Consider the following 285,982-nt stretch of genomic DNA (forward strand, 5'->3'; position numbering starts at 1 on the left):
TTTTATTTATATCGAAGTGAGAACTACTTAATTAAGGTTAAAAGTTACCCTTTAATATGTTTTAAAAGGATCCCATGCCTTGACTAAAAAAGTAATGTATTTTGAGTAAAAAGCGACCGTTTTGGTAATAAAATTGTTGTTCACTTGGGGCACACACTACTAGTTATTGTGTTAATGTCTTTTTTTATTTATCAAATTGGATAACATCAAGTAGTATGAACAATTTACTAAATTTCTTTTATACAAACAACTCTTATAATTAGCTAGTTAAACTGTCTACTAATGTGATAAAATTTTAGCAATCATCTAACAATTATCAGTTATAAGATCGTATAATTATATGATAACTCCTTTAAATTACACCTTGACATGAAAATGTGTGTTCAAGTTTTCGATCAAAATAATATTTCTTATGTTTTGTAATTTTTGTTAAGTATTAAATATATACCCCACAAATCTCTTCAAAATTTGTATCATAAATTACTAGTTTGTTAAGTACTCTACATACACCACAAAACTCTTTTTATATAGGAGCAATGGTTTAATTAATACTAGCCTTATATTGCACGCGATGCTTGCGTTAATTTTAAAATAATGTCTTATTATCCCAACTAACCCAAACGATCACTATGAGCCTTTAAATAAATAAAATGATAAATTATCCTAATCGACACATAAGACAATTATAAGGCAAAAAATGAAAAAAAAAAAAATGAGATTGTCCTCCTTTTTTTGGGTATGTTTATGTTAATGTATGTTCTTTGAAATTGTGATTGCAATTGGAAGTTTAGTTAGAAAGAAACTTTGTAAGTTCTGACTTTTTAATTTGTTTGAAATTGGTTTACTTAGATTAGTTTAATTTTCAATCAAAAACTCTTTTTAAGCATTGGCTTATATAATAGATATATAATAGCTCACCCATTGGCTTATATATATATATATATATATATATATATATATATATATATATATATATCTTACTTGAATATTTAGGAAAAAAAAATTATATATCATTGAAAATTTAAGAAAATGCCATTGCAAACATAATAATATTCTGGAAATGCGCAAATATTGTTAATCTAATCATGACCTATTTAGTTATTAGCGTTTTAAATTTATTTTAGTTTTTTCCCTCTATCGTTTGGAGCTTCTCTTCTGAGTTATCAAAAATTTATTTGATCGTAGTATTGTGTAGTTATAAGCCCATAATCGAATCCGCGCAACCAGTATGATATATGGCACGAAATATTTTTTTTTCTTGACTGTGGCTGTGGGAACTGGATATGGTAACATCTTTTTGAGGGAAAAAAAAAGGAGTACAGTTTGCCAAATATAGGCAGCTCTTAAATTTAGCAAAGTCAAAAATACAAACACTATTTTATAATTTAGAAATAGAAGGAGGCAAAATTGGCATTTCAAAAGAGGACACCATTGTTCCCCCCTTCCCTTATATAATAGAGATAAACGACTCGCTTGGTTAATGATTATAAATGGTAGTAATTATAATGTATTTAATGTAAGTTTGTAAAGACATATTATGTCAATACCATGATAATGAAACTCTATTGCAAAACATGTGCTTTTTATATAGAATTTTCATTATCACCCAATACCTCCTTCTCAAGTGATCAAAGAGGTATATATATAGGATGCAAACAAGCAAATGAATTATTTTGGTCGTCATTTCGGATCAATCTCAGCTTGTATAATCTGGGTCGTGTCACTTTTTCTAGGTCTAGAGTCTAGGCCAATCACATGAGATTTCATTCACAAATTTACACTATAATATACTTCCTCCATACTATTTTAATTGCAATGTTTCCTTATTTAAAAGTTTTATATTAATTACACTATTTTCTTATTTGGTAATATCTGCTCTGAATCTCTATTTTTATTACACGCGTTTCACTTATATATTTTTCTATCTCTCCTCTTTGCATGACTTTCTTTCAAATTAATATTAGGGTATGTTCAAATGATAACGAAACGAATAAAGTATTATTATTATTATTAGTTTATTACAATAATTTATGTTCATAGTCAAACATTATTGTATTTTTATTTGTTACTCGGAACAACCTAAAGGGAAAATGACATATGAGTTGGGCCTTAATTAAGACTCGTGAACTTATATGCAAGCCATGCCCTTTCCCATCCCCACAGACTTATCAAATCGTAGTAATGAGTCTGGGTGAGATCAGAAGAGGCCCACGTATGGATCACAAGTTTCCCCCAGTCCGTAAACGACAATTGAATTCAACCAACTCTTCGGTTAATTTATATTTCCTGTGTTTCTTATTAAATTCGTTTTATCGACTGACTAACTTACACGCACATATTTGACAATCAAGATCTTTAATTATATATTATTAAAAATTACAGAAAAAAGTCTTCTGACCCGGAGAGAATAATGAGTATAATCAAATATCATTCTTTAAGAGCCGGGAAAGAAAGAGGAAATCGGAAAGAGATATCGGGTCGGAGGGATCAGTGCTGGGAAGCTGAAGATCCGCGCCAGCTCGAATGGTCTATAGGGAAGAAGGACGTAGCCAATGTGCAAACTATTGTTGTAGATGGTGCATGGAAGAAAAATGCTCGTTCTAACCAGTGTCAAGCGGCTATTGCATGGAAGAACCTAAACAATGATCCTAGAGAAGAATCAGCGACGAAGATTTTTGCGAACTCTGCTGTCCAAACGGAAGCTTATGCGGTTTTGAAAGCAATCTCGAACATGGAATGGAGAAGTGCGGATCTCATAATAAAATCAGATAATAGTGAAGTTATCATGGCTCTAAAAAGCAAGCTCGGCACAAATCAAAACATTGACAACATCATTCGGGACATTAGGAGAAAAGCTAATAGTTTCTTGTTTATTTCTTGCATTAAGGTAAGTAGAGAGGAGGTGAAATTAGCTCATAATCTTGCTATTTTGGCAAGAAAGAGCTAACCTCCTTTTCTATCCTTTATTTACCCTTTGTTAAAAAAAAAAATATGCCTTTTGTCAAGTGTTATATGTTCTTCCAAACCCAATTTCTTTCCATCACTCACTTTAAGGATCTGTTTTTCCCAATTTATTTTCAATTCAGTTCAGTTCAATTCAGTTTAGTTCAGCTCAACTCTAGACAATACTTTTACTCTCACATATGACATATCACTATTCATTTCAGTTCAATTCAGCTGTTTTATGCCAAAGAGAACATGCCCTAAGTCATATTCAACCTCTTCTAAGTTCTAATATCTATATATAAATATTAAACACAAATATCTAAATCCAAAATCTTAAAACTACAAATCAAATCATCACGAAAAATCAATTTGGCTTGCGGTTTGGTGTGACCCACATGAAACTACTCCACACGACACTCTAAAGAACACTAACTACTACAACACTTAAAATTGTTAATACTTCCTTCGTTTCATAATACTCGCTACACTTTTCATTATGGGAAGTTTCACATTACTTGCTACACTTCCTTTTTGGGCAATAAAATTTCTCTCTCTCTCTTCTCTCACATGGGTTCTTTTTCTTTTTAATCTCTACCTAGATCTCTCTTCTCTAAAAATTGTCTGGAAGTTCATGAATTGAGAAGTGCAACGAGTAATATGAAACGGATGAAGTACGTTGAATTGTTGATCAAATTCAAACCAACCCAATATATAAAATACTATAGATTCTATAATTACAACTTACCAGCATTTTCTTAACGGGCCATATGAAATGCACGTTTGGTAATACTTCAATTCATTATCTTATTTATCCATTAATAACAACGATGTTTTCGCCTAGTGGTTAAGATTGAATCATTGAGGTATTGTTAACAATAATAGGTCACAGATTTGAACCCTTTCCCTTCTTTGTACTTTGTATTCCTAAACAAATGAGGGCCCTACTTTCCAAAATGTGATACTTTCCGTCTTTCTCCGTCTTACAATATAGTTTATTTTTTATATTTTGGGTGTCCCAAAATATAGTTCTTATTTCTATATTTAAATCCATATTTTCCTGTAATTTGCTTCTTGAAATTAGTTTTTTGCTTGTTTTTATTCAACCCAAATGTTACCGTTAATGTCTTTTCACCAATTATTCTCCATTATCTCTCCTAAAATCATCTTTTCTCATATCACATTTATCTAAATAAATAAAAATATTTATTATCCCTCTTAAATTTTACTCACCTTCATCTTCGTGAAAAATAGAATAAAAAAACTATATTTTAGACCGGAGGTAGCAATAAACTACTAGCAGACATCAGATAATATAAAAGCATTACAGTTGACATTTTCTAGTCCCAACGAGCAAAGCAAAATTAGCCAATGATGAGTTTCCACGGCCACAATCACATGATGTTCTTCATCTTCGTATTCCTCGCCGTCGCTTTGTTATCGGCGCCGGCAAACTCCGGCGAAACCGTCGATTATCTCCCTGGATTTTCCGGCAAGCTCCCTTTCAATCTTCAAACTGGGTAAATTGTTTTTTTCACTTATATTTTTCTTAGTTTAAAGTTTATATTTTTGGTTAAAATAAGAGTGTACTGTAATTAATTTGTGAAATAGATACATAAAAGTTGGAGATTCAGAGATGTTCTACTACTTTGTAGAATCACAAGGAAATCCAAAGCAAGATCCTTTGCTTCTTTGGCTTACTGGAGGCCCTGGTTGCTCTTCTTGGAATAGTCTTGTTTATGAAATTGGTAATCTTTTTTCAACTACATTTTGTTTTCTCTCTCCTCTTTTTGGCCCAACTAAATTAATTATTATTAGTTTGAATCATTGCTTAACTTTTCTGGGTATTTTTTGCATTATTAGTAGATTTGGTAAGGTTGTTCTTATAATTTCTTGGGTAAATTGTTAGTATCTACTCCCTTAGTTTCTTTTTAATGGTTACAGTTTGAGTTTTTTTTAAGGAAAATGATATACGTAGCCCTAAGGGTTATGTATAAGGTGCTTAAAATGAAAATAAAATATTGAATCAAGCATTTATTACATCAATTGATGTGAAAATGTGTCTTGAATTCTTAAACTGTTTCCATTTAAAGAAATGTACTCCCTCCGTCCCATAATATAAGTCCTGATTCTATTTTTACGCGGGAATTAAGGTAAAGTGGAATCTTGTTTTATTTTGGATAAAAATATTCATTTTTATTGGGAAACACTTACATTATTATATCTTTGTAACAAAAAATAAAAATTGAACATTAATGTTGTATGGTTTAATGTGTAGAGGAGTTTAATAGGGTAGAAGATTCCAATTTGTCATTAATTATAGTGCATTGGAAGCTGAAATTATGAGGGCATTTTGAGAATAAAATTATTTTCATGAGGGTATTTTGGGCATAATTATTGATTGAAAATAGAAATAGGACTTATATTTTGGGACACCTTATAAGGAAACAAGACTTATATTATGGGACGGAGGGAGTATTTAATGCTTTAGGACTACATATAACATTACCTTTTTTTTAATTATGTGTGATTAATAGGTAATGAAAAATATAATCATGTCAGACTTTTTTTGATTCGTCTCCATATACATATGGAATATCAATTTTGTATAAATTTTACGAATGCAAATTTAGCGATATTAATGTTTAAACATTTACATCGGCAGATAGAAAAAAGGTAAAGTGTAATTATTAAAAGGAAACGAAGTTAGTAGTTAGTAGTAAATCTTCCTAGCTGAAAAACAAAACTTAGTTACTGGTTTATCAGAGGGGGCTTCGAATGAAGTCCAACCTGGAACTGGATTTGATGGGGCTGCTGTTTGTAGTAACCTTTTGCTTTAAGTAATATTATCCTTCTTTTCAAAAAAAAAAGTAAGTAGTAATGGTTGAAGTTTTTTTTTTTGCTAGCTCATTTGATTTGGAATTGATTGAAGATTTGTGTCCTAAATTCAACTCTTAATAATAAAAAGAGAATTAAATATGCCAGCTTGAGGAAAACGACCGAAATCGTAATGGAGCGGAAAAGGGAAGTCCACGTATGTTGCCTGTAGCGGGCCTGTCCTGCATGTTTTCCTCGAGGGGGGAAACTTCTCCTAATTATAGAGCTCATAAATTGCATTGTTTAATAGTTTTACTCCCTTCGCTTTTATTTATTTATTACATTTTAGTTTACACAAGAATTTATGAGATGTCATTTTTATTCTTTTTTAGTGTACTTTATGACCCCTTTAACATTAAATAGGGTGGGAAAAGGGAAAAAAATAGTACTTTTTGGTAGAAGAAGAGGGGAAAAAAATACTTCCTCCGTTTTTTTTAGATGTTACACTTTCTATTTTAGGAAATTTTAAATTAGATGTTACACTTTTATTTTGGGTAATAAGTTCTCTCTATCTCTCTCCTATCACATGTTCACATGGGGCCCTTTTGTTTTTCATTCTCTCTATCTCTCTCCACTCCAAAAATTACCTAGGAGTCCGTGATTTGAAAAGTGTAACATCTAATAAAAAACGGAGGAAGTATTACTTTTTGGTGGGCCAAGTTTCCTAATAAGGAAATGTAGTAAATAAAAAAAAACAACCATTTTTGGAAAATGTAGCAAATAAGGCTATGTTCAGTTCACCTTATTTTTGCTTATTTCAGATCTAATCAGATCAGATCAGAAAAAATAAATTCAGATCAGTTCAGATCATGCTTATATTTAAAAATTATTATTACCATTAAATATCTTTCATTACATATTAGTAAAAATTATAATAATTGAATATTAATAAAATACTCATTGAGACGAATCAAACAAGACCCTACATGATTATATTTTTTTTATATATTGAGAAAAATCTAAAAGATAAGATCTTGTAATCAGATCAGATCAGAAAAAATAAGTTCAGATCAGATCAGATAAGTTTAGATCAGAAAATTTCAGGTGAACATAGGCTAAATAAAAGCAGATGGAGTATTTATTAAAATTTACAAGTTTTTTCGACTTTCTTCTCCATTAACAAGAAGGTACCTTTTGCTATACATACTAATATGTTCTCCATTAACTAGCATTTTTTGCACGCTATGCGTGCGTGTCCTATTAATTTTTTTGTTTTTCACAATTAGTTATTCATCAGTGTTATAAAAAAATTGATTTGAAAATACATTTTAAATAATTGTTAACTTTTTACTATATTTTTCTTAAATCAATGTTTCATTGGTTTTATTAGTTATTTGTTCATCATTATTATTCAAATATATTATTGAGAGAAAGAACTATACATTAGGAGCAAGTCTATGCTCAAATAAAGTGGAAGAATGTATGTATCAGGTTCAATTATCGAAAAGAGTTTGATTTATATAATAGAGATAACCGAAGAATAATCAACATTTAGGTTTTAAAATATTATGAGTATAATTATTAATATGAAATTAAATTTTTATTTTTTTTCTAATTGTGTCAAAAAAAATTCCACACGTAGGTAATAAGAGGAAATCATTCTCCTTGATTTAATATTTAACTAGTTATTATTCCTGGGCTACGTCCCGGGTAAGAAAAATTTTATTTATTAATACTATAAATTAAGATGATAACACTAAATGTTATTTGGTCTAGTGGTTAAGAGTTTAGTATATGTTTTTGAGGTCTCGTGATCAAAACCTATACTATGCAATTTCTATTATTCTAAATTGTTGTGGATTACATGGAGTAAAACTCCCTTAGGGAGAGTGCCACATGGCACCGTTTTTTGTTTGCGCACGCCTTTTAATATATTAGTATAGATTGAAATTTCAAATTCAATTCCATTGTTAACTTGTTCAACATATATGGCAAGTTGGAAGAAGAAAAGATTTATATGACAATTTAATTTCATTAAGGGCATATTAGACTTTTTATAAGATGACACCATCTTCCTCCCCCTTCACTTATATAATAGAGATATGTTCTTAATAGAGTGAGAATATAGCCCAGTGTTACTCCGACACCTTCATTCACCTAAAAACGGGTTGTTGTGTCGTGGCGTGTCCGACACGACACTTTACTTGGATATTTCATTTTAAGCTAAAAACTTGATTTTTTTTCTACAAAATAGCTGAGTCGGACACTTGGACACCCGTATTCGAGTAGACACTCAATTCGTGTTTGAGTAACATAGCTATAGCCTATATGACTAATTTTTGTAATATATTAAAAGGTGTTACCGAACAAGGAAGTGTTGCAAATGCATGGTATGAGATTTGATCTCATGACCTCAAGTTTGTATACTAAAATCTTAACGACTTAACCACTAAACCAAGTAATGTTTGGTGTTATAATTTCAAAGTAAAATGCTATTAAATGAAAATTAGGATTACCCGGGGCAATATCCCGGACCTAAAAACTAGTAATAATATTTATTGTGCCCACACTTTTTTTTTTAATCTCATATTTAACTTGCTAAAATCTAGCCAAATGAAGTTGTTCTTCATAGTTCATGATGCCTTTTATGTCCCTACTTATATGTTTGATTATAGTCTTGGGGTAATTTCTAGTATTTGGTTGACTCAGGTTAAGTATAGCCAATGGTAAAGTAAAGTGGTTAAGACACTTGGATCATAGTAAAGTGGGATGAAACATTTTTAAGGAAACTATCCTTAAAAGAAAAATTGGAAAATGAAGCATAAATATAAGGATGGAAGGAGTAATGGAGTGTTATCAGCCGAATGGCGCTTCTTTCGACCATAATATAGCATTTGTTCTTTTCAATTGAATTCTCCTTATCAGCTGAATGGAGCATCTTTTGACCATAAACATGTTCTAAAATTATTGATTCTTGTTTGAACTTATCTTTGTTGTAATATATGAACTTAGTACGTATCCAATAAATGAACATAGTACGTAGCCATTGCAGAGCTTATCACACCTTACCTGAAAATAGACAACATAAGCCAAGGAAGCTTGGTGTAGGTGGTAGGATACCAACCTCTTATCTTGGAGGTCATGATGGATTCAATGTATGAATATTTATTCTCTGTGAGATAGTTAGGTTGGAACATTTCATGCTATGATGTTCAATGCATCATAGGTTACTTTGTGCATAGACCTTCACGCAGGACCTGCATTTATATGACTAAGTCGCTTATCACTAGACAATAGCTTATGCTGATTATCTTTGCTATTGCTCCAGATGATATAAGATATATATGACTTAATTTCTGAATGATGATTTAGAGAAATTTCCGCATGTTTGCTGTCATAATAGAAAGACTATGGAGATGATACATACTAAAGTAATCTAAGTTCACTTGGCTTATTTGAAATATGACAGGGCCACTACAATTTGACCTTGATGAATCATTGGAAGGCATTCTTCCCGTGTTGAGATCTTATGAATATTCGTGGACTAAGGTAAGGATGAAGGAAGGAAAAGAACAACAGAAAGTTAGAAAGTAAACGCTGAGCTCCCAAGTCTACGTTCCTTGTTCGTATGATAGGGTACTGAAATGGAATTGTGCTTAATATGCAGAGTGCTAGCATAATATTTCTGGACTCACCTGTTGGAACAGGCTTCTCCTATTCAACAACTCAAGAACGATGGGCGAGCTCAGACACAAAAGCAGCGAACGAAACTTATCACTTTTTGATGCAGGTGCACATCAAGAAATGTGATCATGATTTGCTTGTCAGGATAACCATAAATTATGATCGTACAATATACTTTTAACAAAATTTGTAATATGTCATGCATTTATGCCACTAAAGTGATGTTAATATTTAATTTTTTTCCCATATAAAAGAAAAAGAAATTGAAGAAATTTGATTTCTGAACTCCTGTTGCAGTGGGTGGCAGAAAATCCCCAATACCTTGAGGTTCCCTTCTATGTGGGTGGTGATGGATACTCTGGAATAATTGTTCCGCTGATCACAAATTTAGTAATAGAAGGTACTTTTCTCTTCGTATAATTTGTATTTGTCTCAATGTTCCTATCTCATATAATGTCGAGAATTTGATGATCTCTCATGAATTTTTTTTTCTGAACAGGTAATGAAGCCGGAGTGCAACCACACTTAAACCTAAAGGTCATATTACCTAGATTCATATGTATACTTAAATTCTCTTGAAAGCTTTATACATCACTAGGTACATGCTCTTATCTTTTTTGGTGATTGCAGGGATATTTAGTGGGAAGCCCAAATACAGATGATTTCATTGACTCAAATTCGAAAGTAGAGTTCGCTCATAGGATGGCCCTCATATCAGATAAAACTTATAATGTAATTGCCATAAAAATAAATGATTTTTTAGTTATGAAGTATAAAGGAAGCTACAACTAGCTATATGTTAGCTTGTTGCACTTCCGTTCCATGAGGCGTCGTTCTTTTCACCAGAAATATCCTTATCTGAACTTATTATTAGCCCTTGATCGAACTTTCTTCTTTAGGTGAAAAGAACAAAGCTAAAGTGGAAGTATTCGTTTACATTTATTGTCATAATTTTGTAATTAGTTTATGTGTTTCCTTGATCCTGCAGAATGCCAAGAACTATTGCAAAAAGAACTATGTAGATGTGGATCCAGATAACACACAATGTGTCCTTGCTCTTGATGATTATGAAAATGTTCGTAAAATTCCGTTTGCCAAGAATAAACTTTAGTGCTCATAAAATTCAAGGATGTAAAATTTAGTCTTTTCTCAGTGTGTCAGGGGCATATGGCCTAACCACATTCTAGAGCCAAAATGTACACTTGGTAGGCCACAAGATGATAGATGGACTAGAAGATCTCTTCAGGAGGATCCCAACGAATTCATTCTTTCAGTCCCTCAAGTTTCAAATCTTTGGTGCCGGGTATGCTCCTTGTGAATCTTGCTCTTTTGGACCTTTTCATTCTTTCAATCATTCAACAGTTCTCTTCTTGCAGAGTTTCAACTATGGTCTGTCTGACACTTGGGCAAACGATGAAGCAGTCCAGGATGCTTTGCACGTCCGCAAGGTATAATCATGTTTCTTTGATCTTTGACATGAAAGAAAATACTCACCGCGTTATAGATTAGTTTGAACACTTATAAGAGCACAAAGTTGGAAGAGAATTGGTGGGACCAAGCGAAAATATGAAGTGTTCGAACTTTTTCTAGACTAGATAAAAGCAAAAATGTTCAAACTAATGTGGTAAGGAGAGTCTATTGTAGAATGAGCTTCTCCTTTTTACTCACAACATTTGGTTTGTCTCAGGTTTCAAGGTTTGGTGTTGAATAGAAAAAATATATGACTAATCTTCCTAATGTTTCGTAAACGTTGCAAGTAGGGAACTGTAAACGAATGGAGCAGGTGCAACAAGACTATATCATACACAAAAGATCAACCAAGTGTTGTTCAAGTACATCAAAATCTCACTAACTATAACCTAAGGTTATTAGTATACAGGTAGATATATTCGAAGGTTTCCTTTTTTTTCTTTTGCTTGATTCACGTTATATAAATGAATTCTGCTTATATATTGTTTATTTTCTGTCTCAACTAGTGGTGACCGAGACATGGTTGTTACGTTTGTTGGAGTCGTGCAATGGATAAAATCCATCATAAATTCAGTTAATCTAACTCTTTCAGACAGATGGCGTCCGTGGTTTGTTGATGCTCAAGTTGGAGGGTAAATTATTTGAGTTCATTTTTTTTTCCTAGCTTTAGCATTGCTTCGTTCTTCAATGAACACATTAAGTACTTTTTCAATACTGAAATGGTGTAGGTATACAAGGAAATATGAGAAGAATTCAGCTTATTTTCTGACATATGCAACTGTGAAGGTAAATTACAAACTCATGACATGTTAATATATAAAGATAATATTGCTTTCATTAAGACTATGTTTGGTTGGAAGTAAATCTTCTTCCAGTCCTCTCTGTTTGGTTTGCTGAAGGGTGAAAATAGTTTCCTCGAGAGGTGTATTTTTTTCCATCCTCTCCTCCATTATCCGTCATCCAAACAACGAAACATGAAGTTCTAAGACTAATTTTACAGTTGAAACTAGTTATTAGGCCCGGGCTAGGCCCCAGGTAATTCATTTATTAATATAATACTTTATGAAAATAATGCTAAATACAACTTAGTCTAGTGGTTAGAACTTTAGTATATGTACTTGAGGTCTCGGGATCAAATCCTATACTATGCAATTTCTTAATTTTTTTATTGTACATGGATTACATGAACTAAAACTCCCTAGGGAGAGCGTCACGTGGCACAGTTTCTTGTTTTCGCACGCCTTTTAATATATTTGTATAGATATACTTTCCATAGAAAACAATTTTCAGTTCAAAATGTTGTCCTCCGAACCAAACGACGACATTATGTTTTTGCAAGTGTTAGATTACGTATATAGACGTGAAATTTCCCTACTCTGTAGCGATGACATTGTATATAAAGAGGATAAACGATTGTAATCTTTGAATATTTGATGGTTGTTCAGGGTGGAGGTCACACAGCTGCAGAATACTACCGTAGAGAATGCTATGAGATGTTCAGGAGATGGGTGTCACTTTATCCTCTATGATGCAGACCTTTTATTTGGTTTTGCAAGTTCATTTCTGTACTTCCACTTAAGCTGAACTATTATTATGATTTGTAGCTTTCTCTTCCCTTTTTTTGTTGTAAATTTTGTAAAAAAAAATATGAGGTGTGCAAGAAGTAAGTTGCAAATATGCAATCGAACTATTTACACCTTATAAATAGAGATTATTATTGGACAAAAATTATGTAATTACAATTGATTCATTCCCCATTCCTCATAGTCTCATACCTATAGAGCGTCGAACATTTTTGAGTTCTAAGAAACATAATCAAATACGTATTCTCTTGTTTAATTTTCCCTCAATTTGTTATCGTTAATTGGTCGTAATGAATTTCCCTAGTTTATTACCTTTCTTTCCTTCATCAAATAACAAATTTCATTTGTTTGGTGGAAACGGTTCCTTTTCTTGCCCTTTCAAAACTTGAACGGTTTAACCAGATTTTCAATAAAGATAATAAGTTTTGTTACCATTTTACTCATATATTTCATTCCATTCTATGACTTAGGCTATGTTTAGTTCACCTGAAATTTTCTGATCTGAACTTATCTGATCTGATTTGATCTGAACTGATCTGATAACAAGATCTTATCTTTTAGATTTTTCTCAATGTCATGTGGGGTCTTGTTTGATTCGTCTCAATGAGTACTTTATTAATATTCAATTATTATAATTTTTACTAATATGTAATGAAAGATTTAGTAATATTTAAATATAAGCATGATCTGAACTAATCTTATTTGAACTTATTTTTTCTGATCTGATCTGATTAGATCTGAAATAAGCAAAAATAAGGTAAACTGAACATAGCCTTATATGGTTAAACCTAACTTGCTCTAAGTGTAAATAAATTGTTAATAGAAACTGATGGTGGCCTAGTAGGTAAAAAAGGGAGCTATAAGTTTTAGGGACTAAGCTGGCTTTATTATGCTCTGTTCTTTTAGATTAGACTGGATTTGAATTTAATTGAATTAAACTAAATTTATAAGAATTGAACTAAATTTTAATCAATATATATAGTGTTTACAAAATAATAATTCTAATCATGTTAGTAATTCAAACTATATAGGAATTAATATAATATTCTAAAATTTTATATCTATTTTATGAAATTTATTTTGTCATAATAAGATTTTATATTCTGAAAAATAAATTAAAATTATAACAAATCAGATTTTTTTTCTAGAAATTCGTTTTTTTTATAATACCAAATTTTTACCCTTTTAAAAAAAATCGAAATCAGAACTTTTTTTTCAGCAAATCAGATTTTCCTCCAAAAACAAAAATAGAGAAAAAGAAAATTCTGAAAATATAACTTGAATAGGTTTTGAAAGAGGATTAGATTTTGCAATACTTATCTTTTAGTGAAAATCCTAAATCTATATACCTATATATATATATCCCAAATCACTCAAAACAATTCTCAGGTAATACATTTTCTTCATCTCTTCGGTAAATTCCAATTTCGAATATATGATCTTCACCATTGTTGTTTTCAAAGATTTCAACCAAAAAAAATATATTTCAAAATCCGACACCGCAACTGCGACGACTTGGCCGGAATACGGCGAGTCGGCGATTCTTCTTCTCTTTTCTTCTTTCTCTTTCTTCTTTCTCTTTCTTCTTCTTTCTTTCTTCTTTCTCTTTCTTCTTTCTCTTTCTTCTGGTTCGTCTGCTTGTTACTTTTGATTTTTTTTTTAAATACCTTTATCCTTTATACAGAACTTGTCTTGGATAGTTGTATACAAGTTTTGTGAATTGGTGACTTGACCGTGACATGCTTGTCAAAATTGCTTTATTTTTCTTTCATTTTCTTCTTATTGTTTTATTGTTTTATTGTTTTTGTCCTCTTCTTTATTTTATTTGGCAAAGAACCCAACAAATTTTTTCTTGATTTGAATATTTTGACTTTGGTTAATTATTTTTCTCAAGTGATTAATTTTAGGTAAATATTATTTTTTGCAGACAGAAATTTCGTAGATGGCGACTTTTAGTTGATATTGTTGTACTTGGGACGCGTTTGAGGTAATTTACAATGTCCATCAATACTTAGAATCCCGTTAGGAATTATATATACGATATGTAATTGATGTAACTATGTGATTATATCATTATATGTTAAGTTTGATATATATTATATGACATGAATAATAATAGTACTTGTATGACTAAAGTTGATTATTGTTATTAGTACTATTTCCCCTATATATATGTATTTACTAGTATGATTAATTCTATTGGATTTGTTAATGTAACTATTGTACCATCATACTAAAACTATACTAATATGGATAATGAAATTTAATGGGTACAACTAGTGAATTAATGATGTTATGAACAATTTTATAAGTTGACATTGTGACTTTATGAAGCTATAATGATGCACCTATTGGTACTATGAATTATGGACATTGATTATTATAATTTTAGAAAGTGATTGAGTTGGAAAAAATATTTATTGAACTAAATTTGTAGTGTTTAATGTGATATTTGATGTGCCATGTAATACTCCGTATTTTTGGGAGTTATTCTTTTATAAATAAGAAAATATAAAGAACAAAGCGAAAGTATTTTAATATTATTTAAAGAAAACGTAGAGTTTGGGTAAGCCTACAGTTATACTTTAACTATACAATTAATTTATATTATGATTGGTTTTGTTTTATTTTCGAAATAAATAAAATAAGAAATAGGAATTTGATTTGGAAACAAATCTTATTACACTTAGGTTGTTGATGCTATAAATAGGAGAGAATAGGGAAAAAAAATAAAAACCCAAAAAAACCCTTAACTTCATTAGTTGTTTCCTCCCTTCCTCCCTCAAAGATTTCTCTCTCCTCTCTTCTTCTCCCTCGTCACTATCATCCTCTCCTCCCCTCGGTTCGTCAGCCTTCGAGAAGATCGTGCTACTGTCGTCGAATTGAGGGTCGAGGTTGTGCGTTGGGTGTTGCGTGCGAGCGAGGGTGCGAGGCTGTGCAGTGATTGTGCGAGCGTCGAGACGAGCGAGAGGGTGAGCATTCGAGGGTTTGTGCAACACGATTGTGCGAAGTCTTCTGCGGGTCGAGTCAAGTGTGTGGGATGTGTGTGTGGGATGTGTGTGAGTCGAGGGGATGTGCGAGGCTCACGCTGTGAGACGCGAGTGTGTGCGAGCCAACGGCTTGTGCGACGCGAGTGCGGAGCGTCAACTGTGTGCGAGGCCAGGGGCTTGTGTGACGCTGATGTGCGAGACAACGGACGTGCGTTGTGTGCGAGTGTGCTGAGGAGCGTCTGTGCGATGCTTCGTGGGGCTGTGCTTGGTGTTGCAACTCGTGTTGCTGTCGAAAAAATATATTTTTATAGCCCAATTTACCCTTTCCTCTTTCCCCCACCACCAACCTTCTGCCATTTCACCTTCTCTTTTCCCCACCACCCCACCACCACGTACCTTCCCACTATCACCGTCGTCACACACCGTAGCCACCTCGCAGCGAATTTTTTTTAAATTGTAGAACGTCCCGGAAGGACGTTCAGTCCATGGGCTGATCGTCCTGGCCGGACGATCGCCCCATGGGCTGAACGTCCTGGCCGGACGATCGCCCCATGGGCTGAACGTCTTGCCGGGACGTTCTACAATTTAAAAAAATTTCGCTGCGAGGTGGTCGGCTGCGGTGTGCGACACTGCGACGTCACGCTGGGTGAGGGTGTGGTGGTACGTAAACAATGAAGGAGAGATAGAGAGAGAGGGGTAATTTCAGTGGAGGAGTGAGGTGCGTGGGTGGTGGTGGTGGAAGGCAGGAGGTGAGGGAGATGGTGGTGGTGGAAGGCGGAAGGTGGAGTGGATGGTGTTGATTTAAGAAAAAAATAAGGAAGGTTATAAATGGAATTTCATTGTTTTTTTTGGGCGATTTTAAGTAATTGTTGGGCGACGTATAGAAGTTCAGTAATATAAATTGCCTCTTTTCCTACTTAATTTGATTGTATAATGTGATTTTGTAATTCTGATGTAATATGATTAAGGTTGTAATTATAAGTAACTTATAAAATATGTAAAGGAAATAAGATTTATAATTATATTTGTAGTTCTTATGATAATTTTATTATTCAAATCTAATTTTTATAAGACTTATACATATTGGTTTTTGTTTTGTTATTACGAATAAGTTTAATATAAGCTAACTAATATCAGATTTGCAAACATATTATTGTTAGTTCCTAAAGACTTTAGTTTCAATAAAGTTTATGAAAAGGAAGTTCAAACAACAAGATTGGTTATTTTTATATTTCGTAAAACAAAGTTTTACATAGTTAGCATAGCTAATTTTTTATTTTAATAATATTAAGGACTTAGCACTGAAATATTTTATTATTCGACTATGTCCCAATTTCATAAGTGGGTCGTTTAAATAGTCAGCAAAGATTTTTTGTTACAAGGTATGTACGCATAGTAGTTCAGTTGGTTGTGTTAGTATCATGTTAGGTTATGAATTCTTTCACTGGAACCCAGAAAAATGATAGGGAACAATTCAATGATTATGATTGATGAGATTGTTTTGTAACATGAAATCGATTGAAAATCTGTATGTATTTCCTGGTTGTATGACTTGTGAATTAGATTGTATTATTATTGGAGTGTTTAATTCTATCGTATCACAAGCATGAAATGTATTGAATTGAAATCTGATGATTTAATGTTGTAGCAAGGAGGTCAAAAAACGTGTTGTTAGAGCCAGAAGTTCCTATTTTTAATGATGTTGTAAAAGAATTTTTTAAAAAATGGGTAGTAGTATGGGATTGGCGCATATAACTTATTTTTACGTGCATCAAATCATATGAATGATTTTATTTGTAATCTCTTTTCATGCCTTGCATTTGTTATCATATGAATTTTGTGTTGTTTGATTGATTAAATTTGTGAAAGGTTCTTGAAAACTTTGAAGTATGAATAGATTAGGAGGTGTACAAAAATAGATACATATATAATGGTTAGGAGCACTAAGTTAACTCCGAATTGGTATATAAGATGTCCTAAAATATTTAAAATAAGATTTTAATTCAGCACCTTTTTGAAACATCTTTTATACCAATTCGTAGTTAACTTAGTGCTCTTAACCATTATATATGTATCTATTTTTGTACATCCTCCTCATCTGATCTATTCATACTTCAAAGATTTCAAAACCTTTCACAAATTCAATCAATCAAACAACACAAAATTCATATGATTACAAATGCAAGACATGAAAAGTGATTACAAATAAAATCATTCATATGATTTGATGTACGTAAAAATAAGTTATATGCTCCTATCCCATCCTACTCATTTTTTAAAAAAAATATTTTAAAACATCATTGAAAATAGGAACTTTTGTCTCTAACAACAAGTTTTGTAACATCCTTGCTACAACATTAAATCATCAGATTTCAATCCAATACATTTCATTCTTGTGATACGATAGAATTACACACTCCAATAATAATGCAATCTAATTCACAAGTTATACAACCAGGAAATACATACAGATTTTCAATCGATTTCATGTTACCAAACAATCCCAACAATCATAATCATTGAATTGTTCCCAATCATTTTTCTAGGTTCCAATGAAAGAATGCATAACCTATCATGATACTAACATATCAAATTGAACTAGTACGTGTACGTACCTTGTGACGAAGAATCTTTGCTGACTATTTAAACACTTCACTTATGAAATTGAGACCTAATTGAATACAGTGCTATGTCCTTGATATTATTAAAAAAAATCGGCTATATTAACTATGTAAAACGTAGTGTTTCCAAATATATAAATAACCATTCTTGTTGTTTAAACTTCCTTTTCAAAAACTTTATTGAAACTAATATTTTAGGAACTAACAATAATAGGTTTGCAAAATATGATTTTAGTTAACTTATATTATTCTTATTCATAATAACAAAACTTAAACCAAGATGTACAAGTCTTATAAAATTAAGATCTGAATAATAAAATTATCATAAGAACTACCAATTTAATTATAAATTTGATTTCCTTTACTTATTTTATAAGTTACTTATAATTACAAACTTAATCAAATTACAACCTTAATCAAATTACATCAGAATTACAAAATCAGATTATACAATTAAATTAAGTAGGAAAAGAGACAATTCATATTATTATATTTTTATACCGAATAGACTCGTCGGCGACGGAATTCCGACAGCAACACGAGTCGCAACACCAAGCACAACCCCACGAGGCTTCGTACAGACGCTTGAGCCTCGACACACTCGCACACAACGCACGTCCGTTGTCTCACACAACAGCGTTGCACAAGCCCCGCACACGCTCGGCGCTCCACACTCGGGTCGCACAAGCCCCTGGCCTCGCACACGTTGGACGCTTCACACCCGCATCGCACAACCCCTCGATTCGCACACACACAACCCACACACTCAACTCGACCCGTCAAAGAATTCGCATAGTCGCGGCACAAACCCTCGAATGCTCACCCTCTCGCTTGACTCGACGCTCGCACAATCACTGCACAACCTCGCACCCTCGCTCACACATAACACCCAACGCACAATCTCGCACAACCCTCGATTTGACGAGCACGACCTTCTCGAAGGGCGATGAACTGAGGGGAGGGGAGGGGAGGAGGAGAATTGCGAAGGAGAAGAAGAAAGGAGAGGGAAATCTTTGAGGGAACAGGGGAGGAAACGACTTATGAAGTTAGGGTTCTTTGTGTTTTTTTTTTCTTCTTCTCTCCTATTTATAGCATGAGCAACCTAGGCCACGTGTAATAGGATTTGTTTCCAAATCAAATTTGTATTTCTTATTTTATTTATTTTGAAAATAAAACAAAACCAAATCATAATATAATTAGGTATAAAAAGTAGGTTGTATAGTTAAAAGGTGTACCTGTAGGCTTATCAAACTATATATTTTTTCTGTAAATAATATTAAAATACTTTCGCTTTATTCTTTATATTTTCTTATTTACAAAAGAATAACTCCCAAAAATACGGACTATTACATGCCAAAACTTTTAAAATCTACTACTCACGTAAATCAGAAAACATTATTGAGGGAATTATCCTGTGGACTTGGATCCTCCATAAGTTATGAACAATACTTAATTTTTATGCTGTATAACTCTTTAGTCTTCCTAATTCCTCCTAATACCATTGGTGCGCGTTACAGATACCCATTAGATTAGTGAGGGGTGTGCACACTAGGGAAGTTATGCAAAACGATATTGGCCATTACTTTTAATTTATTTGGGTGATGATCTATGTTGAAGTAGATGGTTACTGAGATTAGTCCTGACCTAATGACGTTCAATTTCCCTCAAATAATTAATCCTGTTGTCGTGCGAATTGTATAAACTTGAAGTGTTTAAATTGGTTAAGTATATTATATACTCGTCTGTATTATGTTATACTTGTCTGTACTATGTTATAAAAATTATTTTCAAAATAAAACTGTTATTATTTTACGGGATGGAGTTGTAATTACTTAGCTTTCGCTAATTTTTGTGTATTTGTTTTCTTTGTTCTTTTCCTATTTATATTGTGCAGGTTGGTGAACGGGACTACATTGCAGGGATGAGCGAACCTATAGTTTTTAAGTTCACCTAATTTAATAATATTACAATTTTGTTATTTGTGATTGTTTAGTTTTGAATTGGTTTATTTTGATAATTTGTATTATAAGTTAAATTTTATTTTAATAATTAGCCTTGCATTTGCGGCGGTAACATCCTAAGGTTTGGTCAAATATTTAAATGAAAGCCGAATGTTTTATAATGCTTTAAAACCAAAGTTTTGTGATGTTACAATTAGGGTCTGTTTTCTTCGGCATAAAACAGCTGAATTGAAATGAATAGTAATATGTGAGGATAAAAATATTGTCTAGAGTTGAACTGAACTGAAAATAAGCCGGGGAGAACAGACCATTAGACAATACAAAACATATCCTAAACAGATAAGAAATATTATCCTAAATATATTTTTTATCAGTCTAAATCTAAACTGAACTGAATTTGAATTAAAATTTTGAGAGAAACCAACTAAACATAAAAAATTAAATTCACATTTTTTTTTTTTTTGGTGAACCATACCCGGTTTCCGAAATCCATTTTGGATCCCGACTAATCCGGATTCGAGCCGGGTCAGGCCCCAATTGGGGGGAAAGCTCTCCCAACACACTCTGCTGCGTTCCCAGGGCTCGAACCAGAGACCTCTGGTTAAGCTAGAACAACTCTATTACCAATTCACATTCAGTTATAACAAAAGAGCACAGCCCAAGTCTCCTCTGAAATTATACTTCTAGACTTCTACTTAAACCAACTCCACCAAACAGAGCAACTTTCCTAAGATAAAGAAGAGAAAGAGAGAGACCAAAAAAAAAAAAAGAAGAGAGAGAATGAGGCCCGACGATGAGGCCGATATGGGTCGTCCGGGCTTAGTACCGGGCCTGATCGGCGGTCATCGGAAGAAGCAGAGTGGTGTTCGAGCCTGGCTAGTGATAGACTCAACGGGTCAGGCCCAAGTGGTGGAAGCAGGAAAACACTCCATCATGCGTCGGACGGGCCTACCGGGCCGAGACCTTCGGATACTTGACCCACTTCTTTCATACCCATCAACTGTTTTGGGTAGAGAAAGAGCAATCGTTATAAATTTGGAGCATATAAAGGCAATAATCACTGCCCAAGAAGTTCTTTTGCTCAATTCTAAAGATCCTTCTGTTACCCCTTTTGTTGAGGAACTTCAAAGAAGGTTGCTGCGTCTTCATCAAGCTACCAAGATCCAGGTTTTCTTTTTGGGTTTATTTTGTTTGTTTCAATTTTGAGTTTTGTAATCTAATTTTGAATATGGAATATAGGGTATTGTTTAGTGATACAAATTTATTTTAGTGTAACATAAAGAAAGAACTTCATCATTTTGAGGTATATAGTTATTCTACTGGCAGAATTTGAATAAAGAACATTTATTTGCTGTAAAGATTGAGATTTGAGAGTATATTATCTGGGTATATATTTGATAAGCTGTCATTGGAGTGGGTTGATGTATGCAGTGTGGTTTGTGAAGACTCAGCTATGTAGCATGGGTACTTCTTCTAGGTTACGTACACTCGATACAATACGTATCCTGTATGGGTACGCGTATCCTTTCCTAATATTCCAAACCTTGCTGTTTTCCGTCTCCGTACTCGAATCCACACTCGTACTGTATCCGTCTATGTGCAACCCATGCTGGGGTTATTGAAATATCGAATAATTTGATGGTAGATGATGAACAGCTTTATCTTGAGCATATGGCTAATCTTACTACTCTTTAAGCTAATTGATCAGCATAATTTCAAGTATGGTACAATGGATGTAGATTATAGCGATCGACTCTCTCTGACTTGTGTAGATTAGATGGATGAAAGGCGTGTTCTTTTGATGATGGATGATGAACAACTTTATTGTGAGTGTATGGCTGATTCTACTCCTTTTTGAGCTAATTGAGTAGCATAATTTCAACTATGGTAGAATGGATGTAGATTATAGAGATCGACACTCCCTGACTTGCGTAGATTAGATGAAAAGGCATGTTCTCCTTACCACTTTGATACCCCCCCTTACTTTTTGAGACTAGTTTGATTTTAGGTTTTGGTATACAGACCAAGGAATGCTATAATATGGAGGTGCAGCGCTGTTATTCTCCACACTTTAAGATGGTGTTGCTTAATATTAGCCATTGGGCTTGTGTTGAGACATGAGGATTTGATTTCAATTTTGCTACAAGTAGCAATCCTTGTGATGTGATTTGTCGAGAAAATTGATGGTAGTTGTGGTGGTAGACAAGTACACAGTTGCAATGGTGGAGATTCGAGCAGTGTGAGAATGAGATTCAATTACTTTCATCCAACGCCAACAGAAGGTTTAACTCTTTTCTACCGCTCCAACCAAACAAGATGAGAACCTAGAGGTTTAGATTTTGTTTTCCTAACTTATCCCTTGTTCCCTTCTTGTTTTTTTTCCTATCCTTCCCCCTTCACTCAAACCAAACACCATTTGTATGTCAAAAGTGGAAAAGAAAATCAATCAAACCCAACTAAATAGAGGAAGTAGAATAAATGAGAAAAATAGGGTTGGCAGTGCGTGTAAAATGGAAAAGAAACCAAGAGAACTATCTAGTAAAATTATTCAGGAGAAGAAAGCCGACATCAAATGACAACCACCATGAAGGTATGTTAAAAAGAAAAAGAAAATGCATAAGATATGAGGTTCAAAACTGCAACACAGTGCATATTGAGTAATGCTTGACCTAAAACAATGGTTCCAGATTTTCATGATATCATTAATCTTATAACATATGACTGGGTCTTGGACCTCTTTGCCTCCTTGAGCAGGACAACAGTGAAGCCCAATGCCAAGCAAAGCCCTAGATTGCAAGTATAAAGAACCCAAGAATGGTTTGGATTGAAATAAATTTCTTTATCGAACCAGTAAGTAGGGGGTGGCAACTGAAGAGGTCGCGAGACTGATCGCGATTGCTGAACAGAGACTGCCTTCTTCAATCTTCTTTCAAAAATTGTCTTAGATTCTATTTCTTTTAGCTTTTCCGGATGTTCTATGTGGATGCTTCACTGTGTTATTCTGTTCTGATTCCGTACTAACTAATAGTGTGTAAAATCTTTAATATGTGACTGCTGGCTGGTCCATTGTTTCCATGGAGTTAAAATTGGATGCTATATTTGCATCGAAAAGATAATAGATATATATACTTAGGTTTGTTGCCTATACAAGTTTACTTTGTTACACCTTCTAATTCATCCTCATGTAATGGTTATGAAGGATGCTGGAGGCGGAGCAGATAATACTGAATGGAGAGATCTATATGACCTCGAGGAGCCCCCTAGTACTGATGCCAGTCCAGATGATCCTTGTGGCTTCCCTCCACGTCAAGGGATGACTGATGAGAAGGGTGACTTGGAGGAAAAGGAGGATTTGAAGAAAAGAGATGGAGTGAAAGTTCTTCCATTCGAGTTTATTGCACTGGAGGCTTGCCTTGAAGCAGCTTGTAGCTCTTTAGACATTGAGGTATAGACAAGTATCCAATCTTAAAGGGTAATTAATTTGCTGATACCATTCTTCATTGACGCTTTTTTCGTTTTGGCTATGGTTTTTGGTTGCTTTTCTATCAGGCAAGCACTTTGGAGCAAGAAGCTCATCCAGCCTTGGATAAGCTAACTTCAAAAATCAGCACCCTGAACTTGGAACGAGTTCGACAAATCAAGAGTCGACTAGTGGCACTAACTGGACGTGTCCAGAAGGTACAGTGATTTTGTTTTGTGTGTATTATTGGCTTACTTCTGCTGTACATGTGTGTGACTTGGTGGTGATGCATTGGTTCACGATAGATTAAAGTGCTACCTCTCCATTACCGTCTATTTCTTTGTTGTGAAATTCCATTTCACTGATCATTTGACATAAAATGGAATGAGTTAGCCTTATTTAAACCTTGATCCTTTCTCTGTTTTCTACCCATACTTCATGCTAGTGAGGATTCTTCTTATTGCTGGATGTTTGTGAGATTGTGAATCCACAACCTTCTATTCCATGTTTATACTACAACTGCATAAAAAGAGAAGGTTGATAAAGTTCACTAGCAAGCCACTGCAAAGATCAGGTGTTTCTCCTGCGTGTGTATTTACTATCTTAGCAATGTTGAGGGGGATGAGCAGCCTTTCTTTATTAATCATGTACTTAGTTATTCTGGACTAGGCTTTTTATTTGATTTTAAAGAATTCATCTGCTTTGATATGTCAATCCGGAGGGTTAGAAGGTCAAATTGTGGCCAAGTTCTATGACTTTGTGTACTTGGTCATATTAATACTACACAATTCAAAATATAAATCTCTTTCAATCAACTACATGCAAAACAAAGTGGTTTTTCACTTTAGGCATTAATAGGCATAAATAGGAACTTGTCTGTCACAAATATATGTATTGTATGAGATATAACTATTCTTATAGTGAGAATTCCATATGTGAGAACTAAGCGCAGCCTTTGCATTAATGAGGGCTAAACTGGGTATACAAAGGGAGAATTGAGTTCACTTCCTTTGGACCTCCTATTATAAAGGACCTTTGCTATTACTGCTAGTGTAGCCTTGCTGATTGACTTGAGCACGGAGATCAGGGCTTATTTTGCTGGGTGAGCACGGAGAAACCGAGAAAGGCTAATAAGTTGAGGGGACTGGCGCTCCGGGAGATGCTAAAGTGACAATATTCCCTGGCTGCTTGTCGGTCTGATTGGTGGAATTTCATGAACAAATTTATGACTCAGAAATGAAATTCAAACTTCTTGCTCTTTGCCCCCCCCCCCTCCCCTTCCCTACAAACTCAGAAAATAGAAGAATTGATGGCACCAGCTGTGTCAGCCTTGGTATGCTAGTTTGTAATCGCATGCTGGGGGATCATTTTCTTGGTTGATCTCTCAAAAAGCAGGTGTAGATAATTTTTTCCCACAGTTGACTGTCATAGCACGTCATTTATATGTTTTGTGCTTTTCAAGCCTGTCTAATTTTCTGGGCCTCCATTTATGTGGTTTTTTGTGATAATGTTTTGCTTGGGACAATGTATTGGTTCAATGGATTACAGTTGTTGATATATAGAATATTGTATGAAAAAGAGAAATAAAGTTGTGGTTTTCTTTATGGCAATGAACAATTGAACATGCTTGATTCCCCAGGTGAGGGATGAACTGGAGCATCTGCTGGATGATGATGAGGATATGGCTGAAATGTATCTAACTGAGAAGCTAGCTGAGCAAAACTCTGATAATTCTTCCGTTTCTTCAGTTAATGATCATAATTACGTTGGTGATGGAGTCCAAGCTGAAATGGATGAAAGGTAAATGGATAAGGGGAGGCAAGGAAAGACAAATGTGGTCTTTTTCCTTTGTCTAGAGCTTCGATAGATCTCTTTCTGATAGTTTTACTTTAAGCTCCTAATTTTTCAGTTTGATGTTATACTAGGATGCGCGCTGAAATTTCAGAAGTTCATGGGGGTTCAGGGAGATATGAAAGTGATGCGGCTAATCCACAGGACCAATATTTTGGTGTGCCTGCTCAACTAGCTAGAAGTGCAACACGTACCAGCACTACACACAGTGCCATAAGCAAGCACCTGGATGTGGAGGAGCTTGAAATGCTTTTGGAGGCATATTTTGTTCAGATTGATGGAACACTTAATAAACTCACCACGGTGTGTGACATTTTGTTCAGAGCTTGACATGTTCTTAATTTTTGTCTCTTCTTGGTGCATTTTCAACTTGACTCTTTGCCTCCCTTCTGCAATTTTTTCTTTCATTACTCTTGCGCATTTTTAAGGAGATTGGAGGGCTTCCTTAGACTAGTCCTCTACTAGGATAAAACCCTTGGATTGTGGAGGGAAAAGAAGAGCAGCGAAGGCACAACTGTTCAAGAGCTTCCCAATCTTTAAGGTTGTGGAATACCTTGAGTCAAATTCCCACCCCAGGAACTCTACGACTGAACCACTTGATCCTTTTGATGTTAAGGTGATGTACTGAATTTGAAGTGTTAGGTACTAATGGTTATGAGGAAATTATGTTTAAAATGGGTGGTGGAGGGGAGTTGAAAGGAAATCAGTTGACCTTTTAGGTCAAGGACTATTTTTTTGAAGGGAGGTCAAGGACTATTTTGATATTGATTGTAAGTGACAAGTAATATTGCATTGATAATGTCAAGTCCCAAACAGTATGGAACAAAAAATGTTGGTTACTTGGACAGATAGTAAATATCGGACGGAGTAATATTCTTTTATGACCTTGATGCATATTATTTATCCACTCCTTAACATATCTTATTTTATAATTTTGGTAACTTCAAATGTTCATGCACTATTATTAGTAAGTTAGAATGGATATATAGCTTAAACTTCTGCAGAGGGCTATTTGTGTGTGCAAATTTATGAAGTTCCTCTTCATCCTTTTCGCGTATGCTCGAGTGTCTCCATGATTTTAAAGCAAGAGGATGCTTGCAAATGTTCCATGGCCTGATATGAGGTCTGAAGAAACATGTGGACGTTCTTTTTTTAATCATAGTTTGTTTCTGAAGAAACCTTCTTGCCTGATCGCACGTATCTGGATGGCTGTTCATATGTCTTTGGATCCTCCTCAATCCTTGTCATTATATTTTACTGTTCTGTTGGGCTAGTTTTGGTGTAAATTAACTAGGTTTCCCTATTTATGTCCTTAAGTCTACAGACCGACCCAGCTAAAGTTCTATAAAGATGAATTAACTTTTTGTGACTTTGTGAGGGGCCTTTAGATTTTGGGAAAGTGAGATCTATCTACAAATGTATTTTATTTCATGTTGGTGATATGCTAGTTATGATATTCATTCTTTTACCGCTCTTTTTTTTTCCCCTTTGGAAGTTGAGTTACCTATAAAATCTAGTTCTGTTTGAATGATCAACTGTAATTGATTGTAGTCAATCTGGAAAATCATGCATATTTCTGGTAGTAGTGTGTCTAATTACTTTTTTCCACGTGTTTTGAAGTTACGGGAGTACGTGGATGATACGGAGGATTACATTAATATAATGTTGGATGACAAACAGAATCATCTTTTGCAAATGGGGGTCATGCTCACAACAGCAACTCTAGTTGTGAGTGCATTTATTGTTGTTGCTGGTATTTTCGGGATGAATATTCACATTGAGCTCTTCGATGAGGACAAAGCTGGGGATCCAGAATTTCTCTGGACTGTTGGTGGTGGAGCTACAGGTTGCTTATTCCTTTATGTGATTGCTGTTGCTTGGTGCAAGCACAAGCGTTTGCTTGAGTGATTTTTTTTCTTTCACTATATGCTTTTAAATGCATCATGTATGTAAGTGGTGGTTGCAACTTGCAAGGATGCTTTGTTGTCATTGGCTCTGTATATGTTTGATAGAAGTACAAGAGTATAGTTTGCATAGATTCAATGGATCATGTAAATAAGTAGAATTAGCTGCTGCAAGATTGCAGATGGATTATAACACACATTCAGACCGTACATTCAGACCGGTATTCAATGGATACGGCTATAGACATGTACTTCCCTCTTCACTCTCGTGAAGAGTTCTTTCTTTTAAAGAGTTGTACATTTCGAAACATCTTCTAAGCTGATGCCATTCTATGGTTGGGAAGTTTATATTGGATTATGCAGCTATCTAGGATGGAGTCACATTCGTGGAACCAGCCTGCCGCCTTTGCAATGCAGTGATACAATGCCTTGAAACCTATCACCCATCCGACAATTCTGTTTTTTTTCCAAAGAAACATTGATTTTGCAAGTAAAGTTATTGTGCGGATCATGCTCTATGTACTAGCGTGTGCATCATCTAGACTTTACGCCAATGATAGAAGGACTTGTGTGAGAGAGTCTTTTTGGACATTTACAAGTCCTACTGAAGGTAGATATCATTTGCAAACATCTCCGTTATTTTAAAATAAGTATGACAGCACAAATGACATGATTGTCTCAAGTTACGTAGTGATGAACTTGCTTTTATTACTTATTGTTGTATAAAGAACCTTACCATTAAACTAGCTGACATCTAAAAAGACGGACACTGAACTTGCAATTACGCCTTAGTGGTGCATAAAATTAGCACATTACACAAGGCCCATGCGCACATAAGCTTGAATCTCATTTTCTCTATTATTTCTGATAGTAATAGAAAACAATCGTCTATAGCATCACATAAGTCCAATAAAAAAAGGAACAAAGAAAGAAAAAGAATAGTAGATATTTAATTGAAATGATATATAGGCCACAAAAATCACAACTTCATCCACAGGTGTTTGAAGCCCCACAGGAAAGGAAGCTGAGGCTCCATGCAAGTAGCACAGAAGAGAATAGATAATGGCTTTAGCAAGTTATTCTTGTAAACTTATGCTACCATCTAATGCCCAAGAACTCCATGATCAAGGAAAAGATAACACAGAGGAAAGCACGGCGAAATCCGTAGGCTCAAATATTACTGGGAGGAGAAGGCTTCTCATATCTTCTACTGCTGCTACTGCATTAGTTGCAGCAACAATTGAATCCAACGACAGCAAGACTGCACTTCTTCAAAGTAAATGACTATGTTTTATTTATAACTAGATACTTATTACTATACATTATGCATTAATCTTAGAACTTCTAATGTTGGTATAATCAGGGTATTTGAAGAAATCAGAGGAGAACAAAGTGAAGAATGACAAAGAGGTACATTTCATGCGCTTTTTTATTACAGTATGTTCAATGCTTCAATTCAATTAAAGTTAATCATGTATTATATTAGTAAACTGTTGTGTTTACAACAATAGTTTTGAGCTTGGATATGGAAAAACTCACTACTAGTGATCTTCAATTCCTAATGTTAGCTTTTGAGATTACCAAAAGCCTTTAATCCTTTATAAAAGTTTCTAATCAAATTGGGTAACTTGTAAATGTCATACTTCCTCCGTTTTCTTTTAGATGTTACACTTTTCAAATCACGGATTCCTAGGTAATTTTTGGAGAGGAGAGAGATAGAGAGAATGAAAAACAAAAAGGTCCCATGTGAACATGTGATAGGAGAGAGATAGAGAGAAGTTATTACCCAAAATAAAAGGGTAACATCTAACTTAAAACTTTCCAAAATAGAAAGTGTAACATCTAAACAAAACGGAGGAAGTAAATTAAAGATTGAGTGAACATAATTTGTCTCTTTTTGAGGATTTTTAATGATTTGAGTCATTTGTTTGTGGTTTATCAATGCAGAGATTAGATGGTTACTACAAGCGTAATTACAAAGACTACTTTGGATTTGCAGAGGGTTCGTTGAAAGCCAAGGATAAAGAACAGCTTTCTGAATCAGAGAGAGGTATACTTGATTGGCTTGAAAAGAACAAGTAGATCATCAATGTCATTTCTTATTTATTTTCTGTAGAACTTGTAAACTCAATAATTTTCTTTTGCTAATGTATTCGATTATGATTTTCGATATAGAGATTTGTTTGACAATTGTTTACTTGAGCTTAAATTTTCAATTATTTGATTGGTTAGAAAACTTAATTTTGTTAATTCCTACACTTTACACTTCACAAGTTACACATATAGTCATTTATGTTCGAAATGCGACCCTAAAAAGTCAAAACAAAACAAAACTTACACATTTAAGAAAAAAAAATTGGGAAAAAAAATTCCTATCTTTTACTAAATGATAGATACAAAAATTTCCCAAATTTGCTTTGCAAAAAAAAAATTACAGAATATTATTGAAATACTAATTCCAAAAAAAAGTTAAGAAAGTTTGCAGCTTTAGCATCATTACAGCGAAGTGCGAAACAGTAACTCAAGCTCCTACTGCAATAGCACCAATTTCAACTCTTTCACGATCTACCTTGAAACATTTCAACATAATTAATATCAGCTCATTTTTACCATGAAGCCAAATTAGTACTTCATGAGACAATAACAGGAAATATATCAAGTGACAGAAAGGAGAATTATGCTCTGAGTCTGACCATAAATCATTTTTATGGAAAAAGTTAGGCCCCATTAACTGAAATAAAATGAACAGAACTGAAAATAAGTCCGAAAGAACAAGGCCTTGATCCAACAAAAACAACGTAACCCAATAATTTGAGCTACGCAACTCGGAATTCTTAACTTTAAAGGTAGGCTACAGTTATGCAATACTCAAATGCTACACTTAATTTGAGCCATCCAGCCTGATTATCTTGACGGGTCTGACCCAGAATTAGCTCAGACAAAGTCACATATATCCACTAGCTACTTCAAGGCCAAGCTGTCGTTGCTGGCTAGCTAACATGACCAGCCTAAATGAAGAAGATGGTGACCTTTAAGAGCTCCACTGATTATGAACATGAGCTAGGTAAGAAACCACTCCCTATCCTGCTAATGTTTGCCTCATATTTTCGGAGTCTTAACTCAAATGAAGGAATTCTGGATCACACATGCGTTAAAAAACCGATTTGGCTCATATGAATATGCAATATGTTCACCCTTACCAAGGTTATAAACTCCGTCATGACTACTGAGAATCAGACCACATCATCAGTGTAGCCAGGAGTGCTATTGTAGCAGTTTCAACCCGCAGGCGATGTGGCCCAAGCCCTACTGCAGTAACACCAGCTTCTGTGATTATTTTCAACTCTTCCTCAGTGAAGTCTGTCGCAATAAGACATTAAGATGAGTTCATCTTACAAAAATTTTAAGTACTTTAAGTTCCATACACCCATCATAGCATGTTATTTTTTACCAGAATTTTCGAAATACAGAAACTGATCATTTAATTAGGTCTTACACTTCAGTTACTTGAGTATATATCCTCATTAAGCAAGACCTAACAACTGGCAGAGCTATTGCACCATGTTTTATATCCAAGTCCAATCTTCTCCACTCTTAGATGTTGTTTCCTATATCATTCATAACTTAAGGAACAGACAGTAAAAGAAATGAAAGTCTCTTACGATAAGCACGCTGGTGACCAAGTGGAAAAAGAGAATTAGAAGAAGGTAGTGTTCATCTCTCTCCTTGCTAAACAATAAATACGCCCGAACCCACGTCCAGAATCCCCACAGTACGAGCTGCATTTGTACAGTCAGTATCTTATCTTTACCCCTCTATGTAAAAAAAGGAATACTATGGACACCAAGAATGTGCTATTACCTTGATAATTTCCATGCACATAACCTGTCTTCATAGTTAACACTATCAGGTTGTTATCATAACTAGATCCCTTTCAGATTAAAGAAACTATCATCAAAACCAAAGAAAATGTTCTGACATATTATGGACATATCAATGTGGGGGTGGACCTCATACATTTTTCCATTAATTTTTTTTTAGAAAACTCCACAAGAAAGACTGAATGTATAAAAACTAGCAATTCTTTCTAGTACTAGATACAGAGAACATAAAAGTTAATTGTATCTTTCGTCAGAGCAACTGATCACAGTTGTATGTCAAGTATTAATATGAGAATATGACAACAAAATTTGGTGAAAGAGAAGACGCTTGGACTAACCCCCTTCTGGTCCAATTATAATCGAGCCTCTAGATTCTTTGGCCAATGATGTTAATGTATTAATCACAGGAGTAGCTTCTGCTGCAGCAACAAAGGATAATTTTGACTGTGCAACCTAAGGGAAATACATAGTACGTAAGTCTAATAGCTAAATGATATATATGTACAAGTATCAATTTTTTTAACACCTGCAAGCCTCAAGATAGCAGTTCTGCTGATCAACTAAAAGGTAATCCTAAGTTTTCCCAGGCACAACACTATGAGATGAAGCAAAACTGAAATTCAAAGAGATTTTTTATTGCTGATTGTATCCCTTTCTATACTGTAAGAGATTTTTCTATAGCACCACCTCGTCGCCATTTTAAAGAGGCAATGAAGAAAAGAAAACATAAAGAGTATAGACTAAGGTTCTATATCTTAAATGTGGTTAAAAGTTTCAAAGGTCACAATCCTAGCAAAAAAATATCATCAACAGTTTAAGCATTTGAATCTTGAATTGTCTACAAGTTTGAATTGTGACAGATTAAGACCAATGGCTACTACTTATTTTTTATTTTTAAGTTATTTTTAACAAAACCCTTCTCATCAGCAGAAAGGGCCCCCCCTCAAATTCAGGCACTATTGCCAATTTGCAATCTCTCATGCTTATAAACAGCTGTGCAGAGAATAAAGTAGTTGGGAATTTTCTCCATGTTTAAACGAGAGGCACTATATTGACAAATGAAATGGTATTAGCAAGTAGCAACTTACAAGAGGTAAGATGCTGCCGACTTCCATTGGAGGATTTAGAATCATTTCATGCAACCGTTGACCTGCAAAAACGTGTGCCTTAACTTAAGTATCAACCCAGGCTCATATCAAAAACTAATCTATGGGTCCAATATACTCCTTCCATCCCTTAGATTTATTCAATTACTTGTAGGGAACAATAATATTTTAAAAAAAAGTGAAATAACAATTGGCTGCATATTGAGAGAGAAGAAGTAAGAGAAAGTGTTGGGATGGAGAAGGAAAAGTTGTCGATGTGATGTAGAGATAATAGACAAATAATAATTACCAAGAAAGTAAAAGTGAAGAAAATCAGGGACGGAAACAATGACTATTAAACCACAAAGTTTCACTGGTTTTGATACCATAGAAACAATCATCAAATTCCATATTTCAGGATTAAGGTTTCACGTCGATATTGTTGTTCTTGTGTAGAACAAGTTCCATCACAAATCTCAGGATAACAGGTAGCTTACATTGTTTAGCCGCAGCTAAGATCACCCTTTGCAACCTGTCAACCCTATTATCTGATATTGAAGGAGAACGTGCTGTCAAAAGTGGGGTTACGCTACTGGCTCCCAGCTCCTACAGTGAAATAACAAGGAAGCAGAAGAAAAAATTATAATTCACCCACCAAAAACAATTAAATGAAAAAACAAGTCTCATCATTTGACAATTATATATCAGTATATCAGCAGGTAAATTCCTTACCTTTTTCCTTTTTGATTAACATTTAATAAACGTTTTTCATCAATACAATGGAGGAAAAAACAGCCCAGGAAGGAACAAAAAGCTGAAGATAAACTAAAGCATAAAAGGATCATAAATAACTGGCAGACTGTTCTCTGACTTCTCTTATTTTACCATCTGAGCCTTTCTACCCACCTAACTACTGTTGTGAATCCCTTTGGTTACAAACCAAATTAAGTTAGGAGCTAGAAAAAGGTGTGAGAACAAAGAATGTGCTAACTCAAATAGATCCATGACATACTGTGCACTTCTCAACAAGCCAGTCAGCCCTACCACCCTTTAGGGTACCTACAAAAACATATGACAAAGCATGTCATGACCACTAAAATTACATGTAGCACCCATTGAAGACCTTGGAAACTTACCAAAAGCTGCAAATACGTCCCATTGTGGTTCATGAGGATGTACTACTATTGTATCCTTGATTGCCACAAAATCAAGTCCGGTGCGATCAACCCTCTCTATCAAACCCTCTACCAAACCACCTTTACCGTTGAAGAGTTCTATCCTTGCAAGTGATTGATAATTCAAGCAGACAACATTTAGCTCATCAGATGCTCTTTCGTTAGGCATTGCTAGATTGCAACAGATTAAAGACCAGAATCACAATAGGAGAATTTACAAAACAGAGATCAGAATCACAGATATCTACAAGTTCCTACATGAAAGGATATACTGATAAAAGACAGCAATGAAGTTATGGAAGAAGTCTATAAAATGGACAGTTTTACTCTGGCCTATCAATCTAGTTCAATTCAATAATTCAGCACCTCAAACGGTTTAACCACTTTCAAACAAGCACGTTATCAAACAAAACCTCATACATATTTGTGCTTTACATCAGCGATCATGTCATACCATAAGCACAAAAGCATACCCAATGGACCCAGATTCTGGAATCCAAAGATTTTTGCACGGATATGTATACAATGAGGATATAAACTCTTATCAAAGTAAATATTTCACAGCCACACAGACTCTGCTAAATGTAGCTTTAAGATTATCATCTTTTCACCCTTTATTCTCTCAAGCATGATGTCGGCATATGATAAGAGGCATCATTTCAGCCAACCTCAGTTTCTCGCACCAAATGCAATATATAACATGTGAAAATACGCCTGATGAGAAGCGACACACACATTAACTTCTCTTTAAATTTTCACAAGGAAAAAAGTAACATACTTCAAGAGTCCAAGTCTCCAACTGGCAAGGAGAGCCGACTAACCACCAAAACAAGTATTATAGTTAACATTGGTGAAATTCCTAATTCTGTACGAATCTGAATGCAATATTGTTTAGAACTATAAAATGTTGTACATGAAAATCAGGTATCATATCATCTATCTTAGTTATATAAAATTTTTATATACAATTGTTATTTGATATAGAACATTTAGAATTATATGTACCTTGTACATGTTCTAAACAAAATTGTTCAGAACATTCCGGAATTAGGCACAGCTCGTCAACTTAGTATCTAGTTCACGATACCTTACTTGGGAGAAAGAAAACAGATAGTCAAATAAGACATTATAGCTTCTAGTAACACCAAATAACCCCTAAAAAAAAAACACCAAATAAAGCCAACAGTCAGCTATTATGGAAAATAAGAACACCCAAGCGGAAAATATATAATCAAGAAGACTCTAGATATAACTTTCTGCACTTCGATCTTTTATAAGTTAATACTCAGTACACAATTGTATCCATGGTTTTGTGACTAAGGCTTTGTTCTTCTTGCCTTATTTTCACTTATTTCAGGATACATAATTTCAGTTAACCTAGATTCCAGACTAATAAGTTTAGATAAGTTCTGATAAATTTGAGTTCGAAGCCAATGCTTATAAGCTTTTAGGGCCAATAAGTGATACCTGACTTGCATTCACAACTACTATAATAAATTCTAGTTAGTTCATGTAAGTTTACTTCGAGGCCAATATGTTTGTACAAGCTAAGTTCAAATAAGAAAAATATCATATGAAGAGAACGCACCCTAAATAGAATGAATGTCGGCTATTAGAAGAATTACCTATCTTTTACACTCAACCTGAGAACTTTTGTCATGTGCCAAAATTCATCTCCTTGTACACGAATTACACCACCCTGCAACATAGTGGAACAAACAAGGGCTGGTGTCAAAAGATGTTAAACCACTTTCAACCGTCTAAGTTCCCCTCAACAAAAGATAGCATAAACGCTATTGCAACATTGAAGAAGTGCCAAGGCCCAAAGAGCAGCAGTACCACATTGAAGCTGGATGATTCCTATCTCTCATAACCCTACGATTTTCTACAAAATTAAGCTGAATGGAACGCACCTTAAGATTGACAAGTTGCACTAATGTAGTAATGTGTAACATTAGAAGATAGATTTTGACAGAAAACTTTGTACCAAAGCATAAAAGCAAGGCAGGTAACACCTAGTCATTCATACATCACAGCAATTTCATATCACAATTGAGCATTTTGAAGCATAAAGCAGTACCAAATACGCCGAATGGCGAACGCAATCCCAATTTACCCAAAGCAAAATGTAATTCTCAAGTATTATAGGGTGATGCAAGAGACAAGCAACAAGCAGCGGAAATCCAAAAATTGAAGCTTCAATCAAACCACAAAAACTAACAAGTATTTCATCTAGTCAATCAGAAACACCAAAAACCCTAAAACTAAATTCAGGCGGAACAAACAATCCCTAAAACTGTTGTCACAAAAGATGCAAAATTTAAAGAATTTACATGAACTGAGAATAAGATAGCTCTAATAAATCAATCATGTATTATAATTGTGTTGAAAATTAAAACGCATTATAAACATAGACTCATAGTTAGCATAAAAATGGTATGAAAGAAGTAAAAGAGAGGAAGAGATTGCCTTGGAAGAAGGAAGGGTTTGGGAGAAGAAACGAGGGACACCACCGCGAGACTGATTGGAGTAATCGTTGGAAGCAGCGGAGAAAGCTCGAACTCCAAGTGCAACAATGGCGGGTTTTATCCATTGACGACTGAAGAAGGAGAAAGAAGGTGAGTTTAATACTTTGGCATGCTGCATATGCGACTGCATCATTCTCCTGTTCAAACTTGAAAATCACCAACAAATAATACTTTCTTCCTTGCTACGAAGTATCTCTATAATTCCTAAGCAGCATTCAGCATTCTCGACTAGCATTTTTTGCACGCGATGCGTGCTTGGATTTTTTTTAAAACAGAAACTCGATTTTTTTTGACGTATGCAAAAGTCAAAATTTGAACCTTAGCATACAAAGTATAATTATTTTTATTTATAAAATTTAATTGGTTTAGTCTCTGTCATTAAATCTCTCACCAGTCTTTTTTTTTACTTTTCAGGTCAAAATTCTATGAACAAAATAGAAATTTTATTGAATTATCTTCTGATTTCTAATATTATAATTTTTTAGTTGATTTTTGAATTAAGTACACTACTTCATATATTGTGAAGAAGTGGCACTTGAATTTCAAGTCAAATTTTTGTGAGTATGTATTAGTTGTAGTGTATTGGTGTAGTTTGTAAGTTAATCTTTTGGTTTTTGTAAAGTTTCATCATTGAGTGATTTGTTAATGCAAATTATACAATTCTTGATTTTAGTTGATTGTGAGTGATTGTTATATTTTATTTCCAGTATTTTTATTTGAATCTCCTTTGGTTTGTAAGTGGATTTGTAATTTAGAAAGGAAAATGGATAAAATAGTCTCTTCATTCGGGACACCATAGCTCCCCTTCCCTTATATATAGAGATATTTGTACTTTAATTTTGAATGATATTTTAAATAAACCTTTTTACCTGATAATTAATCGCTATAATATAATAGAAAGAGATAGGTCCAAATATATGTAAGAGTTTCATTATGTATAGGAAAACATATAAAAAGTAAATAATTTTTTTTTCCTCGTCTAACTTCTAAATTATAATTTCAGTACAAATAAACCTCAGTTTTTTTTCCTTGTCTAATATCTAAATTTTGTTTGCACAATTGATATTTAAAAATTTCCATCATTTCAAATTTGGTCCTTTTCTAAATTTTAACACTTTTAGCTTTAATTATATTTGAAATGAAATTTTGATTTTTTCATACACATTTGATATTAGAATTTTTTTTTAGAAAACAAAAATCGTTACTTTTTGCAAATTAATTTAGTTTTTTTTCTGAAAATGGATTTTTGCAAAAAATTGTTTGCAAAAAGTTTGATATAGTTTTCTTTTTCAAAATTTATTTTTGAACATGGATTTTTTGCAAAAGTTTTGGGCAAAAATTTAAATATTGGCATTTTTTTTTAGAAATAACTAAATTTGTTTTATATGGAAATGAATTAAATTTAAGTCTGATTGTATAAAAGCCCTTTTGAACTCATTGTTGTCATCTCCATTTTTTAACTACATAACAGTCAACTTTTTCTATTGTTTATTTAACTAATGTGAAATAATTTGGAAGTTGCAAATTATGCCGATGGATGAATGTGTGATATCACCGTCAAAATCTTATGTTTTTCTCAAATTTGGTTTATGGTAACTTTTGTGATTATTGTGAATGTTTTGAGAACAATGATTTGTATGTAAATTTTTGCAGTAAATGTTTTTTTATGTATTGATGTTCTAGATTATTAGTTTTACTTTGTATGTTAATTTTAAGTTTTAATAAAATTTTTATTTTTAATATTTGAATGATTTGCAACATGATTTTCTTAATTGTATGAGTGATTTGTAAAGTTTCTTCTTTTAAGTGATTTGTGAGTGATTTGTGAGTGAGTGTTGTAAATTGATTTTCGGTAGGTTTTTTTGAGTCTCGATTTTAATTTTGAGATTCCTTTTGTAATTTAGAAAGGGAAGGGGGGGGGGGCAAAATAGTCAGTTCAAAAGAGGACGCCATAGCTCCCCCCTTCCCTTATATAATAGAGATATTCTAGCAAATATGGAAATTCGTCCAAAAATAACACTTCTTCCTCAGGCTTCTTGGGAGAGTTTTTTTTACTTATTTTGAGACTGAAAGAGTATTAGAATTTGATTTCATTTTGAAATAGCTTGAAAGGCTATAATAAATTTGTTTTCAAGCATAAAAACCACTCAAATGATCTTTTGTGATCTTGAGATGGAAAGATGCATCCCACAAGTTTTTTTTCTTAACAAGTCCTAAGAATGGCCAAAAGTATGTTTATAGGCTTCAAATTCTCTTATTTTGTGGTCATTTTATGACACTATCAAGTTTCAATCGATGTTTTTTTGTCCAAGTCTTTCCCAAGAGATACCCTGTAATGACTATCAGGGAATATGGACCATCCACATTACCCTAAGGTGTCTGCTATGACATGTGTTGTTACGTACATCTTCCATTCAACCCAAAAATAGCTCAAAAGACCACAATATATATTCGTTCTAGAGTAATTGAGGTTAGCTCAAGTAGTCAGTTTTTCCATCTTCCATAACAAAGTTTAGGGTCATACCCCAAGCATTTGCTAATGCTTGGGATTTGAGGAGGGGAGGGGGTTGAGGCCTTGAGGGTATATGTCTTGCAATGGGTCTTTGAGTGGGGCTTTGTGCAAGGGCGCAATCCAAATGTTTTTTCTTCTTACCTATTAAAAAAATGTCTGTTCTAAAGCATGAAAATTATTTCAAAGAGCATGATCGATCCTGTGATGCATCTCAAGGAGTTTGTTTTCCATACCCTAGGAATGTCCAAAGTGTGAATAGCCTTTAAATTCTTGGGCTATTTCGGAGTTTTCGATGCATGCCCATGTGTTTTTCTAGGATTATCTGAGTGCTTTCAGTGACTTGTTTGATATATTTCTTGTTCAATTCTGAAATAGCTCCAAAGTCTAGGATATATGCACATTATAGTGCTTGGAGATGATGTAAATGGCCTTAATAACCCCAAAATAGATCCCACATGGTCTTTTTTCCAAGCCCAGGATATGGCGAAAAGCATGAGTGATAACTCATAAGCTTTAAATTTTGCTATTTTATGAATGTTTCAAGATTTTTCCAGGGTGTGTGGCAATCTTTTCGTCCGAGACTTTTCGAACGGACTTTGAGATGTCATGGGGTGACCCTCATATAGTTGGAAGGATTTCTTTAAAATGGCTTCTACAACTTGTTTAGTGTATATCTCTTTAATTCAACCCTTAAGTACATCTAAAAGCCACCATTTACCCGCTCTAAAGTCTAAGGCATAGAAATGATATCAAATGGCCTCTCATGACTCTCGAATGCATTCCAGATGGTCTGTTGAAAAATCTGAAAGCATAATTTGGTATTCAATTTTGCTATTTTTTGCCTATTTGTGGACACTTTTGTGTATTATGAACTTCCCCGTAGATCCCGAGATATCTTGGGACGACTTGTTGATTGTTAATTATGATTATTTATATTGCCTTAAAATGCCTTTTACGATTTGTTTGACTCTCAAAATAGTTTCAAGGGCAGCCATCATTGCCTGTTCTAAAGCATGAAAATGATATAAAATGGTTTCTTATGACTATGTATGATGCATGCAAGGGCGTTTGTTCCCTGAATTACACGAAATGTCCGAGAACTTAAATTAGTTTTTATATATTTTTCCGCCTTCAAAGTCCCCTAAGTTTTCTAATTCTTTTTAATGAATATATATACTTTCTCCATTTCGTTTTAAAAATGAATATTTCATATCTCACAAATAATACCTATTCGTTGCATTCAAAACGAAACAGGGAAAGTATTTTTGACGGATATAATTGCTACATTATCAGACATCAGTACGGCAGTACCCATCGGTTAAATTCGCATTAGCAAAGTATTGATGGCATAATATAAATTGAAATAACAAGTTGATTGATTATGTACATATAAATAGATTAATTAGCTACAAAATTATCAAATGGTTTTGAAGGAAACCTTATTGAATTGGGTGAACTTGGGCCATGCAGATGCAGGTGCCTGTTCACTCTTTCAGTGGGAGCATGCTTGCTGCAGGTGCTCTAGCACATGCATGACTGTAAGAATAATGAAAACTATTGTCATTAGAAAAAAAAAATTCAGAGGATTTTTGCACCCAATAATAATAAAAGAAATTATGGTTTGAGCTTTCCGATCCTGTGTTCCTTTCTATCATCCGCATCCTCTCTTATCCTGTGTTTCTTTCTATCATCCGAAAAGATGCTTTAAGTTGGTCCTATATTAGGGCTAGCCTAGTTTTTCTTTCCTTATCAAAAAAAAAATCAAATTATTTATGTTTCTTTTGATGTTGCTAAACTTTTGTCATGGGAGATGGGGACACATAAAAGAGAAGTGAACCAATTTTTTTTGTAAAAAAAAAAAGAAAAAAAAGGGATAAATTTTTTAGGTTGTGGACAGTGAAGAAAAAAAATCAGAAATGATGGGAGACATATCAGAAACAAGTAGTGAACCCATATCTGATATCTGTTACGTTGCTTGGTTGCTTCATGAAAAACTGCAGTAAATTGAAGTCTCCGTTTTGTGGTGTGATTGCTAAGACAAATCCTGTATTCCCCATACTTTTAAGCTTCTTATCTACCTATCTTGATGGAGTGCAATGAAGCACAACTATTTTCAATCCCTGCAACTTGTGTAGTTGTGTGTTGTTATTCATTCAATTCGTACATTTTTCTTGTGTACGTTCATGTCTAAGAAAATTACGTGTATATTGTAGAAAAGTCTTTTATTTGCTCTACTATTCGCACTAACTTCCACGATTCCACCTCCTAAGAGGGGCCTAGCCTGTTTCCGATATAGAGGGAAGCCAATTGGTGAAAATCAAATAGGGGTGTCAGTGGTAACAAAGTTAACTAGGTAAGGGTTGGTCTTAGGATTTGCGTACTGGATTGAGCCACGAAGGAAGTACAAATATCATTTACAGCACCTCAATCTTAACCACTAAGTTAAGATATCCTTGATTTATCACTAAGAGTTTTGAATTAGGGTTTAATGGTAAACTTACACTTTCAAGTTTTAAGCTAAAGTTAGTAACTTATCAACTTTCCAAAATCGAGTGTGTAATTATTAACTCTTACAGAAAAATTGGATTTATATATGGTTAGTTTACGTATATAATTGAAATACTCGAAGAAATATATTCTGCGATCATATAGTTGTAACAACTTTATTTGAAATAGGTACAAGTACATAGAAAATTGTTCTAACTTTTAATCGGAGAGAAACTAAAATATATGAGAGAAAAAGGATGACGAGTAGCATCGACTCCGACACCTATCTATATTATATAATATATCACTAAACTGATGCATGTCTTGTATTCTAATCTCTGGGCATTTAATTAATCAATTCCTATAAAAAGCAAAGTGTTTGTTTCCTTAATTTCAAAATTAGATTCTTCTTAGTTCAACAACATAGTCCTAAATCGATCACATGGAAGACTCCAATATTTAGAGAATTGAGATTAAAAAATGAAGGTACACACGTGGGTGGAGCTTTGGATGCTAAAAGCATTCTAAATTCAGAAGTCCCATGTCTTATTATCTTTTATATATACCACCTTCAAATGTGCTTTATCTGAAGAAGATTTGGCTAAGAATTTTCAAATCCATTAACAAATCAAAAGAGTACTGAAAGTGCACATTATTATGGCTAGTCATACCATCAATCCCTGTGCCAGTTTCAAAACAGACAAGCCTTAGCAGCTTAGCTTAGAGAGAAGCAAAGATTTTCATTAATTACTAAAAATTTACTACTCCTTAAATTATATTACCTATATAAATCTTAGCTTGAAAATAATATGTAATTGAAATATGAAATTCAGATAAATTAGATCTCAATATAAAGCATAAGTTGAGATCTATATTTATAAAAATGAGATTTATTCAAGTGAAAAATAATTACGAAACTATTAGTATAACTTTAGTTGTTGTCTGAATGATTTTTATACTTCTTCAGTTTTGAAATATATAAAAAGCTTCTTCAGAAAACTAAAGAGAGAAGCGTTTCATTTATTTCACGTCGGAGGAAGAATTAGTTATAACAAAATGGTTTTTTTCTTAATTATTGAGAGACTTGTAATCTTTTATAATACTATAATAATACTCATCATGTTGCATTGTAGTTTCTTTAGGAATACAAATGAAATTAGCATAATGTCCATCATGATTGATAATGATTGGGAAATATATTGTACATTGAATGTCTTATAGAGTCATTATACAAGGAACCTCAAAAATACTCTTATCATTATTTAGGATCGACATTTAGCAATTCTGGTGAATGATTCATCTTTTATATTTAATTTGGTTTCAAATAGGTTTCCGGTTTATGTCAAACAATAATATAATTACAAATATAAAAAATAAGATACAAAAGCTATTAAAATAGACCGTCTAATTTTAATATAAAAGTAAACCTAGTCACTAAATGGATTAAACTAGTCACCAAAAGAAATTAACCTAATTATTATTGAATTAATTCTGTTTTGAATATTGGATCTATCATTGTTTAATTTTAATTTAAAATAGGCGGCAAATAGTCCATATATTGAGATCGGACTTTAATTTATATCGATCAGTAAGATAAAATCAAAATATTATGAAGTTGGAAACTTGGAATGAGGTGATGATTTTTAAGAAAAAGGGGTTATACAGCTTCTTGTGAAGCATCCTTCCTAATTTACTCAGCCGAAATAAGAAAAGGCAAAAAAGAGGAGTGAGGGAGTGATGCCCTACACAATGTGACCTTCTTTTATCTTTATTTGGGAGGGAATATTGAATTATCAGTGAATCAAGATGAGCACTGTCCGGACAGTTGGAGACATGGGGTCTTGTCGTTTTCCAGTAATCAGTCCACCAATTATAAATATATCATTCATTTAGTCAAATTGTGCTGCTTGTAATACTACTATACTTCTAACACATGATCATTTTTGCCAAACACTCTAACTAGCTAGCTTCTAGTTTGTCTTCCTATTGATGAATACTCATAGATTCATAGTTTCATACACATCGGCAGGGTTGAGCATGTGTAATATAGGCGATTTTTTTAAATAAATAAAATACTTTTCTCTTTTGTGTGACAGTTTTTTGAGGGAAACATTTCATTTATTTTAAAAGAAAAGGATTACAATTCTTTATATTTATAATGTGTTACAAAGATTTTTACTATTAGGTCGAACTCCATTGTTTAAATATTGTTGATTCTATATATTATTAATGCGTGTTTACATATTTTCATTACACATGGTCTTTATAGTAATTGTCTCGTCCTAGTTGACAAAAAATAAAAAACTCTATAAGAAAAGGAAAAATTCGTGGATACCTAAATACAAATCCAATTCTTATTTTTCATGTCAATGTTGTAATTATAAATGTTGAGAGGATTTTTTTATCTAATATATATTTCACAATGTTATAAATAAATAAATGGTTTCATCTGTAAAATATATATGTATGGAAAATTATGGCGTTTCTTAATTTTTTTTCGTATTTATAGAATTAGGTCAATTTGACGGTTGATTGAATAGTCAAGATAGATCATCTTATTATTAATGTTTGTATATATGGATATTCAATGTTGTTGTACATGAAACAAAATTTATCTTTGATGAGGGAAAATTAGGTGAAACCATCTTGATTAAAGGGTGTCTAAATTTGTAATTTTAATTGGCTTGGAAAAAATGGCATAAATATATTCTGCCAAAATAGCTGAGATTTGCAACCAATGAAAATTAATAAGTGTAAGGTTCTTTTTAGGGGATCTAACTTAAGTGTAAGTTCAATATTACAATTTAACCAGCTATTGTACAATTTAATTTTCGTGTGCACCAAATAATATCCATGACAAATTCTAAATGTCACAGTAAGACTAAACATATTGGTTGTTTGGTTTACTTATAAGTTGATTTGTCAATAATAAAATCCCCATACAAAAAATATTGGGACATGATTAAGAAATGTACACTTCTTCATAATTCATCTTCAATAATACAAGAAGTTTAACGTATATCCAACTATTGATAGATATCGTTTATATCACTTCAATCTTAACCACTAAGTCAAGACATCCTTGATATGTATGTTTGGTACTCGTAATAAATCCCTTGGGGGACTTTGATAGAACATTGCATACATAGCAAGAGAGGTAAAATAAATACTTTCATGTGGTAAATGAGATTTTGGCATTGCCTTGGCATTAATTAGAAGTACTCTAACATAATAAGTTACATCTCTAATCACTATTCAACCTCAGTTGGAACAAATTCATTCCTAGGGTACATCAAGAATTTATTTCTACTTGTACTCCTCTTGAGGTCATTTCCCACTAAATTGACAGACAAAAATATTATCTAACAACAAGGAAATTAAATTAATAAAGTAAATAAAGAAAGGGAGAAAAGAAACCTAAGATCCCTTTGAGATCTGCTTCTTTTATCCCTTCCTTTTCTTGACAAGGTAACCATTTTCCTCCCTTTGATTCATTACTACTTTTGGAGCAATTTTCTTGATCATCAATTCATCATCAACTCGATTTAATTAGTACGATCATTCCCTTTACCCTTTTCCTTGTCGTCTACTTTTTATGACCACCTGTAAAAATAAATCATATTGTTATAAGAATTTTTCTTATAAAAACATATAACTTAAATTTATATTAGAAAATTAGACTTATATATATAACACTTGACAAAAGAAAATGGAGACGTATAATATATTTGGATATCATCGGAGATAAATTATTGACTCGTGTGACCAATAACATTTATCCTACCAGGATTATGCCTTTATAGGTATTCACTTATATATTATAACTAGAAATTCAATTGCATTGTGCAAGTAATTATACAGATTGATTTATAAGAAGAAAATCCCTTGTACATAAAAGCTTTGTGTTGCATGTACGAAAAGTTCATAAAATATTATTAATACCAGACTATATCAAATCAAATACTACATTTATATAGAAAGAAGAAATGTTTCAATTTAGATCACGTTAAGCTAGGCATGCCACATTGTTATAATTCCAATTAATAATTAATGATACACTTCTAATTTCTAATTGCAATTAACTATAAAATGAGAGACTTAACTGGTTATGTTGAAATTGCTTTGTTGAGTAAGTGGGCTGAAAAAAACCACACTGGTCCTCATGAAAATTAGTAGATCTATCCTGTAAAAAAAAAAATGGCAATGTACATTAATAATAACTTATAATCAATTAATTAAAGAAGAAAATATTAATTTATACTCCTTTCGTTTCATTTTAATCTACACACTTATATTTTTCACCCATGTCAATACAAAACTTTGAGGATATATATTTTAGTTTTGTATAAAAAATCATAAAAAGTAAATATTAATAAAATACATGTTACGATGAATCTAACAAGATTCTACATGACTATATTTTCATCCGCGCATAAATCACAACTGATGGTGAAAGTGAAATTTATGAATAGTGTAAAATATCAAAGTGTAACAATTAAAATGAAACGGAGAGAGTATATATACAACCAGTACAATTTTAATATAAATTTGTTTTTTCTAGTAAAATAATTTAAATTACCTGATGAAAATGAGTAGCAGAAAAACCTTGTGAAGAAACCTTATTCCCCCCAACTTTTTTCTGCAAAAAACATAAAAAATTATCTGTTAATATATAATCACAGAAAGATCAAACTATCATGCAAAATGTTGGTCCAAATTATTAACATATAATAATAAAAAAATTACCTTAGAGGTAAAAAATGAAGAACTAGCAGTATCATCAAGAGATAAATCCTCAGCCTTATAACATTGATATACTGGTGATGATGGTAATTTCATGCTTTGTTTTTTCCTTTTATCATAACAAAAAACCTCTTCTTCTTCATCATAATCAATATCATGATCAAAATGTGGTGGGCCTGAAGATGCATCAGAAACCATTGATAAATCTTCATCATTATTATCATCATCATCTTCTTCTTCTTCATCAAAAAATTTACCATTAAGTTTTTTACCTTGTTGATCTTGACCATGATGAAAAGCTGACATTTTTCTATTACCACCAACAGAAAATTTACTGTTAGAATGTTCTAAGTAAAGAGTCCAACCAGACTCACATCCACTGCTACACTCTGAAGAAGAAGCACCATTTAGAACTACATTGTTATTATTCATCATTATATATTTATTTGATTCTAAGAATGTATATATATGTTTGTAATGTATAATTTGTTCTTAGAAAAATAATGAAGTATGAAGGTTGAGAAAGCTCTTTTTTTTTTTCTTTCTTTTTTGGGTGAGTTATATAGGAGGTTGGAATGAAGGAGAAATGCCAGTTGGAATGAAGGAGAAGATATAGAAGAGATAAAAAGAGGAGAGAGAGAAAGAAGATTATATTGAGGTGAGGTGCACATGGGTAGACAGCCAGGCAGAATGAAGGGTCTTAACAAAAACGGGGTACACGTCCCTCTTTAATTTCTCCGTATTTGGACACCTAGCTAATGCTATCATATTCATAGGGCTGGCAATGATGCGGTCGAGTTTGAGTTTGAGCTAGCTCGACTTGACTTATTAGTATTTTGAGTTGAGGTTGAGTTAAGTTGAGTTGAGCTCACTCGACGAGTTTTGATCGAGTTTTGACTGAGCTTGGATCGAGTCGACTATTGATCAAGTTGAGCTTTGACCGAGTAGATTTTGGACAGTGTCTCATGTTAAAAGCAACGATAAGGTAGAAAAATGTTGAATTTAGGTATTAATAATTGGGTATTCGAACTTCTCACGATCGAGTTTTCAAGTCGAATATCGAGTTGCTCAAATCGAGTCACCAACATCTCAAGTCGAGCTCAGGTTTGATTCGAGTTCATTCGAGTCGATCTTTGACCGAGTTGATCTCGAATAGCTTATGAGTTATCTCGTCTCATTGGCTCATTGCCACCCCTACGATATTCATATGGACTAGGAGTCTATGAATTGCAGTTAATCATCAAGTGGTGAGTTTCTCCATCTCTTGTAGGCTTTTAGCGAAATTTAAGATTCAATTCCTACTCCAATGCATTTTGCTTGGGATTTAAGGGAAGGAGTCGAGTTTGGAAGTGGCTGGCTTGTAATAAGCCTCCAGGCGAGGCCTTATGTAAGGGATAACCAAAAGAATTTATTCTTACCTATTTTAAAAAAATCATATACAATCCGTCTCAAAATATATTGTCTGTTTCATTTTTGGCGCGTCAAACTTTAGAATATTTGACCACATATTCTCATTAATATATATATAAAAAAAACATATTCATGTATATCTTGTTAGATTTGCTAGCCTCAAGGTGTATTTTCATAATATCAACTTTTTATATTTTTTATTAATACGTAATTGAAGATATTAAAGCTTAAAGATACGTCTTGAAGACCGTATAATAAGGAACCAAACACTATATTATAAATCGGAGGGAGTATATGAATTATAAAGTAATTGTTTAGAGATTATAAAAAGAACCAAACACTATATTATGAATGATAGGAAGTATATGAATTATAGAGGTAGTAGTCTACACTCTACAGATCATAGTTTACCCTTCTCCCGTGACCAGTAATATCATATCTTTTTTTTTTCTTGGCTTGCAAATTTATGACTATTTTGGTCTGCCCATCATCTTGTGTTTTGTTTTTTAATTTGTTGTTGTGGGTATAAGTGTACGTGGTATCTATATAGGGGGGATAATCTAGGTTCCGTACATGTAATATAAGTATTTAGGAAAGTAATTGGCTACCTATTTCCAACTGATTAGGTTTAGTTGGTGTCTAATAATCCTTTATAATATGGCAAAATATATATAGGTGAGTTGGCTTTGTTGAGCCTCTAATTGACTCAAGTTTTGTACGGGTGGCTTTATATTTGCCATGGTTATTATGGGTTGGTATATGATTATATTATATTGGATACTTCTTCCGTTCTTTTTTTTTGATTTACATGAGCAATGAAAGCAGTATAAAGAAGGCGAGTGGATTTCGAATCTGTGACCTATTATTCACAGCACCTCGATCAATCTCAACCACTAGGACAAGACGTCATTAGTTCTTCCGTTTTTTTTAGTTGCAATATTTGTCTTTTTGGTGAATCTATTAATATAATTAAATGTTGCGATTGAAAAAAAAAATAGAGGTAATATGTTTTAATTAAAGTGACCAAAACTGGTGATCAAAGTTATCAGAAACTATTAGGCCATCGTTCATGAATATATACATGGTAGCTACTAGCTAGGGTAGAACGAAGTGACAACTTTTGGCAATAGAGTGCATAGTTTGCTTGACTTTACGCATAGGTGTGCCTTGGAACAGGTTTACTTGTGTTGGCTTGTCTCCTATTCATCTTTAAGCTCCATTATGGAGATAGTGATGAATTGCAATTTTGTTTTGATAGGCAAAAAGTTAACCATGGAAAGGACTTGTAATGTACTTACTACTTAGTATCTTAGTTAGTTACATGCTAGACTAGTGAATTCTTCTATTTCAAAGATGAAATACTTGATTGTTGTGAGCAGCAAAGAATATAAGAGAGTATTTTATATACTAGTGTGGCTAAACATTCACATATTCTCTTTCAATCCTCGTAACTCTATATAGGCTATAGCCATGCATTATTGTATTGATTTATGTTAATTTATGGGGTCATTCTTAGAAGACTTATTAGAGAATCAAAGGGATCAGTTACATACTTTCTAACTATTGTTGTTGACTATTATATAGTGCGTTAGTGTTACATGTATGGACCCTTCATCTTGCAAATAAAGAACATATTAAAAATTTCTTGACAATTTTCTTTGCTATCTAGCTTATGCTTGTAGGTTTTATTGAATATCAATCTAGCAAGTAAATCAAACAATAGTAGAACAACGAAAGCAATGAAAGACACAAGAGAACTTTTAACGTGGAAACCCAAGAACTTGGAGGAAAACCATGAATATGCATTAGGAATCGATGAATGTTCAAGAAAAGATTACAAAAGCTCTCCAGCCAAAATCTCTCTCTAGCCTTTTCTCTCTTGAATATGAGAGTAACAATGAATAATATACTTATAAACGCATTAGGTTAGCTATTTATACCCCAACTCGGAAAAACGTGTTTTCGCGTCGAAATTTACCACCGCCCGATCAGGCGCCAATTCACCAAACAAACCCCAGACGCGGGACGATCGATCGGACGGGAATCTCCCGGTCATAGTTTGCTACTACTCCGATCATGTGAACATGCCCAACGCCATCGGGCGCCCTACCTTGCCCCCTGTTGTACCCTCGTCTCGGGCCCGATCGGGCGGCACTTGCCCGACCCGGTCGAGTGAAGCCTTCAAAGAACATTTTGACGCATTTTCTTTCACGCAACCTCATCTCCGCACCTTATACACACCTTGATCCCCATATTGACTATATGCCCAACAATGCTCATGATCAATTCAAATTAAGATTTATGATAAAGATAAGTTACATTAGAAATGATCTTTTACAAAATTAATGAGGAAGGTTGTTAAGTGAAAAAGGAAATGTACACCAAAGAAGCTAATGAGTTTCTTAACCAAAATCCTAGAGAGGAGACAGGTTTAATTTCAATCCACTCTACTATAGAAATTTGAAAATAACACTTGTAGGTGATAGAATAATTAACTGCTAAGCTCTTACGATCGATCTTCATCTGAGTGGAGATATTTATATCATAATTTATTTCCTTTGAAATTAAATTAATTGATTAGCAAGAGCAAATTATAGTTAATTAATCGACCTATATATATGCAATTATTAATTGAAGTTGCAAAAAGAAATAGGAAGAACATAAACAAATGGAGGGAATATATCATAATTGCATCCAAGTATATTTCTAGTATAAATAAAAGTTAATTGATCGAATCATCGAAACCTGTTTACTTAATAATATGTGCGTGTGTAAAAATTAAAAAGGAATTGAAGAACATAAGGATTGAAATAGATGGAGTCCATCGAAATAATGGCTAACTATAGTCTTTCAAAAAGGATGTGTTGCTGACTTCACTGTAATTTGTTTGTGTTGGTTGTTTAATATACTTTTTTATTATTATTATGAGTGGTTATTTATGTTTGGTTTATGCTTTAATTTGCCGTTTACTCTCTTTTGGCTTGGAAGGCCCTTCCGAGAAGGTAAGCCGGCCTCTCCTATCCCTGGCTTCCCATTATTGGAGTTTGTATCTATGTATTTTGTTTCGGAATATATCACTTACAAACAGGGCCGTCTTGAAGATTTTGGGGTCCCGGTTCTAACATGAAAATTGGCCCCTAAATGTATAGAAAATAAAGATGAAAGGTTAGAGTTCTAAAGATGAAAAGTTGAAAATCTAAAGATAAATTATTGACAAATTTATTAAGCTAAGGGTGGAAAACAAGAGTAATTTCTTCAAATATGAAGTAAAATTTTCAAAATAATATATTTTGGGGCATTTATAATTTTGGAGGTCCTGTGCTGTTTGGCTCCTTGCACACCCTCGCTCATATACCCCTCTGCTTACAAAAAGAAAAAGTTTCCTACGCACCAAAAAGAAAAGAAAAGAAAAGAAAAAGTAATAACCTTCCAAGTGATTTCGTATAGTAGTATCATGTAATGCAGCTATATCGTTAGCAAATCTACCTTATTTCACGGTTTCACCGTTATGAGTTATCACATTGGTGTATCAGTTTTGAAGATGTAGCATAGCTACATTAGTTGAGCAATACTTTGCATATATGGAGTTGGAGCGGATCAACTGATAAGGTTCAAACCATATGAATGACAGTGATGGCTATGTTTCAGTAATACAAACAGTATATTACGTACAACTATATATGTACTGGCTTGAATAATCCAAAAACGAAACCATGCAACAAATTCTGAAAGATCAAGGTCACCCATAAAAAGCAGTACTACTAGTAAGATCTTAATATACGTGGTCCAGTATACATGCATTAGCAAAGTTATGTACAAGTATCAAAAGATACAATGCATTGGAGAGATCACTCCAAAGTTATATATATGTGGTCCAAAATGAATGAATTTTCTGAGCTTTAAAGCACATACTAGTGTATTGTTAATCAAATGACATAATATAGGAAGTGGTCCAAAAGATCTTAGTTACTATACTAATTAAAAAACGAGATTAAAAAAAGAGTATGAAGGTGGATCCTTTTTATATATATAATTCAAATAGGAAAAAAAAATGCAGATATGACTTGTGAAAAAGTAAAGAATTAGGTAGGTCCAGCAAGCGGGGTAAGATAATGTAAAAATGGAACAAACCTTTATCAATTAAGAAAGTGAACTTAAACGAGATGTTGAAAGATATTTAGAAAACAAATAGAGTATTTGAGTATATATAGTTGGGTTCCTATAACCTTTGAACAAATCATGTATTAGACTATAAAATAGCATAAAATATTAGGCAATATATTTAATTTCATACTTATGTTAATGATTATAATGCCTTATATAAAAGAATGGTACGTAACTTCTTATATAGTTTACTAAGCTTAAATGTCTTTTTATAACTTAATATTGTGTCTTAGTGATGAAATTGTAATATCCATTCTATATACTTCATCCGTTTTATAATACTCGCTAAACTTTTCATTGTGGAAAGTTTCACATTACTTGCCACACTTTTTTTTTGAACAATAAACTCTATTTAATTTCTTTCCTCTTGCATGAGTTCCTTTTCTTTTTATTCTCTACCTCTTTCTTCTCCAAAAAATTGCCTAGGAGTCCGTTAAATGAAAAGTGTAGTAACTAGTGAGTAATATGGAATGGAGGAAGTATATATAATATATATGCATGTGGGATTAATTTTCATATGAAAGATGTATCCACATTCCACACATATATGCATGATGATATATGCCGCAGCATTGATATTGCCTTCCAAATTTTTACTACTGAACCAAAATTTTAACTCACAAGCTAAAATCACGCACTCACACACACATGTGGGCACGTGTGCATATGCTGTTGCATGGGGGATTTCACCTCAGTAACACACATGTTTGCACGTGCGCACAGATTTCAACCCTAAAAATACCCTTCCCATGTTCATTAGTAGTCAGATTACTGTTACTGTATGTCTACTGAGTATGTACTTCCGATTTGTTGGTTTCTTCGTCCTTTCTCTAAGTTAATTTACATGGTGTAATTAATTAATTAATTTGACACAGTTAATTGTTGTCTGACATGCAAAACCAGTTGAGATTCATGGTCAAAGAATTTTAACTCCTTCAGTCAGCACATTATTTGGACATAATCCACATGATTTGCACCTTTTCACGACCACACTTTTTAGATGAAAGGCATGTCTTTTCCCAATATAAATATTATTGTAGGAGTTTGTATGTATAGATTAAATTGATTTAATATAAGATTCCAATTCTTGAAATGGTATATCAACTACCTTTTCAATATATGCATGAATAGGGTAAGGAGTAAGATTGATAGGCGTGTCGCGCACCTAACAAAAATAAATAACCTAACTAATCCTCCTAACTATGTAGTAGGGTAAGTCAGAGTCGATCCCACAGAGAGAAAGTTGTTCATGATTAGCCCTTAAATAATGGTAAGACTAAAGGAGATTAATAACAACGATCGTCGAAATAACAATACTAATCAATATATAAATAAAAAAACTCTACAGTTAAGTATCCCCACTAGCACGAAATAATACAAAATAATTTCTACCCCAAACTAATAAATTAAATATTCACAAGGAAAAGTACACCCTAGAAAGTACCATAACCTCTCCCGAGTATCTATGGCTTCTCTAATATGCATTCAAGCCTACTCCCGTGGAATCATGCAAATTAAAGACATTAAACACGACACTTTAACTTCCTAACAATCCATTCTACCTACTCCCGTGGAGAACTTCATGTCCTTAATTGAAATACTCAAATCCGTCAAAATCCAACTCCCGTTGTGATCAAGACAATGGAATCATAACAATACTAGTTATCCCTAATCTAGTATTGGAATATGCACAATCAATTAAGCAAGAACAATTAACAATTAATATGAGAATTTAAAGAAACAATCATGAATAATTAAATCATACTAGGGTTCAACTTAACCATAGATAAAAGAAACTACTCTATCATGAAATAAATAATGAAATCTAAATCTACCAAGAAAACATAATAAAGAAATCAACAAAAGAAACTAATAAAACTCATGAATTAATGAAAAATAGTAAAAACTAGGGTTTACACGAGAAACTAGAGAGAAAAAGAAGAGAGAAAACTAAAACCTAAAACCTAAAATAACGTGAGAGGGAGGAGGAGAGAGAAAGAATGAAAACCTATCTAAATAAATATTCAATAACCTAATATGACTTGGAAAGTAATTTACAAGATAAGGAAAATCTTAGATAAAATCATTAATAGGCGGATTAGTGATCCGCGCGTACGCGTGGCAGATTCCAGCAGAAACAGTGCAATCTTCCGAAAGGCATAACTTCTTGACTAGAAGTCTCCTCGGGGCGTGCCACCTATCGTTGGAAAGATCTTCAAGTCTAGTTTCCAAATATGGTGGAATTACTCGATTCTAATAAGCACATCAGAAGTTATGATCAGAAGAGTAGACGTGACTCTATTTCACATTTCTTCTAATGATTTTCCGCTTCGTTTTTGCTCAAACTCGTACTATGACATATCCATACGATCCTTATTCATTGTAGCTTCTTTCCAAGTGCTCCTAATCCTCAAGATTAGCTAATCATACTCCAAATAAGTCTTCAATGCCTGAAATTCATCAAAAACAAGAAAACATACCGAATAGGAATAGAAAAGCATAACTTAAGAATATAATGCAACAATGAACCTAAATATGAAACTAAATGCTCTAAAATGCAACCTAAATGCACCTAAAAACTATATATAAATATGACTTATCAAAGACTACCCTTTAATTACTTTGATCATATCAATATGAAATACTTATATGAGTATTATCCCAAAGCTAATTACGTGGCCTACTTAATTTAAATGGAGTTTATTAATACTCCCTCCGTTTCACAATATAAGGCACGTAAGATGTTCGAGGTCGAACTTTGACTATTAATTACTCTCAATTTATGTTGATAGAAAATTTTAAAAAATAATATTATTATAATTTTCAAGACGAATCCAATGGTATAAATTTTTATTTATCGTATTGAGAGATCTTTGTGATCAAATTTTTTTTTCGTAAAGCGTGAATGCCTTATATTTTGAAATAGAGAAAGTATATGCTTTTAATAAGAGCTTATATTGTTCACGTATAAATTCTACTCTATCTTAGCTTATTTGCTAAAATTAGTAAATTTTAGTTACTAATTCTCAATAGAAATAGAAAATCTATAAGACAAATAGGACAAATACTAGACCGGTGTAATCATATAGGCCGGTTTATCAAATATTTATGATGGAAAAACATATTAGTCCTCTAGTTTCCTGATCTTACCAACGAACAAGACTTTATCATTATTGTTGTGATCGTCATCCTTAAAATAAAAGACATTTCTAATTTACTATACGAAAAACTCAAAATTTGTTAGGTTTCAGATTTTCAGTTAATTTGAATTTGATCCAAATTACTTTAAACAGCAAAAAAAAATCTCTCTACCAATGATATATAATTCCCTATTTATCAAATTGAAAATTTGTGACCCAATATAAAATTAAAGCAGCTTGTTTACTATGTGATTCGAATTTCTGAATTAGTTAACATATATAATATCTATCATGAATATGATCGACCTATATTGGAGGCATAATCAAAAAAATCAAACCAGCATTGGGACCTCAGTTAGAGTTGGTGCTCACTTTGTTCTTTTTCCGGTCGTGTGAGATGAACAAATTGGAGGCATATTAACAGAAGAGTGGGTCCTCAACCGCATGAGACATGAGTCATGACATTAATTATGTCTACTCTAATTTGAAACTCTGGAGTCGATTACATAACTACCTACATGTGAACTTTCCTTGGATCACACATTTTTATGAAAGTTTACCTAGGATCCTTATAGTGTTGGGACATAATTACATTTACACTACTAGATAGATTATTCACTTTTAATAGATCATTAAAATATAGTAATTGTTAATATTGAATTTGGATTTCACTTTACATTAAATTCTATTAGTAGTGGGTAAACTATCCAATAAGTCAGCTAAGTTTTATAATAACGCTAGCATAGCTAGGAGCTCGTAACATAACAGGCTACTTATAGAGTCTCCTTATCATAATTTATGGTAAGACGAGGATAATAACTTATTGTCCTAAAAGGATAATTGATTATCGTAGAAGTGACTACTATAAGTTACAAAGTGATCCATTATCTATAAATGATCTCTTTAATTTAATAAGTGACTCATTTAGCTTACAAAGTGACCATATTTGATGCACAAAGTGATGTGGTCTTATTATTATTAGTTATAAAACTAAAATTTAATTAAGGGTCTGTTCTCTTCGGCATAAAACAATTGAACTGAAATGAACTGAACTGAAATGAATAGTGATATGTGAGAGTAAAAGTATTTTCAAGAGTTGAATTGAACTGAACTGAACTGAACTGATCTGAACTGAACTGAAAATAAGTTGGGGAGAACAGGTCCTAAAGGCATCATATATTTGTGAAAAATGCCAGTAACAGTCCTTGGATGTTTTTATAAGCAGGGAACTGATTGAAAGTTATGCATAGGAGGCAAGAAAAATGGGTGATGAAATAGTACTCCAAGGCCCAAGCAATAGCTGAAGAATTATCTCCAAGTCTAGATAAAAATTCCTTTCTCAAATATAATTAAGCCCAAAACTAGAGAGCTAATGTAAGCCTTGTCCAAAGCCCCAACCAGCAATGGGCTTAAGCCCACATTCAGATAGTACAATTCTAACTCTTACTAATCCAATTAAATACCTCTAACTCTAATGAGCTCCAAGTTATGCACAAACGCAAAAAAATCTGGCTAATGTTCCATGGCCCACTAATGCAATCCTAGTTTTTTTTTTTTTTTTTTATTTTTTATTTTTTTTTTTTTTAGTGAAATACAATCCAAGTTAATGTTGGAGATTTTCTTCGGAGAATTAGTAATGGAAAAGTTCAAAGTTCTTGGGATAGGCATCATTATTAATTAAGCCTTTTAGAAATGATAAGCACCCGTCAAAAGAAAGATCGATATATAAAAGGATTATGAGTATAAGGAGGTTGTTGTGAGCGATTATTTACAGCAACTTTATAAAGTCAACATTGTCTACAGAGGTAATTATATTTGCTATTTCTCAAGCTAAGCTTGTCTTAGTTACAAAGAAAGGAAACTTTCAATCTTAAGGTTGGGGATTCGATCCTTATTAGAGACATTTCGGAAGAGAGTTTTTCTTACCATCTCCCCAATCTCAAAAAGTCTGTCCGCGAACGCAGGCCGTGTTAACCTGTGAGAGGTGTCGGTCTGGCACGACCCTTCATCTTATCATGGGGTCCTTAGCGGGCCAAAAAAAAAAAAATTAGATTTGCTATTATCTTATGAAAGAAACAAAAAGAATATATTGTTAAATAAGTCAATAAAGTGTAGCAAATAATATGCAACTTTTTTAAAAAGGGAGATGTTTCAAATATAAAAGTGGAGAAATTAAAGGTGTTTGCATGTAAGTGAATCATGGTATGTAAAAAGAATATATTTGTATTTTTTTTTCTTACATTACTTTGTTATAACGAACGTAATAAAACTATGAAGAATTATAGAATAATTGATACAAAATTAACGTGGTTCACTAACAAAATACTAGCTACATCCACAGGGAGAGAAAAAACAATCCAGAATGGGCCTAAATCCGTAATCAAAATAGAAGCAGTTTACTAAACTGCATACATTGATATTTTCGAGGGTGTTGTCCCCATGCTCCCACCAAGCTAAGGCATTTCACCCTAGATCCGACTTGTTGACCGGACAGCCAAACCCATACTTGATTAATTCTAGCACTAGATAATCCAAGACATATTACATGCTTTTTCACAAGTATAAAACTATACTATATTAACATAATATATACACAAAATTTGATAAATGTGTCTACCTATTACATCTCTATCATTTCTCAACAAACATAGGCTACTATTTAATTTTTATTTACTTTGCATGGTATCCAACAACCTCTTGTGAATGGGCCATCTATTCTTGTCCTATCCATAACATGGTATGATCATAATTCAAAAGGACCATACACAAACACTTGCTCTAAAATTTGTGGTCATAAATCATTTAATAAATTTTCTCTCTTGGCCTACTTATACAAAAATCCATATTTATTTTACCTCTATTGATCTTCGATCTATCATAATTTTCTTCTACTTTTTACCATATTCCACTAAATTATGGTACGTAGTTAGATGATCTATGATATAGATTATGAGTGTTATATATATATATATATATATATATATATATTATATATATATATATATATAATATATATATATATATATATATATATATATATTATATATATATATATATATATATATATATATATATATATATATGCAACGCTCGGGGTTGTAATAAGCATTTACTATTAGTACGTTTAGGAATTTATGATAGGTATATGTGAAGATTTGTGTGCATATGTATATTATATGTCTTGTGAAGATGTCCTAACCTTAATCCTTTTATTCTTTTATGCATATAATTACTGGGTGTGAAGTGGGATTAGATATTATCAACTGATGGGTGATCCCAAGAGGATCACCTTTTTATTTGGTTTGTCTTTATGTACAAGTGATAGTTATTTTGTTAATTTGTTTTCTTTTGATCTAGGTTTCCTAGAGATAAAATTATATATAGGATGTAATTTTTGCTCAACCATTTTTGACAGAAAGTGAATACTAATTTCACAAAGAAATAGAAAGCTTGATTGTTGGATTGAAACTAGTAAATCAAACCAAAATCATTGGGTGTTGAGTTTCTTCGGTATATAACAATTAGATGCATCTAACAATTTTCACAAAAAATAGTGTTTGGGTGTTAACATTGTCTGTAAAATAAGATAAAAACAACAAAAGATACACTATTTTTTTAGACACAAACACTAATTTTGGCGAAACCACTATTTTATATTTTTGTATAAAAATTATTTTGTTAGATGTATATATATCTAACTGTTAAATCTACCAATTTTCCTTTTATATTGCTTTAAGAACTGCATATATCATTTCACATAGATTATAGAGCAATTATTTGGATGGTTTATTATCTATGAGCCAGGACACTTGTTAGTGAAAACATTGATTAGCTGTTTAATGTAGTATAAACTCAAAAAAACCGTATGTACTATAAGTATTGTTAGGAATAGCGACGGGCCGGACTTGGACCGGATTATGCATGATTCGATTCCGACCCTATAAGAAGGCGGATTTTAAATATGAGCCCGACTCCGACACCCGACTTAAAATCTGAACATCCGACTCCGACTTTGATCCGACTTAAAATTCGAACATCCGATTTCGAACCCGATCTGACTTATATTTTTGCCCATTTTTTATAATAGAATAGTCTTCTACAATACAATAATCTAATCATTACAATTTATTCTAATCATTATATGGAAATCTTATATAGTACACAAATAATCTAAATATTACTATTATAATTTATAATTAACAATCATTTCTTCAATGGAAAAATCCTATATAATACAATTGGTTGAAAGTCGAATACAAATTATACATATATAATACATCAACATAAATAAGAAAAAAGGATTGATTGACTCAAATACGGAGTCGGATTCGGATGTCGGATCATTTTATGAGATTCGACTCCGACCCTCCTTCGACTCGGAGTCGGATTACTTTTTTATCGGAGTCGACTAGGATTTTTTTCTTCGGATCGTAGCAGACTAGGGTCAGATCCGGACTGAGTTGTCATCCCTAAAGATTGTGCACTCTTAAATGCACGTTCTAAATTGCGATTTGTTACTGCTGGCAGATCGATTGCGTGCATGGGTGAGATGCAATTTAGATTTCTTGATCTTCCTGCTGTCAACAATTATGGTTATCTAGAAAAAACTGTCGGCCATGCCCACACTACCTCCTTATTATTCACTTCTCACAGTAATATTTTATGTGTTACTTCCCTCTGGCCTCCTCAAGACCATGAATTTCGGCAACTGCTCTTAAATACTCCATCTTCCTTGGAAATCAGAACTTATCAAAGTCTGACTAATTCATTACACATTAACATGCTATGATGCTATTATTGTTCAATTATTGTAGCTGTATAAATATACACTAGTCCATTACATTTTTGGTGCAACCTATACCCAAAACATTGATCTCTAATTTCAGTATAGGAATAAGAAAATGTTAGAAGATACCAAATTTTGCTTTCATGAAGCTACCTTCTTAGACCAAGGTGGCTCAAAAAGAACCTTAAGAGTGCCTGTGGTCCAAGAACTAGCGCGCCATGGCCTTGAAAACATACCAAAAATGTTTGTTAATGCGTCCTTAGACACCCTAGACTCTAACCAAATTCCTTGCTCACCGACGGATTTTCCGTCGGTGAGCATGGCTAAGCTACTAGCTGTGGAGGAGAGACAAAGTGAGCTAAGTAAGCTCGCGGCGGGGGCGAAAGAATGGGGAATGGTATTGGTTAGAGATCATGGTGTACCAATTTCTTTGTTGGGTGGTGTTCAGGAAGTGGTTAAAGGTTTTTTTGATATGTCATTTGAGGAGAAGAAAAAGAGTGTTGGAACATATGGTAGTATAGATAATATGGGTTATGGGAGGAATTTTATTAACCCAAAAAATCAGCCAATTGATTGGATTGATCGTTTAACTATGAAAGCATCACCTAGAGGATCAACTGATGGGCTCAATGTTTGGCCTCAAAATCCAACAAAATTCAGGTATGAAAAGCAATGTATTATATTGAACCTTACGCAAATAATCGTACTCTAAAGATTTAGGATTGAATCTCGTCTACATCACTGCACTTAATTGATAGAGTATAAATCTATTCCTGGGGCCTCAACCATCAGCTTAAGCTTTTGGTTGAGTTGGTCCTTTGACATGGTATCAAGAACCAGCGTGACAAAAAGGTCACAGGTTCGAATCTCATCCACCCCTCAAAGCCCAAAGGGCTCTTGCGTGAGGGGGTGTGATAGAGTATAAATCTAATCCTGAGGTCTCAACCATCAGCTTAAGCTTTTGGTTGAGTTGGTCTTTTGACATTAATTAGTCGCTCATTTACACCAAAAAAAAACATTGATCCGACCATCCAAACCCAATCTGAACGACTCAATTGCTATACATCTAAAAGCAAGCACTACTAATATAATTCAATTTACCATGTCATAATGCAGGGAAATGTTTGAAAGCTACGTTGAGGAGGCCAAAAAAGTTTGTGATGAGTTACTACAAGCACTTGCTGAAAGTTTATCATTAGATAAAAACTCATTTATCCAATATTTTGATCCCAACACAAGGGAAATTAATATCAGGGTAAACTATTATCCCCCTTGTCCAGAGCCTAATTTGACACTAAGTTTCAATCCACATACAGATGCTAGTGCCCTTTCTCTACTTGTCCAATTTGGCTCTTCTGGTACTCTCCAAGTTATGCACAACAATAAGTGGCTAACTGTTCCATGGCCGCGCGACGCGTTGTTGGTAAATGTGGGTGATTTGCTAGAAATAATGAGCCATGGAAGAGTTGAGAGTCCTTGGCATAGAGTTGTGGCACAAGCTGATGTAGAGAGGTACTCTGTGGCTACGTTCTTTAATCCACCCTCGTCGATAGAAATTGAGCCTGTTAAGGGTGATACTTTCAAAGGTAACGTGTATAAAAAGGTTGTTGTGACTATTTGAGACATGTTTATAAGATTAGTCCAACTACATCTAAAGAGGCTATCAAATTTGCCATGTATGAAACATCTACCAAGGATGTCTTGGCCTAGTGGTTAAGATTGAGGTACTGTGAACGATAGGTCACAGGTTCGAATCCCCCTCCCCTTCTTTAATTTGTACTTTGTACTGCCTTCGTGGCTCATATGGATCAAAAAAAAAAAAAAGTTGCCATGTATGATCGATCTGAAAACTAATTATGATTCAAATTAGTTTTTGGTGAAAATGTTGTATAAGGAAAATTATTGAATTCTCTTTAGTTTTTGCAGAGAGGACATATAATCAGGACTGTACCGTTACTGCTATCTTTATTTATGAACCTTTGAGAGTGAAAATAAAAAATTGTATCCTTGAAAACCTACAAAATAAGTGTAAGTTTCCTAGCTAGCTAGTAATCTAGCTAGTAATAAGTGTTGGTTTCCCAACTGCTATGCTTCCCTTGTGATTAGCAGAAATTCAACTTGATATTAGTGATGGTTTTTCATGCAAAAAAGAAATCACCAATATTTTATGCTTGCTTTCATGCAAAAAAGAAATCACCAATATTTTATAAGTGTTGATATCACAGTATTATTTATAACTTCAGTACTTACAAAAATAAAAGGATCATAAATTTTGTAAAGAGCTTGCATTACCATGATTTTGATCTAACTAATGCAATTAGTCAATGATATAACTCCTATTATGTTACTCGGACTTTTCAATTTACCTCAAGTGTCCAGGTGTAAAATTGTCGAATCAGAGCTTAAATACATCAGCTTCATATTTACAAAGATAAATCTGTTGGGCCCACGAGTCCACCAACAGCTTCATATTTACAAAGATAAATCTGTTGGGCCCAGGAGTCCACCACCATTAGTATAATATTGTCTGCTTTGGGCCTAACTCGCTCGAATTTGTTTTTAGGCTCCTTCCCAGAAAATCCCATACTAATGTAGTTGGTGAACTCTTCTAAACTAGGTGACTTCTTCTTATCTCTCTGATGTGGGACTTGGGAGGTATACCCAACAAAATCAAAGACATCTCTCGTATAAAATAGCCGATTATTCCGTTAAACAATGTACCTCAACACAGGTACATTGTTTCTTTTGATCTCCATCAGGCATCATTGGTACTTGATCATCATCGAGTATCAAATTTCTATAATTCTATAGTATCCTTTCGAGTTACATTTTAGTGCAAGACAATCCATCTAATTAGTCAATCTACACAAATAGATGTCTGATTTAACAGATGAAAAATAATTGTTGACGCCTCAAACAAAAGATACTAGAACTCTTCACTTACAATACGTCTAGACCTGGGTATGAGCCGGGCGGGCCTGTTCACGGGCTCGGCCCGCGGGCTTAGGAAAATGAGAGGTCGGGCTCGAGCCCGTAAGTGCCAGGCTAGGCCTGATACTTTCAGACTTTGTTCACGGCCCGGCCCAAGCACAGGCCCACAGGTCGGGATCGTGCCTCCTGCGGACCTAGCCCGTATTTTATGTTGTTTCTTTGAATTTTTGACAGTTTTATGCTAAAAAACAAAGGAAAGGGATGTTCAGCCTGCGAACCATCTAAGCGGGATCGTGCGGGTGCGGGCCTGAGATAAATTTTTTAACTGTGATAAGCCCACGTAACGAAAACAAGCCGTGCCAGCCCGTGTGCGGGTCCGGCCCATGCTCACCTCTAGCCCATGCCCACCTCTAAGTACGTCCCACTTCATGCAATCTCGTCCAAATAATTTCGGGTCCACCCACATAATTCACCTATATCAGTAGTCACTAAAAGTCTCATGTGTCGTGATCACGGCACCATAAAATAATCATATAATAAAATAAAAATCTTAAATGGTCTCATAAAGCATCTATGCACCATATATGGAATTTATTATCTTTACGACTTTACCATGACAATAATTGATATCCTAAACTTTCTGTTATTTCCACTTATCATACATACATCTCCACCAAAATATCATCAAGGAAAAAAAAATGGATGGAGCTACCCTGAACTCTTTCCATGAAGCTACCATATACAACCAAGATGGCTCAATACGAACCCTTAAGGTGCCCGTGGTCCAAGAATTGGCGCGTCACGGCTTCCGAGAGGTACCTAAAATGTTCCTTAGGCCACCCTTAGACACTTTAAACACGACGATCTCTTATTTATCAAAGGATTTCCCTTCTATAAGTATGGAAAAATTACGCGTTGATAAGGTGGAGGAAAGAAAGAAAGAGCTCCAGAAGTTGGCAAATGGTTTTAAAGAATGGGGCATGGTATTGGTTAGTGACCATGGTATACCTTATAATTTATTGTCCGGTGTTAAAGATGTGATCAAAGGTTTTTTTGGGCTATCTTTTGAGGAAAAGAAGAGGTGCGTTGGAACATATACTACTGTCGATAATATGGGTTACGGGCGAAATTTTATTAAGTCGGATGATAAGCCTCTTGATTGGATTGATCGTTTGACTATGAAGGTTTCTCCAAAAGAGTCAACTGATGGACTTAATGTGTGGCCTAAAAAACCTGCTAATTTTAGGTAAAGTTATACTATACCTCTGTCAAATTGCTATATTTTTGCTATGATTAATTCTTCAAATTCTGTTCGCTTGATAATCTTCTACAAGTAAATTAATTTGACATCTAAATTTTTGATTTGCTGATAAAAGTCATGTCCTCTTCATTCAATTTTTTTCTGAATTTATCAAATGTTATTTTATAAGTTAGATATATGGAATATTGTTAGTATGTTTATCAGAAACAAGGAGGATCTAGAAATCTTGCTAAGTGGAGGCATATAATGATTTCAAAAATTGTTAGTAAAAAAAGATCACATAAAAAATAAAAAGGGTACATACTAAAACCAAATACTAATACTAGGGCTTAGCCGCCTGGGGGTAACTTTTTTAGCTTATAATGTGATACTTTCTTTTCTCTTTTTTCAATATGAGACAATTTACATGTGCACAACATGGAATAACTCATATATACACAAGAAATAAAGGGTTTCGTGCAGCGTGATGGAAATGTCTATCTCAAGGTTTGTGCCTTTGTGCTAATGTTTAGCTAGGCACCTCCATACATTCATATATTACTTATAAAATTTCAGTATCAGTTGTAACACATGTCTATGGGGTTGTTTGGCAATTGGCTGTTGGTTTTTGGCTAATTTAGTTGGTTTGTTTGACTGGCTGGAAGCATTGGCGGTATGTATTGGCTTTGAAGCCAGCTGTTTGCAAAAGTGTCTGGCAAAATTAATTGTGACGATTGGCTGTTTATTTGGGTGTTTGCAAGCTAACAAGCCAAAAGCCAATCCAAAAAGTTGCTCCGGGCAGCTTTTTCATTTTGGCTTAAAAGCCAGTTTTTCAGCCAACCAAAAAGTCAATAACCAAATACTTTTTTTTGACTGTTTGACCAAATTGAAAAGCTAAAAGCCAATAAAAAAAAGTCATTTACCAACATGGCCTATAGGTGGAGTTTCATTGGGCATGATATATTTTTCTGGCAAAATTACACAAAACTATATTTCATTCAAGTATTTTTTAATTATAATTGCTTGTTTCCATGTGTATATGGATTTCATATATGTTTGTAAAAAGTGCCATAAAAATCTTGAGATGTTTTTATCAGGGAAGTTGTTGAAAGTTATGCAGAGGAGGTAAGAAAATTGGGTGATAACATACTTCAAGCAATAGCTGAATCATTATCGCTAGAGAAAAATGCCTTTGTCAGATATTTTGAGCCCAAAACGAGGGATATCAATGTAAGAATAAATTATTACCCACCTTGTCCAGAGCCCAAATCAACACTGGGCCTAAGCCCACATACAGATGGTACAGTCCTTACACTTTTGATCCAATTTGATACCTCTGGTGGGCTCCAAGTTAAGCACAAACACAAGAAATTATGGGTTAGTGTTCCATGGCCCACTGATGCAATACTAGTCAATGCTGGTGATTTTCTAGAGATAATGAGCAATGGAAGAGTTCAAAGTTCTTGGCATAGGGCTGTTACACAAGCTGATTTAGAGAGATACTCTATGGCTTTGTTCTTTAATCCACCATTATCGACGGAAATCGAGCCTATTGAGAGCGATAATTCAAGGGATTATGAGTATAAGAAGGTGATTGTGGGTGATTATTTACAACATCTTTATAAGGTAAGTCCAACATCTTCTAAAGTGGCAATCAAATATGCCATGATCTAATGTAATTGTATGTAAGAATTGAATTTGTAATACCATTCGCTAATTTAATTAACAAGATTAAGACTTGGGATATTGAGGATTTGAGCTATATATATATACACAATTAGTAGTTTTATAATACTAATATTATCAAAGTTTGAAATCGAAGTCAGCAAGTGGGTGTACCTTGGTACACGTACTAGTGTCCGACAAGTAATAGTAATAGTACCCAAGTTTGAGTAACATGTAAAAAAAGAAGCATATGTTTCATATTAAGAAAGATGAACCTGAGACAATTGTATGTATCATAAAAATAGCCAATTAGAAGTATGTCACTCAATCATCCATATCAACAACAGGTACATTTTCTCATTTTATCTCCTTCATTTGTACTTGCACCATCATTAAGTATCAAATTTCTATAGTATATAAGCATCACAGTTTAATTGTGTAGAACACTGAAAAAAAGTAGATACAATCCAATTTAAACAGATGGGAAGTATTTGTTAAGGCCCCAAGGAAGAGAATAGAATTCTTCACTTCTGGTGTCTGCATCATAAGACCTGAACTTTTTCCACCAATGCCTACCACTGTCTTTCCGCGTTGCACTATGACTACGGTGCAGAGTTATGTCCAAGAACAAAGCGATGAGACCTCCTACTGTTGCAGGAGAGGTGAAGATCACTTGTATCATGCTGTTGAACTGTTCAAAAAGCCCGAAATTTCGATTAGATCAGAGACAGAGAAACACAAGAGAATTAGTAGAAATCAGTATCAATAAGCAAAAATAAACAAATTAAAGGAAAGAAAATGTGTAAACATACTGCCATTGACTTAGTGTTGACAGGAGTGTGACCAGTAATCAGGAGGACTTCATTGAAATATTGTGGCACAGAAAGGCCAATGAAAAGAGAGAATCCTAATATGAATTTTGTTCTGAAACTGTTCAGGTTGCAGAACTGCAGAAATCCTAGCCCTGCTGAGACTGCATAAGAAATATAGTTTCCAGATTTTAGAAGAATATTTTTCCATGATGAGTATCAGTTTATATCGAAAAATATACAATTCGCAATGGTATAACATATCTCATCTTTATTCAGGAAAAAAACATAACAAATATACATACCAACATAAGCAAAAAGAATGCAGTACAGAGCTGCAAATATTGGTGGTGGTATTGAAGCTAGGATTGCCCCAAATTTTCCTGTTTGAAGAAAAATGTCATCACAGAATCATCATATTTGAAGTTGTGAGAAAGATTTGAAACTAAGTTAATGTAAAGACAAATGATAAAGCTTTATAACCCACCTAAAATTGAAAAGAAAAGCATGAAAATAGCTGCTATTTGTGTGACTCGGCGACTTCCTATCTGGTTGAGTCCAAGAAGTCCTGCATTTTCACTAAGAAATAGCCAAAACAACAGAAGTTAATCATTTAAAGAAGAGGTAGCAAAAAGAACAAAAATTTGTTCATGTATTATGTATATGGTAGTAGATTATATAGAAAAAATATTCAGTGTAACTATTACACTGATGCAGTCGGACCACATACTGCACCAAATATGCCATTCAAAAAGTGTCCAGCGCCCTAACACCAAAATGAAGCTTATTAGACTGATGGCAACAAATCATGAAAAGTGATACTCCCTCCATTGCATCTTTTCAAGTTGCCACATACTGCTTTCCGTAATCTTTTCCTATGTACATTCGTCTTTTTGGAAAGCGGTATGTTGCAACTATAATGGCCAATCTAGAGAAGATGAAATCGGATAAAACCTACCAGCCAGGCAATCCCACGGCTGACAACTGAAGGCGGCATTGGTGTGGCACTGCCATATCTTGCTGATGCTATAAATGTACCTGTAGACTACACAATTCAAGCCAGAAGCTAATTAAGATTGATTCAAAGGATTTTAAGTACTTAGTTTGTAAAGAGTGGAGTGGACTGTATATCATACAAACCTCGACCATAGATACAAAAGCAGCAGCCATTACTGCAAATCCATTTGCAGCATTCAGAGTTGGACGTCCCCATTGGAAGGGATAAGGAAATCGTATCCTACACCAGATGATTATTGACATAAGGTTTTTCGCCCGTTGGGTTCACAAAATAGTGAAACAGAATGCAGTAACTGAAAGTTTTTAACATTGGTCATGACTCATGAGCATCAAAAAATATCATTTTCCATGGTCTCTGACTTTAATATATGATCAGATTTTGTGAAAATTGAGCTTTGAAAGAGATACCTTACAACTATTTTGAAACAGAATTAGTAAATAAATAGATATACTATATGTTCTGCTATTGGTTATTAAGATTGAAGATGAAGAATGAAACCATCTTTGATATGAATAAGATGAGCACTCACCAAGAAGCAGCACCGATGAGACCAGAACGATCAGTTCGACAGTAAAACTGAGTTTGTGGGGAGCTATTTTTAAAAGCACCCCCTGCAGTCAGGACTGCAGCAAAAGCCCAAATAAGGCCAACTGTTGCTAATATTGCATATCGGCGAGCACAGGCTTGAAATGGCTTCAGCAAGCTAGCCAAATACTGCAACATACAGAGTTGATGTCACATCTTAGAGAATAATTAGTAATTACTTCCTCTATTTCCCTAAGATTACAATTGTTTTGACTGATGATATACAAAGATGGTATATTGGTTACTTACTTGGGAAATAAAGATCACAACAATGAGAGCTGGAAGTCCAATTTCAATGCATTTAGCCAACTAGCATATACAAATCAAAATTAGATCATCATAATGTCAATTGTGAGCTCTTGTATATTATTTGCTAAATGTTTTTCACAACATATCAAACTAATAGTTTTCATCCAACTTGATGATGCAAAAGTAATTACAGCAAAAATTACACATAATAAAGTTTTAGAAGAGATTTAGGTAGAACCTGAGGGAAACCTAGCTGGAATAGGCCAAGTCCAGTTAAAGTAACTAGAGGAATTGCAGCAAGTGGACTTAAGATCCTACAACAAGTAAGACTTCCAAATAAGAGACTGATTTCTGTAACTAGTCATCAGATTCAATGCATATCCGCGAGATTAGCACACTTTCTCACCTCATGACGATCCTCCACAAGCCCAAAACACCAATTACAACAGGAAATATTGATGAAAACATCAATGCTCCTTGGAGCGCTCTCATTGTAAGCACGAACCTCTACGTACAAACATATTGACTAGATATATCAGTTAAGAACAATAAACACTAATGCTTTTTTGTACAATAAGCACAAGAAACTAAATGAAACGAATATTTCGAAAGAATGCCAACCTGATGAGGATCAATGATCCTGCCAAAGTGATCAGAGTAGATAATTGAGATAGCAGGAATTATAAATACATAAGAACCTCCTATGACTACTGATGTCCTACATCCGACTAGAGTTTGCAAAAGTGTGTTTAATCCTGATACCATGAGTATAGTTTGTATCACTTGAGCCTTTTCTACCTGTCAAAAATTCGAGTTAGAGTTGTTAATGAAGTGAATAGAGAAGAAGAACATAACATAATTTAGATAGATGTGAAAGAAATGTACCGGTCCACCTCCCATTTTAGGAACAAGTATGCTTGCGATCATAACTGTAGTTCCAAGCATTACTAAAAAATGTTGAAACCCAAGTATGATGGCTTCATCTGCATTTTTGCAAATTAAGGCCAAGTTAGACTAAAGTATTTGGAAAAACAAAAAGGGTGCAAGTTCTAGCAGATTATATATGCTTTAACCTTGAATGAAGACAGAACTGGTAATGAATTGATATACTTAATTAGCTAAATAGCTTAGTAAAATCTGTAGACATAAATGCTATGGTCCAAAAAAGAGATTTATGTTGTATGCTAATATCTTTGTGAGTAAGTTTACGTAAGACTGTCCTACACTGTTAGTTGTGAGATTGAAATTCACTCATTTGTTCGGCAACAGTAGCTGTGGTGGTAGCTTTTTGCTGTGAGAGTAGTTGTTAGCTGTGTTGGTAGCTATTAGTGGTTGGTGTGTAGTTGTTAGCTGTTAGCTGTCCAAGTAGCGGTGTAAAATAACTAATTAAAAACTCAAAATAAAACTTTAACATACAATTTATACACCACTAAAAGCTACATAAAAGCTACAAATTGTAGCTTTTGACAAACACTACTAAAACACTACTTGAACCACTAAAAGCTACTTACACCACTACCTTGCCAAATACTCTTATTTTTTCTAATTAGTGTTTTGACCGAGTCAAGACACTAAAAGCGACTTAAAAAATTTGTGCCGAACCCGCCCTAATTCAACTCTAAAGTAGAAAATTCTCCTCCACGCCTTGTAATAAGTTGTTATGAGACCGTCTTATATGAGATTTTTCCTACCTTTTGTTGGGTTGTTTAAAGAAACAGACGCACTATAGTTTAAAGGTTCAAGTGAAGTTCTCTTGAAATCTCAATTATCACTTGAAATTTAAAATACCTTATTAAGTAATTTGTTCAAAGTAAGGAAAAAACTTTTAGCTTGGATTTTTTCTAAGTTGCAAAACCATTTTATACATCTTTAGTAATCCTAATTTCTCATAATTGTCACCTTTTCTTTTATGTTAAATTGACAAAAACAAAAAGGGTCAAAAACTCATATTATCTTCTCAAGAATTTACAACCCATTACAATGATATCCTACATAACAATATCAAGGAAAACTCAACAATCACATCAATAATGGAATCACATATAAAAAAAAAATTACAACACAACAAACAACATATACAATAAAATCAATGATCATGTATTAAACTAATATTGTAGGTAAAGGATAGTAGGGACTTTTACTAGTCTTAAGCATGTATTGTGAACACGATATATATTAAATGGTTAAACTAATCAGGTTAACACATTTATTCTCCACAAATATAACTTGAGAACAATATACACAACAAAGTAAGATGAACAAAGAAAGTGCTGGAAAAAAGGAAGAGAACAAACGCCAAGAAGGGTTGCTAGTGAGGCAAAAATCGACGGCGGGAAGCTGCTCTTTCACCGGAAATGGGCCTAAATCATCTCCTTTTGGTGCTGCCATTTTTGCTTTCTTGGTTTTCCTTAGTAAGCTTAGCTTGTTACACAAAAAAAGAGAGTAAAAGTATAGGATAATAGAGGAAGTTGATAAGAATATATGTACATTAACTAAGACTAATTAGTAAAGAAAACAGCCCTAAATAAAACAAGGAGCTAGTCTTTTTCTAAATATCATCATCACTTTTTTTGATAATTGTATATTAATAGAGGATTAGTAGGAAGTTTAGCTACTACTATAACAAATTAACAACTAACACATTGTATAATGTGAGTAATAAGATTGCAATATTTAAAGGAAAAGGACAGAGAGCAAAGTGAACAAGGTAGAAGCGTAAGGTACGACTAAATATCAGGCGTACGTTTGCATGCATGAGAGAAATTTTGAGTGTGAGTGTGACGTTTACGTTATAGTTTAGTTGGGAATTTGGTCGCCTTCTTCTTAGCTAATGTAACCGAAAAAGGTAAGAAAAATATAGAGAATGAGGGTAAATTGACTAAATATTAAACCTTAGTTTGCAAGATTAGGTAATAGTGGAAAGTTATATTGTAACTCTTTCTTCGTAGGTTTTGAATTTTCTTAGTGTAAATTGGAGAATGTCGGGAATCGGGATAGCGTAAACTAACACATTCACGAATGTTAAATTTAGAAACAATATGAAATGGGACCGGGTGACCCGAATGAGGAGGAGGAGAGATTCGGTCCACTTTATAAGTCCAAAGGCGGTTTTATACTAAAACTAATTGGTGATAGTAGGAGTAACTCATCTATCTGATAGAGTATAACAATTTCTCCTCTTTCTCTAATGTGGGATACTTATAAGTGGACTTTTAATGAGTTTCAGCAACGTATTAGACTATACCATCAAGTTTAATCCAACTTTTAAAATAAAAAGATTAACAATTTATATTTGGCGTGATTATATTGGATATATAAACGAGTGGTAGATATAATCCTTTTAGAATAAGGGTTTTAACCGGTTTTAAAAAAATGAATTGAGATAGTATAGTCATCCACTTAATAAGTGGTTTTAGTTAGAGTTAAATTTTCAAATAAACTATTTCATGTTTTCGAAATTTTGATTTTTGAGAAACATATCTTACCACTAGATTAAATACTACTTTATTTTCGTTAAGATTGATTTGAACTATTGTCAAATTTGCTTCTTTATTTGCAATGGCAAAAGTAATAGTAAGTTAAGTTAAATCTTTCCATATTGACAAGATGTAAATGTAATTCACACACAAGATCAATCAACTATTATCTTTTAAGAGTGCCTTTCTTTGTGAACTTTAAGAGTACATTTATGATATACTTCCTTTATTCATTTTATAATTGCAGTCACTTGACATACACATTTGTCAAATTCTACCATTAATATTTTTAATATTTTGTTATTAGAATTATAAAATATTAATTTTATTACAATATAAATTACATGCATATTAGCAAAAGGATAGTCAAAATTAGAGTATATATAATGTATAGTCAAAATATTGTAATTATTAAAGAATGGAGGATGTAAGTGGGTGCACCTACTAACCATTACTATATAATACACCTTTTTATTATTTGAACATGGTTTTTCTTCATTCTTTTTCGATTCCAACATATGAATTCTTACACTATTTATGCACTACCTTTTCACCAGTAAAAAATATTCATGTAAGATCTTGTTAGATACGTTCGAGATATACTTCTAAAATACCAAGTTTTTACAATATGTTGCAAGAAAGTAATTAAAGATCTTAATAATTAAATTTTACCTTAACAAGTGTAAAAAACTCATATCTATACTAATATATTAAAAGGCGTGCGTAAATCAGGATCAGTGCCACGCGGCGGTCTCCCTAGGGAGTTTTAGTTCATGTAATTCATGTACAATTAAAAAAATTAGAAATTGCATAATATAGGTTTTGATCCCGTGACCTTAAGTTTATGTACTAAAGTTTTAACCACTAGACCAAGTTGTATTTAGTAATGTTATATCAAAGTACAATATTAATAAATGAAATTTTTCTTACCCGAGACATAACCCGGGCCTAATAACTAGTGTTACAATTAAAAAAAGGAAGAAGTATAAGCAATATTCATCAGGCTTAAGTGCGTGGCCCACGAAAAATTAAAATTATTCACTGGAAAATACGCTCATTGCTTTTGTATATGGGCCGGGAGTAAAGTTACGGGTATCGCTGCCCCTACGGGCTACGGCTCTACCGGCCCATTAAGTCAACAAGCCCGTCACCCGACTCATAATGCAGCATTCTTCGTTGAGGCATAGTTGAGTAACTGGCTTATTTTAAGAGGTGTATTAGCTGATATTATTAGTACTTAGATTATACTGCTATATGCAGTTTTCAATCTAATTTATGATGTTAATACTATATAGAGCTTATATATTAGTTTCTCATTCTTTTTCCATTCTAAACAACTCATATGTTTCATCTATTATAACGAACGTGTTTTTTTTTCCGAAGAAAGTGAAAAACAATCGGTATAAAAATTAACGTGGTTCATTAACAATGTGTTAGTTGCGTCTACAGACATATGAAAACTAGATTTTTATATCTTGAGGAGAGAGTACAGATTATAAAATTAATTGGAGACAAAAGTTGATTGTAAGTTTTATATAGTACTTTTCTAATTACTCTAAACACACTCGGCCTAACACCAAATAATTCAAGACATATTTCAACATTAACTTAACAGGGTAACCATATTTGCAACTTGTAAATTATATATGACTTATTATATTCTAAAACTACTAGTATACATATGGAATTCAAGTACACTTGCAACATAAAACTTTAAAGTAATCTAAATCCAATAATATCCTAGAATGATAATGTCAAATTGTCAACCCCTTGGTTTGATCCCTGTTAATGGTAGGGTGGCAGCCACACCTTCACGTTTATGATTCAGTAAAACCTTCAAAATAAAAACACTAAAGAGGAAAAAGCAAAATTACAGAAATATATATACTTCCTCCGTTTTTTATTAGATGTTACACTTTTCAAATCACGGACTCCTAGGTGATTTTTGGAGAGGAGAGAGATAGAGAGAATGAAAAACAAAAGGGTCCCATGTGAACATGTGATAGGAGAGAGATAGAGAGAAGATATTACCTAAAATAAAAGTGTAACATCTAATTTAAAACTTCCTAAAATAGAAAGTGTAACATCTAAAAAAAACGGAGGAAGTATAAAAAAAAGAAGAGAAATGCATTCAAATATCTTATAGTAGATTAGTAAAACCGCGTAACAGAGATGAAGTCAAACTAAGCTTAGGGTCGTTTTATTAACAATATTAATACAAATCTTCTTCCCTTAAAAAAGTTTAAGAAACTAATTTTTCTTCCATATTTCTGTTATTCACGAAAGAAGATTAAAACAAAGGCAAAATAGCAACATTTGATACATAATGAGTAATTATCCTCCCCAAGGTCAACCCTCTTTCCAATTCAATCTTCTTTAATTTTGTTCTATATCTGTACTTCAAATCAATTAATTTGCCTCATTTGATCATAGTAGAAATTATGTACTTGTTTTTTTATAACTTCTTTGTTTTTGTTGTATGTGAATTACTTATGCTAAGTTGTGTTTTGGTGTTTATTTAGACGCCGCCAAGGAAGCGTACCCGCCACCGGGGTATCCTGCCGCGCAATACGGAGGATATCCTCCACCACAACAAGGTTATCCTCCACCACAACAAGGGTATCCTCCACCACAGCAAGGGTATCCTCCTCAATACTATCCTCCCCAACAATATCCACCTCAACCTCAATATGTGCAACCTCCTCCTAAGCACAAAAAGGAGAGCGGGAGTAGTGGACTCTTGCAAGGATGGTATTCCTTCATCTCAATCTCTATCTCTATATATGTGATTTAGGTCGTCTTAAAAAAATTGAGTTTCTTGTGCTAATTATAAAGCTGCCTTAAATATAAAAATGTTATGCATAGATTGTAAAATTATAAATGATGTATTCTATAATATATATATATATATATATATATATATATTATATATATAATATATATATAATATATATATATATTATATTATATATATATATATATAATATATATATAATATATTATTATATATATATATATATATATATATTATTAAAATATTTTTGATAAAATAAAGTTCGAGTTCGAACAATATGACTTAAACAAACATCTAAATTTTTAAGATTTTTGATTCTTTTTATAATCGAGGTCATGTGTTGTTGGTCGTTTTACACGCTTATTAGATGAAGACGGCACTAATGTGATCTGAATTTACTAATACATAGAGGTATATAGCTGGGTTCATTCAATGGTAAATCTTGAGTATTATCTATCTAAGATTTAAGTAAGCCTTAAGAGCATCTACAATGGAGAGGAGGTCATCTTCCTCTTATATTTTCTCTCTCCTTTTCTCCTCTTGACACCTCATTTTCTCTTTCCTCCACCTCATTTTCCACTAACTCATCATCTTCCTTTTAACATCTCCATATATTTTTCTACAACAAAGAGGATCCTCTTCTTCTTACTTTACACATACCCCACAAACTTAAACAACTATCAAGTGGACCCACTACATAAAAAAAAAAAAAAAGAAATTCAGCATTTCTTGTGAAAACGCAGCAAAACAAAGGGAAGGAGCTGCGTTTTGCATCTCAGTCATCATCCTCTTCGGCACAAGAGCCGAGGCTCCATTTCCTATACAAAAAGAGGATTTCCTTCAATCCTTTGCTAAGAGGATCCTCTTGCTTTAATGGAGAGGAACTCCTTTTTGAGGAGAGAGAGAGCTAAAAGGAGATGAAATCCTCTCCATTGTGGATGTTCTAAGCAGCATTTACACTTGTGTATTTATAGCCTAAACGTCAATGGTTTTGTACAATTGAATTCATATTAATCAACATGCTAAAAAATCAAATCATCAACAAAATAATCCAAAAACTTATTGCAGTTGAATTGTTGAAGTCAAAGATTTTAGTATTCAGTAAGAACTAGAAATTCGTCAGCTCGTGCACTATGGGCTAAGAAACTAATTTCACGGTAACTAGTGGGGGTTAAAAGGTTACTAGTTTTCGTAACATAACTTTACCATTCGCCTGTGTCTTTGAGTACAACATGCTAATTGTTGACTGAAGAAAAATTTAGGAAACCAGTGGGCTGTGACACACTACTAGCCCATGATGTGTGGGCCGCAGCAATCGACCTCTGGACTTGGATTCTATACTCCATACATGTTCAACTCCTATAATAGTATAATGAACAACAATATTAGGCTTGTATTTCTAAAAACTACTATTTGAGACTTGAGTATCATGTTAAAGTCATATGAACAATCTTTCTATAATACCAATGAAAAATTTGGACGTGATCACTTTTATAAGCTTGAGAAGATATGTTTTTTATTTATTGGTTGTTTTTCTTTTGGGTTTATGACTGGTCAAATTCTCCACTATTATTTGTCTAGCCTATTTGATAATTAACATAGTTTAACAATAATATCATCATGTAGGTTGGACACAAAAAGTGTGTCACTCGCAAATGAGATGAATGTTAAAATCTTACGAAAAACTCACATAAATTGTCCCACATTAAACATGATAAAGTAGAGTCATATCGCGCCCTAGGCGAAAGTCTCTACATTGTTGGTTTTGCTTCCTTTTTTTTTTACTTTTTTCAGCATATATCCCTGACAGTTTTTTTGTACCATATACCCTTTTGACTTTTGAAATTCACCATATACCCCTCACTTTTAAAAAAAAACATCCACTTACCCTTAATGACTAACGACAATAAACTCTGTTAGTCATTAACCTCTAATTCCCTTCTAACTTTAATCAACTAACTTGAATCTAACCCTAGTCCTAATACACTAACCCTAACACCCCCATCCCCTACCCCTACCCCTACCCCTGTCGGTTGTAGCCCTACCCCTTCCCCAAACACCCCTGCAGCCCCCTCCCCCTACCCCCACCTCGCACCCCCTCCCCCGCAGCCCGCTTCCCAGTCTCTTGCAGAGTCGCACAACCCTCCCAACCCATGTTTCTTTCCTTCGTCTTCCTCTTCGCGTTTGCGACCACCTACTGGTCTGATTGTGTTGGTGTGCGGCCGGTGGAGATGCGATGAAGGGACATAGGAGGGGGTGCGACAGGTGTGCGAAAACCACGGAGGATGCGATGATGGTGGTTGGCGGCAGACACGGAGAGGAAGACGAAGGAAGAAATGGGGGAGGGGGTTGCGGGTCTGAAAAGGGATGGGGAGGGGTTGCGGGTCTGGAAAAGGAGGAGTGTTGCGGGTCTGAAAGGGAGGGGGTTGGTGGGGCAGTGGGGGCTGGGGTGGTAGGGTAAGGGGTGGAGGAGAGGTGGTTAGGGTTAGGGTATCAGATTAGGAGATTAGGGTTAGGGTTTGGCTTATGTTTAGGTTAGTTAATTAAGGTTAGGAGGGATTAGGGATTAATGACTAAGCACTTTGCCTGCCGCAAACGAAGGCTAACCCGCCGGGCCTAAACACCTCCTCCAACAACCCCTGAGATCGAGGCATGCTTTTTCCGGCATAGCGCTTTGCTTTCGCTATCCGTCAGAAAGCCCTGCTGAAGAGCTTCATCCCCTAGCACGGAAGTCTAACACCATTAGTCAAAAGGGTAGTTTGATGTATTCTTTAAAAAGTGGAGGGTATATGGTGAATTTGAAAACTTGTGAGATATATGGTACAACAAAAAATTTGTTAGAAGTATATAGTGAAAAAAATGTTTTTTTTCCTAAGATGTTGACATTAGGTTGATGGTAACATAATCGTTCAAAATATTCGAGTTAAAGTACAATGCGTGAATGCTTTTCATTTGTCACTAACTTGATGTTCTTATTCATTTGCAGTTTGGCTGCTCTTTGCTGCTGCTGCCTTCTAGATGCGTGCATCGATATATGATACCATATTGATATTGATGGCCTTGAATGGTTTCACATTGTTACGATTTTGGATTGCAGAAATTCTTAAACTCTGAAAAGAAAAAGGGAATTGTGTTATTTTCATATATTCATATGTGTAGGAAAAGGCAGATTGTTGACCACTTCTTGTGAAAAATTTGGATCGTTGACTTGGACATTCCTTTTTTTATAGAAAGTACTCTTAGTGTTCGTGAAGTTTTTAGATGTCTTTTTCAATAAGAATTAGTCAATAAAACTTATGCTATGTTAGGAAAATTGCAATACTTTTCGAAAAATTAAAGAATTTGTCTGGTAAGAAATCACTTACTTTTAAATTAAAATTAGATAATGGTACGCCCAATATTAAAAAGAAAATCTGCAATACTACTTAAAAAATTGAAAGAGTTTGTCTCATAAGGGACCTGTTACCTTTAAATTAAAATTAGGCAATGGTAAGCCCAATATTAAAAAGAGAATTAGCCCAATAATAACTAGGTTAATTTCTTTCGGTAACTAGTTTAATCCATTTAGTGACTAGGTTTACTTTTATATTAAATTTAGATTGTCTCTTTTAATAATTTTTGTAAAGTGTTTATAAATTATAACACCAACTTTTGGCTTTTGGTTGATAAGCTTGTTTTTGGGCTAATAAAAAAGTTATTTACCAAACACTTTTTTTTGGCTGTTTTGATCACCAAAAAGCTAGTTACAAGCACCAGAAAAAGTCGTGTGTTTGTATTTCAAGTTCGTTTACATTATAATATAATGATTCGCTCACATGCCAATATTTAATTGTGTATGACAAGTAATATAAGTCACACATTATGGGTCTGTTTGTTATCATTTTCAGTTGCCTTTTAAAACTAAAAATAAAAATATGAAAACCAAACAAAAAAATTAGTTTTTTGTTGCAAGTTTTGAATAATATTGACGTGATCACTAAAACTCTAATTTATTCTTAGTTTATTATATCACTTATGTTATACTTCCTCCGTTTCAAAATATAATTGCACCATTTGGCATTTAGTCACTATTCATCAACCAACTTTGACAAACTTCTCTCACTATTATATAAGAAAAAAATAAGTCAAGTGAGATCTTGTTAAATTATTCTCAATTCAAAAAAAATTCAAATATTAACTTTTTATAATTTTTACTTAAACACAATTAGTGATATTAACTTTCAAAAAAGTATTTAGACAAACATAAAAAAAGCAAATGGTACAACTATTTTATAACGCATGAAGTACATAACTTTTACATTAGTTAAATCAAAAATTATAAACTGAAAGTAATGTCGAACGAGTCCATAATGTTCTTCACTTGGTTGAGTTGGTTCACTTTCTAACACCAACAATAAGATCATTGAATAAAGGGATAAAAGGCTTCTTTGAGGGTGTTAGGGAAAACCCAATTAACATCCTATTAGTTCAACCATCAACATCAAAGTTCATTTCTGTTTCATATTATTTGTTTTGCTAATAAAAAGATTGTTATCTTCCTCAAGCAATGGAGCGATTGTCCTTTCCCTCAAGAATCAATTCAACTTATCGGCAATATGTTTTGCGCGCTATTCAATGTGCATTCAACGTTTCGACCTATCCAACCTAATAACAGAGATCATCTTGGCCAATGGTCAATTCGATCATGTTATCTAGTAGTACCTTCTTTTTTGGTGCAATTCTCTACTTTTGAACTCCATTTGTTTTTTCGATAGCTACATTTTTTGAAATTGTTGTTTCTATTTAATTGTTATATCATTTAGACTTCTTTTATTTAAAATACTAGGTCTATTAAAAAGTTACAAGTAATATTTACACGATTTTTCACTTTTTTCACAAAAAAAACTGTTTTTTCTCCATTTTCTCCCTTATTTTAAATTTAATGGGGTAAAAAGTACTATCTAAAAAGATTGAATGATATTGCCTAAAAACGGACGGAGCTAGTATGTATGAACTATGACGGCAACGGTTGACGATAAATATCAAATCCAACTGGCTATATCAAATCCCATTTTTTTATTCTGAAAGGAACTTAACTGAACTGAAAATTAATCCTTTCAAGGACAATGGCGTAACGGATTTATTTTACAACATTTATTACTCTACTCCCCCAATCAAGTCGCTTTCTATCCTATCCTCCTAAAAACAAAATAGACAGACTGAAAAATTCCTTCCTGCTGTTTCCAACTGTATTTGTTTGGTACATCTCGTTGGAGTAGTCCGCTGTATTGATCTTGTCAAATACGTAAACATAGCTATTTAACACATAATATTTTCTAAACATACTAATATTTTTTATTATTTTATAACATATATATTATGAAAATATTGTCTTCCTAATATCGCTAATATGATGGATAATTTGAGAAGAGCAGCTTAATCACGGATCTACCACGACGACCCATGATAAAGTGTTATCGCAAAAAAAATCTCTTGAATCAACTTTAATTCAAAGAAATAAAGTTCCATACTATTACTACAACCGATACTATAATATTTTAGGAATATAACTTTTTACATAGATGAAGATTAAAGTACTCCATCCGTAACGAATTACTAGTAATAATTGAATATTTTTATTTCTCACTAATAATATCAAATGTTATTAATAGTTCAATTCGTTACGGAGGAAGTAATTGTTATCTTGGTAACTTTTACGATAAATCTATGACCCAAATATAATTTGGTAACTTTAACTATATATTACAACTTATAAGAGGTATAACGAACTAGTATAAAGAGAACGTATTGTGTCGGACTCGTCCGACCATAATCTTTGGTCGGACGACTTTCAGGTGGTTCCAAATTTTTTTCAGTTAGTCTTAATTTTTTTCCAGGTAGTCTTCATTTTTTTTCAGGTAGTCGTCATCATTTTTTTTCAGTTAGTCCATTATTCTTTCAGTTGGCCATTATTTCTTCAGTTGGTCCATTTTTTGTTTCAGTTGGTCCATTATTTGTTTCAGTTGGTATACATATTACGAAACAAAGTCCAACTGAAAGAAAACAAAGTCCAACTGAAAGAAAACAAAATCCAACTGAAAGAAAACAAAGTCCAACTGAAAAAAAACAAAGTCCAACTGAAAGAAAACAAAGACCAACTGAAAAGAAAACAAAACACTAATTCTACGACCTTTCAACCTCCTAAGAGCATCAGATTTCACCATTACCACTGTCGGTCTAACTCCATTTCACACGCCATTTACGAAGCTTCAACTTGCATTCTTTTCCTCTAAAAGGTAAATCAAATCAATCTCAAACTCAAACTTAAACTTTTCAGAGGATTCAAGCGCCAAAGAAACCAGTGAAGAGAAGGAAGAAGAGAACGAAAAGGAAGAAACTGCTGCTCCTCGCCGAAGAACCAGGCGTGAGAACTAGATAATTTGGTAATGAATGTGAAAAACATTGTGATCTTCGCAAGACTAAACTATACAGGAAGGGACAAACCGATGCTGGTTGCAAGAAGATATGGGTGCGTAAATGGTGTTTGTGGGATGCGACGGAGTTAGTGGTGGTTGAGTGAGAAGGAGGGAGGGGTAAAGGGAAAGAAGGGCGGCAAAGTCTGCATTCTCTTACTAAGGTCATTTGAGTATTGGGCTCAGCCCGTCTGACAGTAAGTATTGGTCAGACGGTCTGACCCAATACTTTCACAACTTATAAGAGATATAACTGTAACACCCCAAAAACTTTGGTTCTAAAACTTTATAAAACCTTCACTTTTCATTACAATATTTGACCAAATCTTTAGGGTGTTACCACCGCATCTATTGTTAAAAATAAATGCAAGGCTAATTATTAAGAAATAAAAATTTAACTTACAAACCAAAGTATCAAAATAAACCAACTAAGTTGTCTAATTTATACCAAATTAAAACTAAACAATCCCAAATGACAGTACTGTAGTGTTTATTAAACTAAGTGAACTTAAAAACTATAAATTCACTCATTCCTGCAACGTAGTCCCTTTCACCAACCTGCACAAAATAAATATGGAACAGAACAAAGAAAACAAAAACACAAAAATTAGCGAAAGCTAAGTAATTACAACTCCATCCCGTAAAATAATAATAATAATAGTTATATTTTAAAAATAATTTTTATAACATACATACTAGTATAAATTACCATGGTCCATGAGTCCATGCATGATGCTATTATTGCTTTGATTTTGAGCTTTTTAGACATTCTTCTCAAAATACAAGCGAAAATAAAACCATAAGAAAAACAGTTCTGCAAATATCCCAAATAACTAGAAGGGGTAGGATCCGCTGAAAACAGCTCTTAATCTGAAAACTGAAAACAAGGTAACTTTTAAGCCCTTTGGGGTAACTTTTAACACTTTTAGGATAACTTTTGTCAGTTTTAGGGTAACTTTATTATATTTGTAGTTCTATATATTTCAAGGGTAACTTTATTTATTATAAGAGTAACTATTATCACTTTTAGGGTAACTTTTACCATTTTTAGGACAACTTTTTAGATTTTAAGGGTAACTTATTTTAACTTTGATTATAGTTAAACCTATGAAGGATTCGAACCTACATCGTTGTGTCTTACACAATGTTTTGCCAATTGAGCTAATAGGTTGTATGAATTTCGCCAAATATATGTTAGTGAGAGGGGGTAACAAAGAGCTTTAATACAGCAACTAATAACAATTTTTGGAAACTAATAAAAACATAGTATGCTCACATAATGAACAAGATAAAAATAACAGAGAGAACACCAAAAGTAAAAAGTAGACAATACCACATGAAACGAAAGATTAGGAAAATTAAAATTATCAGTTTTACATCAGAGAAAGCAACAACATCCAAGTAATGTAACCATAAGATTTCATAAACACGCAATATAAAGTTACCCTAAAAGTGCATAAAGTTACTCTTGAAATATATATGAAATTACCCTAAAATTGCTAAAAGTTAGCCTAAAAACGGTAAAAATTATCCTAAAAGTGGTAATATTTAGTCTTATAATAAATAAAGTTATCCTTCAAATATATACAACTACCCTTAATATAATAAAGTTACCCCAAAACTGGCAAAAGTTATCCTAAAAGTGTTAAAAGTTACCCTAAAGGGGTTAAAAGTTACCCTTGTTTTCAGTTTTCAGCCTAAAGATAGTTTTCACGAGATCTCATTCCATAACTAGAATTCCAATGAATCATATTATGTTGGTATGCAGTATACTATCAATATCGTCCTAGCTACCAAACTTACTAAAATCCTTAATCACGAAGAAAATGTCTACTATATCAAAAAAAAAAAAAAAAAAATCGACGATTTGCACACCAAATATTACGAACACTAATTTATTATTAGAAGTACAATTTAAAACAAGATCAAACAGTGTGAAACCAACCATCAAAAGAACTCGATTCTGCAAATTAATACTAATTGTTTATGTCGAAGCTCTCCTCCTTTTTCCCTATTGGTTTGTAGATAATGCGCATACTTCCTTTTCTTAAATCCAGATGTACTTTCGAGCTAAGTGATGAAAGCACATGTGCTGCATATGGTCAACAGCTAGGTCATCCACTTCCAATTTTTTGTTTAAGAGCAAGTATAACTGTAAAGAAAAATACTCCCTCCGTACTACTACCTCCGTTCTTTTTTAGTTGCAACGTTTGACAAATTGCACTATTCATGTTCTCTTATTTGACTACATTTATTGATTTATATGTTAAACAAAATATAGTCATGTGGGTCTTGTTTGATTCGTTTCGATGTAAGCTTTCATAATATCAAAATTTTATAATTTTTACTTACATACAATTAGAGATAAAACGATTTGAAATTGTACATTGGCAAGCGTGAAAGTCAAAACGTTGCAACTAAATAAAAACAGAGGTAGTATATTAATTTACCCCCTTTCTTTGGGGATACATTTGTCGATACACTAATTTGAACTTTAATATCTCTAATTTTCGATAAGCAAAAATTACAAAAAGTTGATATTTGGATAATACACATTGAGACGAATCCAACAAGATCTCACATGACTATATTTTCCGTTAAATACAAATTACAAAAGATAGTCAAAGTCATGTATGTGAATAGTGTCAAAAGTCAAAAGGGGTAAATTAATAAAAGACGGAGAATACTTCGTAAAAATTCGTAACTGTTAAAGAAGAGTATTGATTTGCTATAGGTTTAGTACTGTACTTTGACACATGCAAAAGGGTTAGGGTTACCAATATTATAATACTACTTTTGCTTAACATTTTATCAGTTTCATTGTAATCAAGAGACGCCATTTAATAAATAAGGACACTGTGTACCAATCAACTCTTTTTTTTTTTTTTTGATCCTTTCTGATATTAGGTGCACCAATCAGCTCAGCTTTGACGAATCCTAACGTAAACAACTACTCCTCTATATGATGTTCAATAAATATTTAGGTCTACTTTTATATTAAAATTAGACCATTTTTTTAATAATTTTTGAAATATTAATAATTTAAATTTATAAAATTTACTATCATTTATTCATTTTTTTTCTTTAGGTTTAATTTAAATAATACTAATTTTTAAGTTTGGGCTACACCTGGGTAATTTTATCTTTCATTTATAATATTTAACAGTAAAATTAAATATCACGTGGTTTAGGTATGTTTAGTTCAACTTATTTTGTCTTATCTGATAAGATCTTATCTTATCTTATCTTATTTTTCTGAAATGAATGAAGATAAGTTAATAGAACATCTTATCTTATAAGATCTTATATAAGTTAAAATAAATTGAACATAACGGACCCTTAGTGGTTAAGACTTAGTATATATTCTTGTGATTATTGATCACGGGATTAAATCATATACAATGTATTTTGTACTGTTCTATTACATATGAAATACATATACTAAAAGACTCTGTGGGACATGGCATCATTCCTTTATTAGGAACACCTTTTAATATATCATTATAGATATTACTATATTAAATATATATCGTACAAACAATATAGTTTACAAGTAGGGGTGATTTGGGGACTCCACTTTCTAAGGGACAAGAATCAAACTCTTGTCAAAAAAATAAAAGGAGGGCGTCCGACCAATTAGATTAACCTTCATTCTTTATCGTATTCATCTATTAGTATCTTCATACATCAAGACGTACCTAAAATTTTATACAACTAATGCAAGGCTATTTTCTATTTATGCTCATTTGACGGTAGCCTTAGAGCACCCACAATGGCAAGCTACAACTACTTGTAGCTTTGTATGCCACATCAGCTTTTCAAACTACAACATTCCCAAGCTACAACCTCTTCCATTGGAAAACTACAACTACTTGTAGTTTTTGTAGGTCCCACATGTATTGAAAAGTAAAATATGAAAGAGAAAAATGAAAATGGGGCCCACAAGAAATTGACAAAGCAAGTAGCTTTGTGGAGCTACTTGGCTTCACAAAGCAACAAGCTAAATTTCTCTCCAATAATAAAGCTACTAGCTCTAACTTATGAAAAATTGCAAGTTAGGACCTCCAAGCAACCATTGGAGTTGCTCTAAGAAATAAGCTTAATTAGGTGTACATATATATTTATAAGTGAACTCAAATGTACAATATTATTTATTAACAAAATAAAAAGAATCGAAGTTATACTCCAAAGGGAAAAACTAAATTTAGCGACGACCTCAATTATTAGAGAGGCCTCATACTATACGGTAAAGATGTGATTCGGTTTTAAAACAAATGTAGAAGAGATAATAAATGCAAATATATAATTTATTTGCATTATGAAACATAAGATTATCATTATTATGAAACAACGGAGGAAGTATGTTAGAGTTCATTGATCATACACTTGGGTGTATCATATGCATGATATACCCAAGATTATTTCCGGTAATTTCGTTTATTTGAATGATTTTAAATGAAAAATGAAAAAAGTAAAAAAAAAAATTGGTGTGCCATATTATAAAATTGATACACATGTCATGTTACTACCAATGAGAAAATTATACTTGGAAAAAAAATAATACTTTATGGACAAGTGGGAACAAAAAAAAAAGGAGGAAGCAAAACGACAAGAAACCTGCTGACTCCATAATTTTCAAAGAAAGGTACCGCCACGTTAGAAACCCGGACATATTGCTCTTTAAATTACAGGATCCTAAACGTATTCGGTATTCCTGGTACCTTACGAAAAATACCCCATCTTGTGACAGAAACAATAACTCTGATACTTATTTCTTTTCTTCCTTGTTTTTCTTTTTATCATCCCATCTTTCACAAAATCAAAGAACAAGTAGAGGATAGTCTCAAAACATGAATCCCTACCCTCCTCCCCAAGGTTAGATCTTCTGCTTCTTTATCGTCCTGATAGAGTATAAAACTATTTTTAGGACTCCAACCATCAACTTAAGTTTTTGGTTGACGACCTTTTGAGATCGTCAACTTTTTGTTTTAGGTTTTTTTTTAACGATTTGTTAGTGTTCATCATCATCTTCAACGTAACGTTTGTACGTTTGTTATTCCGAGCTTTGTAAATGTTAATCTTGATTATGGTCTTTTTTGGTGTGTAATATATATATATAGGTTACCCTCCTCCAGATCAAGGTGGATATCCGCCACCACAATATGCTCCACAGTATGCGGCGCCTCCACAGTATGCACCTCAGTATGTGGCGGCTCCGCCGCCGCAACAGGAGCAGAAGAGCCAAATGGGTTGCTTACAAGGATGGTAACTCACTTCCTTCTTCTTTCTCTTTGGTTTTGGATATGTTTTGTCTTTGTTGCTATAGAAGTAATTAAGATGATCTCGGCTTGTCCATAAAAACTAGTTGATCCCTATGTTGTAAGTTTGTAACTTATTATTCAAATTTGAGTTTGAATAGCTATCCACCTATTGTAAGTGGGTTATGTTGTAACTTGTAAGGTTAGATAATGTCAACGTTAGTTGGTCGAGTATGAAATTAAATTAAAGTCGTTATATTTTGTCTTTCATGTTGATTATTAAGGGATTAAGACTGCGTTCTTTATTTTGTATTGTTAAAAAAGATTTGAGGAATTACCTTCTACAAAAACTTTTTTCAATAAACTATTTTTTAAAGAAAAAAAAATTCAAAAAACTACATTTTTCAACAAATTATTTTAAGAAACTAGCATATGATGGTTACTGTTAAGTTTGACCGTTTATTCTGCTATTGACTTATACGTGGTAGTCACATAATCTTCTCCAACCTTCATCCTACCATGTGTGACGACTGACGCCACTATCGAGACTTTTGTATATATCTATAGTTGGTTTGTAAATGCATCATCGGATAAATCTCTTCAATTCAAGCTTCAAATGGTGTTGAAAAAAGTTAGGTGATACCACAAGTAATAAGTCAATAATAATGGAATCCAACGGTCAAACTAAATGGATATCGTTATCTACCTATCTGGTAGTGTTTTGAGAGAGATTTGTTATAAAACATAAATTTTGAGAGAAAAAAAAAACAATCTTAAAGGTATGTAGTGCTTTGAAATTAAAAGTCTTAGAACTGATAAGTCTTAGAAATGAAGTATATAATAAGTTGATATAAGCACTATTATATGATTTCATTAGCTTGTACATAATGTTATAGTATCAGCCACTCAGGTCTCAAGGGTTTACAATTAGAGTAACGTTGTATATAAAATGATAGTATGGTCTTTTATTAGTTGTAGATTTGTATTGTAAACATTACATATATTGAATGTTAGGGTTAACCTAATCGATCAGGTACAGGTTAATACAATTATTTTGCCACGTATTTGTACATTTAGTGCCCTTATTTTAGGTAAACCACGTTCAATCTTATTACATAGCTTGTACATACTGTTGTAGTCCTAAACCCTTACTAATTAAGCACTATTAGGGTTAGATATAGAGGGGAAATTTTGTGTACTTGGAACACTTCAACTTGGTAAGTCAATTATGATTCTTCTTCCAATAAAAAATTCTTATTGACCTTTTTTTTTTTTTCTATAATCTGCAGTTTGGCTGCTCTTTGCTGTTGCTGCGTTTTGGATGCCTGCTGTGATATCTTCTGATTAATTTTTTTATAAATTTTGGATATTTTCCTTGGAAGAATTTACCATATTCATTGTTGTTTCGACTTCATTTTCTTTTTCCTTCAATATTTTTGTATGTGTGGGGGGCCTCAGCTTCTACAAGTGCCATCACTGAATGGAACTATCTGTGTTTTTACCAAACAGTATCAAGAGTGTTGTACGTTTCCCCTTGTGTTGAACGTAGTTTTTTTTTTTTTTTTTTGGCAAGCGACAAAAGGCTTTGTTTAGCATTACTAGCTATAAATAAACTGAAACTGATAAGTTAATTGAAACTGATAAGATGCTAGAACTGATTAGTTTAATTGTTTGCAAAATTAGTTGATTAAGGCTCTGTTTGGGGAAACATTTTAGTTATCTTAAATAATAAGGTGCTAACATATTTTAGGTGCTAAATTGATTAGTAGTGTTTGGGGAGCACCTAAAATATAATTTCAGGTGGCTAATATGACTTAAATGATAAGTTAAAAATTTTACCTTTTCAAAATCAGGTGATTGAAATTTTGGAAAATCCTTCCAAAATTTTGACAACTAATTTTGCTAAAATAATTTATCAATTTAATCAACTAATTTTGCCAAACAGTTAAACTAATGAGTTACCTTATCAGTTCTAGACCCTTATCAGTTTCAACTTTATCTTATCAGTTTCAGTTTATTTTCAACTAGTAATGTCAAACAGGGCCTAAGTTGATAAATTATTTTGACAAAATTAGTTGTCAAAATTTTGGAAAGATTTTCCAAAATTTCAGTCACAGGATTTTGAAAAGGTAAATTTTTTAACTTATCATTTAAGTCCATTTAGCCACCTAAAATTTAGGTGCTTCCCAAACACTACTAATTATTTTAGCACCTAAAATATGTTAACACCTTATCATTTAAGGTAGCTAAAATATTTCCCCAAATAGAATCAAATAGTCCTTTATTTCAGTTCACAAGAGTGACACTATTTGGCCAAACATGTGTGGAAACGGACATTTTAATAGATCCACTTGGTAACTCCTCAGTCCTCACGATTTCGTAGAAAACAAGTTTTGTCTATCGTTTTATGTCTAGAAATATACGAAATTCTTAATTTGAAATCAGATAATCAATGAAGCTTACAATGGAAAACTTGTGGGAGATGGACTCTTTAACATATATATGTACCTTAGTTTTAACTGAAATTCCAACTCTAGAAAATAAGCAATGATCAAAATGCATGCAATGATACATACACAAGTAGTTGCTTCATATGAAAAGATGGTAATCAACGACAATAATGGTAGATTGCAGATCTGGCAAAAGTTGACTTCACATGATAACAAGCTTAGTATGATACATATCAATATATCATACACGAAATGATTAGTATATATCAAACTTTTTTTGATCCGTTAATTTAAGTGGGTGAGTTACATCTTTAATAAAATAGGTTCGGTGGTTTGGCGATTTCCTTAAATAAATAGGTTCGGTAGTTGGCAATTTTCAATTCAAAAAATAATTCGAGTTTATTGACTGTACTAAATTAGATATATAGAACGCCGCCATATGAAAGATACCATAAAGATTAACAACTGATCGAGGTGGAGGTGGTAGCTTAATGGAGTATCACCCCAAATCACAACATATTGCCCATGGTTCGAATCTCATTCTAACAATATAATGTGTATTTACTTCTGGGTTGGTTAGTCTTGTATCCAGCCTCTGAATTAAAAAAATAAAAATAAAGATCAGCAACTACTTGCTTAGCCATGGTCTTCATATTTGTCCGACCGACCTAGTTTTTCTTTTGTCGTACGTTGGCGATTCGAGCAATATATTTTAAGTCTATGGACAAAAGGCTTTTGGCTCAACTATTTAATTCTTTCTTTATTCAGCGTATTAATTGACTCATATTACAACAAGAAATTCTTTTCGGCCAATCTACATGGGGATAATTTAGTTCAAAACAATGGTTATCTCAAGGAGATAGAAACTCAAAATTCTTCCACAATAAAATGAAAAAACGAACTATTAACACCTTTATCTACCGACTTAAAAATGACGACTTGGACCAGTGGGTCGATTCATAGGATCGAAAGGGATACACAACCTTTTGGTTAGCTCCTTCAAAGAACGATTTTCATCTTCGTCTTCCTCCTAAAGGCCAATGGATCTTTCCTTTATACAACCTATTATCTCCGCAACAAATGTCTCCAATCTTTTAGCCCCATTTACTGATGTGTAGACATCAAAGATGTCTTTTTTATCATGAACCCTCATAAAACTCCGGGGTCGAATGGGTTCGGACACAAGTGAGTTGAGCAACACATAATTGTTAGAACATAATAGGCTCCACAGACTTTTTTATGGCAAAAGAATTGCAACCAAAGGGACAGTTGGTTGTCTAGTCACAATCGTGACAATACGATTTTCTCACATGTTGCATATGAAATAATCTCATAATATGATTTTGCGATTGTGTCATATTGGACTGGACTGGACTCAAAAGATATTTGATCGCACTTGGACTCAATATCTCGAGTCCAAAAATATTAGACTGGATTTGAATTTGACAAAGTCCAATCCAATCCACTTAACCGTAACATCTTCAGTGACAGTATCTCACTCAAAACAAAAGCAACAAGAGATGAAATCCTAGTATACTATCCATATGACCATATCTACATTAACTGACCAAATTGAACTGATCAATAACATCTATGGTGATCTTTGAACATCAACATAGAAATTTTTTTGAACGTTCTCTTAACGATTCAAAAAGAAAAGTTTAAACTGAATTTTCTCTAACTGTGGACAACCACAAAACTCCAAGGGCATCTGATCATTCAGATACCAATGAGGATGCAATCAAAGTTGTGAACTTTTGCTTTAGTTGACCTAAAGGGTGTTATTTTTATGTGATAATATGCTAGTTGTTTTGACATTTATGCACTCCATGCTGTCATTTAAATCTGTCAAATTACAAAGCGAACTTCATTGCTATGCACAATGGAGATGATAACAAGCCAATGCAGAAATTATGCTCAATATAAAGTTTATTTTCATCAAGATACAGAGAGCATAATATTACTTTCTTCTTTCCAAGAAAAAAGGCGGTGGACGTTATTGCACACGTACAAACAATAGGCTGTGTACTACATTTTTCTCATGTTTAAAAGATAAAGTAAGCTTAGAAGATGGGTAAAGTACATATGTTACAATGTGCATATGATCAGATATATAAAGCCACAACACCGAATATTGAGATCCCGTGTTAGGCAAGTACGCCGGCACTAAAGTGAATCTATCTAGTCTAGTTTCTGTATTCCAAGAGCTTCATACGTTTCAAAAGAAACAACGATCATGCCACCAGTCCAAATTATGAGGATATAGATTCATATAGAGGAAGTCTACAATGAATTTGCGAGGAAGGAAAGGCAAACCAGTTCCAGAAGGGAATTGTGAAATTGATGATGAACCTTTGAACATAGAGGTAGTCAAAAGCTCGGTATTTCTCCTCAAGGGTGTGATCTTTAAGGAAATAACATCTTTTGAAACCTCACTCCTAGCAGTAGAAGGGCTTGGTATGATTGTTGGAGCAACAAGAGAGCTTGGAATTTCAACATCTAAAGAAATTGACTCCAAAGGATCCCACCTAAACTGATGAAGCAAGGGTACTGCATGTTAAGATGCTCAATTTCTTTCAATTGGGGCGCAGCACGTCCTTCGAAAGAAGGGATATCAATAGGCTCCAACTAGGGGGCAATATCGCTTGATAGGAAAGTGGGATGATTGATGATGGGAATTAATAGAACCACCTTCTGAATTCAATATTGGTCAACCACTTTAGAAACGTTTACTGAAGGTTGGCTAGTAGAGTCAAGAGGTGATAGCTTCTCAGAAGAAGGATCACTAGAGGTCTTAGGCTCTTTCAAACCAGAGGAACCTGAAATTAAACAGGTTAGTATTCCAGAGAATAAACTTCTTGCAAAAGAGAGTAAAAGGTGGTATCCATACCTGCTTTGACCCCTGAAAGTTTGATTTTAGGAAAGATTTGATATATGGTCTTAACATCATCATCATCAGAGGAGATCACCTATTGTTGTACCTCAGAAGATGATTCTAACTCGGGATGTTCCTATTGATATATCTCAAAGGTTTGGAAGCAGAAAGGCAACTGTATATGTGATCTCTCTTTTTGGTAGCCTTCTAAACAGGCTCCACTAGCTCATAGGGTTGAGTGTCCTTGAAGGCAGAGAGACAATTGTAATCTCTTTTCATTGCATCCCTCTTAAAAGGGTCAATTTCCTCCGTTGTTCCCCATGGTCTGAATGTCCTCCACAGTATAAACATTTTCATAAGAAACCCCTTGATCATAGCCAGCGTCATCTTCATCCTCTGAAGAGGTGTGAGGGGGGAACCCTTTTGTCTACACGATGGCCCAATAGAGTCTGCCATATTTAGAATCTACCTTCATCACGTCATGCACTCTTAGCTTCTTTCTGCCAGCTTTAGCTAAAAGGCAACAAAAGGCATAAGAAAGATTTAGTAATATTCATTTCCAATGACAACTCCTCCAACTCTATACATCAATAATTTGCAAAAAGAAGCAGTCATTGGTCTCCGTCGAAACAAGAAGTAGTTGATGGCAGAGTCCCAACAAGCCAATAAGGCAGTGGACATGGCTCCGTCAAATTAAAGGAAATGGTTTCATAAGAAGTCAATCTCAAGAAGGAAAATATCTTGTTCTTGGACCATTTGTCATGGAAGGTTTCATGCGCAAAAACCATGCTCTTGTGTCCACTCTTGAAATCGAACCTTTAATTGCTGGATAAAGGCCAGTGCAAATGATGGGTAGATTTTGAAGCAAATGAAAGCGTCCTGGGTTTATTATCTTCTAAAATAATGTGATCCAAGAACGGATAGCCAACCCTATTCTGATTCATTAGAATTAGAATATGTCCTGGTGTCAACATCTGTAATTCTCCGATTGAAGCAAGAAGCCATAGAGGTAACAATCTTCGTTTTTTCCTTTAGTTGTCTTGTTTGGCTTATCCTCATATGTGTTGTAAAATCTTTTCTTAAAGTTTGTGGTATGTATGTGAATATTTTACTTTAATTAAAAGATTAATTATTATTTACTCTATTTATTGCATTTCACCTGAATTTAATAGGCGTTGTAGTTTAATCATTAATTAAATTGCAATAAAGTACGTTAGCAAGATTTTATCTTTAAAATCGATATCCCTCAGAGACTAAGCTTTTCGTGGCATTCAGTATCAAACTATTGGATGTGCATTCAGTATGGGATGTACAAAGAAAAAAAGTTCAAAATCAAAAGCACATAAATTTAGATGATTTTCATATATTGGACATCCAAAAATCAAAAACTCAAAATCTGTATTGGTATCCAAAATCCAGAATTTTAAATCGAATATCCGCTCCAAAATGGATTTCAAATCAGAACATATTATGTGGGTGTGAAATTTAGTAAAGGTGTAGGAGTACTATACGACTCAGACAGGTTTCACTCACCAATAATTTTCTTTTTTTCTACATACACAATATAAACCTTTTAAATGAGCAAGAAAATAGCATTAGACATATATATTTTCAGACGAACCCAACTGTAAAATATAACTAGTATCTGGGACTGAGCGTTGCTAGCTCCGGATTGATACTGTTTTTCGAAGTTGATATGTATTTTTCTCCATTCTCATTAAAATATATTGAGGAAAACTCAACGTTTAAAAGGTACAAATATAATAATTAGATATTTAAAGCATGAATAAAAGTTGGTTGAGATGGTAAATTGTGCCAGGTATAATATCAAGAGATCACGGGTTCAAATCTTGTTACAAGCTAATTTTACTTTTGTTAATTGACAAAAAAAACTTATACACATTCAACAATTCTGGTGGAGTAACAGAGATGTCACGTGACGTATATACATCGTCATGCACGCTTTTTAATATATTTACTAGTATTTAGGACATGTTCTCTTCGGCATAAAATAGCTGAACTGAACTGAACTGAATTGAACTGAACTGATCTGAATTGAACTGAACTGAACTGAAATGAATAGTGATATGTGAGAGTAAAAGTATTGTCAAGAGCTGAACTGAACTGAACTGAACTGGTCTTAACTGAACTGATCTGAACTGAATTGAATTGAACTGAACTGAACTGAACTGAAAATAAGCTGGGGAGAACAGGCCCTTAGGCTCGGCTGTTGTCTCGGGTTGGTATTGTATTTCCGAACTTGATATGCATTTATTTGTATACCCACTAAATATATTAATGATAACTCAATATTTAAAAGGTACAAATATAATAATGTGAACACGTAAAACATGATTAAAAGTTGATTGAGATGATAATTGCATCAAGTATTATAGCAAGAGGTCACGGGTAAAAAAAACCCACGGTACAAAGAAAATGTGGCGTAAAATAACGACAAGAAACCTGGAAATTCCAAAACTTATTAAAAGAAACGTAGAGCCGCGTAGAGACCGTAGTTGTTGGTCTTTAAAATAGAGGGTGATCCTAAACCTTTTCCTGGTACTCGACGAAAAATATCCCATTTTGTGACAAATAGAAGACTACAACTCACAGTCCACAGACACAGACGTCAGAGCACAGCAACTCCCAATATTTCTCATCTTCGATTTTCTTCTTTTTTTACCAAAAAATATCTGATCATCTACAAAAACAGAGAACATTCAGCAACTAGCAGACTAAAATGAATACCTACCCACCTCCTCAAGGTTAGTTGTTTTTGTGTTTCTGTGATTTCTACTGCTGATTTGCTGCTTGATCATCATCTATATATTTTTTTATTTATCATCATCATCTTGTTCAACGTTTAAATTGAATGTTCATTTGGCATTTTTTGTTCTGATGTTTTATTTTGGGGATATGTAGCTTACCCTCCTCCAGATCAAGGTGGATACCCGCCACCTGGAGGGTACCCTCAACAAGGGTACCCTCCTCAGCAAGGGTACCCTCCTCAACAATATGCCCCTCAGTATGCTGCGCCTCCGCCACCTCAACAAGAGCAGAAGAAGGACGGTGGTTGCTTGCAAGGATGGTAACTCCCTTTATCTCTCTCTTTGGGTTTCGATCTGTTTTGTCTTTAATTGCGACACTAAAAAAAGTTGGATATTACAACATTAAGACGAATCCAATAAGATCCACTTGAGTATAGGTTTTGTTTGGGGAAGCATTTTCGGGTGATTTAAATGATAAGCTGCTACGATTTTAAGGTGTTTAGTAGTGTTTGGTAGAGGAATTTTATTAAAATTGAAGTCCAAAATTTAATTGAAATTGAGTTAGAGTAAAATATAGCGTCTGAGATCATGTGCTGAAATTTTTTAATTTTCTTTTATCTTTTTAAGCCTAAAAAGATATTTTTTTTAGGTTTAAAAAGATATATCAGCTAAATTCATAAATAATTTTACCAAACAAGTTATGCAATCAGCTAACTTATCAGTTTCAGCACCTTAACAGTTTCAGCTATTACCTAATCAGTTTCAGCCACCTTATCAATTTCAGCTTCATTTCAGCTAGTGTTGCCAAACATAACCTATATGTTTCCATACATATAAAACATAAAAGTAAGTTAGTTATATGAGTGATTGTGAATAGTGCAAAAATTAGAAGTGTTGGCAATTAAATAGGAGCAAAGGAAGTAAGTTAGATTGAGAATCCCCCTCAAAGAAAAAATGTTAGATGGAGTGTGAAAGTTGTGTTTTCCCTTTCATGATTCCTTAATCAATACTCCCTTCTAAGTTCTAATAAGACTGTTGATTGCATTTAAACACCCTTCTATTAAAAGTAACTGCTTTTCCATTTGAAATCCTGAGTATCCAAATGATACTGTCCAAATCTCAAGTTGAGTGCAAATTGTTTAGATCCTACACAAACACATGAGATTTGAGAGTATGATGAAACCACCCTAAAACAACATGGAGGTATCTCTATTATATAAGGTAATACATGGGTAGAGATGGAAATATCCAGCGGATGATCCGATCACCCGCTTCACCCGCACTATTAAACGGATGGAAACCCGGTTTAAACGGATGAGAGGCGGGTGACGGGTTAACGGGTGACGGATTCGGGTCGGGTTCGGGTATATATATATATATATGTATATATATATATATGTATATGTATATATATATATATGTATATATATATATATGTATATATATATATATATATATATATATATGTATATATATATAATGTATATATATATATGTATATATATATATATGTATATATATATATATGTATATATATATATATATATATATATATATGTATATACATAAATATAAAACTTATTTTCTTATGCAAATTGCTGTGGGTTTTATGTTGTTGGGCTACTGGATTTTTTTCTCCCTTCACCCGATAATCACCCGATCCATCCGTTTCACCCGCGGGTGATGGATGGATGGATTTGGGTGAACATTTATGCGGGTGATGGATGGATCGGGTGAAGCGGGTGAATGCGGGTGACGATCCACCCGCCCCGAACCCGATCCATTTCCATCTCTATACATGGGGACACCAAACAATAGAAAAAGGAATAAAAGAAAAAAAAAGTGAATAACTAACTGTTTCATTTGAACGAAAAAAGGGGGAAAAGTTAGACATTTAAACTGAACATCAGTTTATTGAGAAAACAAAAGACAATGTTTCAACCCAATTAATTTTATTTTCTATTTCATATGTTATCACACGTTATCGCACGCATTGCATGCAGGTAAAGCTAGTAACCATATAATGAAGGCATGAAAAGAACATGACTTGAAGCATAGTGTCCATCATGCTCTTAGATGTTGTTTTATGATGTACTTCTAATTTGAGCGTTACAAGTTGGGTTAGATTCACAGGTGCCATATTATCGATACACAATATACAATACACAAAATGTTGAATTGAGAATTAGTTTGACATCTATGCCATTTAACATACTTTTTCTGTAATCTGCAGTTTGGCTGCTCTTTGCTGTTGCTGCGTTTTGGAAGCCTGCTGTGATATCTTCTGATTATTATATAAATTTTGGACCTTCCCGTGAAAATGTTTATTATCATTGTTGTCTCTTCTTTTCTTAATTATGTTTGTGTGTGGATCCTCAGCTTCGTTCTCTATTTGTGTTTTTACTAAACAACAGTACAAGTATCCACAGTGGTGTGTGTTTTGCGATTCGCAACTTCAATCACATACTCTTTCCAGAAGTAATGGAAATTCTCAATTTCAACAAACTGGTTATACTTCCTCCGTTCACAGTACTTGCTACACTTCCTTTTTGGGCAATAAACTCTCTGTATTTCTCCTCTCACATGAGTCCCTCTTCTTTCTACTCTCTATCTTTTTCTTCTACAAAAATTGCCTAAAAGTCAGTGAATTGAGAAGCGTAGCGAGTAATATGAAACGGAAGAAATATAACCGAGTTTATGGAAGACTATGGTCTTTGTATCTCACTTTATCTGCCGTACCTTGGCCATCCAAGCAACATCTATATTTCTTTAGGTTCGTCTGTTGCTAGACTAGATTGCTTGAATTCCAATATATAAATGGGTACAGACACGTTACAGGTTCATGATACGGCGGTTAAGTAGATAGAAGACACAGGTATTGTAATTTGTAAACTGAATATTAATAAATTTTAGCGAATTAGTAAAAATAATTGAACATACATACTTGTATACCTGTACCAATTCGGATGCCAAAACGGAGTACCTATGCTTGATGTTTCATAGTAGTTGCTACATTGCTCTTCCCAGCCTACAAATTAAGAGATTTCATGTCTTAGTGTCTTACATACTAGATCACTAAATTCAAGTAGGCTTCAGAAGGTGCAGACTCTGGAGAACTACTCAGTTGACAGGTGATATCTCCACTGATATTAGGGATCTCAAGATTTTCCAGTGCAATCTTTATATCACCAATGTCAAACAACAGCATGAAGCACTGATGGAAAACAATAGCGTCCATCTGAACCAAAAAAAGTAGGAATTCGTTACTATAATTAGACATTGAAGTCCTTTGGCTGATTAGACAAAAGAAAACTGTTCTTGAATTCTCACTTCCCAGTCTCAGATTTATTCGCAGATGGGCAAATATTAATTGTTCTGAAGATAACCAAACACATAACTCGTTTGCGGGCTCCATAGCAAGAAATGATATATTCAGTTAAAGAGAGTCTTTCGTGTAAATTGCTTTGAATAGGTAAATCAATCATTTGTCTTTGTGGATCCGACATTAATCCTCTCATGCCTACTAATTGATGTACCTGAGACACATTACCTCTAATCCCGAAAAAGACATTATATGGACTGGATTATAAGGGAGAAGAAAAAGAAAAAAAAAAGTAATACAACCATTTATTGACTTCATTGTCATTTAAAGATGCCCTTCACATAAACAATGTAGATATGTGCACTACTAAATTTTGATGCATAAATAACTAGATCTATTTTCACCTCATTAGTAAAGTCAAGACACTTTTGTTGCCTAAGCTTCATCCCTTTAATTTTACTTCTTTTTCTTACAGAAAACTCTACAAGTAGTAAATTACATAATATTACGTCCCGAATCCTCATTATACAACTAGGTAGAAATAAGCACATTCAAAACTATTAAGGATGGCTTACTCCACTAATCAAAGTTTGTATTTGATCAAACTCCATTAAAGACACTTTAGAAAAAGGGTTTTTTCTTTCTCCCCCTCCCAAAAGGCCTTTCCGGTAAAGATGGACTATGTTTGACTTGTGCGAGGTTGCACTCTTGGTAGAGCATTTGTCCTTACCAACCAACAAAAAAAAAACACACTTAAAAATCAGAATTAGTTTCTACTCATTGTCATTTGGAGGCTATTTTAACCAGTGTATTTCGACACCTTCATTTACCTCAAAAACGGGGTGCCGTGTCCGACACGACACTTTACTTGGATATTTCATTATAAACTAAAAACTTGACTTTTTTCTACAAAATAGCCAAGTCAGACACTTGAGCACCCATATCCGAGTAAACACTCAATCCGTGTCTGAGTAACATAGATTTTAACACTGATAAATTGTGAATAACCAAGAAAATAACATTGGATCTACCTACTTCAAACATTGGAGGCAGATTTCCCTTTGAAGGAATTGGAGCCTTCGAGGCTAATTTTCGGCTATGTTGAAGTATATAATACAATTTCTTTTGAAACAACACAAATAATAGTAGTTTATATCTGAACAAACAAAATAGGAAAAAGAAGTATGTGAGTGGGGAGAAAAGCCAATAATAAAAGAAACAAAACAACAAGAATATGTGAATTCCATTAGTTTAAAGAAAGGTATAGCCGCGTAGAAACCGCGGTGGTTGCTCTTTAAATTACAGCATCCTATTCCTTGCAGTTCTTACTCCATCAAAACAACAAACAACAGAAGCAGCTACCAGCTTAGCAGATACAAAGATGAGTGCCTACCCTCCTCCCCAAGGTTATTCACTCTTCCATTTCCCGTTTGATTTCTCTCTTCAATTTATTTGTCGCGCTCTCATGAATTTCATTGTCATTAATATTATCGTTATCATTATCATTATCATTATCATTATCAGTATCAGTATGTATTATTCAGCTTTTCTGAGTGTAACTTATTATGGTCTTATATCTTTCTTTTGGGGATATTAAGGTTACCCGCCTCCAGATCAGGGCTACCCCAAAGAAGCATACCCGCCTCCAGATCAGGGTTACCCCAAAGAAGCATACCCGCCACCAGGAGGGTACCCTGCACAAGGATACCCACCACCTCCACAGGGAGGATACCCACAACAAGGGTACCCTCCTCCACAATATGCCCCTCAGTATGCCGCGCCACCGCCTCCTCAACAAGAGCAGAAGAAGCAAGTTGGTTTCATGGAAGGATGGTAACTTCCCTCCCTTTTGTTTTTCTCTTTGGACTGTTTTCTGATAGCATGAATAAAAAGACTCTGCTTTTGCAATGGCAGATCCATGAATTCTCTATTGGAACGCTAAATCTATGTAGTTCTTTGATAAAGGGAAACAAATGCTCAAAAGGGTCAAGTCATGAGAGAAAAGTGATAAAAGTTAATACATTCAATGTAAATTGGAGGTTCTAAAACAAAATATGAGGCTTGAATAATTTTAACCATCTTGTACCACCTTTACATCCAACATTATATGAGACGACATGGCCTCAATGTGCTTATTGATGAAAAGAACAGAGAGAAACAACTCAAAAACTAACTTATTTGAATCAGTAGTACTTCCTCTGTTTCGTTTTAAATGAAACAAAAGAATATTTTTTATCTCATAAATAATACCCCTTTGTTGCATTTAAAACGAAACAGAGGAAGTAGTATTTTTCGTTTGATGGCTCCTTCCTCACAACTTGATAAGATTTTTGATTGCTAAACACCTTATCTGCTTCACATTTCTCAAGAAGTGATAGTTTCTTATTTGATGTGCAGTTTGGCTGCTCTTTGCTGTTGCTGCGTTATGGATGCCTGCTTCGACTTTTAACATCAATAGCAGACTAGCAGTAGTCCAATACTGGTGTCTCCGATAACTTGATAGAAAAAGAAAGCGAGTGAGAGAGAGTTCTTGATTATATGGGAAATGTTTACTGCTTTTTGGGGTGCATTTGTGGGTTGTGATTTTACCAACAAGAGTATCAACTATCAAGTATCTAAAGAGCTACTATTTGACATTGCTACTTTTGCCTTGTGTTCGAACTTCAACATAGTATTTAGCAAATCTTGCAATTAACGTTTATCAGATGTCATAGACCATAAAGTAACATAGTATACTAAAATTAGATACGCAGATTCGCAAATTTATTCTGAATAAAACCAAACACATGTAGTTGTCACTACACAATGATACTACCTGTTGAAATTTTTCGAAAACATAGCTCAACTAGTGAAAACATATATACTTTCTTTTCATGATTTAAAAGGAAAGTTTAGACTGAAGCTACTCTAAAACTGTGGATAACCACAAGACTCCAACGGCATTTGCTCAACTCAGGTACGAATGAGGATGCTCAGTCAAACCTCCTCAGTATATGGACGATTGTAAACTCTTGCTGAGATTGGCCTAATGGGTGCTACTTTCATGTGATACTATCATATTTGTTTTCACATCCATGCGCTCAATGCTGTCATTCAGATTGGCAAATTACCAAGTGGTGTCTAATGCTATGCGCAATGGAGATGATAAGAAGCCAATAGAGAAAATATGCTCTGTACAAACTTTATTTCATTAGAATACAGCGGAATTACATTACAATCTTCTCAGAAAAAAAAAAGGCAGTGGACATTATACCAAATGTACAAATAATTTAGCATATAATCCTTATGTTAAAGAATGGAGTGATTTTAGAAGATGGGAAAAGTACCTGTTACAAAGTGCACATCCTATATATGCAACCACAGCACCGGATATTGAGATCCCAAGTTAGGAAAGTATGCAGGCACTAAAGTGATTCAATCTAATCCAGTTTTCTCCGTCCCCAAGAGCTTCATGAGTTCAATTCAGTACAAGTATGGAACTCAATCAACTGATATTTCAAATCAGGATCTGCTGCTCGGTTACATAGTAATTTACATTGAAAGAACTTGGTTCGTAGCCATCATGATCACAGAGAAATTATAGGTTTATTGAAGAGAGTAGTTGGAAAATATCCTCGAGCAACTGCTGAATTGCTGATGCATCAGAAAGCCCTCCAGATTATCATATGTCAGACAAGTATGTTCAAGATTAAGAGTTCATCCACTAAGCTTTTATAATCTGAAGTTCCGAGGAAGCAGTCCACATCTACTCTGCAATTGCAGAATTTCTCTACCGAAAGCTTGGTTGCCTGTCACCAGAAGCCCATTGAGAACACGGTTAAAGGTAAACTTCGTAGGAAGAAATCCTCTTTCCACCATCTCAACCAACAGCCTACCTGCAACGACCAAATCCTTGGATTTCTTCCTAACAAAAGTGGAACTTATCAAAATGTTGTATGTATCCTTATTGGGTAAGCACTCCCAAGACCCCATCAAATCAAACACATCCAAACCCTTCTCAATCTCCCCAACATCACAATAATACCTAATCAACAAATTACAAGTCTGAACATTTGGATGGCATTCATCATTCTTCATCAACCCAACCAACTCCATTGCCCTCTCCATCTCCCCAGCATGACACAACCCTCTAATCAACAAATTATAAGTCATCGCATTCGGAACATACCCCTTCCTACCCATCTCCTCAAACAAAACAACAGCATTCTCAACACTATCTTTCTTACACAAAACTTGTATCATAGCATTATAAGTAGCAACATTAGGAAGAACCCCTTCATCCACCATCTCATCAAACAACTTCCTAGCTCTAGAAACCTCCCCTAAAACACCAAACCCATGAACCAAAGTAGTATAAGTAACCACATCAATCTCACACCTCCTCTTCTTCATCTCCTTAAAAAACTCCCACGCCTCCTTCGTCTGCGCCGTCCGAAAATAGCCTTTCAAGATTATATTATAGCTACTCAATGTAGGATCAATACCCCTCTCAACCATCTCCTTAAACACCTCCAAAGCTCTAGGAATCCTCTTAATCAAACACCACCCATTTGCAATAATATTATAACTAACAACATCAAACCCAAATTTACCCTTAAACTCCTTAAACAAACCATAAGCTTTCTCAACCCTTTTAGATTTACATAATATATCAAGAAGGGTATTAAAGGAATTCAAATCTTGATGACAACCATGTTTATGCATAGACAAGAAAATATGAACAGCTTTATCAGGTTTACCAGAAAGAACATACCTTTCAATGATGATTGAGAAAGTTAATGGAGTGGGACCCAATTTACGAGAACGAAGGTGAGAGACTAGAGTCCATAGAGTAGTGAAATCGCGTAAACGAGCAGATATGTCAATGGCGTGATGAAAGGAGGAGAGAGAGTGAGAGTAATGGAGGTGGTTTTCGAGGATAGTGAAGAATTGAAGAGCTTTTGGGCCATGGTTCCAGAGGAGTTTTAGGGTTTGATTTACAAGGGATTCAGAGAAGATGAAATTTGGGGATGAAAGTAGGGTTTTTGAGAGGGTTTTTGGATTTTCTGTTGAGAGGATGAGGTTTGCTATGGATGTTGCAGTTGAGGAGAGAGAATCTGACGGCGGAGCAGCGGTGGTGGTGGTGGTGTGGGTGGTGGTGGAGATGGGTCTGAGGAGTTTACGGTGGAGTTGGAATCGGAGTTTTTGGAGGTGCATTTGACGATTGTTAGTCAACGAAATGGGTCGGTCAAAGTTGATTTTGGTTTTTTATGTGGTAATGTTATTCGTTTCGAATTGAGTTTTGGGTCCATATTGTGTTTCATTGCTTGTCCTACTATGCTAGGTTACTACTAAATCAATGATCAATATGGGTTGGCCGTAGGTTTACTTGTTGGGATTCGACTTTCGTTTCACAAATTCGGATCGAATTTGATTTCTCGAATCCGTTTTAAATTAAGACGAATCTAAGTTAGATTTAGACTTGTATTATTATAAGACGACGGAATAAAGGAAATAGGATTGCTAAATTGATTTTTGCGTGAAGTTTTGACTTTTTAGCTACTCAAAAAGTCAATTATTATTTATTAAACACTCTTAGGTCCTGATTTGTTTAACTTATTTAAGATCTGATAAGATAAGATAAATAAGATGTAATGTTCAACTTATTTTTACTCATCTCATAAAAGATAAAATAAGACAAAACAAAATAAGTTGAATCGAACAAACTCTTAAACTGTTTGACCACGTGAAAAATCTTAGAGCCAATGAAAAAGCCATCCGAAATCTATTTACCAAACACCCCTTCAAATCTATTTCGCATTTATAATTACAAGTTGAACTTAGTAATTTGTAAATTGCTTCCTCAAACAACAAATTTGATATTCAGAAGAGACATATGAGATTCCAAAATATTGAACATCACCACTAAAAACTTATGATATAGAAAAGTGAATTATTTTAAAGTTGAACTTACCAAACAACAACAAAAGAAGGGGGGGGGTTGCCTTTTTCTTCTCCACCATAACGAAACTCTCACATAAAGTACACCCAATAATAGCCACGAGTTCAATCATATAATTATAAGATGGTTGATTTAATAGTATAAAAAATGTTAACATATATGAAAAGTAGAGGAAAAGGAGAGAATATAGGTCAAGTCTTCAAGACACCAAAACCTATCATTTGGATATTGCATGGCATGACAAGTTGGCAAACAAGTACATAAACCCCACAATAAAGAAAGTTAAGTTAGACAAATATGGTGGATTTTGAAAAACTCAAACTATAATAAGAGTACGTCAATATGTTAAAAAAAAATATGATAACGAAATTAAAATTTAGTGAACAATTCTTAAAAGTTGAGGTTCATGTGCTGGAGTTATATTAGTCATGAGTATATTTTTTTTTTGGTGTCAAAATGATGTAAACGACATTCAATCTCAGATTTTAGGCGTCATCTCTTAATACTTTAACCAACTAAACTAGCTGACATCCATATAAGTTATGCACTTAATAGTTTATAATATTTGATGGACCAATATTTTACCGGAACCATTGACTACACAATAATTCCTTAATCCCTTACAACTTGTTCATAATATAATTTTAGAATGAACCACCCCATATTTGTATACAAAACTTACATTATCACAAACAGTTATCCGAAAAAAAACCTAAAAAAGGAAACACAAACGAGTAAGGTAACGTATAACCGCGTTGACAGTAAAGGCGGCCAAAAAAACAAGATTAAAAATCAACTAGGATTTGGATTTATTAACCAATAATAATACCTCATACCTTCACTCGTATAAACAACCCTTTCTTTCTCTCAAAACCTCCCAAACTTTTCCTGCAATTTTTTCATATCTCTAATTTTCTCTCTCTATATTTCGCTTACAAAATTGTTTGAAAAACCCTAAAGAAGAAAACAGAATGAGTTACTACAATCAACAACAACCACCAGTCGGTGTTCCTCCACCTCAAGGTAAATAAATTTAACATCTTTTGTTACTGTGTTGTAAAGAAATTGTCACTGTAAATTTTTAGAGTGATTGATTGATTGATTGATGTAAAATCTGTGTAAAAATATTAGGTTATCCACCAGAAGGGTACCCAAAAGATGCATATCCACCAGCAGGGTACCCTGCGCAAGGGTACCCACAAGGTGGGTACCCACCACCAGGTGCATACCCACAACAGGGAGGGTACCCTCCTCCGCAATATGCGCCACAATATGCTCAACCTCCTCCTCAGCAACAACAACAGAGTGTTGGTTTTATGGAAGGATGGTAATTTTCTCTCTCTTCTTTCTTTTTTTTTTGATTTTTTTTTTTTTTGAGATTAGATCTGGAATGATCTGGGTGGTTGAACTCGGACGATTTGACTCGGATGAGATGGAAAGTTTTGGTCTTTTTTTTTGTAATGTGTGGAATGACGGAATTGCCCTTTTGTTGGGATTAGTGGGTGGGTGTTTTGGGGGAGTTGGTTGGGATTATTAGTGGCAGACTGGCATCTTGCTTAATCCAAATTATATGGGATCACTTTGATAAAAGTCTTATTTTTGTACACTTTATATTAAAAGATTCCACCTTTTTTTTGAATGGAATGATGATTGAGTTTATTTGAATTGTTTTGTTAATGGGTATAATCTTACATCAGTGAAAATTGTAATGTTGGTGTAGATTTTGATTGGGATGGATTGAGAATGATAGATAAGTATAGGGTCATTCAATGAGTTGATATCTTGCCAATGGATCATATGTTTATGTAATAGTCTTGGGAAGTTTGGATTATGAGAGAAGTTCTATGCTTTTGTGAGTTCCAGCTATTTTGTATACTTCATCATGATTATGGACACTTCTTTTTGGGCTAAATTGATGAACTTTTGTTATAAAATAGCTGCGTCGAACACTTAGAGATGTATCTGTATATGACACAAGTACCTGGAATTTGAGTAACACAGGCTGTTCTCATGGTAGTGTCTAAGAAAGAAGCTATTCTGTTTGTAGATACTGTTTTTGAGTTTAGGACAAGTAAGATGACGTGTCGTTAACTTTTATTCTCTTGCTGTCAGTCTGTTTTAGTTAGCCAGAAATGGAATGGATTTTGCTAATAATTGATGTGCGGTAGTTTTGACAGTGTAGTTAATCTATGCTTATTGTTGCTGATTTCAAGCAACAGATGTATAGGTGTCTTGTATCTAAATATCATCTGTTGTTTCGAGTTAGTAGTCCTAAGTCGTAAGTTATTCTGTTAATCAAGTGAATAGATGGTTGATATGTAGTCTAACTTAAAGTCATGGCCTGGAATCCTAGATTCTACTCTTTTGGTGATAAGTCTTAGTATTGGCTGTTCCAAAAATGCTTTGCTCCATAGTTCATACTCTGTATGTATTGATACACAATTCATGTATCTAGTTCTGAGAGCCCCTTTGTCTAGCTCAGGGAAAAAAAACGCGCTCGCGGTCGCGTTCGCGGGAACGGTCGCGTTGTCGCGGGAACGGCTTGTAACGGCGAAATAGAACGTTTCGCGGCCGTCGCAGCGTGAATTTTTTAAAAAAATTCACATTAATATGTTTTAACCTTATTTGAATTTTTTTAGTTTAGGAAGCATTATTACAACATAATATAATCAAATCTAATAGAATATCATGTTTCCTCAACTATATAATTAAATCATAAAAAAAATTTGGCCAATGTTTGAAAAAACGGATGTAACGGGGATAAAATCGTTCTAACGCGGCGAGTTCGCGTTACGGAACGGACAACGCGGCGAGAAGTACGTGAATTTTATTATGGCGTTCCGTAACGGGATTTCGCGGAACGGCAAATCCAAAATCCGTTACAGAACGGCCGTTCTGTAACGGAACGGGAGAGTTTTAATTCCCTGGTCTAGCTAGGTTTGAGACCTTTTTTATCTTTTAATTCGAAGTGTCCAAGTTATACCCCTTATGGTATAATTTTTGTGTGTCTAAATACCGAACCAATGTACTCTATTGCTTATTAGGTTGACGTAGTAGAACATGGGATATGGAATATTATGGAGCTATTCACTAGACAAAAGTACTAGAAGTTGCACCTTTTCATAGATCTACTTTTCACAAATTGGAAGAACTTGCTAACCTAGGCTCCCTAGGTATGTAAATACTTCTTGTAGGAAGTTAAACTTTTCTTGATAAAGCAACCAACCTTTTGGTGCTTTCTGGAATATGTACCAACATGGGAAAACAATTTCGTAGGAAGTGTTACTTCTTATAATTAATCAGATTACCACTTAATGTGGTGGGTGTGTTGGGATGATTCTACACGTGGTTTTCTATACCGTTTAGATCAAACTGTATCTACTAGAGTAGGTGCTATGTGTTCATACTTGTAGCTTTTCTTTTGGTTTCAATACTTGGGGGCATTCAGATCTCGTCTTAAATTTTTATTGGGCATAGTGCATTCAAAGATGCAGGATATCGGGGAGCAATTGTGTGCATGTTCCGACTTCTGCCATTTCATTTTTTTAAGTCTCGTCATTAAGTCCTACAGTCTTTCAACGTTGTCATGAGTTAAGAAGAGGATCAACTGATTATAAGATAAACTAAGTACCTGTGTTACTGACAACCTTTTTTAATTGGTAATTGTATTATCCACAAAGTTATTCTTAATTTGTTTAACATCTTTTAATAAACATCTGTTGACCAAGACTTCCTTTTGTGGTTTGGGTGAAGGACGACTGACTGGTTCAATGGTCAAATTTATTGGTATATAGTACAATATGCTATCCTTGGTCGATGCTTCAGTTCCGTTATGTTTTCGAGATGATGGGTCTTTCTTACCCTTATCCTAGGAACCAAGTTGTCTGCCCAAGATATTATTGTTTTTATCTGGTCACATTATTTCTTCAGCAGATTCTTTCTTTGTAGGAAAATGCCATTTTCATACTACATCACCAAAGAAATATCTTGGAATGTGTATCAGAATAATACTCCCGCTAAAGGGTTGGGAAGATGGGGGAAAATCTGAAGGGGACATTTTGCTAGTTGCTCGCATTTGCAGTTTAAATTTTGTTATAAAACCTAGGTGAATGTTACATTAGGAGACCATCATCGCCAGGAAACACCTAATGCATGAGATACAAGTTCTTTTTTCTTTTACACAGTTCTTTGTTTTGTCGACTTGACGAGTGTTACATGCTCTTACCCTTTCAATTTTTATTGGTTTGCAGTTTGGCTGCTCTTTGTTGTTGCTGCCTGTTGGATGCCTGCTTTTGATCGATATGATACAGCATGCCCCCTCGAAGATCTGATTTCAATGAGCTAAAGATCATCGTCGTGATTATTGATTGGATACACATAATATTCATGTGGAATTGGAAGTTTGTTTCGTATCATAATCATATGTAGTTAATTGACTCAATCCCCTCCCTGAACCAGTCTCAAATTCTTATATCTTAAATTGTTTTTTCGTAAATAATTTGAATCTTTCAACTCAAAAAAGTTGGTTTGCTTTGATTGTTTGTGTGGTTTTCCTTGAGAAATGGTGTATCGTACAGCAAAGATTACCAATTAAAACAACATCAGTAACGTGTGGCTCTTATTTTAGCCTTGCATTTTGCATCACATTTTTTTTTTCAATGTACATGATGGAAGTTTACAGTAATTTGTGCTGCAATTCTGTGGCACATGGTTGGTGTTTGAAAGCCCAGATTTAGTGCCGTTAAATGGGAAAATAACACGGACACAAGTGAGTGGAGCGACACATAATTGTTATTTGTTAGAACAGAATAGGCTCCACAGACTTTTTTTTATGGCAAAAGAATTGCAACCAAAGGGACAGTTGGCTGTCAAGTCACAATCGTGATAATACGATTTTCTCACATGCTGCATATGAAATAATCTCATAATATGATTTTGCGATTGTGTCATTGGGATGTTAGATTTTTCTATTTTTGAATGGTAGATTACTAGGTTAATCTAGCATTTCTCTTCCATTTATATTTTCTTTCTTTTTACCATTTTCACATTTCCCTTACTTTTACATTGCTTTGTAACTTAGTTGAATGATCAAGGAGATCTTAAAGGCTAAAAATCAGAGCTTTAATTGTAGAAGTAATAATTAATTGAGCTTGATCTAATTTATCACCATGATTAGAGATCAATTTAGCTTGTCCTAAACAACACGATGATTTGAAATAGTAACATACTCCCTCCGTCCTCTATTAGTTTACCCCTTTCTTTGGGGCACATTCGCCGAGATACTAATTTGAACCTTAATATCTCTAATTTTCGATAAGCAAAAATTACAAAAAGTTGATATTTGGATAATACACATTGAGACGAATCCAACAAGATCTCACATGACTATATTTTTCCTTATATACAAATTACAAGAGATAGTCAAAGTCATGTATGTGAATAGTGTCAAAAGTCAAAAGGGGTAAACTAATAAAAGACGGAGGGAGTATAACATAAATATTTTGTACAACTTTGGAGAGATCGTGAACTTTTATAGATACTTCAAAAATTTGGAGTCCTTTTACGATATTTATTATTTGATATTATAGTGATAAATAGTAGTTTTACTAGTTTATTACATACATATCAGTACATGAAACTGTAACTAATTTTTTTTCGGAGGTAATCATTTTATTTTTGTCAGAATTGAGGAGAAACACGTTATTGAAATATTACATTTTACTATTCAACTAGTCCAACTTCATTACTATTTACCGCCCGTATTTACTTAATATCGCCCGTATTTTTTTCAACATTTTCCTAAACTAACCCTTAATATACTCACACTCTCTCTCTCTCTCTCTCCTCCTCTCACTCTCTCTCTCACTTTCTCTCACCTCACCACAACCACCACCACACCGACGACCTTCACCAACACCGGAACCACCGCCAATTTTTTTTTTTGGTTTCCTACACAGAGGAAACGAAATTATGTTTCATTTCCTCCTGTTTCGTTTCCTTCATGGTTCATTTCGTTTCCTCTATGTAGGAAACAAAAAAAAAAATTGGCGGTGGTGTTTTCGATGTGGTGGTGGTTCCAGCGTGGTGGTGGCTTCGGTGGTGGTGGTTGTACATGGTGGTGGTTTTGGTGTGGTGGTGATTTCGGGGGTGGTGATTCAGGTGGCTTTCGTTTCAGTGGTGGTGGTTCTGGTGTGGTGGTGGTTGAAGTGAGGTGAAAGAAGTGAGAATGAGAGTGAGAGGAGGAGAGGGGGGGTTGTTTAGGAAAATTTTGAAAAAAATACGGGCGATTTTCAGTAAATACGAACGGTAAATAGCGGTAGGGCTTAGAAAGTTAGATGGTGCCTAACCCACTAGTAAGAAATTTCGGCTTTTAAAATTTTGTTCTTGTTGGTACCAAAACCAAACACTAATATCAATCCCTTCTCCTTTCACGGGTATGGTGAGAAGGCAAGTAATTACTTACTCTTAAAGAGCACTTATAGGCCGGGTTTGATCTTATGATCCAATTACGACCATATGTGCATAGAATAACATATCCTTAAGCTATTTGTTTGAACTCAATAGATGAAGCCAAATGCTAACGGGTGTCCTTGGGATACTGGATTTATTTCTGGCCCCACCTCTTTCTCGTACTCCAAAAGGGAGAGAAAGAGGGCAAGGGGCTGTTAATAAACTTGTTCCTTCTATTCCCTCTCAGGGAGTCAAGGGAGAAGCTAGGGGGGTCATACTTCGCGAATCCCAACATATCCCTGGTTGGGATCGGTAGGCCCACTATTTCACTTTCGCTTAGGCTCGAGCCAAGTCAATTGGGGGACCCTATCGCCCCCCCCCCCCCCCCTAAAAAAAAAGAAACAAACAAACTGTACTTGAAAGTTTCCCTTCATACGGCTCGAATCATTCTAAGATACCCCGAGAGGGCATCCTTTCCTTCTTTGTTGGGTTGGTTCACGCGCGCGCAAACGAGCACCGGCCGCAACAGCAGGAAACTATGACCAATAGAGTCAGACACTTAACTATTCTGCACACAAAAGGAATGAATGTGCATCTGATTGAGGCTTTCTTTCTCCCACCTTACTAATAAGGGGGGCGCAGGACGTTCACAAAGGGCCGCTTATCCAGATAAGTTCGTTATGAAAACCTTTACTCAAAAGCAAAGAAGTAGCTTCTTCATAGAAAGACAAAGTTAGATACTAACTTTCATTATTTAAAAAGATAAAGAAGACATATATCTTAATTATGTGATCATTGAACCTTGTTGTAGCTCAATATCTTCCCTTTACTAGGTGGCAGATCTCAAAGAAGACAAGACCACAATTTAGTGAAATTACTAATTATCGCACATAGGAATACGAAATCCAAGCGTTTATTTATAATTCCTTTCTCCTTTTAATCAACATATTTTAAAAATAAAAGTATTTGATAATATATTAATGCAAACATGAAATAATTTTTTTAATAAATATTATATGTTTTGGATGAGAATATACTCGAGAATATCCTTTAAAATTTTAAATGCGAAAACTACAAAATTTACTACATCAATATTTACTACATCAATATATTGACACCTTATTACTAGTGTGTCACTTATAATCTGAACTCATCATTTATAACATCTAATGATCTAAATACATATAAAGTTAAAAAAAAAAAACTGAGATTTTTATCTGAAGTTAAAAGTAAGGTCCCATTTCAGGTGAAGGAACCATCCTAGAAACAACAAAGAAATTTCAGATTCTGGCTTTATTTTGCTCCTTAAAACGACAAACTTTGATCTTATTCATGTTAGGTCGTTACTATAAACTATAAACTTTGTTATTTCTCTTGCTTTCCAACCAACATTATTTGCATACTACCATATCACGTCCTTCTTTTCTTCTCCATTTAAACTAAGAAATACTACAAAATTATCTGCATTATATTATAAGTTGAATTGGAGTATACTTAAGAGAAAAATGAGCACGTTATTTTGGGTGATTGATGGAGTGTATCACTTCGTTTCCACCCTTTGGAGACTCCAAGAAATGAGGTTTTCTATCATTCTTGAGCAAACTACCTCTTTTATTATTCGTGTCATTTTTTCAGCTACTTCTTGTGTTATGCTTCTCAGAAGAAGAATGAGATGAATGTAACAACTAACAATAATGAATAATACTCCTACTATATATATATATATGTTTCTATACTTGATATTCATCATGTTGGAGTTGTTCAATTTGATTCTATATGTAAGAATTTCTTAGCTAAAGACTAAAGTCAGTTGATGATGTTGTAGTTCGAACTAAGTAAGAGTATGACAACCCTAAGGTTTGATGAAAATATTTTGTTTCTTGTTTCTGCATTGTTGGTGAATCCTTGTGAAATTATATTGTTTATCTCGAACGATATGTAATGAAGTTATGAAGATGATCTCTCATATAATTCTGTTTTTTAACACATGAAAAGTTTATACCAAACAAAGTCTGATCTAAGAGTAGTGTGCTTGAATAGAGGTAATGAACTAAGAAATAATGGGAGGTAAAGATACGTATAAGGAATTAAGATAATATAAGTATAATAGAAGACATTGCCGATTCATCTCCAAGATGTACAAACTTCGTACATCAAGTGATATTTTTGTAAAATAGAAGCCTATATCAAGTCGTATGGGTGAAATAATTAAGTCGTGATTTCTTTTTTAAATTTTTTTAACTAAGAAAAAATCACTGACTCAATATTTAACCTCTACGACTTGATATTAGTTAGCATCTATTTTACAAAAATACACTTGATGTACGAAGTTCGTACATCACGGAAATAAACCGGGGCTCCCTTAGCTTGTATAATATAGTATACGGAACAGTAGTATATATTGGTGGATGGTAGACTGAGTTGGTACTTGGTAGGGAAAGAGGAATGAAAGCAACACTAGCCACTAGCTATGTGAAGCATGTCCAGGGTGTTGATGGGACTTGGGAGGTGTACTGTGGGCTTCTATATGTATTTAAGGCTTTGAATGTGATAATTGATAAATACTACGTATATATGGATGTTCTGAACTTCTATAGTCATTATCATGCACAATTTTATTTAATTGATTGGTCTGTCATCATTTATAAGGGTCATTTTACATGCTAGAAATTGAGAACCACTAGCTAGTACCATTATTAAGTGCTTCAAGATAGCATGTATTAGAGGTACTATGCAGGTATATACGTGTATTCACACGATGTGCAAATGTGCAATGAACTTTGTATTGAACTATAAAGCCTCTTATTAGTGATTTAATATCTCATATTGGATTATTGATATTCATAAATGTTTATTGGAAACTCTATGTGATGACCTCTTGTTTTTGAAATTTCTATACGGTAAAAACAAAAAATCCGTGGCATCATCAATAAGTGATAGGTCCAAAATAATCGATTATTAGTGTCCTTAACCAAAGTGTTCTCGAGAGTGAAATGGCTTGGTCAAAAGAATGAAATGCATTACCAACTACATAAAATGTTGTATAAACAAGTACTTTCTCTGTCTCAAAAATGTTGCTACATCTGCTTTTTTACAATTTGCGAGATGCAATTTCAACCATCAATATCTTGAGTTACATATATAAAAAAATATAAAAATTATATATTTGGAAGTAACAAATTTGGACAAATCAAATAAGATCCAACATGACTATGTTTTTTCTTATGTATATCAACTAAAAGACAGTCAAAGTTACAAAGTGAATAGTGGCAATGGTCAAAATGTAGCAATATTTTTGGAACAGAGGGAGTATTTCACTTACACATCTCAAGGCTAGTGATTTAACTGATAATTACACGGTATGAATTGACAAACTAGTCAAAGAATTGTTGTGAAGTATTACTACTTTACGGTCTATCGATGTAATTGTAATGGACTATTAATTGGATTTTGTACAATATTCTGGATTCCTAATTATTGAATTTTGTCCACCTTGTGAGCTAAATAAGCCCAACTTAGAAGCACAATTTGCAATATGGGCCTCAGTCATAAGTAGCCCAATTATGTTTATGGTCTTATCAATAGCCCATTTATGTATATGCCAAAAATTCCCTCCCAATCCCCGAACAGTAAAAGTAGCAAGAGGTTGCTTTGTTTGCCTGCATTGTTGAGACTTGAGACACACATGAAAGGTAATGACTATTAGGAATGAAAAATCAGATGACCCCTTTTAGATCCTTAAATCATGGGAGTGTTTAATGAAATACAAAAGCTGCAAGTTACTTATCCCTTAAGAGAACTATTAAGAATGCTAATAACTCCATTGCATCGTCCATCCCATTAAAATTATGAATTTATGTACGAATTTCTGGCTAAAGTATAATAAATATTACGAATATTAAAGTGCAACAAGTAAATAAAAACCTTTTAGATGGAAATTTTTTACTTATTATCGAATTTGAACTATTGATTCACCTGCATCAAAATAATATTCCAATTGATGAGCTAAGTAAACATATTATCATTACTAAAATGGCTAATGGCTGACTATAATAGATTGACTCTAGATCTTAGTGATAAACAATGTATATGAAACTTGGAACTGAGGTAATTTGTTAAGAGATGATAGATTGTGTTATTTAATAATGACTTCTAAATGTTGAGAACATCGTGTATATGTGTCGCATCATACTTACGATGCATGTTGCTCAAGACGATATGAGTAGAGGGCTAAAGCTTAGAGGCACCTTTAAAGTTTTTGAATATCAACTAATTCATGGTGTGTTCTCTTCACATGAAAAACCGAACTTATCTGAACTGAACTTAGGCTCTGTTGTTTTGAACTGAATTAATTAAAATTCAATTTAGTTCACTTCAAACAAATTTAGTTTCGTCTTTAGTTCAATTAGTTAGTTTCCTCTCACTATTTTCATTCATTTCATTTCAGTTCAATTTAGACAAGTTCATATTAGTTCAGTTCAGTTCAGTCAAAGAACATAGCCTTAATAAACTTGATTGACCATTATTGAAACTTATTTTTAAGTGCTGTATTACACCTGATCAAACCTGATTTAAACTTATTTTAAGATGAAGAGAACATACCCTTTAGGCTTTAGGAGTTGTGATAGGCGCATATCCAATATGGGCCAACAGTGTCCATACCGTGGCAAAGTTGTAAATACATGTTTTTTTTTTTTTTTACTTGTGACAAAAAAAAAAAAGTGAGCATTATTAAGATCCAATTCATATACAACAAGATCTAAAACATATAGAACTAGATCTGATTCATAACATATAAGATTTGGTGCATATACTACATAATCAAAGTTCATCTGCTCTGATTATATATTGTACAAGATATGATTTATATTGTAATCGATATAATTCATATTATAGGTGATATGAATTGTATGACACATGATCTAGAAAATAAGCCTATATACAAATTGAATTACATACAAGTTTACATACATACATGCATGATCTGATTCACATTGTAGTTGATTTGATTATATTCAAAACTAACAACATTCATATAATAGGTGATTTGAGTTCTCTCATACATGACCAGAGATGTTTAAATTGCCATTAAATCAACTTCAACATTTGGTCCACTTTACTCTTTTTGTCTTTTTCTGTCAAATTACTTGCATACCCCAATATGGACACTGTTGCCCCATACCGAATATACGCACATACTTTCTCTTTAGTGGGTGGAGTACTTTAGGGTGGTATAATACTTGGATCAATTTGAGTAGACGTGCTAGACAAATTAACCCCAATCCTTGCTTTGTGCTTCATCAACGTCCTATCATTTTCACGCAACTTTTGACCAATCTTGTGAACTAGTAAAACTAGTCATCTAAATCTAAGTAGAGTGATGAACAGATATGAACACCAAGAAAAAAGGATCTGTCAAGCAACAACAAAGAAGCAAAAAAAAAAGTCATGAAACAAAAAAAGACAATCAATTCATCATAATCTCATACCACCTTAATATCCAAGAAAAATAAAAGCAGACAACAGTGAGTCACCCACGCACAAAAATCAAGAGGAAAAAAAAAAGAGAATCCAAAAAAGTAAATTCATACACAACTTGTTATTTTCTTTATCTTTTCAACACACTCACACTGTCTTACTTCCACTCTCTCGCCGGAAAAAAACCAGAAGAGAGAGAAAATATACAAACTAGAGAGAGAAAATGACGTCATTCTCAATTGCGGAAAATCGCCGCCGAAATGAACCGACATCATCACACCAATACTACTACTCAAATACGCCGTCGTTTTTCTCATCTTCATCATCATCTCCATCTCTCTTAAAAGGTTGTTGTTGTTGTCTTTTCCTTCTTTTCTCTCTCCTCGCACTTCTCACTCTAGCAGTAATCTTAGTCATCGTACTCGCCGTAAAACCTAAAAAACCACAGTACGATCTTCAACAAGTAGCCGTACAATATGTCGGAATATCACCGACATCAGGTGGAACTCCCGGTGGTGTGTCGTTATCTTTGTCGGTGCGTTTTCTTTTTACTGCGGTAAATCCGAACAAAGTTGGGATAAAATATGGTGAATCGAGATTTACTGTGATGTATAGAGGAATACCGTTGGGGAGAGGGACAGTGCCTGGGTTTTATCAACCGGCGCATAGTGTGAGAACAGTTGAAACAATTGTTTCGGTTGATAAGGTTAATTTGATGCAAGCAGATGCGTCGGATTTGGTAAAAGATGCGTCGATGTATGATAAAGTTGAACTTAGGGTTTTGGGTGATGTTAGTGCTAAAATTCGAATTATTAGTTTTGACTCACCAGGTGTTCAGGTTTCTGTTGATTGTGAGATTGTGATTAGTCCTAAAAAACAGTCTTTGACTTATAAACAATGTGGGTTTGATGGATTACGTGTGTGAAAAGTGAAATCTGATGTAGTGAAGTGAATTCTTTTTGGAGATGTAATTGATGGAATTGATGATGATGAAGAAGAAGATGGAGGTTTGATATATGACACGTTTTTTTTATTTGAGTAAGATTTATTATATAGTGTATTTATGGGGGTAGTAAGTAGTTGTAGTTACTATAAATATATATTTGGAGAAAGTAGTGATGTTAATCTGCAAATTTTGCTGACTTTTTTAAAAAAATTGTTAGTTGGTTAATTGTAAATGGGTTTCCCTTAATTTGGGTTACTCCTGATGATCAAGTGTATGATGGTTAAAGGAAAGAAATTTTGAGCTTACATTGGGTTTGTTTCGAATTCAATGATCAATTCAATCTGTTTTCAGCATTCTGATTTATGTGTTGTTGTCTAGTTATGTTTCTTCTTGTTTATATATGAAATTTTGGCTGGTTATGTTTGTGTGGACGGTTATTGGGTTATGCAACATTACATGGATACAAGATAGCTAGGTTTTCATTCGATGTTCTCCAGATAGATTTTTTTAAGTATCTATTCGAAAATGCAGCGTATAAGCATCATGGCAGTGTCCACATCTGGTATATGGCAAAGTCATGGAGTTTGTGTGTGTAGTATTGGTTGGAGGATATGACAATTTGTATGTAGCTGGATCTACTTATTATTGTGTGAGTTGATTCATGGCAATAAGGCCTTTTTGATTATGTATTCAAACAAACATCTTGATGTTTCTTTAATGTCAAGGGTATGTTTCTTTGCCTTTTTTGTTATGTAATATCTGGGTAATTCAGTGGAGCATGTCATTTTTGAGGCAAAAGTTCTGGGGACTATGAATATGGAGAATCCTGAAGAACTTTTCAGATTGGAGCTTGGAAGTGGTCACGATCTTCATGGAGGGGGAAGCAGATTATTGTAAACCTAACGATGCTAACATGGTGGACTACCGTGTTTCTCTTCCTTTTCCGAGCTTTTGATTCTTTTCCAGTTACATGCTGCACATGATTCAGGTTTGGAAAAATTAATCTGCTTTCTTACTCTTTTTGGCTTATTGACAAGCTAGTCGTATCTTTAATAAAGGATGATCACTTCCGATGTTTTCGTAGACGATAGTGCTAAAGATTGCGATTAACCTGATAGTTTAATCGCAAGCCCATTGGCATATGTTACACAATGTGATAGAACTGATAAAAACGTTCGCATATTATGTGAAATTAGTCAAGAAGAATACAAATAGCATTTATCATAAGGGCAAGTTGCATGCAGATATTCATTGCTCTGAGGTTTACTAGTTACTACATTGGGCTCTGGTCTCTGGAGCAGAAAATTGTGAACTATATGGTAGCTTCGAACATATGTGCAACATAATTGCTTAGATGATGTTTAGCTAAAGATCTTGTCCTATATGATATTTTCTAAGTTTAAAAGGAAAACATTTATGTAGATTGTAGATACTCTAGGTTTTTTCGCTTGCAGTAGTACTAGTCATATTTTTGTATTAGAAAATCATATCTTGTTGAGGTTTCGTGTGTAATTGTCCATTGATCAATGTTCTTGTGTCACATAGAGAGTTAAGCATAGCTTTTAATCTTTGTATGTTATCCTTGTAACTTCTGGTCTAAGAATTTAGAATATCAAATTCTTGCGTTGTTTGATAAGGATGTGAGCATATGGCTATCACTGAATTTCCGTGCTTGTTTTCCAGGATTCATCTAAACCCTTAAAAAGGAAAGGCAGAGCTGTATTCTTATGAAGTCCTCTTGCTTATAAGTAAGTTTTTGTTTTTAATAATAGTCTTCCCATTCTTTATTTCATTTGCAGCTGCTGAACATATTTCTTCATTGCGTCTGAGTTTTAGATCCACTATGAAGATTGAGTTTGCCTTCACCTCTTCTGTCTCGGGTGAGCAATGTTATTAATATCGCGATTGAAATCTTAAAATTTTACAATTTTACGATTTCAAAATATGGTAGACGATTCGATTGACGATTCTATACATTTCTGCTGACTAGCAAAATCCTCGCAAATCCAAATCATGCTAAATTGTTAGTTATTGCCAATATAGTGGGTGAACAACTATAATTTTAGACATATACTATTTTTGTCCAATTTTAGATATATATTGTTAGTTATTGCCAATATAGTGGGCAAATAATAGAAATATACTATTTTTTTTTTCCAATTTTCAGGTCTTTTAACTTATAATTTTAGCATATTCAATGAAGATTAAGTGCAATATCTTGATTATACGTGTTTGTAGAATCTTATGATTCTATGATTCGATTTTACGATTCGATTCTAAAGGTCGTTTCCGATTCAAACTAGAATCTCGATTATAACAACTTTGGGGGTGAGCTATAATTCTAATTACATGCTAATACATTTACGTCTGGATTTAACAGCATGTAATCGAATAACGTTGCACTTTATAGGGTATTTTTTCGTGTGTTTTATTCTTTCAGTAAGTAAACATGTATGCATATTTTCTGCATAAATGAAGATCTTGAAAAGAAAAGTTAAGAACTATCTGATTGACATATTTGTATTTAACTGAAATCCTCTTCAGCCTGCTGCCGACAGTTCTAGCTTCATGGACTATAACTTGTCTATGCTTTGCTGATTGGAATGCATCCAGATCACCAGATGCTAGTTGAAACCCTTAAATATAAAGCCTTTCAAAGATTGCAGCCTGTGTTTGAACCATTGTTTATAAAATGTTTTCTTGTCAATTAAATGATTGTATGTCCATGAAGGTAGTTCAAGACCGAGGATGGATTGACTAATTAATGTGTCTTGCAACTGGTGCTGAAGGGGCATTTAAAAACCTAATCTCAGTATCTCTCTAATTTAAAGCGAGAATGATACCACAAGACCAAAGGACCATTTCTGAACGTTTTCTGCAGATCATGACCACAAGTACAAATATGTCTTCTTGCTCTTCTATAGTTAGTGCTCCTTGAAAAATGAGTTTAAGGACCTAAAACCAACAAGGACAAGTGGAAAGAATGCCCATTTTAATTCAATTTAGATCTCCTCAATCATAGAAGAGACTTGAAAATTGAAATACTAGTTCTGTTAGTTAAATGACATTTCAAGCAGTAATGCTGATTTGTAGAAAGGATGATGATAATAGATGGGCATAACCATCTGTTTGTCTGCATCTTGCTGTCCTCGCTATTATATTTAGATTACTTCAGAATAAAAATGCTGCAATGTATTTGGTTTTCTTTATTGATTGGTCAGCTGGATATCTAGGACAAGTTACATCTGGATGTGCTTTTTAGGGGATAGAATGGTTTTTGTGGGACATATACTACAGGAAAATGCATGCAGCCCAGATGGGTGAGTCTTTTGTGGGATTCAGGTTGAGTGGTCAGACTTGGGTGAGGATTTTCAATGCTGATAATATTTCTTGTTCCAGAAAATCTTTTTGCTCTCATCATTCATCTGTTACCAACACTTCGAGGTCTGCTTTTAGTAAGCATGAGTCGTGTTCTAGCTGTGAGCCTCATTTTGATTTTCATTTGAACTTTTCTCATCTTTTTTCTTTTGGTTTGTATCAAACGCATGCAATTCAGTCTCCAGCTCTTTTTTCAGAAACAATGTTGAAAGCATCAAAAGGAAGAATCTGATGAAGCAGCAGCAGATGCTTATGCTTGTGAGCTGCTTGAGAATGGAAGCAAACAAAGTGACTGAGCAATTTAATGCAGGCCTCAGTTTTGTGATATAAGAATAGGTAATTTTATCTTACCTAATCACTGTTCACTATGTGCTTGAGCATAATTATCTCTAAATGTGCATGTCGAAGAATGCTATGAAGCTGGTCAATTAGACTTGTAGATGTGTTTCTCTATTGCCAAAGCTTCTCCTATTGATTTGGCTGTCTAGATAGTGGTCATTCTGGACTATAAAATTGTCAACTTTTGTCCCATGATGTTGCTCTCGTGGTGTGACCTATGAAGGGAATAGATTTGAATCCCTTTGTTTGATGGATCATCTAAGCTGACATATGATGTGAAATGCTTGACATGCTCGAGCCTCAATTTGGAGGTATAGCTATATAGGAGGGTCGTTTGGGATAAATGGCTATATAGGAGGGTGTCCGTTGTCTTTTTGCTGCATATTAGCACGCACATGAACTTACGACTTATTTGAGCTTGTATATAATTTATACCATCACATCTGAAATCTCGACTAACATTGAGTTTTGAGGTATGACCTTCAGATATGATTTTTTATTTGAGAATTTTACTTTATTATTGTCTTACAAAATCTATTTATGTTTGTTCCCTGTAGTTTCATCCTCCTAAAATTTTAGTTAGTTCATCTACTTATCATTCCACCTACTAGGCGACCATCAATAGATTACGCATAGTTCAGGTTACTTGTTACTGTCAACTCTACAAGAATCGCAAAATAACATACTCCTATGCTTGTCTACAATTGGTACGAGGTAGATTGCCGTGAGCGCAGGCTGCTGGGAAACCTTAGCAGCAAGGAGCAAAGCCACTTCTTAACCGCCTGTCAAGTGATGAGGAGGTTTGCAGCTGCTCTGCAGTGTGACCATATCATCGTCATCAGAACTTCCAAGCTGCTCATGGAGTGGAAGATTTTGAAAATAATTTGTAAATTCTTTCAAAGTTAAGCAAATGATCATGGAGTGGAAGATGTAATTATCATGTTTCTTATATCTGTTTATTTGGGTTGTATATGATTAGAGTTTAGCTTGAGTATGATTTATGAGTACGTTTTTTTTTTTAGTAGAATTAGCTTGCACCTATTAGGCTATTACATCAACAACAATTTGGTATCGTTTATACCAAGTAGTTGAATAGCTGGCTCCTGTGATTTAGCCAAAGTTTGATAAGATAAATTTTAAACAAGTGGCTACTCAAGTTAAATTTAGAGAAGCTAACGGCCAACAAGGACACCCTTACAACTGCAATTCAATGACGTTGAATTCCTCATTTTCCTCTGAAGCAAGAAATATGCAGCTTAGCAACGCATACATTATAACTCTCTATTCACTTTAGTGTATCTACATCATCAAACATTGACTGTGCACCTGTAGGACCTTTTTTTTTTTTCCCTTCAGTGTTATCCATCCTACAACGGATAGAAAAGACACGAATTGACGTATGCTTTAAAAGAAAAAGAAAAAAGAAACCAAGAGAAAGAACTATCTACAGTAAATAATCCTGCAGTTTAATTTACACAGGTAGGTGTATTATTATTTCTTGAAAATGGACAAAAACTGCTTTCAAGTATAACCAAAAGCATTAGCCTGAATGATTGAATTTTTTGTATCTGACTTCTTTTACTGTAGTCTGTGTTCTCTTCTGATCTTCTTCTCCTTCATTATCTGAGCTGCAAGTATAAGAAGCTCTACCATCTCAATGCCTGCCGCAGAAACTGAATCTATTTTCTCATTATAGGAGTCGCCGTGATTAGAATTTTCCTCAAAGATATTATCACTAGAAGATGCCACATCTCCTTCCCCAGACCAGCTAAGAGGCAATGCAGCACTGAGAGCAGTCTTCACCATTTCCGCTTCCCTGATGATTTCATCCAGCACTTTTGTTGTGCTAGAAGAAGCGCCTTTAGATGAACGTGTATGTTTGACCTAAGAATTTTCGTTTTTACAAATATAAGAACCAAGCTTTTATCTCATAGTAAATATTATATGTAAATAATTGACTGATCAAGGAGAATGGTGAAGTAGTAACTTGTACATACAAAGAAGCATGGTTTTGCAAAATTGAAATGTGTTGCAAAAAATAACAGTAAAACTAGTACGAAATTTTTGCAAGAATCACCTGTATGAGAGAGACTCGAAGTTTACGAATATCGTACGTCAGCCGTTCCAAGTTTTGCATGCTTTCCTTAAGGGTTGCAATCTCAATCCGCAGCCTGCACGCTAAATTAACAGTTCCAACTAAGTAACTAAAGCATTAAGGATTGAGGCCTGAGGCTGTAAGGAATTCAATGGAAAACATAATCTTGCTAATACGAACTAATTCTGAAAATATAGTCATAGACCTTGCATCGTTCATGCTGTGATTACAGCCTCTGTTTAAAGATCCCGCAGATTCCAATTTAGGGTGAGCCAGAGCAGGAGGATTTCCTTCACTACCAAGCCAGTGTTTCAAAGAAGTTTTCTTCAAAAGATTTTTAAACCTCCCATCTCTCCCAAGAGCAACGATTCTTTTCTCACCAGGACTAGGAATAAGGTTTCCTTCTTCAGAAGTTTTCCTGCAAGTTTTAATCAAAAGCAGTTAACAGATGCAATTATAATAAATAAAACTATTATTAGAAACCACAGATTTCAGGAAAGGCATCAAGTTTTCTTATATGAGCAGTCAATACTCACCCTACCCCCAAAAAACATGCTAGGTAACGACAATATGCTTCACGTGCATGCATATCAGCATATGAGGTTATAATATAAAGAAATTCTTCCAATAGAAGGCAGCATATACAATTATTAATTACACTCCTAAGAAATTATACATATATAATCGGACAACATATACATGTAGCATTCCTAATTTCCCTTGGTATGGGGAGGGGAATGGGTGTTGCAACTTGAAACAGTTAAAACCTATTCAAAACGGTCACATATATTTCATTTTTCACAGCATTCCTAAAATGTCTGAGCTATTTCGATCAAGCAAAAAGAAAGGAAAAATGAAAAGTTCTTTTTTTGCAGAAAGGGGATTGGGGAGTCACGAAGCTGGTCCGAGGAACACATACTCTAATAAAAGTTGATATTGCCTTTTCACCTCTGCCAGTTCCAAGAGAGCATTCACCTTCTCCTGAGTGGCCTGAAAACATGACATCGTTAATGACAGCATCACACAATCTACTAGTAGTATTAGGAGAATTTAGCTCAAGGAAGTGATTCCCCAACCGTGACAATTTTCCAGGTGTGACAGGTAAACAGAATGATTTTCCAACTTTTAATATAACTTGGAAACAGGACAGAGATGAATTTGGCAGCTTTGCACTAAAAGCAGCCCCTTTGCTGTACCAGTTCCCAATGGGAAAAACAGTGTTGTGGTTAAATGAGAGCGAACCTACACATCTCATATTCAAACAACCCTCTGCCCTCCTCTCAACTAAGTAAAGAAATTTTTCCTCAAGTCTATTTCAGATCTGCAACGCTAATTCTTATTTTTCATTTTCTTCAGCCCATACTTCTTCTAGCTAGTCTATCCTTGGCACTCTTATTTCATGTTGCTCAGAATTGTCGTTTCTTCCAGATTTTTCTCATAAATGATATTGTTTTTTTCTATGTGACACGTCATAATATTAGTTGATAGTGGGGCGTAACCGCGTAAGTCATTGACGACGCATAAATGAAGTTACAATAACGTATAAGTGGGGTTACTGATAAGCATTAGTCAGGTTATGGAGGTTAACAGTCACTACTAAAGCTTTAGTGTATAACGTGTCACACAGAAGATCAGCTGTTTGTTTTATATATAGACATGTTACTCACAAATACCAACAATTGGAAATCAAAGGAATCCAGTGTTAAATTTTGTTTTTGTTGCTTCCATCTGACTATTAAGTTTTGGCTTTCTTCTTGCAACTCCTTTTTGCCTTTAATATATAAAATCATCAGATTTAGAAGAGAGAAAAGATAAATTACTAGTTGTAGCGTCCTTTGAAGGTCATCCGAAGTTTCCTGCAGAGCGGCTTGGACATTTTTCTCAAAAAGATGCCTTTCTTCTTGCTGCGAAAGAAGCAATAAAGCTGAAACCTGAGATCAAGATTACGTCAACTAACACGCAATCATTCAAAAACTTCAAACTGACAAATGACAAGCAAATAAATAATTATTACTTTCTCCTGCAACGCCTGTGACAGAGCTTCAGCGGAATCCAACATCCGAGAAACATTTGGTACTGTAGAATCAGTTACCTACAGATTACAGAAAAATGCCCCACAAGAATCACACAGGATAACTTCCAAAAAACAAAAGAATCCAATGTCATGTTCACAGCAAACGCCGCATTCTCATGCAAAACTTCTATAAAGAGTTCAGCCAGATAAATCATTCTAGCAGATGCTTAACTAAGACACTACCATTCACCACCAGTTTTTTGTAAGTTGTAAAATCTGGAGGTTTCATGTAGAAACCATCACAAGATTCAACTACTATCAAAAGTCTTTAACTATATGGCCAAATAATAATGTGGTTTCGCCAAGGACTATAGACTTAAGTATATATACCCCAAAATGCTATTATGTTGGGAATTCATGATAAAATCAAGCATTGTTTGGTGTTGTTATCAAATATTTTCCCCAAAATTGTACCCCTATTATGTTGGGATTTGCCTGTAAGTTGGGACTTTTCTGTTTGATAAGCATTATCTACAATGTTCTTAACATGAAGTCTTCAGCACTGACATGTCAAACAGTCCTTTTAATCTTCCGATTTCAGTTACCGGTTTCACTAGGATTATGTCTACTATGATATAGAATACAAATCCAACCATCCCTCTAATTTAATCAGTGGGGAGAGCAGAGACATAAGTACAACATTAACCATTTTCTGAAAAAAGTTCCTGCACAAAGATTAGGCAACAGACCTCAGAATGGACGTCTTTAGGCAACATCGCAACCTTTTCCTGAATGTTGCTGACAACTGATTCTAAATAGGACTTTTCATCCTCAAGCAATTTCGTGATGTAGGTCTTCTGTTGGGAATGGCATTCGCGTATTGACGATATTTCTTCAATAACACGTCTGCCCGACAGAATCTGATTTGAGAACATGATTAACTTATAAATAATGCAATAACTAGAAATAACTAAGATTCGAACTTTGAAGATGGATAAATAATCTTACCCTTTTGTGCTCCAAATCAGCAACCCTACTCTTTAAGTGCTTTTCAATTTCCCACCCCTGCAAGCCATACGATGAAGTGAAAATAAATAATCATCACAATATTAAGGAAAAGACAAAGATGTCCATTCACTCTTCAATTACATCTGCAAGTGCCACAACTTATTATAAAAGGTATCTCATTTTGTGAAACACTACCTATTAATTTTTCATTTTTTAAAAATTATACCTAATAATTGATTTTTCTAAAACAACTACCTATAAGTTTTTCCTTGAGTGGCAATACCAACAGTTGCCATTAACAGGGCCCACACCCCCCCATGCAATTTCGCTGCTTATGCTCTCATATCCTTCATCTTCATAATTCATAGCATCGAATCAAAGACCAAGAGTGTTCGAATTGTGCGTTTGGCAATAAAAATTTCCATCTCTCTTCAAAAATTAACAAAATTTAATGCTAGGGATTATGTTTTTCGAAAATTTTGCAAATTAGGGTTTTTAATATTGGAGAATTGGGCGTAATTATGCATGGAGGTAATGAATTGGGGATAATTCATAATTGTTCATCAACTTGGTGAAATTTTTGGAATTTAGAGTCGAAATATTGCATACCAAGGTTTTAAAAATTGAAATTAGGGGATACTTCTTAATCTAGGGTCCACTGATAGAAGCTGTTAACGGTTTATGTCAATTGGTAGTGCCAATAAAATTGATAGTATAGTTGTTTTTTACAAAAAAAAATTAGGTAGTTGTTTTGAAAAAGCGGAAACTAATAGGCATCTGTTCACAAAATTAAAAAGTGAAAACTAATAGGCATCTGTTCACAAAATCAAAAAGTGAAAACTAATAGGTAGTAGTTCAAAAAATAATTTTGTGGCACTTGCATGCTCTCCTTAATAGGCTTTATAAAAAAGAAGGATAAGATAAACTTCATTTATAAGAATGGAAAAACCACCTGTTAGACAGTAATTGAACTAACAAGGTTCAAACTTGAGTAAAATTGTGATCTCACCATTTGCATCTTATTTTGAAGATCACTTCTTAAGGACTCCACCTCTTCTTGCAAAGCAGCCTGTCTGATGATGAATTAATAAATACGAGCATGTAATGTATATAGGCACAACATAAAGCGATAATTTTATTCGAAATAAGTAGATATACATAAAGAGCATAACATTGAATCTGAGCTCAACATAACATAAGCAAATACAAAAAATTATTTATTTCATTGCAGCTGCAAAATAAAGGAGGTCAATGGTCAATGACTTGTCACACAATTTAATTCGCATGCTTCGTAGTCAAATACGCCTTACATCTAAACTTTATTATGAAAGAAGAATATGAAGAAAGATTTTGAATTGCCAGTTCAAAGCAGGCATTCATTTATAACCATCACAATCTATTCAGAAAATTTGGAGTTAGGCATGAGGTGATGAGGGATCAGGTTCATATTCAAACAATTTCAGGTAGAGGCCTTCTGGAAAACGGAAAACAATTTCAAGTCATTATATGCCACAATCAATCTTGTATTCTACATATTTTGGGAGCCTTCCATCGTTTATTCCTCCTTTTGTTTAAGGATGGACATCTTATGCCATAGGTAATTTTACACGAGTTGTCATATGAAATTCAGCTTCAAGATTTCTTTCAGCAGAGCTTCAACTGAGCTAATCATAAAACAATAAGAATAATGTACAAGCAAAATTAGAACTCACCACATAGTTAGCAGTGGAAGCTTCATTTTGAACATTGAAGCTCCATGATTCTGGGATATCATTATAAAGGCATGCAAATTTCTCATCCCAAGAAACATTCTCACACTGATCATCACCCCCACTCTCCTCATCCCCGTCACCTCTACAAGCTTGCTGCCGAATCTTGTAGAACTTATTAATGATCTGTCAGACAAGTATTAGAATTGTTAATGGAAACCAGCTAATTAGAGCCTTTTAATCCATACTTGCATATGGATCACGGCTAATTATTAAAGCAGATCAAAGACAATTGCCTTTCTGAAATTTTCGATCTCCTGATCTTGTTTAACTAGCTTCATTTTCAAACTCAATAGTTGCTCTTGTATTTCAGCGGATCCTACAGCAAGTTCTTGTAACCTGCTTCAAAGATTCCTTAAGTAAGTATCATGATGCCGATCATTATAAAGCACATCATGCAACAAATCATAAGCAACTACCTGTGACTTACCTCAAGGCAATGGAAAAACTGATTTCAAAGTAGGAGCACCAAATTTCTGTAGGCTTTCATGAGAGCCACAGATATGTGCTTATACTGTATAACCACTCGAAAAGCCCATACCGTATAGGCGTATAGGGTTGTTAACCTCGTATAAAATGAGGGCTGGGGTTGAAAAGACCATTATGCCTTCATATCACTTACAACTTACATATCTCCCAAACCAAAAGCCCTCAGAATGTGGAAGCATGCATATCTCATCAATAAACAATTAAAGGTCAAGGCATGAAAAAGAAAAAAAGAAGCACCCAAGGACGGAAAACCAAGATATGATGGGTTGATCAACTGAGTCTCCATCAGGCTCACAAAGAGTACATCTCCTGGCAAGGCTGAACTTCCTGCAAGAAGTAGCTACCAAAGCTCATTTTGAATGCTTATCATACATCACATGTATATCGACATTTTGCAAGACCCAACTCTAGAATCTTCAACAGCATGGATATATATAAGAACACAGCCTCAGTGCATTCAGATGGCAATACATCAGCTTGTACCACCAATTCACCAATGAGTCTTTGGCCAACTCCGTGAAGGAAGAGAGAGAGAGAGAGACAAAAGTAACTTAAAACATTACAGCGCCAACATTCGTTATATGTGAATTTAACACCCATGATCTTCACTTATATCTTTAGACTACACAATTACTTATTTCTTTGCTACATTGAAGTGTAAGGTTCTCAATTAAGTTTAATAGGAAAACAAAGGCAATCAACAGCAAAAGAAAAGATACGAGATAGGGGGACCGCAAGTCCACCATAACTTAAGGCAGGAGAAAGAAAGATTTCCCATCTTGCAATAGTCCCCATGAGCACGAGCCCAAACCAGAGCTAAATACACCACTAGCTCACATCAAGTAACAAACGAAGACTCGCAAACACAGAGAATCCTGTAATTCGTCTTCAATTCTCCAACCAAAGCACCCACAAAGGCCAAAAAAGCAACCTACCACAAAATACTATGCACCTTTCACCTTCAAAACTTCATATACTGGATTTGTTGATGAATCCAAACAACCCTCTTCAAACCTGTAGCACAACATAAGTTCCTCCAGTATGGCAACACCAATATCAACATTACCCCACCACCTCTAAAGAAGCCCAACAAGGGAAGCATAGGGAGAGGATTGAATGTAATCTATCTTATCGTATGATAACAAAGAGGTTGTTTCCATTACAAGATCTGAAATATGGCAACTGTTTGCTACTTGACTGTATACAAGGTATGTGTTGAAGACGTATATCATGAAGTGAATAGACGAAGTGAAGTTGACAATGAACATTGAGCATGTGCGAAGATGGTTGAGTGATGCAATGATGTGTAGTAGCGCACACCAAGAAAGGCTGCAGCTTGGCAGCACGGAAGCACAGCAGTCGCTAAGCTATGTTAGTTCATAGCACACAGCAGTAGCAGCAAACAGAGCAACCCCCCCCCCCCCACAGGCCAGACCCCGCGCCTGTAGGATCAGCCACATTGCATTTGTTGCCTGCTGCCCACCCATTCTGCGCCCGCGGGATTTGCCGCCCAAAGGTGCTTTTGCGGTTTTCCTTCTTCTTCCCGGCTTTTCCTAGGTTTACTCGGTTTATGTTTGTGCCCTAGTATAAATATGCTTTAGACCGTTTTATTTATTGTATGACATAAGTGAGACTTATATTCATAGATTGAGAGAGAATTCATCTAGAGAGACTTCTAAAGAGAGATTAGAGAGACCACAGAGATTGAATTGTCTTCTTGTATCATCATCTCAAATTCCAAGTCCTAGTGTAATGTTTGTTGTTTTTTTCCCTGTTTGAAGGGTTTCCACGTAAATCTTGTGTGTTCTTTGTTGTTTGATTTCTTCATTTCTTGTCTATTGATTTCCGTGAATTATACTTCGATCGCTGAATTTGTTAGTTCTTATTCGTAAACTCTCTACAGTTTAGCGAGACATTTTAACTTGTAATCAAAAGCCAAAGAATACAAAACCTATCAACTCCATCGGAAGTGAAGATCAATTTTTCAGAGCAAATTCGTTACAAACGATATCAAACGATATCAAAGCAGATGGTACAACTAAGCGCAAAGAAACCATTGAGCTCATGAACTTTCATATTAAATCACAAAACCAAAGTCACATCTCTTCAAACTTGAGGAACTAGTATATCAAATGGGAACACATTAACATGTACCTTTTCTCAGCATCATTCATTTTCTGGGACATGAAATCTTCATTTTCTTTGGCCTTCTCAGCCTGCAAACATCGAGATGACATTGGATACAAATACAACTATAATACACAATCATAATAAATGATGTCTGAGAAAAAAGTACAGCAAGAAAAAGACAATGACCTCCAGTATAGCATGATCACGGTCAGTAAAAGCATTAGTAATAACCCCACGCAAATATTCAAGCTGCTTAGTTATTTCTGTGTTCTGCAAAATGGTGAAAGTAGATTGGAGGAGTCAGACGTTACAATTCATGTCCTAAAAGTCCGACACTAATAAGGGATACACATTTCCTTCTCCATCAAATTAAAGCTTAAATTAAGCGAATGACGAGACTTCAGGCTTCATTAATTCACAATTAAAAAGAAAATTTAAAAATATATTTCATTTGACGTCAGTTGTGCATCAAAAACCACCGCTGAGGGAAACCAAAGAGAGTCAGGACAAATAGTTACATGAACATCATGGTATAATGTATATGCATTACCTTGAAGCCAATTAGGTAAAATTGAGGTAGAAAACATGAAAAACTACTACAAACAAATACAATAACATAGTATTCTTCGATATCCTATAATAGCATGCAAACAATTTTAAAACAAAAGATGACAGCTCTCTGAGTGTAGAGAGCAGTCCTACTTCATGCTCCATTAATAAGTAAAAAAAGTCATCCTAATTGCCTAGCTTCCAGAACAAGAAGCTCATAGCTTCTGCAACAGACAAGATGATGCAGCATGACCTTTTTGTAAATGAGACAAGAACAGAGCATACGAATTACAGTTCCAAGTCATCTCAAGTAGAAGCTAGATTTTTAGTTCATCCATAAAGGTAATTCTGTTGGTGCGTCTAAGCTCACCTATCATAGAAGTGAACTAGAAACTAAGCCAGGTACGTAAAGCATGTCAATGTACTGCAAAGAAAGAACGAGAGAGGGGAGGGGGAATAGACCTTTGTAACCTCCGATTTGTGGAGTTGGTCCATATATGTCTGAAAATAAATAAGAGAACCGTCAGGCACAAACGAGTAAATGACAATGAAAAATCCTTAATGGAATACAAAAGAAAAACCTCACTTTAATTCTCTTGGCCTCAGAAAGCTCGTCCTTGATATTTGAATTCTCTTTGATACAATCAGCCAACTTCTTCTTCAAGTTCTCAACCTCCTGTTCCAAGCCAGCAGTCCTGATAGACCAATAAAAGTGCAATCTTGTAATATTCCTCAACAATTCAATCTCCCATTCCAGCTGACAGCACATTATTCAGATAATAACAAAGCAGTCTCCGTTGATTCATATACTGCTTACCTTCGACAATACATTTGATTGGCGAAGGCAATGTAACTCGGACCCGCTTGCTGCATGCATAATTGCTCAATGTCTTTGTGTAGCTCATCTCGCTCTACCAAAAAAAATTTACAAGTTTCATATGTTGATGATCTAACAGAAGATTGAGATGACAAAAGAAAAACAGAATGTCAAACACTGCTCAGGAGAAAAAATTTCGAATGACACTCCCTTCTCAGGGATATTCAATATATGAAGTATAATGGAACAACGTGAAATTGGTACTTACAAAAAATTTACAACATAATTAGGTACCAATCCTCAACGAAATGTTAGGTAGCAAGCAGCTAGCAACCACAAAGTTCAAAATTTTCATAAACGTACACCTAACGCTCCCCTCCCGGCCCCCCTTATCTCTCACCAAAAAGTTTTTTAAGAAAAACAGGTCCTGCACAAAGACATGGTTGCAACACATTGTTCAAAATCTACTTCTATATAAGTTGATTTTCCTTTTTGAATCATCTTACATATTCCTGGCCAACCACAAGTTTAGAAAAAGGAGAGCAAGAAGGTGGGTAGTGCAAGTGGTGTTGCAACCATAACGGTTCGAATACTTGTAACTAGGTACAAGGGTACTAGGTTACTAGCTACAAAAGTCATCAAACCGGACAACATTCGTCATTGAGGAGAGAGAGTATTGCTTTTGGGAAACGGAAAAGACAGCCCGTTCCAACTAACACTGCAAGTCTGGAATGGTTTCAGTAAATTCCAGCAGATATAACAACAAAAAGTCAGCTGATCAGAAACAACACGAGGCGCAGGTCAAAGAGGTTAAGACTCGAGAGCTAGACCACAATTCCATCTCAATATATTCATCCAACAAAACATTCATAGTTAGATCAATTGATCATGAAACTTAACAGCCATAATCTACTAGAACACGAGTAGTCTGATTGTTAAACACACAACAAATGAACATAGCGCCTAAATATGATATAGAACAATAATAAAAGAATCAAACACAATAACATATGACATGAAATTTTAGGACATTCTAGTCCTAAAAATCAGTAGTATAAATAATGTCTGGCTCTGGCGTAGTATAATGAGTAACATACCGTGCTCTAGCTCCTGAATTCGGGCATATAACGACTCCTTGTCACTCGAACTTTCATCCATATCTGAAATTACATATATTGATGTTTCACTAAGACAAAAAAACAACAACCCAATATAACATCATAGCAACAATTACAAACGTATTCAGAAATGACATACTATTAAATTTGTTGCCAAAATAAAAGTATTTCCTCCGTTTCATATTACTCGCTACACTTCTCAATTCACAGACCCCTAGATAATTTTTGGGGAAAAAAAAGATAGAGTAAAAAGATAAAGAGACCCATGTGAGAAGAAAGAGATAGATAGTGTTTATTGCCAGAAGGAAGTATAGCAAGTAATGTCAAACTTCCCATAATGGTAAGTGTAATGAGTATTATGAAACGGAGGAAGTATGAAACTTCCATGGCCAAAACAACACAAGAAACTCTAATTGGCTAATTGCTAAAACGAAAATCAAACAACAAGAAATCAAACAGTTGATACCGAGAAAATAAGAGGAATTTCAGTAAATTAAGAGAAAACCAACCTGAAATAGTGAAAACCCTAACAGCAGAATTGGAAGGGAAATTGCGAAATTGAAATGGAGAAAAAGCTTCAAAACCACCTTTTTCTCTCTCTAGAAACTAAATTAACATTAACCCAGACCAGTAGTTAGTTGGCAACTTAGCAATGGAGGGAAAACAACGAAGATGATGAGAGCACGTCAAAGAATAAACAATAATTATGATTAAATTTGGTTGTAAATTGGGAGTATTACTTGATTAAATTAGTTTCTACTTTGTAGGAGAGGGATTGACTGGGTTCGACTGGTTTACTATACGATCTGACGTGCGTTTTCTTTATGTTTTTTTAGTAGGAAAGACAATGGGTGCGAATAACAACTACTGTTAGGTTAGTAGACTGCCGGAAACATCAGGTTGGGTACAAAACTAAATAATATAAAAGTAAATTTTCTAATATATTATTGGAATCAGGATTCGAATCCTGAGCAATACCTTGAAATTCGATGTGGTACTCCACTAAGCTACCATAGCTACTTGTTTTTCTTTATATTTAATTTCTAGAAATTGCCTTCCCTTATAATAAAAGTTTTAAGATTTTTTTTTTCTGCTTATAGGTTTTTCTAGCTAACTCAACTTTAAGCTAAAACTCCCACAATGGTTAGCCAATATATACTTATTGTTTGACTATGTCTCACTTGAAATAAGATAGTTTTTTTTATAGAGAATAATATAGAAATTGTTTACCAAGATTTTCACATGGGTCCATAGCTTTTGCTCAAGCAGATTGGCTTAGTTAAGTTAGATTGGCTAGCAAATGAAATTTCAACTACTCACTCCAATGGTTGGGCTAATTGCTTCACTTTTTTTTATTTTGCTAGCAAGTCCCTAACGCTCACCATTGGAGTTAGAAAATAAAAAACAGAATATTACTATCTAAAGGAGAAATTTGATAACAATATATTGTAGTTATCAATCAATTATAGGTAGGAATGAAAATAAAACATGTCTTTATGACTTGAAAAATAATATTACAAACTTTGTCGTGTTGAATCAACTATTTGAAAGATTGATCCATTGTATGATACGAGTTTATGCAACGGAATACTGCTATTTGTCTTAAATATATAGACACTTATAAAATTATATAAGAGTGATTTATTTAATACAAAAGTTACCCTTTAGACCTGAGTAACCTTTTGTCCGAAATAATAAGTCACTTTTACTTATATACAAGTGACTCATTTAAGGTAAACAATTATTCTTTATTTAAAAATGACTTATTTCGACTTAAAAGAGACCCATTTTGCGAAAAGTGAATGACATAACAATTAATTTTATTATGAACCCCGTACTCAATACGAATTGAAAGTTATGAAATAATATTGAAAGTCGTCACGTGTAATCTAAATGTATACATTGATATGAGGGCATGTAATTCAATTAATTTCATTAAAAAATAATAAACGAATTATACGAAATGACACAAAGCTCCATCAGAGGCAACAACTAGTTCCCTCCTAAACTTCCTAGTATCACAAATTCGTGTCTCCATGTCAATCACATTTATATTATTCCCCTCTCTCAATAAGTACAAATCTCACAAGTCACTAACACGTACTATCATCAAAACATGATCTGTGACAAGAATCTTAATCAATAAATAATCTTAACGTATCTCTTACTAAAATTCTTGAGCAATAATCTTAAAGGTTTGATCCCTTGAGTGTGCATCAACCTTAAAGCTTTGAGAAATATAAGAAGACGATTGTTCTTCCAATGTATTATGCAGTTGTTGTAAGAACTTAACTTCATAATCACCATGGAAGAGTGAGATGTTGAAGAAACCATTAGAATCTGTAGTTGCATAAAAAGTTTTGTAATGTTGCCATTCTCCCAACAGCTTATCTAGAACTTCCCCTGCTGGCATGTTTTGGAAGTTGGGATCTACCAAACACATTTTATAACATTGACCTTGAGGTGACCATGGTCCCCATATTACTATGCCTTGTATTCCTGGGTGGGAATGCACTTCCCTAAGTATTTGCTCAAAGTATGTCACCTACACAATAATTTTAAAAAATGATTGCAACAACATCATCCTAATAATAAGTTCATGTAGGTAGGTTTTGGAAGGTGTTTTCATACAACCCTATTCGATCACTTCATGTCTTCAATTAATTTAGGAAAATTTGTAAAAAAAAAAAAATATTTAAGAATTCAATTTTACGAGAAAAAACCTCTTAAAGCAGTTTTTGCCAAAAAAAAGAACCCACAAACTTAAAATTTTCTTGCGAGATGAAACATTTTCCCATTTTTCGGTGTGGTTTCTAAGATGCATAAGGTGGTGCTGCAATTAATGGAAATAGGGGGTTGAAGGAAGATAGAAGGGTCAACGCTGAAATTGAGAAAAACCACACCGAAAATTAAAATAGGAATAGGTTTCTATTTGCAAGAAAAATCAAGTTTGTGGTTTGTTTTTGCAAAAAATGCTTTAAAAGGATTTTTTCGCAAAATTGAACTTTTAATTTTATTTTTTTTTGCAAATTTTTCATTAATTTATTTGATAGAATATAATAGAATATTTTGTACATATAATTTGTAAATAAATATTCATATAATATAGATAGATTTCTTAACACAATTAGGATTATTTTATTTTGTAACCTATAAATATTGATTAATGGAAATCACTCCGATAAAAGAGTTTCACATTTAGCATTACTATTGATCAAGCTTTCGTTTTATGTAATGAATTAATCTGATTTTCAGTAATTAATAACTTTGATTTATTAATTAACAGTACTTAATACTAATAATAAAAATTATTCCCTCGTTCCAAAGTATAGCCCATTTCTCTTTTTCTCCAGTAATTTATGCAAGTAGAATCTTAGAGGGATAGTAAAGATTTTTTTGTTTATTTAAATAAATGTTGTATGGGAGATTTTAGGAAAGAGAGTGGAGAATAATTGGTGAAAGAGCATTAATTGTAATATTTTGGTTGAATAAACAACTGGAAAAAAACAAAATTCAAGAAGCAAATATATGATGAGACACGGTTTTTCTAGACAAATTACAAAAAATGTGGACCTAAATATGAAATTGAGAACTATATTTTAGGATACCCAAACAGGGGCGGATTCAGGATTTCGAATTTGGTGGGGCACCAAATTACAAAAGAATAATAATAATATCATATTTTAAAACAATGCAACACTTTAATTTCACAATCTTAATAAGTACTTAATACTAAGTATTCAATACTATCTCCATTTTTTGGTATATTTAACATATTGACTTTCACATTCATCAACAGATGCAACTTTTATTTCAATTTGTTACTATAGTTTATAAGAAGCTAATATAAATTTAGCTAATGTAAACATAAATGAAATCAAAATTTTAAATAGTAAAATTTATTTTTAAGTATTTGTAAATAAATCTTGGTCATAATTTATATATTTAAATAATGTCGAAAGTCAAATTGTTACATTTATTTGTAAATGAAAGAAAAAGTAATTGTTATATCACAAACAAAAAAGTGGTTAAGATTAGAGCTAGAATTCAGGGAGATGGATACTATTTAAAATATGAAATGAAGATCCAAAATGGAGGAGAAAAAAAATGCTAAAACAAAGAAGAGAAAGATTAAGAAGTAAAAAAGAAAAAGGAAAACAAAACTAAGAAAAAAAGAAAAGAAGAAAGCAGAAGATTATATGAAGTGAAGATCTAAAATGGAGAAAAAAAAAATGCTAAAATAGAGAAGAGAAAGATTAAGAAGTAAAAAAGAAAAAAAAAACAAAACTAAGATAAAAAAGGAAAGAAGAAAAAAAGAAAGCAGAAGATGCGTGTAGGGGGAGTCCAACCCGCGCACCACAACAACATCAATACATGTTACTAAGAGAACCACTAGAGCAAGTTGAATTATATGCAATTATTACACGCGTTTTAGTTTTAACCTATTGTAAAAATCTGCTTGACATTAAAGTAAAAAGAATCCGATTTTTTTTTTTGGTGGGGCACGTGCCACCTAGGACCTTTAATAGGCCCTCCCCTGTACCCAAAATGAAAATGGAAATGGAAACTATATTTTGAGATGGTGAGAGTAATAAAAGTTAGTGATTACCTGATTAGATCCTCCTTGAACATCAAGCTCAGTAATCCAAATAGGTAATTTAGTAGAAGCAAGAGTGTCAATAGCAGATCTCACATATGGAATATTAGGGGTAATAAAATGACCCTCAAGACCAATTCCAAGTGAAATTGCACCACCAACGAAGGATTGTATCTCTTTAAGTTTTTGGATGTACTTTGATGGGGAAGATGAAGGATCTCTTTCATCTTCTATTGTGTTATAATCATTTATAAACAATGTTGTACGCCCATCAAGTTGCTGTGTCTTCTGGAAGAAAACATCAGTAGTATTTTCCCCAAGCTTGCTCTCAAAGAAGTTGAAATGTAAGTTTTCATTGTTAACATCCCAAGCTATCACCTTTCCTGCATACCTGTTAGATGATTTGCCACAAAATTTACGTGTGATAATGTACAAGTATTAAATAAAGATCAGTTGATCTTTCAAACCCTAAACATTTTACTCAACAGTATGATCCTGTCAAATCAATTTACGTGTGGTAATGAGTGTTAATGAAAATTGTTTCTCCTTGGAGATAAAAACACAAGTTTAGAGGTGAGATTGTTTGTTCATGAAGAAAAAAATGTCTGCCATGGAGATTTTAAGGGTGCTTCCCTAATAAAATTACACTTAAAATTCATTCCCATTACCGCAATTTATTAACGACTACCAAACGAGCCGAAAAGACTTTAAAAAAAAGTAATATAATTATATAAAAGCACAAATTATTGGAATGAATAGACGGTCTAATTTTAACATAGAATTAGAGGAATCCAATACTGGTTTTTTAACAAGCCCATTTCATTTTACTCTAACTTAAGTTAACACTATTTTAGTCATCCCTTCTTTTTTACTTCCTTTGTTTTCTTCATTCTCGAACTATAACAGACAATTTCAAAAAAATAACTAGTTAGTGTTACCGAAAAAATTAAATTAATCAGTAAATGGATTAAACTAGTCGTTAAATGGGTTAGAGAATGTCATTACTAAATAGATCAAACCGGTCACGAAATATATTAAACTGGTCCCTAAATAGATTAAACTAGTCACTATATTTAAAAAAAACTGACATGTTCTTTTCTTAATATTGGGCTTCGACCATGCCTGATTTTAAACTAAAATTAGACGGTCTCTAACAAGACCAATTGGTTTTATTAGGATGTATATTACCTCGTAACTATTGAGTTGAGTCTCTTGTTGGAGGCTATTTGGAGGTCATTGGGTGAGAGATTCTTTACCCATGCTGGTTGGTATTTAGGGTCATCCCAAAAGATGTTGTGGCCGCGGACAGGTATGCCATGACGGCTAGTGAAGCCTAGCATGGCATCCGCGGCGGAGTAATCCTCCTTGCCCGGAGTGTTCTCTGTGCTATACCACTTCATCTCGTTCTCAAATGTGGTGACCGTAAACTTTGAAGTAAACCAATTTTGGTAAGCTGCATTATTGACAATGTTGTAGTTGATGGAAGCTCCAAGTGGAAAGTTGGCTTTGTTTTGTTTTATTGAGATGTTTGCATAGGGTATTGCCCTTCCTTTGGAGTTTAGAACTTGGAGTCTCACCTTATTCTTTCGTACCTAAGAAACAAATGGAAAATATTCATCAATTTTCTATGTAATTATGTGTTGTGTATGAATATATTATGAACTTTACTAGCTAGGTTTAATAGGATTATATTTAGTTTCTTGTTTGAGGTTAATTTGTACCTTCTCAATGCTTTGATCTTGATGAGACTTCCATTCCTGTTGTGTGAATGGTTGCAGTGAAACGCTATCAACCAAGATATCGATGGATGTGTCATTACTCTAACAAAGGGAATGACATGGTAAAGTGTTAGTGAAAAACACGAAGCTTATTTTTAATTCGATCCGTCCATAATTAGTTGTCACGTTAATAGTGCAATTTGAACTAAAGAACATGAAAACTGATCAAACGAATAGAAAATTCAAGTTCTATTGATGAGGAAAACTAAGTTAGACATCATTTTTATTGTTAAACAAACAATAATGCAAAACAGTCTAGAATTTTGCATGTATAAGGATTAAGGATAGATAATTTTCTTCTCTTTTATTCTCTACTACAGTAAGGCTTCGTTTAGTAGGGTGTAAAACGTTTTTCTGGAAAACGGTTTTCCTCTGTTTTCAATTTTACATTGTTTGATTGGCAAAAGAGTGTAAAACCACTTTCTCTTGGGGTAAAATTACTCTTACAATGATGGAAAACTATTTTCCCTTCAAAACGGAGGAAAAATTATTTTCCTTATCTCTCTTGTACATTCCTCTCACTACCTTCTTACTTTTCCTTTCATTTGCCTTTCATTTCATCATTTTTCTTACATGGAACCAAACAACGGAAAACTAATTTTGGAATTGTGTTTTACATTGTAAATTGTTTGCCATGAAAATGATTTTACACTGAAAATGTTTTACGCCCTACCAAACGAAGCCTAAGTTATGTAACCAGGATGTTACCTGGAAAAAAAGTTCAGCTGGACCTGAAGACTCTACTGTGATGCCACCCTTAAGCATGGACCAACACCCTACTTGGGCAACAACTGAACCAGCTGGCTTGAATCCCTCACTAGTCTTGAAAATTACCATAACTGGCATATTTCTCTTCCCGGTTATTTGTATCCAAGCTTTTGAAGAAAAAAAAGATAGGAAAATATAAGACAATTATATTGCAAACAAAAATTGAACAATTTTATTAACTTTATTAATTATTAATTAGTAGATGTTAAACTGATGGATTTCAAATAGATACATAGATTATAACTTCAAGAATTAATTAGGTCGTGTTCCTTGTTATTGTCAGTATGCAATTTTGAATTTAAGATTTTCCAGTCATATGAGGTAGGATGTATAATGAAATAAAAATTGATCGTACTTATCATAATTATATTTATGCCGAAAACTGAAAACTCATCAAAACAAATATTCAAATTTTCATTTTCTTTTTAATCTTTTTCCCTAAAAAAACAACAAAATAATAATCCTACTTCCTCCGTTTCATACTACTCGCTATAATTTCCATTGTAGGAAGTTTCACATTACTTGCCACACTTCCTTTTTAGGCAATAAACTCTCTCTATCTCTTTCCTCTCACGTGGATCTCTCCTCTCACATACCTAGGAGTATGTGAATTGAAAAGTATAGCTAGTAATATGAAACGGATGAAGTAGTTATAATCCACACAACATAAGATGATGAAATAGTAAGTAACAATAAGATACAGACCAGAAAATGTGTAAAGTTTCTCCTTCTCTAATAAAAAGCCCTTCTGGGATACACTTCCATTGTGGTGTTTTCTACTATGAGCGACAATGAAGTTGTTTCCTTTCTCTGACACTCTAGGCTCGATTTTCACCCCTCCATGAGTTGTCCACCCTTTTAAGCCATCATTTATTTCTGGGTTCACAATTATTCCTCCATCATACTGAGGCTTAAGAGGTTCTGCCAAGCACTGGAAAAATAAAATGAATTGATCATATTGAACCATATATAATATCAGCATTCTTGTTATAGTTTAACTTTAAGTCCATTATTGAACCAAAACATATGACATTATATATGAGCTATGATTAGGAGTATGGTTTGTAATCTTCGCCATAAATTTTTTGAAACTTATAGTAAAGTTCAGATCAGAAAACAATTTTTTAGAATGGTTGACATCTAAAGGTATGTACCTTTGTATTACGCATTTTTAACAATATTGGTGAAAAATTGGACAGCTCTATAATGGTAAGTAGTCTTTTTTTTTTTTTTGACAATGATGGTAAGTAGTCTATGTACTTATAGTTTGTGATAAAAAAAAAGAAGGCAAGAAAGATATAAATTGCTTACATCAGTGATGGCTGTGTAATCATACGATATTGCATCTACAAAAATCCCTGCAATGCCAAAAAGCCAAGTGAAACCCAAAATGGTACGGGACTTTATTGCCATTTCTGCATGAATCATACCTTTGTAGTATGTGCTAGTAGACGGAATGGCAGAACATTCTTTACAACATTTCAGAAGCAATAAATCCAAAAATATTGGTTCTAGGAGTATATATATTTTTAGAAGCTTGGCCAAATAGAACTCGTATAGGAACATTAGTATCAAATAATATATATGTGTAATGCGTGCGTGCGAGAAAACAACTTATATGACGAATTGATTTTATAGTAAGGAGTACAAAAAGTTGTTTGAAAGAAACACTTTTTTTTTTGCCAATCCTTGTCGTTCAAAGGAATATAATAAAACTCGACGTTCAAATATCTTTAGTTGGCAAGACTTAAACCCTTGACCTGAAAGATAAGAGGTAAGAAATATGGTATATTTGATGAATTGGTGATAAATACATACAACTTCCCTAAATAAAAAGTAGCTGAAATGAAAACAACATGCATTTTGTGCTCAATTATCAAGACTCAAGAGGGCATAATTTGTATGAAAGCGAAACATTAGCGTGTTAGTTAATCAATTAATGGGTTTTGTGATTTTGCTAATACTACACGTCTACATACCTATGAATCAAGTATGTGTTTTGTTGCAAATTGCAACCTATGAATTAAGTATTTGATTTTAATTGTGTACATAGCCTGCAATAGAGGGAGTTTGGCTTTAATTACGAGATAGTATCAAATTATGGCATAAAGACTAAAGTGTATGAGTTAGTAAGTGTCGCCGTGCAATGTCCGGTTACGTATTGTAATGCTTGGTGACAGATTTATTTTATGACATAAATATTCTGATAAGAGAATGCAAAAAATTACAAAAAAAAATTGAATTTTGAAATAAAACTTAGTAAGTGTTCGTTTAGTATATATGGGAATTTAATTCCTGTAAAAAGTTTCATTTTCTAAGAAATTAAAGAAATTAATCGTAACTATCAATTTTCTTCTGACAAATCATAACATAATCGATAATTATCCGGACCAAAAGAACAATAAACAAGGAGGAAAAACAACATTATCTTCGAGAATAAAAAATCAAAATTCAGCAACATACCTTTTAGTGAACAAAAATTAATACCTATTATTGAACAAAAAGTTAATGAATTAAACGAAGAGATTACTCGTGGTCACGGATATGGACATATAGTGATGTTTTTGTAAGTACTAGTATAAAGCAAATAGTATTTTTTTAATCCATATGAGCCACGAAGTCAGAGTATAAAGTACAAAGGAGAAAGGAGATTTGAACATGTGACCTATCGTTCAGGACATTTCAATCTTAACCCCTAGGTCAAGACATCCTTGGTACAAACAGTATTAAACGGTACCTATCAAACAAAACTTAATTGACTAATATAGAGATAATGTATCGAATTTATTTACAACTGTGAATCTATGACGCAAATTTTGCATATTACTGTTATGAACTTGGATAAGGGGCTCTAATTGACTAATATAGTGAACATGCTAATGTGACAAGTAATAATACTCGCTTATAAGTCATAACATACCTCTAAATATGAATAAAAATGTTAGAAATAGTCCCCCATAATTTCCTCGTTCAATCTTCATTTTATGATACTTCAAAGTTCAATCCTACAAAACTTCACTAAAATAAAAATAAAATGGATGAAGCCAGTTATTAATTGGGGATATATGAAGATACTTACAAAAAGATGAAGGAAAGATATATATAAAAGTCAAAAGATGGAGACTAACCAATACAATGAACAAGTACATAGGCAGAAAATGAAGAAGCTTTAATTTGTTTGACTGTTTATAAGTTTGTTAAAAAGAAAAAGAATCAAAGTATATATAGTTGGAGTGTAAAGAAAAATAGGTTTAATTTTGTATATAATTCGAATAGTTGGATTGAAAGAGACTAATCTTTTATTCAAGGAAATATATCTTCTATACCCTAAATAGTTAGATATTATTTGGAGAATATTACTTTCTATGTTTGCCTTCCTATTTGCAAAATTTGGCAGGTCTCAGAATATTTAATCCATAATTATATTGCTCAAAATTGTAAACATTTTATTTCTTTGATGTAATATTACCCTAGTTTTGAAAACAAAACAAAAAATCGTATTACCTATCGAAGGGCTCGAGTGACATTTAGTTATAGAGGATATTCTTGCTTTGATTTCTAGTTTTGATGCTTCTATTTTGGTTTTTTGTTAAACGCTCTGATAATAAGGTTGCTCATGAGCTAGCTCACTTCCAAAGTTTCAACCTGTGCAAGTTGGGAACGACTTTGGGTGAATTTTGTTGTCTTCTGATAATCTAATATAGTTTTTCCCTTGTTTGAGTTCCCTAAAAAGTTGTCTTCTTCTGTCCGTTTAATAAGTTATAAATTGAGATAATAGGAAGTGTATTCCACAATTATGAATTCAAATATTTTACATAAATCAACTTTGTAATATAAAGTATAGTATTAGCTAGTTATAAAACCATAAGCATACATATTTTGTAGACAACTTTTAGAGTAGATGCTTATGTAGACCTAAATGAATGTGTTCGACTAATTACGTACAAAACCATAAGTGTGAATGTTTGATTCAATATATGCAACATATCAATATCTTAGGATTACACAAGTCTCAAATCCGTGTTTCTAATAAATCTAGCTCATCCCAACTCTATTTTTTGTCATATACTCATATATAATCAAACGATTATCACTCACTAAACTATCACCTCTAATGTAGCGAAATCTATGAAAAGATCCACATATCGGACAATGAAGTTATATCATCTTATTGATTTTTTTATAATAAGACTTACCATCGTCATCATTCATGATGAATAAGATAATGACTAAATAAATCATTGAGGCCTTAGTGTTGATTGAGATGACATATCAAATTTCAAGTCAATATTAATATATATGATAAGACTAATCTATCTATACAAATATATTAAAAGGCGTTTCTATCAAAGGAATTGTGCCACGTGGCACTCTTCTCTAGATTCTAATACACATGCTTATAATCTCAAACAAAAATATTAACAATGTGTAGTTACTAGGATTCGAACACACGACCATTGAAATGAAATGTGTGAGTTTAACCACTAATCCAATACAATTTCAATGCTTATAGTTTCAAAGTAAAACATAATAAAGTCTCATAATTATATGTAATTATAAAATCTAGACAAGCCTTTTGATCTTTAGCCCTTTTATAAGTAATACCATTTGTTTACGCGAATCATATTGAAATTGTTATTTTTATCCCTAATTCCTCATCATAAGTTTTTTTTGAACAACTTATCATGTCCTAACGTCCATTTTTCAATTTCGTACTAGACAAAATATTACGAAAAACTAATAGAATCAAATATGAAATTTATAAATAATATATTTAATTATTATAACTGACCTGGGGAATCGTCCGGGCTAAAATACTAGTTATAGAATATGTAGTGCTCGAGTGAACTATGATTCATGAACTAAATTTATCAGACATAATCTAACTTATACTTCAATCAATTAAAAGAAAGTCGTCCCTATCTCTTTTTTCTCTTTAAAATCCTAGCCTCATCTACCCCTTAATAATCAGTTTAGACCCTTAGCTTTTTCCCCTTTTATTTTCAGTTTTTAATTACTTTTTTTTTGTTGAATAAATTAGTATTTCTTTATAAGATTCCTTCAAACCTTGTTATGGGGTTTTTTGTCTCTGTTGTGGAGTTCTCCTTCTCCCCTATGGAAGTTGTGAGTATGATTTTTTTGTTGTTAGGTATGAGAAATTATTCTCATTGGTTGAAGTTCGAGACTCAACATGAAGGTATTGGAATCTCGGATGTGGTTAACATGGTTCGATCAAGAATGCTCTTCCCAAACTATGTCTGAATGATAGACTTCCTCATCAATAGTTGCTTGATTCAGCAAATGCAAGGGGGATGCACTATATTGTCCAATCTGATTCATTGTAGTTGTCTCGAAGACGAATTTGATTTAACCTTGTTTAATTTTATCTTGTTTTTCTTTTAATATCTTTTGTAGATGCCGTTTCGAAGCAAATATTGCAAAGGCTGATATGACGTGGACATGTTTAGACCCAAATATAATATGTCTAATATTTGTAAGGGTATTACGGTAATGTAAATACACTTTGGAATGGCGGGAGGGTTGTTGTAAATAATGGTTCTACAACATTGTTTTGGGATCATCGATGGGCTTCAAATCATACTCTTAGAGATCTAGCCATACATGACATCCCACCGGAGCTTGAAGGACATGCACACCCTTTGCACTTCACTCGCACGCCAACCTCGTTGAAGGTTCAGAGGAGGCGACGAGAGAAAAGAAGACCGAGAGAGAGGAGAAAGAACTAAGAGAGAGAGAGAAAATGGGAGTGACGGCTGAGAGGGAGAGAGAATTAGGGTTTGTATTTTTTTTTTTTGATTTTTTTAATCTTTATTCTCTCTATTTATAGTGTGGCATATTTAGGTCTAGTAGGATTCGGTTTGATCTTTTAAATTCCGAAATTAACTAAACCGAACTATATTATTATTCTATTATTATTATTCTTTGCAAATAATACTAAATTACCTTTTAATTATATTCTTTATATTTTCTTAATTATAAAGAATTAACTCCAAAAATACAAAGTATTACACCACCCCTGCCCCTCCCCATAATAGCCCTTCCCCACACCTCCACCCTTCGCGCAACACCTCCCCCCACACCCACTCCTCGCGCATCGATTCCCCCACCCCCACATGAATTCCGCGCTCCCCTATCCCACCTGAATTCCGCGCTCCCCTCTTCCCACCTCCCCACCTAAATTTTGCACTCTCCTCCCCCACCCGAATTCCGCGCAGCCACCCAGTCGATTTCTCGCACAACTCCTCCCCACCAAGTCGATTTTTCACGCAGCCACCCACCTGAATTCCGCGATGGGTTGGGGTTGGGAGGAATCGACGCGCGACGGGGGAGAGGGTGGGGGAATAGCTGCCGAGGGCTGGGATGGTGGGAGGGTTAGGGGTTAGAGTTAAGGTTAGGGTTAGAAATTAAGGTTAATTAAGTTTTTTAGGGCTATATTTAACAGAAAGTTAATGGTAAGGTCACTTCAGGTATTTTTCCAAACCACAGGGGTATTTGGCGAATTTTGGAAAACGCAAGGATACCAAGTGAATATTAAGAAACCTCAAAGATACCTGTGAAAAATCGAAAAAAAAACTTCAATGATGAGTTTGTTGGGCTGTTGTAGAGCGCAAATAAGTACATGCACCAAGTGCACGTAGAGCATGGTGCACCCTCTTCTAAACTACGTCGTTTTATCATTTTTAGAGTCTATAATTTTAGAAAATTGTTGTTATTTGTTTCCTTAAATTTTGCAACTAAATATTCGTTTTTCAAATTTGAATTTAAAAGGTACATGTTCTTTTACCTTAAGCGTACATGTTCATTTATTATATGTTCTTTTCATTATAACCTATGTTCTTTTATAAATACAAATTTACATATTCTTTAATTTTAAGTCGTGTGTTTTTTTTTTAAAGTAGAAAAGTTGTCGAAAAAACTCGTGTTCTTTCATATAAATAACTAGAATTTTTTGCACGCGATGCGTGCTTGAATTTTTTTCAAAACAGAAACTCGATTATCTTCGGCATAAGAGTCAAAATTTGAACATTAAACATACGAAGTATAATTGTTTTTAGTTGCAAAATTTGATTGATTTTGTTTCTGTCACTTAAGTCTCTCACCATTCTTTTTTTTTTTTTTTTTTACTTTTCAAAGTTAAATTCTATGAACAAAACATAAATTTTATTGAATTTATTTATGATTTCTAATATTATAATTTTTTTAGTTGATTTTTGAATTAAGTACATTACTTCTATTCATAGCTTGTAGCTTGTAAGTGAATTTTTAAGTTTTTGTAAAGTTTTCTCATTTTAGCGATTTGCATAACGTAAATTATGCAATTTATGATTTTAGTTGACTTGTGAGTGATTGTTATAATTATATTTTGGTATTTTTGTTTGAAGCCCCCTTTGATTTGTAAGTGTAGCTACCCCCTTCCCTTATATAATAGAGATATGTTGTACTTTAATTCTTGAATGATATTTTACATAAACCTTTTTACCTTGATAATTAATCGCTATTATATAATAGAAAAAGATAGGTCCAAATATATGTAAAAGTTTCATTATATATAAGAAATACTATAAAAAAGTAAATAATTTTTTTCTCTGTCTAACTTCTAAATTTCACTACAAATACACCTCTATTTTTTATCATGACCCATCATTAATTGTGAATGGTTCTTGAGAATAGTGATTTGTAAGTAAATTTTTGTAAATGTTTGTGTATGTATTGAAGTTCTAGGTTATTAGTTTTAGTTTATATGTTAATTTTAAGTTTTAATAAAGTTTCCTGATTATTTCAGTGATTTGCGTGATTTTTATAACGTGTTTTTCTCAATTGTATGAGTGGTTTGTAAAGTTTCTTCTTTTAAGTGATTTGTGAGTGAGTGTTGTAAATTAATTTTCGATAGTTTTCTTTGAATGCCGATTTTGATTTTGACATATATTCCTTTTGTAATTTAGAAAGGAAATGGGGGTAAAATAGGCGTTTCAAAAGAGGACACCATTGCTCCCCCTTCTCTTATATAATAGAGATATGTTTTGGATGCATAATAAACATGGTGCATTCTGGTGCATAATCCACGTTGTACTTGTAGGGCGGTAATGTTTGGGATATCTCGCGCTCACTTCTCCCCCCTTCTCTAAATTTGTCAATTTTGTTTTTTCTCTCCTCTCTCTTTCCCCGTTTAGTCTTCCCAAAGAAGTTAGAGATGATGGAAAAGATGGAGAAAAGCTCGTCTTCCAGCAACGTTCCAATTTCTAAACCGTGGCAGTCCTATCACACCGTTTATACTAACGCCAAAGCTGGTAATTGTTCTTTCCTTTGTTTTTCTTTTGCATTTTTGCAAGTTTGTTTGATTTTCATTTTGTTTTGAGTCCGCTAGTAATTTTACTGTTGTTACTTATTTATTAGTCTCTTTTTATTGGGTCGCATCATCTTATTAGATTTAACCATGTTTCTATATTGTATAATACTGCAAAAGTTTGTTCCTTTCTGGATAATTTGAACTAATATATGTATATCATCGTCCTACTAATCTGGAATTAGAAGATTATGATCACTTTTTTTTTACTAAATTGTACCCTCTATAAGTTGTTGTTTCTTAAGCTTTTAATTACTCATATTTGCATCATGAAGAGGAAAATACAATATGGGAATTCATTGTTAAGTCCTTTTGTTACTCTCAAGCTGTTTTTTGATGTGGGTTTGGTCAATTCACTGATAGGTTTGATAGTCCATTTTTTTTACTAAAAATGGAATAATTGGAATCTTAAACTGGCTGAAGAGCAGAGATGCAAAAGGGATGTGGGTAGGGTGCACATGGTGTTACTTCTTAGCATATGTTTGAGATTGTATCAGCTTATTTTTTGTGGGTCATATACTTGTTCTGTTTGCTGCCATTTTATGAGAAATTCTTTTCTTCATTAATTTTGGCACGTAGTTGGGATCTTAATTCCTCGTTCTTGACATGCCACTCACTGGAAAAGTTGTCATTTGTTGATGAATTTACTTGTTGTTTTAGGTATGGATGGAGTTGACAAGGAAAAAGTACAGAGAATAGTATATGAAATGAGTAAAGGGTCGAAGTATTTTGAAAATGAGGAGCGAAAGGAAGCCCTCATGAGGCAGAAGACCGAGAACATGCGTGAAAGGTGTGGAAAGCTCTCAACCGCTGATATATCTCATTATCAGAAGGTTTGTTGTATCTATATATATCTTGTCATACTGGCTTCCAGGTATTATGATCATAATTAAAGCAACAGTTCTTATTGATCAACTATCTTAGTGTTTGTGCAATGTACAGGTTGCTGAAAGAAGAATGACAGAGTTAGAAGCGAAACGTGACTTATCAAGAATTTGGCTGCATGTAGATATGGATGCCTTTTACGCTGCTGTTGAGACATTGAGCAATCCGTCGTTGAAAGGCAAGCCAATGGCGGTCGGCAGCCTGTCTATGCTATCTACTGCCAACTATGAGGTATAAAGTAGCAGGTAGAATATGGGTAAACTTCTCTGTTGAGCATATCCTTGACTGTTTGATATGGAAAGTTCGTCCATGTGGTTGCTTGAGGAATTTTACTTGAACACCTGATGCGTCGACTCTGATTACATAGCTTCTGACTTTCTGATGTGAAGATTTTGTCCACTTTTAGGCACGAAGATATGGGGTTCGTGCTGCAATGCCTGGCTTTATTGCACGTAAATTGTGTCCAGAGCTAGTCTTTGTCCCTGTAGATTTTGAGAAGTATACTTACTATAGTACCTTAACTAGAAAAGGTCAGAGCTACTTAAGATGATTTTGGGGTTATTATTAAAGTTTACTGTCACTGGCTTAGTAATCCAATCCTGTATGATTTATCTCCAGTATTCCAGAGATATGATCCTAACTTCATTTCCGCCAGTTTAGATGAAGCATATCTTGATATAACTGAGGTTTGCAGAGATAGGGACTTGAGAAGTGATGATGTGAGTATCCTTGCAGAAAATCTTATGGAAACACTTTCTGCCTTTTTCTTATGTTCTTCTGCATCAGTTTATCTTTGTTTGCAAAACTTAAATTTCTGTGTCTTTTTCTCACCTTTTCATATTCTTTATCGCCAGGTTGCTGAAGAGATCAGAAGAAGTGTTTTTGAAGAGACTGGTTTAACATGTAGTGCTGGTGTTGCTCCTAATAGGTTGCTGGCAAAGGTGCGTTATAATTGCTTCTTACTTATTGTAATTAAATTGGATGAAAATAATATCTGTATTAGGATAATGTTTAACGGCTGTTCTGTAATACATGTCATAATTTCAAGCAATCTAAAACTTTTAAGTGTCTGCCCTACCATTATGCTGTGGGAATATTCGATAAGATCTCATTGATGTTTGCTCTTGGTATGATATGCCATTGACTGAAGGTTGACATTCTTTGTTAAATATTTCTCGTTACCTATGGAATGTATTATGTATCAATGTAAGTGTCTCCCTTGCTTGCCAGTTTTTGCAGCTACTGGAAGGGGAATGTTGAAAATGATCAAAGATTAGTTCAATACTTTATTCTTCTCTTTTTTTTTGATATCCTTGTCCATGTTTTATCCACACTATGTGATCTCATCATTCTTATGAAATTGTTTTGGATGCCTGTCTTTAGTGTTTATTTATTTATTTATTAAAGAGCCTGTTCTTAGTTTGATACTTGTATGGTTGTTAGTTAATGTGATATTGCCTTACAATCAGGATGTTGTAATTAATGTTGATACAGGTTTGCTCAGATATAAACAAGCCGAATGGACAATTTATTTTGCCAAGTGATCGTATGGCTGTCATGACATTTATATCCTCCCTCCCTATACGAAAGGTATCTTTGTTACGAGACTGTTCTTTGTTTTTTGTCTTGGATTTAGAAGGTTACAAAGGGCCTTTCAAGTATCCAGTATCCTATATATTTTGAAACGCGAAACCAATTGAAACTTGTAATTGTGCATTTGTGTTCGTCAATGTATCACCTTACATGCTTCATCAACAGATTGGAGGCATTGGTAAGGTTACTGAGCAAATCCTAAGAAATGCTTTTGAAATTGATACATGCAAGGATTTGCTTGAGAAAGGCAGTTTCCTCTGTGCATTGTTTTCTCCTTCATCCGCAGGTGAGTAATTACCTCGTGGTTTTTCTACAAAAATTACTATCTAATCACCCCCATAATTTTCTCTTGAAATGATTTAGCTTTGTGGCAGCCAAGCAGCTTGTGTTTTTTCTAAGGCCTCTTCCGTTCTGTGTGATTTTTTTCCCTTGCTAAATGGAGATAGTTTTGAACTTATATATAGGCTATATAGCAGAAATAGAGAAGGCTTTACTGGTTCTTTAAAAGGGTGTGTTACCGCTTTGCTATTAGACCACTAGTGCTCTGTGATCAAGAGTGTTGACCACTTACATATCTCCAAGTGCTTCATATGTCGGTGATGTAGACAAGTCAGGAGATGATTGATGTGTGGTCACCAGAAGCTCAGGATTAGGAATGAAGTAATGTCTAGTGAAGGGATGACCTCAACTGAAGATTAGACATGAGGCAAAAGTAGGTGGTTTGGGCATTTTGAAGAATGCAAATTCATGCCCTAGTAAGGAGGTGCCAGAGGACCACAATCAGTGGATATAAGAGAGGAAGGCTTGAAAAGAACTTTGAGGGAGATGATCAGGCATGACTTGGTTTTGTTAGACCACATTAAGGACATGTGCTTGGATAGTTTTTGGTGGCACAGTTATCAGGTAGACTTCGGCCATGTTTGATTCACCCTGATTTCAGGTCATTATTTGTTATTTCGGATCAGATTGGATTGCAAAAGTTAAATAAGAGCAGGTGACCTTGTTTTACTATTTACTTTTAAAGCATTAGTTTTGAAACATCAAATCGCACAAGATGTTAAAATTAGCTGAAATAAAATCAGACGAGAGAAGAATGAGATCAGATCATCTTTGTTACACGAAATTAAACAGACCCTTTATCTTTCTGATGTTACTGGCTCAACTCTTCCAAATTCTTTGCTTGGCTTGTTTGTTTAGTACCTTCTTTTGCCTTCCCATCTCTGTTAATAGTTATTTCTGTTGGTTTCTGATTGTATTGAGGGTGACAAATGGGTTAACGAGTTAAGTAGTTTAAAGGTGGTTGCGATCAATTAGAATTTTGTATTGATAATGTGGAGAGATTTGAGGGTTTGAAGAGTTTAGAACCTTTGTCTGGTAAAGCAATGCCTTGTGGTCAATGAGTACTTCTAAGGGTTTAGCATAGAAGTATTATCTGCTTCTCCAGGAATCAAATTATTTGTATATTTTAGAAACATTTTAAGCATGATGAGGTGCTCTTGTTCTCACTGGAAACCTTGGAGCATAACTTTGAAGTTCGCAAGCGGATCTTAGTTGAAGGTAATAAATGATATCATGTTTTAGGGTTAAGGTATTGCAAATTTGCATCAATTCTGTTGATGTAAACTTGTAAAATAATGTTAGAGGGGCCAAGGTTTGAGCACATGGTCTAAGCTTATGCTGTAGAAGTGGTTGCAATTCTTATCTGAAAAGAGTTCTGTCAAATTCTAGTCAAAGTTATCAATTTTCTAGCTTGGCTTCTTGGGATGTGTGGTACTGGTTCTCACTCTCTTGTATCTTGTTAAGATTGACAATCTGGACCAGGAATCAAAATTGATCTTGTTATTTAAGGAAAGTTTGTTTCTTATTCCAAATATTCTTCGTATTTAGGTTAATGAACTGCGTATAGGTACGAGTTACAATTAAGTTCTTATTGCTTAGAAAAGAAGTTGGAAATAATATTCATATTGGTTTTTCTAAGCTTGCTTATCACATTTAGCTGTCCTACTATCCATGGTAGCACGCAATCCATTAATATCTGATGCACAGTTTACATATATAATTGAGATGACCATATTGTTAACTTGCTGCAGATTTCTTCCTTTCTGTTGGATTAGGACTGGGGAGCACAGATGCTCCACAAGCCAGGTTACGGAAGAGTATGAGTAATGAAAGAACATTTTCTGCCACTCAGGATGAAGATTTTTTGTATCAGAAATTAGGTATATATTCTCAACTATTTGGTGCTTTCACCTTAATCTGGTATAGTTTCAGATATATTGCTGAAATTATTGATGCTTAGAAATCTTATCCAAGGCTGTAAGAGCAGATAAAATTGGGGAAGTCACTTGTTCATTGCTCAGTCAATGAAGGGAAGGGAATAGGAGGAGGGGGGGGGGAGAGGTCTGGGGTCAAGTGTATTGGAAGAGCACACAAGTGTTTTTAAACTAGTAAATGGATGAGTGACCTTAGGTGCTCGAACTGGTGGTTGGTCCATCCAGTCTGCCTGGGGTATGACATGCTTGCGTTGTTCTTGACCACATGTAGAATCTTGTCATGGGATGTACCACCTACTAACATTTCTTGCAATAACAAAAGCCCATAATTGACCCTATCAATCGCAGAGTAGACCAACGAGCCAGGTTCCTCATTAGACAACACCTTGTCCACATAACTCATTGAAATTCATCTAGTGCTTGTCATACAAATTCCAATTTAGAATCCCATAATCTCCAATGCGTTTAGCATGTGAACTCTATCTTTTGCTGCCTTCAATCTAATTGAATGTCTCTCACTAGGATGCTGCAAGGGAGCTCTTTTCTCCTACTCAGTTCCAATAAGTAGGAATGGCAACGGGTCGGACTTGGACCGGATTATGCATAATCCGACTCCGACCCTACAAAAAGTCGGATTTTAAATCTGAGTCCGACTCCGACATCCGACTTTGAAAATTCGAATCCGACCCGACTTAAAATCCGAACATCCGACTCCGAGATCCGACCCGATTTAAAATCCGGACATCCGACTTAAAATCCGAACATCCGACTCCGAACCTGATCCGACTTATTTTTCTTCCAATTTTTTATAATAGAATAGTCTTCTATAATACAATAATTTAATCGTTACAATTTATTCTAATCATCATATGGAAATCTTATATAGTACCAATAATCTAATTATTACTATTATTTTTGACAATCGTTTTTTCTATGGGAAAATCCTATATAATACAATTGGTTGAAAGTCAAAGTCAGATTATACATAAATAATACATTACATAAATAAGAAAAAAGGATTGATTGACTCAACGTCGGAGTCGGATTCGGATGTCGGATTATTTTATGAGATCCGACTCCGATTCTCCTCCGACTCGGAGTCGGATTTTTTAAACGGAGTCGGAGTCGGATTACTTTTTTGTCGGAGTCAACTCGGATTTTTTCCTTCGGATCGGAGCGGACTAGGGTCGGATTCGGACTGGATTGCCATCCCTACCAATAAGTGTTGCTCACTAGTATTTATACGTTGAAAATATGCCGTAAACAGTTCAAGGATTGAATAGATCTGACTAATTATTACTTTGACAACTTCACTTACCCTGATTACATATTGCAGCTGAACTTGCGGAAACACTTTCAACTGACCTGCAAAAGGAAGGACTTTATGGTCGAACTCTGACACTTAAACTAAAAACTGCATGTTTTGAGGTGATTTCTGATGTCTGCATTCTTTATCCTTGGCCCCTCCCCAACATCAGACTTCCACTAGAATTATGCTGATGCATTTGTGCAAGTGATCATATGCATAAATGTATCAGACAGGCGCTAAAAATTTAAGAAGCTATAGCACTTATTTGCTGGAAAAAAAAACTTGAAAAGCTTCTTATGTTCTGCTAAAGCTCTCTGATGTCAAAATTGATTTGGTTGTGTGGATATTTGGTCTGACAATAATCAATTGCAATACTGCCTTTTGTTTTGGTTTGACTTCAATATCTTAGCTACTCTTAGCTCTCAACATTAAACTTTGAGCTCTTGATTTACTTAGTTGTGGTTTTCCAGGTTCGAAGTAGAGCAGTGACATTGTCAAAATGTATATGCTCAAGTGAAGATATACTGTTGCATGCCAAGAAACTGCTGAAAGCGGAACTTCCTGCATCGCTAAGACTGATAGGTAATACAGAAATTTAGTTTTTGTTTTTTCAAGATTGATAAAAGATCCTTGAAGTTCCCTGATATAAACTTTCCAGGTTACAGCAAGCTGGATTTAAAAGTCTGCAGTAAAATGTTTCTTTCCCGTATATAAATTGTTGACTTGGGTTGTCGACTTGTCGCGCGTAACTTCAATGGTAGAAGATTCATTTCTTTACATTAAAGGGGTTGTTGCAGACTTAGTTTCATTTATGAGTTTAGTCAGCCAAATAAGAGTTAGAACTGGCCTTAACAAATCCTGTAGCACCTGATCAATATATAAGATCTTGTACCCTTGTTTATATGGTGGTAGTTTGATTCTTTTGCCTAGGTCATGATAGTTTTCTGCATTTCAGGACCAAATTGATAATAAATTCCTCTGGTTTTTTTTCTTTCTTAATTCTATAAATTAAGAGTGATGTTAATACCCAGAGACAATGGAAATTTATTGACAGGCCTACTGTTGAACATGTGTGTAGATCAATTTTTAGGCTTCTCTTGGGTGTTTCTATTTCTGAGGCTCTCTTTGGTTTCTTATTCCCTGTTCTTTTGGACTTATATTTCAGTTTTCAGTTCAGTTCGGTTGAATTTAGACGATTTCAGTCTCCAAAATAACAGGGCTTTAGTGCATTTGCACTCTTTGTTTCTTTTATTTTCGTCCTGTTCAGACAATTTCAGTCAAAAGAACCGGGCTTTAGTGCATTTTGCATTCCTTGTTTCTGCTATTTTTGTCCTCTATCTAATAAAATGTTATTCATTTGTATCTAAAGATAATAGGAGATACCCCGTCAAAAAAAAAAAAAAAAGATAATGGGAGATGCTGGTTGCAACAAGTTCTTTAGGTTGCCATGGTTTTGCATGTATTTTTCTGGCAGTGGTCAAGGTCCCATAGGGTTCTTAAATATAAATTTTTGGAACGAGGCAATGTAACATTAGTTGTGCTGTGTACATTTGTCTAGGAATTAATGCCTTTTTTTTTATAATGATTTTAGTGTTTTGTTGTATACTTGTATCCACATGTGAGTTACCAACCACTGTTCACGTTCTGTCAATCTATTTATTTACCCTGACATTAATGACAGTCACGGTTGTTTTAGAAAATGGCCTCGTACTTATCCTAGTGTTCAATCTGAATGCAGGGCCATCTACTTTACATCGTTCTTCTGTAGCTTCTGCTCTTGAGCTATAAACTGCCTTGCCTTTTGATTTATCTGCACTGTTGTGATTGGATTTCATGGATCACGTATTCTCAGGTCTTTTACCTGATTCTGTTTCTGTAGGGTTCCTATAGATGTTTGGATTTAATTCCTCATTTTAGCCATTTTGAAATGCCTGAAGCTTTTTTGCACCCGGCGTATGCTGAGCCTTCACCAATTAGTTCATATGTGACTTCTTGCATCTATTACTAGTTATTAGGTGATAATTTTAAGAAGGCTTTGTTTGACTGTTGTTTTCTAACAGGCCTTCGAGTGTCTCAGTTTAGCGAAGATAAAAGTGGTCCATCTGATCCTAGGCAGAAATCCATTACCAACTTTGTCATAGTGGGAGATGCTTCTGGAAATAATATCCATGACAGTGACAGTATGAAATTGAAGCCAAAGGATGACAGATTTTCACATGAGATTGGAGATGATATCGCTGCTTGTGACCCCAGTTCTGGTTATGTACATGAAGATGTCAGCAGCAGCGATCAGTACGCAGATTTTTGTTATAGTAGCTGCAGTATAGACAAAAATGCCACGGACATGGAACGAAATAGTGTGCTTCTTGATAGTAATCAAGCAGAAGTACGTCTCTACATTTTATTATCTGTTTTAATTCATTACTCATTTTCTGAATCACTAAGTTTTGGCATTAGTACGAAAAAGATCCTATACCTCATTTTCCCCAGATGATTGATGCTTTATTACCTATTTCCTTGTGCTGTTTTTTTTATTGTACTCCAAGGAGATTGCTGGGTTTGTTGAGCAGAGGTCTGAACCACGTCAACCTTTTTCCCAGCCACTGATGGAGACAGAACATTGTCTTAGTAGCATAAGTCCTGATGAAGTGACAGGGTGTCCTAGTGATGATGACGCTGCCCCTTCCTCAAGTCAACAAGATCAGTTTCAATGGGTGGATGGTTACAAGTGTTCAATCTGTGGAATTGAAATGCCGCTCGAATTTGTTCATGAAAGACAAGAACACTTTGATTTTCATCTTGCTGAAAGATTGCAGGAAGAGTGTTCTGGTAGCAGCTCAATGAATCACTGCTCTAAGCAGAGGTAAAAATCCACCATTTTTTGTCTGTTCTTTTGGATAGCATTTCCTGTTAATAATCTGTTTATAGGACTGACCTTCCATTCTGGGGCATTACCTTATAAGCACTTAGGCTCCGTTTGGTAGGGCGTAAACATTCTTAGTGTAAAATGATTTTTATGGAAAATAATTTACAATGGAAAACACAATTCCAAAATTAGTTTTCCGTTTGGTTCCATGTAAGCAAAATAATGAAAATGAAAGAAATATGAAAGGGAAAATAAGGAGGTAGTGACTAGTGAGTGGAGTGTGTAACAGAGATAAGTAAAACAGTTTTCCCTTCATTCTGAAGGGAAAATGGTTTTCCATCATTGGAAGTGTAATTTTACTGCAAGGGAAAATGATTTTACACTCTTTTGCCAACCAAACAATGTAAAACTGAAAATAGAGGAAAACAGTTTTTCAAGAGAACGTTTTACGCCCTATCAAACGGAACCTTAAATATGAACCGTTTTGCTCGAAAGGTAATGGTAATATGATAATAGTGCTATAAACTTTTCATTATGTGTAAATACTTTTTTCTTGTTATGGCCATCATATATTTTTGGCTAATGTTGCTGATTGAAGTCTTTTGAAGAAAGTCACACTCATGTACATCAAGCAGTAATTATTCTGTTTTGTTATCTATTTTTTATCAGGAAAATTCAAAAAGACCAAATTGTGCATAGTAGAAAGAAAAGGCGCAATTTAGTACCAGAAAAAGGCAAATATCTTCATATTGATCAATTTTTCACAAAGAAGAACCAAAATGCTTAGCATTTTGTCTGTAAATGTAATCAATGTATGTCGATATATATAGCCAATATAGGTACAATGGAAGCAAGTTTTATGTTGGTCTATGTCATTTACCTGTGTAAATTTTTACAGTGTATACCTGCAACTTGTATATTAAACCAACAATTTGTGCAATGTAATTTTAACAACCCAAATTCTTAACTGCAATGTTCAAGTTTTTTTTTTTGCTTAGATTATTGAGTATTGACTATTACTCAAGTGTAAGTATTGTAGCTACTTCATGTATATTTCAATCACTGTGTTTTGGATGAATTTTCCTCTTTTAATTGCAAACCAATTTGTCAAATCAAAAGTATGTAATAATTAATGTGTGTGTAGTGTTAGGACAGTCCAGAGGATTTCTTCCTACCTTTTTAAAAGTGTTATTTTGAACTTAATTTTTCTTATTTGAACTAATCTAAATTTATGAACCCTTATGGGTCTATCTATGATCTTATTTGAACTTATTAAACCTTATGTTATGATGCGTCCGACCTTATTTTTACTGAATTGAACTGATCCAACCTTATCTAAACCTTATTAAACTTTATATGAACTTAATTTTTCCTTCAAAAGAAAAAAAAAGAAAGGCGAGGACAAAGATATGCCACGTCCCAGTACATATTTACATCCTTCAAAAGCTTATCTTCCCATGGTCCACTCCACCAAAATTTGCAGTTTCTCTCTTCAAAATTACTTCGTAGCATATGATCTCATCAGTTTTTAACTTTTAAATGTGAAATTAGTCCAACAACCCAGCAATTAAAACAACAATCCCAAATCAAAACTAAACCCAGCTTTTCCCAATAATTAATATGAGTATAAGTATGAGCATGATTAGAGCATCAACAAGAATAACATCATCTGTTAATGGTAATAATATCCCAACAATGAAAGAGATAATGGAAACCTCAAAAGCCAGAAATTTGGATTTGAAGCTGCAAAAATTGGGACCCTTTTTCAGAATAACAGCAAAAAGCTTGGAAACAAATAAGGAGCTTGGAAGAGCTGAAGGAGTCATAAGGATTTGGTTTAATGGTAAAATTCTGCACTTGGATTCTATCAGATTGAAGAAAGAGACTCAGAGTATGCAGAGATCAATATTTGGTGTAGGTTTATTCCTTGGTGCAGTTGCTGTTAGACATGGTTTTGATTCTGGTTGCATTACGGCTCAGTTGCTTGCTATCAATGACACTGATCTCTACCACTCTAAGGTTTCTCTCTTCTTTTGTATGCTCCCTAGTTAGTATTATTATTTCTTACCAAATTTCATGGAACAATTAGCTTTACTCAACGATCATATCGTAAACTTATGGTGAAGTGACGAGGTTCAATCAGTTGAGTTCAGGTGAAGAGAATGCACCGCATCCTAAAATAGCAAATTGCGTTCATGTACCCATTTTGATATTGTGAATTAGGCCACACGGGTGCTAATGCCTGATGCTAATGCTAAAAAAAAGTGAATCTTTTTCTGTGTTTCGACAATGATTCAGCAAAGTAATTTAATTTTGAATCGGTTGTGCAGTTGGTAAGGTTTTACAGTAGAATGGGATTCAAGGTTGTGCATGAAGTGGATGGCTCAACAATTGGAGACCTTTCCCACATGCTAGTCTGGGGAGGTAACGGAACGAGAATGGATGCTGATATCAAGTATCTTCTTTCTAAATGGTGCACCATCTTCAAACCAAGAGTTTCTAGTGTAGAGAAACAGCAAGCATGAAAGAAATTGGACTCCACATATATGATAAGAGACGACAACCCAAAAAGGAACAGTTTGTAGAGATACTGTGTGCACTCTTGTTATCACAAAATACAGATGGTATTCATGGTTTTAGGGCAAGTGATACACCAATCTTTGGGTTTGTGTCAAGAGAATTGTAATCAAACTCAGCTGCCATTGTCAGCACAGACTTAGCTTTAAACTCGTGTTGCAGAAGTGCCCCGAAATTCCCCTGGTTGTCGAGCTTCAGCTTGATTAGAGTTAAATCATCAACAGTGTATGATCCTCCTACAGTGAGAGTATTTCCATCTTCAGAAAACCTATTTGTGAACTCCATTACTGTAGTGCACCTCGCTTGGTCAAGATAGTGGACATACGATGTTCGAACAAGATCACCCTTTTCCGCCCTGGAATCAATTCAAGGACATGTATCATTTAATTGAGTATGCAACGTGCAAATGTTTTTGCAAGATTATGAATTTGATTAAGCCTGTATTTGTTCAATGAATATGGATGTTTCCTCACATTATCTTTCTTATTTTGTTAAATAGTCTCCTTCTCAACAAGCTATAATCTACTCATAAATATGCCTTGTGTCTCAGAAACTGTTAGCAGCAATTTAACGAGAACAATAATAGTTCAAGCAAAGAGGCTTACAAGATAATAGATGTACAAGAATTTGGTTTTGCAATGCTTATGCCAGCATTGTACTTCGTAAAATCAGCAGCAGAAGTATCATAAGCTGCCTCTGCACCAACTATAGTGCTTGGAGTACCGTATGTAGCTGAAACATCGAAAACAGGGGATTTGTTCAAGGAAACAGATGAGCCAATTGCTGCATGTTCATGGAAGTACTGAAGCTCAAACTGTCATGAGAATAAAATTTCACATGAACACTTTAGCCGTGTAAAACATAGACTAAAGGAAACACATGAACACTTTAAGCTAGCAAGCATTACATAACCCTTTAGCTTGAAAGGTTTCCAACTTTCTGATGATCCAAAGCTGGAAGCATGATATTGCAAACCTCTTAAAGTGGCAAAATTAGCTCATTGTAAGAAGTTCAAAACATTTACATAGATTTAACTGAAACTACATATAAGGAAAAACCGACGAAGGGCTTATAGTGATATACTGCAAAGAAAAACAATTGCTCTTTTAAACAATTGCATGAACCAGAGAAGCTCATCAGTTCAAACAGGATTACAGATTTGTTTGGTTGGACAGAAAACATTTTCAAATTTTTCCTTTGTTTGATTCCTCATAAGAAAAGAAAGAGAAAGGGAAAATCAAATATGGAGGGGAAAGGATGGATGGGAGTAGAGAAAGAGGAAGGTAAGGAATAGGGAGGAAAATGTGGCGATTCCATTTAGATAGGAAAATGTTTTCCAGAATTGGAAGTTGGGAGAACTATATTACACCTTTTACGAACCAAAGAAAAATAAAAAAGACAGTTGTTTTCTACGACGAACGTTTTCCTTTGAACTTTCTTCACGAAAGCCCTCCCCTCAAAACATCATTGGATAGACCTCCCATGTCTTTGACCATGATGTTCCCAATTTCACATCAAGTTTCTTCACCCTCATGATTCATCATTCTCTTGGCATCATGTCCAGGAAAAGCCCTAGCATAGGATGGATTACTAGGCTACTATAACATCAGAGACGAATATACTTTGCTAAATTTGGTTGATATACAGTATGAAGGCAATTATCGACTACCCGTTTGGTAAGAGGCCATAAATGGTGGGAATGATAATGCATTATAGTGTAAATTTGTACTAGAAATCCAATGTAATTACCTATGGTAATGCCACTCCATCCCAAGATATCCATTTTCTTCCTAAAATCTCATTACTCTCCATTACCACTTAGGAAGGTGGTATTGAAAGGTAATGGAAATTTATGAAGGAAAACTCATGTTTCATGATAAAGTTTCATTCCCATGGTCATTGACATGAAAACTTCTTTGCAAATTCATACTAAATTTCATTACCATTACCACTATTTATGACCACTAATCAAACGGGCCGCGAGAGTAAAAGGTCAACTAAAGACATCCTTCGAAGAACAGGCAAGTGAAAATTATCAAAATCTCATCATTAAATGGATGTACCTTTGCAGAGTCGTACTCGGGAAGATTAACTGAAGCTATTGACTTGAGAGATGGCACAATATCAGTCAAAGTAAGTGTAGCAGCCATCTGCCAAGAAAATACAATTAAAAGCTTTGTTTCATAATCATAATAACAGAAGGCATTGCAGAAGAACATACATTTGACTGTGTATCAGCTTTGACATCAATAACTGCATTCTTGTATTTGTATCGCGCAGCCACATCACCAACTGAACGATTTTCCTTTTGCAGGGAACTTGAAGTAAGGGCCTTCAGGCAAAGAAGAGATCATCATCACAACTGCGACAAAATGTTGTCAAGTATGTCCTTTATACATAGAGAAAACTGATAAAAACATATTATAGGCAAAGGTTTTGTCAGTTCATTCTGCTTCAAAGAAATAGATGTCACACACTTTAACTCTCTAGACCACTGGATGGCGCTCATACCAACCAGGCGACAGAGTGATTCCACAGTTCTGAGTTGTCATGCAAACCCATACCACAGATTCGTGCGAAGGGTTTGCAGTCATTCACACATTTTAAAAATAACATAGAGCAGTCCAAGCATATAACTATTACCAGCAAACAATTTGTGCCACGCACAATTGGACAAAGGAAATAGCTCCACTAAAAGAACAATATGACATCTTTATATTAACAAATTCACTAACTTCATAGTAGTCAATAAGCAAGTTTATTCAATGTTCAGTAAAATTTACAAAGCTTCAATTTTGTTTCATATCTTCCCAGACAATGAAATAAACTAAAAAGCCAGATGTTATAGTATCAACTTCTACTTGAAAAAACTAGATAAAACTGTCCCACTGTAATCAAATTTCATTTAGAGCACTTTCGGGGTACCGACATAATAAGCTAACGGCTTCCTAGGCTTAAACAAGATGGTAGTACAAGCACAACAACCTTGAGTACCAGGCAAAGTCCTCCATCATGTTTCCAAGAATGCAGCACAAATCAGACAAGAAACCCAAAGGATCAAGTTACATGAAGAACTAGTGAATTTAGTCGGATCCCCAGAAGTCATACCATTTATAAATTTCAAAGGAATAGTAGTATATAAATAACTTGGTACAATTTGGTTGCATTCTTTTCATTTCCTTTTTTTTGGGCAAATCAGCAGCTAAGATTTGAAATTCAAGTGCAAATTAAAGTTTTATAACATCAAAATCAAATCTTCAAAGGCCTTAACAGCCCTATGCTTAAATCCTTATACTTGATTAAGCTTCAAGAAAAAAGCTTTGAAATTGACAAAATATAAAACCCAGACAATTGCAAATTGAATGACCCACAAAAAATTGGAACATTGCAGAGAATGAAAAAGGAGAGAAGGATTAATACAAGTCCATCTTCAGTTAGAGTTGTGATGCTCAATTTGGTATCATTGCTGTAATCTTTGTACAGAATATCTGCAGAAATTAGATGTGGAGAAAAAGTCAAGGCAACAAAAAAAAGAAAAGATTAAAGTATTAAGTATGATAATCATAATTCAACTCAAATGGTACCTCTGGCTTTTTTGCCAATGCCTGAGAAAAGTGATGGTCCGTTGCTCATACTTTGAATTGTGAATTGTGAATATGTGATGGTTAATAAGTACTTTATAGAAGTGGGAAGAATGAAGACGGAGAAAGTTGTAGATACTCCTAATAATCTTCCGTTGTCTTGTGTCTTGTCTTGTTGCTCCTTTCCCAAGTTAACTTGGCGGCTTTTCTTGTCTTTTCCCTTAACGTTAAGGCCCCACTCTTTGTCCCAATTGTTACTTCTACCTAATTAAACCAGACAAGATTGACGTGCTGTGAATGATAAGTCACATGTTTAACCCACTCTCCTTCTTTGTATTTTGTATCATTTTCGTGGTTCATATCATCATATGAATAAAAAACAATCCGGGCAAGCTGGACTCAATCCGATTTACCAAATTCAAATTAGGAGATCCAATTTAATTTAAAAGAATGTGATCTATAATTCTATATGGAATTTGAAATTAATCTGTTTAAATTGAATTAGCCGAATTCAAAAATAATTTGACCTAAACTAGCCCGAATAACTTTAGCTCAAACGGTAGCAATTTCATGAATCCTTTTTTTTTTTTAAGGTAAGATGAAGTCCCTTGCAAGGAAGGGGGAAATTGGGGATCCCTCGACCTCTAGAATCGAAGGTGATGCCAATACCACTAGGCTATCACCAGCTGCTCATTTCATGAATTTGTATATTACTAAGATATACTTATATTGACCTTATTAGTAATATATACAAATATTTGTATTAATTTGATCAGATCAAACTTCAAATCCACACCGAATTCCATAAAATTGAACCAAATCAGTACTTGAATAGACATGAGCTGAACTCAAAAGTAAAATAAAAACACTTGAAATTACCCAAATCGAACCACCTGTCTCCAACCTTTATACAGTTTTAAGACCTGTAGTTGCAGTGCTCGTGCATATACTGTATACTTGTATGGAATAGCATTGCCATTTCAATATTTGGGGCAACGTTATACTCCTCACCCCTTAGAGCGAAAGGTTTTAGGAGAAGCAAACAAAAAGAAATCGAGTTACAAACGACAATAAAGGAAGATAAATGAAATGTACAATATCTAATGTCTCCTTGTAAAAATAAGCAATAATCTGAAGCATCTCCATATATAAGGTCCTATTTTGATAATAAAAAAAAATAATTCTGTGAACATGTCTTTTATACTTCCCCTGTTTCGTTTTAAATGCAACAAATGATATTTTATATCTCACAAATAATACCCATTTGTTGCATTTAAAATGAAACGGAGGAAGTATATCTTTAACCTGAGGATCGTGAATACAATATCAACTACTACCTAGTACCTACTGCAGACGGTTAAAGTAAATGAACACAGATAGTGAGCAGCTTCTAGTTAGCTTAACAATCAGGTATATACAATCAGGAAGAGTCCACAATTGTTGCAGTTAGGTCTACCACCAATGTCTTTACATTAACGAAGCTCTTGCGAAAGCAGCAAATTTTGAGAGTTCATCTTCAAGAAGAATCTTTGGATTTCCTTGTTCAACCTTGGATTAAAATCAAAAAATTAGAATTAAGAAATAAAAAATTAACACAACAGCAGAATGAGTTTATAGAATTGAGAATATCAAGTTAAAATGAGGTGGGGTGAAGTGTAAGGTGAAGAAATAGTGATCAAAAGAAGGGAAGAAGCGGTTAAGGATAGTTACATCTACATAAATCATGTACACTATCAATCGGTATAAGGTGATTGTAAGCGAATAAAGCATAGTTTAAGGTTGCGGGAGAGAATACAACTATACAAAGAAGTGTATACCAGTGATGAAATGAGTAGAGTAAAGGTGAACATACCACAGTTCCTTTCTCAAGAACCAAGATATTGTCCATGCTTAGCACAGTTGAAATCCGATGAGCAATAGTGATAACAGTCATTCCTTGGCATTCACTAGTTATGACATTTTGAATTATTGAAGCTGTCTGAATATCGATATTAGCTGTGCATTCATCCAAGCACAACACCTGAAACATCAGAAACCATTATCCAATTCAGTTTACTGTGACCAGCAATGTTCCACCTTCCAAACATTAAGTTGGGCATAAGATCCCTGGTTAATGGGCATATTGGGGAGGGTCGATAACAGAGTGGGCTACTAGCGGGTCATCTTGTTAATGGGTCAAACCAGGCCCATGCATGTAGTCATCTTTTTGAAGTTGCGCATGCGGGCCAACATAAAGGAGCAAGGAGATAAAGAAAATGACCAAATGCAAAAACTAAATCATACTTGAACTAGTTGACCCTATATTTTCTCTTTTACGAAATCATTGGCCTAGAAGTTTGGCCATATATAGGTCATGTCCAATAACGAACCTATTCAATAAAGACCCTTCTAACTTTCACCCTATACGCCCATTGGCCTACCCACCTCTTAATTAGACCCAGTAATGACATGACACATGATTAAAAAAAGAATGTATAAATGTATTTCAAACTACTTAGTGATTGCACTTGATCAAACCAACCTTGGAGGACTTCAAAAATGCTCGTGCAAGGCAAATAAGCTGTCGTTGGCCAACAGAAAATGAAGCTTCAGATTCCTTGATTTGAATATCCAGCCCTCCCGCTGCTTCTATCTCTTCCTTGATACGACATTTCTCTAGAACTTCCCAGAGTTTTAGGTCATCATTCATCCCGAAAGGATCAAGGTTTTCCCTGTATATGCAAAATAACAAGAATGTTCATATCTTTAGCCACTTGAGTCAGTTTCATAGACTTCGGAATAAGAATATGAGTTTCTGCAGACAAGGAAATATAAAACATGTCTGTCAACAGCAATGTAAATTTTGGCTACTGTTTACACTTTACAGTTTACACATTCCAAAAGTGTGTTAATACATTACATCAACGATTAGGAGAGGTATATATCATATTGGCAACAAGTTCATAAATAAGATGAAATTAAATAGCTTAGGTAGACAAAAATATTAACAGCTGATAACACTAGACAGCCTAGATCAGTCAGGTTCATAGAATTTACAAACAGAGCATTTATTTAACATCTACCTCACAGATCCTTGAAATAAGAAAGGATTTTGGGGCACAACAGCAAATCTTGAGCGATGATCTCGAACAGAAGCAAGACTTATATCTACATCATCAACTAATATGCACCCTCCACATATCGGACTTAGACGGAAAAGGGCATTAAAAATGCTAGATTTCCCAGCACCAGTTCTTCCAATGATTCCAACCTACTTAACAGTCAAAAACTAGTCAATTTGAAAGTATAGATGATAGGCAAATCTAATTTAATGCACCATGAGCATTGACCATTTATGGAGGAGGAAAAGGTGTTACCTGAGTTCCTCCTGCAATGGTAAAAGATATGTCGCACAATGCTGGGGGAAGAGAAGGCATATATCTGAGAACCACATTCTGAAACTCAACCTGTCCTTGATAAGGCCAATCTCTAGGAATGGCCAGAGATCCACAGGGTTCCTCTTGAGGAATGTCCATGTACTTGCATTTGAAAAACAAATAAATGCATAAACACATGACACTGATAAACTTACAATACATTAAAGATCAGATGGTGAAGGATCAGATGAAGGACCAGGGATGTCCGTATCTGAATCATACTCCCTCAGTTTCAAAACTTAGAAACTTTGTTTAACAATAAACCATTGGACCATAACAAATTAACAACACTAAATATCACATCGTATAAATGTAAGGTTATTCTGTACTATTAATACGATGGTGTATGTCATTTAACATATTTTAGCTTACGTAACTGAAAGCTTAATGTTAAGTGGTTAACATGCCTTCTATTTTGAAACAGGGAGAGGAGGCATAATACTCATTGTAACATCTCACCTGGAGAACTCTTTCAACAGCAACCATTTCCTTCTCTGTCTCAGTGAAGCTAGATAAGAAACTTCCCAGTAAGGAAACAATTGGAGCAGCATAAGATAGTGCCAACCCAACCTGTTGATGGAGGATAATTTAGACTACCCTGCCAACACCGAACACAGATTCATGTAGGGTCGAACATGATAAAAAGCTTACCAGTCCAGGAGTGCCCAGACTAACGGGAAAATCACCAACGGAACCAATTATAGCTGTTAGAGCTATAAATGAGATGAGAAATGCTGCCAACAACTAAGATATGATGCGGTTAATGAACAAAAGAGGTAGACATAGAATGATAGAAAAGTACAATGAAGTTAGAGAGAGAGAGAGAGAGACATAAGACTCTAATAGTCTAATTACGAAAATATGTGGTAAACAGACTTGCGTATTGAGAACTGAATGAGACCTGAAGTCGCAGGGAAAGCCACAAACTAGCAGTTATCTCAGTATATGAGGTTTTCTGATACATAGCTACATAATTGAAGAATTTTGAGAAGAAGTGTTCCTGCAAAAACAGCAAAGAAGTGTTCAGTCACGATAATGGCTCAAAGTTTCAGTAAGGCAAGGGAAGTACACATAAACTTGAATATGACTTAGTAAACAAGACAGCATAAAAATTGGACAAGGAACAGCTTGTCTAATTATCATATAATGGTATGAAGCTTGTTGGAAGCATAAGGGTTTTCTGCTAATTCATATGCAAATCATAAAAGACTAGAACAGGACATCTCGAGAATATAGATAGCACATCTTTGACATGGAAAAGCAACACTGACGGAGTTCTAGACATATATGTGAAATACACCCTCCATGATTAGCGAAATAATTGTACAGAGATCAAGAATATGGTGCACAATAATGGAGCATAACATTTTAGGACAAATCAATAGAAGATGCTACATTAGGGTATTAGAATAGAATAGAGAAGCAACCAGAATATACCACTTAGCTTATGATGGATTTTGAGAGTTAGCAACAGTTAGCTTATTTTGAAGGGAGGACACACAGTAGTTTGGTCTTTAACACTCCCATTGGATAAGAGGAAATAAAGAGGATGGGAAGGAAAGGAAAGGGAGGGAAACAGGTTCCCTTGTTTGGATAAGGGGTTGGGGGAAGGAAGGGGAGGGAGAGGGAAGGACCCATTTTCCCTCTCTCTTTGATTACATCATCCCTCCCAAATTGGAGAGATTTGGAGGGAAACTGGAGCTCCATCTCCCCCTTCCGTTCCTTCCCTTCCCCTTCTTCCTCTTTCCCTCCCCTTCCTTTCCCTCCTATGTTGCTATCCAAACAAAGTGTAACTGCCTTGATCTATTCCTGATCTACGTCCTGCAATTGTAGCTTCCATTTTTCCTTTTCTTTGCTTTTTTTTCCCCTTATATCTGAGTGTCTCATAATGTCACAATATATCTCAGTTTTTAGCCACAATTATCAATTTTAGCCATGGGTTTACATTTACGTCTATTAATGGCCCTAATCAGTATATGTATTCTGGGAGTACTACATAAATTCCTTTCAAGTAAAACCTAAACACATTCTGTAATTTTCAACTCCTCAGACCTAATACAATATTCTCCTGTGCACGTAGCTAAATTGTTAGTCGACCACGTAAATTTATGCGTCGTTCTTGACTATTGTTTATTATCTTTCTAGCATCTGTTACAGCAAGGTGGAATAAATCTTAACTAAATGGAAAAAAGGCACAAACAAGTACAGGACCTATATGGCTATATACAGTTCAAACAAAATGAACATCATTCGCTACATACAACAATCTCCCAAAAGAAGTCCACAAAAAAGTTTGTCAGCAAATGCATTATGCAACAAGAACTTATAAGTCACCAATTTCACGCACACATATGACATATAATGCCAATTCACATAAAAGTAGACAGGAGGCCAACACAGACATAGTGGACTAGTCCACCGCCAATTGGTATTAGCCTTTCAGGACAGTATCTCTCTGTCACTTGGGCTGCCTCATGGCACCTTGCCTCCTCATCTTGAGGCCACGTGGGAAACTTACAATGAAAAGATACATATATATAATATAATATAATATATATATTAATATTATATATATATATTATTAATATATATATATATATATATGTAATATATTAAGTAACAAATGCATAAGCTGCAAACTGTAGAGTAAAATAGTTTGACAGTGAATTAGTCCAATAGGCAAAAGCACATACTGATCAAAGTTCAAAGTCCACACTTCATGCACTAAATGGAATTCAAAAAATAAAATCTGACATCATCATCATCATTCATCATAGTACTGACTAATGTAAAAACTGCAGTATATGTTTACAACATTAACGGACTTGTTCTTCAGCAAGTTGACGAAATACTCAAATACTTACCTCTAACTTTAATGCCCTTATGGTAGATGATCCATCCAGCGTCTCTGTGAATGATGCATATATTGGGGAACGAGAAACACTGTCTAGCCTGCGCAGCTCACGTGACGTTGATCTGTAGTAAAACTGAAGAAAATAGGTCATGTACACAATTCAGACAATAAAGAATGAGATTTAAATGCTTGATTGATGGTAAGTGGGAATATGTACTATTACCAAATTCATATTATGAGAAGCATTATATACAACTAAAAGTAGAATAGGAGTTCACAAAGAGACCAAAGTACAATTTTCAGAGCCAGCAATGAACGGGGTGATTAAGTGAGCTGGGTGCAAACCATGCTTGGTGTAGTCAGCACTCACAATAATTGGTTGACCTAATTTAGAATGACACATGAGTTACAGAGTCAGGTTGAGAGAAAGTGGCAGGTATCGATCCGGACATTAATGCACCACTGATATACCACTCTACAAGCTGTAATTGTTTAGATGAGTAATGAGAAGTACCAAAAAGACACCAAGAGAATGTCTCAATACAACTTACAAAAGTATGACTCAGTTACTTGAGCCGAACAAGATTGCCATCCCAGCAATAATATAAAATTTTATCCACAAACTCAACGGTAAGAACACTTAAATCCTGCCATATAAAAGTATCTAGTAAATCAACTCCAGCCCTTGACGCCAGCAAGCCTACTTGCAATATTCTAGTGCTTCCTGCCTTTCCAAATGCACCACCTACTTGACAACAAAACCATCCTCCAGAATTCAGCCAGTTACTGCATGCATGATCACCAAAGCTATCACTTGCATGCAGTATTGCAGTCTGCAAAGTCTTGCATAATTGCAGTCTGCTCCATTTCAAATGGCTGAAGCCTTCTAAGATTTTCACTACCTTAAGAGCACCTGCCCCACTCATCAATAAGGCAAGTCTGTGGAAGCTGGGAAGCGATCGAGCTTGAATGTAGAAGGAAACACACTATGGAACTAAAATGAGATATCATAGTGGCTATAAGAAGGTCACAATGGCTTTCATGAGGATTTTACTCACTTTAGACATGGTCTCTTAAACTCTACAGTGACAATAATGCAGCATCGAACATGGAAGATGATCAAGGTTCATCAGGATAGAAACCATATCAAAGTCGCACAAACAGCATCAAGGAGAAACAGTGTAATAGCTATCTCCCATACCCTCAACAATATTCGAAGACCATCAAAAGAAAGCTGCATGCTGCATAGGCATTGTTATAATCCTTGATGTCAATCACGAAGAAAAGGATCAGAATTCTCTCTTCAGAGAGAAGTGATCATTGACGTGAAGATTTGTGTTGGGTTATTATTCATTTATCATTATGCCCTGGGATAAAATCTTCAAACAATGGTCTCTAAAAGCTTAAATCAGTAAGGATCACTGTGACCAAAGAGAATTCTGTTCATGGAGAAAAGTCCACAAACACTTATCCGATGAAATATGCCGCAAAGACACTGCATCTGGTAGCTGCTATACTAGCACATTTACAAGCAGTCCAACATAAAGCTTCTTCTTTCTATAAAAAAACGGTCCATGTTGGGTCATGCAGCAATTAGGTACCAATTTTTGGATGGAAAAGCAAGATTTAAGAATTTCAACTAAATCTTTTTTTTCATATAAGTTAGGATTCAAGAGCATGGGAATACCTGCAACTTCTTGTAAATATACCAAAAAGGCAATAGCAGAAGCAGTAAGATAACCTGCATCAGTACATAAATAGGGTAAGGGAGCAAAATTCACACTATAGCAACAACCATTAAAAAGCAAACAGATCCAAATCTCCAAAAATTACGTTGAAACAATTGATTAAATTACCTGCACATATGACAAGACGATAGCAACCCCCAAGAGCCCGACAGTGTTAGCAAGGAGAATGTTGAGGATGAATGGAAGAGAATCGTCTATGGTATAAAGATCCGAAGACAACCTGCAAAAGAAAGTATGTGTGACTCCATGAGGGTACAGGTTTAAATATCTGGTGGCTCGAACGGATCAAATCATACCTATTGATAATCCTTCCACGTGGAGTTCGATCAAAGAAAAGCACAGGTGAGTGGACAAGCCTATTAAGCAGCGAATCGTGAACACGCACTGCTGCTCGCAGTCCACCAAATGCAAATGAGAAAGCTCTCATCAATGTCAATACAGAGTTCAATATGCAAAAAACACTCAGTATAGCCTGCAAAATCAATAAGGGATAAAGGGAATATATTAGTAGATAATTGCATCGACATATTCTGCAATGCATATTGATCATTACCAAAATGAGTTGCTAAGGCCTAAGGGTGATCCAGACACGACGGCACCTATGCATATCCTAGTACACTAGGGCCGTAATTTTACAGTTACCACAAGAGTTCTTCCTAGATAGAGAATGGACTCATAATACACCACTGTGGTGGATAACAAATCCCTCCTCCCACTCCCCAAAATCAAACTGATCAGCAATCAGTCCAGCGATAGACATTGTAATCTTTGGTACTGGTCAAAGGGAACCTATAATAATATAGGTCAACAATTCAACCTCTACCTATGTGGAACCCCAAGACCCAAAGGTTCATCTGCAAGTACTAAGGACAGCTTGTACATGGAAGGATAAAACACAAATTTTTCATCACCTTCTTAAAAAACATCCAACAATTTCACAATATGAAAATACAGAACAGACCAATAGGGTTAGAGCAGAGGTACAAATTGAAGAACTTCGATTTTGAAATCTAAAGTATGGTTATATAAACCAAGTACCAGATAAAAGGTTAATGAGTAAGGCATTCTGTCACCATCCCTTGTTGTATCAACCCAATATGATAACCATAGATCATTCCCATTACGCGAAGCTTGCATCATAACAGCACAGAACAGGATCAGGGAAGCAAGAAAACAGCCAGAAAAGGCAGCATATTTCCTGCAAAAATTTGGAACACAAATCATCAAAAAGAGTTACTTGACTAGGACAAACAGTTCAGAACAATATAAGGACTTTAAGAAGGTTCATTCACAAAACACAGAGAACATAAACAAAGAGCAAGCTGAGAGAATTTGCTGACCTGTACACGAACAGCTCCACTTTGCCCTCTTTCCTTTCCTCAAGCTCAAGGATCTCCTCTGCTTCTTCAGAAATCTGAATGCATTCATTTCCCTGGCACGATCTATCTTCGGCTTCACAAGAAAACTCTACACTGTTTTTTTGATTTTGAACAGGGAGCGATGGACTCAATGCTGTATGTGCACTGAATTCGGAATATGATGTTAAATCAGTCGGACTTCCTACCAGTTTTACACGGCCTTTACTCATAACCACCACTATATCTGCAGATAGTATGGCCTGGGGTAAACATAATTTAAAAGAAAATTTGTTACATAAGAATATTAAATCACTTCTGTTGCTTATCCATTCGCACAAATATTAGTAGTTTCAGATAAGAACATAAATTATCCCACATAGTAAACCTTAATGGCTGCAATTTCTACTGTTCCTTGAGGGTTGGAAATGGCAAGGAAACAGGAGGCTGGTTAAACGAAGATAAGAACATGAGGAGGTCAAAGGACATAATAACTGAAAATTTTCAAGGTAATGCCTATTTAAGGACAATATACAGGTCAGAGGAAAAGATCGAAAGTATTTTTGCATGAACAGGAGGTTTCAATGAGAAACACAGAATCAGGAGGTTAACAAACATTTTCCTCATTATTTATAAGGGTTAATAGTTCACTTCTAGTTGGCAAGCATAATTTTTTAGTTCAGACTCCAGACTTCAGAATAGTGATCATTCAACAATAACTGCATCAAAGAAAGATGAAATAAAAAGCTTGCAGTACTTCATAGAGAAAACATATCAGTAACTGTGATTGAAACAAAACCCCTTAACCCCATCACCTCAGCAGAAAGCAACAATGAAGAAAGCAGATCATACACCTACTTAACCTATATGAATTTGAAATTCGCATTTCAGGCTTTTAAATCAGATCATCATACAGAAGTCTATTTCTGTCCTCTTAGATCCCTCCCTTTAAGGTAAAGTCAATATCAATTGGATCATATTGATTATTTAATGCCTTCCCAGGCAAAACACTGCTTGAACACAGTTGATGAAGCTAGAATGCTAAAAAATTACATCTTGTTAACTTCGACAAACTCAAACACATCACCTCCCATCAGCATCTGCCCCTTTCCCCCAAATTTTTTTAAAAGAACTTCTTGGCATCTTTCATGCAAATAGGAAGATTTAACTGTCTTTCAGATCCAAGCTCCAGAAGGACCAGAATCGATCAATAATCTGATAGATGTAGGCTTGGAGAGCTAAAAGCACTATTCTTGGGGACAAAAAAGGCTATAATATCACATACTAGCTCAATACTACATCATCTATCCTCCTTTGTATCATGGACACTAGCTAGAGATTGTTGTGTTCCTAAATCAGCAGTTTTAATATGATACCTAAGCCTTTCGGCCTATTGGTGCTATAAAATTCACATATGAGAAATTATACTCATTCCTCAGTCCTAGATATGTTTACAATCTCGTGTTAACCAAATAACAAGGTTCTAAAAAGTACATTGTTCACAATCTAAATTTTTGTTCCAAAACTGTTGAATTCGAATGTTTGGGATCAAATTTTCCAATGTGTCAATAGATGCAGCAATAGCTGGGAAACCCGGTGTAACACTTTTAAGATGTGGCCTCTTGGCATCACAGCTGTTAATGCAATCGTGACAGCAAGTGTAGTTTATCTATGGTTTCCATTAGACTTCAGATGCAAAGATTTGAACATTGACTAATTCACAATGGGTAAAAAATATCAGACATTTCAGAGAGGAAGTGATTCAGCCCACAATAACGAGAACTTATTTTTAATGCCTTTTTTTTCCACTGAACAGGAATCTATAATAAACATAATATGATGCGCCCAACTTTAGAAAACTAATCAACCTTGCAATGGAACATGAATAGTCAAAAACTGTTTCGTAAAGAGGAAGCATCAGTAACAATTAGTAGAGGCTTGGATTAGGGGTAATGAATTAAAGGGGTAATAAGAGAACATAAAGACAAAGAAGGGAGGAAGTATTTATGGTTGAGGGGATTGATGGGAGAATTATTCCCCTCATATTGGGGTAACAATAACCCAGAGAGGTGACAGCCATGGTGTGGAATTATTAACCTCATTTGAAGAGTAACAAGTTGTCACCCTTTCCTCCTCTCTCAATCACAATCACCTCCACCTGTGTTTCTTTGCTTTCTTATTACCCCCTTAATTCTTTTCCAATTATCCAAGCATACCTTTAGTAGTGGAACCTTGTTAAGAGAGCTGAATGGATAACCTGAATATTATGGGTACAGAGAACACGTGTTTGCTGGTTCAGAAGAGGACCATGAATATTCTCTAATATACATCGAGCAACATGGGCATCAACTGCACTTAGGACGTCATCAAGCAACAATATATCTGACATATGATAGATGGCCCTGCCAATTTTGGAAACTTTATGAGGTTGAAACTAGGCATGGGGATGCCCAACTTGGGTATCATATACAGTTCCATAGAAGACATAAGTGGGCGATATATACACCTTGCTAAAGCAATGCGGACCCTCTGTCCACCAGATAAATTGGTCCCTTTGTCTCCCACGTAAGTCATATCACCTCCAGACAGTAGTGAAATATCAAGATCCAGAGCACAAGCTCGGAGCACATCTGCATACCTAACGACAAAATATAGACCATGATTAAAATGCTGAGAAAGTCTTTGGCACTAAGAAACCAAAAAAAAAAAAAAAAAGAAGAAGAAAGGAAAAAGAAAGAGAAAGCAGCTTAAATTTAAGAAACTTAGGGAGAGCAGATGCGAAGAATAAACACTTTCCAATTTTTGATGCTGATTGAACATGGGCAAGGGAGGCAAAGAAGTGAAGGATGGAAATGCCAGAATATAGATAGTCTATCAGTTAAGAGTTCAAGACTATACCTTTCTGGAATATGTTCCTTCCCTAACAGTATGTTCTCACGTATAGTACCAGAAAGAATCCAAGGCACCTGCAATCTCAAAATTAGTTTACAGAAAAGACTTAAGGGGTACAAACAGAAAAATAAAATAGCTTGTGTTATACCTGAGGCACGTATGCTGTAGAACCATTTAATACAGCCCATCCGTCAATGACTTTCATCTCCCCCAGCACTGAGTGTAAGAGGGATGATTTGCCAGAGCCAACCTGCAACATGTGATCAGATAGAATTACAGAAAGTGGAAATGGATCTTAATGAAGGGGTATTCTCATCAGAAAAGCCAAACATCAGAAATTTCTGGAACATGGAAAAGCAGTACTCCAAATATGTAGGCCTGATAATTAGTATAGTAGCTCAAGCAATTAGCTCATTGATTTTGAAAATCTTTGATTAGCATCGTATGAGCCAAAAATGAGCTTAATTTGATACTTAGTATTTGTTGTTTTGACAAATGTGTGTTATATTGTAACCTGACTAGTTGTATGAATGGCCATTTCATTCAGCTTCTCCAGGTAAATGGAAGCAATTCTGTGATATTTACAGTAGTAATAGATACTGCCCTGTATCCCTTTCCATCTATATTAAAGTGGATCATACCTTCCCAGTTCTAGCGAGTGAAACAAAAGATGAAAACAAGAAAACCAAATCACAAAATCTAAGGAATGCAATTACCTCTCCAATGATCACCACAAAACAGCCTTTTGGAAGGCTAAGATTCACATTGTCCAGCCAGAAATTGCCTTTTCCATTACTTTTATTTGACCATGAAAAGGATGCATCATGGAAGGTAATAGCTTTATCTTTCAAGGCTTCATCAATCTGGACACTCAAAGAGGATGGGTGTAAAAGCGTACTCTTTCCCCGGTTTAGAATATGTTCAGGACAAGCAAGGAACCTGCTCAAACGCCTTGTGGATACAATGGCCTGAAATTAAGTGGAAAAAAACATTACTCACTTTGGAAATCTTTCCAAAATTGTATTTCCGCAAATGGCGCAGTAACTTACATCAATTAATCCATTGATCACCCAGGGAAATGAATTCAGAGGAGAAATCAAAGTATTGAACAGAGCCAGGCAAGTGAAGACCTGGAAGAATGATAACCAAGACGCATGTTACACTCAAAAGTCAGAACCATTAACTGTTGACTCCAAGCTACACAAGTTGCTAAAATTTTAATGTTAGTAACCAATTTTTTAGTTTATATTCACAGCCGAAGCCCCATAGAATTGTACACAAGATATTGCTTCCGTTTCTATTCACTTCCAAGTGGTTCAGTGCGACTATGAGAATTCAGTAAATTTTAGTTGGTCTTCTTTAATCCGAAAACAACCATGTAAATGCAGCTGGTTTTGCGAAAAAAAAGAATATCTAGAGAGACAAGTATACCAGCCACTAGGAAACCACAAAACACACCGTAGCAGCGTCAAGCTGATGCCCCATTAATGTGAAGAGTCCGAACGTACACAATGAGAAAAGAGTAGGAGTTGAAGCCCAGAAAAATACACACCAAGCATCGAGATACTTTCGAGTCTAAAAATAGAGAACACAAGAAAAGTTATCAAACATGGAAAAGGATTTCTTCTGCAATGGAAGAGCAGCACTATAGTTATACATACAGATAAGTGGGCAACTTCAGAACGTCTAGTCTCCATCACCAAGTCGGTAAAAAGAATCTCCCAGCAATACATTTTTAAAGTGCGAATAGAAGTCAAAAGTTCGCCTGTCCTCCTAATCCTGCATCGAACAGATTATACCATTTCAAACCGACATACAGCTGTGATGTAAAGCATCTTATGCCATAATCAAGGTAAACTATTTTTCTCTTTCTGCTTCCATGCAGTAAGCAAGCCCAAACTAATAAATACTTAACAATACTAGACAATAACAAATACAGAATACCCATCCATATTGAAGTAAACATAGCAAAAAGATGATATCTATTCGTTTCCTTTTCTTCACATCTGTAATTTGTAAAAGCAAAACAAACATGACATGAAAAGTAATTCGAGATCTAAGTCCATTTACTTACCTCTCATCTTTCTGCTTCATCATCTTTTCAGTGGCACTGGCAATCAATTTGGCAATCCATTTATTAACTGCAATGACTCAAATAAATTCTCAGTACGACAGTAAACAAAAGCTATAGGAGTACAAAGTACTGAGAAAGGGAAAATAAAGAACGGAAATTTTTAAATTTAAGCAGCGTGCCTCCCAAATTAAAAAAAGCTAATTAGAAACTCTACAGATTTATGTTATTTCAGACATATTCTCCCACCGTTTGCTTGTCCTCTTTTGAAAATGTAATTCTTTCACATTGCATGTTGAAGATAGAAACCAGAAAGCAAGATACATGGTTGAAGACTAACTACAGACTAGCACCAGTTACAACATAATACTGTAGATTACTTTCGCAGCATGCCTTTATTTATATTCAGAATCAGAATACTTCCAACAGCACTCATTCCCAACTTACAACATATTACTAAAAACAATTTTGGCAGCATCCGCTTATCTAGCTTTAGAAAAGAAATCCAATAATAAACAGTAGAAAGTTACATAAAGAGAGGAGTGGACTATGAAGCCTCCAACAGAGAAAGACAGGTCATTTAATTCCATGTCCTCAATCTAGCTATGTGAAGATAGTTGATGAGTATGTTGCAGGAACTCAAAACTTATGATCTCCAAGCTCATTCATTTATTACAAATGTTACAGATTTCATCAAAGTTCAGTATTACAGCTTACAGATTTGCTTAGGCAGATAAAGTGCACTACTAACAGGAACTAACCATGTAGAATATCACAGCTGCCCTAGTAATTATAAAAATATACTCATTTATGTGATGTTATAAATATATAAAACATGTGAGGACCTCACAAAATGTTTTTAGACCTTGCCTACAGATAATATACTTGTTCATATTGGAAGCACTAACTAAAAGAGGGTAAGCAGTATGCCTTGAAGGACGGGGAGGAACAAAGAGTACACTCTAAAGGTAAAGTGCCAGCAGGATGGTGGTTTGAAAGACGAATAGCAATAAATGGCTAGCTAGAAGAGCATATAGCAACCTTATAGAGCCACTGTTTGAGTGCCTCCTAAAGTAAATCTGGAATCTCCTACTCAAACAACTGTAACTTGATAATACGGCATAACGGCATTACAGGACTATGGCTATGTTGTAGAAACCAAAAGAACCAAAGAGCCTTATTTGGATAATGTACAATATATTGCAACTTACACACTATATGTAACAAGAAAGTCAAGGAAGATGCTTTGGTGCAACTTCCTCAGACGATAGAAGAGTATGATGATCTTGACTGTAATTCATCTGAACACCCATGCAGAATAAAACTTCAAAAGCTTTAAGAATTAATTTCTGGAGAAACGAAACTTAAATATTATTACCTGGTATTAGCAAAACCGTAATTGTGATGCCAGACACAAAAGCAAACTTAACTTGAGTATACAGAAGATAAAGTGCAATCCCTATTTGTAAAGGCAAGCTGCAATAAAAATACAAAAGAACAACAGGTCATGATCATCCTAAAGAAGACGAACAACTAAATGCAATTTTGTGAGAACATTTTTGAGAACTAGAAAAAACAATTGACAAGACCCTAAAACAAACCATTTGCATTAGTGTGAACAAACCGATCCAACCTAGAGGCTAAAATTTATGATTTCCAGCAAGAGACCAGATTAACTAAGCATTAGAGGAGAATCAGCTGATTCACAATCTTGAATGCAAGCATCAACACATTGCATAGTAATTGTAGTTTTACCCTCACCTTTTTTCTCCCCACTACATCTAACTACATTCAACTCTCTGCCTAAAATCCACCAAGACCAGCACAAACCACACATTCCTAATCACGTGGAAGCACCAAAATTAAAAAGAAAACATCATAAGCTGAACATACTTGCGCATGGCTTCCAAGTGACCAAAGGCACTGACAATAAGGTTGATAGAAAATCAAGCTGACCCAAGGAAAGGAGCCATTAAAAATTATCATTACCTCCAAAAGTCATGCAAACTGTTACACAAGTTCACAGTTCGATCAGCATCCACGGACATAAATGTCTGAATTTCACCTTCAGAGAATTTTGCTCTTTCTGCAAGACTGATGGAGAGGCACTACAAATGCAAAGCGGATATATCATGGGAAAACCACTCTTTACGCTTCCAAAGTACACATCATCAAGCAGATAGAAAAAATTGAGATAGAAAACACACAAGAGACCAGAGCAACAATAATAACAAAATTACTTAGTGTGCTCCTGCTGTAATGCAATTACTCTTCTATAATTTCTCCCTTCCACTTCCAACTCTTCCTATTCTCACCGAACTGTACTAACAATAAAGTATTCACTGAAAGCTCAGGAGTCATCTTAAAATCAACACCTCAGAGAGATTGTTCAGTCCTCGGAGAAGTAACACCATCTATGAGAAAATCACTTTCAGAATAGGAAGTCATCTCAATTATTGCCTCATTTACATGATATACAAAGAGAGCTCAGGTCACCAAGGATACAGGCATTACAGTTTATAATGATGGCTCCCTGACGATCCTGCAGAATGTGCAATAAAAAAAAACGGTAGAGAAAATGCACATGGATGGGCGGTGCTCTGACCAATTGAACTACAATCCCACGATCCTTCCCAGTAAAATGTAGCGTATTCGAATTCTGGAGTGTACCAAATGTTGTAAGGCACTTCAAAATCAGGGCAACAACACATCCCATAGATGACATAAAAGAAAATTTGAAAGTTCACTGTGTAATCAGACTACTAGAAGGGAATCCAATTCCTCAGAGAGACAATCAGTATATAATTTTTCCTCTATTCTAAAATAATTACAACACTTTCCTTTTTGAGAAGTTTCAAAATTATTGCTACATTACCTTATTTGGTAATGATTTCTCTCTATTTCTCTCTTCATCACATGGGTCCCTCTTTCAATCTCTCTATCTCTCTCAAGTCTCCACATTGCATAGGCTCCTTGAATATTGTATTTCACCCTCCCCCTATGTTGCAATTATTGTAGAACTGGGGAAGTATTAAATAAAGAATGATGCTTTCTCTGCACTATACGAAAAAAATAGCATGTACAAGGTCCTTTATCAAGACCGAATGGTTGATCTCTTCCAAGATCTAATGAACCCTTTTTATCCTCATCTTTCATTATCCAGCTGTAGCTGCTTCTCCAAAAAAATCGCCTGCTCTATTTATATTTTAAATAAAAAATTGTTCTTATAATACTCCTACAGATGTTATGCAATGAATCTAGATATCGATGACTAAACCTGCTAACTAATACTGTGATGACTTCATTTCGAATTTCTCAATCAAAACAACGTAGCTTCAGGAAGTCACCTTCTGATAAATAATGGTCATTATGCCAGCTCGAAGCTTTAACTTCAAAACGGAGAGGTGATATGTATACTGTGTATCAAGAACTGACCTGCAAGGTTGAACAAAGCATCACAAACAATATTGGGAGGACAGAAAAGAATTTCAGGCAGACGAAGCATTTTAGAGAAAGGATAAAAGCCTGCTGGTTATTTAGAACTAGTTTATGCTGATTGGCTTTTTGCTGCTTACTTTAAGTCATCCAGTAACATGGCAATATTCCTACTTTTTTTTCAGGGTACTGTATTGCATGCACTCATCAGCATACAAACCCTTAATTTGGTTCTAAAATGATCATTCATTAGTAGTATAACATAATAAATAATGTAATAATCTTGATTTCTCACTTTTTGTTTCAACAGATGATTCTAATTCTCCAAGAAGCTTATCTAGAATCTCAATAACTATCTTGTAACTTCGAATAATCTTCTTTCGCTTGAGAAAAAGGTGCAGCAAGTAAAGCCTTGTATGATAAGGTAGAGTATTTTCAGCTAGCTTATAATTTACTGGGAAGGGATTATATCGGAAAGCAGAAAGTAAGGAAATGAGAAGTTCATTGATTGTTCATGGGAGCTTCTCTCAACTTTGATTATTAATACATTGCTAAGCTGTTAGCAATTTAGAAACTTCAGGGTGAATGAAGTAAAAAGAGTGAAGAAGCTCCTCCAAGCTCACTCTAAGGCAGCAGAAACCATAAATTCAAAGTTTAGGGACCATAAATCAAACTATTGGTTACTTTGAGTCTTTGAAAATGGCAAGAATAAAAGTGATAAAAGTGGATTTTCTCAACTCGGGGAAATATATGAGAGGTATAACAACATAATGATGACAATAAATTTGTGGAAAGAAAGAAAGCCTTGAAGGAAGACAACAAACTAAAGCAATATATACTTTAAAACAGATGTTAAGCCCAGAGACACCGCAAAAAGAAAGCCGTCCATTCCTCCAGAACCTACATACACAGAGAGAAGCCCAAGTAAGGGATACATTCTACAACAGGTATTTGAAGATTGCATCTTTTAGGGCAGTACGTATTTCAGTTGATAAACATTTTCTGCAGAATATTATTACCATTAGCAACATATTTAAATACATTTTTGTCCCTTGTTTGCAAAAAAAAAGAAGCGACATATTTAAAAGCTATGATGTAGGATTTTCAGAGAAAGGATGATAGAATTCCAACTGACACACAGCAAGTGAACCAGTTCAACCATAGGAAAACCACCCCTGGGCAACCCCACAGAGAAGGAGAACCACACACACACACACAATTTGGACCTGTCGAAACAGGTTCAGGCAATTTTCCAGTAGAATGCAGAGAGTTAACGGCTTATGAACTTGGGGACCAAGGGACTGATGCTAATGCCTAATTGATTATTTGGAGTTTTATCCAAGTTCATTTTACATGTTTCTCTATCATTCTGTCAAACAAAGGTTCAGTCCATGCAACCAAATGACCCAACATCTACCAGCATATCTGGGTCGAGTTTACGAAACAGCAGATTACTGACAGACCAACAAGACAGAATAAGGGAGTGATATTATTAAAAGACCATCCTCCCATTCATAATTATTGTAAAGCATTTCCAGAATCCAAATAGAAGAAAGAAAAGGGGAAGAGAGGACACATTACTGATCAGACATAACTTAACTATGACTATCCCAAAGCTTATCCTTGAAGAAAATTTCAAAAAAAATTCTTTATCTTTTAATAGAAATTAGTGATTATGAATTGAAGTCCATTGCAAGAAATAGAATCACTTTTGAGAGATTGTGTAACCTTCTTGAAGATACTGAATCAACTGATTCAGAAGCAACGGTCCCACAAACCCAATACAATCATTGAATACCTGAAACAAAAACAAAACATGATGGAATAGAAAAGGTCAACAAAAAGAACATCTTCAACTTATCAAGAATGTAGCACTCTTTTGTTAGAAACCAATGGAAGGTTTTTTGCCCCAATCTATAGTTCATGAGAAGAAGAAGGCTGTCAAGAGATGTAAACAATAACAGAACTACCAAAGACAGCAGATAACTGCTGCATTTGACATGAAGATGATGAGTCTCCTTGTAATTGCCGTAGCATGATACTCGGAAAGAAGTTTCTAGAAGTATATGAAAGAGATATGATCAAAAAAGCAATTTTCTGATATCATAGATAGATAATGAGGTATAAAACAAAGCTACAAGACACATAAGCAACTAATAACAAAAGTATGCAGCTGTGTAATACACCTTTAAAAGACCAAGGCGTAAATATGGCCACCCATATGCAGAACAAATTGCCTTAAAGAATGAGGGATTGGAGCAATTATCTATCTGCTGAGCTTGCCAACATATCAACAACAAACTATGGCAGGAAGAAGGATCCATATCCAACGGCAAATTAAGCAGTTCTTCAAAGTCAAGCTGTTTCGTGACACCTTTATCCATTATTGACTTAATACTGCTGAACGTCATGAGATTCCAAATCGATTCTACTGTTCCCTTTCACAGACAAAGAAACAAGAAACTAGTCAATCCTCTCAAACTCTGAAGAAATGAGAAAGTAAGCATGCAAAAACCCTGGAAATCTGCAATGCGGCAAGTGAGAAAGAAAGATATACATAATGCCAATAGTTATGAATCCCATAGAATATAAGTTATTCTACTTTCAGTTCTTATTTCTCAAGCTACACCCCCAAACAGTTTCCATGGGTAGATAGCTTGCTAAACATATGAAGATCTCCACAGAAAAGCTGAGCTAAACGAACATATAATATCATATTATAACCCACATACAGAAGATACTTACAGAATTCCTTGTGTGGCCTTCCTCAAGATCATGCGCCAGTAAAGGGTCGTCCAGGTGATTATCCAGCCTGCTTCAGGGTAAGCATACTTGTAAATATTTATTCAGACCTAGTTTTCAAACCAACATTGGCCAATTGCCAACACATATTAAATTGATAGCTAGAATGCTTTTCTTTCTTCTAATTCGAGCAAAGAAACAGAAAAGAGCTGATTAAGGAAAGGTAACAAGCATAAGAGAAGTACATTAACGCATCCACAAAAGCACACAAAGAATCGTAAGAAACTGCACAAGTAAGTCATCCAGGCAAACAGTATATTACAACTGAGAACATCTGTATTGCATCGATTATAATAGATTTATCATTTATTGTAGGGAGATAATCATTATCATACCATGTCATTAGCCTCAATGCTTCTAACAAGGCTTCCTGGGACCAAGTAACAAGGGATCAGATCTACATCTACCCACCCTACCGTACAATATGCAGAAAAGCTCTTTAAGCCTTCCGCCTATAATTGCTAAGATGTAGTTTCCCTTAAGCTGTTCATCTATATAAGCAACTGAGCGACCTGCTATTATAAAGGACAGTTAAGTGAATTTGATGGTCCATTTTAATCCCAAGTGAAATTTCAACACTTCTTCGAATTTAGGAAAACAATCATTACTAAACAATCCCAAGTTATTGACATTTGGCTCAAACAATCTTGTGAGAAATGTTCACAGCTGGAACAAGAAATGATCGGAACCTATTGGGCCACATAACATTAGTCTCAATCAAATCAGCTTGCAAAGTAAAATAAAGTACAGAAAGGAGGCAGACATGAGAATAATGTGTTTTGACAGAAAGTTGCTACTACAAGCAGCCATTGTTAGTACTTAATTGTGATTTAACCCACAATCATTAACAAGACATTTCCTCCTATAAGCAGCTACTGATGGCAGAAGTAACAGGGAAAATAGCTTCCTTCAACCACTTACAGTACCATGCCTAGGTCAGTAGAACTTCAGATACAGAGTTTGAAATTTAGTTGAGCCCATTATTGGGCTTCCTCTTTTAAGTCAATGCAACAAAGTACGACAGCCATATATGTCGGCCTCAAATCCTAAATATCATACAGTTTTCCTATCTCTCGCATACAATACAACAGCAGCCATATCTGATTATGACACAACAACCGAACACAATCCCTTAAAAGACAGAAAAAAATGGAAAGAAAGAGCAAAGAAGGATATAATTAAAGTTGGCTTATGGCTAGCAAGTACAACAAAGAGAGAAGAAAAAAAAAAGCAGTGGGTAAATAGTTCAAGCACATCACACTAATGTCAATTGTCAAAGGTACCTGTTAAAGGAAATTTGCCTTAATCTGGCAATGTTCAGATATATTCCAAATGCCATGTCTAGTAGAAAAGGTAAGCACTCTTTAAGAGACCACCACACCTGCAGAGCAAGTCAATTATGTAAGACTTATATCATCAACAGATTTGTAAAATAAAACTTAGACAGCTATGCAGTATGCATATGCATCACTACTACCTAGAGCTTCCAACTATGTAATGTACTGAGGCCCTACCATGTTAAACTTAGACAATGTAATCCCTCCTGAAACTAGGTCCGCTAAAGAAACACGAACTTTCTAATAAGATCTGTAAACAAAATAATCTTGTTTCCAGACAAAACAACTATATTATGAAACAGAGCTATGTGATCACACATAACAGCTTATAATATATTCGAGCAGAAAACTCCTTTTTTTGTGTTGGAACTCTGAAACTGAGCATGTAAATTTAAAACACAAATAGGGAGAAGTGCATAATCTGCTTCAACAAGTTTTCAAGCTACAAGACTAGTTGTGTATCAGAAACAATGCATTTAGAGATTTCTAAACAAAATAGACATCATATACTGAATCCTTGAGGCAGTACCCTAAACAGAATATATTCGAAACGAATTCGATATCTGACCTGATACGACGACAGAACTATCTGGACATGAGGCAGTTGGAAAAGTGGTTTTACAATCCACCAAAAACAGAGGACACGACTGGAAGATAGAGTGTACCAGAAATGACACCTAGATAGCAGAAGAATAGTGATCTGCAATGTGATACATGAGATTACAACATGATTAGAGAGCTTAGGTGATTAAATTGATGAACAAAATGATAGAAAGAAAGGCTATACCCAAACAGAGAATTGAGAAGATCTGTAGATGAAGTCATAGTACAGAAATCCAGGTCCGTCATCATTATAGTTGTCCCAAAGCATGTCAAACAAGGACATACATGCTCCAAGAAGAGGCAAAAGTAGAATAAATCTATGTGACGAGTGCGAATGCGTCTATAAGAATTACAATTCCAACAATCAGGATTAAAATGAAACAATGATATCAAGCAGAATGGTAGTATAAAGCAAATGATGAAGTCAAAATTGGCTTCAACACCCTGAATTATAGCTCGGGTGCACCCAACATCCCCAACTACGACTAGTAGACTAAACACCACCAACTATGGGGTGGGGTGGGTTTTTATGATACAGACTGCACCCCACCCTGTTGTTGGTAATACAGACTGCACCTCGTCCCGTGGTTGGTGGTGTTTAGGCTACTAGTCATAGTTGGTGGTTGGTGGTGTTGGATGCACCCAAGCTATAGTTCAGGCGTGTTGAGGCCAATTTTACCAGTGATTGATGAATAACGATGATTCCTTATTCGAAAGCAAACCATGATTGTTCCTCTACGCAAAATGAAAAAGATAATTCCGGCGATGAAAAGGAGAGTAACGACATTGGTTCCACAGCCAAAAACTGTAAGGAACTGTTAAGGACAACTGGACAAGTGAAAATAGGCATATTGTTCATTGATGTTTGAATAAGCAAATAAAGGTGGAAAGGATATAAATCCACAAAGCATTGTGATTGTGAAAACATATGTTGTTGTTGCTCCAATACCTGAGATCAAAGAGAAGACTTTGGTAGTAAGAATAAAACAACAAATTTCAATTTTGTTGTTTGTAGTTTTGGCGCCTTTAAATTATAATAAAGCTTGGAAGAAGAGCGGAATAGTTTAGTAAAAATGTGAAATAAATTGACATGCAAGATAAGATCATGTAAACAACAATACTGCAGAGTGCAGGTGCATACAGAGGAATTAGGGCAGATGAACTCCATTGACATTGTCAGGAATGAACCTCTGAGGAGAGAGAGAGGAAGAAAGAGATCGCATTAGGCATTATAAGATGGGTACTTTTTTGGGAAGAAAGAAAGTAATACTCCTTCGGTCCTTTCCACTCCCTTTGTCACTTTCTACACTTCTTAATTCACGGACTTTTAGACAAATTTTGAAGAAAAAAAAAGTTAAAGAGTAAAAAAAAAGATTTATGTGAGAAGAGAGATAGAGAGAATTTATTGTCCAAGAAAGTAGTGAAACAAGTAATATAAAACTTTCCGCAATGAAAAGTGTATCGAGAGGAAAAAACTTTATCTACCCAGTGGGTCAACAACCCACTAGACCACTACTGATAGAAATGAATAAATAGTGAAATCCAACCCATCAATTCTAATAATTTTTTAACGATTTGTTTTTAGTGGGTTAACTACCCATCGGATAGATATAGCATTGCGCTATATCGAGTATTATGAAACGGATAGAGTATTATTTATTTTAGAGAGTTGACAACACCAACTCAGTCTGAGTGAAAGGCAAAGCGGTGCTAATTTTGATAAAAGCCATGCACTGATGCACATCCGCACTAAATTAAAGCTTCGCATGCCCATCTCAACACTTTCATTTCTGACTCATCCCACTTTTTCGGCTCCGCGGAACAGATTCGTTTTGGCGCGCTCAAACACCAAAGGACAAATATACCCCTCTTTTCTCATTACTCATTATTTTAGACGCTAATTATAGATCTACTTCTACTACTTTAAGGCTATGTTCAGTTCACCTTATTTTTGCTTATTTCAGATCTAATCAGATCAGATCAGATCAGATCAGATCAGATCAGAAAAAATAAGTTCAGATCAGATCAGATCAGAAAAAATAAGTTCAGATCAGATCAGATCAGATCAGATCAGATCAGATCAGACCAGATCAGATCGTCAGATCAGTTCAGATCAGATCAGATCAGATCAGTTCAGATCATATCATGCTTATATTTAAAAACTTATTATTATTAAATATCTTTCACTACATATTAATAAAAATTATAATAATTGAATATTAATAAAGTACTCATTGAGACGAATCAAACAAGACCCCACATGACTATATTTTTTCTTATATATTGAGAAAAATCTAAAAGATTATCTCTTATTGTGAATAGTGTCAAGATTCTAAGTGACAAAGATAAAAAAAATACAAAGGGGTATTATTATTTACTAGTACATTTGTTCAAAAAATTATTATTATTGTTGTTGTTGTACTTATTAATTATTAATATTGTAATTATTATTAATCTTGTTGTTACCATTATAAATGTCATTGTTATTATTATATTAAGTTATTTTGTTGTTATTAAATAATAGAAAATTAAAAGCCACGTATTAAGAACATAAGATTGACGCAAAAATAAGAAATATATAAAATATGATATCTCAAATTCATGATAACGAAACTACTATGTTCGGATTACATTTCAAAATAAGCTAAGTGTGAGATACAAATTATAAATTTAGATTCGGTATACCTCTTCCTACCGAATTTCAAATCTCTCTAGCTATTTGAAGTTGCACGATATTTATTTATTTTTGCTCAAGTCATAGTTGTTTGTATATCTTGTTCTATTTTATATGGAAAAAAAAGAGTTCAGTTTGCCGACTTCTCAAGTGTGAAACTTTTTTTTAAGGGAAAGTGTGAAACATTGTATAAGTGCTCTTATAAATAATGACTTGAGTTATATAATTATTTTTAGTAATAATAATAATTATGATTATAATTATTATTGTTGTTCTTATAATAATGATAATAATAATTATTATTAATAATAAAAGTTGTATAAAAGTTGTAATAGAAATAAAATGATAATAATAGTAACACTATAAAGAATATCTTATAATGTATTGCATAATAATGATTTACAAAGTAATAATATAATAGTAATAATATATTTTATAAAAGATAAGATCTTGTTAAAAATAAGTTCAGATCAATCAGATCAGATCAGATCAGATCAGATCAGATCAATCAGATCAGATCAGAAAAATAAGTTCAGATCAGATCAGATCAGAAATAAGTTCAGATCAGATCAGATCAGAAAAAATAAGTTCAGATCAGATCAGATCAGATCAGATAAGTTCAGATCAGAAAATTTCAGGTGAACTGAACATAGCCTAATAAGACTTTATTTTATACATAAGTCTTTTTAAATACTACTAGTTTGGAAAGATTCTGTACAATAATTAAACAACTTAATGATAATGGGTTGATTAGATTAAAAAGTTGACCAAGAGGGTAAGGAAAACTGAGCACTAAAAAATTATGTTTTAATTGCCTAACAAAAAGTCTTGTTAAATACACACAAAAATTATAGGGACATTTTCTCTCTTTAAAATTATGTTTTAATTGCCTTGCACAAAGTCTTGGTCAACTTTCTAATCTAATCGGCCCATTTTTTATTAAGTTCTATAATTAATTTCTTCCTTATGACGGTCTCAATTAGTGGCGATTATGTATATCAAGGATCCTTATACTTATTTCAAAATGAAGGAAGTATAATAATTTCAAAATCAAACATCTTATATTTCATATGTTATGAAACAAGTGAAATACTCCTCTTAAAGCTACCACATAAAAGTAAAAAGTGTTTTACTTATTTTAAAATGAAGAAAATATAACAATTAATTATTAATTATATCTAATAAATTAGGGATATTTGAATTGTTGATGGTTTTTTTTGTAATGTCTTTTTTTTATTTTTTAAATTAATTAGGTAGTTTTCTTTTTTATTTTTTATTTTTTTTAATTAAAGTAAATAGTTAGAATAGAGATCTAATGAGGGTAAAATGGAGTTTCTAATATTTTGTTGTCTTACCCCTCTTCCCATGTAGAAAATATATTTGTAATTTTTAAATCTTAATTATCATTGTATGTGTCATTTGGCTTATTATTAATGATATATTTCATCCGTTTCAAAATAAGTGCAACATTTCCTATTTTAGAAAAAGAGAGGGAAGAGAGTAAAAAAAAAGTTCGCCTGAAAATCAAGTCAATGCCGGAAAATGGTCGAAGGGTCTGATCTGACAAGAAAATCGCATTTAAAGGTTGTTTTTCACAAAAAAAAAAAAAATTATGAGGTTGTTTCTGACAAAATGACACTTTTAAAAGGTTGTTTCTGACAAAAAAAACTCTATAGAAAAAGGTATTAAGTGTGTTTGTTGCGTTTATTGAACAATCATATGATCCTTTTAACGAGGAGTACATAATTTGATAAAGTATTGGTGCAAAACATAATACAGTAATGGTACAAATATACAATTTACAATATTAGACTCGTACACTAGAATGGTGTTTTATCTTCATTTAAATTACGAGACGTGATTTTTTTTATTTATTTTTTAAAAGAAAAAGTGTTGTAGCATGTATTAAGGGAGAGACAAAGTGTCCATCAATTCCATCAATACATAGCCAACATAGAGAGCAATATCGTTAGGAACATGGCACACCCAACATTGCTCAACACCAAACGGCATAACTCTAGCAAGGTGATGTGTCACACAATTGACATCTCTTTTTAACATGAGACCAAGCTACCACTACAAAACTCGAACTAAAAAACAACAGTTTTTTCACCATGACCCTTGACAAATTTTTTTTGCACCATTTACCATTTCAACTTTTGAAATTCACTATATACCCCTGACTTTTCAAAAAATACATCAAACTGTCCTTTTGACTAACACTGTTAAACTTCCGTTAGTTATTAACCCCTAATTCCCCCTAGATCCTAATTAAATAACCTAAATCTAAGACAAACCCTATCTCTAACCCTAACCCTTAATCTAATACCTAACCACCCTACCACCACCCCTCCACCACCCCATCCCTTCCCTCCACTGCCCCACCACCCTTCATTCGCATCAGCTTCCCGGTGGTCGACCACCTCCTATTTGCTAGCGTCATTTTATTCCACCACTACTCCTCTGTCTCCACTTCACGCCTGCCACTCATCGTCATCCAATTTAGTCATAATACCACCCAGCCGCCGTTCTTCGTCTCCTACTAACACCGTACCACACTGTCAAACCCCCTCCCCTTCCTCCGCTGTTGCGAACCCCCTTCCCCTCCCCATCTACAGTCGTGCACGAAGAAAGAAGAAGAAAATGGAGAATAGAAGAAAGAAGAAATAGGGGAGAGGAAAGTCGGGTGTTAGGGTGTTGCTGCGTGCTGGGCGGTGTGGTGAGGAGAGTGGATTTTGACGAAATAAACGGAGGTGAAGCTGCTATGATGGCAAGCAGGCGGATGGTGGCACACGCGTGAGTGTCGATGAGAAAGGAGTGAGAGGCCAGATGAAAATGGAGTGAGAAGAGGTTGCGCAAGCGACGATGGTCGGCAATGTGGGTTAGGGTTAGGAGTAGTTTTAGGTTAGGGCCTGTTCTCCCCAGCTTATTTTCAGTTCAATTCAATTCAGTTCAGTTCAGATTAGTTCAGTTCAATTCAGTTCAGTTCAATTCAATTCAGTTCAGTTCAGACCAGTTCAGTTCAGTTATGTTCAGCTCTTGACAATACTTTTACTCTCACATATCACTATTCATTTCAGTTCAGTTCAGTTCAGTTCAGTTCAGTTCAATTCAATTCAATTCAGTTCAGTTCAGATCAGTTCAGTTCAGTTCAATTCAGTTCAGATCAGTTCAGTTCAGTTCATCTGTTTTATGTCGAAAAGAACAGGCCCTTAGTTAATTAGGGTTAGAAGGAGGAATTAGGGGTTAATGACTAACGAAAGTCTAACACTGTTAGTCAAAAATGTACTTTGATGTATGTTTTGAAAAGTCAAGGCCTCAAGGGTATATGATGAATTTCAAAAGTTGAAAAAGGTATATGGTGCAAAAAAAATATTGTCAGAAGTATATAGTGAAAAAACAATACATGTTTGGACCAAATCACCAAACAGTTACTCATGTTGCAAGTAAATAGGAGCGAAGGTGGTAGTATATAAAGACGAAATTCATCCTCCTCCGATTTCCCACCTTATCTTCCTCTCTAATCTCTCCTCTGATCCTCTCCATGCGTCACTAAAACACAACAACTTGAGTGGTGGGTGGACTGGTGCTTAGTCTGTTACTACCTCCATTAATGGCGCTCTCATACCAATTCCACCATATTCACTCTCTATCTTCATATACAACTACTTCTAATTCTCGCTTATCTCTCCACTTACATTCTCCTTCATTAACAAAATTACCAAACACATTTTCTCTTCCACACAGAAGTAGAATTCAGTGCTCCACCAAAGATGCCCCATCAACCTCAACTGGTAACCCTAAATCTGGTGTTGCTGTTTATAAGCCCAAATCTTATGAAGTTCTCGTCACTGATGCTGCTAATTGTCTTTCACTCGCTCTTCAGGATGGCAAACTTCGCGTAGAAATTGATTTCCCGTAATAATCATTTTCTTACCCATCTCATTTATTTTTCAATCTCCACTTTATTTCAGTTATTAACTAGTTCTGATTAAATCCCCCAATTTTATTGCTAGAATTATGTCATATGATTAACATTCTGTTTGAGGTCATTGATAATATCAACTATCATTGTACTCCACTCTCATATATGATAATTGCTACCTATAACAATTAACTTTACATGTCTCTTTTTGTATTCTGTTTTCTACAGGCCTCTACCCAGCGATATATCTTCTTACAAGGTATGTTTTCTTGCATTTTTGTTTGTCTAATCATATGTTGTTGTCTTTTTTTAGCTTTAGTATGGTTAATGACTGCCAATTGCCAAACTCTGTCTCACACGAATTCGAGGTCTTAAACGCCTACATATATCTCTGTGTGCTGCTTGAAATATATGTTTTAGGGAAATCTTTCTGTAATCGTGTTTCATTTTTCTAATTTATAGAAAACGACGCTATTAGAGAGTGTTTGGTTCATATGATATGATTATGGTATGAGGTATGGGTTTAGAATGAGTAAAACCCATACCTAGTGTCTGTTTAATAATTTGATAGATTTAAAACCCATCCCTCGAACCCATAAGGTATGGGGTTTAGAAATTCAAGGGGGAGGTGGGTTTGGCTCATACTATTACCTCTATCAAGTTCTAAACCTATACAACCTTGTTTCATTCCTGATTCCAAACCCATACCACTATATGTTTGATCAACACTGTTGGCTACTACAATTGTTATGCTTATTACTATTAGATGGACTTATTGATTTCCATATATTAAAAACAGACGCATGATAATATCAAATTGCCAAATATGTGAAGGGATCTTCGGATGACTTCATTGATGCAAATATTCAGCTAGCGTTGACTGTTGCGAGGAAACTTCAACAGAAAATGCCACTCAAAGCACGAATAGTAAGATGCAATACTCCCTTTTATCTTTTTCACCCAACCTTTTGGAGACATAAATTTTATTTCTTCCTTTATGGGAATATCAGGTGTTTCCTGACAAGCCTGATAAGCGCAGGGCTACTGAGCTTTTCAAGACTGCTTTTGATTCGGTAACAATATCTATCTTGGACTTATCATTGTCTTGTAATGCTACATTGCTACCCTCTGTTTATTTCTTGTAATGCTAGATATATAACTGACTACTATAGTTTGGGGTGATATAATGTTGCTCTCACATAATTAACTTCTTAGAGATTCTCTCGCTTTTACCTTTTAGCTCATTGTTACTTGCTCTTTAATGTATTACGAAGGGGAGCTTTACTTGAAGCTTAAAGATGACTTCTGTGAATTCTAACAGCTGTATTATCATATTTCTTCATTTCAGATTGACGGCATCTCTATAGGCTCCCTGGATGATGTGCCTAGTGGTGCTGTTACTACTTTCTTCAAATCAATAAGGGAGACACTGGATTTTGATTTTGAAGATGAGAACGAAGGTAAATTGTGAGTGTTCGAGTGTGCTATTTTGTGATTTCAAGTAGCAGTTCTGCGCATTATTTTTCTTTTTTTTTTGTATGTTGTTGCTTTCTTGCTCCTCTTCTTTTGATGCTTCGCTCTGATCTGCATTTTGAACCATTTTCTGCTCCAGTATAATTGAACGGTTGAGAACTTGTTTTTCTCTGCACACAGGTCGCTGGGAATCTGATGATCCACCTTCACTTTACATATTTCTCAACTGTAGCACAAGAGATCTCTCTATGATAGAGAAGTATGTGGTATGATGATTTCGCTCTGTCGTCTTCTACAGATTTTGTTTTTGGGGCACTTGTATGAATGTTTATTCTGGAACTGCTAATGTGATATGTTAGCATCATTAGACTTTTGAAATACGATGTTGCTTTCCTAGTTTGTGTACTCTTGAAGCATTCTCAATGGCTTCATAATACCTCATATGCCAATATTTTCCTTTCTTGGTTCTGCTTGGCATTTTAGAACGATCAAGAACTCTGTGTATAAAATTATACTGGTGCACATATTTGTCATTATATTGGCATGTCATTTGCTTTGTAACATTGACAGATCATGTTTATCGTTATCTTGTCCTTCTAGAATTTGTTAAGATTTACTCTGCAATGGATTGGGTAGACTTTTTTGGAAGTTGAGTTTAGTTAGGAAGTTAATTGTCTCCTTTTTTTCTGGGTAATAGTTCTTGTATGCCAATGTAAAATACATATGCACCACTATAACACTAGAACTGTATTATGGTGTTACATATGTATCATTTTCGAATTTCTTGTATGCCAAGTGAAAGTGCCAAGTTAAAATGTCAGGCCAGGTGATATTTATGAGAAAGTGCAATGCCAAGCTTCAAGGTGGAGAAATTGAGCAAGGGTCGGCAATCTTTTCATACAAAGACTAACTAAAAGGTTCATAAGTTTTGTCTGCCAAAGTTTGTGGAGGTTTCTAATTAAATCTATTCAAAGTTACACTATTCAGAAGTTTACTATGTTTGTCCATCCTAAACTTGTATCTTTGACAAGACAAAATCAGTAAACATGGAGAGGGGTTGAGAGCTCACATATGATTGTATGAGTTGAGAGATGTATCATGAGCCACTACCCTCTAGCATATCCTCTGTGAGCAAATGAGCATGGTGAAACACTGTTTCCTAGAGACAAGGATTGATGGATATTCCCTTTACTGTTTGTTGAATAAGGAAGTACTGTGTACTTGAGAATATGCTTTCATTTGCAGTGTAAAGGAATTTTCATTCTTTTCTTTTCTTGTCTTTCTTTTTCTTTAACCAAAAAATTAAATTGAAATTGTGTGCATTTTGTAGAAAGTAAGAACTGATATCAATCTGTCAAAAATGTGCAGGAGAAATTTGCTACTTCCACTCCCACTCTCCTATTCAATCTCGAGCTCGAAACACTCCGGTATAAGTTTAGTTATACCTGAATTTGCTAACTATGTATTTGATTGTCTGATGAAGCTGCATTAGCTTATTGAAACTAAAAGCATTTGCTGTTACAGTGCTGACCTGGGTCTTCTAGGCTTCCCACCTAAGGACCTCCATTACCGATTTCTTTCTCAGTTCATTCCTGTATTCTATATCCGAACAAGAGAATATTCCAAGGTAAGTCTCCTGCTGACTTTTTATAGACTGGCTCCCTTAATCTCCTTATTTTTGGTTAACCATATATATATATTTTTTCCTTCTTGATGCATGAAAGACAGTGCCAGTGCCGCCTTATATCGTGAATTATAGTGGAGCTCTATTTCGCCAATATCCGGGTGAGTACGAACTAGAGATTGGTGATTACATCAGCCTTTTACTTGTAAGAGAGGATTAACGTTTGACTAGCAAGATATTTATTGCAGCTTTGCATATATTCTTCATATGTTAGTAACTGGTCTGGGCTTCTGGTCTTCCCACTTCAGTGACACAATAAGTTGATATTCTCAACGATTTTAACACATTACCTACTTTATATTTTTTTTAAGAATGTACTTTTCATTCCTTGATGTGCTCTGCTTATTAGACCAAATAGATTAGTGAATGGATATTAATGATCTGTAAATGATCAGTAGTTAGAACTTTAGAAGGATTGTGAGGTCTTATTTTAGACAGTGGAGAAGTCAATGATCATTCTTAAGCCACCCAGTTGAAATGTATTTGAGAAAAATTTTAAACTCCCTAATTTCTTTCCTGGTTGGCCTTGTTATTCAAATCATGTTCACTGAGGCCTACACCTATTCTAGGGTATGATATGTAACTATTTATGTTCATGTTGGGTTAATCTTGTGTTGACTTTCCGTCATGTCTCATATGTATATTGAGTCAAATTTTCCATCTGTTTCTAATTCTTGAAGGTGGTTCAATTTCTGTAACATGACATAGTCCCTATGTTTAACAATAATGTTAACATATTTCTTGGCACAAAAACAAGTAGGACACAGAGATATAAGAAAAAGTGGACTTCAGAGATAGGGGAGATAGAGAAAATAACCCCAATTAAGGTGAAGATACAAGTGTTATGGTTATTGTGGAACATCCTGTTTATGGTGTCAGCAATTTGTGGTGATAGAAATCAGCAATATGCTGGCTTCACATGTAGTTATGGGGTATGGTTCAGTTGGTAAATATATGCAGTTGACTGGAGGTATCACCTAATTATGGAGATGAGAAGAAGCTATGGCAAGTGTAGCTGTGTTGAGGATGATAAAGGCTCATACTCCATCTTTTTCTTTGTCCCTTTCCCGTTGCTTTTATCTTCCTTCTCTTATCGTTTTCTTGTGTCATGATACATATACACATTACAGGGCCTTGGCAGGTGATGCTTAGGCAAGCTGATGGTTCTTATGCTTGCGTGGCAGAGAGTGCGACCCGTTTCACTCTTGGTGAAGTAAGTATAACATGTCTATTAGCCATTGGAATTTCACCTATTATCAATAGCTTGCCCCATATTAAATCATTTCCATTAACATTTTAATTACGTCAGACCAAAGAAGAACTACTGAGGGTTCTTGGGCTTCAAGAGGAACGAGGAAGCTCGTTGGAATTTCTTCGTAGAGGGTATAAGGTTTGTCCTCCTTATGCATATGTTGTTCTTCAAGCTACTTTAACTTAGATTCTATGATAAGAAGTTGCAAACAATATCATGACTTCCTTAATGATTTCAGACTGCTACTTGGTGGGAAGAGGATACAGATTTGGAGGCTTCTTCTGACTGGAGAACTTGATCTCTATCAACAGTGTTATGCAGCTGTCGTGGATGAGCACCAAATGGTCTCATTTCATCAATTTCATGCTTCGGGTCGAATTATCATATTTGATTTCCGGACACACGTTACGAAATGTAGAAATCTCTCTCTTTTCTTCCTTATCTTCCCTTCAAGTGTAATTAAATCTGCTTATAAATGTTTTATTCCGACTTTCTTTTAGTCAACACATTATATACTTATATAGATAGATAGATAGATTTATGCGAGACGTTACATTCTTTACTCATCATACCAGTAAGAGAATAATTGTGGTAAAGAAGAAAAAGAGAACTTTTATAAGTCTCTCACTCCTAAATCTAATTTTCTTTGGTGTTCTTAGATGCACTATTTACATGCACACCTTGGAATGCCAATTGCACAACATAAACACTATTTACATGCACATCTTGTTGGCCAACAACATATCATAAATAGACACGAAATCTCGTGGTTGGTTGGGGGGATTTACTATTTTACTGCCAAAAGAAGAAATTTTTTTCAACTTTTTTTGGTTGGTTTGTTTTGGGAGAGATCAAAAATCTCGTGGATCAACGAAGAGCATTGATGATGACGATGAAGTACTCCAATCCAACGGTTGAGAATCATCGATGCCTTGTTTCTTTTGAAGTTTCTTCATACACCACAAATCTTCACTCCATGAAAATCTCTTCCAATGTGGGATAGCCTCAGAAACTGGGTCCCACTGTGCCACCTCAGCAACGACAGCCGCACATGCCACGTCATCCCTAGCCATATTGTGTGCAAAGTTGCATAGACTCTTCATCAAACCTAAAGAACCTTTCCCTTCCAAGTGAAGGCCATACAAGAAATAGAATCCAAAGGGTTTAAACATGTTTGGTATTGAAGGCACCTTGAGCCAAGGCATATGAGCATCTAAAACCCTACTTCCTAAACAACAAGCCTTTGTTAGCTTAGACACACCTTTTAGTTGTAATTGGTAGATTTCCTTAGTGTTCCAAACACTCATTATAGCAAAGCAAGGTGGAAGTCCCTTTAAAGGATCCCATTTTTGTAGGTACTTCTTAGGTACCCCTACAAAGGTTCCCAAGTGAAGCTTGCTTGATAATATTGATCCTATGTCCTTTGGGAAACACTCTGAATTGGTGAAGATTCTTCCATAGATCGACTCAGCTACTAGTGGTGGTACTCGAACAATGGCTGTGCCAGAACTTATAGGTTTTCGATGAGCATGTACTGGTTGTACCAATACGGTTGGGGTGCAAAATTTTGTGTAATTAAGTTTGTAGTTGAATAAGTTGATTGAAGCTTCATTGGCACAATCAGTCATCATGTAAACATAGTCTACCTCTTTTTCTTTACACCATTCCTCCAACTTCTTAACCAACTTTGTAGCAATACCTTTTTGCCTATACAAAATGAAGATCAAGGTTAGAGCTAATAAACTGAACAATTGACTAATTGATAATAAACATAACAATTGATTTATAATAAGCTAATCAACAATACGTCAAAATATAACATCTTTTTTCCTTTTTTTTATTAGGAAAGATAATTGATCCGAAAACCAACTCCTACTAGGCTACTCGCTTGCATGACACACCAACTCAGAGGCTAGGTACAAGACTAAACAGTCCATAATTAATGTCCAACATATTGTTGGGATGAGGATTCGGACCCTCGACAATGTCCTGAAATTCTGGGTGTTACTCCACTGAGCAACCACCTCTTTCTCTCTTTTTTTTCCCCTTTAGACATGGCCCTAGCGGATATATCAAGCAAAATATAAAAATAGGTCCAGTGAATATGCCACTCTGGTATTCTATTATGCTAAATTTGTGATGAGTTGATGCTGTTATGATTTTAAATTTTGTGATCCAATCAAACGTAAGATTGATTACACTGGTACAAATTCTAGGTCAAATGGTACTGCCGGCAAATCAAATTGAGATTTATGGAATAACAATTGTGAGACATTCTTGGTAGAATGATTACGATCAACAGTTATAGAATATATAACGAATGATGTTATGCTCTAAGCATATTGGTCAAGTAGTAAGCACATGATTAAAATATATCAACATACTGTACTGCTTTAGAATTTAGAAAGTGCTTCCATTTTTAATAGAGGACCACTTTTTTGCTAAACAAAACTTATTAACTTGACCATAAACCACAATTTAGATACCCAAATAGTGATTAAGATATCTGTGCAGTAGTGCATTAATCTATGGACAAAGCGTCCGAAAGTACATAAGAGCTAATCTCCGTTGGACAATGATTCTCCCACACTTATTTCATCCCAAAAGGCACTATTTTTGACAGGTGAGAAGCTACATAATTCCCACCCATTTTAACATGAGACCAAACTACTGAATTAAAACAAGAACTAAACGATGAAATGTCTTCTAAGACATTATCAAAATCAGACATACAAACATAGAAACATGATGTCATTAAAATGGATCCATCGACAGTGATTTATATATGTTGATCTATAATATTCTACTATGGAAAAAGAACTTTTAAAGCTAGCTGAATATCTTCATATTCTACTATGTGCGGCAAATGTGTCGATTGATGGGATAGGAGTTCTGATTCCTAACAAACGAAACTAAATAAAGCAGATTTGTCTCCAATTATATAGGATCAATTTGTTGACTTTTTTTAAATTATGGAATCTAATCATTTCAACTTTGTATAAGTTATAAAGAGTTTTGAACTTATATAGGACCTACTTATACCATGAAATCTGTATGGGAAAATTAATTTATTGATGGTTTCTAGTACTTTGGCCTTTGAACTTTATCTGTTTATTCATGCTTAATTTGGTCCAAGTGTTGAGAATAAGCATTTAACTTTCATGAATCTAAGTTTCAACCAATTCACTGCACATAGTTGAAATGGTAAAAAAAAAAAAAAATGTGCACGATAGAGATCTTTCCATGATAGTGATTAGTGAGCCATACATCAGCCTAGAATTTGCAAAGTCAACCAACTGATTTTACACCAACAGTTTTCATGTCGTAAATAATATTATTGGTATTAGTTTAGAAAACATTTTCTTTCTATGATTTTTTTATTCGTCTATTATATGGTTTTATTGATTAAACTTTCTCACAACCGGTATAGTATATGAGGTTTTGGAAGATCGGATTATTATAGGGATAAATAATAAACTTTCTAATTATTGATTGAAACGTACATACGTAATGAGTTGCTCATGCAACAAATATAATTCTGAGATCATATAATATAGTAATGCATAAAATACTGATGATGTAAAGAAATTAACCTGTGCATGGGAGATACTCGTAAGCCTAGAATATAAGCTAGCTTGACATAAACTGGAAGATCAGCAGCCTTTTTTCCCCTTGTAACGTCTTTTATACCTCCTCTTATCACCCCAACAATTTCTCCTCCAAATTCTGCAACCTATTCATATCATATAATTAAAACAACTTAAATTAATGAGCGAGATAATGAAGGTTTTATACATTCTACGTACAATACTCGAGTATTATGAAGGCATTAAGCTAAGTATATTGTGTGTAGTTTGTTTATCCAATGAAGTCAATGTTTTAAAAATTACTCTCTTTTAAGTTTTGTTCATTATGAAGTAGTGCGTGGTATATATGATCATGTATTCATGTTGAGCTTGAGATATTCATAACAAAAGTGTAAAGATTCAACACTACCTTGAGTTTGAGTTGTATATGTACTTATACGTAGTACATAAACAATTTGAATTCTAAAAACATATTGAAAAATTTCATGTTGCGTTCCTACCATATCCACGAGCTTCATTGGTACATAAAAGGTTAAATATTTCAATTTGAAAATGTTTCATGTATCAAGGTTTCTCTCCTTGATAATAAAATTATAGAAGTATTGTTTGAGGCGAAACTAACCCTTTTAAATTATTGAAGTTATATCGACGTAGTTCCTCCGTTTCATTTTACTTGCTACATTTCTCAATTCACGGATTTCTATACTTTTTTGTGGAGAAGAGAAGGGTAGATAGTAAAAAAGAAAAGGAACCCATGTCAGAGAAGAGAGATAGAGAGAGTTTACAATGAAAAGTGTAGCGACTATTATGAAACAGAGGAAGTAAATATAAACTCTAGCAATCTTATGCATTCGTTAAAGTAAATTACGTACCATCATAATACGAGTGGAAAAATGGCGTATTCTTCCAAGAGGATCACCCAATAGATGAGTGATGAGTGAAGGATTGCCTTGTTGTTGCCCAAACTCACATTGTCTCTCTAATTCTTCCACTTCTTCTTTGTCTTTCTTCTCATCATACTCTCTAATCACCACTACCTCCACACTTTTCTTTATTGGTGATTTCTCAGCTACTATTTTTAGTGACATATTTATTTTCTTCTTCTTTTTTCCGCACTTAAGATGGAACTCAAGTGAAGTTTTTTTTTAGGGGAGAAGGTTGATGAACTTCTGTGGTGGTGACATTTGTGCAAATCCACTCCTTTATAGAGGAAAAAGAAGTGTGACATGGCATAGGCATTATTAAAATGACAAGTGTGTCATCAAGGAAATGTTAAGGGTCTTTTTTCTTGTTGAGAAGGGAATGTTGGGGGTTTAATAATTTGAAACTATTATTACTAGTTAGTTTAATTTGTAAAATTTCATTTGATTTTTGATGTTTGATTTTTATTTTTTTAAACGCTATTTCTACTAAGATACTAGGAATAATTTGTATAGGACTGTTATTTAATTACGTTTTTTTGTTACGACAAAAAGTATGAAAAAATATCTATATTTAAGATAAACTTTAAATTTTACAAGAAAACATATAATATCGGTGATGCTTTGATATTGGACTTTTCATATTAGAAAGCTCAAATTTAGATTAATTTAAAATTATTAATTTATATAAACATGTTTTTTTTAAAAAAAAATTATCCATATGAGCCACGAATTAAGGCAGTATAAAGTACAAAGAAGGGGAAGAGGAATTTGAACATGTGACCTATTATTTAGGACACCTCAATCTTAACCACTAGGCCAAGACATCCTTGATAATTTATATAAACATGTGATTGTAAAGAGTGAAGAGTCGCAATCTATACTAATATATTAAAAGGCGTGCGTGAACCAGAAACGGTGCCACGTGGCGCTCTCCCTAAGGAGTTTTAGATCATGTAATCCATGTACAATAAAAAAAATTAGAAATTGCATAGTATAGGTTTTGATCCCGTGACCTCAAGTTCATGTACTAAAGTTTTAACCACTAGACCAAATAGTATTTAGTGCTATTATATCAAAGTACAATATTAATAAATGAATCCCCTCAAAAAAATATTAATAAATGAAAATTTTCTAATCCGGAGCATAGCCCGGGCATAATAACTAGTTATATAAGTAAAACCTGTATATAAATAGTTAAAAATAAGAGTAGTAATATTTTTCCCGTACGAGCCTTAACTATAGGTTGATTTTAGCATCCACTATAGTTTATAGCAACATATGATGGGATGAATACTTTCTCCTTAAATTTGATAATGATTGATAAGATATGGTCTCAATAATTGTCGTGTTGTCTTCCCTTTAATTAGTTCTCTCCTTGCATATAACTTTTGCTTTTCTCATGTGCCTTTTGGTTTTTGCGCAGCCAAGAAACTGCCCCGCGACGGCTTATAGTCCCCTCCTCCAGGTTTTTTTTTTTAATAAGAGCATTAGTGGTTTTAAAAAGGAGTGTTACTTTAATAAATTACGAAGTGGTAGTATTTTTTGGGGTTGGTAAGATATTTGGGACCTTGAGGCCAATTGTGGTTTGTGACTTGTGAGTCAGTAATAGTAACTAGTTTTTGTCCCGAACAAATTCAATTATACAATTAGTCTTGTAAAATGTTGTCTTATATTTAATTTTAAAATAGACAGATCAAAATTTAACATTACAAGAGAACGGATACTTTTTCGAATATAGTGACTAGTTATCATTATGTTACTAGTTATCTAGTTATTAATCATATAATTCATTTAATAATCACTTTTTTTAATACATTTAATGAATATTTTAATTCATTAGTGACTACTTTAAATCCATTGAGCGAGACTGTCAAATTATTTATTAAAAAATTTCATGTTATAATTCAAGATTCAAAGGGAAGCAAAAGAAAGAGAAAAAAAGGGACGACTAGGTCGGTGCGAGATGTCTAGAGATAGTGGTGGGTTAGAGTGAGATGGAAAATGTTATTTAGGCTCAAATTTGTTAATTTTACGTTAATATTGACCTTCTATTCAGAGGTCGCTAAGGCCATGTGCAGGGTGAGCAACTAGTAGTTGTTTTCAAATAACTAGTAAAAAACTCAAGGAAAACTTTAATACTTCCTTCGTTTTGTTTTAAATAAAATATGTGGCCTTGGCACGAGGGTTAGGAGAGGAGAGAGATAGAGAGATAGAGAGAAAGAAAAAGAGGGACACATGTGATGACTGATGAGAAGAAATGTTTCATTTATTATAAAACAACCTGAAATGGTAAGTGTTTCATTTATTTTAGAACAGATGAAGTATATATAAATTATACACAACTAAACGCTATCCCAAAAGCTACAAAATATAGCTTTTGACAAACACTACTAAAACACTAGTTTTACCACTAAAAGCTACTTATACCACTACCTAACCAAACACTACTATTTTTCTTAATCAATCAATATACTAAGGGTATGTTCTTTTCGGCATAAAACAGCTAAACTGAATTGAACTGAATTGAACTGAACTGAACTGAACTGAAATGATTAGTGATATGTGAGAGTAAAAGTATTGTCCAAAACTGAACTGAACTGAAAATAAGTTGAAGAGTACAGGCCCTAAAAGCTACTTCAAAAACTTGTGTCTAGCAGGTCCTAAATTTGAATATGGTAATTTAAAATCTTCAGAGTTAATATATAATCTTAACAAAATCCACTTTATATCATATAATTTTTAAGAAGATTATTGAAAGTTTTCAGTTCAATTTAGTCTCTCTCTACAATTCAGTTTCGTTCCATTCAATTTAGTTAAGTTAAGATTCTCTACATCTAAAAGAACGAGGTCTAAAGCAACTTGACTTGCTCGTTTGCTAAATGTGGCCTGAATTAGTTTAATCTAAATTGGACCCAATTAATTGCATACATTCAAGACTATTATAGAAATTATGAGATTATGATGTTTACGAGAGCACTCATGGTATACCCGGGTGTACCATGAGCATGGTACACCCAGGTATTTTTGTAATAGATTACAATTTCAGGGGCACGTTTGTAATTCCACGTACTCTCTCTCCTCTTCATCTCCCGCGTGTTTTCACTGCCATTTTTTCCGGAGATGCTGTCGGGCCTGCCACTGCTCATTTCCGACGGGGTGTGTGACGACGGTAGTGACCGTTCAAGTCTTCGTCATTTTTGTCGTTGTTGTTTCAGGGCTCATTTCTCTCAATTCTTTCTCTCTCTTCTTTCTCGCCGGAAACATAGAAATCAAAACTTCCATGATCTGAAATTCGCGAGATGATGATGATGAGGCGACTGGAATTCCACGATCTGAAAGTCGACATATCTGAAATTCGCGAAACAAAAGGAAACAAGTTGAAAATTCGTCGATTTGTTCAATTTTTCATTGTTGATTTGTGTTGTTCTTGTTTTTTTGCTCATTGTTGCTCATTTGTTCAATTGATTTGGTGTTGTTGTTTCAATAGTTCTCTCTCTCCTCCTTCCTTCCAAACACAACAATGGAGATCTAAAATTCGCGAAAAAAAAAAGAAATTTCTAGATCTGAAATTGAGGAAGAAGATGATGAGCAAATGACAAAGTTTGCTCGTTTGGGTAAAAGTGTGCTCATTTTCTTAAATGAGTAGAATTGCTTGCTCATTTTTCTACATTTGTTCATTTTAATCATTTGCTCATTTGCTCATTTACTCATTTGCTCATTTTGCTGAAAATAGCCTTGGGTGTACCATGAGCATGGTACACCCAGATCTACTATAAAGATTCTCGATGTTTACAACTACCCTCTCTTAACTAGCAATAAGCAATGTAAGTTAACGTATTCATATCTCTATTATATAAGGGAAGGGGTGAGCAATGGTGTCCTCTTTTGAAATGCCTATTTTGCCCCCCTTTTATTTCTAAATTACAACTTCACTTACAAACTACAACCTATGAAAAAATTGACTTAAAATCAAAGTGTCCACTTTCTTTACAATTTATGAAGTATTGTATCGTACTTAATTCAAAAATCAACTAAAAAATTATAATATTAGAAATCATAAATAAATTCAATAAAATTTCTTTTGTTCATAGAATTTAACTTTGAAAAGTAAAAAAAAAAAAAAAAAAGAATGGTGAGAGACTTAAGTGACAAAAACTAAACCAATCAAATTTTGCAACTAAAAACAATTATAATTCGTATGTCTAATGTTCAAATTTTGACTCTTATGCCGAAGAAAATCGAGTTTCTGTTTCGAAAAAAATCAAGCACGCATCGCGTGCAAAAATCCTTGTTTTTATAGAAGAAAAGCACAAAATTTATTAGTTCTAAGTTATTCATAAATATATGATTAATGAATTATTTAAAAAAAAGGCACGAGTCACCGCCATTGTTAAAGTGATAAGCATCTTTATGGTCGTGAAAAATTAATAAACATAAGGTGGACTGATACCATTAAAAAAAAAGATATGGAGGATCAATTCACAAAATACAGAATGTCAGACATCCTAGCGACTTAGCCAGAATACTGGTATCTCCAATGTGGCAATGTGGTACCATATGTGATTAGATTAATTATAACATTTAAGCCACATAGGCATATATAGTTAAGTGAATATAGAGATACGATTTTATTATAGGCTATATAGAAATATAGAATAATATAAGATGCAATGATCATTGATCAACGCAAAAATAAGATTCCAATTGGTGGCGGTTGATCATGTACATATCTTAGTAAAAACAAGTACTCCATCTCTAAATCTTTTCTTTATCTAAAAGTCAATTATTTGATTGTATAGCTTGCAACTTGCTCATCAATCATCTTACCATGCTTTGTTTGACAATTAGCAAATAGTTGTTAGCGGTTAGTTTATTATAATAATTGATACTCTGATAGTTGTTAGCTTATTGTATTAGCTGATTTAATTAGCTGATTGTATTAGTTTTTTTTATAAAGGTGTCTGATAAGTAGCTGATAGATTATTGCTACATTGTTGTGTAAAATGACTAATAAGGACATGTGCATAATATATTGTTGTACATTATATTACTCATTGATGTAATTTTAAACAATTTTAGGACATAACTGTAATTGGTCAACTCATTCCTAAATCTCTAATGTCAAAAAACTCCTCCTTCAAAATTTTCAAAAGTAGCTTTTTGGACCTAATAAGCTAATTAAAATATTTTTTAACCAAATATCAAATTAGAGGATTGCCTAGTCACCTCTAGTATAAGCTCATACTCTAATTAATTTAGCTCCAAACCCCTTTTTACCAAACAAGGCAAATAAGTTATTTTTAATTGCTTGGTGAAGGAACTCACTACTCAATGGTATCTCAACATTTTCAAATTTCAATCAAACAAGTCCTATGCTTTGGAAACGACTCAAACTTGAGCGAACTTGATCTCAAAGCTAAGTTCTAATTTTTTTAAAAAAAAAAATCTATTAATCGAAAATGCAATTAAGTTTAATTTGTGCATATCTTATACCTTAAAGTAATCTTCAAACTATTGTTTATGTCATGAGAGTTGCTAAATCTACTAGTTGAAGTAGGATGCAAACTTATAATGACAAAAGTACCCTAAAAATAGAAAAACTATTTTGTTCATCTTCATCTCTATCAAAATCACTTTAGTCACATCGAACTCTCCTTGCTTCGATCCTTCGTTCTTGTCCTTTCCATCTTCGAAAGAAGTGATTTTACGTTGCATTTAAAACTATGTAAATTAAAGTATTTTTTTTTAAAAAAAAACAAATCATCCAAAACAACAGTTGAATCTCACTTGATCGAAAAGATTATATAACATCCAAAATAAGGCCATATTTAAAGACTTGTACAAGTTACATTTCCAAGTATATAACTAGAAAGATAGTCGAAGCATCCAGCCAAAGAATGTGCGCATGCATATGGTTATCCACGTACTTGTGGCCATATATGATATGTCCCATTTAAGTGTCTACCGTTAGATATGTAAATATAGAGCACTTTCTGAAATTTACTTTAGAAATTAAGTAAAATTATTAAACACGATTATTTTTACTACTCCCTCCGTCCCATAATATAGTGCCTATTTCATTTTTGGTGGTCAAACTTTAAAATCTTTCACCGAATATTCTCATTTGTATATATAAAAAAACATATTCATGTAGGATTGTTAGATTCGTCTCAATGTGTAGTTTCATAATATCAACTTTTTATATTTTTTATTGATAAAAAATTGAAGATATTAAAGGTCAAAGTTACGTTTTGGAGACCGTGAAAAAAGAAACAAGCACTATATTATGAGACGGAGGGAGTAACTTATTGAGTACATGATCTTATAAATATACTAAAGTGTTAAGATTAAAAAATCAATGGCGGCTGCTTGTCTGCATTATTAGTATTAAAGGAGCGGTTATCGATCGATACAAAGTAAATTGCATTCTTTCGTCTAATTATTGGTGCAGGTGGATAGAATCATGCATTCATGCCACCAAGTGTTTAAATTGATTAATTAACACCAAAGATTGCCATGTGATGTAATTATCCCACCATAATCTTCCCCATCCAACAAAACCTCTAGCTTTAAGCACCATTACTGAAGTAAACATACACACAACTTCTAGTTTCTTTTTTGCATATATATATATCTAATATTTATGGAAAGATGAAAGATATAATTGGTCATTGTCAAATTTGAATATAGTATTAAAATATCTTAGACCATTGTCGGATTCTTTAATAATTGATATCAAATATAATAGCGGAATTGAAATTATTTTAATACGAGAAGGAATCTGTATATCATAAAACTAAAATAAAACAAGTAATAAATTCTAGACATATCATATAAGGTTTCAATTCTAGAATGAAGTTTGGAAAACTCTCGTTTGGTATTACTGTGGTGTCCTGTTTTTGGTTTTTTGATTTTCAAAGTCATACGATATATATCTTATAATGAATAAAAAATTAGTCAAATTTATTAGGAACATGAAAACCACTTTCTTTTTTTGGTTTCCTGTTTTTAGTTTTTAAAAAAACTGAAAACTGAAAATAAAAAATAATAACGAACGAGCTCTAAAATATTATTTAATATAATTTGTGATCCAATTTCAAATTACATTTACCCTATACATGCATCACAAACAAAACCCTTCCAAATTACATTATTTCCTTTGCCAATTGCCATATGAGAGTTGGATAATGCATGCTTACGCTTAAAAGAAAGCCACGTATGGGTATGAGGAAATAATGGAATGTACTTTTGTCCTTGGGACTGACATACTTAATTTTCAGAGGGACCCGCACTTTTTTTTAGGTATCTCTCGAAATGATTATGCTAATTTGGATTTGAGTGTAAACAATAATAATGCTTTAGCTTTCTTTGTACTCCTAATACCCTTATCAACATTTCATATAATTGAATCAATATAAATCTTAAGCCTACTAGGACTCTAGGAGTGTGTATCTCCTTCATTTAGAATTAGGATTATAGATCTAGGTTATGTTTAGTTCACCTGAAATTTTTTGATTTGAACTTATTTGATATAATTTGAATTTATTTTTTCTGATTTGATCTGATTTACAATATTTGATCTTTTATAAAATATATTATTACTTTGTATTCCCTCTGTTTCCTAAAAATCTCTAGATATTTTTTTTTTGTTATCTATATATATAATAAATATATTAAAAGACGTGCATAAACAAAAAACTGTGCCACATGACGCTCTTTTTAGGGAGTTTTAGTTCATGTAATTCATGTATAAATTTTTTTATAGAAATTACAGACCTCAAGTACATACACTAAAGTCTTAACCATTAGACTAAATTGTATTTAGTGTTATTATCATAAAATATTATATCACTAAATAATTTTTTTTTTATCGAAACATATCGCGAGCCTAATAACTAGTCATATTTATACGAATGCATTTACAAAGAACTTTCTATTTCTGTTGGTTTCAAGGTTCTTTGCTATATTGAGTTACAATTACAAGGTTAAACACATCAATCAAACCCGGCCCGTTAACAAGACAACATGAACAATAAATTATTTTGATGTCACACAAAAGGAGCAGAAATTCATGGCACTAGTAACTTCAGCCACAAATGTCTGCTGTGTACAAAAGTTTAATAAAGAGAAGAAATTGGACCACAATAACATTTTGATGTAACATTTAATAAAGAGAAGAACCACAATAACATTTGATGTAACATTTTGTCTCACCATTATCAGATGCAATTTTATCCTCGAAGTGGAAGACGCCAAGACGGTGGAAAATATAGTGCACAATTCACATGACCCACTTCAGATTTTCTCCTTTGGGCCGGGGTTGTTTACATAAAGGTGATTTTTCATAGAAAGGAACTTTAGATTTGGGAGATTGATGGATTTCTTGAAAAGAGTCTTAGATAACAACCATGTTTACTCCCTTTGTTTTATTATAATTATTATACATTATCTATTGAAACTAGTTTACATATAACATTTTGATCAGTGTTTATGATTTATACAAGAAAAAGAAACAATGGTTCAAAATCTTATTTGATTCATCTCATTATGGAGTATAATTTTAAATATCATTTTTATAATTTTACAAATATATAATCAACGATATTAAAGGTTAAAGTGTAACAATTGAAAGGAAGTGGAGGGAACTGGATATCTACTCTCACTTTAACACAAGTATGTAAAGACAATAAAGTAAATTCACAAGTGTTCGATATAGAGTTTATTATTAGTCACAAATGATAAGAGTGTATGATATACGATTAGTCACAAATGACCTGAATAATCGAGTGTCTATAAGAATATACATAATGCATTTGAAGTGAAATAAGAAGAAGATATGAACTATGAAGGAACAACAAGATTTATATTTTATACTATTATTATATATATTTGTTGAATAGTAAAATTAATTCATTAATAAAAAGTCATGCGACATCTACATAAGCAATCGAATCAAACAAATACATAAGTTGAATCAAACAAAAATTTCCTTCATAAAAACTACGATCGTCAAACAAATCTTGCAATGTGGAACATCTCCCGCTTATATCGCTGGAAAATACAGCCTTGTTGGAGAGACAATCTAACGATCCCTTGTAGCCGTGAGGATGATTTCCGTCGGATTCATCTGACCGTATTCGAAAAATTGATAACCTTTGTGATCCCACATAATTCTTCACCAACAAAATAATTTCACGACAATCCATTAGATCTAGTATCCCGGATTGTAACATGTAGAAATTCCCCTTCTAAAAGAGGAGAAAAACCTGTCTTTCGAAGGAGGTCGAAAAACCTTGTATTTCGAAGGAGATCGAAAAACCTTTTCTTACGAAGGAGATCGAAAACCCTTTCTTTCGAGGGAGAAATCGTTATTGGAAACCTAAAAACAAATAAAAAAACAAAGGTGGGGGCTTTCCAAAGGTAAAAACCGATGGAAGATACTATTATTATATACTTTGCCTTTGTTGTCATATAGTCCTTTTTTCAAATAAGAAAAATTGTAAGTTACCATTTTTAACTTCATGAAGTGATTTGTAATTGTGAGGAGGGGCTACAAATTATTTATTCAATAATTAAAGGTGGATGCATGATTCTCACTAATTAAAAATACTGGTTACAACTCATTATCCATGCAAATCTGTGAGTTCATTATTACTTAATTGTTTGTTTAATTCATTCTAGAATTTGTATATGAACAAGCTAGCGGATGTTATAGTTTTGTAGGAACAATCCGCATGTATGAATAATAATTAACTAGGATGTTGGGGCTTCCGTCTAGTTATTGTTGGCATATTTACAATTAGGATTGTGAGAATGAGGAAAATTTCAATTGATTAGAGTTTTCCTCCCGATTTTAAAGAATTTTGAGATCGATTTTCATCATCCGTTTTAGCGACTCTCTAGCACCAAAAATAAATTACAATTTGGATTGTAGTGAAGTATTTAAAGTGTAAGCAATCTATTTTTGGGCCTTGAAACGGATGAATATGAATAGCAAGTTGTTAAATCATGGTTTTGGAATTAAACTTCCATTCATTAGATGGTCAACTTTATTAAAGTCACAAAAGATTCAGCATCAATAAGAAATCAAAATGAGATGTTGATAGGTGATTACAACTCAATGAATTTGTAAAAGTGAGTGACAACTTAGTGGTTAGGTTTTCCCTCTTTTTCTAATTTCAAAAGGTTTTGTGATCGATTTTCACCTTAACACGTTTGGATCCCTTCTATTCTTCCAACTTGTCAAGATTTTTCGTTACCTTATATATATATGTGTATGTGTGGGGAATACTTTTTTGGGGAGGCCCAACCTCTAGAACATGCGCTCGGAGCAGAATAAGGTGGCAATAGAATATCATAGAGATGGCCACTGCCCACTCGTGTGGGCTGGGTAGGCTAGTCTGTGGGCCCTAGTGGGTCGGACTAAAATTTCACAGTCCAGAATCGAACCGTAATATTCATGATTTGAGTGGGCTGGTTCACGGGCTGAAAATTTTTGCCCATACTGATCTGTTACCCATTTTCACGGTTCGTGGGGAGGGATATAAAGATCTCTAAATGATATAAATAGTACTTGATGTGTCTATGTAAAGATGGGCAGAGAAGGAAAGGACTAGGTGGCCCATTAGTGATATGTGCGATGGGAATGAAGGCCCATATTACCCATAGGCCATACAAATGTCCCTAATGAATAATCCCTAGTATGATTGAGGAAATCAAAATCAAAGATAAAAAGTAAAAAATAAAAAATCAAAATCAATCAAAGAAGAAGTGTAAAGATGGGAGTGTTGGAAGGAATAGGAGTGATAGCGCCATTCCCATTCTACTATTGGTTATGGAATCATCCTCAAACATGGGTAGATCTATGCGGGAAAAACAATGAGCCATCTAAGTTAATGGCTTATGTCTCCCATCTTCTGAAACTTATTCAATTTCTTTCTCTTTTCTCCGTCTCTTCTATCTCTTGGCAATGGCCTCCTCTCTACTTTTGGCCTCTCTTCCTTGCTGGTCAGTTCCTCAACTTCAGGTATTGTTTTGTACCCTTCTCTTTCGGATCTTTGTTTATTTCCTACTCATTCTCTTCGTTTCCGAATTCTATTTCTATGCTTTAACTCAACCATAGTAATTAGATATGTTACTTATACGCGGATTGTGTGTCTACTTGGATATGGGTGTTCAAGTATCCGCCTCGCTTATTTTGTAGAAAAAAGTTAAGTTTTTAGTAAAAAATGAAGTATTTATCTAAGTAAAGTGTCGTATTGGATACCACAAGACACTCTTTTTTGAAGTAAATGAAGGTATTGGAGTAACGCCCGTAATTAGTATAGGAGTTTTATGCAAGCTAGCATATTCTTGGTGTTTTCACTATACTAATACTATTGTTTTTTCTTTCAATTCTATTTTTGTTTGTTTTTTTTTTTGAAAAAATTGACACAAATAATCCCAACTCAGAATTATTTTTGAATAAACCTAATTTTGAGAGAATCTTCTCAAAATAAACCAAAGTATTACTTTTGTTACCCAGACTAATCCGTTCTAGGTCTATAATATATAGAGAATTAGTAGTTCGAATTAGTTTGAAAAGGTATTCTCTAAAGTTGGGAATTGGAATTATCCTAAGATAATCCAAAGTTGGGATTATTTTTAAAAGACGGGTGAAAATTGGGCTTATTCGTGTCAAACTTTTTTTGCTTTTTATATTCTTGGTGCACAACTATTCATACTCATGCAGTTTTGGTGCCAATTAATTAACTCCTAAACTTAAGTAGCTGTAGTTGAACTTAGTTGTTTGTGAATTACTCTCAAACTTTAATTTCTAGGTTAATTGTATTATATGATAGAGAAAAAACATAAAGTAATTTCTTTTTTATGGTGTTCAAATATTGATTGATATTATGATTGGTATTACAGGGTATATCAATTACTGGGTGAAGCTGGGACTTATTATGGTGTTCGATTTGGAAAGAACATTCCTTGGGTTACAGAATTTCCATTTGGATACGTCAAAGATCCACAGTATGTTGGAAGCATTTTGAGTCTTTTGGCATGTCTTTCATGGGTTCCGTTCCAGTATATTCTCCTCTGGTGCCTTGGCTATGTGTTCATGATTTATGTTGAATCCAATGAAGATCCTACTACTCGTGCCAAACCACTCAGTTGAACTTCATATTCACTAATTTCATTCAAATGAAAGTTATAAAGCTTATCAAGTATCAGCTTTTCGCTGCTTATTCTGTTATTTTTTAATCTCTTTCGTATCTGTTAGCTTTAGTTACCATGTAAGATACTAGTTATTTTTGGTATCTCACTCAAATGTCAGAATGTACAATTATTTTTAGTGCATCTTTTACATCTTCAATATCAATATCTGCCAGCATACATTATACATAGAACTTACATGTTTTCCTTTCAAAGATACAAGATATACTTGGCAAATTTGTAGAAAATCCCATGTAAATTACAACATACGACTTATAAGAATAAACACCATTGTTTCCGGTATAAGGATAAACACCATTGAATCGAAGAGGTGCCTGAGGCTTTTTGAAGAAATTCAATGGAAAGAAAAGGTATCAGGGATAGACATGTCTCAGGAGAAACTGAATCGCGATATCTCTTTATCACCATTCTTTCGAGATGATACCTGTAACATGAAGGAATTTCATGAGCTGTTTCTGAAAAATTCTTGTCCCAACTCCAGAAGGCAGAAGCACTCATAAAGTTTTTGGCTCCCTCATTTTGCAGATTGCATCAATTGTATCCACTTCTAGAATATCGATCTTGGGTAGAAACAAGTGATATTTTGGTAGGTAAATTAACGCCTTAGATGGCAAAAGAATTCATATTCCCCCGAAGATAGATTATTACGAGTTCAGGTATCCACATCAAAGGAAACTTGTTTAAAACCACCTATAGGCGGTAGTGGTCGAGTTATTGATTTGATATGGATCCAGAAATAGGGGGGCTATTCATCTTTTTTTATCTTAAGAAACTAGCATCATTTGATATAATGGAAGGAAGAACAAAGAGTCAATCTTAACAACAGGAAATGATGTGAATGAAAATTTCTTCATTACTATACCAAAGGTTACATATAATAAAATTTGGTTACATATCTCAATAATCAATCAAAGAATAGCAGCCATCATAGAAATGATGGTAGAAACTTAATGACAAAAAAACTACTAGTGCTGTCTTTCAATGAACTCTGGTAAAAATATCTCATCAAGTTGAGGCCAAAAGGCTTTTGGCAGGAGAACGAAGGGCGACCATGCCATTATCTGGTTTCGAGAACTTCTTGTAGACTGCCCTCAGCTTGCTTTCAGGCGCCGCCATATGAAAACTTACCAACAGCCTAGCACATTCCCTGCACATAAAAATCTGTTAATACAACTATATATAACTTGCATGATTGTTGTACATTATGCTGCATTTGGGAACATTTCATACTTGATCTGGTTTTCAGAGTAGCCAGTGTAGTGCTGGAGAGTTTCTGTCCAAGAGGGACTGTTGTTTAGTGTACAGCGGGCAGCGTATACGCTCGACGCTGCCAGAAGTGAGGGAGGGTACTTGATTGTGGTAGAATAATTCATTATCCCAAGTTCAGCAAAGAAATATACCATGTTCTCCATCTGCCATTATTTAAAACCAATCAGTAAAAAAGGGGAAATTGTATAATCTTCAAGTAGAAAAGCTCAATTCTCATGAGAACATATATGTATTTTACCTCAGAATCAGATGGAGCAGAAGAAGCTTTGATGAATCTAGTTAAGAACATATATGGTGTAGGTACCGTGAGATACCATTCTAGGCTCCCTAGTATTGCTTTCTCCATAGCCAAAACTTGTTCTCTGACATAAGCCTTGTCTGATATCTGAACAAAATCATTAACCTGCAGCAAGATCCCACAAAAAATTAGCATCAACTGTTTAGAAGAAAAAAGAAGGCTACTACGGGCCTGTTCTCCCCAGCTTATTTTCAGTTCAATTCAGTTCAGCTATTTTATGCCGAAGAGAACAAGCCCTACTTCTAGAGTTCTAGTAGAGTAGTTAAGTACCTCGGGTGCCCAAATTTCTTCATACTTGCAAGCTATAAGCATTGAAGCAATGCCCACCAACTGAAGCTCTTTCCTAGGGACAACTTTGATAGAAAGGAAGCGGTCGATGATGTTGATGGTAAGGTAGAGAGTTTCTTGCCTCAATTCAAACTTGTAATGCACTTCAATCAACCAATCTACAAGAATAGACCTCATTTTCTCATTGATATCTGGCTGCGATTGCGAATTCATGTAATCGCGCACTCGGCTTTCCTCCTCAGCGATCTCATAGAATTTGTAGATGTCTTCAACATACTCAACAACTGCCAGTTCATCTTCTATGCTCCCCTCATCAATGTTCACAATTAGCTCTTGAGGTTTCTTAGTCAGTCCACAGGCTTCCTGAAATATAATACTTCACTTATTTAGAACAGATTGATGCAATTACAACACAGTTAGATCAAAGTTACTTAAGATTATATACCTTGCTATGAGCAGTGAGGAAAGCAGTGAGTGTTGGGGATTTCTTCTTCTTAGATGTTGGTTTTAACTCTACTTTGCCATGTTTAGAATTCTTTTCTTGCAACTTTTTCTGAACACCTGCTACTGTTTTCCTTGCCCCAGCAACATTAACATCCACAACTTGTACTCCTTGTTTCTGCAAAGTAGTCTAAAATTTTATTAGTATATGCTTATTAACTAAAAATTGAATCCAAATTACTACTAAAAAACAAAGCAATAAAACAGTACCTGGTTTTTCTGAGCAGCTACTTGTGCATTAGCTACAAGCTGAGCACAGAAACTCCTAGTGAGAGGGCGGTTACCCGCCTGCGGTTTCGCAATGCCATTGCCTCCTCTAGCAGTCACTACGTTTCCTATGTCTCCTAAAGCTGTCCTGTTCTTTCTATCTCCTTCACCATTCTTCTGCTGAACTCCACCTACTTTTATTTTCACACACCCCAAACTTTTTCATTTTAGATCTTTCTCAATGTACAAGAATCAAACATACCCCCCACAACATTAACTGAAGGAAACTTAATATCAATGAAGTGGGTACATTCCAAAATCTTTTCTTTTACAGGCAGGTGAATCAAAAAAGAAACCGAAAAAATTTCATACCCAAATAAAACCAAACACATACGTATCAAGTTCTAAACTTATACCGTCTTGATTTTATTCCTGATTCCAAACCCATACCACTATATGAACCAAACGCTCCCTAAAGATGTTTTTAGTTCCACATTAAACAAATATCATGTTTTTTTTCCATGACAATATAACAATCACATTTGCTTTAGAATTAGATTACTTTCAGAAAGAAATCAAAGCAGAAAACCAATCAAATGGAAAAGAAGAGAAAGTTATACAAACATGAAGACATTGATTTTATTTATTTATTCACGCATCCAAAAAAGAAAAATAAAGAGATTGTTTGTTATACCCATGAATGATGTAAAGAATGAAATCGATGAATGAAACAAAAGAAAATAGAAAAAGATATACCTCTTCTGGGTTGGTCTTGAAGAAGAGGTCTTGCAGCCATTGTTGGTTAGTTAGATTGTCAGTTTCTCTCTCCTGCGTTCTCTCTCTCTCTCAGTGAGGAATTCAGCGATGAAGATGAAGATGGAGTAACGAGGAGGAGTGAAGTGGCGGTATTTAGATGGAAGTGGGGAGCCACACCAACGGTCGAATTTTGTGTAAAAGTTTAGGATCTTCAATCTAACGGTAAACTTAAGGGCGCCTAATTGCTTTTTTACTTTTTTTTTTTTTAGTATTTTCGCCCATTATCTAAGGCTAGATGGGGTACTCTAGTTCGGGCCTAAAATGGGCCTACCGTTGTAACTTTTGGTAATATGATCTTATATCCGTTTCTCTTCTTTTCATCTTTATTTATTCTTCCTTTTTTTATCATTTTCGTTGTAAAGTTTTTGTTTCTATTTGGTTGACTTGATGACAATCAAACAAAGATTGATGTTATCTACGACCTACAAGAAAGTAATGCTTTAAGGAGGCATGTCTTTGGACATGTACCACAGTCCACATATATAACAAATTACACATGTAGATTGTTGTATATGAAATTAAGCGTTATAAATTTAATAGTTTTTAGAGGTTATAGGATATTTGAAGAATTAGTATAATGAGATTTAAATATACTGGGGTGATTTAACAAATACTGTAAGGAAATATTATCCGCTTAATTTTAGTAACGTAAACATGTTTAAATTAGTTACGTAAATATGTTTGTCAAAGTTAGTCTATCGTTGATGAATAATTATAGCTTATAAGTGTGTAATGCTCATGAGACTTTTAACAAGAAAATAATCATTTTACAAATGACAACTAGCTTTCCTGGAACATGAGATCGAATCTCAAATTTTCTAGTCTTCAACACTATCACATAATGTGTTGTATGATAGTGTTGAAGACTAAAAAATTCAGTGTGTTGTCATACTGTTATTGAGATAATCTCGCAATTAGAAAATCGAATCTATATATACCATATTATACATTTTTCATTTGGAGAAAAAAGAAACTGCATTACTTAGGGCCTGTTCTTTCCAGCTTATTTTCAGTTCAGTTCAGTTCAATTCAGTTCAGTTCAGTTCAGTTCAATTCAGTTCAGTCAGTTCAATTCAGTTCAGTTCAGATCAGTTCAGTTCAGTTCAGACCAATTCAGTTCAGTTCAGTTCAGACCAGTTCAGTTCAGTTCAGTTCAGCTCTTGACAATACTTTTACACTCACATATCACTATTCATTTCATTTCAGTTCAGTTCAATTTAGTTCAGTTCAGATCAGTTCAGTTCAGATCAGTTCAGTTCAATTCAGTTCAGTTCAGTTCAGCTGTTTTATGCCGAAGAGAACAGGCCCTTAATGAACAAATTGTCCAAAAGTAATTCGAAAAACCTTTATCCAACATTCTTACACTCTAAATGACACCAACCTACAAAAATGGTGAGTAACATAATTTTCATCCTTCTACATATGGAATGCATTATTGAGGTATTCTTGCTGTAAAATGACAAAAAATAGTTGACTTAAGAGAGAGAATTCACTTTGAATCATGTCAAGAATTGTTCATGAGAATGACTAGTCATATTATAATGGTAGTGATGTTGACAAAATTGATTTTTTTTTGGAGGACAAAATTGAATATTTGGTAGTGAACATATTAGATATTGGGTAATGGGGTCATTAAATTTGGGAGAAATAGAATAGTTTGCATTAATATTTATTTAAACAACTATGTATCACAGTGATTTTATCATTCTAAAGATCAAATATAAGCCAGATTTGATTAGTATCATTATTATATATTTAAGGACAAAGAAATCAAGAGATTTATATATATTTGATAAATTAACATTAATAATAAATTTGGGAAATGAGAGGAAGAGCCAAACCTTCAATAAACCAAAAATGTTAATTTAACTTAGTATTACATAATTGAGTTCATGGCTCACTAAGGACTTTCAATCCTTGCGTGAGCTATTTTCTTATACCAACCATTTATCCTTATGATTTCTATTTTTTTTTTTTTTCTTTTAAGTTAAAAAGAAGACGTCCTAATCAGATCGGAACCTCGTACATATCAATCCAATTCGAATTTATAGGCAAGACCCCTCATAATTTCCAATTACCCCCTATCAAAAGGTACAAGTGAAAAAGAGTCGGAAAGTCCCCAAATGAAAACAAGAAAAACTGAGTCTCTTCGTTATCGTTTTTCGTTTTCAGTTTTCAATTTTTTTTAAAAACTAAAATTAAAAACAGGAAACCAAAAAAAAAGTAATTTTCACTTTTATTTATCTGTTTTCAAAATCATCATATTTCTAACAAGCCTAATCACTTTTTGCCCATTTATAAAATATATATCATACGTCTTTTAGATATGAAAAAATTTAAAAAATTGCAAACTACAATGATATCGAACGAGTCCTTAAATGTTGAGACTTGAGTCATTATTATGTATGAATATGAGTATATGACTATGTAAGTGTAAGTGGCACGTTTTGAATGGGTAAACTCGATCCAGACCATAGCAGCCTGCAACAAGCTACCAACACACTTTCTCTCTCCTCTCTCTCGCCAGAAGAATCCATAGTTTGCTTGCTAAAGCCTAAAAGCTTAAAACCTTCCTTCTCTTCTTGTTTCTGTTCCTACAATGGCAGGCCAGTAGCTGAGTCAACCATTACCTGACTCACTCCTGAGTCCTAAATTATACAATGTACCTCCTTCTCTCTTCTTTTCTAGGGTTTCTATCTTCTCTTTCCCCTCCTCAAAACCCCTAACCATAAACCCTAATTTCTCAACAATGTGCGTCTACTTTTGAAATTATAACCAGATTCATTTGTCGAGGATGGATTCTTCAGACAGACCAGTGCTTGTTCCTGCCGGAAACAAAGCTAGGATCGTTGTTGAACCTCGAAAACCCACCACCAAGAAGCCTCAACCTCAACCTCATCCTCAGATCGATTCCAAAATGAGAAATCTTAGTGCTCCATCCATTCTAAGGCACGGTAATCAGCTATTGCGGGGTAATTCATCACTCAATGCTTCGTGTTCCTCGGATGCATCTTCAGATTCTTCTCACAGTCGGGCGTCTACTGGTAAGATCAATCGGAGTAGCGTTCCTAGGATCAGGAGGAAGTTTGGGGTTGGTGTTGGTGTTACTACGAAGCTCGATGTTGTTGATCATCCATCTTCTTTCAACAAAAGGTGTGCCTGGGTTACGCCTAATACTGGTATGATCCTTTATTTGATGGACAATTATCCTATCTGTTCAGCTAATGTTTGACTGTATTCGTGCTTACTAAATTGTTCTACTTATATTGCTCTATACTGTCTTTGTTGTATTTCCTAGTCTTCCAACTTGTGTCTTGAGCATTATGTTTTGAGTTCATGTCATGCTAGCAATAGCTATTACTACTTTTGGCCTTTGATTCTTTATAAAATGTCATGGTGGTTTATGGGATTTAAGTATGTCAATATGATGGCCTTGAAATAAGTCATTCTCCCTAAAGAGGGATGATCAAGATTGTAGAGGTGTTGACTTCGATCAAGGCATTTATAAGTTCCTATTTAGGATTTATAGTGATTGGAACTTCCTTTAGACAATGCAGACGAGTATGGACAATATTAGAGTGCACTTAAGTTGGAATTAGAGAGAGAGCTGGGAGGGAGGTGGATGCTATTGGAGATTTCTTTCATGCAGGGGATGAGTAGTAGCCAACGTTCCCTATGAGATCATGGCAAGAATAGTTGGAAAATCTGGTGTTGTGCTGTGTGCGGCCTGCATGTATAGCCTTTTGGCATAGAGGACCTGAAGTCTATAGGAAAATACCGGATGCAATCCTCATCATGGGAATAACATTGAAGAACTGGCTTTACACCACTTAGAAGTGGGTCTAATAGTTAATGGTTCATGTAAGAGGATTTCCTGTCGATTCGCTCAATTGGTAAACGTATTTTGTTGAAAGACAGTGGCGCAAGCGTGCAACGCCGCAAAGCTATCATGCTCGTGCTTGTGCTTGCTGCTTGAATACTATCCTAGAGTAGGGGCTTTCTTCCCCAAGGGTACGTAACGTAAAGCCAACGAGAGGAACTCCTTGAAATACAATTCCTACTAATTGGTGTGCTAATTCTTTGCAAAGACTTAATTACATTCCACGATCTATAGATTCTTCCTTATGTCACTTTAATTCGTCCTCCCCTTCCCATAAAATAACCTATGTAAGTCAGCGTAGAGGGTCTCAACTACCCAAGAGTTATCTCTCGGCATCTCGAGGTCTGTGGGAAGGTTTCGGATAATTATCGCATTGGATCCAAAAACGTTTAAAATTAGCTGATTTTGAAGAATATAATACATGTTTTGAAGACATTCTCAACATCGTAGGTTCGTAATTCGCCATTTGAAAGCATCCTAGAGTCATAATATGGTGTCAAGGGACTTTTGAAGTAATTGAGGTTGGAATACTGTTGGATTATAGCAATGTTCGATAATTGATACACAATGATTACTATGAAAGACACCACCAATGTTTGAGGGGCCAAGCAAGCTATTTAAGGTGGAAGGGCTAACTAACTAAAGTGAAGTTACAATGAAGGAAAAGAGCAAACTATGAAAGACGTGAAACAACCTTAAACTACATTTCAATCAATGTAGAGGCTCCGAATCACCTTATTCCAAGGTATCTTAGAATCCTTGGGAAGTTTCTCGATGATTAATAATGATGGGTCAATAAGAGTTCCTAATTTAACACTTTTCAAGGCTATAATACGCGCTTTTGGGACATTCTCGCGCCCGAGTAGACTACATCTAGAAGTGCGTTGTAGGGTTTTATAAGACCATTTATAAACATATCCTAGGGTCATAGGTGGTAAATGAAAGCTTCTGGAACTATTGCGATTTGCGGGTTATATGAGTCCATCTCTAATATATCCTTTTGTCTCATTCATCATGGTCTATCTATAATAGGCTCTTTTATCATCTCAGGATTGCCTTGGTAGGGATATATTTCTAGTTTAAAAATATATCTCTTTTCAGCTATTGCTAAATATAGAAGCAAATAAATTAGTAGCTTAAGTTTTCTGAAAATTGAGGATCACATCATGACTAATAGGCTCTTTGATTATTTGCTATTATTGTTCTCAAACACAAGACAATTTTTTTTTCTTTCTGTGGCAATCACTTGTACTTTTAGTCTAGTGGGATTAGAGATCAAGTTTTAGCTACAATTGAGTAGTTAAGCATCAACAGTTGAACTTGAGACACCTAACAATCAGGAGAAGAGAAATGAACTTCAGTCATGAAATGCAGGTTCTCTAAAACAAATATTATACAAAACAAGCAGGTTGAGATAGGTGATAATTGACTACAAGAGGAGCATGCTTTTGTTTTGAGCTATGTAGTATGGAAATGGCCAAGATTTTGGAAATGTATATGGGGAAACCTAGATTTTAAGGCTTTATTAGCACGGAAATGGCTGGGGTACCCGGAAATGTTTCGGAAACAGGGAAATCTCATGCCAGAGAGCTTTTTTTTGCTTGCTTTTGAGAAAGCCCAAAGAAGAAAAAATGTTATCATATTTAAATGAATATTTTTCGTTAATGTTTTTATACTTATCTCCTCTTTGGGGTCTGTAATTGCTTGACTCTACATACAATCTATGTTCAAGCAAATCTATTAGGCACAACACATCTAAGAAGGGATCTACAACTTCTTGTTGTTGGGGAGTCTCTTGCATGCACATGGAAAAAGAGATTAGTCTATCATGATGCTTGCTGTGTTTCATGAGTTTATGCTACTTTTGTTGGTGTTATATATCTTGTTGATATTCTAACTCGATATCCTTTTCTGAAGAAGATCCATCTTATGCTGCTTTTCACGATGAAGAATGGGGAGTTCCAGTTCATGATGACTGGTATGTTATGAGGGAGTTTGTCTTTCTCAAGTCTCCTCACCTTGTGAATTTCAGCATCTTATTTAACTTTCTTTATTCTGTAGCAAACTGTTTGAACTGCTCAGCCTCTCTGTTGCTTTAGCTGAATTAACGTGGCCAACAATACTGAGTAAAAGAAGTATCTTCAGGTATGGGTAGTATCCCTTCCTCGTGGTGATATAGCCATAGGTATATAATACCCCATTGAGTTTACACAACTTCTTTGCTGATTAAACTTTATTGCATTCTTATATCAGGGAAGTTTTCTTGCATTTCGATCCAGTATCCGTCTCTAAAATAAATGACAAGAAGATTAGTGGACCAGGAAATCTTGGCATCACCCTACTATCTGAAATGAAACTGCGCAACATTGTCGAAAATGCACGTCAAGTGTGTAAGGTACACTGGACTCGTACTTAGTTGATGCACGAGCTTGTTTCTTTTCGTTTGCATTGCATATATAATTGATAATATTAACCGCACCTACTAGATTACTTGTTCAAGAATGTGGTTCTCATGATGTGGGGTTTACTTGAATCAGAAGTTTAAACTACCAAATAAGGAAGCAAACTGATGAAGAAGGCTTACTGAAGTACAAATATTTTATATGTTGATCTAGTATCAGCCCCGTAAGGAAGCTTGTCATTTGAATTTTAACTGTACCCACAGAATTTCTTGTTATCACACCAAATACTCTTCTTTACTTGTCTAAGAGGCAGAGATTTTAGCGGTATATATATAGGTTTGGTGAATATGGGCCTTTCAGGATGAAATGTTTCCACCATGTTGGGGGGGGGGGTGGGTGGTCGGCCGCAGGATAAGCATATATAAATACAATAAGATGGAAAAGTACTTGGATGAGATGCAAAGAGAAGAATTTAATTTTTTTTAACGAGCATGCTTGCTGGTTAGACTTTTGTTAAAACCTTTGGGCCCAGAAGTTTAATTATCCGTAGGGATTGCATTATATAAGTGATGGGCAAAGTAACACACAAGTGTTCATGGATTTCGCTTTGAGGTTGCTAGTGAGTCAAAACCTAAGATTGGCCTTTCTATGTTGAAGAATCTAATTGTTACTTGTGGAAGATGAACTTTACTCTTTAAAGGTTCTGGAATTTTGGCTGCAAAAGTATGGGATTATTCTATAAGCAATTTACTCTCTTAGAATTAGCAGGTTTTATGTGTTTGCCAGAACTCAATGATTGGAATTTCAAAGGAGAAACGCAGCTCTGATTTCCTGTTTGAAGATAGGTTCCTTTTCTGCTTCCTTTCATATCTGTAATCAATTATTTTTTGAAGGAAATTTGACGAGTTTGTTTCTACAAAACCGAAAGATCCATCTTCCATCACGTGCTGGATGTCGACTGTAGCACTCCAGTCAAAATATCCACCAAATGCAAGGGATTTTAAAGGACTTTTGGGAATATATACTTTTTTTTGGTTCTCTCCATTCAGATATCTGTTTAATCTGATGATATTCTCGTAATTTTGCTTAGGTATACTCAACGAAGTTGCATTAAATTTGACATCTCTATATGTTATCCAACTCTTGGGGAGTTTGGTGTCCATGTAAAAAAGACTAAAATAGCCTCACTCAATAATCATATTTAATTAATTTTAAAAATGATGCAAACATTACTTAATCAATGGATTTCGCTACATGTGCACGTGATTATATAATGTTTGCTAAATACAAATGATGTCAAAATTTTCTTAAGAACTACTTGGTATCATTTGAGGTTATTAGTTGTACTATGTAGTAATCCAATTTGCTTTCTATTTATTTTCGTACGCATCACGTGCATACAAGACTAGTTTGATTATGGTGCAAAAGAGTCTCACGTCTATTGTCAGTATAGACTTGCTTTCCTATTTTAGCATCCATTGTCTCATTGTGGAGCTCTTGTTGGCTTGTGACGCCTTTCCCCGAGTGTCTTAATCCATCAATTCCCTGATTTCTGGTTATGATTGAGCTTAAGGTTGAAAGATCATAGATATTGTGGATGAGGTGCAAGAACAACCTGCCGCTGAAGACAGTAACATATGCTGTCTTTGGGCGAGGAGTTTAAGTGCATTTGATGAATATTAGTTCGTCACTTTTCTATTTTCTGCATTCTGTGTGCTTGCGCTACTGCGAGATCAATTTTGGATTGTGATACCTTTATAATCAATCATGTGAAAAAGCTCCATATCGTATTCAATTCTAGCATGCTATTATTTGTAGTCTATAGCTAACCATATAGAATGATATTTTGGTGTGTGGAACAGTGGAAGTAATGAAGTTCGTAAGTTGAGCTAAACAAGTCCTCTATGCTATCTCCTTTACTCAAATATCTTTTGATTTGAGCATGTGAGATGGAATGGGGGAAGGAAAGTCCTGGCTCTTATTACAATTATCAGCGGTCCTGAATCTTTTCTTCGTGTGATGATGCAGATAATTGAAGAGTTTGGATCATTTGACAAGTATATATGGAGCTTTATGAATCAGAAACCTATAGTTAACAGGTTCCGGTATCCTCGCCAGGTGCCAGTGAAGACCTCTAAAGCAGATGTGATAAGCAAGGATCTAGTAAGAAGAGGATTTCGAGGGGTGGGCCCCACGGCGGTGTATTCTTTTATGCAAGCTGCTGGTTTGACGAATGATCATCTCATAACCTGCTATAGATTCCAGGAATGTGTTATTGCTGGAGAGGGGATAGAAAAAGACAATCAGGCTAAAGGAGGGGAGGATAAGCCGGTAGACATAGTTAAGCTGGAGATTGCTAGAGCTTTGGATGAAATGAGCATCTGCTCAGATTGTTAAACCTGCAGTTTTGTTCATAAGGCCAGATTTCAATCAATAGGAGATGTCAGACAACAGTTTATTGTATAAATGTGAATTATTCAGTACCCTACGATCCACAATGTGAATTACCCAGAAAAGGGTAGAAAAAAAGGCCTTAGGTGGGATAGGGATTAGGCAAGAAGTGGTGTATCTCAGGTGGAATTTTTTGTATTATTGTACAGTTTCTATGTATGTCTTAGTTATTTTTATTTATTGCGCTTATTTATTTATCTGCTTATTTTGTTATCCTTCTTTGTTGTGTTTATATATTTATCTGCTTATTATTCTCAAGTGCAACAGCATTCATGAATTATTTTTAATATTAAAATATGGAATTATTCTCCGTCATTTTCTAGGAAACGTAAGGTTGGAGAGATTGAAGAACACCATCGACCTGTTGGAAATGAAAAATGGAAGATAAAGGGCAAGTTTACTCAAAAGCGAGCGAAGGAAAAGAGGCATTTGCCAGAACAAAGACCTGGAAACAACACAAAGCGCTTCAAAAGAATTTAATTGTCTAAATTGAGACAGAACACTTTGGTCCAAGTTCCTCCACAACTCAGCAATTAATTGAATCTGTTGCTCTGTTGCTCTGTTGCTGAGCCTGAGCTGCATAACCTTATGGAGCAGCGATGGGGAAGAGACTACGTGAGCATCTTGTTGGTATGTAGTGATTAAAGTCATACGACGTCTACAAGAGCAAAAGAGTTTAGAAGGATGCTTTGCCAAAGCTAATCATCATTTTTTGCTGATAGCTTAATGCTTGCTAATGAACCATTTCGAAAAGTTTAGTAAAATTGACGAAATGGGTAAACAAAGGAATGTATGATTCTCTAATTGTGGGTCAAATGTTGTGAGTGATGGTATTCTTTTTGATCCATATGAGCTATGAAGGCAATACAAAAAAGGGGAAGGGGGATTCGAACCTGTAACCTATCATTCACGCACCTCAATTTTAACTACTAGGCCAAGACATCTTTGATTGATGGTATTCTTCTATTCTCTATACTTCTTGACTATTAAACATTTATGTTGTCTACTTTAATCATATGTTAGCAAAAACCTTGCGAGTTTTGACATCTTTCAACGTACTACCTCATCTGACAAAATACTTTCAATTAGGATGTTTTTATTTGGTAATCTATGAACGTCCTTGAGAAGTGGTAATTGGAGAGGTGTTGTGACTTGTGACCTGTATGCTATCACAATTGGAAGGATTCATATTACTTCCACCAAAAGGATTATAGGGCCTTGGCCACTTTATGCCCCAAAATTTTTGTAATATGAGGAAACTTTATGCCCAACATACTTTACATTCCTGGAAACATCAAATCTATTATGCAATACCAACTTTTAAATGGAAGATCTTTTTCCTCTAGCCTTTCCTTTTTAATGTTTCTCTTAAGCGTAGAATCCTCACCTCTAATAACTTTGTCTTGTTTCTTCATGTTATTTCTGTCAAGGTACTTATAACTAGCTTACAAGGATTCTTATGTTGGCTTCATGGAAATTCTCAGGTGGTCATCCTAAAAATGAATACATTGATAAATTTAAATACAAAAATTATTAAAAGAGACGGTCTAATTTTAATATTAAAGTAGACCTGGTTACTTAATGGATAAAACTCGTTCGCGAAAGAAATTAAACTAGTCATTATTGGGCTAATTCTCTTTTTAATATTGGACATACTATTGCTCTAATTTTAATTTAAAAGTAGGCGGTCTCTTTTTTTTTTGATAATTAAAAGTAGGCGGTCTCTTACAACACAAACTCATTTAAATATGCTTCATTGCACATAATGCTCTCCCGCTCTTGCAAAAGCACAACCAAAGGTAAATTTTTTGATGGTCATAATACCATCATAAATGTTACTATAGATGGCAAGCGGGTAGTTCGGGTATGAGCCATGTGGCGTCTATTTCAAGTCTTCTTTGTTTAAGATCAACATAATATTAGAACTCGATACATAATTTAAAAATAAAATAATAGTAAATACTTATATTGAGGCAATATATATAAATAACAAAAATACTTCCTCTGTTTGAAAAACATGAACATTTACTAGATATGTAGGTTAAGGTAAGAAGTTCTAGTGTGATTATCAAATGTGATATAATAAAAAATGGATGTGGTACGAGTTGATGAATATTATTGAAATATAGAAAAAATCAATTATATTTGTATTGATAGAGATTAATACCGCATCCTGAACGTCACTTGATGACAAAAGTATTAATAAATACATCCCCCACACGAGGGCTTGACCCATGATTCTTGATCATCTTTGTTTGACGCTTGATTAAGATGGCTAATTTTCCATTGCCTAATGCAACTTGCAATTGTAATTCCTTTCCCCTCTCGAGTAGAGACATTGAATATTCAATGCTAGAGCCTCGAGGGTAGTATCATAAGATAGGAGTGTGACTTTTTCCCCCCTTTTCCTTACCTTTTATTTTTCAACTACATTTCGCAAACGAGCATAACTTTCCAAAATTTACATATATAACTAGTATTTGGGCCCGGGCATTGCTCCGGGTTGGGATTATTTTCCGAACTTGATATGTATTTTTTTCCATTCCCATCAAAATATACTCCTATGAAGCAAAACTCAACATTTAAACTATACAAATATAATAATGTGGATACTTAAAGCATGATTAGTTGGTTGAGATGGTACTTGTGTCATGTATAATAGCAAGAGGTCATGTGTTCAAATCTTATTCCAAGCTAATTTTATTTTTGTTAATTGACATGACATATATACACACTGGACAATCTACTGGAGTAACAGAGGTGCCACATGACGTGTATATATTGTCACGCACGCCTTTTAATATATTTGTATAGATATGTCACAAACTCGTGTATTTACATTTATAAAAAACTATAATGTGTTCAATATGAAGTAATATATTACTTATTGAGGATTATGTTTACGACGTGGTAAAATAACTAGGAAAATTTGTCATAAACTACAGGAAAATGGTGAAATAGCAACTTTTATAACACCAATTTTATGAACTAGTATCTTTTATGTTTTATTTTGTTAACTCAACTAATACTACTCCCTCCATCCCATAATATAGTGCCCACTTCATTTTTGATGGGTCAAACTTTAAATTTTTTGACTGAATATTCTCATTTGTATATATATAAAAAAAACGTATTCATGTGGGATCTTGTTAGATTCGTCTCAATTTGTAGTTTCATAATACCAACTTTTTATATTTTTTATTAATACGGAATTGAAGATATTAAAGGTCAAAGTTATGTATTGGAGACTATGTAAAAAAGAAACAAACACTATATTATGAGACGGAGCGAGTATAAAGTATTGTAATGATTTACGTTTAGTACCTTTTCTCAAAATTCCTGCGAAACTAGTCAAGTTTCCGGTATTAACTTTGTTTTTCTCTCCAGTTGTTCGGCGTAGTGTTCGGCTTAAAACTATAGTGTGTTCGGCGTGGTGTGGTCCCTAATTAAATCGAAATTCTCAAATGATTTGCCTTACTTGGGAAAATTAGCACTCAATCAGCTGCAACTTTCACAAATTGGTATTCTTTCACCATCTGATTCTCATTGTATTTTCAGCCAATCTCACCAAGAAAGTTGGGATCATCTTTTTCTCCATTGCAACCTCTCATGACAACTTTGGTGTTGGTGGTTAAATCTATGGAATCCTTCCCATGTCACTAAAACTTGCCTTCTTCAAATGCATCTCAGTGTGTTTGGCCCTTCAAGATATTTTCAAAAAAAATTGGATTGCAAGTTTCTTCCTCATTGTGTGACGTTATGGAAAGAACGAAATGCCGGAATTTTTAGATGTGTGTTGTGTTCTTTGTCTGAACTCCAAAATATTGTCTTCTTGAGATTAAACTGGTGACCTTCGGCATGTAATGAAAAATTCTCATATTCCTCTTATGTTGTTGTTCGGACCTTTAACAGACTCCCCGGGACGCTAGATAAGAAATACATGATTCTACTTAATTACTCATATTTATACAAAATAATAGAATAATATATAATTTCAATGCAAAGCATTTAATGTTTTTCAAAAGGAAAGGGGAAAACATTTAATTCCAATGCAAAACATTTAAATGCATTGCATTAGAATTATACATTATTATATTATATTATATAAATATGAGTAATTAAGTAGAACAATACTCCCTTTGTATTTTTTTTATCTTTCCTACTTTGACTCGCATGTTTGTCAATGCACTTATTCTACATTAAATATCTTTCATTACATATAATTAAAAATTATAATAATTGAATATTAATAAAGTACTCATTGAGACGAATAAAACAAGACCCCACATGACTATAAATTTTCTTATATATTGAGGAAAATCTAAAATATTCTTTTTAATTGTGAATAGTGTCAAGATTCTAAGTGAGAAAAATAAAAAACTGCAGAGGGAGTATATTTCTTATCTAGCGTTCCCAGGACGTCCGTTAGCTTTTGCCAAACTAAAATAATGTAGAGATTAAATCATATATCATGACTGTCAATCACAATTTATTACATAAATGCATCATTTAAGTTCCTTATAATTATAAAAAATTGTTGGGGTTTAGGCTATGTTCAGTTCACCTTATTTTTGCTTATTTCAGATTTAATCAGATATAATAAGTACAGATCAGATCATGAATATTAATAAAGTACTCATTGAGACGAATCAAATAAGACCCCACATGACTATATTTTTTCTTATATATTGAGAAAAATATAAGATAAGATCTTGTAATCAGATCAGATTAGAATAGATCAGATCAGTTCAGATCAGATCAGATCAGAAAAAATAAGTTCAGATCAGATAAATTCAGATCAGAAAATTTTAGGCGAACTAAACATAGCCTTCCAAAAAGTCTAAAGCATATGCTCAACTTTTGAGTACATAATTTATGCTGGTCAAGAGCACGTGTGTATCTAATAACTCTTGACTATTTCCAAATAAGCTGGTCGGTGCTAATGAATCTAATTAATCAAATTGTTTTGAGCTTATAATCCATACAAAAATAGAACCACGTCTTTTTGGACGTTGTATGCACATTCCATGAATCCTTATAATCCATACAAAAATAGAACCACGTCTTTTTGGACGTTGTATGCACATTCCATGAATCCGTATAGTGATAGTCATGGTAGATATAAAAAGGTGTAACTTTTTGATTTTAGATGTGAAAACTTTTCACCAAACATAAAATCTTTAGAGACTAAAATTGAGCCGAAAAGTTGGTCAATAACTATTTACTTAACAAGACGACAATAGATTTTATATGGTATGATTTGAGTGAGTGTGTCTGATATGCAACCAATATAAGTGGTGATTAAGTGACTAGCTTGTGACCATGTCTACGTGCATTTAATCTTCAAGTAGACAAATACAAATTTAACTCCACATTTGAAGAAAAAACATCTGACTTTACCAACCAACTGATGCAATACACGTCTACATAGTACCAAGGACATTGTTGGCCTACCTATGAAAACCTAAGAAAAGACCTGACTTCCAACTCCTATTAGGAATTCGGAACTTGCTAAATTTGGTGGGTCTTATCTTTATACTCCCACATACACCCATTAACTTCTTATGTAATATGGACATTGCTCCACTTATTTACCGGATAGACAATCTACTACTATAATATAACGCCTTAATTGGTTGTATATGAGAAGTCATACTTCCTAGGAAGTTATTTTTTCCATGTATTTGAAATTTCTAGAAAGTGTAAAATTGTGTTTGGTTGACAATGGGAAGTAGAACTTCCTATGGGAATTTAAGCTCTACTTACCTAGGGGGACCTAGGTAAGTAACTTCCTCCATTTTGGAGGAAGTAGAACTTCCTATGAAGTGCAAATTCCCATGATTTTGCCAACCAAACAACTTCACATACTTCTACTTCCTAAGAATTTGCACTTCCTATGATTTGTTTTGTCAACCAAACAAGGCCTAAAAGTATAATTATTATGTTTGGATTTTATTACTAACTCGTAATAAGTCTTTATTAATGATAGGTAGTCTACTTATCAAAAAAAAAATGATAGGTAGTCTACCAATCTACTTGGTGGGTAGATCGAGACAAAGTTTTTTTTTCCCTATAATACTACCTCTAAATTTAATTTGTAGCATTTTGATGGTTACATTTACATATATATACTTCATTCGTTTTTTAGATGTTACATTTTTACTTTTCACGCATGTCATTGTAAAACTTTGAGAACATATATCTCTAATTTTGTATTTGTAAAAATTATAAAAAGTACATGTAAAAAAATACATATTAAGACGAATCTAACAAAATCCCACATGATCATATTTTTATTCACGTATAAGTCACAAACGGTGGTCAAGGTGAAATATGTAAATAGTGTAAAATGTCAAAGTGTAACATGTAAAAAAAACGAGGAAGTATATAAATGTTATAAAGTAAAATTTTAATATACATATAAATATAATATTAGTATATAAGATGTTGTATTTATATACAATTTTAAACTTTATAATTTTTTTTATCATTCCTCATTATGCACTAGTGTCTCTTACCTTGTAGCTTTGACGAATTTTTGAAATTGGGACGAAATGTTTCGAAAAGTGTTTCATTTATTAATCTTTTGTTTAGTTTAGAATTGAGATTTGAGAGTATAGTTCTTTCAATTGTAGAAAGTGATGTTTATAAGGATAAATTAAAAGACATTTATTTTTTAACGGAAGAAATGCCAATACATTATATTCTTTACATTTTTTATTTTTCATTCTCTTATATCCATCGTCTTTGTTTGTCCTTTGCTCTTTAATAGAACTTCTTAAAAGAAATAAACATTATTTTTTCCCTCGAAAAATAGAAGTCATTTTTCATGAAAAAGCATATACTCCCTCCGTCCCATAATATAGTGCTTGTTTCTCTTTTACACGGTCGACGTAACTTTGACCTTTAATATCTTCAATTCCGTATTAATAAAAAAATAAAAAGTTGATATTATGAAACTACACATTGAGACGAATATAACAAGATCCCATATGAATATGTTTTTTTATATATACAAATGAAAATATTTGGTCAAAGATTTTAAAGTTTGACCCACCAAAAATGAAGTAGGCACTATATTATGGGACAGAGGGAGTATTAGAGTGTAAGACTTGTGTTGCAAAATTAAATATATATTGCTAAGAACCCTCTTGATCATTAGGTCATAAATGACGAGGGTTTCAACTTTCAACTAGAGATTAATTTATAATATATCTATTTCACATAATGAAAGTAAATTTGAAGACGAAGATTTACCTTTTCCAAAAGGTTAAGTTATTAAGCAGGAAAGTCAAAATAGAGCCTCTTAACTTGTGGGCATCTCTTAAGCAAATGGTATTGCCATGTTTGGAAAGTCGTGCGACATCATCAAACTATCTTGACTACTATGTCTTATTCTTCATTGCGGAGAACTTATCTTAAACCTCTTAAATTGCAGGCTGTAATCTATAATCATGCATGCGTTAGATTATTAGTTCATCATTCGCGCGAGACACATCATAAATATGTCAAAGAAAACATCCAAGTATATTGACCGTAGGTCTAATGGAAATTCTTTTTACATGTGTATTTTGAAAACCAATGATGTCTTGTCTTAGTGGTTAAGATTGAAGTGCTATGAACAATAGGTGATAAGGCATAAGTTCGAATCCCCTTCTTTATACTTTGTATTGCCTTCGCAACTCATATGGATAAAAATAAAACATGTGTATTTTGGAACAATTAAATGAGATTGAAAAAAAAAAAGAGCGAAAGAGGAAATATATTGTTTCGAGAAGGAAAATTAGCTATGTCAAAGATCTCCTTTAAGATTATTCCTTTCATTTGGAAATTTTTGGAATATTGTGATGTATCTATAGCAAATATTAGCAATTAGAATCAAGGATGTCGATCTTGGCCTAGTGGTTAATATTGAGGTGCCGTGAATAATAGGTCACAGGTTCAATCCCCCTTTCTTTGTACTTTGCCGCCTTCGTGGCTCATATGGATCAAAAAAATATTAACAATTAGCATTGGCCTATCTTAAAAACGATACGTAAAATACTAAAATGACAAGTAATAAAGTCGATTGATAGAAAAATAACTAATTAAGATATACTATCATTTTTACATTAATTTTCTTTTTCTTGTATTTGATGACAATATTGATCGGTAAACAATAGTTAATAGGTAAAGTATAATGAGGTTATGCTTTAAATTCCTACATAAAAAAATTCATATTAACTAAAGCAGGTTCAATACAAGATAAAAAAAATCAGACCAATAGTGAAGTTGTTTTTATCTTTTGTTGAATTTTTTTTCACAACTCGATATAGAATTTGATAAGCCAGTTATTGTTTTTCCGTGTTTTAAAATACAGTTAACCAACGTATTAATTAATCGATTATGATAAATTAACCCCGATGATAAAGAGTTAGAATATGCATCATGCATGCCTTGTTTATTATATATGAGGCCAAATATGATGTCAGATGGTTACTACTTACTAGTCATCCAAGGCCACCTAATTAATCACCAAATAAAAATGTTCTGAAAAGTATTATATATGTTATTAACACATGTTTAAAGTTTTAAACCAATTAAACTCAAGTATATTCTAATGGAAGAGTTAGAATCGGAATCTTTGGAATTGTTCTACTAAATAATCTGAATTTGAATATATAATTACTCAAAGAGCACGTTTCTGCTAATCATCATTACAATTACAATTAACTAGCTACATAAATAGTAATAAATTTATCTCAATATATATTTTCGAATTTCATCACTGAAAAAAACTGCTATATGATCTGTACAATTGCCTAAACAAACTTTCCTACACCTTCAATGAGTTGTGCGCATTAACCAAAAGCATTTCTGGTGAATCTGAAGACTTGTATATGCAATTTCTCGTACCAATTAAGGAACATCCCAGAATCATTTGAACTTTGCACTTAAATATAGTAGTATGCTAGCTAATAAATCAATCACTTGAACTTTGTTTGACAAATCGGCCAGTAATGGCAGCTGCGAGAGCTGCTGTGAAGTTAGGATCTTTAGTTAAAGAAGAAGCCATTTGCTCAGCCAATAGTTTTTGAAATTCTGGGGAGCCAAACTTAGACAACGGGTTAATGGTTGTGTTGTTCAACGTCGTCTTATTGTTGTTGTTAGTCGTGGTAGTAGTGGTAGTAGTAGCAGTAGCAGTAGTTTCGTTTACATTGTTGGCATTGGACTTAGGCTTGGTACGTTCAATTGTGATGTTATTAGGGACGACGGATGCATTGGATGCGGGAGAGGCGAGGGGAAAGGACCGGTTCAAGGCTGATGGTGCAGCCTCTTGTTGTGTTGGTGCTGGGTGGTTGTGATCACCTTCATAGGTTGCGACTAGCATTGACTGGTCTTCAAGACTTCTTTGAACCTGAAATATATATATTAAAGAAAGAACACTTATAAGCCTAAATCATTTGAGAGACTTCAATTATAGAATTAAATAAAAAGAAGCTAAGATTGTCCAAGTCATTGGTTTTGTTCAATAATTCGGCAACCAACCGATTGAAAAACATGCACAATTCACAATTGTATGTATTATTTGTAGGGTATGTAATTAAATCTAATGTTATTAAAGTCAAAATTGTTAGGAATGTTGGTGATGTCTAGAATAGTCTCGTGAGTCGTGATGATAATATATGTATTAAATGAAAGAAAAGTACCTTCTTCTTAACAGGGCAGCCTGGAGCAAATGAGCACTTGAAGTAAGCTCTTGGGCAAGGATTATCCCTGGTTACTTTTTGGCCATATTTTCTCCATTGGTATCCATCCTTAAGAATCTGCATATATAAACAAGGGATTAATTGATAATCAATCATATATTGTCAGAGAACCAACTCAACCAAAAGTTTAAATTGATAGTTGGAGTCCTAGAAAAAGTTTTATATTTTATCATGTCCCCTCATACAAGAGCTTATTGGGCGGGAAGTGAAGCTCCCTCATATCTAGCGCTAAACATTCTATTTAGAAAAGAGGGGTGGATAAAATTTGAACCCGTGACCTTCATGTCAAGCTGGCTCTGATACCATATCAAAGGACCAACTCAATCAAAAGCTTAAGCTGATGGTTGGAGTCCTAGGAATAGTTTTATATTCTATCGTATATAATTTTATACAAATATAGTATAAGGAAATTAGAAGAAGAACTTACAAGGGTAGAATCAGACGCTTCAGTTCGAACAGCAACCCTTGTGATCTTAGCTTTAATAGTCTCTTCTTTAGGTTGTTTCTCATATGAATCTTCTTCATCACTTGAACTAGTGGTCTCAACATTATTATTGTTTGCAACAAGAAGAGTAGCATTGTCGGTCTTTCTTTTCTTATTGACATTGTTAACCTCATTACTTGAACTCTTAGTCATGTAATCCACCATTTGTCTCTTCAAATCATTGTAGTTTTCACACACTACAGTTAACATTTCTGTAAGCCTCTTATTCTCTGCATTAACTCTATTCAATTCTTCTAGTAAAGCACCCGTCTGCACTTCCAAAACAAACTATACATTATTATTAACTCACAACTAGTAATCAACCTATATATTACCTCTATCAATAACAAAAAAGTAAGACAAACCTCATCTTTGATCCAAAGTTTGGAAGCATCATCAGTATTATTAGATATAGAAGTGGTAGAAGCAGAATCAAGCTTGTTAAGATGGTTAGAATCTCTAACTGGTGCATCATCGAAAAGACGAAGAGTGTTGGCATTGGAAAGATTATCCATAGAAGGTGAGCTCAACCAGGTAGAATAATCCATCAAATTTTCTTTGCAAGTCTAAGAAAGAAAAGGGAGAGATTGTGCGAGGTTTGATGAAAGTAAGTTTGTGATTAGAAAGAAAAATGGCTAGTCAAATTTTATGAAGCTGATCAAGAATGGAATGGTTTTATAGAGTAAGGAAGAAGAAGAAGAGTGAAAAGATAAGCCAGTTGACAAACAAGTTGATAAAAATGCTGGCGTACGAAACTCCGAGGAAAGAAGGGAAAAATGAATGGTACAAGATATAATAAGAGTATATAAGATTATGTCACTGCTGAGTGCTGAGAAGCTGGCATTTGGCTACAATTCATAAGTTGCTTTTATGGACAGATAAATGCGTGGGTTACGCGCGTGCAACGATTCATTTTTCTTTATTCACTGTGTAGAAGGGTCAAACAGTCAAGGGTCGGCTCCGGCAAAGAATTACTACTACTACTTTTTTTTTTTCAATTTATGATTAATAATATAAAGTCAAGGTCAAGCAACACCTCCTCCTGCTTCCTTTAATCCTCTTACTAGTGGCTAGTCCTCCTGACAATAAACCTGGACATGGAAGAAAATAGACCAAGCAATGGTTATTAAAAAAAAACTTGAATGGGTCGGGTCTACGATAACTTACTGTATAATAGGTATTAATGTATCGTATATGTATAATAACTTAAATGAACTAAATAACGTATAATATAGTCAATTTTTATGTCATATAATCATTTTTTTATCTGATATAAGTGGATTGAGTATGATATAATCATTTTTTATATAACCAAATTTGTATAATATCGTTAATTTTTTATAGAGTTAGTTTTTATATGATGATAATTAATTTACTCTGTTATAGACCATTTGAGTTTTCTCTACTATAGTCAATTATTGTAAGTTCGATCTACTAAAGACATGTTGAAATGCCTTGATATCGAACAAAAATAATAATGTGATTCTACAGTCGGGCGGAAGCGATGCTAGTGTAAGCGTCAAAGGTAAAATTATTATTAGTGCTTTAGATATGATGTCTTCTTCGTTATGAGCTTATATTTTTTAGTTTGACTTATTATAAATGATATATCTTGATTTTTGGATATATTAAAAAAAAATTTGTCTTGTAAGAGACCGCTTACTCTAAATTAAAATTAGATAATGGTAAGCCCAATATTAAAAAGAGAATTAGTTCAAGAGTAACTAGGTTAATTTCTTTCGGTGACTAATTTAATTCATTTAGTGACTATGTCTACTTTTATATTAAAATTAGATCGTCTTTAATTTTTTTTAGTGATTTTTGTTAAAAAAAAGACATGCTGAAATGCCAGCCAGCCTAAAGCCTCTTAAGTCTTAGGTGGATGGATTGGATTTCGATTTTGATTTTGGATGCATCAAGACTGCAACTGTAATGGAACAAGTCAAGGCTATATCTTTGACCCGTTGTTTTCCTTGTCGCGTCTCCTATTAACTCATTCCTTCGCCTTTCTCATTCCTTTTCTTTCTTATAGTTTCTTATTACCTTTCTTTTCTGCATAGTAGTTAGTATTCTAGTAGATCTTTTTTAACCTCCATAGATGACGTAAAACCTAATTAATCCAACCATGGATTTATATCTTTGGACTAGAAATTGATGAAAATATATTATGCGTTTATTTCTTTTTAGAAAATGTTAAGGGATATTTTTTTTTTTTTTTTTTTGGAAAAATGGATATCATAAAGATAATTTAATTTTATTGATCCAAAATTTCTTAGTTCAATTTGAATTTTGTACTTCCTCCGTTTCAAAATATAAGATATTCACGATTTACGAAAATTTGCTTTGATCAAAAATATCTCTCATAATATGTTTAATAAAAATTATAAAAATTATACCGTTGGGTCCGTCTTAAAAAAATACTATAATAATATTATTTTTTATAATTTTTTATCAACATAGACTGAGAGTAATTAACGGTTAAAGTCCGACCTCGAACATCATGCGTGTCTTATATTTTGGAACTAAAGTATGAACCCTTTCGGGAGTATGATATCAAAGCTGTGTCAACCACAAACCATCTGCATAGTGCATTGCTAGCAAAAGTGGTTCCATGACTTTTTTTTTTTTTTTTATCGTTCTCATTAGAATCTTGACACTATTCATACTTAGAGAGAATCTTTTCAAAAAAAAATTTAATCTATAAGAAAATATATAATCACGTGGGGTCTTGTTTGATTCGTCTCACTTAGTAAATTATTAATATTCAATCGTTATAATTTTTATTAATATATAATGAAAGATATTCACTACAAAAATAAATCAATTTAGCAACAGTAAAAAATTGTTGGTATTCATGAGAAATTTGTTGCTAACTCACGTTAGCAACAAATTGGAAACAAAAAATAGTTGTTGCTAAAAGGCTTGTTTCCATATGATTTTAGCTACAAAATCTGAAATATTTTCGTTGCCACATAACATCCATTGAAATATTGTTGCCATGTTGGTTTCTATATTTGGCGAACTTGTTGCCAACTCTAGTAACAAGTTATAAATGATTGTTGCGACTTATCACAACAAATTATTAATGTTTTGTTGCTAGACATTAGTAATGAATTATTGATATTGGTTGCTAAAAATAGAAACAAACTTTTGATTGTTAATAAAGAAAAGGAGAGTCAGTCCACTCATAATTCTGAATGATATTTGCATACTGATACTAATAGAAATTGATAATAGTGTATGAAATTTCTTGACATATAAAGTGGTAGTTTGGCTAATCTTTCTTCGATGTGGGACACATTTTTAGGAAAAACTGATGTTATTTCAGCAACAAATAATAAAATATATTGTTTCGATAACAAATCAAATATCTATTTCCATATTTGTTTCTAAATAGCAACATAATGAAAATATGATGTCATCTATCAACAAATTATAAAATTAATTGTTTCTAATGTGATCAACGAATGAAATATTGGTTTTGGTAATTTGTTGCTAAATGGCAACAAATTGGAAATATGATGTCGTCCAGTAATAGTTAGTAAAATTAATTGTTCCTAATGTCAACAGAGTCACAATTGGTTGTCGTAATTTGTTGCTAAATGACAACAAATCGCAAATATGATGCCATCTAACAACAAATAGTAAAATTAATTGTTTCTAATGACAACAAACCAAATATTTGTTGTCGTAGTTTGTTATTATATGACAACAAATTGAAAATACGATACTATCTAGCAACAAATAGTAAAAAAATAGTTTCCAATAGCAACAAATCAAAAATATGTTGCTTTTATTTGTTGAAAAATTAGAGTAAAAAACGTCACTTTATAATAGGTAACAAAAAAATAATATATGTTGCTATCTATCAACAATTCAAATTTTTGTTGCCATAATTTGTTTCTATAATGCTCTAATTTTTGTAGTGATTTAAGTTCAAAGATGTGCATTGGAAGATGTGCACAGGAAGATGTGCACATGAAAGTGAGAAAGATAAAAAAAAGGGAGTACCACTTTGTGTATGATATTATCTTCCTTCATCTCATTAGTATATATAATTCAAATTTCTACCACGGATACTTGGGTTCAGTGGTATGGCTTCATATCTCTGACATGAAAGATTAAGGTTCAAATTTTGGTGAAAGCTTATCTCAATGTTGGAGGAATTGGAGATTGTTGGGCCTATGGATAAGTGACCATGTGCAAGGTAGCCCAAAAAAATTCTTTTTAACCAGGGGTTCACAAAATAGGATAATTGTTTAGTATGCAGAAAATAGGAAATTCATGGAAAATAGAATTTCCAAGGAAATGGAAATTCCTATGAAGTGTAGGAAATTAATCACTAACCCTCCCCTTGGTGATTAGAAATTCCTGTGTCAATTACAAATTTCTATGCTCAACCAAACACCAAAAGCCATTTATTAGGAAATATACAAGGGAATTTACTTGCCATGAAATAAGACTTCCCATTGGAATTAAGTTCTAACGGTAACCAAACGAACTCTAAATGGCCTAAGGGTCTGTTCTCCCCACCTTAATTTCAGTTCAGTTGCAATCAATTCAGTTCAATTGCAATCAGTTCAATTAAGCTCATTCATTTAATTCTCTGATAATAAAACAATGATAACTATTATTATAACAATTACTACTATTACTATTACTATTATATATATTAATATCATGATTACAATTATTATTATTATATTGTTATTGCTCTAATTACTCTATTACTATTGCGTTTAATATCATTATTATTTTAATATTGCTAATTATTATTTTGCTAATACTTTTTTCCTATATGATTTGGTTAATTATATTGAAATGATTCGGCTTAGAAGTACACATTACAATGATATTTGTCGTTGTTCAAAGTACAAACTTTTAATAGATGATAACAATACTACTATTAATAATAACAACAATAATACTTGTCATTGTTGAAATGAAAAAAAATACACGTTTTAATAGCCGAAGTACTAGGCAAAAATAATAGTACTATCAAATTGAACATTAACTAGTGTTCATAATTGGTTAATTATTATTTTATTTATTAACTTATTATTATGACTTTATTATTAATTAAATAATATTTTATTATATTATTATGACTACTGTTAGTTATAATTTAATTCCATTCAGTTTAACTCAGTTCAATGTAGTTTAGTTGTTTTATGTAGAAGAGACTATGTCCTAAATCCAATATGAATTTCCTATCTTTACCAAATTGTGCATCAACGAAACTCGTAACTTATTTTTTTGTTATGTTATTGTGAAAGAGATATACTCGGTCTCCAATACAACACCTCCCCACCCCAACCAAAAAGAAAAAACTACTCCTATTTCCCTAAATATGATGTGTCGATTCATTGAACCGATTGTCTCTACATTACAAGCACAACTCTAAATACATTATCATTGAGAACATTAACATTGACTTGCGAGCGGAAACCAATAATGTTCCCATGAAAGATCATAGAAATGTACTCTAATTTGGATATACTAACAAGCATACATATTATTATTTTATTATTTTTTTTAAAAAAAAAAACTAATCAAGAGCAATCTTAAAATAAGTATTCATTCCATGAGGAGAATCTTTTTTAAAAAAACAGTGAAAGGAACGAAGAAAAAAAAGAAAGAGATAATATCTTATATTTGGTGTTCTTCAAATCTGTTTGCTGTAACCTGTATGGACATTTGACACGCTTGGCTTAAGTATTATGTACCCACGCGAGAAGTTGACCAACGTTGTTGAATCTGTAATTAGCCTAATTATATCTTACTACTTTAGTAGTACTTTACTTGCCTGATACGATTGCGGGGGAATTAGATTTTTTATTATGCAATTATGTCGGCAGCCTATGTTACCCTGAACTTTAATTATGTTATTCTCTCGTTACTAACAACGCTCTATTTTATTGCTCGTTTGTACCCTTCTAATGGGGTGGAACAAATTTTTGTAGACAATTTTCCGCAAGGTGTTTTAGCCTTGGCGGAAATGGATGTTTCTTAATAATATGCCTTTCCGTTTTTTCCCCTCAAAAAAAAACAACGCTCTATATAATAACCTAATAAATAGAAACAATATATATAACAAACAGTAAATACATGACTTTATTAATTCAGATGTTACTAAAAATAATTACTTCCAAATTTTTTGTCCAACTAAAAACTGCAACATAAAATGAGCAAAAAGTCTCAAAAATGAGCAAAACGATAAAATGAGCAAAAAGTTCTTAAAACGAGCAAAAATTTAAAATGAGCAAATAACATAAAATGAGCAAAAGTTTCTAAAAATGAGCGAAAACATAAAATGAGCAAAAAACATAAAATGAACAAAAGTTTGTAAAATAAGCAAAAACATCGTAAAATGAGCGAAAGTTTGCTAAAATGAGCAAAAGTTTCTAAAAATGAGCAAAAAGGCCAGCTTTCAGTTTTCAACTTAAAATTAGTTTTCAGTGGATCCTACCTTTTTATATATATAACGTGAAAACCACTCCTTATGCTACAAGCTGAAAATTGCAACATAAAATGAGCAAAAGTTCTTAACATGAGCAAATATATAAAATGAGCAAAACCTTGTGAAGTGGACAAAAGTTTCTTAAAAAGAGCAAAATCATAAAATGAGCAAAAAAACATAAAACGAGCAAAAAAAACATTCGGTTGAGTTCTAATGAGAATCCTCTTACAGTGAGAACCACTAAAAATGAGCAACAACTTCATAAAATGAGCAAAAAAAAAAACAAAAAAAATGAGAAAAAGCATAAAATGAGTAAAATCGTAAAATGCGCAAAAATGTAAATTGAGAAAAATGTAAAGTGAGCATAAAAAAGTTAAATGGTAAAATCGTAAAATGAGCAAAACGTAAAAGAGCAAAATTGTTACGAAATGAGCATAAAAATGCTCAATGATGAGCAAAAATATAAAATAAACAAACATAAAATTAACAAAACATAAAATGAGCAAAAACATTGTGAAATGAGTGAAAATCGTGAGAACCACCCTTATGGTGAGAATCGTGAGAACCACTCATTTTTCCTCATTTTACGAATATTTTTACTCATTTCACAATATTTTTGCTCATTTTATGTTTTACTCATTTTGTATTCTCGCGGTTCTCGCCATTATATAGGGTTCTCACTAGCTAGAACCAACCCTGTTAGCACTCAATATTACCAATACACATAATTAGATTTAAACAAACTTATGTACAAAAATAAATAAGGCAAAAAATACTTGACATCAATTAACCAATAAGATCAGATGACACAAATCATGTTACAAATAATTGGGATAAAAGATTTATTCCGGACAAAATTTGATAATACCACGGTCTTTCCTATTTTTACGTCTGGCTCAAAACAATACTAATTCATAGTCTTTTTTTTTGGAAAAAGGATAGGAAAATCATTATAAATCATTATTGATACCAGTAAATAGCATTAATAAAATTAAGTTTGACGCGGAAGATTTTGCACTTTTCTTAAAAAAACTTAAACTATATTATTAAAAATTTATTAACTAAAAATGAGGTAATTCACCCCTAGATTAGACCAACCATCGTTACCTCTAAATACTAAAATTAAATTAATAGTTTAGAATTTGTAAGCTTAAAATTTGAGTATTTCACTCTCTAATCTATACCTTATCATTACCCTTAATTATTGAAATTAATATTGAATAAAATTAGATATCTTGAATTTCTTAAACGTAACCCTAAAAATTACCATGGGTAATTTCCATGTCAAGAAACTAGTTATGGTTTAATATATTTAGTGAGTTATGTCCTCAATAGATAGATATATTATATTCTTTTCCTTTGTCATTTTTCAATCATTTTATGTCTAAAATAGTTAATGGTGGTGCTGCTAAATGCAAATGATTTACACATCTCATTTGATCTCAATAAACAAAAAACAGTTATCCAAAAAAATAATAACGCGTGGGATGGATGGTATAAAATTTTGCCGACTTATTAATTTCTTCTGACCTCAGCAACATTAATCATGTGCATTTTTCACGTTTGGCATCAATTTATTTAATACTCTATCTAAATTATCAATATTTGATCTGGTTCTCTATAAGACAAAGTGTCGAAGACATTTGATCGGCGAAAAAAAATTATTTTGACTTTTTAATTTTATTTTATTATCGGTCCGTCCGAATGTTCATTGGTCATCTCTACATTTTGACTTTTTTGAAAAAAAGTAAAAGTAACGTATTGACTGTTCAAAATATAACAATGTCAACCTTTATTTTAATCAAAAACAAATAAAAGTCAATTTGACCTGGTGGCTTTTTTTCTACATGGCTGGCCGGCGAAGAGAGCTAATAAAAATTTCAACTTCTTCAGGCCTCTTCATTCTCTTATTCTTGAAAAAGTTAAGACTGGGTAAGATTCATGTAAGACTAGGTTTGATAATATATTTAAGTCGTCTTAAATGATTAAGTGTTAAAAGTTTAAATCACTTTTAAATGTATAAGTATTAAAAGTTTAAGTCACTTAAAATAAATTAAATTTAAGTTTAAAAATTGACTGAAATTGAGTTGCTATCAAATATAATATCTTAATTAAAGGTGCTAAATTGAAATTCTCAGCTAATTTATCAATTGATCAGCAACTTTCAGTTACCTTATCATTTTCATCTTGATTTCAGCTTATGTTTCCGAACATATACGTACATCAATATGGTTTTAACTTATTAGAAAAAAGATAAGCTTATAAAAAACGAGTAGAGATTACAAAAGCTTTTAAGTTTCTCATTAGAGTTCTTGAGAGATATTGTAATATATGAGATGTTAGATTTATAACCTTAAGGTTTTCTAATATTCGTGGTAGAATTAGTGAAACTTTTGGTAGTTTAACTTACGAAAGGTTTTTCACATTAAATTTGTGTTTTTTTTTCGTTATTTCAATAAGGAAAGAAAAAATAGGTTTGATCTCAAGAAAGAAAAAATAGGTTTGATCTCAAGAGCGAGAAAGGTCATTTTGAAGCATCCTTACACATGATTATGAAAAAGATTTATTCGACGGCTCGAATCAATATGAAAGGGTGGAGGAAAATGACTTCAATGCGTTTTTTCTCCTTTGTTTTCATTATGTATATCCGGACTTAGTTAATAAGAAATACTATAATAAACACTACTTATAATACGAAAGAGAGCAACTAATGGCTTTGATGGGTTATTTAGCGAAGATCGCGAGGAATTTGCAAGTTTTCATGAACAACTAGTTTTTTTTTTCCAGGGTGATGTCTGGGTCAGTTACAATAAACAAATATGTTATTAGTTTTAAATTTTATAATTTATCTTGCTACTTTTTGTATATATCTTCCGTTAAGAAATTGAAAAATTCACGTTACGACGTGATAAGTAAAAAAATTGAGAGGTTTGAGTTTGAAAACAATAAAAGGAATTGTGGTAAGAGAATATGACATCAATATTTTCTTGTAAGTTACGTAATAAGAGTGTCTGAGATGTATATACTTGTTTAATTCTTTTTAGTTAATTATAATTAGGAAAATGATATACATAGCCCTTAAGGCTATGTATAAGGTGCTTAAAATGGAAATAAAATATTGAATCAAGCATTTATTACTTCAGTTGATGTTAAAAAGGGTTGCATATAACATTACCCTAATTATTACAAGACTTCATCATATTTTATTTGAAACATTATTAGACAACAAAATCATGGTGTATTGATGGTTATAAGCTCTTACTTTTCATTTCAAAGGTCGCATCTTCAATACCTTACACTTGCTTACATATTTTTTTTTAAAGTGAGGAGTACACGTAAACATAAAACATATGCATTAGAAATTTGAGGAGAGTGTCACGTGGCATATAAGCTTTCTCGCACGCCTTTTAATATATTTGTATAGATAGATAGATATTTGTAATTTCGACAACCCCCGTATTGTATGAATCTTTATTTAGTTGACTTATTATGGTGTGTTTTATTCACTTGAACAAAACTTATTAGACCTGATCGACCTTTATTGGAACGAACTTATTTTGAGTGTTGTGTTATACCTAATTACACCTTATCTAAACTTGTTGGACCTGCAACTTGGGGGTAATGTACGAATATTATGACGTAGTTTATGAAATATGCATCTTTGCGGAAAAAAAAACCAAAAAACTAATGGCTTTGAAACTGAAGCACATGTTTGGTTGGAACAGTTGAGAAAAAAAAAAAAAGTTGAAAGATGGTAAAATCGCGAAAGTGTAGAGTCAAAACCCAAAGCTCACGCCACCGTCATGAATGAAGGATGTGCAGATTAATCGTGAATAATGAGTAGTTAGAGCAGCCGACATAAGGTTGATAACCACCGGATTCATTTATTTATTCTTGATTTAGATCTTTAGATGCAGTGAACACATGACATACTTGTTACTTATCTTTTCTCTAACAAGCAAGTTGGTTGGCCTATTTTGATTTTCCGATTATAAAAAAGTGGGAGTATTTGATGGAAGCACAGTCCACACGAGTCAACAACTACTACCATGTTTTTTCCTTATGTCCTTGTCATTTTCTTGGATTGGTCATCAAGGGACTACTACACTTCACCTAATCCCAAACACTATAATATTGGCCTGCTTATTAAGTTAAACACCCTCAAATTTAATTTATAATATTTATTTCTCATTTTACACGGAAATTAAGAAACTTATTATTTGCTTTAAATATTTATAATACTTACATTGAAAAGATAAGTATTTGTGTTTGGTTCTAATATATCTCTGGTCCCCAACCTATGGTGAAATTATGATACTGCCCCGCTACGTCCGCTACATTTAAAAAGCTAACTCCGCTAAAGGCTTTGGCCCAACCCAACTCTTGGTTCATCCTGGCAAGTGTTTTTCACACATACCAACGTTTATAAATAAGGATCAGTTTTTCATTTATTGGAGTAATGAAAAATAAACCAAACACTCAATACTAACCGCTAAGCTCCAATACTGACTTTTGCGTCGGAGGGGACAATCCTGAAAATACCCCCGGGGTAGTCTGACTCTTGTTTTTGCAGGTTTTGCAGCACTCTTCGAGCATTTGGTCGCCCTCAACGATCCTCGATCTACATTTTTGACCTAGTCCCCCATCTCACAAGTTTTTCACCCGATAATTTGGACTGGAAAGTACAAATATTACACGTGACTACAACTTTTCATGTAAAAATGATGACAAAAATCAAATATGGGTCATGTAGCTACAACTATACATGTAAAAATGAGCATAAAACAAGAATTTAATACTTATTAAAAAAAAGATGAAAACCAAAAAGAACAACATGGAACACCCAAAATGAAATATAAACAGTATACATTAGAACAAATGGAGTAATATTAAAACCTTATTCTTCACAACTTTTGTTTATTTCCTCTCTTTGAATTGACACCACCTGTCTCAACCTAATCATGGCCGATTTATTTTGAAAAGTCTTAACTTTTGATTATCTCCGAAAGTCGACTATTAACAAAATAAATTATCACCTTAATGAACATGCTAATAAATTAATTATGATATATTATACTCTTTCGTCAATTTAAGTTAATTGAAAATAAGGCCTATGAAGGGATATCTTTTGTCATATTCAACTCAATTTGACAAGTTGATTAGTTAAGGCGAATGACTCTGTGGGCTAGAGGTTCTCCAAATTAAAATAAGTTTATTTTAGGAAAAAGGTTTTTCCAAAGTTGGAACTAGTATGATCTATACTAATATATTAAAAGGCATTCCTAGTAAAGTATATGATGCCATGTGTAACCCCATTTCACCAGAAAACTTTGTGTAATAGGATTCGAACATGCAACCAATAAGTTGTATAATAACAGACATCTTACCATCTCAACCAACTATTATATATGATCTTTACTCTACATAAATATATATAACTTGGAACATAAATATATATATATAATAAACTAATATGAAATAAATAGAAACTTAAACACATAGAAGTATTATTCAAAGTAAAAACTCGGGGCATCGCCCGAGCTACATGCTAGTTTAACTATTGAAAGTTTGGACTTTTTACAGCAAAATCGATTGTAGTCGGGAGTATCAACTTTTTTCCATTTTTTAAAGGTTCACGTAGGTCATTTAAGAGCTTTTCATTAGTCAGTAAAAGAAGATAAGTTTAATCGTATTGGTTACCACTATATGTTGTGTAAATAGGATTTTTTTTTGACATCGAGAAACCTTACAAAGTAAAGGAAAACAACACAACTAGAAGCTGAAAGAAGGGATTTGGGACCTCCGGACATAAGTAGCGAGATCGTGGGCCTGCTGGACCTGCGTACGATTTACTTTGGTAATACAACACCACTGAAAGGTTTTCCAAGATTGAAAAGATGTCCTTGATAGTCCATTTAAATGACACCGGTGCCATGGGGTTAATTAGGCCACGCACAACAATTGCGGAGTCCGCCGTACTAATAGTGAGTTGATCATATCATTGACTTTGGGCCCACACCAAGGCCCCAAGACATGCTTGAGCTTCAGCCAAAAGTGGAGATTGTGCACAGATGCAGTTGCCTTGTCCTTCATGGTGCCTGCCTGCTTGGTGGACAAGTTTTGCGCCACCTAACCAATACTAGCTACGGGGGAGTTATCCTTCCACGAACAATCTACTTGGAAGTGCACCTTAAGAACGCCTTTGAACAAAATGCCGAGATTTGCCATAAGAAACCCCGGGGGGGAAGGGGCCCTTTCGAAATCATAATGTGGGGCTCTAGTGTTGAGAGAAAAGAGATATGTTGTTTAATGTATTGTTGCACAATTAAGATGGTGAATGGTCTCAAGGGTCGGTGTGATATGGTTGATAATTTTGTCATTGCGACTACGCCAAATAGCCTATAGAGTAGCAAAAAAGATAGGGAGACGGTCCCCAGTTAGCCCATCTTGCTGGCAAAAATAGAGAATCCATGCTATGAGCCAGTCTTTGAAAGGAATGTAGGGCACAGTGGAAGAATTTATACCCAACTGACCAGTGCGCCAAGCGCCAAAGCCAATAGGGCAAAGGCGAAAAGGTGTTGTCAATCCTAACGACACTCGTGCAGATTGGACAATTGGCAAAGATAGCCATACCTCAAAGCGAAAGATTCAAGGCAACCGCTATACTAATATGCCAAAGTTTCCAGATGAAAATTTTTCATCTGGGCTTGATTCGCAAACCCCATAGAATTCGAAAAAATTCGAAACTAGAGGGGGGTTCATGCTGCAGATTTCATGTTTTCGAGAAAGAATATAGTAACCATATTTGGTTGTGTACTGGCCTGATGCTGTAAAAAAAGGCCGATAAGGAGTATCAGAAGGATTAGTGAGAAGCGGGATCTCCATGCCTCGAATGGCTAGGGCACTATGAGGTGTAATTAGAGAATGAATGTGTGGCACATTCCAACCCTGTGGATGAAGTAACATGAGAGAACCGATTGTGACAGAAGCAACCGTCCTAAGTGGTACATTATCGCGGAATAGAGGAATTGTGCCATTAACCCATTTATGCTTGGAAGCAAGGAGGTGAGACTATGCACCAATTTTCCAAGCATAATGCTCCACAAGTACTCGTTCTGCTTTATGGAGGCCTCGAGAACCCCATGAACTCCGAGTGTTCTAAGGATAAAGTTGTACCCACGTGTTATTAACAGGATTGCAAAACTATTTTGCTAACATCAAACAACAACAATCCCATGCATATATTAATGCAAATCAATATTAGATAATTATACTTTTGAAACATGAATTCCACTAGCTTTTCCGAGAGTCTTCAAGACCAATTGCAATGAAGATTATTCGGAACCTCATATTTGATCCCTTTTAACGGTCCATCAAGTGACGAATTGGAACACAAAACTGTCTGCTGGAACAACCTAAGAAATTAAAAACACCTTTTCTTAACCTTTCGTAGTAAGTGCTGGTTCGTAGATAAGAGATAAGTTTCGTTAGTATATTGTGCATCCTTTGGTATGTATAAGATAAAATATGTGGAAACCATTTAACCTACGAAAAGATATCCTAATCCTACTACAATACCATAAGAGCCGAAAATCCCTAATCTTATTAACATCAGACTTCTTTCCTTTTTCCAATTCAGCATTCTTATTATATTTCACCTTTTAGGACTCGGATGTAATTAATAATAATCATATATATTCAGACTTACAAATCGTATTTGGTTTCCTTGATTAACACTACAACCATCTAAAATATCTTAACTTAATAGATCTTAATAATTGATCCTATTTTATTATCGTGGCAACTTTATACTGAAACTCTCCTTAGTCAAGTGCACAATTATGAGAAATTATGTTTTAATCTAGGGAATGACAACATGAATAGTAGATTAAACCGGCCATAATTGGGATTTTCTAATTACACATTTTGTAAAAACTATAATCTCATGTAAGCTAACCCAATTAAACTTAACAACAATGTCGGTTAATAGGAGAGAAGATCAAAAGGGTAAGGAAGATTACAACCTCTAAAGTATCTAATGCATGAGAATTCATCCTACACAAACTCAAACATATAAGATACAAAATTACAGATCTTATAAATTACCTCATAATTAAATCCCACATTCTAAATCATATGTTTGGCCTTTTTACAGTAATTATATATTATTTTCTACATGTAGAGAAAGTACCATATACATCAAAATACACGTGCCAATTACAGGTAAACAATACATATATTTGGACTGAGAGGAAGTGCTTGGGTTGGACTTAAGAGTCACCCAGACATAACTAATCAAATGTTAAGTGTCTACATCAGAAGCACGTTTTAAACTACTTGAAATAATGCAAGAAAAATAGTGGAAGAAAAAATTGGTAGTCACGTCCACTAACAAAAGAGGACAAGAAGCAAAAGTGCAAAACAGTAAGACTATGATTAAGTTGTAGTAATATTACTATTAGGGACAAAAATTAGTGGAGGAATAATTAAGTTGTAGTCCAACTTCAAGGCACGTGTTCACCAATTTTTTTTTTTATGTAAATGGAGAATTAAACTCTTATAGGCTAATATCAATTCAAAGAAGAGATGGATGGAAGGTGGCCTGACCTGAAAAATTCAAGTCTTGAAGTAGCTGAAATTTGGTCATCTTTGTCAATACTTGGTATTTCTATTTCATGCAAATTAAATTGTAAGCTTTTTCTATCGTTGTCCAGCTAATTGAAACGAAAGCGATTAATGAGGCGGCTATATATGTACTAAAACTCCAAAAAGTAGGATGATAAATTAACCATGTACAGTTGATTGATTTTAGAGTCCTTTATTTTACATACTTCTTTATGACCTCCTAAAATTATCTTCTTATGTATTTAAACTAGTTAGTAGGTTCGGACTATGCCCCGGGTAAGAAAATTTTCATTTATTAATATAATACTTTATGATAATAACACTAAATACAATTTAGCCTAGTGGTTAATCTTTATTATATGTACTTGAGGTCTTGGGGATCAAACTTTATACTATGCAATTTCTTAATTTTTTTATTGTACATGGATTACATGAACTAAAACTCCCTAGGGAGCGCACCACGTGGCACAGTTTCTTGTTTTCGCACGTCTTTTAATATATTTGTATAGATATATACATATCATGTTCTTGCAAGTTGCAATGATTTGACGATGAACGTATCATCCCTTCATACAGAATCAAATTTACATCATTGTTAGAGCAACTCTAATGGTAGAGTAAAATTTAAGTTGGCTTAGAGTGTCACCTAGGCTTTTCTAGCTAACTCAACTTTACAAAACTCCCACAATAGTTAGTCAATATACTTATTGCTTAAGTAGGTTCCACTTGAAATAAGATAGTTTTTTTATAGAGAAGAATATAGAAATTGTTTACCAAAATTTTCACATGGACCCACAACTTTAGGTCAAACAAATTGGCTTAGTTAAGCTAGATTGGCTAGCAATTGAAATTATAGCTACTCATTCTAATGGTTGGGCTAATTGCTTAACTTTTTTTATTTGCTAGCAAGTCCCTAATGCTCTCACCATTGGAGTTGCTCTTAGAGCAACTTTAATGGTAGAGCAAAATGAACATTGGCTTAGAGTGTCACATAGATTTTTCTAATTAACTCCAATTTAAGCCAAAACTTCCCCAATGGTTAGTCAATATGAGTAGGTCCCACTTGAAGTAAGATAGTTTTTTTTTTAGAGAAGAGTAAAGAAATTGTTCACCAAAATTCCCACAAGGGCCCACAATTCTAATTGGCTTACTTAAGCTACATTGGCTATCAAATGAAATTCTAGCTACTCAAATGGTTGGGCTAATTGCTTGCTTACCTTTTTATTTATTTGCTAGCAAGTCCCTAATGTTCACCATTGGAGTTGCTCTTATGTACTTATATATGTGTGCATGTATGTGATGACTATATCATCCATCATCTTTTATATTTTATATTGGGTTTTGCTAAATAACGTTTTATTTTTTTCTACTAACGCTATGTATTTTTGTATAAAATATGAGGTCTTCCTTCTCTTTCCCCTCTATTCCCCATTCCCTTATTCATTTATCCCCTTCCATCCTCCCTCCATTCCTCCTCACCTCTTCTATTCCCTCTCATCTTTCTCTCTCTCTCTCTCTCTCTCTCTCTCTCTCTCTCTCTCTCTCTCTCTCATCTCTCTCTCTCATCCTTTCCATTTCCTTCATTGAAGGACTGCAAGATTTCAAAAAAATTCGACAAGTTCACATTTTCCAACAGCTTCAAGTTTTTTTTTACCATCTCGTTATCTTACGGGGATTATTTTTTTTTTTTGAATAAAACTAATAGAATGTCTTGAACCTGGCGTTTCGAAAAACTTAGCACCGGGGTTGGGCTCCTATTTTAGGCGCCTGTACCTGTGGTTGGGCGCCTATTTTAGGCGTCTGAGCACTTTTTCGACATTTTCAAGTCATTATAATCCATTTTTTTATTAAATGAATTATAAAATTTCATTAATATTAATAATGTAATAATGTGGTCGGAAAGGTTGCTGGAGGAGTGCTGGTGTGATGATGCCTTTTAATCTACTTCAATGTGTGATGAGAGAAAGTGATCGAAAAAGTGGTCGGAAAAGTACTTGGATGATGAGAGAGTGTGAGAAAGTATAAGAGTGGGAGAGTGAAAGAGAGTGAGTATGTATGAGAGTGGAAGAGTGGGAGAGTGGGAAAGTGAGAGAGAATGAGGGAATATATATGAGTATAAATACATAAGACGTATTTATACAGGGCGTTAATGAGAAAAAACAGGACGGCATTTAGCAACCCTATTTTATTGGACATACAATATAATTCAGAAATAAAATTAAAAGGAAGTTAGTTGGATTTCAAAAAACAATTAGAGGGAGTAAATAAGTATGTAATTTAGGTCCTCTCTATATATGAATATTGGGAACTGGATCCCTGATGAAGAGTACAAACTGAACATGTTAGTACTCACAGTCGTTGTTCTCCTTGTGGGGTATAAGGACAGTGAGTATAAAAGTAATATTATTTTATTAGGAGAGAAAAAAAGTTGACCAAAAAACTGATGCCCGACTCATGATGGATCAAGAAAAAAAAGGAGCAAAGAAGGAATTGAAGGAGAGAGAAAATATAGTGGGGAAGGTGGAACAGGGAGTAAGTAATAGAATAATTAATAATCATAAATTACAGGACAACTATTGGTTGTGCTCTTACATTGGTAGTGCTTAGACCTAGACATGGGCCGAACGGGGCTTGGGGAAATGGTGGGCCAGGTCGGGACTGAAATTTCCATATTTTGTCCACGACCCTGCCTAGGCACACGGCCCCGCGCCTCTTGCGGTCCTGGCCCATGTTTTATGTTTTTTATTTTTTATTTTTGACAGTTTTAGGCTGAAAAACAAAGGAATGAGCGTTCGGTCCGCGGGCTCGTGCCGATGCGGGCCTGAAATAAAATTTCTTGATCGTGACAGGCCCGTGGCCCACGTAGCGGACAACGGGTCGGAATGGGCCTCGAACGGGCTCGTGCTAGGGTTGGGCCGGCCCAAGTGCAGGCCCGACCCATATCCACCTCTAGTAGTGCTACTCAAACAATTTTTAGAAAAAGCTTTAGGTACATGTTTTTCAACAATCATTAACAAATAGTAGTACTTCTATAAAGATTAAAGCCTCAGAGGGAGTTGTTCGAACAGAAATCATTTCTTTTTCTCTTAAGAGCATAAAATATAAAAAAGGGTAGATGTTCAATATCATTATGTTGGTCATGTATTCTAATATTAAGTTTATAGTATAGGTTTAATTTGATGATACTTATTTGCTTGTTTAGAGGTTCTAGAGCTCCCATATGTCTTGACTTGGGATCATAATTTTTATAATAATTTACGCTTCTATATATTAAGAAAGTGTTTAATTGATTGAAAAATAGTTCTTCCATGAATTGAAAAAAAAAACATTCCACATTTTCGCTCTGCGCTTCACGCACCCATGTCCATCCTCCCCTTAACCCTATCAATTCTATTATTTGGTTCCTCTTATTTTTCATGGAAGAAAATAAATCAACCAAACAAAACTAATTTACAATTGTTTTGTCTCTTAAGAAACGTCTTTTCATCGAAAATCGACTTATATTGGAAGTTATATTATCCAACCCACATTATAAGTCCCATATTGAAGATGAAGGAAAAGAATGATTGATATATAATTCCTTCGTAATTATTAAATGCATCACTTATAGCAAAATGTCACAATAGATACAACTAAGCCAAAGAAAGATACTTTTTCTAAAGCTAAATAACTTATTTACATCTAATTTTAACCACCCTTTTCTATTTCACCCCTATTCTTGCCAATGAATTTATTCGGAAAGGTCAAGGTAGGATGCCGGTGGTGGGTATGCGGACTTGGCAAGGGTGGTACCAGCTAAATATTTTAAATGGGACCAAAAATTAATTTGTATTTTTAAAGGAGGCCAATACAAAAATTAACCTATTTTTTGTATAAAAAAATTACATTTCCAACCTTGATTTTTAAGAAAATTTAAAAAATGACCTGGATTGCGGCTCCCACCTAATCCCGGATGTTCCGTCACTGTGTATTGGCAACAAATGGGGAAGAAGGTTGGGGTGGTTAATGACTAATTAGATTGGTTTCAACTCTGTCTCTCCTTATTCTTAAATTATGTGCAAACTCTTTGATTGGATATAATGCAAAGTGGAAGAAATATAACTTTAATAGACACTCCACCTATTACCAATTGATTTTAGAATTAAACTCTATCAAACTTGTATGTGGTTAGATTTTTCTTTAATTGGGGCTTGTGTTTGGCCCAAGTGAAGTTGATCAAAATGGATTTGTCTTTTCTTTGAAAGGTGACCAATTAAACATTTAGAAAAAGAAGACTTATTCTATAATGACATGCAGACTGAAAAGCTTAAATTGTTCACTTGATATACAATTTTCTTGCTAGAATAAGACTAATTTTCTTTTTTCATCTTTATGAAAAGGATAGATGGTAATACATTTCTTGAAGCTTAGGAATTGAAGTTCAGAAGTGGCTGTATCATTCTTACTCACGAGAGAACGACCATGAACCTGTCAAGTCTTGAATATTTCTGTGGGTTAGTCGCAGTTTTCTAGCCCAAATATTATTCCTTAATTAGTTCACAATATATACGAAGAAGTCCATAGAAATCGACAGATTGACATAGTAATCGTGGGGAATTGCTTGAATTTTCAGAATGTTAATGGTTGGAAATCTTGAAACGGAAGTGGAAAGAAATAATATTATTCTTTAGCCGATAGGAAAAGTGTATATTTGGATAGCCTTTTAAGTTCTAAATGGCCCATCTAAAATAAAAGAGGAGCACCATTTATAAAAAAAAAAAACATCTAAGCGCTAAATAAATAAGGTCCGATTCTTTAAAATAAATACAACAATAACAAGAACAATATTTTACTAATAATATTTTAATAACAACAAATTTAAGTATAAAGTTGAAATAAAATTACCTGAATTAGGATTTACAAAATAACATGACCTTGTTATAATGTTTTAGAAGTTAGTATTGATTTTTTAAAGTGAATTTTATTAACAAGTCGGAACATGTATACTTAGATCTCTCATTCCATGTGGATAGAATTTTAAATATAGACACTCTCTCCATTTTTATTATACGCTTACACAATATTTGAGCATGAATTTTAACTAATTACTTTCAATTCATATTGATTAAATTATAAGATGATATTGAATGTTGACAAGTTTATTAGTGTATTATTTATACTTCTTATTAGTCACATTATAAGAGAAACTTGTGGTCATATATTGTTAATTATTACAAAAAAATATTAAAAAAGACGGTCTAATTTTAATATAAAAGTAGACCTAGTCACGAAATGGACTAAACTACTCACCGAAAGAAATTAACTTAGTCACTATTGGGCTAATTCTCTTTTTAATATTGGACTTACCACTGCCTGATTTTATTTTAAAAGTAGGCGGTCTCTTACAATACAAACTCTCCGAACTTGATACACATTTTTTTCCATTTCCATTAAAATATATTAATGAAAACCCAACGTTAAAAAAAGTATAAATACAATAACGTGGACACTTAAAGCATGACTAAAAGTTGGTTGAGATGATAATTGTGTCATGTATAATAGCAAGATGTCATTAGTTCAAATCTTGTTGCAAACTAATTTCTTCTTCAGAAGAGCGTCACGTGGCACAGTTCCTCTGATATAATGCAAATGCTCTATTTTTAAAATCAATTTCTCAATTAGAAAACTAATTCACAAGGTTGTGTACTTAAACATGAAACCAAATATAACATCATTATTTAGTATTTGTAAATATAATATAATACAATCTTATAACTATATCTCATTAAAAGATTTACACACTTTTAATAACAAGATATTGTGATGACATATTTTGTTATTCAACAAATTCCTCATAAAAAGTTAACGGTAACGTTATATGTATATAAGCATAATTCATAATAATATTTTACATCATTTGAGATAATAAATGCTTGATTCAATTTTTTATTTTCATTTTAAGCACCGTATACATAGCCCTTAGGACTATGTATATCATTTCCCAAAAGTTAATTCATCCCCAAACTTTTAATGATTTAGTTTTCAAACAATATGCAATGGTAAGAGGCAAGGCACTTGCGATCGCTGGTGGGCTCGTGACAAGGCCCATTGTCATAGAACTGATTATGTTGGACGTAGTTTCAAGTATCGAGGTAAGCCTATTTTTCCCATGTTGTACCCACTGATGCCCAAGCCCAACCAGGCAGGACGCAATTGTATCATCTGATAACTACTTTCGTAGTTTTGCTGGGCCAACTGTCCCTCATGCTAGTACTGTAGTCTGTAGTACATTGAGCTAACCATTAGAATTTAGATGCTGCAGCTGGTCTACATACCTTTTACCCTCCATATACATGTTCTTTGCTAAAGGCTTAATATGGCCCATCAAAGGTTTTATAAAATGTCACTGTCCCTTCCCTTGTTATTTAATACTTCTACCATATTCAAATAGTATGGTGCTTAAAAGTATTCCGATCCCTCTATTTCCTAAATAATTTCAGTCTAATGAGCTAGGTAAATTAGTGTAAAAAAGTCTTTAACAATAGGGAATACAGTTTGAGAAATTTTATTAATTGAACGTAGAATAACAAGATACAATCAAATAAGGTTAAATCAAATTTATTTTTGAAAAAAATACAATAAATCAGATCGAGCAATACAGTGCAACCCCTTTGTATTTGTTGAATCAAGCGTCTATTGATGAGAAAGTTTATCATTCTGATATAGTTTGGGAAGAACATTCTTGATAAAGCCATGTTTAACGCATCCGAGATTCCAATACCTTAATGTTGAGTCTCGAATTTCAACCAATGAGAACAATTTCTCATACCTAAAAAAAAAAAAAAAAAACATACTCACAACTCCATATGGGAGAATATCTCCACAACAGAGACTAAAAAAATCTCATAAAGAGATACTAATTTATTCAACAAAACAAGAAAAGAACTAAAAACTGAAAATAAAAGGGGAAAAGGGGCATACTATGGATGAAAACATCCATGACATCCCCTAACTGATGAAAAAGGGGTAGGAAATGCTAGGGTTTTAGAGAGAAAAAAAAAAGAGAGGGGCAGCAGTCAGCACTAAATACAAAAATAGGTTAGTATGTCTACTTACGTACCTAGATAATGGCGGCTTATTGCGCAATTGGATCAACATGTTTTCCCATCTGTGTAGTTCTCCACTTTTTAAAAATAAATTTTATTTATTAGAAAAAGAGGTATATGACATCTATAATTAAAATTTTAACTAACAAATACAAATAAATTGGAACAAAAAAAATCGGATTTTTGACCAAATACTCCTGAGGTTTTATGAAATTCATGAGGTACCATACGGTTTAAAGATTATTCATCTGGTACCCTTTGAGTTTGCATATAATGTACCAAACACCCTCAATAACTTATTGTGTTGATTACGTTAACTTAAATGACCCAAAATCAGTTGACCCTTATCCTAATTTCGTAAAACCTCAGGGTACATGGTGAATTTTGATAAAGTCGTCATCGTTGTGGATGAGATGGGAGTTATATAAAATGTGACATAGACGAACACCTTCTTTTGAGTCATGTTTGATACAAAGGGAGTTTATTGATTTTTTGTAGTTTGAATTTTGAAATTCAACTAAATTCTATGTAACTGATTGTGGACATTGAACTGATGTGTCACAATATCACCAAACATTCATCAGTAGATAAATTATTAATGTGAAATTAGAAATATAGGTAACAATTCTCCAAAAGAGAGATATAAATTCCAATATATGGGCAGAAATAACTCAATAATTGGGTGGAAAATCTTCAATGGATAAATAATAGAAACTTATAACGAACCTAAAATAATATTTTAAAAAATATAAAAGATATTAGGGGATCACCATCAACGCAAATCATGGTGATAGTCCTCATATCAACAAAAGTATTTAGGCTTTTGAGATAGATCTAAGAGATTTGTTTATTGAAAGGAATAAGAAATTTATCATCAATTAATTGTCATATGACATCTATCAACAATAATTAACAAGTAAAAGATGATACAAAACATTAATGCAATGTAATATTCTTCTTATAGTATAAATGCTTTGATATTATATGATTTATATTTATATTTCAGTTCAAATATAAAGAAAGTTAGTTAACGTAGTTATATATCTCAATGTATATAAGCTATTATTCTCTCTCTTATTTTTTTTTTCTGACTTTTGTAATAACAACTTTTTGTTACAAGAGTAATACACAATCCTTCTCTTTATCTCTCTAAACCTCCATTACTAATCTTAATGTTGAGCTAATTCTAGCTTCTACGTGGTATCAGAGTTGCATCTCTTTTACGAGATTTAGGTCAAAATAGTAGAATTGCAATCGTATCCAGTTTATTGCAATTTTCGCTTTTTTGTCATTGGCGATTGGAAGTTCTTGGAAGATATTTGATCTTGGCGATTGTTTGCAATATTGTATATCTTGCAAATTTGCTGATTAATTGAAAATCAATCAATGGTTGATTATGAAATTCTTGCAAATAAAAGTGCGAACAATGAAACTGGAGGTAATATTGATCAACTTTATGTTGCTAATTCTGATAATCGTACTGCTTCACTTGTTACTGCTATATTTTTTGAAAATAATTTCATGAGATGGGGTAGAAATGTAAGGAGAGCTTTAATTGCAAAGAATAAAGAAGGATTTATAAATGGAGTTTTGAAAATACTTGATGAAAATGATAAAGATTTTCAAAAATGGAAGAGAGCAGATTACATGGTAATAATGAGCTGGATTTTGAATTCCATAAGTCCTGATTTAGCAGATGAATTTTGATTTATTGCAAATTCTACTAGAATTGCAAGAAAGATTTGGTCAAAGTAATGGATCTTTGATATATCAGTTGAAGAAAGAGATAGATAGTCTGAAACAGGAGAATATGAGCATTATAGCTTATTATGGCAAAATCAAGAAACCATGGGATGAAATGCAAAGTCTGAAATTGTTACCTATATGCAGTTGTGGTGCTTTAAGTAATTGTATTTTCAAGAAATTGCAAGATTTGGAGAATAATGATGATAAGTTGATGCAATTGCTTCTTGGATTAAATAGTGGATTTCAAACTACTATTTCAAATGTTCTTTCCATGGACCCTCTCCCTTTAATTAACTGTACCTTTTCTATCTTGCAATAAATTGAGAAACAATAAGAAATTACTGGCGGAGTTGTTGAGATTGGTGCAGAAAGTAGTGATATGGCAGCACAAAGAGTGTATAAATCATCTAACACTCAAAGAGTCTTGCGGCTCTTGCCTAACTTTCTTGGATTACATGGTTTCTTGGATGAAGAGGTGTATATGATACCTCCTACTGGATATGATAAAGCTGGTATTGATGAGGTTTGCAAATTGAAGAAGTCAATCTATGGATTAAAACAGGCATCTAGACAATGGAATAAGGAATTATCTGAATTTCTTAGAAGTTTGGGATTTATTCAGTCAAAGAAAGATTATTCTTTGTTTACAAGAAGCTTATCTGGTGAATTTGTGGTTGTGTTAGTATATGTGGATGATATGTTAGTAAGAGGCACCAATATGCAACAAATCAATGATGTAAAGCAAGCTCTTGATAAGGCTTTCACAATCAAAGATTTAGGTGCTCTTAGTTACTTATTGGGTATTCAAATATCAAGAAATTCTAATGGTATTTTCTTATCTCAAAAGAAATACATTAGAGATACTATTGCAGATTGTGGAATGGAAAATATTGTTATTTCTCCAGCACCTTTACCCACTGGTCTAAAATTGTCCATAGAACTTGGTGATATTCTGGATGAACCTGATGTATATAGAAGATTATTGATTAGCAGATTATTGTACTTGGGATTGACTAGACCTGATTTGTCTTCTCCTGTACAACATTTGAGTCAATTTCTACATCAGCCTAGAATTCCACATCTTCGAGCAGCTTTACATGTGGTCAAATACTTACAAGGTACTATGGATTATGGACTGTTCTATCCTTCTCACAACAACCTATAAGTGTCTGCCTGTAGTGATGCAGACTAGAGTACATGTCAATTCACCACCAAATCACTTAATGCTTATGCAGTATTGATTGGCGATAGCTTGGTGTCATGGAAGACTAAAAAGCAACAAACAGTAAGCCTTCAGCTGAAGCTGAATATAGGAGTATGTCTGCTACTGCTAGTGAACTTATTTCGCTCATCTGAGAATACTATTATAGAAAAAAAATGTGTTGAAGATCAATTGAAAAGGCTTTGGAAGCCGGACTATATTCGGTCTATATCTCACAAGTGTTCTAACTTCATACCTAAGAACTAGATAGTCTCTTTCACATTTTTTTTCCACTTTTTACATGTTGCTCATTTAACCAAAATACATGACAAATGTGTAAAAAATGTGATGAGAGTATACAATTCTAGGCGTTCTCGAGAACACTTAAAAATTTGCCTAATCTATACAAATATATTAAAAGGCATTCCTATTAAAGGAACGGTGTCATGTGACACTCTTTTGAAGCTTCTAATACACATGTTTATACTCTCAATCATATTTACTAGGATTCGAACATGTGACCTTTATAATGAAATGTGAGAGTTTATCCATTAATCCATTAAATTTCAATGTAAAACATAATAAAATCCTATAGGTAGATAATCTTTTTGATTTTATATTTATATTAAGTAATAACATTCTCTTATCCAAATTCAATTGAAATTGTTATTCTTATTCCCAATTCCCCTAAAAAAAATTTGAACAACTTATTATGCCATAACGTCCATTTTTCAATTTCACACTAGACAAAATATTACGAAAAGCTAGTATAATCCATTATGAAATTTTATGAATAATATATATGTGATAATTGTGATAGACCCGAGACATCTCGTGGGCCAAAAATACTAGTAAATCTATTAAAAGGCGTTCTTAAACAACGAACGGTGCCACGTGACGCTCTCCTGAAGGGTGTTTTACTTTATGTAATCCATGTACTAAAAGAAACTAAAAATTACATAGTATAAGCTTTGATCCCATGACCTCACGTTAATAAATTAAATCTTAACCACAAGACCAAGTGATATTTAATGTTAGGGAAAGTATTGTGTCAGACCGTCTTACACAATACATTTGGTCGGACGACCACTCCCGTTCTGTTTGGTTCGTAACTTGTATTATGCAACCATACCTATATCCAAGAAAGTTGTGAGAGATGAAGGTGCGAAATAGAAAAATGCTAGAAAACTCAAATTAAATTGAATTTAAGCTTATGAAGCACTTGAAAAAATCAGCAGCAACACTTTAAGAGAGAAAGAGAAGGGATATCGCACAAGCGAGGAAATTAAAAACAGTGAAGTGACGAGGAGAGAGAGTGGGATGTGAGAGATGAAGGGAATGGGATCCGACGGTGGAGGTGAAGCCGGAAGAAATCGACGGCGCAGTTTCCGATGATTGAACGGAAACTCAACAAGAAGAAAACCTGCAATACCAATCCAAGATACTTGATATGGTAAGTTACTTTCATTTAGAGGTAAATTATTTTCATTTAGAGGTAACTTACTTTCATTTAGACGTAAGTTAGGTAACTTACTTTCATTTAGAGGTAAGTTACTTTCATTTAGAGCTAGGTAAGTTACTTTCATTTAGAGGTAACTTACATCCAACTGAAAAAAAGTTAAAACCAATTGAACAAAAATTGAAACCAACTGAAAAAAATTGAAACCAACTGAATTTTTTTTGAAACCAATTGAAAATCGTCCGACCAAAGATTATGGTCGGACGGTTTGACACAATACCTTTTCTTAATGTTATTACTTTAAAGTATAATATTAATAAATGAAAAATTTCCACCCTATAATGTAGCCGGGCCTAACTTGTTGACCATTATTTTCATGTCCGAGTTCAATTTTTATCGTGCATTTCCATTTTTCATCACGTACTGCTCAACCGATAGACATGTAAGCAGAAAGAGCTAGCTGGAAAAATACAAATATAATTAGGTGAGTCGTGGTGAGATATCATCACAAAGAATCAAACGTCATTTAACAAATTTATCCAGTTCATTTGCTTTAATAGCATATTTCCTTTTCAGTTTTGATTAAACAGGAGTTAGTGAAGATATTTATGTTTTTAATTAGCTAAACTTATGCTGAAGAATGAAAACGACTCTAATCATTATCTATAAATATGAATAATATACTCGCGTGTTTTAATTAAAAGATGCTATATGTACCTGTGTTCCCCCAAAAAAAAACTTACACATTTTACTTTGATGAATAACCAAGATAATTTTCTTAAGAGAGAAAAACAAAGTGGTAAAAACTACTTTACAAATCGATAGTCAATTTGTTTATCAACTAATCTCCGAATTAAAAACACGGTTTTACACAGCTTTAACCACTAGGTTAAAACTTAAAATTTGTTAAGTTATCCCCACAAAGGAAAAAAAGGTTGTTAAATTATCAAAGAATACGACAATATAATGTCTGCCAGCAAACTAAAATGAAATTCTTTCCAACAATAACAGTTTGATAAAGATTTGGATAAGGGTTGTGGTTAAAAAGAATAAGAGATACTATTATTAGTCTTGTAGATAATGCTTCATATAGTTGAAGATAAGAGTGGATAACTAAATAATTGGTAGCTTGTTGAGGCTTTTCATCACATGGCCTGATGTCCAGATTAAAGAAGACTCCACAGGTACGGCCTTAATATAATTGGGGGCCGTGGCTTAAAAATACATTAAAATCATATTTCATAAGGTTTATCAACAAGTTATATCGGCTGGAGCTAAGTCTCTAGGGCAGTATATTTCCATTGTTCAAGCAGAAGCTTGGGCTCTGCATGAGGGCATCAAAGGAGCCCTTTCGCTGAATATCTCTAAGTTGGTGGTGGAAGGTGATAATTTGGTAGTTATTAACTCTATGAGGCATATTTGGCGTGTTCCCTGGGAAATCTCTAACATTTTGGTTGATGTAGGGTTGGATGCTGCTCTATTTTCGGAGTGTCGCTTCTGTCACTGCTTCCGTGAGGCAAATCGGGCGGCAGATTTTATGGCTAAAAAGGCGCATTCTTACTCCTCGCTGTTATATTGGTTTCCCCCTTACTGTCTGGATTTTTCCCTTATCATCCGTAAGGATGTTTTAGGTTGGCCGCCTGATTAATGGGTGGTTTGCCTAAGTTTTTTCTCCTTATCAAAAAAAAAAAAAATCAACAAGTTATATCGCAGTTATAATAACCATCTTCATCCCTAGTTTTTTTTAATTATAAAAGATAATTGGTTTGAATATCAATCTTTGTTAAACTACTAACCCGCCAAACAGATTAGTTCGAAGACTGGGTACAAGACAATATATTGTTGGGATGAAGATTCGAACCTTATAAAATGTCGAAGTGGTACTCCACCGAGCTACCACTTTTTCCTCTCATCTTCGTCCCTAGTTAAGATATATATTTGACTTTTAATCTGGATCACTTTTATTCTTATCATCATCATTTCCCGTAAGAATATATGCCTATACATAATGAAAATTAGTTTTATAAACTCTAATCTAGTCCATTTGATATATTAATCATATAAAACCAACTCATCCACTTGCACGGGTTAAAAATTTAAAAACCTTAATCCATATCTAATTTTATTCGAATCGTGGGATGGTGTTATTTTTGCCAAATCTGTTAGAAGCTCCTCCAATATTTTTCCAATTTTTCTTTAAATTTCTCATTTACAGTTTACTATTCGCCTTTTCTTTCTAAAATGTTTAGGTGAATTGGTGCACAATAACTTGTTCTGCATCAAGTATGTATGATATAATCAGTTTTTTTACATAGTTAGTTTTTAATATGAAATAATTATTTTTTATATAGTTAATTTTTATATGATATAATTATTTTTCTTATACATAGTAGTTAATTTTGATTCACAAGAAATAATTATAAACCAGATCTACCTAAAACTTGTTATTTCTTTTATTTGAAAGAATGAGTAGTAATATATATTTTCCTTTTATAAGATACATATCAACCTGATTCATCTTCAGATATAAGTGAGGAGTGACTAGTGAAATCATGGAATAATAAACCATATAAAAACAAAAGAGGAAGATGATGACTTTCAAATAAAGACAGAACTTGTTTACTTGACCTTTGGAAGTTTGGTGACTCATCTACCGTTTTTTATTTTTCCTCCTTTTGAGGGGTACGGTATGTTGGAACATTTATAGGGTAATGGGTTTGAGACTCATAGGGGTATGTACTAGAAGAGGAGGAGGTCTAGTATGCAAAAGGCTAGAGTGCATCAAGTGGCAAAACGCATTGATAAACCAAGGGAGACAGAAGACTGGCCGCGAGTCGCGACAACCGTCGCGAGTCGCGACCAGTGGCCCGTCGCGAGTCGCGACAGGCGTCGCGGGTCGCGACCAGCGCCTCGCGACTCGCGAGCTTCTTCGCGAGTCGCGACGTGTCTTCTGCCTTGGAATGCGAAAAGATGCCTTGACGGTTTTATGTCCGTTGTGATGTTATGGCCTCATTTTAATGACCTTTAAGGTCCTTAAATCAGCTGATTAAAGGCCTTTGATGGGTGATTAAAATGGGGGTTATGGATTACTACTCTAGTCAATGAAAGGTTTATGATTCCTATATAAACCTTGGGATTCCTATGAGTGAAGGGTTAGAAGAAAATCAGAATTTTCTATACTCTCAAATACTTCTTGCTTAGCTTAAGAGAAAACTTGCAATCTTCTCTTGAGTGTTCTTCACAAACACAAAACACAAGTTCTTGTTGATTCACTTAGAAGATCATCTAAGTGGATTGTTTCTCTCCATTGTATCTCATTAGTTATTTCGTGTTAACCCGGTGATCCTAGAGGGGCGAAATTAAACTAATAGGAAAGCGTAGTTTCCGTGCCTTGGAGTGGATATCCGGTTCTCTCATTGATCACAAAGTCTAACAATCTATTAGTTTAATTTTCTTTCTTTCGGATATGGCTCAATCACTCAAGGACATGACTATGAACTTCCAAAAGTTGGATAAGTTTGAGGGGGTGGGCTATCGGAGGTGGCAAAAGAAGATGCACTTCTTGTTGACCGCCTTGAATGTGGTGTATGTGTTATCAACTCCTATGCCACCACTCCCGGAAGATGGAGAGGAAGAGCCTCTTGAGACTACTAGGAAGAGGTAAAGTGGGAGAATGATGACTACATTTGTCGTGGTCATATTCTCAACTCTCTCACCGACCCGTTGTTTGATCTCTACCAAAATGTGGAGAGTGCAAAGGAACTTTGGGATGCTCTTGAGGCCAAGTACATTTCGGAAGATGCTTCAAGTAAGAAATTCCTTGTTAGTAATTTTAATTCTTTTAAAATGACTAATGATCGGCCTATTATGGAGCAATTCCATGAGGTTCATCATATTTTGAACCAAATAAGATCACATGGTATGGTGATGGATGAGGCAATTGCGGTTGCCTCAATCATTGACAAATTACCAAATTCTTGGAAAGATACAAAACATCTTTTAAAACATAAAAAGGAAGACATGTCCATGGAGCAATTAGGAACTCATCTTCGTATTGAAGAGGGGATCCGGGCTCAAGATGGGGTTAAGGATACTACTCCTAGTATTCCTAAATCTACCGTTAATTTGGTAGAGGTTGGTGGGTCTAGTAAGACCAAGAAATCCAACAACAACAACAACAACTAACAAAACCAATGTTGCAAACAAGAAGAGGAAGACCCTCTCTTGTTGGATATGCAATGGTCCTCATCTTAAGAGGGATTGTCCTTCTAACAACAAGAAGAAGACAAAGAACACACAACCTAGTGTTGTTCAAAACCAAGGTAACAATGCACATGTTAATGTAATTGAAGAAATGCATTTTGTTGCTATGATTTCTGAAATTATGTGTGTGCAGGTTGATGATTCTTGGTGGATAGATTCGGGAGCCTCTAGACATGTGTGCAATAACAAGGATTTCTTCAAGTCTTTGAAAGATTTGGATGATGGTCCAATCTTGTATATGGGGAATGATTCTACGGTAAAGGCTAGAGGCATAGGCCAAGTAGAATTGTTGTTAACCTCGGGAAAGACTTTAACTCTCCGGGATGTTGTGTATGTACCGGAAGTTAGGAAGAATTGTGTCAGGAGGTCTCTTGAATAAGTATGGTTTTAAAGTTGTTTTTGAGTCGGATAAATTTGTACTTTCCAAGGGTGGTATTTTTGTTGGACAAGGTTTCTTTTGTAATGGAATGTTTAAATTTAGTATTGATAATAAAATTGGTACTAGTTCTATTTACATGCTTGATGTTTCTTCTCTATGGCACAATCGTTTATGTCATGTGAATTATCGTAGATTATATGACATGTCTAAAATGGGGTTATACCTCCTTTCGATTTAAAGTTAGAGAAGTGTCACACTTGCGTGCTAAATAAAATTACAAAAAATCCTTATCCTAGTGTGACTAGACAAACGGTATTGCTTGAATTGGTGCATAGTGACTTGTGTGACTTTCATAGTTCACCTTCTTTAGGAAATAAAAAATATATTGTAACTTTTATTGATGATTTTTCAAGGTTTTGTTACATATATCTTTTATGTACTAAAGATGAAGCACTAGAAAAGTTTAAGACCTTTAAAATCGAAGTGGAACTCCAACTTAATCAAAAGATTAAAAGACTTCGAACGGATAGGGGTGGTGAATATTATAATCCAAGTTATTTTAGTTCCATTGGTGTAATTCATGAAACAACCGCCCCATACTCACCTCAAAGTAATGGTATAGCGGAAAGGAAAAATAGGGTCCTAAAAGAAATGGTTAATACATGCTTTCTAATTCGGGTCTTAATGACGGTTTTTGGGGTGATGCAATTTTAACTGCATGTTACATTTTAAATCGAGTTCCTAATAAAAGGAATAAGACTACCCCTTATGAACTTTGGTGTAATAAAAAGCCTAATCTCAATTACCTTAAGGTATGGGGTTGTAGGGCAATTGTCAAATTGACGGAACCTAAAAGGAAAACTTTAGGTGAAAAAGGAATTGATTGCATTTTTATAGGCTATGCGGTACATAGCAAAGCCTATAGGTTTTATGTCATTGAGCCCAATGACTTTGTCTCTATTCACTCCGTGATAGAGTCAAGGGATGCAATATTTGATGAGACTAGATTCTCATCGATTAGACCAAAGGACATGATACCTAGTACTAGTTCCAATGTTGTAGATGACATTCAAATGATCATGATACTACAACACCGGAAATTAGGAAAAGTAAACGAATTAGAAAAGAGAAATCTTTTGGACCGGATTTTCAACTATATTTAGTTGAAGGGTCAAGGGAGTCAATTTCGACTCAAATTTCATATTGTTACAATATGGAGGAGGATCCTAGGTCCTTTGATGAGGCTATGAAGTCTCATGATTCTGCTTTCTGGAAAGAGGCAGTGAATGATGAAATGGATTCTATAATGGGTAATCACACTTGGATTTTAGCTAATTTACCTCCCGGTTGCAAACCCCTAGGTTGTAAATGGATTTTTGTAAGGAAAAAGAAAATCGATGGAACCATACTAAAACATAAGGCCCGGTTAGTGGTCCAAGGTTTTAGGCAAAGATATGGTATCGATTACTTTGATACTTATGCTCCAGTAGCTAGAATAGCTACTATTAGACTATTGATAGCATTAGCTGCGATTCATGGTCTAGTAATTCACCAAATGGATGTAAAAACTGCTTTTCTTAATGGTGAATTGGAGGAGGAAGTGTACATGAATCAACCTGAAGGGTTTGTGGTTAAAGGTCAAGAAACTAAAGTTTGTAAATTGTTAGATCTTTGTATGGTCTTAAACAAGCACCTAAGCAATGGCATCAAAAATTTGATGAAGTTGTGTTGTCTAGTGGGTTCAAAATAAATCAGTCCGATAAGTGTGTATATAGCAAATTTGATAATAACGGTAAAGGAGTTATAATTTGCTTATATGTTGATGATATGCTTATTTTTGGGACTGATTTGGAACAAGTGGAAAAGACCAAAGTCTTCCTTTCCTCTAGCTTCTCCATGAAAGATTTGGGTGAAGCGGATGTTATTCTAGGTATTAGAATAATAAGAGGGAAAGGGTCGTTTTCTTTATCACAATCTCATTATATTGAGAAAGTGGTCAAGAGGTATAATGAGTCAAATTCGACTCATTTTGCTACTCCTATGGATCCTAGTATTCACTTGGTTCCGAGTAGTGGTACTCCAATTTCACAATTGGAGTATGCAAGCTTAATTGGAAGCTTGATGTATGCTATGACTAGCACTCGGCCGGATATAGCCTTTGCTATTGGCAAGCTCAGTAGGTATACTAGTAATCCTAGTATGTTGCATTGGCAAGCATTGAGAAGAGTGTTAAGGTACTTGAATAAGACCTTGGATTATGTCATAACATACAAAGAGAACCTTCTATCTTAGAAGGTTACTCGGATGCTAGTTGGATTTCGAATAAGGAAGATTATTCATCCACTAGTGGTTGGGTGTTTCTTCTTGGAGGAGGTGCCATTTCATGGGCTTCCAAGAAGCAAACATGTATAACGGATTCCACTATGGCATCGGAATTCATTGCTTTGGCTTCTTGTTGCCAAGAAGCGGAATGGCTAAGGAATGTGTTGAGTGAGGTGGACTTATGGGTGAAACCAATGTCACCTCTTGCTATCCATTGTGATAGTGCATCAACCATAGCTAAAGCATATAGTGAAGTCTACAATGGCAAGTCAAGGCACATTGGAGTTAGACATAGCTATGTGCGGGAAATGATAAGGAATAGTTGTATAACTATTAATTTTGTTCGGTCTAGTTTGAACTTGGCGGATACGTTTACAAAACCGTTGTCAAGGGAACTAGTGAACAAAATGAACAAAGGGATGGGTCTTAAGCCTATTGATCAACCTATGGTGAAGGAAAACTCTATTTGATGTCTAATACAACGTTAGATCTCAAATTCAAGGAGGATAGTACTTCTCTAAGAGGTTGGGAGCACTTGTTTAATACATCCCGAGGTTAGTGCTTGTTGCTACAATGATAAAGAGGTTGAATTTTATTCTTAATAAATCTTTGATAAGGTGCTCAATTGTAGGAGCATGTCCGGAAAGATTTACCTATGTAAGCTAGAAGTTTGGCCGCTTCATCAAGTCTTAGGCTTGACTTGGAATGCTTATGAATGGATATGGACACCAAGGCTTCATAGGTGTCGGAGGTTTTAAGAACCTAGTTTATGTTTGTGTGTATTAGTAACTTCAATAATTTGTAATGGTTATATGATTCAAAGCTGCTTTTCTACATTATGATCTAAATTATTGTAAAGATTACTTTTACTAAATGGAAATTCAATCGTTAGATATTTCCATGATGCATGAACATGTGTGTTTGCGATTTATAGCAAGTTGAAAAACTTTTCAACATTACCCTATAAATGGGAGGAGGATTGTTGGAACATTTATAGGGTAATGGGTTTGAAACTCATAAGGGTATGTACTAGAAGAGGAGGAGGTCTAGTATGCAAAAGGCTAGGTGCATCAAGTGGCAAAACGCATTGATAAACCAAGGGAGACAGAAGACTGGCCGCGAGTCGCGACAGTCGCGAGTCGCGACCAGTGGCCCGTCGCGAGTCGCGACAGGCGCCGGGTCGCGACCAGCGCCTCGCGACTCGCGAGCTTCTTCGCGAGTCGCGACGTGTCTTCTGCCTTGGAATGCGAAAAGATGCCTTGACGGTTTTATGTCCGTTGTGATGTTATGGCCTCATTTTAATGACCTTTAAGGTCCTTAAATCAGCTGATTAAAGGCCTTTGATGGGTGATTAAAATGGGGGTTATGGATTACTACTCTAGTCAATGAAAGGTTTATGATTCCTATATAAACCTTGGGATTCCTATGAGTGAAGGGTTAGAAGAAAATCAGAATTTTCCTATATCTCTCAAATACTTCTTGCTTAGCTTAAGAGAAACTTGCAATCTTCTCTTGAGTGTTCTTCACAAACACAAAACACAAGTTCTTGTTTGATTCACTTAGAAGATCATCTAAGTGGATTGTTTCTCTCCATTGTATCTCATTAGTTATTTCGTGTTAACCCGGTGATCCTAGAGGGGCGAAATTAAACTAATAGGAAAGCGTAGTTTCCGTGCCTTGGAGTGGTTATCCGATTCTCTTATTGATCACAAAGTCTAACACGGTACTCATCTTCCTCTTTTCTTCCTTATTCTTGAAGCAAATAAAACGAAGCATCTAAGAAATTTTAGCAACTATAATGGTTTCTTTATTTTATACTATAAGTTATTGTTGGAAATAAAGCTTCGAAGTTAGCCATATTCTTGGAGTATTCTTTTGTTTATTTTTGGTCATGAAATACCCAAGTCCTACATGGAAAGAATTAAATAAAGGTCCTACCTTGTTTATATACCTTTAACTTTTGTTGAGTAATGGGCTAGAAGAATGACAAACCACACACGCACGTGCTAGCTGGGCCGGGCTCGTGGCGAGCGCGGGGTCTGTGGCCCGTTTTATGATCTCCGTTATCTTTTTAGGACAATTTCCTTTGCGAGATTCTCGCAATCAGTTTGTAACGACAAATGTCTCTTGTCGTTTATGTCGCAATCGTTTTCCTTAAACTTCTCCCAAAATAATTCATTGTCGTTTTTCCTTTGCTTCTCTACTCTATATAAATCCTCATTCTCTGGTTGTACATACATACAAAATAATTCAGTCTTCCTCTCTACTAAAAAAGGTTCTCCAAAATTTCGGGATAAGTCCGGTCACTCCATCTGTCTGCTTGTAAGTGCACATAATCGAACGGCGTTATGTATGTTAATCCTAGAGGGTGGTCGTCGGGAGGAAGTTTGCACCCGTGTTGCTGTGAAATCGCCTTTAAGGATAGTGGATCTCTCCATCTCACATCATTCTCTTTTCTCGTTTCTTATATTCAAGTAAGATCGTTCTATTTTTATGTGTATTGTCTCCTTGCCTATTAGTTACAATAGTTATATCTAGTCAGCATTAAATTAGGAAATGAAGTACTCCTGTATATATATACCTAAAGTTGTAACAATCCGACTTGCTTGGACCCGGTTCACACTAAAAATAGTGTGGACCAGGCTCAGGCACGTGACCATAACACACCCTATATCACTTTAACATACACTATATCACTTTAACATACACTATATCATTGTAACATACACTATATCATTTTAACACACACTAAATCACTTTAACATCCACTATATCACTTTAACATACACTATATCATTGTAACATACACTATATCACTTTAACATAAACTATATCACTTTAACATACACTATATCACTTTAACATACACTTTAACATACACTATATTATTTTAATATACACTATCATTTTAACATACACTATATCATTTTAACATATACACTATATCATTTTAATATACACTATATCATTTTAACATAGACTATATCATTTTAACATACACTATATCATATCAATATACACTATCATAAACTCACGTGATATGGATCGGGTGCACACTAATTAGTGTGTACCGGGTTCATATTAGTTTTTTTAAAGCTGTAATATGGTTGGTTGTAAGAGTTAGTTTGATACAACAGTATTCTGGTTGTAACTTCTCTTCTCTTTTCTTCTAATCAATGAATTCTTTGTCTATCTTTGAGTTGTTTCCTTTTCTATATGTTATCAGAGCAGACGATCCTGGCTTATTATGAAATGCATGATGGAAGGTGATGAGCATCTGTTTGGAGCAAAGTAAGCCCAACCGAATTATAATGGTCCCAAGAAGGGCCCCAATTGACCTCATGTTGGAAGTCCAGAGAGGGCCCAGTGAGGATGTTGTGACCTATCCAAATTGCAATACTAAATAAAGTGGCTCACATGTGAGAGGAAAGGTAATGAGTAAAGCCCACATGTGAGTTAGAAATAATTGTCCCACATTGAATAATTATAGAGACAATGACTAACATATAAATTGGCGGGTTACTCTACCTATCACCAATTGGTTTTAGGATGGAACCATGCCAACCTTTATGTGGTCACTCTCTAATCCGTGGAATGTGCTCCTGCCCAATGAGAAATGTGCTCCCATGATGCAAAATAAAACATTTATGAAAAGGAAAACGAACATTTTATTGTTGAAATGGAACATTACAAGATTTCACTTATGCGAACGAACATTTTAATGTTGAAGTGGAACATTACAAGAGTTCACTTACAAAAATGAACATTTTACTGTTTAAGTGGAACATTACCAGAATTTAATTAAGAAAATGAACATTTCCACAGTTGAAGTGAAACATTACCATAATTCAATTACTTAAATAGAACATTTGTTCATCAAATATAGAACATATTTTCACGAAAATAGAATATATTTTTTGCTGAAAAATAAGTTTAAAACAAACAATTATTAAAATAGAACATTTGCTCATTGAAAATTGTTAAGTTTCATGCCTTAAAATTCGTCAAAATTGATTTTCGCAGGCCTGTCCAACCCGGTCGGGAGGGTACGCCCAATCGGGCGTTCGTCGCGAATTACGATCGGGCAAACGTCTCCCGATCGGGCAAATGTCTCCCGATCGGTCCCGAGACGTCAGCAGGTTTGAAGAATTGACCATCTGATCAGGCAGATGTCGCCCGCCTGATCGGGGGGCTGGGTTTTTTGCAGTTTTGACTTATTCCGTTTTGGTTTATCTTTTAGGATTTTGTACGGGATTCCTTATATTATAAAAGGGCATCCTGATGTTCACTCTTTAATACACAACTTTTGAAACACTTTTAGCCTCTAGTATTTTTAGGACTCCTTGTATTACTCTCGCTGTTTTTTTCTCCATTATTGTGAAGAAGCTCTAATTCCCGACCCGTGGACGTAGGTCTATTTTGACTGAACCATGTAAATCCTTGTATTCCTTATTTATTCTTCTTTATTGTTTTCTCACCTTTATTATTTCGTTGATTTTGTTCCGCATTAATCAATCCACAACACCCTGTTTCCTAATAAAAATAGAATAATTTTCACGGAAAATCGAACATATTTTTTTTGTTGAAAAATATGCTTAAAATGAACATTTGTTGAGATATAACATTTGCTCATTGAAAATAGCACAATTTTCATGGGAAATAGAACATATTTTTTTTCGCTGAAAAATATGCCTAAAACGAATATTTGTTGAAAAAGAACATTTAGGACTCATCGAAAATGAAACAAATTTACTGAGTACACCATGTGTACCGTGCTCTTGGGAGCACAATAGAATTTTCAGTAACTCTCTCCTTCGACGTGGGCTTGTGTACTGTCCCAATGAAGTTTATTATAAGTTATATCTAGTCAGCATTAAATTAGGAAATGAAGTTCTCTTGTATATATACACCTAAGGTTGTAATATTGTTGGTTGTAAGAGTTAGTTTGATACAACAATATTCTGGTTGTAACTTGTCTTCTCTTTTCTTCTAATCAATGAATTCTCTCTCTAGTTTTGAGCTGTTTCCTTTTCTATATCTTATCAATTTAGTTCGTTGATCTCTCCTTATAAATATCTTGAATTAAAAATACTAATGACATGTTTGGTTAGTAGTATTAAATTGTAGTAATGGTAATGCTTTTTAGCGTAAGTATGTGAACACATTCCAATGTTAACATTCATGGTAATGAAACTTGATGTCAAAACATGTGTTTTCATTTATAAATTTCCATTACCATCCAATACCGCTTTCCAATACCACTTTTCCAATTGATAATGGATGTTAATGAAATTTTAGGAAGGAAATAAGTGTTTCGGAATAAACTAGTATTACCATGGATGTTGACATGGGAATGCTTTCATAAATTTGCACTAGAAACCAAGACCATTACTACCATTTAGTACCACTAATAAAAAAATGGACCGTAAGTAGTTGTTTGGTTGCTACTTAAAATGCTAAGAAGTCAAAGTTTCTTATGAATTGGAAAATTGAGCTCCTATTGAGTATTTGAGTTGGTCCATCAATTCAAATAGACTAACAACTGCATTATGCAGAAGTTTTTGTTTATTTGATCAAATTTCTCAATTTTAATCCTTCAAATGCAACAACTTTAATTAGTAGGCAAAATCTCTCTCCCGTTCTATAACACAACCACCAAACTTTCAAAATTTAAAGTGATTCTAAAGTAGTAAGATGAAGGGACTAACCTGAAAGATAGTAAAATGAAATTTCTAACATCAAATCTGAAAGTTGCGAATGTGACTAACTACTCGAAATCCCTATCTTATCTTTCGAAATTGTTAGAATCTAATCCAAATGGTGGATGGTTCTTTCGTAAGATTATAGTATTTCTATTCAGTTTAAAGGTCAAATTATGGATGATTAGAAAATACTCCCTCCAATCTTTATTAGTTTATCCGTATTTTTTCTTTGGGATGTCGAGACCACTAATTTTTCATCACACATACATTCAACTTTAATATAAAATAATAATTTATCTTTCTTTCTATGACATATAACATTATTTCTCCTAAAATTCTCTGCAACTGAAAGAGTAAACTAATAAAGATCGGAACAAATATAAAGCAACTTAATTTATGGGGGCCAAGGGTAGTAGCACGCTCCAAAGTAGAATCCCCAAACGTTACAAAAAACCCCAAATTATTATTGCTACTTGCTAGAAAAGACTGAGGGGCCAGCTGCACAGTGAACCAACCACTGAATGCCAAGCTACAACCACAACTGCACAAGTGACGGCATCTTGAGCCCCACACCAAACCTTAAAATAATTGTACACTCTATTTTCTTGATATTTCAATGTGCTACCTTTACCCCTTGCTTCTCAATTCTATTGGCTCCACTTCCTAGTTTATGGCTTTCCTATTACTACGTCCTAACTCCAATCAATCTCTCCTTCATGTTCATATTAATCATATATTTCCCCCCATCACTCCACTCCAATCACTTCTTTTCTCAATCATCTTCCACCAAACTTCATTCCTCCACTTCTTTTTCTAATGATCCTTATTAATCAATCTTCACTCCCTAATCTTTGGATTCCACAACCATTTTACCCCCTTTTTATCTGGAAAGTTAGCTAAATTTCTCTATTTCCCTACATAAAATTGTTACCAAATCATCTAGACCTATTTCTAGCCTTTTATATGCCATGGACCAATACATAATAGAAGAACATCATGAGTGTGAAATCCAAACACCTAGAGCTACTAGGAACGTTATTTTTGGAAAATACGAGATGGGTAGGTTACTAGGCCAAGGTACGTTTGCTAAGGTTTACTACGGTAAAAACATTGTTACAAACGAAAACGTTGCGATTAAGGTCATCAGCAAAGAGCAGGTGAAAAAAGCGGGGATGATGGAAGCAATCGAACGTGAAATCTCCGTTATGAGATTGGTTCGACACCCTAATGTGGTTGACCTCAAAGAAGTCCTAGCTACTAAAGTAAGAATATATTTCATCATGGAATATATTAAAGGTGGTGAACTCTTTACAAAAATAGCCAAAGGAAGACTTAAAGAGGAATATGCTCGTAAGTATTTCCAACAACTTATTAGTGCTATCGATTATTGCCATAGTCGAGGGGTGTCACATCGTGATCTTAAGCCCGAAAATCTCCTTTTAGATGAGAATGAAAACCTTAAGGTTACTGATTTCGGGCTTTCGGCTTTGCCGGAACACCTTAGACAAGATGGTCTACTTCATACTCAATGTGGGACACCGGCATATGTTGCACCGGAGGTGTTAAGAAAGAAGGGATATGATGGTGCTAAGGCTGATATTTGGTCTTGTGGGGTGATATTATTTGCTTTACTTTCGGGTTTTTTACCATTTCAGGATGTTAATTTGATGAAAATGTATTGTAAGATATTCAAGGCAGAGTATGAGTTTCCACCTTGGTTTCCTCCTGAGGCTAAGAGGCTTGTTTCGAAGCTCTTAGCTGTGGATCCTAACCGAAGGCTATCGATTCAGGGGATCATGAGGCAACCATGGTTTCGAAAAGAGTTTCAATTGCCACTGTCTTCATCTTCTCTTATTCGTCAACCCATTGAGATTCAAATTCCTGATCACCAGCTTTTAAAGGAACCTAAATTAACATCTCCGCGATTTTATAATGCTTTCGAGTTTATTTCATCCATGTCATCTGGCTTTGATTTGTCTAGTTTGTTCGAAAAGAAGATGAAATCAGGGTCTATGTTTACTTCCAAGTGTTCTGCCTCGGCTATTTTGGTGAAGATTGAAGCATTGGCTAAGAAACTTAATTTTCATGTGAGTTCTAAGGAATTCAAAATAAAGATGCAGGGGAATTCGGAAGGCCGAAAAGGGAAGCTGTCCGTCACCGCAGAGGTGTTTGAAGTGGCGGCGGAGTTGGCGGTGGTGGAGTTTACTAAGTCTTCAGGGGACACGCTTGAGTATGTTCAATTTTGTGAGGAGGAAGTTAGGCCTTCTCTCAAAGATATTGTGTGGAGTTGGCAAGGGGAAACTAACTGCCAACTTAACTGTAATGTTAACTGTATTTCCTAGACTTTTACTCTAGGGAGGTGGGAACTGTGAAGTAGACAAGTACAACTAGTATATGAGATTGAGAATTGAGAGGTGAGTGTAATTATTCAAAAAACTATCACTGTTGTTGTAAGAGATGTCATGGTTTTTGTAAAATTGAATTCCTTGACTTATAGTGTGAATAGATCTCTCTCGTTTTCCGATTTGTCGATCTTCACCGACTTGAATTGAGATTATATTCAGTTTACCTTATTTTTACTTGTTGGATCATATCAGATCGGTTTATGTCATATTATATCAGATAACTTCATATCACTAAAAATAAGGTGAACTAAACATAACGTAAAAATTGTAATAATGATACTAGGGGCGGAGTCAGGCTTGGTTGTAGAGGGGACCAGTTTAACAGGGAATTTCAAACATGGTTATTCGGGGAGACCAATTTACTAGAGGTGATCATGAATCTGGCCGGGCTGCACCTTAAAAAAAAATCATTGGTCGGGTCGGGCCAAAATTTTGTGCCCAACACCCGCTATTTCGGAATAAAATGAGCGGGCTTTTCGGACCAAAATCGGATCGGGCCAAAAAATAGATTGAAAAGTCATTTTTGGCTTGCCTAAAGGAAAAAAAAATCGGGCCGAGCCCGACCGTGGGCAAAAAATTCTGCCCAAAAAGCAAGTCGGGCCAAAATGATCAGCTCTACAATTTACCTATAGAACAAAATATAACCATTGATTTTCTTCAAAGTTATGTTGGGCTGCAGACGCTGCAGGGGCCATGACCTTCTTAAGGCTTGTTCTCCCCAACTTATTTTCAGTTCAGTTCAGCTCCATTCTTTTATAACCATTTTGTTAAATATTATTATTATGTTGGTCTTATTTATTTTACTAATTACTCTTATTATTAATATTTATTTTATATCATTATTGTTAAATGTTATTATTATTATTATTATTATTCAGTTCAATTTAATTCAATATTCATATTATTGTTGTTTAAATATTATTTTCAGTTCAGTTCAGTCCAATTCAGTTCAATTCAATTCAATTCAATTCAGATCAGTTCAGTTCAGATCAGTTCAGCTCTTGACAATACTTTTACTCTCACATATCACTATTCATTTCAATTCAGTTTAGTTCAGTTCAGTTCAGTTCAGTTCAATCTAGCTGTTTTATGCCGAAGAGAACAGGCCCTAACATAGCTTCGCCCTTGAATGATACCCTTGTAAATGAAATAGGTGAAAGAAGCTAATTGCATAATCACTTATATATATGAGCCCTGAAAAATATTATGCAAAGATCTTAAATGACTATATACAATTGCAAACTTTCATAATCTTAAACTTGATGAAATTATTTTGTTGCCAGAAGAATGCTTTGTAAGAAAGTTTATTCTTACACTCAAATCTCAGTTAGCATGTACTTTAAACTATTGAAGTTACACTTTGCAGTAGCTTGTGGCCACAAATTTTGGATTGATCCGTGACTATTCTTATCTCATTTCATAGACACATAAAACTTTTCAACCAGTTGTGTATACCAAAAAAATTGTTGATTCTTTTGAATTTCAAGTGCAAGTAGAAGTTTATACTTCTTCGATTCATGTTATATTATTTGAAATATTTTGACTTTTGCACTATTTACACACAATTTTAAAGCAATTTTGTGATTCAACATAAAAGAAAAATATAGTTATTTGAGATCTTGTTAGATTCATATTGACATCAAATTCAAAAATATCAGATTTTCATATTTATGACTTATAAAAAGTTAGAAATATAACTTATTAAAGTTACACATTAGCAAACGTATATGGAGTAATGTTTCAAATAATATGGAACACATGGTGTATATAAGAAGACAAACACACTTCCAAAAATATAAAGGAGTATTAGAGTTATTAAAGCGCTCGATTTTAGATATAAATAATTCTTAAGATCGAATTTCTTATAACATATTTTTCTTAGCAAAAAAGTACATTGATCATTTGATTTAATATGACATCTATAATAGAACTCTAACACACGAAATACATATCAACACCACGATGTTTGATAAAATCTAACACTTTTGCGAATCCTCTTTCAAACTGTTGTTTAAAATAGTTGATAATAATACTTAATATATTTATGAAAAAAGTTTTCAAGCTATCGAGATAAATGTTATTTTTTGGCAGGTGACAGATAGGAAAAAACTTAGGACCCATAATGGGTATTTGTTCATTTAAAGATGAAATGTCAATATGAATCGATCCTAGTATATGCCTTGATCTGAAATAAAAAAAATAAAAAAAATCCAATTTGAATTCAAAAAAAAAAAAGTGATATGAACACTGTAGGATCTCAATAATGGGACCTGAATCTATGTCAATTGAAAGAAAATATAGGACGATTATTTTTCTAAAACGCTTATATCTACTATCCTTGGTGACAACTTACTCTAAATCTAACTAAGATATAAGTCTTATATGATAATAAAAAAAAAATCCGATTCAAATTCAATAGATAAATTTTAACTCCAGTTTTGAAAATTTTAGTCCTTATGTATAGAGTTTGGAAACTGGAGATGGCCTCATTTATGAATTATGATCATGCCTAGTTATGGTCTCCAGATCCATTTTTTAAGGGGATCTTGAGTTTACTTTTTTTTAGGTGTCTTGAGTATATGTTGAGTCTATTTTTTTTTATTTTTTTTTTGGAAAAAATGATACTTATCAGTTTCAATCATGGACGTTCCGTCATTTTCAGTCACAACTAAATTATTTCTAAGCGGTCCCAACTATGCATCAACTTTGTCAAATTTGGTCCCAACAGGTCAATGACTTGCTGCAACAGGTACAACAAATTTTCTTTTATTTTGCCCAATTTTTAGTTTCCATCTCCTCTAGTGCGCATCCAACCCTCCCATCCCTACCGTCGAAACTCCCACCCCTACCCCAACCTCAAATGTGCCACCTCTCCCCAACACACAATCCCACCACCTAGCACACCATTTCACCACCCAGCACCACCAAAACTTTTCTCTTTACCGCAAAAGTGACCACCACAAACGTCCCCTTCACCCTCCCCTTCATCTTCCCGGGTTAAAACCCTCCCTTGACCAGAGCTCTTGTAAAAAAAATAAAAGCATACCCCACTTTTGACCCAACAAACTCGAGTCCAACCTAAATGAGTCCTTGATAAGGGAAAAACTAGGTCGTTACTAGCCTCCTAAAATCAAACAAAACCTAACTAAATCACTAAACTAGGTAAAGTGATAAGTAAGGGTCGAAATCCACAGGGACTAAGGAACACCAAAATGTATTGATAAAACAATAAGCTAGGCCGGAATCAAGTCGGAAATTGTCAATAACCAACTAAGAACTACGAAAAAGCTAAATATCAAAGATAACTAAAGTTAGGAGATGGGATTAAACACCAACTAATCATGAAATAGGCATAAGAATATCAAACATAGAGATAATACATGAACACTACTTGAATTAGCTATTGACCCAACACACAACTCCCATCCTACTCTCATAGGCGGAGAAATCCTCAAAGACATCAAATAAGGACTCTCATCCATTACTAACATATCCCGAGGTTCAAGTAACCCAAGTCAATAATAGAAATCAATAGGTCACACTCTCATGCCAACCTAAATCAATCAACTCCATCTAATACGACATTCAAGTGATCAAAGAGAATGCAACATAGATTAGAAGAGCTAAACAAGCAATAATTTAATCACGCAAATCTATAAATCCAATCTCAAATGCCCAATTCAATCATGGTTGGGTTTTCACCCAAACCCTAACCAACAAACTACTCCATAATACAAAAATGAGGATTTAGAGAAATTAAACTTTAATAACATATAATAATCATTAATCTAACATTAAACTAAATAAAATAAATCACAAATAATTAAACTAATCATGAACAACTAATCTAAGAAAAACAATAAAAAAAACAATAAAAGAAGAAGAAAGAGTAAGAATGCTCATTGATTAATGTTGTATCTCAATACAAGTTGTCACCCTTGAATTCCAAATCTTCATCTTTCTTTGAGTTTTCTCCATTTTCTCCCTAAACTAAACTATGGAGGTTAAACCTCTTTAAAACCCTAAAACCTAAGAGTGGTGAAAATAAACTAGGCTAATAAAAAAAAACTCCCCAAAAAAGATGACTTAAGATATTTATACTCCTAATAATAAAAAGGAAAGAAAGAAAGAAAAATGAAAAAGGAAAGTAAAAAAAAGAAACAAAAACTGGAGATAGAGTACAGTTAACAAAGGGTAAAGAAAAGAATAAAAGAGGAATGAAAGAAAAGGAAAATAAAATTGGAAATTGAAAATAAAAACCCATCAAACTTCCTTCTGTTTTCTTCTTCGTCGCTCCAAGTCTCTTTCTCTGCATCATCAGCGACATCGACGCATCATCATCGTCCATCATCATCGTGGATCTTCATCAATGCCATCATCATCATTCACTCGGCATCTGATTATTTTTGAAATCAATTTGTTCTGTTGTAAAATCTCCTCTCAACCATAGATTTAGCTTCAATCAATCACAACCATTGATGTATTTAATGAATCTTTTAACACGTTTTGCTTTGAGCGCCCGCTCCAAGGTCGCTCATGGGTCGCTCAAACATTCTGCCCATCTTCTGTTTTGTGGCAACTTCAAACGGAGCGACCGCTCCGTATAACATAGGAGCGCCCGCTCCCTTTTGGCTTGGATAGATTGCGCAGGTGGAGTTGGTGTGCTGCAGGATATGGTGATGGTGGTGCTGCGGTGTTTGGGGTAGGGACAATGGTGGTGGATTGGTGTTATGGGTTAGGAAGATGGTGGTGTTGTATTGTGGTATAGCAAAGGCTTAGTGTGGTGTAGGTTAAGGATAAGAGTGTGGTGAAGGATAAGTTTTGCATTATAATTTCAAATCTCACACCATAGCTCCAATATGCTCACCTACAAGCAACATCAAAACACGAGGGGAGATACGAGAGATAAAAATAATAAAATAAGAACTAAAAACTAATAGAAATAACTAATTAATCTAGTTAAGTCATAAAATACAAAAATAAGAATTAAAGGCTTAAAAAGTTAGAATAAATGAAAATAAACTATAAAAATACGCTAAAAACTACCCCTAGAAGTGACATAAATGTCACTTATCAAACTCCCCCAAGCTAAGCTTTTGCTCGTCCTCGAGCAAAACAAGATGAAACACAAAGGAAGAGAATGAATTTATTCAAGTAAAAGAAAAAGAAAAAGGGATGAGAATATGCACTATAACTCACTTTCGTAGGAATCACGGTTGCATTTAGCTTATGCAACAAGCTCTTTAAACCCCTAAATCGCTCTAGAGGGCGAGTGAGATCTCGCGAGGGTTTCCCAAGAGCTCAAACCCACAACTCTTATATTTTCATCAATCATTTATTCAACAAACTCAAGATTAATGCCCAAGTTAACTATCAATGAAATGGTTCACAAGCAATGATAGAAAGCAACTTTCAAGACAACTAATTATCAAATGTACTCATAGGTTATAGTAGAGAAAAGAACTAATCAAGATTGCAATAGGACACCTAATTGACTTTTTACTCGCTCATTAGAGAAAACACTAGCTATCCAAAAGACTTATGGCTCTTCAAGTGTTATAGAAGCTAAACACTAGTCCACCATCCTAGACACACAAATAGGCCTTAGACTCACTCTAACTCAAAACTTAAGAAAATAGAACTAAGTGTGGGAGGCATCCACAAATTGACCTCTTTTATTGAAATTCTTCTATTCTTTTTTTCGTTTTTTTCTTCACTTTTTCTCATTTTTCACGCCTTTTTTGACTTTTTTTTGGCTTTTTCTTTTTCCCTTATTACGGGAATTTTGAATGTACAAGGAAATGTAACTACTCACTAAAGAGAAACATAAGAATTGTGGCTTTAAGTGCCACTTATTTAAACGAAAAGTATAAAAACTAAGCTTCTTGTAGAGCTTTGCTTAGGACATGATGAGCATATCTAGGGACACAAGGGACCGCAAATTTGAAGCTAAAATTATCCAAGCATGAGCAACATAGTCAAGATTCAAGACTAGACATTCCAATTGAGCATTCATTAATTTCATTTTGGTAGACTATAATGCAATCGAGATTACTCACCTCCTAAAACATCACAACCCAAGCTCACACTCTTCCAAAAAGGAGCTCTAAACATTTACTCAAAATCAAAGCAAGGAATCCACATATATCATCAACTAGCATCTTCCTTGGGCATGAAATGCTTTGTACTTTTCTTATTACTCAATTTTTTTTTTCATTTTGCCAAACATCCTTTTTTCATTTTTTTCAATTTTTTTCTTTATTAAGAAGAACTCAAAACTTGAAGGAAAAAGAAAAGAAAGGAAAATATTTTTTGAAATTTTGAAATTTTTGAAAATGAGAAAAAGTAAAGAAATAAAGTATATACACCTCCCCCAAGCTAGCGAATAGCTACTCCCCCAAGCTAGAATAAAACATTGTCCTCAATGCTTGAACAAGACGATCAAAGGGAGGGAGGGAGGGGGAAGAAACATCCAAACCTCGGAAATTGTCAATAACCAACTAAGAACTACGAAAAAGCTAAATATCAAAGATAACTAAAGTTAGGAGATGGGATTAAACACCAACTAATCATGAAATAGGCATAGAATATCACATAGAGATAATACATGAACACTACTTGAATTAGCTATTGACCCAACACACAACTCCCATCCTACTCTCATAGGCGGAGAAATCCTCAAAGACATCAAATAAGGACTCTCATCCATTACTAACATATCCCGAGGTTCAAAGTAACCAGTCAATAATAGAAATCAATAGGCCACACTCTCATGCCAACCTAAATCAATCAACTCCATCTAATACGACATTCAAGTGATCAAAGAGAATGCAACATAGATTAGAAGAGCTAAACAAGCAATAATTTAATCACGCAAATCTATAAATCCAATCTCAAATGCCCAATTCAATCATGGTTGGGTTTTCACCCAAACCCTAACCAACAAACTACTCCATAGATACAAAAATGAGGATTTTAGAGAAATTAAACTTTAATAACAAGATAATAATCATTAATCTAACATTAAACTAAATAAAATAAATCACAAATAATTAAACTAATCATGAACAACTAATCTAAGAAAAACAATTAAAACAAAACAATAAAAGAAGAGAGAAAAAAGTAAGAATGCTCATTGATAAATTGTTGTATCTTCAAATACAAGTTGTCACCCTTGAATTTCCAAATCTTCAATCTTTCTTTGAGTTTTCTCCATTTTCTCCCTAAACTAAACTATGGAGGTTAAACCTCTTTAAAACCCTAAAACCTAAGAGTGGTGAAAATATAACTAGGCTAATAAAAATAAAAGCTCCCCCTAAAAAAAGATGACTTAAGATATTTATACTCCTAATAATAAAAAGGAAAGAAAGAAAGAAAAATGGAAAAAGGAAAGTAAAAAAAAAGGAAACAAAAACGTGGAGATAGATGTACAGTTAACAAAGGGGTAAAGAAAAGAATAAAAGAGGAATGAAAGGAAAAGGAAAATAAAATTGGAAATTGAAAATAAAAACCCATCAAACTTCCTTCTGTTTTCTTCTTCGTCGCTCCAAGTCTCTATTCTCTGCATCATCAGCGACATCGACGCATCATCATCGTCCATCATCATCGTGGATCTTCATCAATGCCATCATCATCATTCATCTCGGCATCTGATTATTTTTTGAAATCAATTTGTTCTGTTGTAAAATCTCCTCTCAACCATAGATTTAGCTTCAATCAATCACAACCATTGATGTATTTAATGAATCTTTTAACACGTTTTGCTTTGAGCGCCCGCTCCAAGGTCGCTCATGGGTCGCTCAAACATTCTGCCCATCTTCTGTTTTGTGGCAACTTCAAACGGAGCGACCGCTCCGTATAACATAGGAGCGCCCGCTCCCTTTTGGCTTGGATAGATTGCGCAGGTGGAGTTGGTGGTGCTGCAGGATATGGTGATGGTGGTGCTGCGGTGTTTGGGGTAGGGACAATGGTGGTGGATTGGTGTTATGGGTTAGGAAGATGGTGGTGTTGTATTGTGGTATAGCAAAGGCTTAGTGTGGTGTAGGTTAAGGAATAAGAGTGTGGTGAAGGATAATTTTGCATTATAATTTCAAATCTCACACCATAGCTCCAATATGTTCACCTACAAGCAACACAAAACACGAGGGGAGATACGAGAGATAAAAATAATAAAATAAGAACTAAAAACTAATAGAAATAACTAATTAATCTAGTTAAGTCTAAATCAAAAATAAGAATTAAAGGCTTAAAAAGTTAGAATAAATGAAAATAAACTATAAAAATACGCTAAAAACTACCCCTAGAAGTGACATAAATGTCACTTATCAGTCCTCTCTTGATAACCTAGATCTAATAGACCCATTTCTTCTTTGACTAGCTAAAGATACAATCGCTTGTTGTTGTCTCTAAGGGACTTGGATAGTGGATGGGGGTGGGAGGGGTCGCATGGGAAGTGGAGAGGGGAGAAGGGAATTTTGAGGATTAGCTGGGGAGGTTGGTGGGGGAGGGTTGGCAAGAGAGGGGGATGGGATTTCGGGGATTAGCTAGGGAGGTGGGTGGAAGGGGGAGGGTTGGCAGGAGACGAGGGATGAGATTTCAGGGGTTAGTTGGGGAGGTGGGTTGGAGGGGGAGGGGGATGGATTTCAGGGGTGAGTGTGTGGAGGGGGTGGCAGGGGAGGAAGGAGATAAGAGATAGAAAATGAAAAAAGGAAACTAACTAAAGAAATTAAAAGAAAAAATTAACCTGTTAAACAAATAATCAGTCAATTAGAATTAATTTTCGGCAAAAATAATATATAGTTGGGACCGTTCACAAATAATCTTTAGTAGGGATTGAAAATGACGGAATTTTCATAATTGAAATTGTTCCTATATATGAATTTCATTTTTTTGGTGCAAATAATTATGAATCTATGACATTAGTTAACATTTAAAAGTATTGGAACAAATATACACATCACTAAGAATCTTTTTCATTCATTATTAATTTATTATACTTATGCCTTGAAGAATCTCATACTTTAACATAAGATCATGTGGCCATGACCATTGGTAGGGCATACGCGCAATAGCTTAATGTAATGTAGTAGATGACAAGGGACATAAAAATGATAATTAGAAGAAGGTGTCACGTACTCACATTACAATTGTTTGCTCACCTGCAAGTTGGTATATTTGGTATTTTCTGTGGGCTGTGTTAGTAACTCATGACGTAACATCAAAAATGTGACCAAAGTTTAACATCATTCTAGAGGGTAGAATAGAGATTAACTACATAATTAGACTACAAAAATATCTTTGCGCACTTAATTTGTTGGTCATTAGTTGTCAAGCTGTCATTTTTTTGATGTGACAATTTAAACATGTCATTATTAAAGGAGAAATCATATAGATTTCCGCGTAAAAATAAAAACTGGAGTAAAACATCATTATGCTCCTTTTATTTGACATGTACAATATTAATTACTTTAGTTCATCTCTCTTAAAGGAACTTTATTTTAGTCCAAAATCGTCTCAAAATTAAATACTTATACCCACAGT

General features: G+C 34.1%; 27 protein-coding genes and 1 long non-coding RNA gene across 51 annotated transcripts; 17 read left to right on the top strand and 11 right to left on the bottom strand.

Annotated features, from left to right (window-relative positions):
• The first annotated feature begins 4,255 nt into the window (after positions 1 to 4,255).
• On the top strand, positions 4,256 to 12,753 carry LOC104904847 (serine carboxypeptidase-like 18). Its single transcript, XM_010693244.4, has 14 exons — positions 4,256 to 4,463; positions 4,555 to 4,691; positions 9,230 to 9,309; positions 9,428 to 9,550; positions 9,742 to 9,844; positions 9,944 to 9,981; positions 10,075 to 10,176; positions 10,433 to 10,519; positions 10,598 to 10,747; positions 10,821 to 10,892; positions 11,205 to 11,323; positions 11,421 to 11,546; positions 11,643 to 11,700; positions 12,360 to 12,753. The coding sequence occupies exons 1-14, from the start codon at positions 4,315 to 4,317 to the stop codon at positions 12,441 to 12,443; spliced, it is 1,428 nt and encodes a 475-aa protein (XP_010691546.2). The 5' UTR covers positions 4,256 to 4,314; the 3' UTR covers positions 12,444 to 12,753.
• An 8,037-nt stretch (positions 12,754 to 20,790) lies between these two features.
• Positions 20,791 to 27,574, top strand: LOC104904848 (magnesium transporter MRS2-3). Its single transcript, XM_010693245.3, has 6 exons — positions 20,791 to 21,236; positions 23,269 to 23,514; positions 23,619 to 23,747; positions 25,169 to 25,329; positions 25,455 to 25,683; positions 27,001 to 27,574. The coding sequence occupies exons 1-6, from the start codon at positions 20,850 to 20,852 to the stop codon at positions 27,286 to 27,288; spliced, it is 1,440 nt and encodes a 479-aa protein (XP_010691547.2). The 5' UTR covers positions 20,791 to 20,849; the 3' UTR covers positions 27,289 to 27,574.
• Positions 27,575 to 27,723: 149 nt separating this feature from the next.
• Positions 27,724 to 29,456, top strand: LOC104904849 (hypothetical protein). The gene is made up of 4 exons (XM_048637405.2): positions 27,724 to 27,894; positions 28,282 to 28,560; positions 28,648 to 28,694; positions 29,232 to 29,456. Exons 2-4 carry the CDS (start codon positions 28,347 to 28,349, stop codon positions 29,364 to 29,366), a joined length of 396 nt encoding a protein of 131 aa, XP_048493362.1. The 5' UTR covers positions 27,724 to 27,894; positions 28,282 to 28,346; the 3' UTR covers positions 29,367 to 29,456.
• Positions 29,457 to 29,550: 94 nt separating this feature from the next.
• LOC104904850 (hypothetical protein) lies at positions 29,551 to 36,175 on the bottom strand. 3 transcript variants are annotated; one of them, XM_048637402.2, is made up of 9 exons: positions 35,895 to 36,175; positions 35,051 to 35,124; positions 33,387 to 33,529; positions 33,263 to 33,309; positions 32,748 to 32,856; positions 32,254 to 32,315; positions 31,504 to 31,618; positions 30,485 to 30,644; positions 29,551 to 29,849 (listed from the first exon to the last, which is right to left on the bottom strand). In XM_048637402.2, the coding sequence occupies exons 1-8, from the start codon at positions 36,084 to 36,086 to the stop codon at positions 30,508 to 30,510; spliced, it is 879 nt and encodes a 292-aa protein (XP_048493359.1). In that variant the 5' UTR covers positions 36,087 to 36,175; the 3' UTR covers positions 29,551 to 29,849; positions 30,485 to 30,507. The 3 variants fall into 3 exon arrangements, with proteins under 3 accessions (XP_048493359.1, XP_048493360.1, XP_048493361.1); XM_048637403.2 differs by having other exon boundaries at positions 29,551 to 29,853; XM_048637404.2 differs by lacking the exon at positions 29,551 to 29,849 and adding an exon at positions 29,874 to 30,292.
• A 7,935-nt stretch (positions 36,176 to 44,110) lies between these two features.
• LOC104904852 (hypothetical protein) lies at positions 44,111 to 46,612 on the bottom strand. Of its 2 annotated transcripts, XM_057392047.1 has the most exons (5): positions 45,968 to 46,612; positions 45,699 to 45,871; positions 45,532 to 45,591; positions 45,056 to 45,135; positions 44,111 to 44,555 (listed from the first exon to the last, which is right to left on the bottom strand). In XM_057392047.1, exons 1-5 carry the CDS (start codon positions 46,128 to 46,130, stop codon positions 44,546 to 44,548), a joined length of 486 nt encoding a protein of 161 aa, XP_057248030.1. In that variant the 5' UTR covers positions 46,131 to 46,612; the 3' UTR covers positions 44,111 to 44,545. The 2 variants fall into 2 exon arrangements, with proteins under 2 accessions (XP_057248030.1, XP_010691552.1); XM_010693250.4 differs by having other exon boundaries at positions 45,699 to 46,602.
• A 12,564-nt stretch (positions 46,613 to 59,176) lies between these two features.
• On the top strand, positions 59,177 to 61,355 carry LOC104904853 (codeine O-demethylase). Its single transcript, XM_010693251.4, is given in 3 exon segments — positions 59,177 to 59,855; positions 60,312 to 60,802; positions 60,805 to 61,355. Coding segments are annotated over 3 exon segments (1,137 nt in total). The 5' UTR covers positions 59,177 to 59,310; the 3' UTR covers positions 60,906 to 61,355.
• A 1,374-nt stretch (positions 61,356 to 62,729) lies between these two features.
• LOC104904855 (2-oxoglutarate-dependent dioxygenase 11) lies at positions 62,730 to 65,158 on the top strand. Its single transcript, XM_010693254.4, has 2 exons — positions 62,730 to 63,372; positions 64,464 to 65,158. Exons 1-2 carry the CDS (start codon positions 62,825 to 62,827, stop codon positions 65,038 to 65,040), a joined length of 1,125 nt encoding a protein of 374 aa, XP_010691556.1. The 5' UTR covers positions 62,730 to 62,824; the 3' UTR covers positions 65,041 to 65,158.
• A 108-nt stretch (positions 65,159 to 65,266) lies between these two features.
• Positions 65,267 to 70,339, bottom strand: LOC104904854 (nucleobase-ascorbate transporter 4). Its single transcript, XM_010693253.3, has 14 exons — positions 69,987 to 70,339; positions 68,578 to 68,675; positions 68,314 to 68,490; positions 68,099 to 68,199; positions 67,931 to 68,006; positions 67,693 to 67,752; positions 67,388 to 67,572; positions 66,981 to 67,077; positions 66,799 to 66,885; positions 66,548 to 66,606; positions 66,328 to 66,419; positions 66,146 to 66,223; positions 65,844 to 66,004; positions 65,267 to 65,722 (listed from the first exon to the last, which is right to left on the bottom strand). Exons 1-14 carry the CDS (start codon positions 70,078 to 70,080, stop codon positions 65,504 to 65,506), a joined length of 1,584 nt encoding a protein of 527 aa, XP_010691555.1. The 5' UTR covers positions 70,081 to 70,339; the 3' UTR covers positions 65,267 to 65,503.
• Positions 69,758 to 99,729, top strand: LOC104904859 (cysteine-rich and transmembrane domain-containing protein WIH2). Its single transcript, XM_010693259.4, has 4 exons — positions 69,758 to 69,765; positions 98,424 to 98,493; positions 98,686 to 98,920; positions 99,485 to 99,729. The coding sequence occupies exons 2-4, from the start codon at positions 98,469 to 98,471 to the stop codon at positions 99,534 to 99,536; spliced, it is 312 nt and encodes a 103-aa protein (XP_010691561.1). The 5' UTR covers positions 69,758 to 69,765; positions 98,424 to 98,468; the 3' UTR covers positions 99,537 to 99,729.
• On the top strand, positions 73,342 to 77,209 carry LOC104904857 (cysteine-rich and transmembrane domain-containing protein WIH2). Its single transcript, XM_010693256.4, has 3 exons — positions 73,342 to 73,516; positions 73,691 to 73,919; positions 76,949 to 77,209. The coding sequence occupies exons 1-3, from the start codon at positions 73,495 to 73,497 to the stop codon at positions 76,998 to 77,000; spliced, it is 303 nt and encodes a 100-aa protein (XP_010691558.1). The 5' UTR covers positions 73,342 to 73,494; the 3' UTR covers positions 77,001 to 77,209.
• Positions 85,103 to 87,203, top strand: LOC104904856 (cysteine-rich and transmembrane domain-containing protein WIH2). Its single transcript, XM_010693255.4, has 3 exons — positions 85,103 to 85,289; positions 85,535 to 85,679; positions 86,962 to 87,203. The coding sequence occupies exons 1-3, from the start codon at positions 85,265 to 85,267 to the stop codon at positions 87,014 to 87,016; spliced, it is 225 nt and encodes a 74-aa protein (XP_010691557.1). The 5' UTR covers positions 85,103 to 85,264; the 3' UTR covers positions 87,017 to 87,203.
• Positions 93,531 to 96,247, top strand: LOC104904861 (cysteine-rich and transmembrane domain-containing protein B). The gene is made up of 3 exons (XM_010693260.4): positions 93,531 to 93,762; positions 93,920 to 94,085; positions 95,999 to 96,247. Exons 1-3 carry the CDS (start codon positions 93,738 to 93,740, stop codon positions 96,051 to 96,053), a joined length of 246 nt encoding a protein of 81 aa, XP_010691562.1. The 5' UTR covers positions 93,531 to 93,737; the 3' UTR covers positions 96,054 to 96,247.
• LOC104904858 (pentatricopeptide repeat-containing protein At1g74900, mitochondrial) lies at positions 96,217 to 102,475 on the bottom strand. Of its 3 annotated transcripts, none has more exons than XM_057392075.1 (2): positions 100,414 to 102,475; positions 96,217 to 97,003 (listed from the first exon to the last, which is right to left on the bottom strand). In XM_057392075.1, exon 1 carries the CDS (start codon positions 102,281 to 102,283, stop codon positions 100,799 to 100,801), a length of 1,485 nt encoding a protein of 494 aa, XP_057248058.1. In that variant the 5' UTR covers positions 102,284 to 102,475; the 3' UTR covers positions 96,217 to 97,003; positions 100,414 to 100,798. The 3 variants fall into 3 exon arrangements, with proteins under 3 accessions (XP_057248058.1, XP_048492182.1, XP_048492181.1); XM_048636225.2 differs by lacking the exon at positions 96,217 to 97,003 and adding an exon at positions 99,082 to 99,582; XM_048636224.2 differs by lacking the exon at positions 96,217 to 97,003 and adding an exon at positions 99,821 to 100,258.
• A 1,360-nt stretch (positions 102,476 to 103,835) lies between these two features.
• LOC104904862 (cysteine-rich and transmembrane domain-containing protein WIH2) lies at positions 103,836 to 107,654 on the top strand. Its single transcript, XM_010693261.4, has 3 exons — positions 103,836 to 104,051; positions 104,160 to 104,355; positions 107,279 to 107,654. Exons 1-3 carry the CDS (start codon positions 104,000 to 104,002, stop codon positions 107,322 to 107,324), a joined length of 294 nt encoding a protein of 97 aa, XP_010691563.1. The 5' UTR covers positions 103,836 to 103,999; the 3' UTR covers positions 107,325 to 107,654.
• Positions 107,655 to 114,718: 7,064 nt separating this feature from the next.
• LOC125491518 (uncharacterized) lies at positions 114,719 to 116,258 on the top strand. The gene has a single exon (XM_048636351.2). It carries the CDS (start codon positions 115,180 to 115,182, stop codon positions 115,879 to 115,881), a length of 702 nt encoding a protein of 233 aa, XP_048492308.1. The 5' UTR covers positions 114,719 to 115,179; the 3' UTR covers positions 115,882 to 116,258.
• A 4,597-nt stretch (positions 116,259 to 120,855) lies between these two features.
• LOC104904864 (uncharacterized) lies at positions 120,856 to 132,424 on the bottom strand. 2 transcript variants are annotated; one of them, XM_010693268.4, is made up of 18 exons: positions 132,118 to 132,424; positions 131,588 to 131,650; positions 130,491 to 130,584; positions 130,260 to 130,368; positions 130,136 to 130,174; positions 129,311 to 129,394; positions 129,149 to 129,210; positions 126,742 to 126,844; positions 126,449 to 126,631; positions 125,746 to 125,805; positions 124,737 to 124,793; positions 124,478 to 124,648; positions 123,729 to 123,806; positions 123,535 to 123,618; positions 122,634 to 122,704; positions 121,920 to 122,132; positions 121,697 to 121,790; positions 120,856 to 121,503 (listed from the first exon to the last, which is right to left on the bottom strand). In XM_010693268.4, the coding sequence occupies exons 2-18, from the start codon at positions 131,646 to 131,648 to the stop codon at positions 121,198 to 121,200; spliced, it is 1,869 nt and encodes a 622-aa protein (XP_010691570.1). In that variant the 5' UTR covers positions 131,649 to 131,650; positions 132,118 to 132,424; the 3' UTR covers positions 120,856 to 121,197. The 2 variants fall into 2 exon arrangements, with proteins under 2 accessions (XP_010691570.1, XP_048492307.1); XM_048636350.2 differs by having other exon boundaries at positions 123,535 to 123,645.
• Positions 132,425 to 133,775: 1,351 nt separating this feature from the next.
• LOC104904865 (endo-1,4-beta-xylanase 5) lies at positions 133,776 to 141,732 on the bottom strand. Its single transcript, XM_010693269.4, has 8 exons — positions 141,672 to 141,732; positions 140,063 to 140,109; positions 139,457 to 139,682; positions 138,692 to 138,858; positions 137,927 to 138,025; positions 137,394 to 137,797; positions 136,218 to 136,596; positions 133,776 to 134,153 (listed from the first exon to the last, which is right to left on the bottom strand). Exons 1-8 carry the CDS (start codon positions 141,730 to 141,732, stop codon positions 133,776 to 133,778), a joined length of 1,761 nt encoding a protein of 586 aa, XP_010691571.3.
• Positions 141,733 to 146,864: 5,132 nt separating this feature from the next.
• Positions 146,865 to 159,091, top strand: LOC104904866 (DNA polymerase kappa). Of its 9 annotated transcripts, none has more exons than XM_048635742.2 (15): positions 146,867 to 147,060; positions 147,777 to 147,949; positions 148,041 to 148,232; positions 148,408 to 148,531; positions 148,662 to 148,720; positions 148,856 to 148,942; positions 149,496 to 149,666; positions 149,760 to 149,880; positions 151,685 to 151,813; positions 153,204 to 153,295; positions 153,647 to 153,758; positions 155,237 to 155,562; positions 155,723 to 156,039; positions 156,712 to 158,061; positions 158,373 to 159,091. In XM_048635742.2, the coding sequence occupies exons 1-14, from the start codon at positions 146,964 to 146,966 to the stop codon at positions 156,827 to 156,829; spliced, it is 2,118 nt and encodes a 705-aa protein (XP_048491699.1). In that variant the 5' UTR covers positions 146,867 to 146,963; the 3' UTR covers positions 156,830 to 158,061; positions 158,373 to 159,091. The 9 variants fall into 9 exon arrangements, with proteins under 9 accessions (XP_048491701.1, XP_048491699.1, XP_048491697.1 ...); XM_048635740.2 differs by having other exon boundaries at positions 146,868 to 147,060; positions 148,620 to 148,720; XM_048635741.2 differs by having other exon boundaries at positions 146,868 to 147,060; positions 148,059 to 148,232; positions 148,620 to 148,720.
• On the bottom strand, positions 158,565 to 162,376 carry LOC104904868 (mitochondrial outer membrane protein porin 2). The gene is made up of 6 exons (XM_010693273.4): positions 162,204 to 162,376; positions 162,040 to 162,107; positions 160,841 to 160,951; positions 160,683 to 160,769; positions 159,225 to 159,433; positions 158,565 to 158,974 (listed from the first exon to the last, which is right to left on the bottom strand). The coding sequence occupies exons 1-6, from the start codon at positions 162,250 to 162,252 to the stop codon at positions 158,671 to 158,673; spliced, it is 828 nt and encodes a 275-aa protein (XP_010691575.1). The 5' UTR covers positions 162,253 to 162,376; the 3' UTR covers positions 158,565 to 158,670.
• Positions 162,377 to 163,277: 901 nt separating this feature from the next.
• LOC104904870 (ABC transporter C family member 13) lies at positions 163,278 to 186,001 on the bottom strand. Of its 5 annotated transcripts, none has more exons than XM_057392121.1 (35): positions 185,855 to 185,998; positions 185,436 to 185,662; positions 184,898 to 185,053; positions 184,679 to 184,810; positions 184,057 to 184,154; positions 182,717 to 182,783; positions 182,158 to 182,409; positions 181,700 to 181,769; positions 180,811 to 180,871; positions 179,884 to 179,971; positions 178,526 to 178,644; positions 177,915 to 178,012; positions 176,540 to 176,606; positions 176,127 to 176,244; positions 175,924 to 176,040; positions 175,515 to 175,595; positions 175,182 to 175,433; positions 174,614 to 174,715; positions 174,472 to 174,539; positions 174,080 to 174,211; positions 173,831 to 173,975; positions 171,559 to 171,836; positions 171,257 to 171,416; positions 170,515 to 170,690; positions 170,327 to 170,438; positions 170,158 to 170,211; positions 168,481 to 168,603; positions 166,518 to 166,616; positions 166,268 to 166,360; positions 166,076 to 166,186; positions 165,557 to 165,718; positions 165,263 to 165,450; positions 164,722 to 164,911; positions 164,053 to 164,220; positions 163,278 to 163,748 (listed from the first exon to the last, which is right to left on the bottom strand). In XM_057392121.1, exons 2-35 carry the CDS (start codon positions 185,436 to 185,438, stop codon positions 163,668 to 163,670), a joined length of 4,221 nt encoding a protein of 1,406 aa, XP_057248104.1. In that variant the 5' UTR covers positions 185,439 to 185,662; positions 185,855 to 185,998; the 3' UTR covers positions 163,278 to 163,667. The 5 variants fall into 5 exon arrangements, with proteins under 5 accessions (XP_057248104.1, XP_057248103.1, XP_057248105.1 ...); XM_057392120.1 differs by having other exon boundaries at positions 182,717 to 182,786; XM_057392123.1 differs by lacking the exons at positions 163,278 to 163,748; positions 164,053 to 164,220; positions 164,722 to 164,911 and having other exon boundaries at positions 165,314 to 165,453; positions 182,717 to 182,786; positions 185,855 to 186,001.
• Positions 186,002 to 190,875: 4,874 nt separating this feature from the next.
• Positions 190,876 to 196,269, top strand: LOC104904871 (protein LPA3). The gene is made up of 12 exons (XM_010693278.4): positions 190,876 to 191,305; positions 191,541 to 191,571; positions 192,147 to 192,239; positions 192,323 to 192,385; positions 192,661 to 192,772; positions 192,966 to 193,051; positions 194,154 to 194,212; positions 194,310 to 194,412; positions 194,510 to 194,570; positions 195,600 to 195,682; positions 195,779 to 195,859; positions 195,960 to 196,269. The coding sequence occupies exons 1-12, from the start codon at positions 191,001 to 191,003 to the stop codon at positions 196,017 to 196,019; spliced, it is 1,137 nt and encodes a 378-aa protein (XP_010691580.1). The 5' UTR covers positions 190,876 to 191,000; the 3' UTR covers positions 196,020 to 196,269.
• LOC104904872 (probable N-acetyltransferase HLS1) lies at positions 195,998 to 200,805 on the bottom strand. The gene is made up of 3 exons (XM_010693279.4): positions 200,181 to 200,805; positions 199,315 to 199,454; positions 195,998 to 197,428 (listed from the first exon to the last, which is right to left on the bottom strand). Exons 1-3 carry the CDS (start codon positions 200,394 to 200,396, stop codon positions 196,573 to 196,575), a joined length of 1,212 nt encoding a protein of 403 aa, XP_010691581.1. The 5' UTR covers positions 200,397 to 200,805; the 3' UTR covers positions 195,998 to 196,572.
• A 10,116-nt stretch (positions 200,806 to 210,921) lies between these two features.
• Positions 210,922 to 212,589, top strand: LOC104904873 (phosphatidyl-N-methylethanolamine N-methyltransferase). The gene is made up of 2 exons (XM_010693280.4): positions 210,922 to 211,257; positions 212,142 to 212,589. Exons 1-2 carry the CDS (start codon positions 211,010 to 211,012, stop codon positions 212,389 to 212,391), a joined length of 498 nt encoding a protein of 165 aa, XP_010691582.1. The 5' UTR covers positions 210,922 to 211,009; the 3' UTR covers positions 212,392 to 212,589.
• Positions 212,590 to 213,280: 691 nt separating this feature from the next.
• LOC104904874 (G2/mitotic-specific cyclin S13-7) lies at positions 213,281 to 216,132 on the bottom strand. Of its 4 annotated transcripts, none has more exons than XM_057392049.1 (7): positions 215,770 to 216,132; positions 215,017 to 215,204; positions 214,751 to 214,936; positions 214,288 to 214,668; positions 213,958 to 214,122; positions 213,681 to 213,862; positions 213,281 to 213,597 (listed from the first exon to the last, which is right to left on the bottom strand). In XM_057392049.1, exons 1-7 carry the CDS (start codon positions 215,807 to 215,809, stop codon positions 213,456 to 213,458), a joined length of 1,284 nt encoding a protein of 427 aa, XP_057248032.1. In that variant the 5' UTR covers positions 215,810 to 216,132; the 3' UTR covers positions 213,281 to 213,455. The 4 variants fall into 4 exon arrangements, with proteins under 4 accessions (XP_057248032.1, XP_019107055.1, XP_057248031.1 ...); XM_019251510.3 differs by having other exon boundaries at positions 214,751 to 214,924; positions 215,770 to 216,130; XM_057392048.1 differs by having other exon boundaries at positions 215,017 to 215,207; positions 215,770 to 216,130.
• Positions 216,133 to 218,265: 2,133 nt separating this feature from the next.
• Positions 218,266 to 224,775, top strand: LOC104904875 (uncharacterized). 2 transcript variants are annotated; one of them, XM_010693282.4, is made up of 5 exons: positions 218,266 to 219,008; positions 221,627 to 221,687; positions 221,771 to 221,854; positions 221,963 to 222,104; positions 224,140 to 224,775. In XM_010693282.4, exons 1-5 carry the CDS (start codon positions 218,624 to 218,626, stop codon positions 224,506 to 224,508), a joined length of 1,041 nt encoding a protein of 346 aa, XP_010691584.1. In that variant the 5' UTR covers positions 218,266 to 218,623; the 3' UTR covers positions 224,509 to 224,775. The 2 variants fall into 2 exon arrangements, with proteins under 2 accessions (XP_010691584.1, XP_010691585.1); XM_010693283.4 differs by having other exon boundaries at positions 221,630 to 221,687.
• Positions 224,776 to 233,191: 8,416 nt separating this feature from the next.
• On the bottom strand, positions 233,192 to 235,600 carry LOC104904876 (probable WRKY transcription factor 40). Of its 2 annotated transcripts, none has more exons than XM_019251511.3 (4): positions 235,161 to 235,600; positions 234,739 to 235,083; positions 234,252 to 234,368; positions 233,192 to 233,959 (listed from the first exon to the last, which is right to left on the bottom strand). In XM_019251511.3, exons 1-4 carry the CDS (start codon positions 235,341 to 235,343, stop codon positions 233,525 to 233,527), a joined length of 1,080 nt encoding a protein of 359 aa, XP_019107056.1. In that variant the 5' UTR covers positions 235,344 to 235,600; the 3' UTR covers positions 233,192 to 233,524. The 2 variants fall into 2 exon arrangements, with proteins under 2 accessions (XP_019107056.1, XP_010691587.1); XM_010693285.4 differs by having other exon boundaries at positions 234,739 to 235,065; positions 235,161 to 235,596.
• A 26,857-nt stretch (positions 235,601 to 262,457) lies between these two features.
• Positions 262,458 to 263,072, top strand: LOC125493347 (uncharacterized). Its single transcript, XR_007269902.2, has 2 exons — positions 262,458 to 262,753; positions 262,835 to 263,072. It is a non-coding gene; the product is annotated as an uncharacterized LOC125493347 (long non-coding RNA).
• Positions 263,073 to 274,651: 11,579 nt separating this feature from the next.
• LOC104904878 (CBL-interacting serine/threonine-protein kinase 5) lies at positions 274,652 to 276,563 on the top strand. The gene has a single exon (XM_010693286.4). It carries the CDS (start codon positions 275,006 to 275,008, stop codon positions 276,377 to 276,379), a length of 1,374 nt encoding a protein of 457 aa, XP_010691588.1. The 5' UTR covers positions 274,652 to 275,005; the 3' UTR covers positions 276,380 to 276,563.
• The last annotated feature ends 9,419 nt before the right edge of the window (positions 276,564 to 285,982 follow it).

Source organism: Beta vulgaris, chromosome 9, assembly GCF_026745355.1.
Source record: "Beta vulgaris subsp. vulgaris cultivar EL10 chromosome 9, EL10.2, whole genome shotgun sequence".
NCBI lineage: Eukaryota > Viridiplantae > Streptophyta > Magnoliopsida > Caryophyllales > Amaranthaceae > Beta > Beta vulgaris.

Coding starts and splice junctions, on each gene's coding strand:
- LOC104904847 (XM_010693244.4), top strand. CDS start 4,315: ATGATGAGTTTCCACGGCCACAATCACATGATGTTCTTCATCTTCGTA. Junction 9,982..10,074: donor AACCACACTTAAACCTAAAG/GTCATATTACCT, acceptor TGGTGATTGCAG/GGATATTTAGTGGGAAGCCC. Junction 10,520..10,597: donor CTCTTGATGATTATGAAAAT/GTTCGTAAAATT, acceptor GTCTTTTCTCAG/TGTGTCAGGGGCATATGGCC.
- LOC104904848 (XM_010693245.3), top strand. CDS start 20,850: ATGAGGCCCGACGATGAGGCCGATATGGGTCGTCCGGGCTTAGTACCG. Junction 21,237..23,268: donor ATCAAGCTACCAAGATCCAG/GTTTTCTTTTTG, acceptor ATGGTTATGAAG/GATGCTGGAGGCGGAGCAGA. Junction 23,748..25,168: donor TAACTGGACGTGTCCAGAAG/GTACAGTGATTT, acceptor TTGATTCCCCAG/GTGAGGGATGAACTGGAGCA.
- LOC104904849 (XM_048637405.2), top strand. CDS start 28,347: ATGGCTTTAGCAAGTTATTCTTGTAAACTTATGCTACCATCTAATGCC. Junction 28,561..28,647: donor CAAGACTGCACTTCTTCAAA/GTAAATGACTAT, acceptor TGGTATAATCAG/GGTATTTGAAGAAATCAGAG. Junction 28,695..29,231: donor AAGTGAAGAATGACAAAGAG/GTACATTTCATG, acceptor TTATCAATGCAG/AGATTAGATGGTTACTACAA.
- LOC104904850 (XM_048637402.2), bottom strand. CDS start 36,086: ATGATGCAGTCGCATATGCAGCATGCCAAAGTATTAAACTCACCTTCT. Junction 33,530..35,050: donor AGGTTGAGTGTAAAAGATAG/GTAATTCTTCTA, acceptor ATCACTTGCAAG/GATAGAACTCTTCAACGGTA. Junction 31,619..32,253: donor TCGGCAGCATCTTACCTCTT/GTAAGTTGCTAC, acceptor TATTTCCCTTAG/GTTGCACAGTCAAAATTATC.
- LOC104904852 (XM_010693250.4), bottom strand. CDS start 46,130: ATGATGAATAATAACAATGTAGTTCTAAATGGTGCTTCTTCTTCAGAG. Junction 45,592..45,698: donor CTTCATTTTTTACCTCTAAG/GTAATTTTTTTA, acceptor TGTTTTTTGCAG/AAAAAAGTTGGGGGGAATAA. Junction 45,136..45,531: donor CTGCTACTCATTTTCATCAG/GTAATTTAAATT, acceptor TTTTTTTTACAG/GATAGATCTACTAATTTTCA.
- LOC104904855 (XM_010693254.4), top strand. CDS start 62,825: ATGGATGGAGCTACCCTGAACTCTTTCCATGAAGCTACCATATACAAC. Junction 63,373..64,463: donor AAAAAACCTGCTAATTTTAG/GTAAAGTTATAC, acceptor TGTTTTTATCAG/GGAAGTTGTTGAAAGTTATG.
- LOC104904854 (XM_010693253.3), bottom strand. CDS start 70,080: ATGGCAGCACCAAAAGGAGATGATTTAGGCCCATTTCCGGTGAAAGAG. Junction 66,607..66,798: donor GCCGTGGGATTGCCTGGCTG/GTAGGTTTTATC, acceptor TTTTGGTGTTAG/GGCGCTGGACACTTTTTGAA. Junction 66,005..66,145: donor CATTCTTTTTGCTTATGTTG/GTATGTATATTT, acceptor TTTCTTATGCAG/TCTCAGCAGGGCTAGGATTT.
- LOC104904857 (XM_010693256.4), top strand. CDS start 73,495: ATGAGTAATTATCCTCCCCAAG. Junction 73,517..73,690: donor GAGTAATTATCCTCCCCAAG/GTCAACCCTCTT, acceptor GTGTTTATTTAG/ACGCCGCCAAGGAAGCGTAC. Junction 73,920..76,948: donor AGTGGACTCTTGCAAGGATG/GTATTCCTTCAT, acceptor ATTCATTTGCAG/TTTGGCTGCTCTTTGCTGCT.
- LOC104904856 (XM_010693255.4), top strand. CDS start 85,265: ATGAATCCCTACCCTCCTCCCCAAG. Junction 85,290..85,534: donor TCCCTACCCTCCTCCCCAAG/GTTAGATCTTCT, acceptor ATATATATATAG/GTTACCCTCCTCCAGATCAA. Junction 85,680..86,961: donor ATGGGTTGCTTACAAGGATG/GTAACTCACTTC, acceptor TATAATCTGCAG/TTTGGCTGCTCTTTGCTGTT.
- LOC104904861 (XM_010693260.4), top strand. CDS start 93,738: ATGAATACCTACCCACCTCCTCAAG. Junction 93,763..93,919: donor TACCTACCCACCTCCTCAAG/GTTAGTTGTTTT, acceptor GGGGATATGTAG/CTTACCCTCCTCCAGATCAA. Junction 94,086..95,998: donor GGTGGTTGCTTGCAAGGATG/GTAACTCCCTTT, acceptor TGTAATCTGCAG/TTTGGCTGCTCTTTGCTGTT.
- LOC104904859 (XM_010693259.4), top strand. CDS start 98,469: ATGAGTGCCTACCCTCCTCCCCAAG. Junction 98,494..98,685: donor TGCCTACCCTCCTCCCCAAG/GTTATTCACTCT, acceptor GGGGATATTAAG/GTTACCCGCCTCCAGATCAG. Junction 98,921..99,484: donor GTTGGTTTCATGGAAGGATG/GTAACTTCCCTC, acceptor TTTGATGTGCAG/TTTGGCTGCTCTTTGCTGTT.
- LOC104904858 (XM_057392075.1), bottom strand. CDS start 102,283: ATGCACCTCCAAAAACTCCGATTCCAACTCCACCGTAAACTCCTCAGA.
- LOC104904862 (XM_010693261.4), top strand. CDS start 104,000: ATGAGTTACTACAATCAACAACAACCACCAGTCGGTGTTCCTCCACCT. Junction 104,052..104,159: donor CGGTGTTCCTCCACCTCAAG/GTAAATAAATTT, acceptor TAAAAATATTAG/GTTATCCACCAGAAGGGTAC. Junction 104,356..107,278: donor GTTGGTTTTATGGAAGGATG/GTAATTTTCTCT, acceptor ATTGGTTTGCAG/TTTGGCTGCTCTTTGTTGTT.
- LOC125491518 (XM_048636351.2), top strand. CDS start 115,180: ATGACGTCATTCTCAATTGCGGAAAATCGCCGCCGAAATGAACCGACA.
- LOC104904864 (XM_048636350.2), bottom strand. CDS start 131,648: ATGGATGAAAGTTCGAGTGACAAGGAGTCGTTATATGCCCGAATTCAG. Junction 130,175..130,259: donor CTGAGGCCAAGAGAATTAAA/GTGAGGTTTTTC, acceptor ATTTATTTTCAG/ACATATATGGACCAACTCCA. Junction 121,791..121,919: donor CACAGCATGAACGATGCAAG/GTCTATGACTAT, acceptor TTTAGCGTGCAG/GCTGCGGATTGAGATTGCAA.
- LOC104904865 (XM_010693269.4), bottom strand. CDS start 141,732: ATGAAGATTGAACGAGGAAATTATGGGGGACTATTTCTAACATTTTTA. Junction 138,026..138,691: donor CAGCTGAACTTTTTTTCCAG/GTAACATCCTGG, acceptor TCCCTTTGTTAG/AGTAATGACACATCCATCGA. Junction 136,597..137,393: donor CTCAACTCAATAGTTACGAG/GTAATATACATC, acceptor ATCATCTAACAG/GTATGCAGGAAAGGTGATAG.
- LOC104904866 (XM_048635740.2), top strand. CDS start 146,964: ATGATGGAAAAGATGGAGAAAAGCTCGTCTTCCAGCAACGTTCCAATT. Junction 148,532..148,619: donor TAGTACCTTAACTAGAAAAG/GTCAGAGCTACT, acceptor ATTTATCTCCAG/TATTCCAGAGATATGATCCT. Junction 149,667..149,759: donor AAGGGCCTTTCAAGTATCCA/GTATCCTATATA, acceptor CTTCATCAACAG/ATTGGAGGCATTGGTAAGGT.
- LOC104904868 (XM_010693273.4), bottom strand. CDS start 162,252: ATGAGCAACGGACCATCACTTTTCTCAGGCATTGGCAAAAAAGCCAGA. Junction 162,108..162,203: donor CATTGGCAAAAAAGCCAGAG/GTACCATTTGAG, acceptor TAATTTCTGCAG/ATATTCTGTACAAAGATTAC. Junction 160,770..160,840: donor AAGCTGATACACAGTCAAAT/GTATGTTCTTCT, acceptor TTTTCTTGGCAG/ATGGCTGCTACACTTACTTT.
- LOC104904870 (XM_057392120.1), bottom strand. Junction 174,716..175,181: donor TTGTGGTGATCATTGGAGAG/GTAATTGCATTC, acceptor CACATGTTGCAG/GTTGGCTCTGGCAAATCATC. Junction 163,749..164,052: donor TTCTTGAGAAAGGAACTGTG/GTATGTTCACCT, acceptor TTTTAATCCAAG/GTTGAACAAGGAAATCCAAA.
- LOC104904871 (XM_010693278.4), top strand. CDS start 191,001: ATGGCGCTCTCATACCAATTCCACCATATTCACTCTCTATCTTCATAT. Junction 191,572..192,146: donor GCGATATATCTTCTTACAAG/GTATGTTTTCTT, acceptor AAATATGTGAAG/GGATCTTCGGATGACTTCAT. Junction 195,683..195,778: donor CCCGTTTCACTCTTGGTGAA/GTAAGTATAACA, acceptor TAATTACGTCAG/ACCAAAGAAGAACTACTGAG.
- LOC104904872 (XM_010693279.4), bottom strand. CDS start 200,396: ATGTCACTAAAAATAGTAGCTGAGAAATCACCAATAAAGAAAAGTGTG. Junction 199,455..200,180: donor TTTCCACTCGTATTATGATG/GTACGTAATTTA, acceptor TGATATGAATAG/GTTGCAGAATTTGGAGGAGA. Junction 197,429..199,314: donor CGAGTATCTCCCATGCACAG/GTTAATTTCTTT, acceptor CATTTTGTATAG/GCAAAAAGGTATTGCTACAA.
- LOC104904873 (XM_010693280.4), top strand. CDS start 211,010: ATGGGAGTGTTGGAAGGAATAGGAGTGATAGCGCCATTCCCATTCTAC. Junction 211,258..212,141: donor GGTCAGTTCCTCAACTTCAG/GTATTGTTTTGT, acceptor TTGGTATTACAG/GGTATATCAATTACTGGGTG.
- LOC104904874 (XM_057392048.1), bottom strand. CDS start 215,809: ATGGCTGCAAGACCTCTTCTTCAAGACCAACCCAGAAGAG. Junction 215,208..215,769: donor TCAAGACCAACCCAGAAGAG/GTATATCTTTTT, acceptor TGAAAATAAAAG/TAGGTGGAGTTCAGCAGAAG. Junction 214,123..214,287: donor AAGAAATTTGGGCACCCGAG/GTACTTAACTAC, acceptor ATCTTGCTGCAG/GTTAATGATTTTGTTCAGAT.
- LOC104904875 (XM_010693282.4), top strand. CDS start 218,624: ATGGATTCTTCAGACAGACCAGTGCTTGTTCCTGCCGGAAACAAAGCT. Junction 221,855..221,962: donor AGTAAAAGAAGTATCTTCAG/GTATGGGTAGTA, acceptor TTCTTATATCAG/GGAAGTTTTCTTGCATTTCG. Junction 222,105..224,139: donor ATGCACGTCAAGTGTGTAAG/GTACACTGGACT, acceptor GTGATGATGCAG/ATAATTGAAGAGTTTGGATC.
- LOC104904876 (XM_019251511.3), bottom strand. CDS start 235,343: ATGGATTATTCTACCTGGTTGAGCTCACCTTCTATGGATAATCTTTCC. Junction 235,084..235,160: donor AACTTTGGATCAAAGATGAG/GTTTGTCTTACT, acceptor AATAATGTATAG/TTTGTTTTGGAAGTGCAGAC. Junction 234,369..234,738: donor AAGCGTCTGATTCTACCCTT/GTAAGTTCTTCT, acceptor TTATATATGCAG/ATTCTTAAGGATGGATACCA.
- LOC104904878 (XM_010693286.4), top strand. CDS start 275,006: ATGGACCAATACATAATAGAAGAACATCATGAGTGTGAAATCCAAACA.